This window comes from Grus americana, chromosome 8 (assembly GCF_028858705.1).
Source record: "Grus americana isolate bGruAme1 chromosome 8, bGruAme1.mat, whole genome shotgun sequence".
NCBI lineage: Eukaryota > Metazoa > Chordata > Aves > Gruiformes > Gruidae > Grus > Grus americana.
Genome location: NC_072859.1, coordinates 5,455,565 through 5,679,240, shown reverse-complemented (window position 1 = coordinate 5,679,240; position 223,676 = coordinate 5,455,565). Strand labels below are relative to the sequence as shown.

At 53.8% G+C, this 223,676-nt stretch overlaps 3 protein-coding genes and 3 long non-coding RNA genes across 21 annotated transcripts; 5 read left to right on the top strand and 1 right to left on the bottom strand.

Annotated features, from left to right (window-relative positions):
* Window positions 1–232: 232 nt before the first annotated feature.
* SEC16B (SEC16 homolog B, endoplasmic reticulum export factor) lies at window positions 233–20,410 on the top strand. Of its 4 annotated transcripts, none has more exons than XM_054834421.1 (27): window positions 233–261; window positions 1,239–1,581; window positions 2,642–2,748; window positions 3,273–3,378; window positions 3,498–3,612; window positions 4,337–4,478; window positions 4,845–4,996; window positions 5,609–5,670; window positions 6,926–7,061; window positions 7,643–7,870; window positions 8,460–8,557; window positions 9,231–9,312; window positions 9,415–9,532; window positions 10,079–10,190; window positions 10,433–10,534; window positions 10,745–10,796; window positions 11,104–11,244; window positions 14,223–14,336; window positions 15,013–15,085; window positions 17,110–17,361; window positions 17,864–17,934; window positions 18,266–18,412; window positions 18,600–18,707; window positions 19,581–19,662; window positions 19,759–19,838; window positions 19,918–19,986; window positions 20,277–20,410. In XM_054834421.1, the coding sequence occupies exons 2-27, from the start codon at window positions 1,313–1,315 to the stop codon at window positions 20,343–20,345; spliced, it is 3,087 nt and encodes a 1,028-aa protein (XP_054690396.1). In that variant the 5' UTR covers window positions 233–261; window positions 1,239–1,312; the 3' UTR covers window positions 20,346–20,410. The 4 variants fall into 4 exon arrangements, with proteins under 4 accessions (XP_054690396.1, XP_054690397.1, XP_054690398.1 ...); XM_054834422.1 differs by having other exon boundaries at window positions 18,269–18,412; window positions 20,277–20,404; XM_054834423.1 differs by lacking the exon at window positions 10,745–10,796 and having other exon boundaries at window positions 10,429–10,534; window positions 20,277–20,404.
* A 663-nt stretch (window positions 20,411–21,073) lies between these two features.
* Window positions 21,074–112,310, top strand: LOC129209276 (uncharacterized). 7 transcript variants are annotated; one of them, XR_008578026.1, is made up of 17 exons: window positions 21,075–21,191; window positions 21,853–21,932; window positions 27,154–27,254; window positions 28,707–28,825; window positions 67,821–69,957; window positions 70,643–70,822; window positions 74,129–74,333; window positions 76,017–76,192; window positions 84,257–84,341; window positions 97,182–97,283; window positions 100,263–100,353; window positions 100,780–100,941; window positions 102,678–102,830; window positions 106,687–106,779; window positions 110,108–110,151; window positions 111,876–111,912; window positions 112,295–112,310. It is a non-coding gene; the product is annotated as an uncharacterized LOC129209276 (long non-coding RNA). The 7 variants fall into 7 exon arrangements; XR_008578025.1 differs by lacking the exons at window positions 27,154–27,254; window positions 28,707–28,825 and having other exon boundaries at window positions 21,074–21,191; window positions 67,821–69,760; window positions 69,859–69,957; XR_008578028.1 differs by lacking the exons at window positions 27,154–27,254; window positions 28,707–28,825 and adding an exon at window positions 58,492–58,573.
* On the top strand, window positions 112,307–144,516 carry LOC129209277 (uncharacterized). Of its 5 annotated transcripts, none has more exons than XR_008578036.1 (7): window positions 112,307–112,386; window positions 112,740–113,034; window positions 113,828–113,887; window positions 114,758–114,888; window positions 115,503–115,711; window positions 116,067–127,925; window positions 143,057–144,516. It is a non-coding gene; the product is annotated as an uncharacterized LOC129209277 (long non-coding RNA). The 5 variants fall into 5 exon arrangements; XR_008578033.1 differs by having other exon boundaries at window positions 116,064–127,925; XR_008578034.1 differs by having other exon boundaries at window positions 115,503–127,925; window positions 143,057–143,120; window positions 143,988–144,516.
* On the top strand, window positions 133,839–139,922 carry LOC129209279 (uncharacterized). The gene is made up of 4 exons (XR_008578037.1): window positions 133,839–134,220; window positions 135,333–135,401; window positions 135,545–135,702; window positions 138,852–139,922. It is a non-coding gene; the product is annotated as an uncharacterized LOC129209279 (long non-coding RNA).
* Window positions 144,517–145,437: 921 nt separating the features above from the next.
* On the bottom strand, window positions 145,438–158,374 carry BRINP2 (BMP/retinoic acid inducible neural specific 2). Its single transcript, XM_054833456.1, has 8 exons — window positions 158,180–158,374; window positions 150,865–151,235; window positions 148,947–149,137; window positions 148,590–148,780; window positions 148,086–148,191; window positions 147,482–147,718; window positions 147,040–147,262; window positions 145,438–146,687 (listed from the first exon to the last, which is right to left on the bottom strand). The coding sequence occupies exons 2-8, from the start codon at window positions 151,167–151,169 to the stop codon at window positions 145,571–145,573; spliced, it is 2,370 nt and encodes a 789-aa protein (XP_054689431.1). The 5' UTR covers window positions 151,170–151,235; window positions 158,180–158,374; the 3' UTR covers window positions 145,438–145,570.
* Window positions 158,375–160,614: 2,240 nt separating this feature from the next.
* On the top strand, window positions 160,615–217,427 carry ASTN1 (astrotactin 1). 3 transcript variants are annotated; one of them, XM_054834189.1, is made up of 24 exons: window positions 160,615–160,980; window positions 181,724–181,911; window positions 185,095–185,488; window positions 186,317–186,463; window positions 186,917–187,024; window positions 188,121–188,270; window positions 188,783–188,950; window positions 189,155–189,239; window positions 196,893–196,967; window positions 197,472–197,609; window positions 197,990–198,140; window positions 198,573–198,739; window positions 198,937–199,131; window positions 199,443–199,570; window positions 201,855–201,959; window positions 202,137–202,325; window positions 205,425–205,693; window positions 205,946–206,079; window positions 206,746–206,897; window positions 207,245–207,380; window positions 207,511–207,611; window positions 208,231–208,414; window positions 213,599–213,816; window positions 216,022–217,427. In XM_054834189.1, the coding sequence occupies exons 1-24, from the start codon at window positions 160,698–160,700 to the stop codon at window positions 216,069–216,071; spliced, it is 3,915 nt and encodes a 1,304-aa protein (XP_054690164.1). In that variant the 5' UTR covers window positions 160,615–160,697; the 3' UTR covers window positions 216,072–217,427. The 3 variants fall into 3 exon arrangements, with proteins under 3 accessions (XP_054690164.1, XP_054690166.1, XP_054690165.1); XM_054834191.1 differs by lacking the exon at window positions 213,599–213,816; XM_054834190.1 differs by lacking the exon at window positions 216,022–217,427 and having other exon boundaries at window positions 160,616–160,980; window positions 213,599–215,616.
* The last annotated feature ends 6,249 nt before the right edge of the window (window positions 217,428–223,676 follow it).

The window sequence follows — 223,676 nt, the reverse complement described above, 5'->3', positions numbered from 1 at the left end:
AACCCACAGGTGAAATATCTGGCTTTTTTTGAGCTTGGAGGGCTGCGTGCTCCATCTCTTGGAGGAGAGGAGACCCAAGTGATGGGGAAGGTGACCCTCGGGGATGCAAACAGCAGCGCAAATCCCCCCGGGGGCCGAGGGGGTCGGTCTGGGGCGGAGGAGCGGAGGCTGCCCTTTGCCCCCCCCGGCAGCCCATGTGGCAGTGGACTTTGGCAGCGGCGCCCGGGGAGCGGAAGAAGGGCCCCGGCAGGCTCCGAGCAGGTGTGTGCGGCTGCTGCGGGGGGCGGACGGCGGTGGGAACCCCCGGCTGAAAATTAGGGGGGGGGTCCTCGGTGGGACCAAAATTGTGGGTGTCTGGATGCTCATGCCTGGGGGCTGTTCAGGGCAAGGATTTCACTTGGAAGGGGTGTAAACTGAGCTGCCTCTGTTCAGACCCAAGTGTCTTTCCCCAGCCCTGAAATTACCCCAAAGAGCCTTAAATTTTGAGCGTGAGGGGGGTGACAAGCGGTTCAGACACCATCTGGCCATCCGCCCGTATCGGGCAGGTTCCCGAGCCGTTGCGAGGGCAATTTGGGTACCGATGCTGCAAGAGGAGACGTGGGGGGCTCGAGGGTGGTGTCCCCCCGGCAGCTGGGGCTTCACCCCTGTGTTGCCCTGGGCTCTCCTTAGGGTTTTCTCTTCTGTGTGGGACCATTATAATTAAATCTGGTGTCCGCTTGAACCGCTGTGTTCTCGCTGGAGCTGAAAGGCAGGAGGAAATCCCTGTTTCCACCCCATCTCATAGCTCCCACGAGCAAATCTCCATTTCTCCCTGCCTCTGTCCCTACTAATGCCTTTGAGAATAACTCTCCTCATGCTGCCCGTAGCTTTGCCAACATCCCTTCCCCTACCATGTCTAAAACGGGGTTTCATCGCCTAGTCGCAGAGGTAAAGCTGATTTCTCACCTGCTCAGGGAGGCTGTGAGCTGTGGTGCTTTGCCGGGGTGTAGGAGGATGCAGAGCTGGATGCCTGTTGTGTTAAAAAATGGACCGTTTCATCCTGGTGTTTTAAGGGGAGTTTCAAGTTTAGGCAGATGTGGAGATGGCTTTTCCTTGCCTCTGGGCGTTGTGGAAAGGATGCTGAGTTTCCAGCAGGCTCCCAAAAGCAGAGAGTAGATGGCAACAGGCTTCACGGGGGGCTTTGAGGGGGGTGAAAAGCTGCTGATCAAACGCGCTGTGATTTCTGTCATTGCCTGCAGGCCACTAAAGCCATTTGGGACTTAACCTCCCCTCCCACCCCAAAACCAGAGAGGATCTTGCTGGTGAGCTTGCAATGGACCCCCGGGTCCCTGCCCAGCCACCCCAGCCCTGGGAGAGGCAGGCAGCCCGGGGGGCGTGGGGAGAGGCGCATCGTGGCCCCCCAGCACAGCCCAGGCGGCAGCTACTCCGCGCGGGACCCCCACCTCGGCCCGGCTCCTGGGATGGGGGTCACCTTCCCGGCCGTCCCTGGGATGAGGGCCACCACCCCCGGAGGGATGCCCACCGACCGGTTTCCGGGGCCGAGTACTTTGAGAGCAGCTACCCCAACAGGCCGTATTCCAGGTGAGAGCTGCCCAACCTTGTGACGCTCGGGCTGAGCCCCCTCCTTGTAAACCTTCTTAAAATAAAATTTGACCATTTGACCGCTCTTATAGGCTTGGACTTGGGTCCTGCCCTTGTAACCGTGTAGAGGAAGCAGCGAGCAGGCTCGAGGCAGTATGCAATTAGGTGATGTCCAGCTATTAAAACAGCTGGTGACTTTAATATTTAAGGCTGCGTAGCAGTTGCAGCTCCAGTTTCTTCTTACAGCCGTGACTTCTGCGGTTGCCATTTTACAGGCTTTATCTCGGTCCTGAGGTGCGTTTTTCTTGAAGGTTTGATTAAATGTGGTTCTTCTTTACTAAGTGCAAGGTGAACAATAAAAATATAAATGGTAATATAGGAGCAAAAGCGAGCTTGCAAGCTCAGCTGCTGAAACAGCAGAGGGTGGAGGGATAAAATGTGGACTAGAGGATGTGCGGAGAAAGAGCGTCGAGTGCTCCAGCAAATTTGGGTTGATTTGCCTGAGTTATTGCCCTCGGTGAGTTATGGCACGGATACGCACGCAGGGTTTTGTGCTGAGGTGGTACGATGATGCTCTGGGAAGGGGGAGTGTGGCACAGGGGTGACCAAACCGCTGCACAAATGGTGAAGGGTTGAGGTGCATGAGTGCTGGGTGGGCAGCTGGGGGCAGGGGGAGACCCGCACTGAGCTGTGCGGGGGACACAGCAGCTCCAGAGCTTGGCAGAGAAGGTGCCCTTGGGGGACCTCTCCTAAAATGTGGGTGAAAGTTGATCCCCATGATAAGTCCACCTCATCGAGCTGAAATTGGGCATCTCTTGAAACTGCAGAGCACAGCTTTCCCGCAGATGAGGATGGGAAAGGGTCCAAACCTCCTGCTGTTCCTTCCAGGTGTGATGCTGGACCAGTTCCTGGCCCTGCTGTTGAGCAGGGGACCTGGCTTTATTTCCATCACCCTTTCTGCCTCCAAAGATACTGTCCAGGGCATGAGTCTAACCCTAGATGTGGTCCAGAATCTGCAGCGGTACCCTTTCTCTCTCAGATTAAGTATGTTGTGTTTCAGGCAAGGATATGAAGACCCCCACTGGCAGTATCCAGCAGCCAGCTATGGGGATGACTACGCCTACCAAAGCCACCAGTGGCAGCCGGTGCGCTGGCAGGATGACAGAGGTATGGGCTTCTCCTTTGGGTCTGGGAATAGAGGCAACTTGCTGCTTGCAGAAGAAGCAATACTTTCCCTAGGACGGGTTGTTCTCCCAGGGCTTGCACATCTCCGGGGCTTGCTCCTGGGCCGTTAGTGCTGTTCTCATGGAGCACGGCCCCGAGTTTGCATTTGGAAGATGTGAGCAGGAACTAGGTGTACCCCAGGGAACATTTGATCTGCATGGCTAACAACTTGTCATTCCTGGTTCCAGGCTGAACTCGATGATGCTGGTGGTGATCAGGGTGGCTGGGGCCTTGTTTTTGGTGTTTCTGGAGTTCCTGGCCTGAAGGAAAAAGGGGAGGGAGGAAAGGACATCAGTGCTATGTTGGCAAACACGTACAAGGCTTTATCATACCTCCAACTTGCCAGGTTAATTTGGAAGCAAATGGGGTGTGCATGGCAAATTGTCTGACTTATTGCTTTTCTTTCGCAACTTCATTATGGCTTGTTGCTCTGGAAGGGCAATGCTAAATCTCGATTGTCCCTCTAGACTCGAGACAGGGAGAGCCTTACGGCAAGAGTATCAATTACCAGGACCAGCACTACTACAGGGGTTACCACCCCAACCTGGTTGCAACCCCCCCAGGGCAGGACAGGTAAGGATCAGGGGTCTGGGCATCACCTGGTACAACCATTTACTGCAAAATTAGCAGGTTTCTGGCTGGTCCCAAAAATCTCTGACCTTCAGGGCATCTCCTTTTGCTCCCTTCTGCAGGACGCAGACCTACGACTCCTATGAGGAGAGATACGCCTCGGCTGCCCGGCCTGAGTGGGCAGGGGGAGAAATGCTCGGCAGTGATTCAGGGGAGGTCGGTGGCCAGCCCCAAGAGGTAACCTCGAGATGGGCAGGGATGGGACAAAATTCTTAGGGATATCCCAGAGATTTTGGGAGCATTCCATGCGTCTCCTCCAGCTGAGGCAGTGGCTGAGGAGAAAAGGGCTGCTTGGCTATGTTGCACTCAGTGCTTAGCGGTCTCTGGGGATTGTTATAGTGGGTTATTGGTATTTATGAACTCTCCTTCTGCTGGGTTGTTCTTCCCCAAGCATGGGGCTGTACACTGCTTCCACATGGGGCCAAGAGCAGGACAGAAGTCCGGGCTTGGTGGGATGCTCTCCTGCATCCTCCCTAGCCAGCCAAAAGCTGTGTCTTACTTTCAGCTCTATCCACCAAGGTCTGCTCCATCACACTTGGTCCCAATCACTGTGTTTTGTCAAAGAACAAATTAAAAGATCAAGTCAAAGCTGCTCTGGCAGTTTTGCTCCTGGGCACATCTTTTTTTTTTTTGGATTCCCAAGCACTGTCGTCTGACTGCAGGGCTAGGAAAGCTGTTGGGCTAGGACAGTGGCTCATGTAAATCATTTTAAAAGCCATTGGATATGACTAGGGTATGTGCCATGATGAACTTAAGATGCTCAAGAGTGAGGTGCTTAGATGGGAATCCACTGTGCTGTTCTTGCTGGGTGCTTTATGGTGCATCAGAGCTGGTGCTGGGAGCAAAAAAGCATCGCTGTGCTGTTTCTCAGCAAGGTTTGTGTTTTCTCCCTTCCTCGCAGCCCTCGGGCCAGCCCAGCCTGCTCCTGCAGTACCGGGAGTCGGGGCTCAGCTCCAGCAGCTACGAGCTCAGCCAGTACATCCACGATGGTGCCGACCACTATGACCCCACGCTTTCGGGGAGCTGGAGCCCAGCACAAGCAGGTGAGGTGTGATGGGGTCCTGGCACCTTCTGACGAGGGGAGAGCAAGGAAATAAATAGCTGGTGTTAGGAGATTTGCTGTCTCGCAGCTTGGTCCTTTCCTGGAGGAGGTTGTGCAGGAGCAAGGTGTGACCAGGGGGCTGCAGTGTGGGTGCACAGTCTGGTGGCTCTGTCCTGGTGGGTGCAGGAGCTGTCATGTATTTGTCTTCTGCTTTAGGGGATGGTTCTTGCATGGTGGGGGGGTGGTGGTGTCAGTGGAGGGCTACTTAATTTGGGGGGTCAGGTTTGGGACCTGGTCATGTCCTCCGTAGTGGAGGTGGTGTGGGGTCTGGGTGAGGGGACTCACAGTGGCCTGTGTGTTGTTGCAGGGGGGCCTTTGGTGTCCACCCCAGCAGTACCCCACAAGTTCCCGCTGCCACACGTGGTGGTGTGCTTTGGAGCTGGAGGCCAGCTGGTGTTGGTGTGTCCCCACCACCCTGCCGAGGGGCAACTAGCCCATGTCGAGATACACAGCCTGGAGGTACCCCAGACCACCCTTGGTTCCCTCCCTGGAGCAGCCCCTTCTGCCCCAAGTGATGCTAACACTGTTTGTCACCAAAACAGCCTCCTTAGCTGCCTTCCTGTCCCCTGCTGCCATCTCTTCTCAAGCCCACATGGCCTGTTGAGTCTGTGTTGTATTAGCCCCTCCCTGGGTATTGCTTTCAGCCTTTGGGCCCTGTGTCCCGCTCCTTCAGCTCCATAACCCTTGTGTTGTCCATAACCTGTTCACAGAGAACCCCTCTGATGGGGACAGATGCGGTCCATGCCTCTCTGAAGGACAGATCTGCTCACCATCCTCAGGTCCTCTGATATGGAGCCCATACCCATCCCCTGAGCCTACCATAGCATTTTCCCCTCCTATTTTGCCTCCTGAAGGAGGCAGATGCCATCTCAACAGGCATTTCTTTCCTGGACCTTAGCATTGAGGTCCTTGTTGATCATTTAGGTGTAACCCCCATGTGCTCTGGGGTTGCCTTAAGATGGCACAGCATCACTAGCACCATTGGACCCTCTGCCAAGGCACTGACTTTCAGCTAGCCCAGCTGGGGCTGGCCTGATTGCTGGAGTCTGGCTGCTATTCTTTTTTTTTTAGGTAATCCTTCATGACACAAAAGAGCTGGAGGAGCTAAAAGCCTTCCCGGGGCCCCTGGCCAGGTATGCCACATGGGCAGGTCCAGGAGCTGCATCCTCCTGGCTGTGCTGGCACGGCTGGCCTGGGAGCACCTCTCCTTTGGAGGAGACATGAGCTCAAGGCAGACTTTGGGGTCCCCATGGTTTTGGGAGATGATATCTGCAAAGGCCAAGTCTGGGTTCAGATTAGGAGCCCATCCTTTTTGCCGTAGTATAAGTTGGCTTGGAATGTGGGAGATTTGGGATTTTTTGAATATTCATAGGGTGTGGGTTTAGTGTGGTTTGTATGTCTGACCTTATTTTGTATTCATGCCCCAGAAAACTGATTTTTTGGGAGATCTCTTTGGATGTCTAAAGCCCTGAGGCCACCTGTGGTTTAGCTTTTCCTAAGGTTTTTGTCCCCTGGGGCTGTTGAGCACGGCAGGGTCAGGCCCTTTATGCATCTTCATCCGGTGTGAACCTGGGGATGAATCATGGCATATTACATCAGGTTGGCTCTGTATCGTACTGGCTGCACCAGCGTGTCTTCTGGTCGCTTGTAACCAAAGTGGGGAGAGAAAAGGAGTGTGCAAGAGGAAAAAAAAAAAAAAACCAAAAACAAACCACTGAGCAAAAGTTGTGTATGCCCAGAAGCTGGGTAGAAGACTTGGAGGTTACTTGTGCTGAAGGGGATGTTGGTAATATCCATATATATGTTGGTGTGATTGAGCCAGGATAGTGTCCCTGTCCCCTGGCTGATCTTGTCTCTCAGCCGCCTTTTCTTTCCAAATGTCTGATTTTTCTACTGTAAGACAGCAGTTCTGCCTGGTTTGCATGTAGCTTAAAGGTTTCTGCTTCTGTTTCGGACCCGAAGGGTTTATGTGGTCACAAGCATGTCTTTCTCCCTGCACTGTGCCAGTTAGTCAAAGATACTGCCCGTACGTGTGCCTGCTCCCACAGCCTCGGATATCTGCATCTGTAACAGCAGCGCAGCTGAGCAAAACTGAGGCCTTTGCAGGTGGATGGATGAAAATATTATCAGGAGGACAGAGAGAGGGTTTGAGATGCCCTCTGCAGCCTGAAACACAGGAATCTGCAGAGAGTCATAATAAGGATCAAATTTAAGCATTTTTGAGCTTGGCATGGCCAAGATGATGTGTGGTTGTTGATGCTGGGGAACTTCTGCCTCTCACCTTGAATCTTTGGCATCCCCATCAGCAAACCTGGGGACGCTCTGAGTCTGAATGATGTCCTAGATTGCTTTGCCTTGGGTTTCTTTTGATGCCTTTCTTTGCTGTAGGGAAGATCTGCACAAGGTGGATGTGATGACGTTTTGCCAGCAGAAGATAGCCACGAGCTGTGATCTCTCAACACAGAGAGGCAGAGATTCAGCTCTTCTCTGGAAACTCCTGGTCCTCCTCTGCCGGCAGAATGGGGTAGGTGTCCCATGGGAAGGGGATGACCCTTTTGATCTTAAAGTGAGACAACTTATATGTCCTTTATTGTCCCTCTTGATCCAGTTGCTCTTTTCAGGGGAGTGCACCTCAAAAGCATCCCATTCCCACAGTACCATCAATCAGTTTGGTTCTGCCTGGATATCTGGAGCAAACCCTTCTCCTGGATTGCTTTTCATCCTTGTGAACTACCAACAACCCAATGCTATGGCAGCTCTGAAAGGGACTGTTGCCACTTTCATGAGGAGCCAGCATTTACGCTTAGAAGGGGATTATTCCCTTAACCCAATGAAATCCACCCAATCTAATCTGTGGCTGCTTGCTGGAAGCAGATGAATAACATCTTCAGAGCGAGTGCTGTGAAGGTCTTGCTAGTTGTGCTGAATCCTTTGCCCTCCAAAGGGCGGCTGGCCCTCTAGTTGTGCTGGTGGCCAAGGCTGGTCTTGCTGGGGAGATGTGCTAGGGTGAGGGTAGGAGTGTAAGGGTGTTGGACTAGAAGTGCTGCCAGCCTTTGCCCATGGGTCAGTCTCCATGGGCCTTGCTCTTTGCTTTCTCTTTCACAGTCCATGGTGGGCTCGGACGCGTCTGAGCTGCTGATGCAAGACTGCAGGCGCCAGAAGTACAAGAGGCAAAACCCCGCGGCAAACCTGATCGGCCTGACGGATGACGAGTGGGTGTCGCGTCAGCCAGGGACACTAGACCTCATCACAGGGGAGGTCCCTCCTGTTGTGGAGACGCAGGCACAGATAGTGGAGAAGTTCACCAAACTCCTCTACTATGGCAGGAAGAAAGTAAGTGGTGAGTGGGATCCAGGACACAGGGCTGACACTTGTTCTTGGCCCCTTTGGCCTCTTCAGGTTTTAAAAGGAAGGGTGGTTAAGAGATGCCTTGTGGTCACGGTATCAACCCTTCAAGCTGTTTGTCCAACAGGGCTTATGGCTGTGATTTCCCACCGTTGGGAACTGGGATGGGGCCCTGAGTGAAGACAAGATGCAGAGGCTTTTACCAGCACCGTGGGTTTAGTTGCAGCTGTGTGATCTCAGGGGATGCCAGAGGCACAGGGAGAGAGAGGAGGGTTGGATGCAGAGAAGCTTGGGTGCCCAGGCTGGTGGGCACAGTGGTGGATTGTGAGCTAACAAGCAGCACAGACCTGGAAATCCAGGAAAGACAATATTGCTACGAAGGTCCCGGTTCTTGTCATTGTGCAAGGTAGAAAGACAAAGGGGTCTTTGTGAATGTGGAAGAGGTTTTTTTGAGGGTATTGGTTAAAGCCAGAGCAGTCATCAGAGCTCGTCGGTGAGCAGAGGGTCCCCTGGCAGAAGAAGAGGGCAGGGAAGTGGAGTTAGTGCACACCCTTTTTCTTCTTCACCTTGGCTGCAGGATGCTCTGGTCTGGGCCATGAGAAACCAGCTGTGGGGCCATGCCCTCTTCCTCTCCAGCAAGATGGACCCTCGGACCTACAGCTGGGTGCTCACCGGGTAAGTTGGGGAAGCTAAAGCAAGGGATGATGCTCTGGGAATGGCTTTGCCAAGCCTGTTATCCCTTCAGGTGCCCTCAGCCCCAGTGCACTGAAAAAAGAGCATTGATTTCAGCTGGACTCTTTCAGAAAGTGTGAACAGGAGAGAGGACATCCATCCAGATGGGCCTGAGTCCTTCTGACTTCCTGAGGGGCAGGAGAAACCAAACGGGCTGGAAAGCAGAAGGAAAGCCATTCCCTGGAGATGTGGGGTGGATTTATTCTGAGTCCTTGGCTTTGCCCTTGCTGCCCTAGCAAAGGCAGCTGTTGGGGTAGGGGGAGCTGAGCTATCTTCATTGTGATCCAGCCTGGTCTGACCTGTTCATCCCACTTGTATGAATGTTTTCTGGTGGAATTAATGTACTCAGTCGGGATTGGGTTGATCCCTTCAGGGAGAGTTAAGCAGAAATTTTCTGCTTGTGCAACCCAAATCCTTTTAAGAAGGTTTTATCTGGCGTTGTCCTGGAGACTTGCCTGCTCTGGAGGTAATGCAGATGATCATCAGATGATCATCTGACTTCTCTGGGAAGCTCCCCAGGACACTGCTTTCCTGGCGTGTCTGGGATTTGCCCTTGGAGGTAAATGAGGGTTTGGGGTCTCGGCACAGCAGCCTTATCTCTGCTGTCTCCTTGCAGGTTCACCAGCACGCTGGCCACCAACGACCCCCTGCAGACTCTCTTCCAGCTCATGTCGGGAAGGATCCCCCAGGCAGCACTGGTCCGTGAGCGAGAGGCTGACCCAGCGTGCACACCCCCATGCTGTCACCCACCTCATAGTGACCATCTCTGCTCACCTTCTCTTTCTCTTGTCTCCCTCCAGTGCTGTGGGGATGCCACGTGGGGAGACTGGAGGCCCCACCTGGCCGTGATGTTGTCCAACAAGGTTGGAGACATGGAGCTGAACCACCGAGCCATTGTCACCATGGGAGACACTTTGGGTGAGCTGAGGCCATTGTGAGCAGTGAGGTTCCTGTTGTCTTGCTGGGTGGACACTTGCAATGCCTCTCCCTCCAGAGTTGCAGCACCTGTGTGGTGGCAGGGATGAAGTGTGGGTGGATCCTGCTGCTCTTCGTGTTGGCAGACGAGTCTGGCTCAGACACATCCATTAGCTGCTCTTTTGGAGACACGTGGAGTGCCTGGACCCAGGGAGGGCATATGAAGCTGCAGGGACTGAGACTTGGTCCTGGTGGTGGGGACCCTTGGGGATTTTTCATGCCAATAATGGCACCCTGCAGACCTGGAGCTGGAGCCTGCTCAGGCTCCCCTGGTCCTACCACTGAACTGAAACCCCCTCCTAGGTACAGAAAGCAGCAATTGAGGGAAAACAGACAAAAAACAGGGAGAAGGGAGGGTGCGGGGTCTGAATGGGCAGGGAAGAAAAGGAAGCACTTGGGTTTTCATCTGAGCTTAGAGGCCTCCAAAACGATGCTGACTATGCAATGACCTCTCTTTCAGGACTGTTTGTCTTTTTTCCTCCCTTCCAGCTGGCAGGGGAGCAGTTGAAGCAGCTCATTTCTGCTACCTGATGGTCGATACTCCTTTCAGTTACTTTGGGGCGAAAGCAGACCGCATGGCTCTTCTGGGCAGCAGCCACCGGTGAGTGAGCCCAGGCAGGTGATGCCCTTGCCAGGGTGACGTGTCCAACCTTCTCCCTATCCCCGGGATCTCACTTTTATGCAAAAGCAATCTCTGTGGGGTTTTACTGCTCTTCATGTGAGCTTTGCCCTGGACCTCTCCAGCTGCGGGCTGGCACAGTGGTGGAGCTGTGAATCTGTGGGGCTGTCTGGGTGGGGGGAGCTCTGCTGCTTGCCGAACCAAGCCCTCTCCTCTGCAGGCAGGTGTTCACCCAGTTTGCCAGGACAGAGGCCATCCAGCGGATGGAAATCTTTGAGTACTGCCAGCAGCTACGACAGCCCAAATCCTTCCTGCTCCCCTTCCAGGTAGCGGAGATGCACAAGCACATCTGGTGCAGGAGCTCAGACCTGCCCCAAAATGTGCATCCATCCCCCTGAAGCCAGGGGTTCAGGCTGTTCTACAAGGCTCGTCCCCTCACTGGGACGATGGGGAGGCTGTCCTGGCTGAGGGGCTCCTCCAGGGCAGGGCTTTGGGCAGGTTTTGGGGCACGGTGTGTTTGATCGGTACATTCTCAGGCCTGGCTCCCCTCCTGCTCCCTGGGCAATGGATGGGCCGTTCACGTTGCCGGTAAGTACGTGGCTGCTGCCGCCTCGGGCGCCGCGCAGATCAGGTGGATAAGTGAAGATGGTGGGCTGGTGTGCTCCATGCTCGTCTGCTGGTCTGGCCTTGCGACAGCACCGTGGTTCGTGGAGCATGGCTGGACTGCCCATGGGGATGAGTGGGGTGCCCCCAAGTTGCAGGAGACCCCTGGGTAGTGAGACCCATGACCCAGGGTGCTCTGAGTCACGTTGAGATGATGTGCCAGGGCAGAGGGCACCTGTGGGCATCGGCATCTCCTCGCTCTCTTACTTCTGCTCTGCTTCCCTCTCCCGAGGTGTACAAGCTCCTCTACGCCTCTCGCCTGGCTGACTACGGGCTCCCAGCCCAGGCCCTGCAATACTGCGAGCAGATCGCTGCTGCGCTCCTGGGCCAGGATCCGGCCAGCCACCCTGTCCTGGCCCAGCAAGTGATGAAGGTGAGTCTCGGAACGCCCGGGCATCCTTGGCAGGGTGGTACCCATTCAGCACTCGGTGTGTTGGGAAGCATCCTCGGGCTTTCCCCGTGGCTGGGGGTGCTTGGCAGCTCTGAGCAGCCCCCCCCAGGGTTTGCTGCATGGCATGTGCTGAGCGCAGCAAAGCCAACACCTCCGCGGGGTCTCTAATACCCACGGATTTAGGGTAGAAAACAAAGGAATTGTGTTGACTGCCAATTAGGAGCAGAGTTATTTGGAAGCAAAGAATGTTTTCTACGCTGGAGGGGCTTTTTGAACTTCTAAATGGAACAAACTTAAGCTGAAGTGTGAGTGCTTGACGCTTCCCCCCTCAGCACATCATCCCACAGTTGCATTTACCTGCCGGGGGCTTTTTTTTGGGGGTGATAGTGAACAGGAGCATGTCCCAGCTTGTATCCCTAAGCCCAGCTCCTCTGCTTCACAAGTGGGGTGCCGGGGCAGGGAGGGGAGAAGCAAAGTGCCCCAGGTCCCCCAAACAGGTTGGGGGCTCAGACGAGCGGGTCTGACCACTCCGCACGCATCACTGGGGCAGTGCTGGGGCTGCTCGAAGCCTTCCTCCATCGGGAAGGGGGCGAAAGCCATGGCGCTGTGAGATGAGGGGCAGCAGGGATGCCTGCCTGAAGCAGGTGCTGTAGAAATTGCCCAAAACTCAGCTGGCGCAGCCCCCCACCCCGTCGTCAAAACCTATTTACTGTCTAACAGCCTCTCAGATCTACCGTTCTGCTGGGGATAATGCTTCTCCTGGGAGAAAACACTTTCATCTGAAAAACTAGTGCATTCGTAGACACTCTTGTCTTTGATGTTTTAGACTGTGTTACAAATTATGATACACATTAGTGTTTGATTAAGACTTCCCCTCTTTTGAAGCTGGGGACGATATACAACCAGGTGCTGGTTCATTAATATTGGATCAAAGTGCACATTAGCTTTTGGATTAAACATTCCCCCCGTTTAGGAGTAATCATGCTTATAATTTCCTCTTTCCTGCAATTGATTTAGGATGAACACATGTGTGTTTGCAAAGAGATGGGACGGTGGGTCTGGAGGTAGTGCAAGCTCCTGGCTGGGTGCTGGGTTACTCCGCTCTCCAGGACCAGTCCCTGTCCCAAGCTGGGCTCCGGCTGTGCGGGGCGTGTCTTGCTCTAACATCCCGGATCTGGGAAGTGTGTTTTGTGCTGGTTTGGACTTTGTTTTTAAAAACTTTGGGAGTAGGAAGAAATGGGTGATGGGGATAGCTGAGACCTGTGTGGCTGCGGAGGGTGGCTCAGCTGCAAAGTCACCTCTGGATGGCTTTTGGTGGCCCTTGATGCGGCAGCGTCGTAACGAAGCGCAGAAGATAAATGAGCACGAAGGAGCAGGGAGGGAGCTTGATAAATCCCCAAGAAGTGGGTCGATACCAGTAAGAGAAAATTCAGTAAATACTCGGACAGAGTGCGGTGCTTTGAGTGTCAGCTCCCCTCATCCAGCTGTCTTAAAACTGGACCCTTGCCTAAGCAATTTCTCCAGACTGGGGTTTAGCTCCGCAGGGAGCCCTCCATCTCCGCTGGGCTGGTGGGATGGGTGGCCCCAGAAGACCCTCTTGCTCCGATGGTAGCTGGAGCCCCATGTTGTTGAGATGCTTGCAGCCAGGGCGGCACGGACCCCGCTCTTGCCGGAGAAATTAAATACACAGCAGCAATACTGCAGAGAGGGACCTGGGGGAGATAGTGGAGCATGGAAAAAATACCGAGCAGCAACATAACAGGATGCTCTTGCAAAAAAAAAAAAAAAGGAAAAAAAAAGCCAATTTTATAATGTTATTCTGGGTAGTGAGAGCAAGAACGGCATGTGTGAGACAAGGAGGTGATAATCCCCCCCGTGCTCAGGTCTCGGGGGTCTTGGCTGGGGCACTGTGCCCTGTTAGGGATGCTGCACCCGGAGACAGGGCCAAATTGGAGCAAGTGCAGAAGAGAAGAGCAGGGGTGATAAGAGATTGAGGGGAAAATGACCTCTGCAGAAGGCCTAAGGGTTATTTTTCCCAGGCAAGATATGCTGGGGGAGGAAGGGGAATGGGGGATGTGATAACAGCGCTCTGGCATGCAGGAGGCTGCTTTCCAGGGCATGCTGCCTGATTGTCCCTGCAGCTTCTGGGGGAGCAGGAATCGAGAGGCTTAATTTGCAGCAGGGAAGATTTCACTTAGATATTAAGAAAAAACTCTTTAGCTCAAAGGACACTAAGGACCAGGCCTGGGAGGCTGTGAAATCTTCTCCTTGGAGATTTGTAAGTGCAAATCAGACAAACACGGGCTGGTGTGAGCACGCAGGACTCTTCAGCGTTGGCAGATGGATCGGGTAACCTCAGAGGGTCCCTCCCAGCCCTGTCTGTTTTCTGTGTGGTTATTAGCGATGGTAATGCTTGTTGCAAAGCCAGGTGAGGAAATGGCCGGGTGAGCCCTTAGCTCAAACCCTACCGGCTCCCATCCGTCCTTGTGGGGCAGGTATGGGGCTGGCGCACAGCCCCGGGAGCTGGGCTGATCCTGGAGTTCCTGCTGGGGTATCCTGCAAACCCACCGCTGCCCTGGGCTGGCTGTCAAGTGGGATTAAAGGTGCTCCTTTACCTCCGGGGAGAAAAGGATAGTAACAGTTACCTGCCTCTCTGATGCGAGGAGCATCTTTGATGTGAATATTTCGACATCTCTGCGGAGATGGCTGATACAGCCCTGCTGGGAGGCTCTCTGCGGGGCACGGGACAGCCCAGCGCCTCTCCACAGCAATGCAGGAGAGGGAATAAATCTTGCACAAGAGACTGGTGTTGCTTTAAGCCCCACATTGTAAAAAAGTGCAGCTCTGGTGCTATTTTTCCCCGGGCCTGTGCCCGGCCATGTGAAATTGCTGCGAGCGTCGTTCTCTCCCCCGTGGAGCTGAGATGTGTGACGAGCCCGGTTGCCCTCCTGGCTCTGCAGCTAGCCGAGCGGCTGAAGCTCTCCGACCCGCTGCTCATGGAGATGCCGGAACAGGACGAGACGCTGGAGCCCGACTGGCTGGAGCAGCTCCGAGCCTGCTGCCGGGAGTGGGAGGTAAGGAGGAGCCGGGATGCTGGGGGGCAGCCGGTCTGCGTTGTAATTTGTCTGCAGAAGCATCTTCCCCCTCTGCCCTCAATCCAAGGGGACAGGTACGGAGGTGCCAAGGTTGTTGTTACCTGGGCGCCTTTCCCCTTGGCTTGTGAGCTTGGAGATGTGGTCTCTGCTGTTGGACCTGCAGCTTCAGTAGGAGCAGGGGGGTTGCAACACTCGAGGGTGTGAGCAGCACGGGGCGAGGTGCTCCTTGTCTTAGCTGAAGGAGGGCGGTCAGGGGCTGCTGGGTGAATGATCATCTCTGGTGATCTCTCCTTGCAGAGGACACTGGCAGGGCACCACCTTGCAGACATGTGCTCTTGGGTCCTTTAACTGTGGTCCGATCCTTGGAGTAACGCTATTTGTTCAGGTTTCAAGTCTGCTTTTGTGCCCTTTTCTGTCTCCAGTTTCCCCTCCTGCCTGCTCCGGCAGGGCGGCAGTGCTGCAGCCCCCTTCCCTCGCTGGGAGAGCTGCGATGGTGCTGGTACGGGTCTCACCTGTAACCTGGGCTCCCGCAACCCACGGTGGGGTGTGAGCACCACGCTCTCCTCTACATTGGCTTCATGGTTTCCTTAGTCTTTGCCCTATGCCAGCCTTTCTCCATCTGTTTTATCACATTTTCCCCTCTGACTCCCTGCAGGTGGAAGACAACCTCCCTCCAGAGGTGGTACCCGCTCAGCCAGGGCTTTCCTGGACTGCCGCATCGATGGCAGGTAAAGAAAACACAGCAGCAGGTTGCAATCACCCTGACAGGCTTCTCCGCATGCGGAGTCGTGTTGCCTCGGGCTGGGATGCAGCTCCCTGCTCCCTGGAGCATTTCTCAGCAGCTGCTCCTTGCTCCTTACCTACCCCTAGAGCTTCAAAATATTGCTCCTGCCCGGATGCACCCCTCCGGCGTGGGGGCTGCTGGGGATGGGCTGCAAACAGAGGGGCTGATGCTCATGGCCTTCATATGAAGTCTGAGTAATTGAGCCTAATTACTGCAGCTTCAGGAGTCCCCTGTGGGTGCTGTGGGAGGAGGAGGGGGAGCGGGTGGTAGGATGAAGCATGTGCCTCCTGGCCGAGCCTCGAGGGAGACGGCCCCGTTCCCAGGCAGACCTCTGAGGATGCAAACTGAAGCTGAACTAAGGGGATTTCACACTCGCAGAGTGAAAGATTTGGGAAGGAGCTCGTCCCTCTGCATGCCAGGCTGCAGCGTGCCTGTTGGCAGCGTGTCCATTGGGATGTCCCATCGAGGAGAAGACAGTGGCTGGTGACTCACTGGTGTCGCTTCACAGCCACCTCGGTCAGCAGGACACCCCGGCACAGCCTGCTGCTCCTCACGGCTGCTCGGATCTAGCGTTCTGCTGAGAACGCCGGCACCGATGGGTGGACAATAAAGGCTGGTGCAGACAGGATAAACCACAAAGTCCTCCAAGCCGTTTCTTCCTACCAGCTTTCCCCGCTGCTGCCAAATTCCTCTTCAAAGAGCTCTCCCAGGCAGTAAAAAGGATCATCAATCCTGATTGCCTTCTGCTGCTATGATGGCTGAGGCTATGATCATCCTTTCCTGGAAAAAAGTCGTGGGTATGATGGGATGGCTTCTCCGAGTGGCCAGGTCTGCTCCATGTGGTCTCCACAGCTCACTTTGCTGATGCTTGGCCCTTTTGTTCCTTGAGAAGGCCATCCAGAGCCACCATCTGAGGGACCTGAATGCAGAGAAAGCTGGCTTGGTGCCAAATCCATCCATCCTGGAAAGGCAGAGCCCAAACAGAGGTGCTAAGCTAGGATCCACGTGGTCACGGTGACCTCCCTCTCTGTCCTCACAGCCTGGGCTGTCCTCCCAGACTTTTTCCGGCTGAGCTTGCTGGGCAGCATGGAGTCGAGCATCCATCCTCCTCCCCGTGGATCTTGAGCATCTCCAGGCTATGTGGGAGCAGCTCGCGGGAGCAAAGCCAACCTTGACCGGGCTGGAGGTGATGCCAGCAGGCAAAGCAAAGCGTTGTGTAGCACCGCATCCAAGAGGTGCCATAGTCTGTCCCCGGGCTCAGACTCACGGGGTCCAGGTCCTGCCTGGTCGTGTCTCACGGTGATGGGAGAGAAACTTCCCAGCACCCAGCGTGTTTCTGGCCGGAGGCTGCGGAGCTGGAACAGGCAGGGCACGCACCTGGGACAAACAGCAGCATGCTGCCTGCACCGTGTCTAACACCAGACAGAGCATCGTGTGTGTGTTAAAGAAAACAAACCCCACTTGCTCAACCTGCCTTTCAAACAAAAAAAACCCAACACCCCAACCCTGAATAAATCTGCCTAAAGCAAGAAACTCATCTGTGGGTGCTCCTGTGGAGCAGGAATGAAGGCTGCGGCTTCCCGGTGAATTTTCTTTCCTGCTCAGGGTGTGCAGCCGGAGTGGAAGAAAAGGCTGGAGGCTCCCGGGCTCCTTTGAGCTGCTGGGTGCGTGCCGTTCGTGCTCCGTCTCTTTGCTTCCACAGCGTTCCCCTTCCGAGTTCATTTGCAACCTCAGGCACGTTCCTGGGAGGTTCCCCCCATCTTTCACAGCCCACCTTCCTGGAAGCCCCTGAAAAGTCCCTGCTGTCATGCCATGCCCTACCTCCTCCCTTGTCTGCATGTGGTCCCCAGGGTCCCTCCACCCCCCTGGCTCCTGCTCATGTATTAAGGAAAAAGGGAGAATTGTGTGCAGCAGCTGGACAAAATTATAAATACCAGGGTAGACTCCTGAGGTGTGTTATTTTTGCAGATAGAGAGCCCGGCCACGAGCTTCCCCAGAGTGAAGGCTACCAGTATGACCAGTGGTACCAGCCCATGCCACCCCAGGGACCCAGCTCCCACGAGGACGCATCTCTCCGGCCCCCAGCACCCGCTCAGGTCGCAGCATCGCCGCTGCTCGGCGTTGGGCAAGAGCTGCAGCTCCCCACGCTCGGCCCAGGGACGGCCGCCCCTCCGGGAGGGGTTTTTGCTGAGCCCCTTCCGCAGGTGGTGCCACCGGCAGGTAAGCGCTCCAGCCTTGTTTCTCCACAAAAATGCCTGTCCCCAGCTAGTAGCAGTGGGATGGGGTGTCCCTCCAACCTTGCCCAGATGTGGAGCCACGCTTGCCCCGGTGCCGTGCGTGCAAACTGCGTCCACCAGCGCTGACTGCCCTGGGCAGGTGGGTCTTCATTTTTTGGAAGACCTTGACCAAAGGAGCAAGGGAAGGCTTTGGGGGTTGGTGGCAGTGCTGCTGCTTCCCTGCCGGATGGGAAAACCGGCTTCCCGTCCTGCAGCGCAAGGCAGGCTTATGAGATGCACGGGAGCAGCCGTGTGGCTTACTCCCTGGTGCTGGCATGGGCAGGGCTGGGGGCCGGGATGGCCTCTTGCATCTCCTGGTGGGGGTCATCTTGGCCACGCAGCCTTGCTCTGGGGTGGGATGATAGGAGCACTGAAAATCCCTCTGATAGACGCGGCAGGAGATTCTCGGGCTGAACCCTGACTGTGTCCTTCCCTCTGCCCCACAGGAGAAGCTGGGGAGCCCTGGGGTGCCCCGCTGTCCCCCGGGGGGGTGCAGCCATCCCTCCCAGCAGAGCAGGTGAGTCAGGGTGACCATCCCACTGGGGGCCGTGGGCGGATTTGGGACTCGCTGGCTCATCCTTCCACGCACTTAACTCACATGGAAACCACCTTCATGGTACCAGCCAACCCCTCGGGGACCTGGCAGGTTAGGGTAGTCCTCTCCAGCTTCCTACCTCTGGGATCATGGGCACCCCGCTGTGGGCACCCCACCTGCTGTGTAAGGGACACGGGGGTCCCTGGGGACCCTATCTGTTCCACCTGGCATGGAGGAGTCCCAGGCACATTCTGGTCATGCTTGGGTGGCTCCTCTGGGAACACCAAGCGTCAGGTCTGATCTCTAATGCCAGGAGGAGTTAAAGGCAAGGGCTCGGACCATCTCGGAGAGCTCCACCGTCTCCTTGGAAGATGACAGCCGGCCCTCCTTGGAGAGCGCAGCCGAAGATGCCGCCGAAGAGCCGGCGCCAGCAGAGGCGGTGAAGCCGAGTGAGGATAAGGTGAGTGTGCCAGAGCCGATGTGAAGCCTCGTGCTCCAAGCTTGTCTGTCCTCAATGCCTGCCGTGCCTGCCCTGACCTGGGCAAAACTGTGCCTGCTCTGGGCTGGCGTGGGGGACATCTTGGGTGGCTGTGACATCCTCCCCTTCCATGCCATTTTTGTTGACTGTGACTATCTCCATTTCCCAGAGCTCCGGATTCAGGTGGTTTGGCTGGTTTCGGTCGAAGCCCACCAAGGAAACTTCTCCCAAAGCTGCGTCCGAGACGGCCTCGGACTCCCCCTCGCCAGGACCCCAGGTAGGGGATGAAAGTCTGTCCTGTCCCCAGGTGACACCCAGGGTTACATCCATGGGGGGACAGGTGACACGTCTCCCCCTTCACCCACTATTTCTTCCTCCGTCCTTGTGCAGGTGGCTGGTCCGTGCTGTTGCACAGCTGCTTCATGGCCATAGCTGCTCTGTGTGGGGACAGAGCGGGACCGGGTGCCCTTTTAGCCTTGAAGTGAACCCTTGATTAATAATAATTGTAAATTTATAAAGCCTCTTTGATCCGGGAGGCCCTCTGAGCGCTTGGCAAACTCTGCAGGGATCGCTTGCCCTCCGCCGGAGCGGAAAGCAGCAGCTGCGAGCGGCACCGCTCGGCCAGGTTTTAGGAGCTGAAGGGAAGGAAAAACCTCTTTAATTGGAAGAGCAGCAGGGAGGGAAGCAGCCATGCGTGGTTACCCCAGCCCTGGCTGAGTCCTTGGGGTGTCACATCCCCAACTGCAGGCCGATGGTGGGCTTGGAGGTAGATGTTGGAGTGAGATCCTCCCCTGGAAGCTTTCTCCTGGTTGAGAATGACCTATGGTCCCAGAGCAGGAAATTTTGGGATATTCTTCCAAAACTAGCAGAAGATGAGGAGCAGAGGGCCCTGGTGGCCCCTTACACTGTACGCAGGCTTGGTGTCCAGCCTCCTGCCTAATTTTAAGCTCTCCAGGTAGTTTAGCTTTGTGACGAGTTGCTTGCCCTGACCCTGTAGCCCCTCCTTAGCTCGTTTGCCAGCAGCTCTTGGGGTACCCCTCCAGCAGGATGGGCGCGGAGCGGTTCCCCGAAGGCGTGGTGTGGTATCTGGTGCAGAGGTCTTCTCACCACGCAAGGAGCTTCTGCTCTAAACGTGTGGATGTGGTTTCAGGAACGGGTGTCGCCATCCCCACCCGACACTCCTCTCGAGGCTGGGACAAGCCCTTTGGCTCGGTCGCCATCCATAAATCCCGGTAAAAGCCGCGGGGTCCCCTCTCCCTGTCAGCCTTTTAGAAGCTGCTCCTCTTAATTTTAAGGTTTTTATGGGTTTTTTTGGTTGCACGCTCCAGGAGGAATGCAAGGTGAAAATACTTTTCCTGTTACTCCACTGTCCATTGAGATGAAAGGCTCGTGGGAGTCAGGAGAGCAGGTGAGGTGTATTTGTGATGGGGGGGGGTGTCTGAAATTGGGGGGTGGCTGTTAAGTGTGTCTCCTTTCACCCCTTCCAGACCGGGTCCCACGAATCTCCCCCACCGGTGGGGACAGTCCCCCTCTTCAACCCTGTGCAGGTGTCTCAGGTGAGAGCACCCTCCTGGGGTGTTACTGGATGTAGGGCTGGGGGTGGCTTCTGGTTTTTGGGGTGATGCCAGATTGCGTGCAATCTGCTGTATGGGCGGGGGATACAGGGGATACCAGCCCCTGGGTACGAGAGCTTGGCGTTTGTTAGAGAATAAATTGTGAGGATAGTGACAGAGCGGGAGGGAATGCTTGTGACCACATCCTGATGACAAACAGATCCCACATTTTTTTTTTTGGGGGGGGGGGGTACATCTCTCTGTCCTTACGCTGTCACCTCTCTGCTCCCCAGCTCGCCGCTCCAGCTCGACCCAACCAACCCAGGCTGCTTTCCCAGCGCCGCTACCCCAACCCTCTGTGAGCGGAGAACCGGAGGATTTGGGGGGTGGGCAGCAGAAATCAATAGCAGTGACTGTTTGTGGAAAGTATTTTTTTTAAGTGAAATGGTGTTTTGTGATTATTTTGAAGAGGGGGGGCAGAGGTTGGGCCCGCGGCCCCGAATGACGCGTTGCGTCGTTCGGGGCCGCGGGCCCAACCTCTGCCCCCGGTTTTGTGGGTGTTGGGGTGGATTTATGTCATTTATGTCATAAAAGTGAGAGAGAAAAAGGGTGTCCGGGGGAGAGTAGTCTGAATTGGGTTGTAGGGCACTGCCCCACCTCACCCATTGGACTCAACGATCGCCGGCCGTGAGTCTGTCTCAAAGCACCGCGGGGGCCACGGGCATCCACCGGGGTTCACGTCATTAGACAGAACCTGCTTCGGTTTCTCCTGCCCACGTTTGAGCCACCGTAAATGACGCGGCGCCCCCCCTTGCTGGTGGCTCACTCGCCCGATCGTGGGCGGGGCTCTGCTAGAGCCGTTAAGCGGCCCTTCCCTCAGACCTTCCCCGAGGCGGGGCCGGGGTGACAGCGCACCCAGTGGGTGGCCTCGGCGGTGAGCTTCCCCCGGACGCACTAAATACCGCCTTCTCTTCTATATATATACTCACTTCTCTCTTGGCTTTCAAGTCAGGGTGAGCCATCGTGGCACCCAGCGTGCACTGCGCCGCATGCTAATTTAGAACAGCCCATTGGTCAGGGGAGGAGCTGGGGGGGGTGTTCCTTCGCGGCCGCTGAGGTGCGGGGCCTGAGCCCACCCGTGACGGGCTACGCGGCCAAGACTTGTTTGTGACAGGCTGTGGGGCGCCCCCTTGTCCCTTGTGATACAGGTGGGGCTAAGAATTGCTTGTAGCTGTTGGGTCGGGGCCCACTCGTGATGGACTGTGGGGCTGAAGCCTGCTTGTGATAGGGTGTGGGGCTGGGGTCCACTCGTGACAGGCTGGGAGGCCAGAACCTGCAGGCTGTAGGGTTGGAGTCCACTTGTGAAGGGCTGTGGGGCTGTGGCCTGCCTGTGACGGGGTGGGGGTGGGGGCAAGACCTGTTTGCACCCAGCTGTGGGGTTGGGGCCCACTCATGGCAGGCTGTAACCCACTCGTGACAGGCCGTGGGGGGTAGGCCCCACTCATGGCAGGCTGTAACCCACTCGTGACAGGCCGTGGGGGGTAGTGACCACTCACAATGGAACGCTCTGGGGAGGTGCAGCAGGGGCTGAGGCGGTGGGTGAGCCTGTGTGGTGAGGGCTCCCTGGGCCGGGCTCAGGGCTGCTGGGGCAGCCTGGGGCCTGTCCACCCGGCTGAGTGGGGTGCCCAGGCCGTGCAGCCCTGCAGAGGAGTTCCTGGGGAGCCCTTATCCCTTGCCACCCCTGTCCCATAAGGAACACAGGTAGATTACTTTAAAACACTCCCAGAAACACCGAGCCTCCTTAGCTTTGTTTTACTGGCTGTAAAGAAGAGCCCTGAGTGCTGCTTACTGGCCTCTATCTCCTCCCAGGGCCGGGTGCCCCCATGTTTGGCTCACAGGGCTGCACAGGTGGAAGCAACTGGCTGAGATCCCCGGGATGCTGCGCTGGGGTGAGTCTGGCTAATTGCAACACACAATTCCAGTGGGTTTCCTGGGATGGGGCTCTTAATCCTGGGATACTTCAGCCTCTCTGGGAGTGGGGAGAGGGACCCCTGGGCTGCACTGGGGCTGCACCCCTCCTGGGTGTCTGAGCTTTGGGCTGTAGCCCTGTGTCTTTCTGTCCCAGCTGCAGGACGCTGTGGGCAGCGGTGCTCATGGGGCAACCCTTTGTGGGGTCAGTAAGTTGCTTCCTTGGCTTTGTAAGGGCTATTTGCTGTTGTTCAGTCTTCTGAGTTGATTTACATGGTCTGAGCAGCATGTAAATCTCTTACCTTGGGCCTTAAACATCCCGCTTTTCTGGGATCAAACGTGGTCTGTGCTGGTCCTTGGGCAATCTCTTTTTTATAGAGGAAAATGATAAACACAGGGGACTTCTTGTAAAAGCTTGCAGATCCGGCAAATTTTAGAAATAAATCTTTTGGTTTGGGGGTGACTCTTCAGACCTTCAGTTTCTGACTCTGCTCTTGATGTCCCTGAGTTTGTAAGGAGTCAGGTAGCAAAGTTTTTTCTGAAGTAGAGCGTGCTGCAAATCCCCTAGGAGAGGCAGCTCGGTGTGCAGCTGTGCGTTTTGGGGCTACAGGAGTTTCCTTGCATGTGGACTGTTGCACAGGTCTCTGTACCACGTGGGTATGGAGATGAAGAGCCATTAAAGAGTTAAGAGGCTGAATCTGCCTTGTCTGGTGCACACCCGATGTGCTTGAGTTGGGTGTCAGGCTTCAATGGAGGAGCTAAAAAACAGAGAGAGGCTGTGGGCGATGTTGGTTGCTTCTTGCAGCAGGGAGGGTGGCTTGGTTTGGGTGAGATGTGATCTTCCATTAGCTCCTTTCTGTGGAAATGTAGAGGTAGGGCAGCTGTCTGCTTGGACTAGGAGAGCTAGAGGGAGCTTATTTTTTTTCTGTGAGGCTTTGAGTGTTTCAGAGGTGGTGAATATCCTGGGGAAAATGAGTGCTGGGGAAGTTTGCCTGTGAGTTGCTTTCTTGTGGCCTCCCAGTAAAGTTGATGTAAACTGGGGCTAAGGTTCCCTTTTCCTTCCCCATCCTCTCCTGAGACCACTGGAAATGCATTAACCTGATGCTAATTGTTACTCTGATAGCAGCAATTAGGGTCTGTAATCTGAGATCAAGTCTCTGCTCTGTGGAGTGTTGTAACTGCTGCCTGGGGGAGCTCTCTGCTAAATACCCCTGAGCTGGGATGCTTCAAGGAAGCCCTGGGGTGCTCCTAAATGCTACCAGCTTGTAGAGGGAGGTATGTTCCCACTGAGCTTGGCTAACTGTGCCCAAAACACCATGATTTATTTCAGAATTACACACCTGATCTGCTGGTGAAGGTGTTGCTTCCTTGCTTCCCTGCCCCACGGCAGCATCCCGCTGCCCATCCTCTCCCGGGCAAGGTTGCCAAGAGGGGACTACTGTCCTGCCCAGCTTTTAGTTGGGGCACCTGCTTCCCAGATGCTTTCTCATGTGAGCCCTGCTGGGTACGGCAAGGCCATGCTCATTTAGAACTGCTATTTATTAAAAGTGTTGGGTGATGACCCTGTCTCTGTCCCTTCAGCTCCTGGTGGCATCTGTGACGCAGCTGGTATTAAGAGGTCACTCGTTTCCCCCTGCTTAATGATCTGCTGCAGAAAGCAAGCTTTCACTGCTTGCTCCAGTGTCAATGGGACATGAATATTAATGAAACCTCGGTGGTCCTGTGGCGCTGTCACGGCTGTGGAGGGCTCATTTGGAGCTGCCGGGCAGTGCGGGGAACTCCGTTATGGAGCGATAATAAAGTGTTCATGAACTTTGCTCCGAGGTGCTGCTCAGCACTTTGAACTTGCAGGCTCCTGGCACAGCGCTGTGAGACTGGCTTGGCGTTTTCTAAAGCAGACTCTTGAACAGCAGCGCAAGCACTAGCAGGGGAGGGACTCACGGGGACATTTTGTGCGCCACAAGTATGGGAGACTTTGGTTACAACTTTGGGTGGCAAATGATCTGATTAATGGAACCTAACGTTTTCTAAGGCCCTGAGCTGGGGTGGGGTAAGGGCAGGTGCAATGCAACATCTGTTAAAATGGCCTTTTTGGGCTGCTGGTGCCAGGTGGGAATCACCGTAAGGAATGGGATGGTGCCTGCTATATATGTGCAAGGGAAAAGCATGATTTTGACTCTGTGGGAAGCAGGCTTTTGCTGCATTAATCCAGGCAAGTTGCTTCCAGCTTCCGCTACCCTGTGTGGAAAAGTTAGGGTAGCAACTGAGGTCTTGTAAATAAAGCGATTATCTTTGGAAAAATGAGGCTTTTTACATACTAAGCTGGAATATATTACGCAGGTGCTGTGCCTTTTAACAGGGCGCGTTTAGTATCTGTACTTGAATGGCAGCAAAATTGCTCCTCAAAAGATGAGCTTGGAGAGAGAACCCCAGGCTTAGGTCTGTTGCTCTGAATGCTTATGGGTCTCCTGAAACGTAAACCCAGGGTCAAGCTGCGTGGGGCAGATGGTTGGCGTCTCCTATTTTTGTATCTATGGAGGAGAATCTGCGTCCCTCATGGAGTAAAGCAGAGGCGACTCACCCTGCTTTTGCTTAGAGCAGTATCTTCTTCCCCTCCCACCTGGGGTGTTTCCTGGCTATAGGGATTCCAGGGGAGCCTTTCTGCTGGATCAGGGCCTTAGGATCTTGCCAGTGTCTGGTTGCAGTAATGGACATCCTCCCTCAAAACCTTCATGTACTGGTGCCTGTAGGAATTGCCCTTGCTGACCAGGTTTTCGCACCATGCTGTATTGCTGTGCAGCCTCTTGCTGCACAAAAGGACTGTTCCATACTCCACCGATCAAAAGGAGCATTGCCTTTCCTGCACATCCTGCCAGATGTGGCACAGCTGAGCTCATTCTGGCTTAAAAAAAACGTGGATGTCATCTCCAAGCTTATGGCCATTGTAGGCTGTTGTGTCTTAGCAGTGTAGAAAGCCTTCAGGGCCCAAAGTCTGCCTGCATTCTGCAGAGTTGCTCACCTCCTTCATTTAACACCCAAAGATGAAATGTAAAGGTGGGAGCTGATGACTATATGTTGTTATCACAGTGTCTGACAACCCTTGTGAAACTGGCTTCCTTTTACAGTAAGCGAGGTATGGACAGATCAGGAAGCTGATCCTTCCCTGCTGCTCCCCAAAAAGTCACAGAAGAGCTTGGCTGGTGCAGGAGCATTATGTTCCTGGGGGGATGGCAATCGGTTCTGTGACCTGGTTAGCGTGACCTGGGAGGGTTGTGGCAGAAGTAAGAGGAAAAGGGACACTTGCCGTGGTACGAAGACTAACGGGCTGCCATTAGGAAGGATGCAGGATGGTTTCATACCTCCTCATCTTTGCTCAGAAACACTGGAGATCCTCAGCCCCCTAATGATGGCAGGAAAGACTGACCTACAAAATCCTCTCTGAGCCTGTGTCCGTGCACCAGTGTTTCTAGAGTATAATCCATGTGAGTTAGAAGCAGGAGGGGCTGCTGTACCTGTGAGCCCTGAGGGACCTATGCAACTGCTCTTGGAGATTTAAAGTTCTGAATATTATCTTGAGGATGTGGATTATATTCATGGAAGGGGGAAAAAAAGTGAAAAAAAATGTTAGAAACCGTTGGTAGTGTACGGTAAAAGCATCACCTTTCTTGACATGTTTGTCTTGAGCAGAGATTGTATCTAGTGGTGGGATGAAGAGAAGTTGCATACTGTCTGGTGTTAATTACAAAGGGAAAACAACATGAAAATCAAGTGAAATTGAATCCCACTGCATTTGATATTCCCGGAGTTGAAGGTCTTGGTGCATCTCATTAGTTTAAAAACCCTGATGGAGAGAGCTCAGCTTCGAACAGGAAATTGATATGACATTGAGACCTGGGAGAGGATTAGCTGCCTGCCTGTGAACTTGTCCAAAGGAGTTGAACATGTAAATGTTCCATAGAGCAGCTCCCTGTGAGAAGGCATGCCCGTTAATTAAGGCCCCCGGGACCGCACAGTTGCAGTGAGGGAAGGATAAGGTCTGCCTGTGTGGAAAGTCCTGCTGCTATTTTCTCTCCATGGTGGAAATACTGCATGGGCTGTATATACAGGCCCAAAGCTTTGGGTGCGTGGGCTCTGCTTGGATGCTGGTAAGAGATGCTTTGATGTACTTCTCATGGGCTTTGCAGGTGCTGGGTTAGGGCTGAACTAAATGGGGTAAGGCGTTCTGAGATTAATGTGTTGGCCCATCTGGTGGAGGTGTCTATGGAGGGTATGTGGCTGGGAGGCAAATTTAGGTTTTGCCCATTGGTGACTCGGGGACTGGCTTTTGTGGCAAAGAGGTTTGGTTTTGGTTTGGGACTCTGCAGAGGTGCTGAGGGCCTGGAGCTCTGTGGATCTCGCGTTTGGATGCCAAAACACATCAGGTTGCTGTGACCTGGTGTCTTTGCTCTAACGGTGTGAAAATTGCAACACCAAGGCTATGTCCTCACTGTATACAGAAAGCTGCAACTGCTTTTTTTTTCTTTTCAGTGCTGTAGCTGATAGGCGATATTTGCCAGGGAATGAAGGCCATCAGATACGCTGTGCCTGTCAATTTGTACCTGTGAGCCTATCTGCTTTGGGCCCTGCTGGGTTTACCCTTCTGATGAAGTGTTTTGTAACAGCTGTACATGGAGAAAGGATATTTCCCATTTTCTCTTGCAAACACCGGCCGTGCTGCGTGCGGTCTTAAGGCGAGGTGCTAATGATGAAGAATCCACAACTCAGTGACATGCTGGGGTTTTCGGCAGTACTTTGCTCCTTTTGAAAACAAAACATGTTTGTGGGCCGACTGTGATCTCTGTGGCAGGTGGAGTTTGCAGACCATACCAACATTGTTGTGCTTCCCGTGTATCCAGAGGGCAGTTTCTAGCTGGAACGTTGCAGTCCCCGGGTAGGATTGCTGGAAGGAGGGCTGGCATGGCCCTTTGCTTCCAGCGGGGTGATGGAGGCTGTGAAAGCCTGCAGGGATCTGGCCATCAGTGTGATGCCTCTGCTTTGGACAGAAACCCCTGCCCAAGTAGCCAGGAGGCGACAATCTGGGCGTCCCTCCAGCATGGGTCTGCTCAGGGGAAAATCTTGTTTCTTGTTGAAGCAGTAGCCTGTGGCAGGCTGTGCGGTTGTGTAGGGGCTGGGATCCTCCTCACCCATCTTCTGCCTCTGCAGCACTCGTGCCTGCCCTGCTTGAACTAAACAGACCTTCGGGTTCTCCATCGGAAGAACAGCTCTAGCGAGGAGCCCCAGAGGAGAACCCTCGTCCCAGCACGGTGCGTTGCTCACACTGATGTCGCTGCTGGAGAAGATGCTGGCCGGAGCAGGGAGCTGTGCTTTATGTAACTTGATGGTGTTGCGGCTTCCATCTGAGGATAGCCTAGATTGGGATTCACCAGCTTGGCAAAGATGGGAGCGAGGAGGACTTGAGAGAGACCTAGAAAATCACCCGAGGAGGTGATGAGGAGGGAATTGTTTGTTGTTTCCTGCAGGGCAAGAAGCCAAGGCTCTTAACTAAAAATAGCAGGCTGCAGGTTTAAACCGAACAGCATTACATTACATGCTACGTGTGTTTGTGTGGGGAACTAAATCAACCCTGGAAACTTGTTGTCCTGGGATGTTGTGGAGGCTGAAAAGTATCATGAACCTTTAAAAAGGAATTTGGCAATTTCATGGCAGATAGCTCTTGATGATGGGCCTAAACACAGCCCTGGAGCAATTTACAGCTTGGGAGTTTGTGAGTACTGGGCTGCTAGGAGCCAGAGAAATGTCCTGGGAAACATGGCACCTCCATGTTCCACCTTCTGCTCAGCTCTTTCCCTTAGCATCAAGCTTGGCTTGCGTTGGAGACAGGAGGCTGGATTAGAAGGACCTATGGTCTCTTGGCTGACGGCTGTCATCCTTGGACAGAGGTGGGTAAATGACCCTACCACCCACCTCCTTTTTGGGAGGCTGTGACCAAAAGAGCTGTTTCACCCCTAACGCTGGCGACGCATGTTTCCCCATACAGGCAGATGCTTGAGTGACGACTCCAATGCGCATGCCTGCCTGTGCAGAAGTTGAGGCTGTGTTTAGGGGGTTGCTCGGTGACAGTTCTGTGCAGGTTTAGGGAATTAAATATTAAGTAGAATTAATAAAAATGTATCAAAATATATAAACATATGTATCATATCTCTTTGATAATGAAAGAGCAGTTAATAAGTATTTGCAATCAACGTTCCTACCTGGAAGCTTTCTCTGAAAGCATTTCTGAGCCTGCTCATTTATTTCCATCATTTTAAGAACCTGTTTTCTCAAGGCAATTGAAATGAATTGCTTAGAGCTGTCTCCCCTCCTCCCCACCTACAACACGCTCCATTTTACTGAGCCTTTGTTCAGTCTCTGGCTCCTGGCTGAGCTGCTGGGCCAGATCCTGGACCTAGAGCTGGCTGGGTTCCTGCTTTGCTGGAGGTGTCGGCAGGGCACATGGGCAGCCTTGGGTGATGGTAACTGGCTCATAATCACTCACGAGGAGATCCCTACCCAAAAGCCAGCACAGATGGGGAGCCAGGAGCTGCCTGGGTGTATGTGTGTCACTTGGAAGCACTTGTACCGGAGCTTTCGGTTTGGCAGCTTTGGGAGCAGAGTGCTTTTGCTATCTTGCAGAAGCAACACTTCCCACTGGGTCCTGAGGACTTGTAGGACACTGTTTTTCTTAGTCACCCAACTGCTGTGCCTGGTTTTTTCAGTGCCTTGATGAGCTGTTGTATACATCCTGGTTCTTCTCTGTATACATCCTGGTTCTTCTCTGGGGCAGAGAGATGCAAGTCCCAAACTGCTGCTTCCAGAACATGTGGGCATCATGTAGGTATGGATGATTTCCTTCTTTGGACTGTTGGAGCAATATTTCTTCCTCTTCATAGCAGCATGTGTGTGGGTGGCTGGTTCCCAGAGCAATGATGTACCTTCTTGAAGACTGTATGATTAGTTGGGGGTGGTGCAGGAATAGGCTAGATCTCCCTGATAGCAGTCCAGCGAAGGCACAGTGTTGTCTTGGTCCTAGCACAAGTGAGTGTTGGGCCTGTGCCTCTTCCTGGAAGAGCTCTGGGGCTGCATTGTGTAGCTTTGTTTAAAATGTTGCTGTCTCACCCTCCAGCCTGGGGATATCCCAGGACAGGGCTTGAAAGGTTGTCCCAAAAGTGGGGGTGATGCCCACCTGTTAACAGCAGTTGCTTACTCTTGGCTAAGGAAAGATGGCAGATGATGAGCAAAAGCTTCAGCTTCCAGGGCTCTTCCCCACGTACTTTTTGCAAGGATTTCGGTGCTCAGACTGTGCTGGCTGCTTTGCCTTTCCCCGAGGCCTGGGGAGCTGGGAGCCACATGGCTTGTGGTGTTCCCCTGTTCCCTGGGGTTATTCCCTGTTTCCCTCTCTCAGGATGTGCTTGGGCTCTGCTTTGTGGGATAACTAATAGGGCTGTCAGTCCCCTTGTCCCAACAACCTGAGAAGATAAATGTTCCAACATGTGCAGCCACCTTCGCAGGTCCTGAGGCCCCAGCAGGAACCAGCATGGTGACAGATGGGCTGACAAGCAGGGCTGACACAACTGGGTCGGTGCAAATGTCAAGGGGGTGGAAGCCGTGTCTCTATCTCCCCTCTGCTTGGCACCCCAGTGCCTCTGGGCCAGACCGTGGCCACTTATCACCACCTCCTCCTGTAGCTGCTGTAAGCTGACAGCACGAGAGCCTCATCTAGAAAGACTAGTCATGGTCCTAACGCTGCTCAGTGGAGCTGCCATCTGTCCTCTCCTCGGGCGCCGCTGCCAGGGCAGCCTGGGAACATAACCCAGCATTGATGCTCTGTCAGATAAGCATCTGGTTAGACTGTGCTCTATGCCTCTGCCTTCCCAGCACACCAGCCTTCCCTCCAAAAAGGTGAGCTTCATGTACCTGCACATATAGATGTGTGTACATATATATTTTTAAAGAGCTCTAAGCCTGTGCTTTGCGGCTTGACACATCTTCCCTTGCCCTCCTGCAGCCTCAGCACTGTGTGCCTCTCCTGTCTCGCCTGGAGCCAGCTCGTGTGCTGTGGGAAGGATTAGCTGTTTGGGCAGGGCTGCGCAAATAATTGCATGAGTTTCTCCTTTTGTGGATGGGTGAGGAAAATCTGGCAAGGCGGCTGCAAATGAGTCTTGTGAGCATCCTGGAGCGGTGAGCTGAGAGCCCTGAGCCAGTCTCACTGTGCAAAATCCATTAGCCACGAGCAGAGCTGCTTCTGGGTGCAGCATTCGGTACCTGTTATGTGCTGAATTAGTCCCTAATTTCTGTCCCTTACAGTTAAAATGACTCAGACGTTTCTTTTTGAGATGGGGTATTGCTTCTAAGTGCCCTACAGCCATAGCTCTACTGACTATTAAACCGTTCTCAGAAATGCAGCGATCCTCTTGTCTCTCCGGGTCAGCGTAGGCTGGTGCTGTCACCTGCACGTTGCTGTGAGGCTAGAAGTAGTGCTTTGCTTTGCTGCAGGAAAGCAAATGCTGAGACACGTCTGAGGACTCAATGGCTGCAGGTTTAATAAGATCAATACCACCTCTGCAAAAGATTACATGGTATACTAGGCAGCAAATAGACCACTTCTGCTGGATTTGGAAACCGTTTATAGAGTCTATTAGGGATGGTGAGGTAAAAGGGACGTATCCGGAGTGAATTGCACAGACACAATAGTCGAGACTCCCACATTAAGGGTTTTGCAGTCTATTAAATAATGGAATTAAAAGCAAAATAAATGAGAAGGTTTTGTCCAAGAAGCTTTACCTGCAGCCATATCAGCAGACAAGGCAGGGCTGGGCTCTGGCACCCTTCTGGCTTCTCTTGCTGCCTGTAGAAGGGCTGAACCTCCTAAAGCCAACACGGTGGCTTGACTCTGCCTGAAAGCTGAAGCTTTACCCTTGCAGAACAACAGAGGAGAAAAGAGCTGCCCAGAAAAGTGTTTAAGTGTTTGCTGCCATATCCCTTGGCCAGTGCTGCTTCGCTGAAGCCTTGAAAGGTGTTGGGAGAAGGTGTGTACCAGTTGCTTGTCATGGCAGAGAAAAAACAGTCAAGGGATGAGTCCTGGGGAAGCTTGGAGATCCTCGTTGCTCCCACCCAGTGGGTTTTGGGTCTTTCACCCCATGGTTGGGAGGTCAAAGGTTGTCTGGTGCTGTTGAGCATCTCCTTTCCCCCTGCTCCATCCCTTGTGCTATGCCGTGAGCTCTGCAGCCAGCGTTAATGCTGCTGCCATGTGTGGTCCGTGGTGGGCAGGCTTGAGCTGGGGAACAGCCTCTCTGGGCCCAGGCTGCTCTGTTGGCCTTATTTGAGCTGCCCTTGTGCTGCCATCACCTCATGCAATGTGCCCTCGGAATAATTAACTCTAATAACACATGAGCAATAGCCTGCCTGGTCACCCTGCCCACTCCCGGGGAGTCAGGCAGGGCACTCAGCTCCTATCATTTCTCCGGTGCTCTGTCCGGTCTCATTTGAAATGCTTTGCAGGATGAATTACGGTGCTCTAAGGGAATCTGCAAAATAGGATCACAGGCCAATTGAATCCATCTGCAAAGTACGGGAGGATGATATATCACCCTACAGATGGATTCCACCCCCCCGCCCCACTTTTTTTATTTTAAAAGTCTCTTGGACCTAGTACGAACAACAGATACTTAGGGAACAAGCTCTGTGGTGTAACGAGGAGCTGGGGCAGGCCCTGCTGACTAAGGCAGGGGATGCAGAAGGGAAGTCAATGCTGAGGACATTCATGGGAGGAACTGGGCAGCAATGGGTAGGGAAGCAAGACTGGGATTTATAACATAGTGCTGCTCAGCCTGGTCCCTCCGAAAGCAGAGTAATGTTATGTGAGTCTCTGGGAATGTTCTACTAGCATAAAAGTGTGCTGGGAGAAGCAGGAGCTGAAAACGTTTGCCAACTGTAAGAGGCCTTAGGGACAAATGACAACCAACCTGCCCAAGTTGGTGGAAGCAGCCTCAGGTGGAGCCATACAGATGCGGAGGTCTGGCGTACCCCAGTCCATCCCAAACAGCTCTGTGTGCTGACCTGGAGCTGGCTCAGTGCAGCTCTCTGGGTCCAAATTAGCAATTCCTGGCTGGCTGGCCTGGCTGTGCTCCCCGGGGAGCGCGGCTGAGGTCACTTATCTCAGCTCCTGGCCCTGGTGTGGTTGGACTGCTGAGGAAGGAGTTTAACCCCCTTGCACTTTGGGTGGAGTGGGGTTGCCCTGGTGTTAGCTACCCAGTCTCCCTTCTCCTCCAGCCGGGATGCTCCAGCCGTTGCCCGAGGGGGAAGGGAAATGAGTTAAACCCATCTTCAGACACGTTTGTATTGATTCTGTCACTTTCTTGCTGCTTGCTGACAGGTGATGGATGGCTCATAATGCGACCGGCACAGTACATTACGTTTCCCATCCAGGGACTCCTAAATCATTTCAAATTTTCAAATTCCCTAATCAATATTTTATCAGTAGCAGAAGAAAGCGGAACGGACCCATTTCTCAAGAGGTAGAAAAGCGAGCGTTTGCGGATGTGTGCTTACACATATATAGGCATGTGAATTTGTACATTTATAATTGCAACTAAAACACTGTTAGTACAACAGTTATAATGCCTGCAACCATAAAAATAAATACAGAATGAGGACCAGGAGTGTTGCTTACATTTAAGTGACTTGAGGATGAAGCACCTTAGAGATTTGTGTTTCTGATTTGAACATGGATTACTCCTTAGCAGGGTTTGAACTGCCAGTTGTTCCGTCCTTAGGCAGGGTGCAAGGGGGTCAAGGCAGATGGAAACATGCCTAGTTTTTTGGGGAGGAAATTGGATTTGCAGCCTCCTATAATGCAGCAAGGCTCACTTGCTGCTGAAGCAGTAATGGGGAAACATCTCTAGCGAGCCTGTCTGGAGTAGGGTTACGTGGCCCAGGTGGTTCTTTGCGTGAAGTTGTAACTGGTCAGAGCATGGTGCTGCTTTCTTGGGACTGGAGTGCTGTGGGCAGTGAGGGAACCTGTTGCTGCCATGGTGTGCTGGCTCCTGGCAGATGCTGGGACACTGGGAAGATTCGGTGGGAATGTGCGTGCTCAAGCTGGTCCTGAGCAAACAGCATTTGCCTTTCTACTCCTCTGTTGGCACTTCCTGTTGCAGTAGGATGTGGTCCAGGACCTGGTGTGGTCGGGCTGGATGAGGCTAGAGAAAGAAGTAGCGGTGCTTTTCGGAGGCGGTGCAGGAGGGCTCTGTGTTGTATGAAGCAGCTAGTTCCAGACTGAGACCCAGATTCAGTGACTTTGCATGTCCTCCGCACTGGGCTACCTTCACCAGCAGTTCCCAGTTCCTGCCTGACATCCGGCTTTCTGCCAGGCTATGGGAGGGAAGAGCTCAGGGGAGAAAGGGGCTAGTTCCCCCGACGTAGGAGGGGAGGCTGTGAGAAGTGGAGGTGACACGGGCCTTCATTCCTTCCCCTGAAGATGATCCCGGTGAGACAGCCAGGCAAGGGGAGCAGGAGCATGGCTGCTTTCCCCAAATCCTCCCCATGCCGGTGACTTAAGATATTTTTTTTCCCCTGCCCTGAAGCATAACCCTTCTCGTTGCTGTCCCTTCTCCTCAGTGTTTGTCCTGGTGATCTGGTACTGTCTTCGCTTCCGAGTGTTGTTTCACAGCTCGGTTGTAGCTTGCTGCTGGAGTGTGCAACACGGTGTAGCTTGCAAGAGAGAGCAGGGTTGTTGGTCTTGGGAGCGTGCAGCCGGAGGTCAAAGGTGACATTTGCAAAATCCATGCTGACTTTCTGGCCCCATCCCAGGCTGCATGGGGACCCTTACCCCTTTCGGCTAGCATGGTGGTGTAGGCTGCATAATAGGAGAGTCAGACTTTGGTAGAGGTAATTCTAGCGAAAACCTGTTGTTTATAGAAGAAACTTCTGTCCCAACCTCTGCACAGCTTCTCTTAGGGGGAAGAGCAATAGCTGCCTTGCCATCATTGGCGAGGTATTATGCTACTACATTTCTGTATCAATATTCTTCTGTATAGTCCAAGTTTCTACGTGCTTGGTCTCAGACTGGATCCCAGCTGTGTGCTGCTGGGTGCCCATACGTAGGTGAGGTACGCCACTATACCCTTTTCTCTCCCTGCCGTTGCATGCTCTGGTTTGGCAGGGATGGGGAAGGCCCTTGAGTTGTGCTGCCCAGACTGCTCCCTTCCTCAGAGGCACTATGCGTAGCGGGAACCTGCCCTTGGGTCCCTGGTAGGTCATTGCAAAGGGATGCATGGAAATAACTGATTTCCCTCTTCTGATAGCCTGATCTGCTAGAGCAGGAATCCTTTTGAAGGGCTCCTGCCTACCTCATGCTCATCTGTATACCGGAGACAGGTTGTAAAAGACTGCTTTTCCTTTTTCCTTGGATAAAGAAGACAGACTTAACTGAACCAGGGATCAGTTACTGTTTGCTGCATCATTTAATGGAATTGTGGCCATTTGGAGTTGGGTCTGAAAGGCCTGTGGTGAAGTGGAGCTACTTCAGCCACCCTGTGCTACACAGTGTGTCTCTGCAATTCCTGGAGCAGAGCAGGAGAAAGGAAAGAAGCTACTGAGATGCTTCCTAAGGAGACAAGGTATTTGTCACGTAGCTGTCACCAACTGCAAACTTGGTCACCTAGCCTACCTGCTGCCTTCTCTTTTTAATGTGCAATAGCATGAATTGCCTTTCCCTGCTTTGGTGTTAACCTCCGCTTATTCTCATGCTTTTTGAGGATACGTCATGTGTTTCACAGTGAGGAGGACAAGAGTCAGACCCAGACCTTGGTGCTTCACAGTTGCCACCTTTGCCACACACGTACGAGTCCCTGTCAATAGCCGATCTAGACAACTGCTGCACTCAGCTGATAACTCAGTCCTTCAGAAGAAGAGGTGAAGCCCATTGTTTGGGCACAGATGACTTAAATACTGTCTCCCCAGATGAGAGATGTTCTGAAAAACTGTGTACCTGAGAGAAAAAATGGGCCCACAGCATCTGAAAAAGTTTGCTATGGAATTTTGTGTTGCAGTTCTCATCTTTATGGTTGCTGTGCCCAGGGAAGCTGGGAAACTCTCTGCAAGCAGTACTGTGAGGTATAGCTCAAACAGGAGGCGATGGGATGAACTGGCTCCCCAAAGAGCAGTGCTTAACCCCCATTTGTCCTTAGGATAAGGAACATGTTCAACCCTGAAGCTCCAGGATGCAGCTCCACCCTATATCTCGCATGCTTTAAAACATACTTGAGGGTCCTACAGGGATCTTGGGTTAGGAGGTGGGATTTACATCCCTTGGGATAAAACCCTGTGGCAAATAAGAGATCTCAGCTTGGCTCACCATCTCCCTCGGCTGGCAGGGCCAGGGTGTCTTGCCCCTTGTGCAGTGGGACAGAGCTGCTTGTGGTGGTACAGCTGCTGTAAGGTTTTTTTCTGAATTAGCCCTGTTCTTTGAGCTTGAGCAAGGAGGACATGGGCTGAAGATACCTAGATAGTTCACGACAGCTAGCAGTTGCCAGCCTGACCAGAATATCTTGCAAGGAAGTGAATGTTGGGTAGCTTAGAAAGGCAACACAGTGGCTCTGCATGGCTTTCAAATGAGCTGTAGGGGCATGAAGGGGAAATGCCCAGCTGTTTTTAATAGCTGCCTTAAGGGAAGTCCCTTTGTTCATTTAGTCTTTGTTTAAAGTGGTCTGGGGAGGTGAAAATCTCCTGCCTCATCTGGGTCTAAGCTGGGTGCTGATAAGCAAAGAGCTGTTTTTCCCTGCCAGGCACTTCTGCCAAGCCAGAAATAGCCTGTCGGAGTAAGCTCACCATAGCGGCATTTCTCATTCAAAAGTTAATAAGCTTTGAAATTGGATTTTAATCAACTAATCTTTGATCCTAGGCACTAGAGCTCAATTAGGAGGGTCCAGTAAACCAAATTTCATCTTTCTTCCATGCTGTCTTTTTTTGCCCCCATCTAGCAAAGAAAGGGCTGGGAAATGTTTTAGCATTTGAGGACCTGCATGTTTTAGGATTTGTGTTGCCCCTGCTCTTTTGATCTGGTAAATCCCATGGATGAATGGCAAAACTGATCTCTGGTGGACATCTGCTCTTCCAAGGCTGAAGCCTGTAAATGTTTTTTTAGCAGCTCCTTTTGGGGAAAGTGCTAGAGTTCTTTGTTAAAAATCAGACAATGGTAGGGCAAGGGATAGAAGATCCGCTGTGGCCCTAACCACATTTCTCCTATTGCTAGCATCAGAATAGGGTACCCTGAATCCTTCATCCCACAGAATCACAAAATAGCGGAGGTTGGAGGGACCTCTGGAGATTTAGTCCAACCTGGCTGCTCAAAGCAGACTGCCCAGGACCACATCCAGTCAGCATTTGAGTATCTCCAAGGATGGATGCCTCTCTGGGCAACTCACTAAGGTGTTAGATTGCCCTTGCAGTAAAAAAAGGTCTTGTGTTTAAAATGGAATTTCCTGCATTTCAATTTATGCCTGTTACCACTGAGAAGAGCCTGGCTCTGTTTCCTTTACTCCCTCCTATGAGATATTTATGCACATGGGTAAGATCCCCCTGAGCCTTGTCTGCTCTGGACTAAGCATTCCCAGCTCTCTCAGCCTCTCCAGGTATGTTGGATGCTCCAAGCCCTTAATCATCTTCGTGGCAACCATCTGGTCTGTCACCCCTTCCTCCCTGTTTGGTATCATCTGCAAACTTGCTGAGAGTGCATCAAGTCACTGATGAAGGTCATTAAGGGCCCTTTTCTCCTCTTTTCCTTTGGGGATTTTGCTAGGCAGCAAAGGAAACTATAGCTGGACTTCAGGGTTATGTAGTTACGCTTCTACTCAACGGATGGATTCAGTTCGGACCTCTCCACGTTGTTATTCAGCCTCCCCATAAATCTGAGCAAATGCTCCTGTCTTGGTTTACCCTCTTGATCAGATGGAGTAGAGGCTGATTTTACTTTTTAAAGCTACATTTAGATTCTGGCGCACAGGCACCCGTTTCCTACAGAAATACTGGCTTAGCAAACTCTCCGGGGACCAAACACAGTTCCTGCCTGTGCTTGTGTAACGGTCAAATCAAATGGGAGAGGTTTCTTTCGGCAGCGGAGTAACCACACAGAGGCACTGCGCTGCTTGTGTGCCATAGTCTTGTTATCTTGAGAGCAGTCCTGGGCACTGCTGTTTTGTTCAGGGTCAGGGCTAGACTCTCTAACAAGCACCTCTTTCCCTAACATCTCGGCCCCCAGGCTGCTGGGAGAGAGGTACAATGGCTCTGGAGTGGGCTTGCCAGAGGTGGTTTGGGTTTGATATGTGCTGGTGTGAGCCAGTCGTGCCGTCTCTGAGCAGAGAGTCTGCGTGTCTGTGCTCTCCAGTACTTCTGCTAGCTGTTACGGAGGATGTTGTATTTCCCTTGCCCTGGGCTAGGAACAATCTGCTAGACATTTATCATCTTTCCTCTGAGGAAGGACAAGGGAGGGAGCGTAATGGTCCTTCCAAACACGCTTTACAACGTAGAATATCTCTATCCAATATAAAACTGACCTAATGGCCAGCTTTTACTATTTCCAATACTTTTCAGGGGAGTTAAGCCCTGTGATAGTACTTGCCAGGAATATGAACTGTGGTATGTTAGCTTTAGGGGGCTGTCCAGCCTGCGCTAGGTTGACAGGTAGCTTGAAGGGAAGCTGGTCTACTGGACAGGACTTAACTGGCCCTATGGAACAGACCGTGCTTAGGGTGAGTCAGCTTCCCCTGGAGGTGATGCTTACAGCCAGCCACAGCCACATGATAAATTAAAAGTGACATTAATCTAGTAAACCCCAGGCCAACACAGTTAGCACAGTTGATTGTACTGAGTTATGAAGAGGAATGAAGTTAGCCTGGTTAGCATCCTCTAAGGGCTCTGGATTTTACAGATCTGGGGGGTACCAATTCCCAAACCTCCCCGAGCTGCAAGTGGATTTTAGAGGCCCTCAGCTGGGCTGATCCTCAGAGAGGGTCCAGAGTAGGTTTTGATGTCCTGCAGAGTGGCAGAGTCCCAGAAGCCTTTCCCAGGGCACGCTCAAAATAGAGAGGTCTTGCCTTGCGCAGCCCCAGCAGTGAAGAGAGGATGCCCTTGCACAAGGCAATCTGCAGAGCCTTTCTCAGGTTTCCTCCTCAGGTTTTTTTTCCCTTCTTACTTGCTGTTTCTTGATAGGACTCGTTTTCTGCTGCTTAAGTTAAAGAGCCCTCCGACAAACCTCAGTCGTTTCTTGTGTTACCAAAGCGGTCTCCCTCTGGTGGCATTTGGTGGTCAATTATTTTGCAAAGCTTTTTGCAGTGAAGTTGCCCAATCCCGTAACAGAGCAGCAAGAAGTGTAGTGTGACTAAACAGCATCGCACCACTCAACTTGTCCTCCAGGCTCTGTGAAATGTGTGAAGGAGCTGCCAACAGGTGTGGTGGTGGGTGCGAAGGCCAGATCCTGCTGCCCACTTTGGGGCATGTGAATGTTGCTTTAACCTCCCTAGGGCTTCCCATCACGATGCTTTAGGGCCTGGTTTCTGACAGGGCTCTGCATCTTCCAGCTTGTGTCCAGCTCTCTTGCTCACTTGACCCCATCAGTGATGGCTGAGCATGGAGTCAGGTTTGGACACTTCTCCATGTACTGTGGCAATCGTCTGCTTGGGTGAAAAGAATGGGCATAGCTCAAAATAATGAGGAGGGAGTACTTCTCCCTATCCCCTCCTCCCGATGATCTTCTCCAGATGCCCAAGTTCTTTCCCCCTTGTTACTGCCAGCCACTGGAAAGACTAAAATCACTGGAGATGCCCCTCGCTGGATATGCGTGCAGAGAAGAGGTGTTGGCTTTAGGAAAAGCTGTGGAGTTTACCGGCCCTAGCTGGCTAAACTGCCCGCTATTTATAATCCGTGTACAGCCATGACATAAACCAGAGGTGGTACATCATGTCTGATGTTAGGACAAGCTGGGTGATACAGGAGCAGGAGGTTGCAGACACAAGCAGCTGTTCTTGTCTTCTGAAGAGCAACTCAAATTAGAGCCGGCTGGTGAGCACAGCCCCATTTTGCTATAGCTTTCAAGGGTTTGAAATTTTTCAGATGACATTTGGATGGAAAGGCTTCATATCCAGTGAGTTGTTTTCTTTGGGCGGGGGGGAGGCTAAAGGAATTGTGTTGTGCAGGTAGAGGCAAGCAGCTGAGGGTTGTAGAAGTCAGAGGTCACCAGGGTCTGAGACATGAGTTCAGAATACAGGAGACCCAATTTTGAGTCCTTGTTCTGCTTGATTTGGAGCACACTTTAGTTTTTTCTTTCCGGCTGCTCACAGCTTAGGCAACCTCTGATTTGATTTGTGCTGTCGGTCCCCTAAGCTTTCTCACCTCACTTTATGGATATATCTCCCTGAAAAAGGTTGGCAGCATTGAAATAGCGCTTGTTAACTGTCTTTTTCATGGTTATGTTGTATTGTGACAGGTTTGAATATGATTATGGGAACCAGTAGGAGGATTCTGTAGAAATGCTATGTGCTGTGATTGCAAGGCTGGGCAGGGGAAGGAAGCAGGATGGATTATGCTTAGAAGTTTATAGACTGGGGACCCAGAGACAGGTGTTGTCCTCTTTTTTTTTTTTTTCCTTACTCTTTATATTTCCTTTTCATGAGGGCAGAATTTGTTGTCTCTGTCATTAAGGAGAAGGACCAAACCCTAGACATACTTGTGTAGGGATGGTAGTCCCCAACTCTTCCATGGGCATGAAGCTACGTTGATGGGATGATGTGGTGCAGCCAGGGAGTTGCCTTGTGTTAGCACAGTCCTGCTCTTGCTGATGCAAATCCTGCAGGGCATTATATATCTGTATTGGTCAGGAAGTAAATGAGCTATGGAATTGACTTATCTGCCCTTCTCCCTGTCCCACCACGGAGTGTCACCACCAGCCCAGGGCACGTGGCTCATCCCTAGTGAAGGACACAGTCTCATCAGAAGGAAATCCTGCCCAGGTGACAATCCCCAGGGACTGCTTTGCAAAGCCATGCCAGAGCTGTGAGGGCCACAGACTCACTTAAATTCCAACAGCGAGCTCATTGGTGCCAAATCCCATTTGCATCACTGTGAAAAATGGTAAAATCATCGTTAGGTGTTCACTAAAATACTCTAAATTTTGCAGAACATGAGGCATGAGTCAGGCATTGAAACCAGCATCCAAAGGAGGGAGGGAGTGGAGAGAGGCAGCAGGAGTGCTTATGAAATATTTTGTTTCACTGGCAAGAGGACAAGAAATAATTGGGCCCTAAATCAAGGAAATGGGAGAAAAGGAACAGCAAATCAAGGGAAATGGTGGAAAATTAGGTCTTAGAGTAGAGAAATGTGTACACATGATCACCTGGTGGTTCTGGCAGAGATATATGCCCATAAATCTTCTTTTAACCTTTTCCCTGCTGCTTTAAGGGGAATAATGTCAGATTTGCTTTCTCTGTCCATCTTTTTTACAGACAACTGGGTTCACAGTGGGTGAGGGAGCTCCCAGGGTGCCTGGGACTCCTTGGGCAGCCTGGAGACTCTTACCCCGAAGAGAGGGTCCATCAGGCAGACCCATCCTGTGTCTGGGATGGGGTTGTGTGGACAGGGTGAGCTGCAGAAGACACTCCTCTATAGGGCTGTAGTGTGCGTATGTGGATGCCTTGGGGTTCACGTCGGCAGGAATGGTTGGTGTGGTCTGCTCCTCGTACCCTGCAAATTGGTGCACGTCTTGATTTCTAGAAGGTGAGGTGGACCTTAAGCAGCTGGGGAGAACATGTCTGACCCTTACTGCAGATGGTCAAAGCTTTCCCTGTCTGACCATGACTGCAGCTGCATCCCTAACAGGACCCCCTAGTAAAGTCTGAGGGACGTCTCCCTTCCAAACTTTCCTGAGACCTAGAAGAGCAAGGTGACCTGCAAGGAGGTCCAGGCACCTCCCTGCTATTCACCTCTGGGCACAGGACATCCCAGCGGGCTCTTCCAGCTGCAAACCTGTAATTCAGCTATTTAAAAAAAAAAAAAAAATCTCCTTTATGCCCCTCTTAAGGTCCCTGGCTTATTTTTCTCATAAAAATAATGAAATATAAAAATGAAGCTTTCCCTGTTTGCTTTCTCCCAGCCCTCCCTCCCACTGCACAGTGCTCATTAACTCCCCTAACGCTCGAGTCAGACGTGGCCTCTGGTTAAAAACAGCAACCGCCCTCGTGCCTCGCCTGTTTCCCGGGAGCTGGCAGCCAGACAATAACACCGATGGGATCATCTTTGTCAGAAGATGTCAGCCCCTCTGCGAAATTTAAATAACTTGAATTTGGAGTTGGAGGGGGGGGGGGAGATTAATTAAAAAAAAAAAAAAGCTGGAAAAAGGAAGCAGAAAGAGGGAAAACTGCTGTTTGGAAGAGGCTGCTGGAGAAACTGCCTCTTTGCTTATCGCTGCTGGGGGCAGTTTTGGGCAGGTAGGAGTTTCGGCTCCTGGGATCGCAGGTCATGTCAGTTATGTTGCTGCATTTTTCCCCTCCCTGGTTTGTGAAATGGGCATAGCCTTTCTGAACTGCTCTGATATCTGGGGGTGAAAGTACTCTGCGAGAGCGGGGTGTTAAATTATTCTGTTGGAAACAAAAGTCTCAGCTGAACGTTGTTTTAAAATAGCCAGCCTAGGCCACGTGGTTGCGTGCGATTTGAAGAGCTCTATTAAGTAGATAAAAACATTGTCTCCTTGCTTGATATTTAAGCATAATGAGGGTTTCCAGAAATGTCTAACACAAACACTGCTCCCACAAAGCCTTTAATCTGATTTTGTTTGGCTGTTGGTCCATCCTGGTGGGAATCTGGCATCAGCCCACCTCCAGCTGCCCTAGGAAGGCAAGCCCAAGCCCCGCGCGTAAGGACTGAGGGATTGCTGTGAGCTTGAGTTAGGGTAACACTGCAGATCCCCTATTTGAGGACTCGCATCTTCTTTGGGCACCTGGAATGAGGGTCCTGAGCTGCCTGGAGGAACTCCCTCACCTCCAGCTGTCAGGGGAGCTCAGTCTGGTGGTGTTGTGGGGCTCAGAGTGCTTAATGCTATCATGGATTCCCCTTTCAAGGTCTGTACGTTGGTCTTTTTTGTTTTTAGTTATCATAGCTCCTGTGGCTGGAATGGAGCTAACGTTTGTGCCGGCAGCACCCGAGGTATCAGTAGCTGTCTGGAGCCATTATGCAGAAGTTCAAGTCCTGGCCAGCGTGCTGCATCGCAACGATGCTTGGCTGAAGGCATGTCCAGGAGATGTCAGGCAAAACTTAGTCTTTATTGTTTTCTGCCTTTTTAAATGCGGAAGATGCTGTTGTGTGGGATGTGTGTCCAGGCATAACAGCGTAGATTTTTCTGCCTGCTTTTCCATTGCCTCAGTCTCTGCTTGTTTGTTTGCTGCTGTTGTGTCTGTATGTTTTTTGTTCCTCCCCTCCCTACTTCATTTCCAGCATAAAAAAGTTATTTAGCCCGTGAGTGCGCGGGAGCTTATTGTGCACAGAGAGCTGCAGCACAAAGGATTCCAGAGACAATCTTGTTTCCTCTCGCCAGCGCAAGCCACCCGGCCAGATGATTCAGAAACACAACATCTGCGAGTCTTAAAAGGAGTTATGCTCTGTTTGACTGCAGCTTAGAGCACGGAGAATGGGGGGAGGGAGAAGCCATTCTGGAGCCTGGTGGGTTTTGTCAGACCACTTATGGTCCTGTGTCACAGCTGCAGCCCAGCCTGTACAGATATGTTAGTGGATGCCTGTGTTTGAGCTGGGGCTTCGATTTGCAGCTGATCTGTAGATTAGCGACGGGCAGACTCTCCCTGTGGGAAGCCCTGGTTTGCAGGGTATGGAGATGCCTCCCCAGGCAGGCTGCAGCTTTAGCACTGGAACGGCTGCCCTGGTGTTGTGTCGGCACTCGTTAGCCTTGATGTTCAGCAGGGCTCAAATCTGGTTGCAAACCTCCTTAACGAAGCGGTTCTGCTTTCCCACGGTGGCAGCTCTGAATGGCACCGTGCCGTAGGGACCAACCTGCTTTCTTGGCAGTAGCTTCAAGTTTTCCAGTGCTCCTGTTGCCTGGAGAAGTGTGTGTGGGTCCTCTTGAGATTGCCTCTGCAGGCACCCCGGGAGGTGTGTTGCCAGCACAGGCACACAGTGGCTGTCAGGGGGCTGAGGCACATGAGGTGAGCTCAGGAGAGCCTGTTGGGTCCCTACATCTGCCAGCGCTGTTCCAGGTAAGCCTGCTTGAATGCAGTCTTGACGCTTGATGTTCTCCAGCCTCCAGAGCAGGGACTGGAGAAGCTCAGAGCTTGGGTTCAGCAGAGCACTTCAGTCATTGGTGCATCTGAGTTTTGTTCTCCAGTTCAGCACAGCTCTGGTCCAACTGGGACATAACAGGGTGTTTCTGACCCCTTTTCCCTCTCACGTGGTTACAGCGCACTCTTGTCTCTGGATCTGCACAGATGGGAGGGTTGGTTAAGCCCACCCTGCAAGCCATTCCCTCCAGTCTTGCAAGAGAAAGCATTTCCAAGCCCACGGATCAATGTCCCAGCTTGAGACGTGCTCCATGATACGTCAGGATTTGGGTGATCTCTTCCATTTCTCCTTGGGTGCTCTTGGAGTTCAGCACTGTACCAAATGGGAGAAGAGGCGGCATTAAAGCAAATGGCAGGGACAAGCAGCTTTAAAAAAAAAAAACCAAAACCAACCCTTTTTTCGCAGAGTGCTGTTTCTTTTAACCTTTAAAGTCTCTGCTTTGCTTCCTTTCAAAGCCTCCTGCTTTGATTTCCCGTTCGCAGTTGTCACTCTAGAAGAAAGGAGACATGCGCTAGGGTTAAAGAACAGCTGCGGAAGCATAATTAATGCTTTGCAGCATTTCTGAAGGCCTTTAGCACCTTGCCGTGACCCAGCCTGTAACATCTGTGCACTGGCAGCAGCCAAACCGTAAAACTTCCCTCCTCCAAGTCCTGCACAAAGCAACTGTTGCCTGCCAGAGGCATGCAATCAGGGCAAAAAGTTAACAAATCACTACAAAAGGCAGGCTGCAACGCAGATGGCAGGTCCTTGGGTGCTGGGCTTGGCAGTGGTCAGGGGCTTCCAGCTGCTGATCCTTGTAGATGCTCGAGGAGGGAGGTGGAAAACCGCTGCTTTTGCAGAGATTTCATAGGAGAAATAGGACATATCCAAATCAGAGTGTAACACCAGTCCCTTTGCTTGCTCGTGTTTTTACTCACTGAATGGATCTGGGCAGAAGCCAGTGCCCAAACCCTGCCCAGAGCTGTCAGGATGACTGTCTGCACAGCTGTCACGTACCCCAAGGGATGCTGAATGCATCCCCATTTGGATCATGTTTTATCAAGGTCTGTCTTTTGCAGCACTTTTCCCTTTATGTGGCTAAAGGGCACCTTCAGGGCTTGCCACCCTCATTTTTATGTGAGCTGTAATTCAGTACAAAGAAGATGTAAGTGACTCCAATTCCCGAGAGCTCCGGCTAGCGTTTTCTTTTCAGTCCCAGAACACAAGTCACAGCTGGAGCTATCTTGGTGACCAAATGATGAAGGAAAACACTCTGTTTTTGAAGATTAACTTTTTTTCTTCTTCCATATCTCCATTTTCCTCCCTGTTTCACTGCAGCCAACCCTGCTGAGTTTCCAACCTTCAAAGCCCATCGTATCCAGCTGGATGGTGGCGAGCTTGCCAAGGGGAAGTGTTTGTCCTTTGCTCTTTTTGGTTTTCTGAGAGGCCCATGACTGTAACGGATGCCAAGCCGCCGTAACCTTCACCTGACTGAGTTCCCAGCTGCTGCTGTGTTGTTACAGCATCTCTGTCTGATACAAATTCAGCTTGGTTCCTCGTACCTGGAAATTTTATATGACAAATGAGTCTCATTTCTGATTCTAGTCTCCCTTTGATGGACCAGACTGTCTGCTACCTGGGAGAGTTTCGTTGATCTGAAAGGCCGGAAGGAAACATTACATTTCTCTGCTTTGCCTCCCATTAACAGTGTGCCAGAGACACTAATCCAGCATTTGAATTTCAGCCAGGTAGCTGGAAGGGACTGTATCTCGGCACCCTCCTCTGATGGACTATCCAGCATCGCTTCTCGTCACGCCTTCCTGTACTTCTCTTGCCTTTGGGCAGGAGGGAGGTGTGGCTGGAGAGAGGAACTTTCTTTAAAGAAGTCTCTTGCTTCACAAGTCAGATGAGGATGTTTTGCTGCCTCTCTGATGAAATTTCTTCCCTTCAGAAGGAAATGTGGTTGGGTTTGCAATTGGTTCCCTCCTGGTAATAAAAAGGATGGGGTTACTTCAGGGACAGCAGCTGGGGAATTAGGGCTGAGTAACAGTATAGTATAGCATCTCAGGTGTCTATCTTTATGCAGCTTAATGTATAAGCCATGATGTCGCTGTAGGCTTGGTGAGCCCCACAAGCTGTATGGCCATCTAGGGCACCTCTGAGACCTATCTCCGGTTTTGCAGAGCGTGTTTGACGCCGTGTTTACGTGCTTATATACTGTTTTCCTCAGTGAAGAGGAATACGGATTACTGCCTTGCTGAGGTGCAGCTTGGCTATGCTTAGATTTCAGGTGCTGAATTATTTTTTCCTTTGGCTGGCATTTGCAAGGAGGCATCGTGGGGTTTTTTTCTGGTGATAGTGCGTTAGGCTCCTAATTCATGACCAGCTCCTCTTGCTGGATGCTATGCAGTCACTTCTTCCTCACCCTACAATCAGTTTTAAGGGGACTGGAGGAAACAACAGAGTATTATTTTAGTTTGGGAATTGCAGCTGAAATAAAGTGCCTTGCTCTGATAGTCCAGTATCAGGTGTATACAAGCTATGCTGGTTGGAAAATAGTAAGTGGGTTGCTACTGACTGCGTGAAGGTGAAAAGTAGAGAGCATAATCACAGGGGAGCGAAAGCTGAGCTGACTCTGAAGATCTGGTATCAACAGCCAGGAACATGGGGGCAGCCTTTGGGCCCTGCAGCCATGCCAGAACTGAAGTGGGTGAGAACAGGACCAGGTGCATCACCACCGCTTGCGCTGTCACCAGGGATTCCCATAGCAGTTTATCTAGAAGCAATCTCTTTGTGCGCAGAGAAAGAAGCTGGTCACCCCACTGGCATCCCCCGAGTGGGCGGAAGCTAGTGGAGAGCAAGTTTGCTGTGGCAGCAGGCCGAGGACCAAAGCAGCCCCATTTGCCAGCTCTCGGCAAGTGTCTGTGCCTGGTGACTGCAAATGCAATGAGAGGCTGGGGATACGTGCCTGCAGTTGGCTGTGCCGCCTGGGCTGGCAGCCGACTGTGCCACGGGGCTGCCGCACCATTTAATTCTCCCTGCAGGTCTTGCTGGACGCAGAAAGCCTTTGGATCGCAGTCGAGGGCCCACTCTCCAAACCACTGGAGCAGCCAGTGAAGCGTGAGCACAGAAGAGACTGGGTACCCTGCTGAGGAGCCTGTGCAAGGAATGGCCACGCCTGCAGCAGCTCTTTTCCAGGCATGTGTTTTGTTTGGGACAGGGATTGTGGAGGGCCACTTTCTTTGTGTGTGGGCAAAGCTCTTCTCTCAGCTGCGTGGCTCTTTCTACATGAGCTGTTCTCCATGACAAGCAAGAACAAGGCATGGTGAACAGAAAAGGCAGCTCTGAAGGGAGGATGCTAGTCTGGGAGATATGGCACGTGATACACCTGGGGCTCCCCGCTCCTGCCTGCACAGCCTGCTGCCTCCTTTGGCTGCCTGGGACAGGGGGGAGCAGCGCCCAGTGAAAGCAACTTGCAGTACGTATACCATTGCGGTGGGAGACAGCATATGGCCTGGGAGTGCGAGAGCTCCCCAACCAGCCAGGCTGGGCATCTGCAGAACCTGAGCAAGGAAGGGTCTGGAATAAGGAAAGAAACGGGATGCAGGAGGAAAAAAAAAAGGGCTGTGGATTACTGAATTATACAAATCGGATTGCCATGGCTCCTGTTCTTGGTCTTATCCTCCTCAACTCCAAGACAGTGATTTTTTTTAAAAAAGAAAATGAATGCCAAGATTGTATGTGGAACATACACAAAATCCCAAGTGTTTTGTTAGGAAGCTGCTCTCTTCTCCTAAGAATATTCTTTCTCTGTGCAAATGCATATGCTCTGGGCAAATCCCCTTAAAGTTATTTCGTGGTGAAGGTCCTTGAATACTGGTGTTTGAAGGAGAACATATTTCATGTTTGCACTGGAATTTTTGATTGTATGAGGAAAAAACCCCATGTTTCCAGCCAATTCTCCTGAAGCGAGGAAGCATTACATTCCCTTCCTTTGCCTCCTATTAAGAGGGTTTCTAGAGGCACTGAGCTCCTGCAGTTCCCACTGACGTGAGCAGGGCAAAGCAACTCTGAAAATTAGATGCGAGAGCTCTCCAAAGAGCCCAGCCCTCTGATTGCTTCCTTGCTATTCCAGTGCATCCTGCAAGACCTCAGATGTGAGGCTTGGTGTTTGCTATGTACCGGCTTGCCTTAGATCCTCCCATCTGCTTTATAGCCCTGTGTGGTGAGATACTCAAACCAGCGAGTGGCTGAAGAAGCCAGATGATGGAGACCTGATCTGAGCACTGTTGCTTTTGGGTGTGCTGGTCATCTCCCTTGGATTACTGGGCATAAATCTCCCAGGGGGTTATAGGCGGAGATAAATACATCAGCGAGACCCTGGCTGTGGAGTCAGAGTGAGCGTCTGAGACATTGCTCGTGTGTGTGTTCACAGTCCCGTTGATGTGGCAGGGTGCAAAGGACTAGTTCATCAAACTGGAGAAATTAGGTGCCACCCGGCCGTTTTTCAGTTGTCACCTGGCGATCAGACGGAGCCGCTGCTCTGGCAGCTCCAACCACTCAGACGATGGTGTTTGACAGTGAATTAAGCAGCAGCACCATGTTCTCAGCTCCTTTGCTCTTACAAATTGGGAATGAGTCCTCAAAACCACCGTTTACCTGTGTGTAGGAGGGGAAAAAAACAGGGTTGTAAAATAAAATGAAACAGACCAGTCAAGTAATTTAATTCTTAAATCTTGTCTCCCTTGGACTAATCTCCTCCAAGCCATTCTTCGCTCAGGTCAACTGCTTTTAATTAGCAAGCTTCATTGATCAGGGCAGGAGTGGGAGCTGGTGGGTTGCTGTCCAGGTCTTTTTAATTTAGAGGCTTTTCTTTCTTGCTGGAGGGATGGTATTACCCAGAGAGGAACCTGGCAAGAAGACCCTGGAATTGTTTGAAGGAGGCTGACCTGCGATCGCCTTTACTGCATCTCTTCTGGCAGTGTCAGGGATTGGATAATTTTCAAGTGGAAAAAGAGGGAAGGAGAAAAAAGAGAATTAGCCTAGAAGCAGGTTGTGGTAATGCTGGGAATTACTGTATGGCTGTAGTTGCAGGCAGGGGTTTGTGTGTGTTTTTTGTCCTTCCTGGGGAAAAGCAAAAACCCCAGGGATCATTGCAAACAGCACCAGAGTCTCCCCAGCTCAGGAGGATGCTCTTCTCCAGTCTGCTTTCTCAAACGTGGCTGCTCAGCAGCATGAGGAGTACCTCTGTGAGAAGGAGAGCGACCGATACCTGCTCCCTGCCTTGGGGAGGGATTCCCTGCAGTCCGACAAGGTAGAGGTTCCTACCACGGCTTTTCAGCCTCTTACAGTGCTTCTCTGAGGCATTAATGCTGGGGATGAGCTCACCATGTAGCTGTGCCTTTGGGCAGGGGAGGTGGTGGTGCTGACTGGCTTCTCTAGCTCGTGTTTCCTTAGGGTACAAGGCTAAAAAATGTACCCCTAGACTCTTGCACCCTCCTGAAGGAAGCTGCTTTACTCTTTCCTGTAAATGAAAACTGTATACCTGATACCAGTCCTTTACTCCATTACCAGAATCGGTTGAACCCCGTCTGTATTAAGTGTGGAGGCACACACTTAAAGGATGCGGATGTACCGGCATCTCTGTTCGCTGCCAGGTTCCCTCGTGGTACACTTGTCCTGCCTTTCAGATGAATTCTGGTCCCATTAGTGGGTTGCATGATGACTGTAAATGCAAATCTATGGGCAGTCGTTACATGGCCACTGGATGATTGCTCTCTCTGCCTCTGGGCCTCTTGCAATTCATAGTTAAGGAAAATACATCTGATTAATTAGCAGAAATTTGCTATTTTATGTATTTGATCAACTAAGTCATGAAAATTCTGAAGTGCAGTTAAATCAAACAGAAAGGAAGTGGCTTTGTATCAAACTATTGAATTAATATAATTATCTTATTGATTAAATCATCAAATAAACCTATAGCTCCTTTATCTGCTCTACTTGGCCATCTGGGAAGGCAACTGCCCTGTTCAGCTCTCAATCCCTGAAGCACCAGTCTCAATGCTGACGGCTGCCTTTATATTCCGGTCAGATAGCTGATCCTGCTGTGGTGATCTCTGGCTGAATCTCCCACGGAGAGCAAGGCTCTGATGTCCATTATAGCTGTCAGCCAAAATTATATATATTTGAGTAAGAGGTGATCTCTCGCATATCCACTCCATCATGAATCACTGAGCCTGAGCTGGCATTACACAGCTTGTTACGTTTCAAATTACGGGAGGAGAATGCTGGTGGGTCATGACTTTTCAGGGTTAAACATGCCGCAGGAGTGTGGGCACCTGTCTTGGAGGCCAAGGGCTACATCAAGGGCTGCATTTGGAGCTGGGGAGGTGCTCTTGAAATGTCTTTCCAACGTGTTGGGTGGCTCTTTCTCTGCAAGGGGCTTCCCATTCTTGCATCTTGAGGGCGAAGTGTGTGAGTGGAAAGGTAATACCAGTATTAGTAGGTATTAGTATTAATAAATCCTAATGTGGGCTGATCTAGGGGAACCTCCCCAAGGACTGATGTTCTGCTGGAAGTGATTTTAACCAGTGGTTTTAGTGGCTCAGCTGTTTAATGTATCCGACTGGTTTGCTGGCTGGAAGTTGCTTTCTCAGACCTGTCAATTATGACACCCTGCCAATGTTCCTGCTTCTTTGTCGCCGGCCAAAAGATGGAGAGGAAACAGCCATGTCAAAAAGAAGGTATGTAAGGTAAAGCCTAGCAGCTGCAGTGTGAAGCTGTAAAATGCAGGCTTGACTTTAAATCAGGGTCTGCTTCCCATTGGAGTAATCCAGATCTGTAACCAGGCAGCCAGCCAAGAGCTGGGTGTGATTAGTCAGAGCCATTATGATCTGTGAGTCCACCTCCGTTGACCCTGTAGGACTCCCAGCTTGAAAACATTAAGAACTTGCTACAATTTGGTGCCAAAATTGTCATCGACTCCCCCCCACAAAAAAGTTTTCTCCTCCATAGGCAGGTGCCAGAGGCAGTTGCTGTCTCTGCTAGCAGATGCTTAACTTGGTTTTAGGCTTTGAAGCAATGCTGAGCTCGTGTAGGAATTGAGCAAAAGTTTGGGGCTTTTGCGAACGTCCCTATTTTGGGCTCAATCTCCTAAAGCAAACCTCAGCCCCTCTTGTGGGTCCTGCAGCCACCTCCCTGCTGGCTCATTGCTGATAAGGGATGCAATTTCATCCTTATCATTCCAGCTGACAGCAGCAAAGATGACTCATCCACAGCACTGTTATTGGAGTGTGAGTTTAGCCTCCAATTGTGCCGTGAAAGGAGAATAAGCAGGACGGGTTCGTGAAGAGGGCTGTATTGTTCCTTCCAGCTTAGGGTTGGTGTCTTGTGGCTCAGACACTAACGATATTGCCGGTCTCTCTGAAATCTCACTCCTAACGTGTCTCAGTGAGGGGAGAAATGGTAAAAACCGAGAGGCACCATCCAGGTTTGGCTTTCTGCCGTGCTCAAAATTCTCCATGGTTCCTCCTTCTTCAGGAAACAGTCACTCTGCAGGTGAGGCACGAAATGCGTCCACTGAACAAATTGAAAGAGACTGTCTCAGCAGGGGAGGGATTCAAATACCCTTGTGCTTCTGTCAGGTTTTTTTGGGGGGGAGGTTTCCAGCCTTCCTTGGATGCAGATTTCCCAGGGGTGATGCTTTTTGTCCTGCATGTGATTTTTTTGATTTTGGCAAGCTGCCCATGGCACTGCATGTTGCTTGAGATGAAAAGCTGGAGTGAAGCAAGCATGTTCTTAACACTTAGGAAAGCAGCTGCGTCATCAGATTCACCTTGAAATGCTGGTGAACAGCTTTGCTGGGGCCAGCACCCATGTTACCCTGCAACGTCAGGGCTGCTGTGTTGGCTGCAGTCCGCAGAGGTGAGGAAGACCACGTCTTCCATTCCTGGTGGAGATAGCAGCAGGAGATAGAAGTTGACTGAGGATACAAAGGAGGAAAAATCTGGTTCCAGACTCAATTTCTGGAAGTCTGGTTCAGCATTTGAGATTGCACCCTGTGCTGATGTGCCAGTCATACCTGGGCTGTCCCTGAGCAGCACCATTTCTCCTGGTTCTCTCCTGTTGGTGTCAGCTGGTGGGACCTTCCTGTTGTCTGTCAGGATTTATCTTCCTCTGATGTTGTGACATGCTGGACACCTCCCTGGGCCCTTCACTGTGGGGAGATACTCTCAGGCGGATTGCCTCATTTCTAGGTACAGATGGATGGGAACGGCTGAAGAAACATCTTTTGAAAATGTGTGCAGGTCAGGCACTGTCAGAGCATGCTTGGCCTGCGTAATTGGCATTAAGGTCAAAATTTCTGGCTCTGTACCAGCAAAGTGATGATGGGTTGTTTATTGCAAGCATCTGCAGGGTGCGGGAGGTCTTTCTGCTGGAGAAGGTCTCTCTGTAGTGGGTGTATGTCACTCTGCTGGTGCGGTCCATATGGTCTCTGATTTATAATCCTGTTGGTGCGATGTTGCCCATGTTGCAGTGTCATGGGACTCCATCCCCTTCTCTGATGCCTCACTTGCTTTGCACTGACAAATTTTAGGGGCCACTCCTGTAGATTGACGTAAGGTCAAATGCCTCCTCATTGTCCTCCTCTTCCCTGCTTGCAGCATGCATGAACAGCGTGCATCTGACAGTTTGATCTGCCCCAGGAAGACCTCCCGTCTGTTCCTTATCGGACATCAAAATCCTTCCCTCTTTGCTCGTATCAACGAGTCAAGGTACGTGACAGGGGAGCACTCTGACTGCTGGACCATTGTTGGTGCTCGAGCGTTGCTGGGCTATGCATGAGTTGCAGGCAGGAGGGTGCCCCAGGGTGCTCGATGCTTTGACTTTCCCTGCACGTCCACATGTGGCATCTCAGAGGGATGCAGCAGGGCTTTGCTCCCTTTCCTTGTCTGTATTCTCCCACCCGAAAGCAGACGCTTCAGCCTGGCATTCGGTGTCGGTGCTGGCACTGCTTGTGATACCGCACGTGGTAGCGGCTCCGAACTACTTCAGCCCCGCAGCATCTCCCTCCTCCTACGGGGCTGTGGCCATTTGCCCTGCAGAGGATGCTGAGGCTGGACTGCTCTTTTTTTGGCAGAACAACAACCTGTGCTTAGGTCAGCTGTAATTTAATCGAGTGGTACAAAGGATTTAGTGCACCTTGCAGATAGAAATTGCCTTGGGCCGGACAAAAGAAATACGCGTGCTGTTCCCTTTCTCTCCTCCTGCGACGGCTTAGTCTGTGGTTGGGTGTTTTTTTTTTCCCATCCTCACTCCATGACATACAACTCAGGGGTAGTTTGCATCTCAGCGTGTCTCAAAACGTTACGAGGCTTCTTCCCTAGCAATGATGAATTCAGTGTATAAAGCCCAGAACCATGATTTCCCTCAGGGTCTCTTGTAATAATAATTTCTGTAAATAAAGGCTGGAATCAGGATCTCCGTTGTAATAGGATTTTGTTTGTGCAAGGGCTGGTAGCTGCGTCCCCCTGACACTGCCCTGTAATAGGATTGTGGGCTGTATCACAGCATTGCAAGCGGGCTGGGGGGGCCGGGCCAGCGCAGGGCACCCTTGCAGGGAGGGAGAGGGGTAGGACTTGCATTTAGGATGTGTCAGGGAGTTTGCAGGCCGTGAACACAGAGCTGACGCGCACCTCTGATGTCTCTCGAATTGCTGGATCTTGCCAGGCTGGCGAAATGCCTGGTTTGTATTTCTGACGGGGTGCAGCGCTCTGTGCAAAGACCCTGTGGCCGAGGTAAAGCCCCCGTTCCCTGTGAGGTGCCAAAGCCTGCGAGCCTTGGAGGAGAGGGAAGAGCCTGGGAGTGCGAGGTCTGAACCGGCTACAGCGAGTACTTGCTGCTGCTGTAACCGCATTGATCCGTGCGGAGAAATGCTGCAACCTCTTCATTCATCTCTGGACCCACAGAACTTCGATTCCGTGTGCCGGCAACCGCAATGACCCGCACCCCGCACCAGCTGCGTTCCTGTGAAGCTCACATCTATAAAATACGTACCGTTGCTGAGAGAGCAATTTGGCAGTCTCCTGAATGAAGGGTGCAAGAAAACGATGTGCTTAATTATGCCTGCTTGGGAGAGAAGTGGGTGAGGAGGCATGTGCGATCACAAGCCTTTGGGGCTGTTACATTTTTTTCTCACCTGTTCTAGCAGTAAGAAGTGCATGGGGGAAGCATGCGCGTGTTCGCACGTTCACACTGCTACCCCTGCCGGGTGCAATAATTCTTCCTCTGCTGGTGAACGGATGCTGACGGAAACTTTTCTTCAGCAGGATGGGACCGGTAGTTGTGCTGGAAGTGATGGAGATCTTTGATTCCGGGCTGCTGCAGCACTGCAGAGTATCATCGCTGCAGGATCCTGAGCTGCTGTGGGTGAAGGCAGTGTGTTTTGAACATACACACCTCAGGCGCATTGGTAAATTAAGATTTCTGACCTTACACTGGCTGTGTTTTGTCCCAAAAGCCTCGTAGCCTGAACTGGTCCTGTACCCAGATGAGGCGGGCTCAGTACTACCTGGTGATGTAAAGACAAGCCCAACCATTTCTACGCTGTGGAGGCAAGAGGCTTTTCCCCCGGTAATCATGATGGCAAAGGGCTGGTGCTGGGTTCGGTGTCGGCAGCAGTGAGTTGTGTTGTTCTCAAAAATAACCAGGTGCCAAAACCGTTTGTCGCCGCCGCTTTGTGAAAGGTGTGCTGGCACTTTACATCCTTCCCTGGCATCAGGGGGAAGGCTCAAGTTAGCTCTGACAAAGCCTGCACACTATTCGCAGTGTAATTAGCACCACAAGTCTTGCTAATTGTTGAGGGTTTTTTCTCTCTCCCCCCCCCCCCCCCCCCCCCCCCGCCCTTTCTCCAGCACAAAATTTCTCTAGTTATCTTGGGTTATCATCATGGTAGACAGCATGCTAAGCCTGGATGCTCCTTCCGAGGGCTGATGTCAGGAATAATTACTGCTGTAGTAAGCTGATCAGCCCTTCGTTATTAGCTGCTGTTGTTGTTACCCGACATTGATTAGTAATTTGTAGCTGCCAGTGCTTTCCTCTGCCCTCAAAGCCGAGCGTTTGCTGGTGCCACGGTGCTGTTCTGCCAAGGACAAATGAACATTTCCCCCCTTGCCACCACCCCCGCAGCGTTTCCCTATCTGTGCTTTTGTTTTTTAAATACGTGGGTTGTGGCTGGGAGAGCAGCACCAGCCCTGCCTAAATGCTGACTTTGCAGCTGAAAATTACTGAGGGTCCCAGCTGGCCGCGGTGATGGAAGATCCTGTGGTGAGTGACCCAGCGGTGGGACGATGTTTGTAATTTCGGGCCGAGTGCCTCGCAGCGATGTCCTCAACCTCCCCGTCATCCCTGGGTCCTGCCAGCTAGAGAAGGCAGCAGAGATGCCACCTTAAACGTTAACTCGCTCTAGAGCCATCGGTAATGTTTGTAGGTGGCTGCTCATGTGTGTTCATGTCTGGGCTGGTGAGCAGCGGCGAAGGTGGGGTTTGGAGGAGGAGGAGAAAACACAGCTGTAGACCCTGTCCTGTTATGAGATGTTCAGAGGTGTTTTAAAGTAAGGCCATTTAGTAACTTGAAACTGCAAATGCTGGGAGAAGGGGGGCTTCCTAGCCAGGACCTGGGATGGTCAGGGGTCCTTGCCCTGTGGAGCCACCCTGTTTCATGACGCTGACTCCCTCTGTGCTCTCCCTGTGGCTGGCTCTCTTACATGTTCTGGCTGCTCCTCCCTGGCTCCGTGAGCCACGTGTCATGGCTTGTTTGTCTGATCTACTAGCTCTGTGGACCAGCTGTGCCTGTCAAAGTGGGGTCAGAGTGCAGAAGGCAGGCTTGCAAGCCTGCGCTGGGGTGGGGAGGGAAGTTTGGGAAAGCGATGTAGGGAGGCAAGTGCCTTCCATGCGATCCGCATCCTGTCTCTGCCTCTTCTGCCGGTGTGTTGCTGGCTCTCGCGTCGTCTCTGGATCTCAGCAGCAAATCTTTTGAGCGATTTGGGTTGTCCAACATGGTCCATTGCGGAGCAGCATCCCAGGAGATGGTTAATCTATCCCATGCAAGCCTAGCGTGGCTGACAGGGTAAGGGGGATTAGCTCTCCTCTGAGGGGGGATGGAGGAGGGCTCGGGCTGGCACAGCACAGACCAGTCTCCACACCCATCTCTAAGCCGTGCCGCCGCTGCTGGGAGGCAGCATGTGCAATCACGCCAATGTATGTAAATGTCCGTCTGACACAGCAGGTATAAATCATGCATGGGCAGCCAGAGACGGCAGGGAAAGCACCTCCTGTAACCCCTACTCTGACTAGCGTCCTTGTGATGCCAAGGGGGTGGCAAGGGGCAAAGCTTGATGTCACTTCTTGGCACTCCAAGAGGATGTTATTCAAAGAGACGGTGACCTCTCCTGGCGTGCAGAGCGCTGCTGGGGACCTCCAGCCCCGCGTCTGCGGCAAATCAAATGATGTGCTGCGGGAGAGGAGGGTTGGGACTCGGGCATCCATCATCAACCCGCTGACCACGGAGGAAAGGAAGAAAAAGCTGCCAGGAAGCTGCTTCTCCGTTGGTCCTCGGAGGCGCCGGTGGCTTTAATCCTGGGGTGTCTTCTTACTCATCCATTAGTGGGTACTAACCGCGGCTCCCTGCACAAGCACCTTAATGGCTGCCTGGCCTGGACCAGCCCTAATTAAGACTGAAGAGCGGTTCATATTCAAAACCCCTGCTCAAATGTGTTTTTCTAGTCTCTCGCCTTCCCAGATGAGATTTCCGGGGCTCAGAGTGGGCGTCTTTTTCTTTCGTAGTTCCAGTGATTCACCAGTTAAAAAATGAGAGGACTGCAGGATACCCGACCAGACTTTCTTTCTGATCAACACATTCAGGGGATTTTATTATCTTTTCTCTTCCTCCCCAGACAGCTCAAGCTCCAAGGTAGCTCAGGTAGAAAGCTGCAAACCACAGAAATTAATCTTTCCTGACAAAAGCTTCCCAACTAAGCGCTGGTCTGGATTTGAGGACGTGCTTGAAGTTGCAGATGGTGTGTGAGAAGGGCATTCCCAGGTGAGCTTGAAAAGGTGGAGGTAGCAGCAGGATGTGTCCCTTCACTGTGGTGTGCTTGCCATGGGGCAGAGCTAGGGGTGTCTAGGCCACTTTCTGGGCACAACAATGACAGCGTAGTGGCACAGGCCTTGCTATTACTGGGGACTTTGGAGGGTGAGACCAGAAGCTAAAACACCAGCCTGCAGACTGCTCTGTAGGCCTGAGAGGTTTCTTCAGCTTGGAGGCTACGACCTCCAGCCCCTGTCCTTTGCTGGTGCAAGCTGATTTCAATGGGCCAGCCTCAGTTTACCCCAAATGAGAAGGTTGCCTTTGACATTGACTGAATTCCCTGACACATCTTCTCCCCTGCAGTCTACCCAGGCCCCCACTTTCCTTGCCTTGCTGGCCCCTAGTTTCATCTCCAGCTTGCCCCTGCTGTTAGGGCCACTGTTTCAGCCAGCCTTGCCTGCTGGCTAACGTGTCATTGGAAAGGAGAGAGGCTGTCATGCTCTCTTGCTTCCTCATGCTTGTTTCAGCTCCCTTCAGGTCTCGAGGGAGTGTTTTCTCTGTACTTGCATGGTCTTTGCTCTCACAGCCTCCATGAGCACCATGGACCCTGGTCAGCCCCCTCCAGCCTCCCCTGCTGTCCTTTAGGTTTCCTGGGGCTGGGATTCCCAGGGCCTTTGGTGTAGGTGTGATCTCTGCAGCGTGTAATGTGCCAGAGGAGGACACTGCGGGCAGCTCTGCAGGGGACACTTGTTTGCTGCCTGAACCATACCCCTCTCTGGAGGACCTGCCTCTCTCTGTTGACCAGAAGGTGCTGGTTGATGTGCCGCTGCATGGCCTGATGTGTCTCTGGTCTTGTGTGATGGAGACAAAGCATCGTGTGAGGGGCTGTTAAATTAGAGAGCAGTCTGGGACAAAAATCTGATGGAGAATGTCTCTGCAGTGGAGCAAGGACCTGGTCCAAAGTGAGGTCTGCTGGGATCTGAGCCCATCTTTACAGAGGACTTTGCTGGGTCGTTGGCACTTCTTATGCGCAGAAAAGGCTTGAGATCCGTGGCTTTCACACCTGTCTCCATTTCACAGACTCCCCAGTAAGGCTCCACTGGTGTCTCCCCACAGGACAGCCCAGTCACCTCAGGATGGTCTTCCCATGGGCACAGGGAAGATTCCCCAGGGTTGCCGAGGGCAAGGCAAGCCTTCAAACACTCCAAACCAGGAGAGAGAGGTGCCTACACTCTGGCCAAGTTCTCCCAAGGAGAAAAGGAGGACCCGAGTGTCACAACACCCCCTAGGCTCCATATCCAACATTGATTGAAATCTCTTGGAGGCTGGCCCATGCTGCATGCCTAAACCTCAGGTTCTCTGTCCCCTGCTAACAGCTCTCTCCTTCTGCACAGATGCCTGGGGAGGGTGGAAATTCCTCTCTAGTTTTCCCAAGCCTGTCCACAAACAAGGCAAGGGGCCTCTAGATGGCAATGTTTCTGTTCAGGAGGCCAGCGGCTGCTTTTCAGGCAAGCTGTATCCTTCCCTATCATGTGGAGCTTTGGAGAAGCTCTGAGATTTACGCTGGGCTGAAGTGGACAGCTTAGCACCCCGCTGCCTCTTATCGCTTCCTCAGTGAAGTGACTTGGATTTTGTGACCTCAGGGGACCAGTGGTTTTAGCAGGCTGGACAACAGTCTTCTGGCTGTCCTTCCCTCCATGTGATGAAATTGGCTCAGGCTTGATCGCTCTGACAACCAGCCGTCGGTCGGGGAGGTACTGGGGTTTTTGGAGGTGATGGGAGTCCGTTGCTGTGACTGGGAGCTGCTGGTAAAGGGCTCGGCGGTATCGATGCTCAACTTGTTTCCTGCACGTGCTTGAGGATGCGGAGGAGTCTGCTCCCTCCGATGCAGTCGGTGTGCGTGGAGGGGCACGTGCGTGGAAATAAGGCCTTGCTGTTGGGCTGGAGAAGAGCTGGGAGGCTAGGGGAGGAAAATGTTGCTGGAGAGAGGATTGTAATTGCACCTGCACACTTAGAGCCGTCACTTGCTACCTCCTGTCTGCACCGAGCTCTGCTCGGGGCCTGAGTGATGGGGATGCTGAGCTAAATACCCTCTGCCTTTCCCAGGCCCCCTGATGTGACTGGATGGAGACCACATCTCAGAGGCTGTGCTTGTGTTTACTGTCCCTCCTGGATGCCGGTGCGACAGGTACTTTTTGTCCATCACTATGAAGCAAGAGAGGGTGGAGGGAGGTTGGGAGTCCTACCAAGAAGGCTCCTGTCCCTCATAGCATTTGTTTAAGCAAAATCTTTCTTGCTCACACTGCACAGCCCTCCAAAAGCAGTCTGGGTGATGGGCTGCCCAAGGAGCCTGCTGCTGCCTGCCTGTGGCCTCTCCCTGAAGTCCTTGCAGCTCCCAGAGGGGGGACCAATCTCGTTGGCTTCTGACCATGTTTCATCTCAGGCTAAACTCACTTGTGGTCAAAAGGAGGAAAGGAAGATTCGGAGAGCTGGGGATGTCTTCCTGCTCCTGTGCGCTGTGAAATGCAGCACGTGTAGACTGGGGTCCTGTAACTCTTCCATCTTACTGTCTTCCTGGGAGCTGGCAAGAAAATACAGCCCCTTGCCGAGGTCCCCAGAAAAGCTGAGCAGAGTGGAAGAGAAGTACCATGTTCAGTAAAGGTCTGAGCAGGAGATCAGGCAACCAGTTCATACATGTTTTGGCTCCTCAGAGTTTTATGAATCCAAGTTACCTGCATCTTGGGAGGACTAGATCTGTTTTGCAGGCCAGAAATAGAGGCTGGACTCAGATCTTGCATGAACTTGTCTGGCGTAGTGCTAACAGCTGACCTGTGATCTGGGGCTGCCTCCTCTTCAGTTTTTGGTGGTGGTTTGAGCTAATTCCTGCTGCTTCAGCTGAGGAAAGCATTGAGGTATGTGCCGTAGTGTTTCCTACCCGCGTGGCAAGGGTGAGAGTAGCAAGACCCGCTCCTGAAGCTCTCCCCTTGCTCTCCCTCTCCCCTCTGCCTGCCTTGGCCTGGCTCTCCCAGCCCTGGTCCCTCACCCGGGGCCGCTCATGCTCCTCTTTGCCAGCGCTGCGGAGGAGCCTGGAGCCAGGCGATGGAACAACACTGATGCTACAGACTGTGGAGAGGGACACGAGGTGTCGGGCTGCAGGAGATGCCGATTGATTCCCAGCTCTGCCACAGCAGAGGAGAAATCCTTCCCGTCTCCCTGCACATCGTTTTCCTCTGCATAAAACAGAGACAGTGGTCCTTTTCTTGCCTTGTTGAATTGATGCCAAAGGGGAGAGACCGGCTCCTCCTTGCTGTTTTTCCCCCAGCACGGTTAATAGTCTCTTTGGAGCTGGCGTGCTCGTACCAGGGCTCTCCACTCCACCAAGAGACCTTGAACCCTGGCTTAACAGGAGCGTGGCAGCAGGGGTGGGCTGGCTGCCTCCCAGCCTCTCCATGCGCTCAAGGCCATGCGAGAGCTCGCTCTCGTCTCCAGCCTACGCAGACGCTTTCTCTGCCAGTCCTGCACCTGCAGCCCTGGGAAGACGGCTGTAGTCATGCTGCAGCGGGCATGGACAATTGATTATAAGCGGTCGTAGATTACCTGGAGCAATGCTATTAAATTTAATACAGTTCTCCACTGGCTCTTGGGGCGCCAGCCTTGGGTTGTGTAACTGATATCTTGTTGCAAAGTATTTTGGGGACATTGCTAGGGGCGTGAGGCAAAGAGATTCGGCTGCAAAGCGAGGAGAAGAAGATGAGTTTCTGTTGAGATTTATTTCCTGCCCATTAATTGCCCAGAAAAGCTGTGTAAACCTTCTCTGTTTGTGGAACAAATACTGGAAGAGTTACTGCTCTGACCTTTTTTTTCCTTTTCCACCGGACAATTGTCTGTGCCCTTGCTATTCAGAAGCTTTGATATGCCACTGGCAGATTTATGCCGTGTTGAAACCCACCTCTTATTGCTTCTGAGTTGATTGCAAGAAAGGAAACTTGTTCGCTGAAAAATAAACCCACTGCCACACGCCCTGCATGCCAAGCCAGGGTTGAAGTTTAAAAGAACAATTTGGAGTGCTGACCTCTTTTCCTTCTCAGTTCCTTGTCTTCTGTCACTGTGTCATCTGTTGAAAGGTGGGTGACCAGCTCTGAGCAGGATCACCACTAGATTTAGGCAGGAGTGAGATACCTTATGAGCAGCCCATGCTGTGATGGAGCGAGGCCTCTGCTCGCTGTGGGCTCGATGCTTCCCGAGGGAAGGGCTGTTCAGTGTGCAAGTCCTGCTCTGGCTTAACAAAAGCTTGTGGCAAATCCCCATGTGAACACTCACATTGATTTGGTGGCTGCAAAATTTGGGAATAGATCCACCTTCCTTGGCAGCTATAGTAAATCAGATGAGGCATGTCCAGCAAGGGTTTGGAGTTCATTGCAAAATGCACTTAGTTTGCGTGTGGTTCAGGGCTTGCCCATGTTGAAGAGGAACTGGCGCTAAATCTCTCTGGAACAAACCTCCGAGTTGGAATCCTGTCCTGGGTGAGATCCCAGCTGTTTGTTAGAGGTTTTTGGGGTCTTCATCACTCTGCGAGCCTCTGATAGTGGTGCTAAGTGGCTCTCTTCCCTCTGTATCCAGACAGAGCTGATAAGCCAACAGGGTTTTATAGTAGCCAGACGGTCTGGAGAGGCTGTACAAGGAAGGCCACTTAGAGTCATTGATCCTCCCCTTGGATGCTGCAGAAGAGCAGATGCCACTTGCAAACGCAGCCTCAGGTCCTCGTATGTGCTGCACGGCTGTGCAGTCCCTATGTTTTCTGCATGCCATCGCTACTGGGACTGTTTGGAGCTTGCACCCACCTCCGCCCTGCCGGCTCGCTGCCAGAAAACAGCCCTGTCCGAGCAGAGACAGTTCTGCCTGTAAGTTTTATTCTTGGTAACGTAGAATCTGTGGTAGCTGGTAAATGTCAGCCCTCATTAGGAAATATATCTCGTGGGTGTGTTTCTCCTCGCGTACAAACCTGTTGGAGGCTGCTGGTATTTCACCAAGTGTCTGAGTGGAGAATCAGGCCCATATGTATGTGTGTATGTATGTATGTGTGCGCTTCCTCCTGCAGGTGACAGGAGAGCGGAGGGTGTGGGTTTTAATCCGTGTATGTGTGGGCAGCTCTGCTGATGCTGTTTGTCAGCTGGAATCCCAGCACAGGGCTCTGCGGCATCAGCCGCGGCTTCCTTTTTGCCTTCTGTCACATTTGGAGGGAGGGAAGATGTAGCTGAGTCTTGCAATAGTAGGTCAAAACATACTGCAGCACTAAAGATCAGAGCAAAAGCTTTCTTGTACAAACACATGGTTTTATTCATCCTGTTATTTTCTTTATCGAATGCTTACTCGCCTTTACAGAGCAGCTTTTGGCCCCAGGAAAAGCAAGCGTTTCGTTGGGAGGGAAGCTGGGCTAGTGACTGGAGTGGGTCACAGTTGTGGAAGATGGGCGATCTAGATTTTTCTTCCTGGCTCTGCTCTGGCCCCTTGTCCTCCAGATCTCTGTGAAGACCTTAAGAAACAAAGAGCTGGGACTGTCGCTGTGTGTGTATGCAGCACATAGCGAAGTGGCACACCCAGAGCATCCCTGGCACAGCAAGAAATGCTAGTCATGACAATTGCACTACGAACAAGGACTGTTGTGCTGTTGACGTGCAGCTGTTTCTGGGTGGGTAGCAGTTTGGTTAGGGTACAACCTGGTTAGGGTGCTGGAGCAAGCTCTCTACTCCAGACAGAGCTCTGCCTGGAATTCTTCAATGTCCAGACATGCAGACAGCTTATTTTTAAGGTCTCATTTGAAAGATGTCAGCTCCCCCTCCCTACTCTTCCCCAGGCAGCGAGAGCAGAAAACTAAATTTATCTGCATTGGGAAAGAGAGAGCTGGAGTAAACCAGCCAGGCGCCGCTCCAGATCTGCTGGGTAGAACAACTGGCACAGAGCTGTCTGTCTGTCCATGTCTGAGATGCTCGGGTGCTGCTGATGCTGGGGCGGCAGTGACAACTGCACAGCATTTTCCATTCCAGCCCCTGGGTTTCAGAATTTGCTGGAAAGTTTGCCTTGTTAGGGTGATGATTTATCTGATTTGGTCCCTGGATTGATTTATTTTTTTTTATATGTGAAGCATAGCGGTCCCTCTGCTTTCTGTGAGAAAGATGAGGAGCTACACTCCTTGTCTTCCTTCCCAAGACCTTGTGGGACCCTGGTGTAGAAACTGTGCTGGAGAAGAGGTTGAAGCACAACCTGCGAAGAGCCCTTGTTGCTCAGGGACTTTTAAATATCCTGTACGTAGCGCATAGAAATGGGGATTGCAAAGGACTCCAATATTTTCAGTTTGAGCATAGCTGCCCACAGTTCCCTTTTTGGGGTTGTTATTGACTGACACAGATTGATGGAAGGGAACACAGGGCAGAAGTTTGAATAGCTGTGTGCTACGCTGGCTGCTGTGTGCCTGAATTAAAGAAGAGACTATTCAGTGTGAGTCCCTTCCTGGGGCTATCTGGGGGATGTGCTGTGCCTGGGGCACGGGCAGGTGGAGATGGGGTCGGATCTGGTTATACTTTTCGCCTTCTTCTAAAACTGGAGCATCCGTCTCTGTCAGGCTGCTGCTAATGAGTTAGTTAAACAGCATCTCCTTACTGGAAACTCTTTTCAGTCCAATTAAGATCTTGCAACATGTCAGTTGTGACAATAAAAGTGAATTAAATCTCATTTCTCCTTTTTTACGATGTTTATTAGAAGATGGGAATGCTCATTTAGAGGAGCTAATCATGGTTATTTATTTGTCAGTGGTACCAAGAAGCCCCTGCTCAGGCTAGGGACCTGTTGTGCCAGATGCTGTGCGTGTGCTCATGGAAGGAATGGGAGTCAGCCCTGGAGAACAGATTGACCGTGCGGGAAGAGCCCAGGCGAGGTAGGCAGACTCCCATGGCCATTCAGCCCCAGCTGCAGGACTTGCTGCTGCGTGGAGACACTGTGAGAGCCGCTGAAGCTAGTGGAGATCTCTCCACCGTGCTGCTCAGCAGAGATCGTGCTCTCCTCTGAATGCTTGTCCTCCTTGTTGCAATACTTCTGTCTTCATCACCCGGTCCCAGAATTGCTGGCACATTGCACGGCTGTATAGACCTCTTTTCCCGAGGGAGCCAGGGTATAAGTGAAAACTGAAAGCTTTAACTCTGGAGTACGGCTTGACGGGAAGGGTAAATTGTGGCAAGAGGTGTATCTGACAGTCCTGTGGGTCCTTTCTGTTTCAGATGGCCTCTATCCCTCACCCCAAGGCCTTTGCAGGCAAAGAGGAGAATGCTTAATTCATCTCCCCTCTCAAGCTGTTATGATTCAGTGGCTTGGCCAAGACTTAAAGCAAGCTCTTCCAAGGGCCTGGGCTGCTAGTCAAGATGCTTTCCAGCACATCTAACAGGGCAAAAGAGTTATTATTTTATTGCCGTGAGCAACCCAGGCAGGAGGATGCAATAGAAAAGGCCTGTGGGATGGTTCAGTGCACCAGCTTGTTTTCAGGGGGAGTTTGGTTTGTGCTTCTCAAAACCAGTTAACTCCATCCTTAACTGATAAGCTTAAAGGACCCAGCAACCAGGAGCAGAAATCCAAGGGCACGGAGATGCAGGGACTGAGAAGCAGGCCAGGAGGGAGAAAGCCATGTGCCAAATTGCTGATCTTCCCCTCCGGTTTGTCCTGCCAAGACCACAGCCAGCCCTCAATGCCTCTCCCAGCGAGGGAAACCCCATGCCATTGCTGGAGGAAGGGGTAAGGGTCTGGTCCCCCTTGCCCTGAGGTTTGGCAGGGTCACATGGGGTGGAATGTGCCACAAGCAGATTCTACTGAAGGTAAAGGAGAAGCATCGAGGACAGCGAGACAAGTTTGTCCTGAAGGTCACTGCAGTCCTGTGCTGGGATCAGTCATGACTGAGCTGTTGGCTGCTGTGTTTTGGACTTCCAGATGTCTGACTTTCAGCCTGTGCTCCTGCCTGGCTCCTGGGTTCCTCTGTCAGGACCTTTTGCTTTGTGTTGTTGATGCTCGTGAGTGTTGTCCAGACTCCGGATCCATCCTTGGCTCCAGCCTTGTGTAGACAGAGGTTTGGGTTGCCTGTGAAGGTTATGATGTGGAGGACAGAAGCAGAGGGCTTTGAAGAGTGTGCTGGAGGAGAGAATGGAGAAAGCTGGGGTAGGCGAGATGGCAGCAGGACATGCTGACTGGCTCCCCAACACCCTCAGCAGCATCGCTAGGCTGGGGTGAGCCGGCAGCAGCCAGTCGGGATGGGGGACCGAGAGCTCCAGGCTGGGCTCCTGCATACCAACACACATTTACAACACACCGAGGCTCTTCTCTGTCCACCAGCCCACCATGCTGCGTTGCAGAGGGCTGAATCTCTGTCTGTATTGGAGGGAAAGCATCATTCTCCTTCTTTCAATCCTGTAACTGTTGATGTTTTGAAGTTAAGAAAACATTTAAATGATTAAAAAAAAATAATCCAGCCTTGGTTTATCAAGGGAGCTTCTAATGAGCAGAAGGGGAGGGGGAACAGACACAGGAAGGGCAGCAGAGACTAACAGCCTGGCAGAGCACTTGTCATCTTGACAACACAATAAGTTTCAAACTGGGCTCCCTCTTGACGTTTGCCTGAAGGTATATTTAACTAGTGCGGGAGATGCTGGAGCAGAAGTGTGCACCTTTGAGCCCAGGGAAGCCTCAGTGGGGGTTAGCTGGCTTTTTGGAAGGGGGGAGATGGGCTCCAAATGGAAAACGTGCCTCCTTCCCTTGCTCTCTGTCTGTGTGTAGCCAGACTGAAAGGCTGTGCTCGCAGCTTGGTGAGAGAGGATGCTAATGAAGCGTGAACTGGCTGCGCTCAGTGGCGGCTCCAGTGCTATCTGCCACCAGCCTGCCTGCCCGCTTCTTCCTTTCTTTCTGTATTTGCATGTTGTGTTTGACGAATGGAAACGTGGGCTTCTCTTTGAAGCAGGAGGGATAGCAAACAAGCAGATAGGATGGGAGCTCAAATTCTCCTTTCCTGGGGCGATGCTAAATTGTCAGAGGATGCATAGGGCATCTGGAGGGGATTGGGGCTGATTGGAGACTCTGGGTTTTGCAGGTTCAGCAGGTTGCAAAGAAGGGGGCTTTGAGTGGCTCCTAATTCTGCTTAGAAATCCTTACTGGTTTGTTTGGGGTTTTTTTTTTTTTTTTTTCAGTCCTTGACTTGAGGTGCTCTGTGCTGCAGGGCTGCTGCTGCTCTGTACGGGGTCCCAAGCCCCCAACCCATTCTCACCTTCCAAAACCCACCTCCCTCAAACCCCCTCCAGCTCTCCCTGCTGGAGCAAGACCTGCTCCATCTCTCCTTGTCCAGGTACCCCTGCGCTTCTCCCGCACAACCCCTGGCACTTACCTCCCTTTCTTCTCCCAACTTCCAGTGCTTCAGCCATGCCCTTGCCCAGTTTCTGTCCCCATGCCCTGTGGGATTTCAGAAACCGAGATACGAACTGTGTTTCCAGAAATCCTAAGATGGTGCCTACAGGCCACAGGCTTGTGTTGCATCTGCACAACATCCATCTGGGAGTGGAAGGCATCATCTCCCCAAGCTCACCTGCTACCAAAATAGGCCAGGCAGTCACGGATGAGTAGGGCTCTTTATGGCTGGTCCTGTGTTGCGAGAAGTTTCTGTGGCAAAGCTTAAGGCTGATGCATTGACAGTGGATGCTGCTGAAAACAAATGTGTTTGGGGTTTTTTTATGGTGAGTGACTTTTTTGGCATTTCTGAGAAGCAAGCTCTCAGCTAGGAGGCAGAACAAGCTGGGCACATGAGATGGAGGTCGTGCGATGAGCCAGGGCATCTGCTGCCTTGGAGGGCTCTGAATTGTCCTCCTGTTGCTTTCATTGCATCCCCAGGCATCTCATGGCATATCACCTGTGTGCAAAGAAACATCTGGAAGGGTGCAAGTGCAAATCTGCATTTGTATTGGCCCGGCAGAACAAAGGCAGCCACCTTCCAACATTGTAGCAGGAGGAGATTGAAATACGGCGTTAGAAACTGGAGGGGGGCTGGCCAGGAGTCTTGCCTGGAAATGGGTGTCTGCAGCAGTATGGGGAGGAATGGGCTGAAATCAGGGATGTTAGTCCACGCTCATCTCTTGCGGCAGTATGGTTTTATCTTCCTTTCCAGATTGGCTTTAAGATATGGGAAAGCGTTGACATCCTTCCCACGGGAGAGATTTGCTGAGGTCCTTAGCTGGTACAAATCAATCAAGCTCTAACTCACAAAGCACCCTATGGGGACGCACTTCGATAGGAACCTTACCTCTGAAGTTTGATGTGATTTCCTTTTCTTCCAGCCACATATTTGCCTCTTTTCATCATGAAAATAAAAGCTGTGACAAACCCTGGCATAGCCCGGGAGCTGGTCCCCACCTCCCTTGTCCCAGCCTTTGTGTCCTCCATCAGAAAACCATGAGTCATCACCTCTTGGCTCTACCAGCCCTGTAATTTTTTTTTTTCTCCTCCTCATCCCCCCCACCCCAGCTGGGGTGAAGAAGCGAGAAAGCAAATAGGAATAAATACCTCCAGCCATAAAAGTGAAATAAATCAATACCTCTTCTCTGAAGCCAGAGATGCTTAATAGGCAAGGATCACTGCCAGATTGTAAAAAATGTGTTTAGTGTGCGGCTGGGGCAAGTTTAACCCTTGGACATAAACAGCTGAGCAGCTTCTCTCACCTCTGAATTAAATAACTTTAACTGCAGAGGGCTGTGATTAATAGAGGTGCCTCTGGTTGGGATGCACCAGGTATTTTGTGCCTGTGGATCATCTGTGCAATTGCTTGAGAGGGAGAAGTTGTTGCCAGGTCCCTTCTGCAGGCGCAGCGATGCTTTTTTTTCATGAAGGGACAGCTCTATTTGTGGTAAGGTAGCTCCTGGGTGCTGGGCTGAGCTGGTGGGACTTCGGCTGCCCTTCCCAGGAATTAAGGACCTTTTCAGCTCTCCACCCTGCCTTTCTGTGGTGGGAACGCAGAGGAGCAAAGCTAGGGTGAGGCAACTCTGTCTGAACAAAGTCAATACCACCCATGCCTGGGAAGAGCTGAGGGAAATTCATGCCCCAGGTGCCTGGGGCTTTCTCAGCATGCAGGTGAGGGTGCCTGGGCATCACCACGCTCAGGGAATGAGAAGAACTGCCCTGGAGGGATAATCTCTTTCAGGGGGGGATATGGGAAGTTTAGTCTGTTTTCTTTGCAGGGCCACTCCAAGGTCCTGCTCTGGAGAGGGTTTGTTTGTCCTACCAGCTCTTCAGCATGCATTTCCTCTCTTCACCTGGCTACTGAAGCTGGAGGATGGAGTAAATCATCTGTGGTGAGGGAGGGCTGGGACTCCAGTCTCAGTCTCTAGGATTTTTTAATTATTTTTTTGTTTTCCTTCTAGGAGAGCCTATCCTGAGATCTTCATAAATTTCTGGTCAGTGTTTTCTCCAAAGAGTACAAGACACCAGGATGATGGGATGCAGCCAAGGTCGGAGTAACAGGGATTGATTGTAGGAAGCCCCAGTGGGATGCTCCTGGTGGGCTGGGGGAAGTGTTAGCACTGCTGTCAGCTAGTTTGGTGGGACCACATCAGGAATAATGGGGATGCTCTGGCCGTTCTTTCTGAAGACCGGCGAAGTCAAGCAGGAGCAGGTATAAAGGAGCACACAGAGGATTCAGAGGTGCAAAGATTCCATCACAGTGAGTTTGGCTTCGCAAAATCAAGGCCGAGAAATGATGTGCTGCATGTATATTGGAGCGGAAATGGTAGGGAGAAGGACCATTTAAAGTAAGCAGATGTTGGTACAAGGACAGCTAATTATGGGCTGGCCATGAACTTGGGAGGCTGGTGACAAGCAGAAGGCTCCTGCATGTTAGAGCAGAAAGGTGCTGGTCCCTTCCAGTGGTTATGGAGCAGGGAAGCGCCAGGGCTGCTTTCAAGCAAAGCTGAGCAGTAGTGATTATTTGATGCTCAGAGGCTGGATGCAGGAGCGTGGGATTTCTTGCTAGTCTTATTTATGATGGTCTGTCTACCTTTTGTTGGGGCTAGGAGCTCAAAGATAGCCAAGATATTTCAGAAGAGGATTAGGGTCTGTTTCCCGCAAAGCCTTCCTCCACCTCTATAAGCTATTTGTTCTCCTGGTACACAGACTCGTGCTCGTTTAAGTGCTGCCTGGCACGCAAATGTTTTTCTGAACTGCGGCAGAAGCCTTTTGCTGAGAAGAGCCACGTGGTGGAAGTTAACTTTGTATTTAGGAGCTGGTGGCATCTGACACAGCTCTTACAAAGCTGGCTGGTTTCCGTGCAAAACGAAGGCAGGCTGTACTGGGAAAGGTGATCCTGGAAACACTTGTATTTGTTTTCATTTTTCCTCATGCTTAGAGCATATTACTTCTCTTGCTGACATACCTGTGGCAAGCAGAGGTTACGGGAGTTATTAAAGTAGCAATGGAAAAGGATATTCGAAACGGGCACGATTTTGCTCTCCTCCCATGAAGAGTATTGTCCTTGGCTGAGACAGGATGAACAGATTGAGGTCATGGTTGGCATAAAATGAGCAGGATCTGTCCCATCACTTGCACAAGGCATTCTTTATGGGCAGGAGGGGAGACAGCCAAAAATAAAGGGCTTTTACTGACTCTTGACACCTTGCCTCTACCTCGCTCTGCTGCCTGTCAGGCAGCTCCTGCTCCTCTCCGCCAGACTCTAAGCTTTCTGGTTTGGACCTGAAAGTCCTTGTAGTTAGAGCACGCACCGTCCCTGGGTAGTTCTCTCTCCACCTCTTGTTCTCAGCCCCTCGACCCCCTCAAACAGGTACAAAGGATGGACATCATTGCCTGACCGAGGTCCGTAAGAGCCTACTGCCTCCAAGATTCCAGTTTTTTGGGGTGAGGTGCTGTCCCCTGGACAACAAACATCATCTGTGTGGCTTGGCATGTGTCATTCCTTCCTTGCGCCCTCCTCCACCTCCAGACTTGGGAGAAAATACTCTTGGTGGTGCCTAGAGAGCTGTCTTTGAAAGTCAGGCCACGAAAGAGCTGGTGAATTGCTTTTCTGCCCAAGGCAAGTGAAGTGTTCCCGGCAGGGTAATCAATCTCCCTGAGAGCTCCCCCAGCAGAAGGTGATCGCCCTGACTTTACGGAGTGTGTGGTGTCTCCCCTCTAATGGCCACAAGTCCCCCCTCCCAGCCAGCAGCACGCAGCAGCTCACCCCTGGGATGGCGTATGTAGGTGTGTTTTTAAGGTGGTAAAATGCTTTGTGAAGGAAAGCGCTGGTCATTACGTGTGCCAACAGGAGAGCTCCCAGCTGTTCAGCTTCCTTGGCATAAAATCACAGCAGCAGGTAAATCCTGGAGAAATAAAACGAACCCAATCAAATTAGCCCAGGACCATGTACAGGAGGTGGGCAATGTTTTCGCGGTGTTTCTTCCTCTCTTGCAGGTGCCAAATCATTGCGGGTCATTTCAGCTTGCCGCGGTTCAAACCAGCAGCTCTTTGATGGTCTCGCAGTACCATGTTACTCTTGTGTTTCCTGAAATGGTAAGAAAAGGCACTGTCTGGGTTTGGGGTTGGTTTTTTTTTTTTTTTTTTTTGGGTGCCCTTTTGCTTCTTCATCAGACTTTCTGATGCTGTGTCTGAAGGCGCATAGGGTTTGGGGGAAGGATGCTCCCTGATGTCAGCCGGCACTGGGCTGGGTAGGCTCTGGCTTGACGGCTCCCCCAGGGCAGGAGCCATCACCCGGACTGGGATTTCTCCGGAGACTGGGAAGTAGCTGCCAGGCGGGATCTGGGATGGGGGAAGGGAAAGACTTAGTTTCTTTCAGCATCTGAGGGTGGATTAAGTGGAGCGTTCCTTGTTAGCTAATTGAAACAGTCAAAATGTCAAATGAGGCATTTCAATAATAGTGATGTTAGGAGCTTTACGTTTTTATTTCTTTCCCTCTCTCTTTTGTATTGCGCCTTCAAGACACAGGGACCTAAGTCCCTGCCTCTACAGAAACCCTTTTAAAGAGGGGCTTCAGGGGGGATGGGGCAAGGACAGAAGCCGTTTTAATCCCCTCCAATTCCGACATTATTGTGTTTCAGCAAATATTTTGCAAAAGGATTTTCAGGCTGAACTTCAAACAGGCAAATGCCTCACTCCAGTGACTCGGGGAGCTTTGCAAATTTAGAAAAGAAAATGAAGATTGTTTTAGCTGACATTTAAACCTCTTCTCTCTTCCCAGCCTGTCAGGAAGCTTCATACACTTCAGGTCAGACGCTCTTTCCCTGAAGAAGAAAAGGATATTTATAGCCGGGTAGGACCATAACGGGGAAATCTCCAGGCTGCAGTACCTGTCAGATGAGGTTACTTATGGCCCCAATAGTAACAGCCAACCTGGAACCCACTCCAGGGAAGCAAAAAGGTGAGGGTCCCACCCTGGGCCACACAGAGCGGGGGTCTACCACAGGTAATTTGGCCTAATTCCTTGAAGGTAAAGGTAATCTTGGCTGGAGCATGGTATTTTATGGGCAAATGATGGCTCGCTGTGCTGCTTTGCCCTTCTGAATCTTGGGGATTGCTGATACAGAGAGATCTTGAAGTGTGATCTGGATCATTCCTGTCCCTTGGGGAGGTGGGGAAGGGGTTAACTAGAGATGCCAGAACCAAAGAAAAATAGCTTATCACACAGAGAGTCTGTGACTGGCTTGCCCTGGGTGGTTAGGAGCTCCTGAGGGGCTGATGGAGCATCTGGCTGCAAGTCTTGGTTCCTCCTTGCTCCCTCTCAGCCAGGGCTGAAGCTAGGCCAGCGATGCTGAGCAGTGAGCAGCTGTCTGGGCTGCGGTTGGAGCAGTTTACTCCCAGGGATTAGAGTGATTGGGGTTTCTTAAGGTAAAGACAGCTTGCAAAGAAAAAGCAGCGTGCCTGGGGACAGCAGTGCTCCGCCGCAACCTGCTCTTACCCACGGCTTGTTCTACACAGAGTTTTTGTTTGCGCATTGCCTCTGATCCACCACCGGTCTGGATGGAGGGGAAGGGGCTGGGCAGCTCACTGTGTGGGCGGGGGAGTGGGGTTGCGGTTGGTGGGGCTGCACAGGAGGTTTTGGCACAAGCATTTCCGCAACCCGAGCCCTGGGGCTTGCCCTGAGGCCCCAGATATGACAATGGGGATGTTGTGATGTAGCACAAGGTATCTAGAAGCTGGATGAAGGTTGACGTCAGACTAATGTAGTCCTGGGGCTGTTATTTCCGTGTGGTATTGGCTCATTGGACTATAGTGTGGAAATCTCTGAGCTTAAACTAGACCTGGGAGCATCTCAGACTGTGGTGTAGGTCCATGCCTTCTCCTTTTGGCTGGCATGGGCTGATCTCTTTCTGTGTTTTCCCATGTGTCCCTAGATTTTTAAGGGAAAGAAATCCAAGTGCAGTACCTGGAGGGAGAGAGCCATGATGTGGTCTGGCCAAGAGTCCTGGTTTAACCGTAAGGGTGTGGGGACCTGTCCTCCATGGAATGGGGCTGTAGGTACCACACAGAGCTGTGTGGGGTGCTGCAGACACAGTTGTCTTCTAGGAAAACCTCTTGGGGTGAAGGAATAACAAAAACTCTTTTACAGACCATGTCTCATAGAGGCGAGACCCACAGAGATCTTCCCTGGAGATTGTGGGCAACTCTCGGCTGGTGTTGCTCCTCTGGGCTGTGTAGAAGTGGAAGAGCCCAGGGCAGGATGATGTTCCTGGGGGACATCAAGCTTGCTCTGGCTGTGCTGCTGGCTCTGTTCCTGTGTCCCTTTCAAAACCAGCCCTAGCAATGCAGTCCTGGAGCTGAGCTGCCCAAGTTTTTGTGATCCCCAGAAAGGAAAGCAACAAATCTTGTACGTGGCGAGCTCTCCACCATGGTTTTCCTGCCATCTGCCCATCCCGGTGGATGTTAACAAGCTAGTAGATCTAGACCTGCTGTGCCTTGATAGAAAGATTTATTTTTAGGACCTTGATATTTAAAATGATCTGTTATAATTTCATGCTTAAATAACACTAAATAATGTTCCCTGTTTGCACAGTGTAATTGGAAGAGGCGAATAAACCAAACAAACCAGCTATGACTGAGCTTCCTTAGTATTTTCAAACTGAAACAAACAGTAAAAAACAAGGGCTTGGCCAATTTAACACTTTGGGGGTATTTTCTAGTTGGCATTCCAGTTTTTCATTTTCACCGGCCAAGAAACACAAGAGCTTTAAGGAGCCAGTGGCTTCTTGCCAAAGAAAACTCAGTTGGTCTTAGATTGGAGGGGGGAAAAAAAAAAAGAAGAAAAAATTAAAAGTGAACTTATTTGTTTTTTAGGAACTGGCAGGGCTAATGACTCTGGAAGTGCCGTGGGATTTTATGCGAGTGCAGAAAAGACTTAGAAAATATTCAGCAAGTTCATTTAGGCTGCTTTCATGCTTCTCAAATCCTGAGGCTTCTTTATTGCTGCTTTATGTCAATTTGACACTGCTTGATTTCACTGTTGCTCTCGATTTTACTGTGATGGCATTGCCGTGCTCGATGCGGAGCGGGTCCTGCACTGATCACATCTGTAACATCCCATGTAATCTGCGTGGGCTGTTAGGTGATTGAATTAAAGCTTCTGGATTCAGATGACCCTATCCTTGGATAGGAAGTTCAGGCCAAGCTGATGTTACCTATGTGCAAAGCCACAGGTGTATCATTTAAGTGAAGAGATTTTGTGATTAGTCATGAACGTGTTGTGTTCCCTCCTGGAAAACTGCCATCGGAGAGGGAATATAGCCCGGGCTTTTGAAGCTGCTGCGTGTCAGCTCATCAGTGTGTCTTTAGCTGGAAGGATCCGTCCTGTTAGGAGGGTGAGAGTAACTTTTCCCTCTATGTCCCTATGCTCAGATGTCCTGTGGAGCAATGTTCCTGCAGGTTCAAGCTGTGACAGTGACGGTGCTGAGACCCCGTAGCAGCCCCGCATCCTGTTCTCGGTTCTTCCCTTTCCCTCCAGTGCTCTGTCCTCCTTCTGTCCTGCCTGTCCTGCGGGGAGCTGGCTTTCCCCCAGTGCCTCCCCTCCTTCCACGCTGGCAAAGTCCTTCTCCATCTTCCCCTCCCTCCACTCCCCCCACCCTTCCGCTCCGCACAAGCCTCGGCTCTGTTTGTGCCCACATTAGCATTTCTGCTGACTGCAAGGATTGGTTTAATTTCATGGGTGTCATTTCCTTCAAGAAATCTCTCTCTGAGCAGCAGCCCGACGAATGCCTGATAAAACATATTTTCCTACGGTAATGATTTTATGGACCCATAAGTCATGAATTTATTATGATCTCAGCCCCTGCTGCTGATTGCTGTAAAATGCAAAGTAATTAACAGCAAGCGGTAGCAGCTATTCCCACCTGGTAGCGTGTTCTTGGGTACGCTGATGGGTTTGATTAAAGTAATGGCTAAAGTGTACAGCCCGGCTGTAAAATATTAGCATGATTAATGCAGTATCCTAAATAAGAAACAAAACTAATGGGCATGGTTTAAGGAATTAAAAATATATATATATTCCTCTTCCTCCCTCTAGCTATTGTTCTGGCTCATTTATGCTTTCTTTTCTGTTAAATAATGTATGGGCTTGAGGACCAGGGGGCAGGCTAGAGATGCATATTGCAGTTTCATAACATCTTAAGTGCTTGTGTTAATTTTTCACTCCTCCCTTCTCTTTCCCCTCAACCTGCCATCTCCCATCGGATAGGGGGAGAAAGATAATCAAGTTTCCTGAACTTGGCCCGAAGTCAGATGTGATTTGATTTGGATTGCAGACAGCCCGGGGAAGTGACTCGGAGGCAACTCGGAGAGTTGGACTTGGTTTCTTGCCTCGCAGAGGAGAAACCCTGACGCTGTGTTCGCGTTCCCATGGCTGGGGGTGATCTCCGGTCTGTCTCAGCAGCCTGGAGCCTGTAAGTTTTTTTTGCACATGAAGAATAACTACGTCTGTCCAGAAGCTGCAGTGCTTCCGCTGAGAAAAGGATGCTTTTTCTTTTTCTGAACAGCTTAAAGAAGCAGTGATTGGAGCTGAGTGAAAAATTAGCAAATATAAGGCTCAAGATACAATAACTTGTGTCAGATTTCTCTTCCCCCCCAAAAAAAAGCTTGATACGTTGGATATCTGGCATTTTTCAACGGGAAAGATCAGAAATTACTTGATTTGGGGGATAAAAATAAAATATGAAATAGGCATTTTTTTCATGTTAAACACCTAGAAAAAAATTATTTGGAAATGAAGAAAATACCTGATTTGGGGCGGGGGGGGCAGGGGAAGAAAGGCTTTTTTGACCTACATGTTTTGATCATGCTCGTCTCTTCCAATTTCTAAACATGCATACACCAATGTCATCTAATTCCCTCTGATCTGCCTCTAACTTTTCAGGTGTATTGATCTGCTCTAGTTTATGAAGCTACCAACTATTGGAAAGAAAGAGTTTATAAATAACTACAGAGAAACGGACTTCCATATCACAGGAGCTCCAGCCGTGCTGCTTTTGTTTATCTCACAACACACATTTTTTCTTTTTTGGAACTTTTCTTAACCAGGAGATTGCAAAAGGGAGCTCAGCGTGCCAATGTCACTGAGAATTGTTGTGTTGTATTGTACTGTGCAAATGGTGTTTTCTCCCTCTTGGGATGGAGAGGTTTCTGGGTTTGTTTTTGTAGATAAGATATAAACTTGGTAGTGGTTGTGCTAGTAAATACAAGTAGCCCCAAGCTCCAGAATATGTCTTGTTGGTCCCTCCAGTAATTTGACAAAGTATCCTTCCAGCAGCCTTCTGAAAGTACAACATGAGCAATTTTGTTGATCCTTCAGTATCTGGAATAATCGTGGCAAGGGATTGCTGGGCTCCGTCAATAACTCTGCATGGCAGCCAGCTCTCTGCCAACGTTGGCGTGGGTTTTAGGTGTCTCACCTGTGTTCAGTGGTGGTCAAAATAGGAATAGATGTGTTACCAGGAGGGTAAGAATTAAATTCTCTCTCTAAAATTGCCACCACTGGAGTAGTGACCATCTTCTGTTGGGAAGGTTATAGGAAACCTCAGAAAGATGCAGGTACAGGGGAGGTGCCACATGGCGAGAGATTAAGCAGATTGAGATGTGTGGGTTGAGTGAGGCGGCAGCTGGGAGGGGGGTATGATCAAGCCACGTACAGTCCAGAGGGGAGTAGAAGAGGTGGCACAGGTGATTGCAGTGTCTTGTGATTCGAGTTCTGAGGGTTACCCAGTGAACTCAGTAAGCAGAAGCTTTAAAGAAAATGAAGGGAAGTCCGTTTTTCTGAAGAGCATTATTACGTATGTATTTCATCACTACGTGCTGCTGTGGAGTCCAAAAGAGGAGAAGAGATGTGAAGTGGGACTAGATCATCATGGATGACAGATCCCTGGGGGTGTCAAACGTAGCTGAAGGGTTTGCAACAAGAAGAGGGCCAAAGATAGCCCATCAGTGATTTGTTTCCTCCCTCCTTCCCTCGGCAAGACTGTGGCCATGTTCTTATCCCCACTATGTCCTCTTGTCTTGAAACAGGGGCTCAGGGGCTGAGCGCTGGAGGATGTCGCTGCTGTGGTTCCACTGACAGTGCTTTCTTTCTTCAGGCGTGGATCCTCCCAGAGTCTTCTCCAACCACTTGAGACCTTGGGTGCTGGATGAGGAAGCACAGGTGATGACAGAAGAGCGATGATGCTGGGCTACACCATGGTTCTACACCAGAAACATCTGTGCTCGGAGAGGTGGAGGACACCACAAACCCATGAGGCAGTGGCCTCAAGAGGTAAGAGCCAAACGTGTGAATCTCATCCCAGCTATGAGACGTGACGCTGCTGCAGCAAACGCTGGTGCGTGAGGGTGGTACGTGATGGCTGGACGAGGGAAGGCAGGTCCTTTTCATCTCTTGTTTAGCTACTGTTTGAGTTGGCTGCCGCAGTTGGGCAGCGTGGCTGTGGGGTCATGTTTGGAAGGCTTTCTCAGCAGTGCACGCATGTTAATGATGTTTGAGGAGTAGTTTCTGTTTGAGGGAGACCTGGGAGCCAGGCAGCTCTGCAAATCAGCCCATTAGTATTTTTAGAAGAAAACCTCCATCCTGTAGGAACTGTTTCGGCCTCTGGAGACGTGCCAGAACTGTATCCCAGACTGCACCACATCCGCTTCTCCTATTAGATCTTTCCCTCTCTCCTTTTATCCTTTCCCTATCTCCTTTTTTCCTTCCCTCCTGGCTAGCGCTTTCTATTGCTATTCTATCCAAAACAGACTTCAGCTATTGCCTTCTGTGCTTCTCTTGCCTGGAAGTTTGCACAAGGGTAGGTTGGCACTTTTTTTTTTTTTCTCCTTTCTCCTTTTGGAGCTAATCACCCTGGTGAAATTGAGCTGTAACACAGTTGGCAGTGGTCAGATTGAGCTGAACGTGCGTGCTCCAGCACATACCCAGATTCTTGCATCAATAAAAATGAACACAGACAGCCGCAAAGCGAAAGAGATATTGCATGGCCTTGTTTAAAACACACTCGCCCAAAAGCGTGAGCAACCTGAACAAAAGCTGCCTGTCTCCTCTTTTGGGGTGGGTGAAAGAAGCAGTTATTGGGCTTGATGTGCGGAGTGAGAGGGGGAGACTGCGTTTCCCCACCTCCTCCCCCTGCGATCCACAGCCGTGCAGCAGGTAAAGAGGAGCTTGCGTTCGGTGGGGAGGATTTATAGCTGTCGTGAGTCAGTCAGAGTGTCAGGGTAAATCAAGCCTGACATTTTTAACATCTTCCCCACACAAAAGGGGGGGCAAGGGCGAACAGAGGAAGCAATTGTAATTTTATGTCTATATCCTGCTCGGCTAATCAAGGTGAGCAAGACACATGCCAGCCAGAGGAGATTTTCCTCTTGTTAACTTGATTGTTTCTTTGCTTTGGCTTTTCCCTTCCTTTCCTGGACCACTATAGCAGTCTCCTCTGTGGGGGAAGAAAGATCCAGTTGATCAGTGCTGGAGGCTGTAGACTTACGGTTCTTTCTCCTCCAGACTGTCTCTTGTACTATGTCCCTAATCAGATAAGTGAAAACTCATGGAAAAAATGCATTTTGGCAGAGGTTTGACTGTCTTTGGCCCTGTCTCCTTATCCTATTCAGACCCCAAACCTCCTGCTAGCCCTGAGGTGGCAGTGCTGTGGTGTACCACATCCTCTCCTGGTCCTCTCCTACCCCTCTCAGGAGCACCTTGCTCAGGTTGGACAGACCTACAGGTGAGCTGTGGAGAGAAGGAATATCTGCATCATAAGGAAGCTAATTCCAGGGGATTTCCAGCAGCAACATGGCTTAGGAGTTGTGCTTGGCACGCCTCTTGTCTTGCCTCAGGCACGTGCTGCTGCAAAGCCTCCCCGTGCCTTTTACCTTGCTGCCAGGTAGGCTAATTCCCTCGGGTGAGTAAGGAGAGGCAGGGAGGCAAAATAAATACGTAAATAGGTACCTGTTCCTCACACTTCCTGTGCCGCATTCCAGAGAATTAGTGTAACATATCGAGAGCAGCCTGGTTTTGAGTGCTGGGAGTAGCAGGGTGCTCTACCTGTTGCTAGAAGTGAAGACCCAGTAGACTGGGATACCTCGTGGCAGCGGAAAGCTTTCTACCCCAGGGAAGAGCACTGGCAGTTTCCATGCTGTCTTCTAGCCCATGGCGTGGGGTGTCCCGAAGGTGAACGAGGCAGAGCATGCAAAGTCCCGCGCTGGAGCTGTTGAGCAGCATTAAAAGCTGCGTGCTGGGTCGATCTGTCAACGCAGGGCAGCATCATTGAAATTCCTTGCGTGCACGGAAGTGGGCTTAAGTCATCAGCAGAGGGCAGGGAGGCTCTGAGCTCTGTGGGCTCGTGCTGATTTACACCAGCTGGGGAACTGGGCCAAATCTGTCTCATTCAATGAATGATCATTCAATTTTTCTCTCTGCTATCAAGCCCTTAAACAAAAGCCAATTGAAATCAATGGGAGACTTTCATCATTTTCAGGGTTATAGGCCTAAAAAATTGGATGCTTGAGGGGGGGAAAAGCAGGCAGGGGAAGAGAAAGGGAAGAAGGAATAAATGCTGCTGTAACATTATGGCTTACAATGTAAACAGACATGAGTGAGAAATGCTTTAGTTACGATTCTCCAGCAGCCACAATTCAGTAAAGCTGTACATGGAAATGTATACATTGAAGAGCATCCTTCGTTATGTAAACTGCTCTACAGGCGCAAAGGGAGCCCGTCCCTCTGTGAATCCTTTCTCTGCATGTCCTATTTTTATATGTGATTAAGTTTTCTGCTTTTCCATTGCAGTTAGGGTTCTTATTAGTGGTAAGCACATGCTCCGCAGGATGGCTGTTATGCACAGAAGAGTAGGAAGAAGCGCTGCCTTCTGCTCCCAGAAACGAGCAGGATTTTTTTTGCAGTAGCTGGAAGAGGGGGAGGTTAATATCTCATCCAGCCTCTGGCTGTATTTTGATAAAATCGTTTGTCCAATGACTGCAAAGTATTTTGCAAGTACGGCAGGGTAAAGCCCCTTCAGACAGGTATTATCTGGCCTATTTTTACAGCTGAGAATTTGTAGCCTTCAGAGCCATCTAGGCGATGGCGCTGTCTTCACCTTGTGATCTCCTCGGCTGAATGACTATGTCAGGATCGGTCCTTTCAAATCCGGCCCCAGTTCGAACGCAGCCCTCCACTACGTCTGGGTACAGTTAGATCCTTCCTACCTCAGCCTCCCCATCCGTATAACAGGTATGACAATCATCCTTTCCCCCGGGTAAACATTTCATTATGCGATGCTGCTGAAGTACCTCGGAGGGGAGAAGACCTACAGATAAGTCTGCGTTCTCATTTTGGCTATATTTGTGTGCGTGTTTTCTGCTTTAACTGCCTTTCTCTTGCTTTGCCTGCTCATTAGTTCTGCCTGAGTGCAGGACCTCTCCAAAAAATGCAGCGTTGGCAGTGGGCATGAATTCTTAACGACTCCTGTCTCTAATGACAGAAACCGGGGCCAGGCAGTCGGTTCGCTTGCTGAGAGAAGGAGAGGCAGACTAGACCGCAGCTCTGTGCCGCTTTCTCTTGTCATGGGGGTGAGTCTGCAAAATCACAGGAGGATCTGCAAAAATATGCTCAGGTGTTGGCCTGCTTCTCATGCTGCAAGGAGAATTGCTTGGGATGACAGACGGAAAGAGATGCCTCTCAGTCTGTGGAAGGTGTTGAATTCCTTTTTAAAGCTCACTCTGGCCTCTTTCTGCTGTTCTACCCAAGAGATCAACAACAGTTTTTGGCTTTTGAGCCAGAGCTGGAAATCCTGAGCCTGACCTGCCCAGTGCCCTGTTGTGCTCTCCAACTTCATGCAGAGGGAAAATAGCAAACTGGTAAAAAAACCCCCAAACAAAACAACACAGCAATCAATTTAAAAAAAAAAAAAACCAAACCAAAAGCCAAGGGTTCCATTGTACCAAACAGGACAAGGACTTCTCTTAATGGGAAGCTTAAAACTTATTTTTCAGTAATGTTTTTGTTGTCTTTCATTTCTATTCTGTACTTGTATTCAAAGATTCCTTGACTTCTGGCAAATGCAGTTTTTAACATATGCTAGCTTTTCCTTTCACAGACTCTGTGTATTTTGTTTAAAAAAGAAGGAAGTCTTGGAAAGTTAGAATAGGTGGGAAAGGCAAGGCAGGTGAATCCTGCCTGGGTGCCATTCATTCCGTTTCATTTAATGGCAGGTAAGAAGAAAAAAGCATCAAAAATCAAGCATTCAGAATCTTGACAGTTTTTTGATTTTTTTGACTCTTAAAAGCCAAACCAGAGAAAAATTACAATTTGTGGTGGTGAAATCCTGAATTTTCATTTTGCTGGATTCCTGCTGAAATGTCATTTGGTGGAATTGTTTTGTTTCTGATGAAATCTCAGTATGTGCTTAGAAAATTCCAAGTTGATTCTGGGCTGACCGCTCCCTCTTAGAGCTCTGGTTATTTCTTTCGATTTGTCCTTGTTTCTCCTTTCCACCTCCATCCTCGCTGATGCCTCTCTTCTCCTGTTCCACTAAAATTGCCACCACCAAGACAGTTAAAATGGTCATGAGGTGTTTCTTCCCCTAGTTGGGGTTGAGATCTTTATGATTCCCAGAGCTATTGTCTTGGGCTGACCGAGTTGCCTCCATTTCACACATTCTTGCTGGAAGGTTTTCTTTCTTCAGCTCGGGATACCTCCCTCTACTACTTCTATATGGAAAGGCAGATTCTGGCACTGGGATATTCCATGTTGCCCGTGGAGGGCAGTCAGGTAGGCTGGATCCTTACCTTTGTTGAGTGGAGAGTCATTCTGGCTTTGCAGAACTGAAGTTCAGCCTCCTTGCTAGCTTTCTGTTCCTCTGTAGCTCAGATCAGTTAAATAAATAAAAATGGTGGAAGGTATTTGGGGAATCTTCGGGACCACAGGTTGATCTTTGATTTGGAGGAAAGGAAAGAAAAAGCTGGGATGTGTCCTGGCCATGGGTGTATGCTTTGGGCTTTGCTTTCTATCTCAGTCCCTTCTGTGTCCATGGCCCCAGGGAAATGAACTGGTGTTCAGCCTAGTTCTGACAGACAAGCGCATGCTGAAACACCAGAATTTTGCACCTCTGTGAGTAGTCTTGGCAGAGTAGGCTGAAAATCAAATGGTCTCTGAAGTCTGGTGCTCTCTTCAGAGCTCTGGGGGAGCTGCTTCTATGTGAAGCCTGTGACATGACCTTGGAGACATGGCCTGCCCATCCCTGGACCAGAACGGTCTGCAGAAGGGTGAAATCACCGCCTTTGGTGGCACCCTGATGCTCTGGACCATGGCTGAGCAATGTGATGCTTGGCGGTGCTCTTTTGCTGTGTTTGACCATGACCTTCCTTTTGCTCGGTGGTGCTGAGCCACAGAGGAAGAGTACCTGACGGTGTCTGTTCCAGGCTTTGGCAGGTGCCACCTGAACGCATGCGGTTACGGCTACAGCTCCCAGTGGGGCTTCCAGAGCTACTTCAGCCCATAAAACCTAATGGCTCCTTTAGGCACAGGCTGAAGTTCACTTAGACCATCTCCAGTCTGTGTCTAATAAGTGCCAGGCTGCCCTGTCCCTTGAGAAGCCAAAAGGACACCTGTGGGAAAAGAACAAGAGGGAAGGCTTAGACGAGACGCTCAGCTCTCCCTGGCCGAAATGTTCGAGATTGTACTGGAAGTGGCTGGGGTCTGGTGAAGGTGCAGTGCATCCCTTACACGAGCCACAGGTTCGACTCTGGGATGAAATACCCAGTATCCGTTCATAACAAGGTCTTTGGGGCTCTCTGCTCCACGTCTCGCTGGCAGGCAGTTCCCTTCTTTGTCTGTGTACTCCCAGCCCTGCGAGAAGGCATGTTGATTCCACATTCCACTTGTTATTGAGGGTGGCTTTTGAAATCCTGTCGTAATTATTCACGAGCCATGATTGGAGCCCACGCTCGGAAACACTATTTGCATCCAGGGAGGATCTGATTATAATTGTCGCGGGGAAGTTTGTTTGAGACGGATTCTGTGTCAGCTTGAAATTTCTTGATGATGCTCCTTGGGCAGGATCACTGTGCAGGAACAAGGTCCAGAGAAGGGTAATGAGAGGGACCGGGGGTGTCAGGCTTGGGTATGGAAATTGCTTTTTCTTCAGAGAAGATGAATGCGGTAGGACTGCTTAGCTGGAGAAAGAGCAGAGCTGTAGAAACTAGAATTACCTGACAGATCTTCAGGGTACCACTGTCTTCTCCACCCTAAAGACTTGAGAAAGATGCATGTTTTGTTCAGGATGGTTGATTTAAATCACCCATTTTAATCATGATTTAAATCAACAAGCAGGAAATCTTGATTTTAAAACCACGTTTTAATCTTGTATTTTAAAGTTCATTTCCTAATGAAACATAGTTTCTCATTGGTTGGCATAATTTGGTACTATTTTTGGCAAAGCAGAAGGGGATGCGACACCCATACATATTTATTGGTGCGACTGTGTAGTTTAACATATATCTATTCTGATTTGGAACTTTTACATCTTTTTATTACATTAGAGAAATGGAAAACCTGTGATTTCTGATTTATTAGACATGGCTTTTTTTTTTTTCACACTTGTCTCAAGCTATATGAGGACAAAAATTAAAATGCAATTAAAAATGCATGAAGAAAGCATTTTGAAAGTTTGTTGTTAGTATCACAAAGCAGAGGATTGGAGTGAGTCTCTGCAGATAATCTACTCTGTATGCTGGCATTGAGGCAAGATCAATTACACCTTTCCCCTCCGCACAGGTGTTTGTTTAACCTTTCTGTAGATGTCTCCAGTGAAAAATTCTGCAACTTCCCTGGTATCTGTTCTAGTGAGAAAGTTTTTTTGGGTTTTTTTTTTTTAATGTCTAAACTTAAGCTTTCATTGCTCCAAGTTAAATTATTTCTTCTTCTCCTGCCACTGTGAACACAGAGAACAATCGACTGCTGTCTTAATAACCTGCTAGCTACTAGAAGATTGTTATGCCTCTGTGCCTTAGTCTTCTCTTTTTTTTTTTTTTCCTAGGCTGAATGAACCTAGTTCATTTAACCTTTCCTTGCCAGTTCTTCTTCCTAAAGCTGTGACTGTTTTATTTCTTTTCCTCCGGACTGCCTCCTCTTTTTTCATCTCATTCTGCATCTGCAGTGAAATGACTTTGTGGACGCCTCAAAAGGAGAAATTGCTTGCCGCGGCGCGTAGGCAAACTGCGGAACTCATTGCTACGGGATATTGTGGATGCTAAAGATTAAATGGGTTTGGAAAGTGTTTAAACAAAGTAATGAAAGATATTCCTGAGCTGTGCATTGCTGGAAGGCCTTGCGAGATTGGGATAAGCAAGACGCAGAGGGAGGAGGGGTAAAATGCTACTGCTCAGTCCCGTGGTTTCATTGCTGGTTTTGGGGTCACACTGCCACCCGTGCACTGCTCCGTGTCCCTGCTGTGCTGTCGTGATGTACTGGGAGCCCGTCCTACTGCTCTGCTTCAGAGAAGTGCTGGGACATGCCGGTGTCTTCCCCCCGGAGCTGCTCTTTACAGCCTTTCCAGCTTCTGCCCTCCAACTACCTGTGAAAACAGGGGCTGGCTCTGACTGGAGCACATTGGGAGTCAGAGCCCCAGAAAACCTGGATGGAAGCAGGGGGTGTATGAGTTTGGGATTTGCACGTTAACCAGAGGCTGTTGGAGTAACGTTCTGCTCTTTCCTATGGCAAATACGAGTGTGGGGTGGTGGTGGTAACTTTGCCGGAGCACGATGGTGGTTAATGCTGTCCCAGCCAGGCTGTGCTAGCGCTGTAAACAGCCGTTGGGAAGTAAAAATCTCTCTCTTCCCCCGAATGTACTGGATTCGACAGCTCTCCTTTTATCTCTTCGGAAAGTGCTGAAGTGTTTCTAGCTGCTCTTCAAAAGCAATTCTGCACTGCCCAGAGGGGGCTGTAATTCACGTGGGGAGCCAGGAGAAAATGATGCTACTCATCTCAGCAGAAGTGTGTAAACCACTTAACTCCTGGCTTCAGCTCCTGAGTGAGATTTAAACGTAAGGATGGGAATGTGGTTACAAGGACTCTGGGTCACCAGCAGGGTAAAGGTACACTGGGAAGCCATCATTTTTGGAAAGGAAAGGTTTGAGGACAGCACTGCTTAGTCCTGTAGCATCTTCAAGGGTGTTCAAAAAGGTAATTGTAGTCTTTGGCTTTCCCGTTGGCTGAGATCTCACAAAGCTCTGTGGTTTTCATGAGAATGCCCTGATACTGAAAGTCTTTAGAGAACAGTCCCTCTTTGCTCCCATCTGTTCTTGGGCTTTCAAATCGCTTTTTTTTTCTTTCCTTTTTCAGTTCACCGTATGGAGGGGAGCACTCTCTAGAAAGACCCTGCCTGGGTTTAACTCAGCTGAGGCCACTGGAGCACAGCACAGATGGGGTAAGTCCACTGCTTCTTGGATGAGAAGGAGGCCACTTCAACATCTTAAGCTGAAGGAGGGGAGATTTAGATTAGATATTAGGAAGAAATTCTTTACTGTGAGGGTGCTGAGGCCCTGGCACAGGTTGCCCAGAGAAGCCGTGGCTGCCCCTGGCTCCCTGGCAGTGTTCAAGGCCAGGCTGGATGGGGCTTTGGGCAACCTGGGCTAGTGGAGGGTGTCCCTGCCCATGGCAGGGGGTGGAACTAGATGGGCTTTGAGGTCCTTTCCAACCCAAACCAGTCTGTGATTCTATGGGGAAAGCTGGGATGTGGCTGCTGGTGGGCTGAGGATGGACAAAGCAAAGAGTTGCTTGTCATCTCCCAAAGGGTGTTCCAAAGAGGAGGCTGTGTCCGGAAGGGGCTCATTGCAGGTATTACATCCCTTACACCTCTTGAAAAAATCTTTGCGCTACATGATCTTTGTTTCAAGAAATAATAAAGCTGGGCAGCATGCAAGCTGCGGGCTTGTGTTTGCCTTCTCCCTGGTGTTGGTGTACTTGGCAGCGTCTTTGCTTTTGCTGAAGGAGCATGGATTTGTTTTTAACTCTTACTGCTCTGTGAAAGCAGAGAGCCTGCAGAGAAAGAATAGATTTCATTTTGCAGGTGGGCAGGGGGTAGGCACCAAAACCAGCTCCTTTTCTTTAATCTAGGGTGCTGAAGGTGATCAGAGCTTTTTATATAGACTTTTGTCTGTTGGCAGCTTAATTAACTAATGGTCCCAGAAAGCTCTTACAGAACAATTGATTTTATCCACTTCAGTATCGTTATCTGTCTCCTATTGGCACCCAGGCAGTTGCGCAGCCAGTTCTTGGGTGGTGAAAGCTGGACATGGCTTCCTTTCCCAACCTTGGGTTTTTAGCCATAGGTTTTTGAATTAGAGATTTAGCTGTAGAGAAAATAAAATCCTCTCTGTCTGTAGCTGTGTGGGGAACACGTGGCTGCAGCTGTAATAGCCTTAGAGTATGAATGGCACAGGGCAAGGAAAACATGATCAGCATTGTTTCATTGCTGCCTTGCCTCACTGTCTCTGCTCCACACCTGACCTGAGGACACACGTGAGAGCAATACAAGATGTTCAGCCCCTTGTCACGTTGTGTCTTTTCTTCGCCTCTGGCCTGAACCTAGGTCTTTTAGTTGCTAGTTCTTGCAATTTTACTGGTAGCCCTCCTGGTGATACATGTCATGTTGAACTCCTGTGTCGTGGGAGCATGTGACAGAGAGAATCACAGCCCTTATTTTAATAAAACTTAATTTCCCTGCCTCCATAAAAATATCTGTGTAAGACGACACAGCTGAGCCCTCAGATCTAGATATGAGAAGGTAGAGGGAAGATCTTCCCCCGGGGGGTGGGTGTGTGTGTATTTAAGTGCTTTCCTGGTGCGGGGATGTGGATTCCTGGGGTCGTTGGATTCACTGAGCCCCCTGCAATGGGGATTGCTGGGGTGAGCTGGGCTTTGAAGAGAATTGAAACTGGCTGTGTAAAAAAAAAAAAAAAAAAAAAAATTACCTGAGTTCTCCTCCAACTGGATATTAGGTTGGGTTTTGCATCATCTTTGCCAAGGGTAGAAGAAATTCATAAAGGCAACTAGGGCCAGAGCAAACAGCTTTAAAACTTGATGCAGGTCCTCCCCCTCTCCATCCCTCCGGCTTTCCCAGACGCTTGCTCCCCTTCTACCCACCCAGCACAGAGCCCACCATTAACCCAGGGGCTCATCACCTGGCCAGCGAAGCACATCCACCTCTGGTGCCTCTGTCTGTCCTCACACCCTTCCTACAGCATCCGTGACCCTACAGGCATCGTGGCCAACTCCTTTCTGGAGCTAAGGGCAGTTGGTCAGCCCCTCCTGCATATGGTGCTCTGTAGCAGAGGGAACTACTTCTCTTTTTATTACGGACTGATAACATACACCTGCACACATGGTGGCATCTCCATACAGATGAGCTGATGGTCACTCAGGCCTGGAAGTGAGCTGAACCCTCCCTTCTGCCCCCACAGACCCTGGGACAATCAAAGTTGACTTTGTCCCATGTTTTACACTGGCCTAGTTACCTTAGTGGGTCCTTCTGAGCTGCTGGTTCTTAGTGGGGGTGATGTTGCTTTCTTTGAAACCCAGAAAGGGTCATTAAGTCAACCAGTTTGGCTTCTTGCATGGTGAAGTGAGAGAGCCCCAGAAATGTAATGGGCTGCTCTTGTGTGCGACAGCTCGTGCTTGATAGTTATAAAGAACTGGTGCTTTGAAAAGACCCCATTTTTTTTAGCTTCTCCTGCTGTTCTCTTGTTAGGGCTGAGCCTTACTGTTAATAAGGGAAATGCAGACATCTCGTCACAGTAAAGACAAAAAATAAAACCCCTTTGCTTTCCTTCCCATCTTGTCAAGGAGCACCCTGCTGTTCCCCTCCGCTATCTCCCGTCTCACAGAGGGAGTGGAGTCTCTGTCACTGGCCTGATTGCTGAGCAGGTCCACGCAGCCACACTGTATCCTTTCAGCTGGCTTTTAATAGGAAACAGAAAGAAAAGTGCGATGGTTTGGGAGAGAAGGGGAAGTTTGGAAGACCTGGGGTTAAGTCTCTGTTGTGCTTTGGATTTACTGTCTGGCCTCGGAAAAGTCCCTTCTGTGCATCTGTGCTCTACCTGCAAGCGTAGCCGCTGTCTGTATCAATGTGGTCTGGTCGACTTCTTTAGTATTAAACGGTAGTCGTGTCACTTTTAACCATATTCCATCCACGGAGGAAAATACGCGGGTGTTGAAACAAGGGTCACTTTGAAGCTGAGCTTCAGATGTTTGTGTTTCTCAGGTGCTTTCAGTAATATGACCCATGCTTTATGTCACAGGCTGGGAATACTGCAAAAGGCTATTTTGAGCCCTGCTAGCTTTAATTGAGATCCAGGCTCCTACTAGTCCTGGCAAAATGAGCCTGACACCCTGCACTGTGGTGTTCGAGTGAAAATGCATTTCTTAAGCTTTTTGGCTGTGCTTTGGATAGACATTTGTGTTCCAAGCTGCACGTAATCTCTGTCACCAAAAGAACGGGGGCTCTGGCTCTGCAGGACTTGTTGGATGTGTGTCAGAATTCTGCTTTCATTTTCTGCTCTGGAAAATCACTGGCCGTGCGAGGCGCTCTCGAGGAGAAAATGCTTGGTTAAAAACTCGGAGGGACACTCTATGGTGAACCCATGGGAGAATCCATTTCCCAAGTCTCCTCCTGTCTGCAGGGGCTATTAGGAGATTCATTTATTCTGCCCGAAGCCTGCAGGTTTATAAACATAGGCTCTTTTCTTCAGCTGAGTTGAAAGGAACAACTTCCATTTGATTTCCTTTGGGACTGGAGCTGGCTGTCTCTATTCCTCAGTTCAGGACTGTAGCAGTGGGGAGAAGAGGGGAGAGGGCGAAGCCAGGAGAGCACAGAGAGGGTCTTGGTTTGTGCTGGATTAGGAAAACCTGCATCATAGTGAGGATTGCTAGCAAATCTTGTGATTACACACCCAGTAAAACTTGTGCCGCTGCAGCGGCCGTTTCCTGCTGGAAGGATTAGCCCCGTTAGAGCTCTTGCTGCAGCATCCCTGGTGTAGGTGGGTGGATGGGGAGGGGGCTGCGGACATGATTTGGCTCTTAGGCTTAGGCTAAACTACTTGGTTTTGGAAGGCGGGGGCAAGACGCAGCTTTCCCTGGGCTGGTGCAACACTCAGAAGAACACGCTGGCATTTCGGGACCTCTGCATGTCACCAGCATGTTGTAGATGGCTTTGGGCTCATGACGAGAGGTGCTATCACAAGGAAACCCACAGTGTCTGAGAGTTTGCAGAGCTTGTTGCACGACTGAGGCTGGAGAAAACAGGTGGGCTGGCTTCTCTTTCTAGTTTGGTGGATTTTTTTTTTTTCCTATGCCATATTCGGGAAGATGCAAATACTCCTGGAACCTGTTCAGGTCTGAGGCTTCTCGGTCACTCTGTAGCTGGTGAGGTCACTTTTACCTTGCAGAATGGATTGAAAGGCTTTTCACTGGAGCTCCTCACCCTCCTGCCCAGGGATCGAAGGGTTGTGCTCCTTGGCTTGTGAGACAGAATGACCACAGTTGCTGAGAGAGAGAGCAGGAAATCATCTCTGTAAAGCTGTCCAGAAAGCCTTGAATTCAGGTACAAGCCTCATGTTTATAGGAACATAAAAGGAACCATGGAAACTAAATATGGGTCAGAGCACCCGCAAATGGAAAAATCAGAGGGATTGCAGAGTTACCCTAATTTCTCTGCCTTTGGGTCTGCTGGGTTCAAACCTGCCTGGGATCCTAGGCTCTGAAGGAGTCTTTGGGATCCCTATGAGGAAGGAATTTTCTAGGCAAGGCAGCAGGCAAAAGACCTCATCTAAATGCCTGTTCCACGAGGGTCACATGCTGCTCAGTCGTATATGAGATGCTGCTGGCTGTGGTGTTTCTGTTGAGCCCCACGGGAGGTCAGGTACCTGGAGAGGAATGAAGAGCTTTACATGCATTGTTGACACAAAACTTAAACTTTGCTTCCCTCTGCTCCCTTATCCAGAGGATTACCCTGTGCGGCTCTGCATGCCCTCCTGGGCCCTTAGCAAGGATTCAGCTGCTCTGCAGTCCTCAGCTTCATCATAGGGAAACTTCCTCACCTAGCTGCTGCCAGCATGCTTTTGGCGACCCTGGGTGTCCCGTCAGCTGTTACAGGCCATTAAAGGATTTGTTTCTCAGTGTATGAAAAGGCTTAATTCAATTCTCATTCTCTTCTGGCATTCCTCGGAGGTGAGTGCGTCCCCTCAGCATGAATCCTCCGATGCCGCTAATTGACTTGAAAGTAGCTCGTGTCTCCTTGGAAATGTCACCCAGCCCTTTTCAAGTGCAATTCCAGGCAATCGGGATCAATATGTTTCTTTAGCTAAGGGTATTAGCACATGACTGACAGCCCTGCGGCATTAGCTTATTCATATGGACTTCCAGATGCTCATTTTTCTTCCCTGTCTCAGCTCCGTTCCTAGTAAGGGGGGACAGAGCTTGGAGTGGAGCCATCCCCTGAGCTGCAGTCATTCACAGAGCGCTGGTGGGCACGGTGCTGGCTCTCCCATACCTGTCCCAAATCTACGAGATGCTGTCGTCCTCCGTCTCCCAGGCGAAATCAAACTGCATCGCCCCATCCGCTTGTTCATTGCATCATGGCCTCAAGATGCTTCAGAAGATTTTTCTGCCCGTGTTAATCAGTGTGGCGCTTCGTTTGATATAAGAAAAGGTGTCAGCATATTTTTGTAGTACCTTTGCACGGAGAATACTGTCAGTGTAATTACCTCTCCTCAGATCCCTACCCTCTCGTGCTCCTGGGGAGGCTGCGGTCTGCAGCAGAGGACTTTCCTTGCCTTCCTCGTCATGTGGTGATACTGGGGTGGTCTTGGTGCCCAAAATTGGGTTTTTCATTACATCTTTCAGCAAGCATACATTCTCCTGCTTTCTTGCCTCAAATGTTTTGAATTTGTCTTCCTAGCAGCCCTGTGAGGAAGGGGAGTGCTGCTCCCTCTGCTTAGAAGTAGGGGGTGAAAGCGCTGGGAAATGAATTTAGAGGAGCTTACAAAAGCACTTGAGGCAGTGCTTCTGTGAGTGAATTCGATCCGGGCGCTGGTGCCCTCTGCTTTTCTTGCTTCCCTCTCTAATAAGTCTGCCACGGCTGATGCACCTGCACTGCTCCTCTGGAGAGGTCTTGCATCCCTTCTACACCCCAAGTGTGCCTCTTTCCTTGGGAAGCAGAGGGGACCTTGCCCCCCCAAGTTTGGGAAACGCTGACTCAGGGGACTTAGGAGTAACAATTCAGAAGCAGATCAAAGAATATTTCAGCTTTTCAAAGGAAGAAACTGAGATGCTGAGAGACCAAAAGCCGTGTCCTAAGTGAGACGATGTCTCTCAGACACAATTTTTCTGGGTGCCTGCCACCCTGCCCTGCAGCTAGCAGTGCTCCCAGCTCTCGAGAAAAGCTGCTCCCTGGCATCGGTACATGTTAGAGCCTCAAGGAAAAAACCTGAAGTTAGCTCCCAAGCGACAAACATTAACATACAGAGGAACGAGGTGTGCTGCACTGTGGTACTGGGAAAACTTTGAGGGTTTCTCTGCCACGCTGTGAATTTGAGTGTCTCCCTTGCAGGGCTGGTGGAGGCACGTCATCTGCCACCGTCTGGGATTTGTAACTGCTACGGAGGCAGAGGTGGGGAGTCTGTGTCAGGGAGGTGCTGACAGCATGTTCCCGAAAGGCACGTCAAGAGATAAACAAGAAAGCCTGGAAGTTTTAATCTGTGAGGCTGCCTGGATACCTGCAGGTGCCTCTGACTGAATTTTGTGTCCTCTGAAATTTAGTCAGGAAGGAGTTAACGTGCGTGCCCTATGAGACAGACAGAACAAGTGCATCTGAAACTCTGGCAATCAGAGGCAAGCAACAATTATTAACGCCTCGGCATTTAATGTGGCAGATCGCTTACGCCCCCAGTTATATTGTGTGTTCAATTCCAGAACACTCGGAGTTGTCAGTCAGCAGGTCCATAGATCATGGCGACCTTAGCATCATGTCAAGGGGCTTCACTCCATCAGGGATAATGAACATCTCCCACCGGTTTCTTCCCATCATTCATTTGAGATCCAGAAGTTTATCATGCAAATGACAAACAATGTTAATTTTCTGCAAATAATTCCTCCAGATGTCCATGGGATTCCAGCACTCCTTGCCCAGAACAGTAAAATATGCTTGTCTTCCTCCCTATAATTCATCACCAGGCCCACAAATCTCCCCAAACTCTCTATAAACAAAGCAGGAGGCAGAGCGCAGAGGATAATAGTTCACCGCAGACGTGTCTTGCGGTCTCTGTGATGCACGCCGGGAAAGGAGTGGTGGAAGAGGTCAAGAAGTTTCTTCTCAGGTGAGCTGACTTTGACCGCACTTAGTCTTGCAAATCCAGTGAGTGCGATGGTTTGAGCCAAGCCTCGCAAACACAAGTCAACGTGGGAGGAGAAGCTCAGGAGGAATATTTCTGGGCTTAAAATGTGGGTCTGGTGTGCAGGAATGGCTAGATCTGGAGTGAAAGCTGCTGCAAACCTTCTCTGCATTGCTAGGGAACTCTCCATCGGATGGTTGGGCTTTAGCATGGATCTGTATCAAGCTGTGTTTTCCAATGAGTACCAAGGCAAATAGGCAGAGTTTGGTTTCTCCAACCATCTTTCAGCTCCCTGAACTCCAGATCCAGCCCAAAATGTATGAAGAGCACAAATCCAGGGAGGTTTGGGCCACGGAGCACAAGAAGTTCTGGCTTGGACAAATTTGAAGACATGATGCAGGAATTAGCTCCAGCCAGTGTACCTGGAGTAGGGCAGGCCCGTGATGAGGCAGCCAACAGAATGGCTGTATTTTTGACTTGCACAAGAGGTCAGCAGGCAGCCAGGACAAAAATCTGAGGAGGATAGTGCGAATCCTGGGCTCCTGCCCATGTTCCAAGGAAAGTAAAGTTCAGGAGAGTTTGGAGGCACCCAGGTTTGCCTCAGGCTTGAAGAGCTTCTGTACTTGTGATTTATTTGGTTGGATATATAAAAATATATATTTTAATTTGGTTGGCTATGTATAAATACGTGCATTGTTTTATTTGGTTGAACATGGACATCCCAAAAGTCTTTCTCCTCTGGCTGCTGAGAGCTCCTGCCTTGCATTGGCACCTGTGAAGTGCTAGAGTCAGTTTGGGGGCTCGGTCTGGAGTTACAGCATGGAAGTGGCCTGACCTAGAGATGGGACTGTCTCAGCACAGGTGAATGATGGAGCCACCAGCTAAGAGCAAGACTTGCATGTGCCGGAGCACCCGAGACTCCATGGGAGGTATTGCGACGGCACGAGGCCCCTCTTGCTGACGGCACAGCTGAGCAGTGTGTGGTGGGTCAGTCACTCAACAGAGTACAGCTTTCAACACTCCTGGAGCATCCTCTTGACTTCAGCAGGGCTTTGCTTTCATGGGTGGGTATTGCTGCTCTGTTCTTCTTGATCTGTTTGCCACAACCCTAGCAGGCCCAGCTTTGCGGTGGCTTTTTCTTCTCCGTTTCCCCAACTCCTGCCAGCCCTCAAAGCATGCACCCGCTCCCTCCCCTGCTGGCCTTTTCACACTGGAAAGGTTTTTAAAAGTCCCTCTAAGCAGCAGCTGCTGTGTGGCTTTTTGTTTTTTTGGTGGTTTTTTATGATGAGTTGGAAATTAATTTCTTTTTCAGTGGTGGTGGACTATCTGTTCCCCATGTCATGGTGCAGAATGAGCTCGTAACTCTCTTGACTGCCTCGTGGCTGAGTTATGGGGTCTTCTGTAGCGTAGCCCAAAGGGTTTAATTTAACGGTGTATGTTTTGAAGAAAGCAGTGAAGATCTGACAACTGCCTAGTGCTTTTGCTGTCCATACGCTTGGAAAGTTTTTCCTAACGTTTGACTGAAAAGTCCCTTGTTTTAAATTAAGCCTAGGATTTCTTGTCCTTTACACAACAGAGCTAGGAGCAGGGTTGTATTTTTTCACCCCTTCCATTTTACTTTTCCTTTTTGCTTGTCTGAAGACTGTAACTGTCTCCATCCTCTCTAGACTGAGCACCACAAATGCTTTCCATCTCTTCTTGCCAACCATCTCCTATAGATTTCCAGTCACTGTTGTCTGTCTCCTTTGGACTGTCTCCAATTGTTCATACCGTCTCGGAGATCAGCATCCCAAACTGGACGACATGTTCCAGCTGAGATCCTTAACAGTGCAGAAGGCGTGCGAGGATAATTTGGACAGCTTATGCATGACATCTTTTTCTGCTTTGATCCTGGTTGTCCTTGGCATGATCTTGAACCTGTTTTGGGGCAAGTGGGGTGAAGTGTTGCAGGTTCTGTCTAGGCCACCTGTTGTTGTCTCCTTGTCACTACACACAGACACTAATAAGACCATCTGTTGTAGGAACCTGTGTCTCGGATTGGGGATGCTTGGGTGAGCTAATATGAAAGGACAAAAGATGTGGTCTGCTTGCAGGAATTGAAGCTCGTTAACCCCCCTGCAGATGATCTCCATATAGGCTCCTTCATGAGACTATTTACAGGGTGGTTTAATATGCGTGTGGTGCCTATTAATATGCAACCTGTGTTGAGTCCCACCTTAGCTGATTTGCCGTAGCTTTCCCAAGTGTCTGCTTGCAGCCAGATAGATGCCATGTGGGTCGCTTGTCTGGCAAGTCTAGAGCCTGGAAGAGCCACCAGTGGCTTGAATTTAACCCTTGCTTGAACGAGTTGGTGTGTCTCCCCTCCCTATTGCTAGGACTAGGAGAACTGGCAAGCGCTCCCTTATCCTTGTTTCCCTCCTGCTTTCGTCACTCCTGCAGGCTCCATGCTGTCAGCTCTGTGCTTACCGATGGCCTTTGACTCCTCCCAAGCAACAGAGGCTAACTGCGTATCCGTACTTCCCCAAAAATCAATTCTGGGGTGGCAGTGAGTGGGAAGAGTCATTTGCAAGCTCTGCTTGCCCTCAGACCTGCAAGATTTGGGGTCAGTCCCTGGGCGTGACACCAGGGCTTTGCTGCCTATTTAGTGTTCCTTACGTATGGCACGAAATTGGTGGGGTTGTGTCCACTGGAGCGCTCTTCTACTCACAGGGCTGTGAAGGAGCCATGGGAAAGAGAAAAGTCCGTGCTCTTTCCCTTTTTGTCACTTCTCCTTAGAACCATCGGCTGACTCATGGGGGGGGTTTATGCCCAGCCCTGCTTTGGTCCCCTGAATGAGTAATAACACCTTAATGACACTCCCAGGGCTTTGTCCCTGTAGTATTATATCTAATGTCTAATCCTGTATTATATCTATGTCTACTCCTGTAGTATTTGCTCAGTTGAATGGGATGCTGGTTTTACTGGACTCGTATGAAGGACAATATATAGATCCAGGTGCAGTTCAGGTGCTGGGCTGTGTCCCGGGCTCTTGCAAGAGGGTGATTATATTTCCTCCAGCTTGACTTTGGGGTGTGGAGAGCAAAACCAAGACATCTAGTTGTGGAGCAGGATTGCAATAAGTCATGAGCAAGAGATTTTATCCCAGCCTGCCTGCTTGTTGGCTTGTTAGTTAACTCAGCTGGAGGTAGAAGGGATGGCAAGTCCAGCCAGCAGCTGGAAAATGTAAGTAGGAAACCTCAACCTCCTGAGAGAAGGAGGGACTAAGGTCCTGAGCTTGTTCTCCTGCTTTTCAGGGCTGGGCCTAAACTAGAGCGTGGTTCTGACAAACCCTGCAGACCTTACAACCTCTTAGTAGTAAGGATGGAAATGCAGATTTATGGCGATGTGCTGGTGCAACTCCTCAGGTGATGCTGGTGTAGGTACAGGGTGTGCTGCCTTTGATTTAACCTCTATCTCGGTGGCATTGACCAAAGAGAACCTGCAAAATCCCTGGTGTTTCTCCAGAGTTTACCCCCAAATGTGGATGTAAATCAGCGTAACTGGCTTGTCTTGCCTTTACCAGAGTGTTGTAGGCAATCATCTATTTTTGTCTTCACTTGGACAGTGTTTGCAGTCCAAATACTGCCAAGTTCTGTGGGACAGCCCCCACCTCCACCTCAAACTTGTCTCCTGGAGTCAGGCGATTAGATGAGACTCCTTTTCATCTAAGTGCTTTTTTTATCTTTCTGATCTGCGGAGGGAAGTTGGCAGATATCACCTTTAAAGGTAAGGAAAATGGAACCAACATTTTGTATTCCAGAAATCTCATTATTTTCCAACTAATACGCTGATTTTGGATGCTGGGGTTTGGCAGTGACACAAGGGTCATTGCTGAACAAAGCAGAAGCAGGTCCCTCCTGGAGGAGCCTGCGTGGGTAAAATATGCATTTTTCTATACATGCGTTCTCTGGGTCACGTCAAAGAGTGAGGCATTGTGGGTAATTTCCCTTCGACTCCGACCTGATGGTAGATTTCACAAGAGGAAGAAGTGTGTTTTAAGAAAGTTACTTGACACTGATCTGTCCGGAGTGCTTTTCCCAGGCTGGATTTGGGGAGGGATTATCTCAGATTTTCATTTAGTTCTGAAATCCTGGGTATTGGTTTTATAAACTAAACCCCCTTCGCAGCAGGTTGCTTGTTCTGTCTTGTTGTTTTAGCTTGATGCAGAGGAAGGAATTTAAATTTTCTGAACGGATGGGGCCAGCGCCTCGCCGGGGTAAATCGGCATCGTTCAAATATTTAAAGGCAGATGCATCAATACTGGCAGCTGAGGATCTGGCTTACTTTGATTAAAATCTGATCAAGATTACTCAGCCTTACCAAGGGACTTGGATTACTAGTCTATAAAAAGAAGAGTAGGAGAGGAGAGAACATTAAATATAAAAATAATCCAATGAAGGACGTGAAGCTAAAATCATTGCAAATTGAACAATAATGAAAACATCCTACTTAAACAGGTGGAGGGCAGCAGGGCTTGTCGGCGAACACTGGGCTTGGAGCTAGGTTTGAGGTAGAAATATTGCTCTAGGGTTTCTCATGGCCATGGCCTCATCTTTTAAAGGCAGATTTTTTTAAAGGAGGGCCTTGCTCATTAGAAAATCCCCAAGGGAGTGTTGCAGGAGGAGATGTGGGTGACAAATCCTATGGAAAATCCTTGCCTCTGCTTCCTCAGGAGACCTGGGCTAGCGCTAAATCTCGCTAGCAAAGAGGTGATTGAAGCCGAGGAACAGAAAATCAACTCTTACAGATTGCAAAATGTGAAATGTGCGTTTGTCTTCAGGGTTTCTTACAGTGGTTGAACTTCAACTCTCCCCTTCCACCGCAGCATTTTTTTCCCCTGTTTCTTCATTCTTTTTTAAATGTCAAACACATTTAAGGAATATTATTATGCCATGTGATTGGCTTGATGGCCAGTGACTGATAGGGATGCTGCACCAAGCCCTTTGCTTGCTGGGTGGTCAGCAGAGGTGGCCTCTTTCATGAGTCTGTCAAACCACTCAGCACGTGTCTAGCTTTCCCAAGATTTCTTATGCGTGTGGTCCCTAACCTCAATAAAATCTGGTCTTCCATGTGTTCCTGTGAAATAGTGGAGTAGCTACTGGTAGGGCAGGCTTACTTGGGTCCTAAGCTAGATGGCTTTTGGAAGCCCCCGAACCCTATTTATGGAGCACACCAACTTGCTCAGTGGGCTTGCTTGGATTGGAAGAACATCCCTTGGTGATCGTGTGGAAGGAGATCTTCTACGGGGGTTGTAGGACTTGTGACTGGAGTGTCCTTTTGTATCCAAGACAGGCAACGGTGAACAAGATGCACGGTGAGCTAGCTGGTCTGGGAGTCCATCTGGGGTGACTGGAAGATGCTTTGACTACGTCAGAGGACTCTGGGAGCCTGGAGAGTAGGGCTGAGTGGCCTTAAAAATACTGGTGACTTAGAGTGACGCATCTAAGATTGCTGGAGGAAAGGTGAGGGGGTTGTTGTGGGTCCTCCTGGGCAATTATATACATGGATGGTCAGCGATACCGCCTGAATGCCCCAGCAGCAATGCCAGTCGGTCCAGTTTCCTTTAATCGGAATTAGGGTCAGATGAGGATAAGATTATGTTTTAATAAGTATTTGTTAGCAAGTGCTTTCCCTTCCCCCTCCCCCCTAATATTGTTAATTTTCCTTGCAGTAACACGTGCATCGTTCAGCTTCTGTTGCTCCATGTGTCGTGCTCTGTTTGTTACTCCGTCTCGCTCGGAGCTGCAGAGCGGAGGGAATGCTGCCAAGGCTTTTTCTGGGAATTTGCTCTGGTCCTGCTACTTCCCTGGGAGTGCTCAACTGATGTGTTTTGTTTGCAGGGGGAATAAAATGTCAGCTTGCGAATGGACTATCAGAGACCAAGGCAAGGACCAACCGCTGCTTCGTCTTTGCGAGCAGATACCCACATACAAATAGCCACCGTAAGTTTTGGGCAATGACTTTGAGAGAGCAAAGTTGCTAAGCAGTAAATGTGACCTTCTCGCCCTATTTTAAAAGATGTGAGATGTTGCTTAAGGCAGCTTTAGGATAAAGGTGCTTTTTCCCCTGCCAGTCCTTTCCCAGGTGCAGAAACGGGGACTCCAAGTGGCCGTGATACCCTGCGGAAGGGCACTCCTCTCTGTCTGAGATGCAATTGTATTTTCACATGGGCTGGGTGTGAAACGGTGTTAAATATTGTTAATCGAAATGTATTGGTGAGCGTTTTTAAAACACCTGCTTCCTTGTTGGAGACACAATTTTACTTATCCAGACTAAACCGCTGCAGGGAAGGTAAAGACGTGGTGCTCTCTGCGGCTGGCTGGGGCTGTTCGTTCGTTAGCACGGGGTTGGATTTCTGATGATTCAGAAGGGAGTTCGGCTGCCCCTCAGCTATTTGCAGATCTGAAGATCAGTGCTATTGTGGTTATGAACCAAGACTCAGAGTATTGCGTTGAGCAGAGCTGGGACCAAAAGCCACCTCGGTCTCAAAGTGCCTATAAAAACAAGCAGCTGAGGGTTCCCAAGTGCCAGGTTTGCACAGGGCAATCGCAGGCAAGTCCCAGAAAAATAATAAGGTGGATGATAGGTGTGGGATTCTTGCTGCTTGCCTCAGTTTCTTTCAGGTCATGGGAGGGAGAAGGGGGAATTAAAAATTTCAAGCCTCTGTTTGAACCATCTGAGGTAGATTAGGAATGAAATTAATGTTGTGCAAAAACAGGGGCTTTACTGCTGCAGGAGCTGGCAATGCTGACTGTCTTACACTTTCTGATTTATAATTCCTTCCTGATCTGGAGCCTTCTATCAAATATCTTCATTCGCAAAGCCTGAAGAATATTTGGTGGGAAAGTCCCTTTTCTTGTGGGACATGCCTGCGAGCCTTCTCTACCAGGTAACAGCAACTACTGTCCTCCCTGGGTTTCCTCCTTCTGAGGTCTCTAAGAGTTGCACAGGTCAGCTGCCCACTCCCAGTTGTAACACCCTTCCTTCTTGCCTTTCATTTGCTTCCCTGAGAAAACAGGGTTAATGTGGTTTTTGGCTCCTTTTTGCCCACCCCTAATAACTTTCCAGCCTGATGGCTGATTGCAGCTGTGCATGCCAGAGATCTTAAAGATAACGAGTTCTTACCAGCTTGATATAAATAGAAGGCCAGGGAGAAGACTTTATCTTTGCCCCTCTCTGCCAAGGGAGTTCAATCCTTATCAGTCCGAGAGCATCTGTGTGTGAGAGGGAGGAAGAAAGAGATGTTATGAATGCCTATGGGGAAAACTGCGCTTGGAGCCAGTATCCTACTGCATCCTGGAGAATCCCCCCCGTGATGTGTAACTCCGTGGAAAATGGAAGTATTGCTGGCTCTGCTACTGGATGAGCACTGCGTGAGGCTTTCTGTGGCTTTCTTTCACCACAGCCTTTCATCAGAGGCTGGAAGCAGCGATGTGTGTGGTGTTGCTGGCCTGAGTCAGAGCAGTGAGCTCAGGGATGGGAGCCTGGCACTGGAGCAGAGCATTGCCGTCCTGCTTCCCAGGGGGACGAGGCTGTTTTAGCCTCTGGCTGGTTGATGGGGCAGCTTTCCCCCACAGCAGCACTTGCTTTCCCTGGGCAATAGCCACTGTCTCTACGATGGTCCTCTGGCTCATCACCCAGCTCCTTTTCTGCTCTCTTTGTCTTCTGCAGAAAGCTATTTAATCAAGGGTGTATCAAAATCCATCTGTCTACACTGGTGTCAACAACCCAGCTTCAGGGACATTTTAAACAATTTTCTTTCCACATCCTGTAATGGATTTCATTGCCGAGGGGATGGAGAGCAGGGCAGCAAAGGTATTTTAATTACATCTGATTGTGGCATCTTGCAGGCTTCCCGTGTCAGTTGTTCTGGCACAGCACCATTTAGAGCCCCCTTTTGCCAGCACGAGCATGTTAGCTGGAAGTTTACTGGTCACAGAGGAAAACATTATTTCACTCATCTTGGGGCCGTGTCTTCTCTCTCTACCCTGCTTTTGTGGTATCAGCTTCTTCCATATTAGAGGATTTAAATCCTTCCATATCATGTCGCTTAGGAGCGGTAAAAAAGTCACCTGCCCTATTGCGTGGGCATCATATCTGGGCAGAGCAGAGGTACTTTGCTTGCTCTTAAGAAAACCTGCCTTACTGCAAGGGAGATGTTCGTCTGAACCCTTTCACCAGCTCACGTTTTGCTTTCACAGCCTGTCAACATAAAAAGGGCTTCCCTTTTTCTCAGCCAAGCAGGGGAAGGTTGAAAGGCTGTCTCCAACAAGGCTATTTGGGGGAAGAAGGAAGGAATGGGACAGGGAAAGCCGCTAGTCTCGCTGTGCTGAAACACCCCGATCAGACCCGTGGGGCTGGATCAGCGAGTGGAGTAAGTCCTGGGACAGGCAGGAGTGCAGCAGGTGCGATAAACCACATTTTTGGAAGCGCCTGCTCACCAAACGAGAGGAACTCCAGCTGGATGCGTGTTGAAATGTCAATAACTATTGTATCTTTACGTGGCTGTGGGTGTATTTTCAGTAGCACTCGGGGCTAGTGGTATCTGCAGCATTTTCTGGAGCGTTCAGCAGGCAGCAGGTCCCAGTGCCCGTACTTTGACCTGCCTTTTCAAAGTGTTTAGCACGCAAAAGGCAAAAACTGTTTGAATCTAACCTGGGGCTTGGGGGAAGGAGAGCCCAAGGAGGAGGCGGCCAGAGTTAAGGTAATTTTTTTTTTTTGGTATGACTACTAGTATGCATTTCCATTCTTGCCAAAGCTTTTGGTTCTGATTTAATAGAAAACTTAATCCTCAATATCCACAGTTTTTCAATGTTGGAATGTGTTTGTGTTCCTAACAACACTCATCTGTGTCATTTTCTCATCTTAATAGATATAACCTCAGCTGCAGATTAGAGAAGTGTTTTATTTGTGATTCCTAGGTGCTCTACGCTTGATGCATTGTCTTCCTACAGACACAGGGTAAACTCTGCTCCTCCCTTCTGGCCTGGGTTGCAATGATGGATTAAGTAGGTAAGTAATAGAGTGGTAATGAGATAACCACTGACATCGAGCATTAACGTGGGAATAAATGAAGTTACCATCCAGAACTAATGGTCTGAACTATCACTGGGTTGTAATTAATGAATGTGGTGGCTGAGATTTACAAGGATATTTTAGGATGCTGCTTGCATGCAGCTTTGGGTTTTATGGCTTGGTTGGAGAGAAATCAATTAATGCCAAGAACTTAATGAATGGGCAGGAGCTGTTCTTTGTCAGTTTGCAGTGCCCCTTTTGTGGAAGAGGCTAGAACTGGCACATGTGGAGTGTCTGCCTTTGCTTCAGGGGGGTGCGAGAAGGTAGAATGCTGTGGCCTCTGACTCTGGGTCGGTCACTCTTTAGTGCCTAGTAGAGATGTTGCAAGGTATCTTGGAGGTCTTGTTTCTTCTCTTTTCTCAGGGCACAGTAGCAGGAGTCTTTGTGGGAACAGTACATTCGAAGTGAACCCACGCACCGGGCTGGCGGGTTTGCTTGTTGAAGGGATTGCTGGTGATGGGGGATTTCTCCAGCCAGGGCGTCTGAACTGAGCAATGACAAGCTGCCCTGTTTAGCCCCATGAAGGTAGGAGGAGGAAGAGAGAAGGAGAAAATGGCAGAGAGGGGTGGGGTGGCTGGAGAGGGACAGGAGACAGAGAGATGGGAGCAGGACAGAGGGACGGCAGGAATAAGAGGGGAGCTGGGCAGGGAGTGGAGGAAGGAAAAGGAGTGGGCACAGGGACAGAGCAGGAAAGAGATGGAGGGAAAGGGGACAGCAGGGTGCAGGAAGAAGAAATAAGCATCAGGACAGAGGGACAGAAAGAGAAGAAGGTCAGGAAGGAGGACAAAGGGATGGACTGACACAGGCGGGGTGAGGGAGAGAGACAAGACACCAGGAGAGTGGAGTGACAGCGAAATGGGATAGGGAGCAGGTCAGAGGGGAAAGGGTGAGAGGGGAAAGAAAGGGAGAGGCAGGGTCAGAGAGCAGGACACAGAGCAAGGGAAGGACGGGAAACGCTCCAGAGAGACTGAGAAACAGAGGGATGCAGATCAGGACAAGGAGGCGGAGAAGGACAGAACAGCAATGGCCTCTGGGATGCAGACAGAGGAAGAGCAAAAGGGGATGGGGAGCAGGACAGAGGCCCAGACAGAAGCACAGCCAGCTGAGCAGGGGATAGAGGCAGGAAAGAGGGGACAGGCTGCATGACAGAGAGGAACAATAAGACCAGGAAATGGGACATGGCAATAGGAAAAAGAGAAGGACAAGGAGTGGGAGATGGGGGAGAAGGGGGAGAAAAAAATAGCAACAAGCTATAGGACAAACAGGGAGTAATTAGAAAATACAGACAGGGAGTCAGACAGACAAAGACAAAAATAGAGACAGTCTATAGGGCAGAGAGGGAGGCCAGGTTGGATGGGGCTTTGGGCAACCTGGGCTAGTGGAGGGTGTCCCTGCGCATGGCAGGGGGTTGGAAATAGATGGGCTTTGAGGTCCCTTCCACCCCCAACCATTCTATGGTTCTTCTCCTCCCCTCAGCTGTGGCTCTGCCTCCTGCGAGTCACCCGTCCCCTCGCTCTGCAGTCCTGCTGTGGTGTCCCGTGTGATTGTGTGACTGCCTGCACCTACTGCGTGAGCCTCCTGCTAGCAGGCGTTGGGGTGTCCGAGCTGCGTACGTGCAGTGAGCCCATACTCACGGGGCCTTGTCTGGAGAGCTATCCCTCCCTGCTCCCATCGCTTACTAGGCATGTGACCCTGCTAAACACTTCTGAGATGTGTGAATAACACTTTGGAGATGGTTGCTAGGCTCTTGCAGAAAACACAGCAGAGCAGTCAAAATTCTTCATGTTAATTGGTAGGAATACTCCAGCCATCTAACTGCTGCCTCCCTCATCTTTCCATGGCAACACTCTCTCTACAGCAGCCCAGGTGCTTGTGGTTGGATATAGAGGGATTTTTTGAGCCCTCTGTCTTCCAAATCACCCCTTGGAGCATGGAGGGAACATCTGTACTTTTAAAATATGGGCATCATGTGATACATCAAAGAGCTTCCCTTGGTGTAACCATATTCCTTTTCTATGATGTCAGAGATGGAAAACTTTGGAAACGTGCCTGAATTGAATCCTTGCATTTCTTTGGTGGAAAGAGCTGTTGCCTTGTTTTTTTCTAACGGGGAAAAAAAGGCGCTGAAAGAATCCTGAGTGTTTCTGTTCCTTCCCGTGGCCTGAGCTGTCACGCCTTTCTGTGAGCTGGAGAAAGAAGAGGGACCACAGCTCACAGCATCAGGTGTGCAAAGGGGAGAACAATCTCTTTCTCTCCTGCAGAGCCCAGCCTGGATGGAGCTGCGATGTCTCCTTCAGGAAGCCAGGATGGTGGCCGGAAAGAGCTGGAGATGGCAAGAGGGAGAGTGGACAGGAGAAAGAAGAGTGACTCAGGCATTGCATCAGCCTCACCTTTGCTCCCTGCTGCGAATAAAGGTGTGTGGGACACGTGAGGCAGCAGAAATAGGGGTGCTGCCTGTTGGACATGGACAGAGCAGAGGTCTGGTGCAGAGGACAAGGCGTCCTCTCTTCCTGCTCCCCACCTGTTCGAAACATTCTCTGTGCATATTCGAGCACGGCTATCTCTTTCAGGACCTGTTTTACAGGCATTTTTAGTGATTCCAGGGGAAAATGAGACTTGGATGGCCGGTGACGAACCCAGCCCAAAGCTGCCCTGGCTTGGGGAGGTTGCCACTTTGCCTGGAAGAATTACATTTCCTTGGTGCAGGCTCAGTAGTTCCCTTCCATGTTGAAGAGGAGGAAGAAATTTCCACCCTCTGGACCAGTGCAAGCCAAGACCCAAAATGAACAAAGAACGGATAGTATATTTGGGGATATGTAAATCCTCCTCCCCCAGCTTTGGGAAGTTTATTGCTCTCGATAAAGTACACAGTGTGGCTGTCATTCCTGAGGAGCCCAGGCGGGCCGTTATGTGACAAGGGAAAATTACCCAGGCTGTTCTCCAGAAGGCGAGTGAGCAGGAATTTTCCTCTGACCGGTTCAGGACAAAGTTAATGTAGGAAAAGCCATTAAAATTAATGCTGGTAAACAAGGATAAAAACCAGCAGGGTTGTTACAAAATTTGGACCAGATTGGGTTTCCCAGCTGTCGTGCTGCACACTATCTTAAAGGCAGCAGGCGGAGGGAGGGGGGTAAGCTGTGCTCAGAAAGCTCTTGCTGGAGTGGGCTGTGAGGTTGGGATTGGGAGTGTCTGGGCTCCTGTGGCACCGGCTTCATGGTCCAGCACTTTAATCCGCTCGGGCCCACTGTCTTTTTCTGGGAAGCAGTGATGCTGTATTGTCTAATGGTCCTTACATCTCGTATTTATTCGTGTAATGGTTGTCTGCTGTCCTCCAGAGGCTGCCCTCAAAATTCAGGCCCTGTTCTAGAGTTCTGGTAGCACTCTAGAAGCACCTGGTGCTTGGGAGCAGATCTCAGGCTGTTGGGGCAGTGACTTGCTCCAAGAAGCTGATCCTGAATCAGCTAGGAAAGGTGCAAAGGGGCATGGTGATTACCCTCTCCTTTTTGTCTGCTCCAATTTGCATGCTCAGACTGGGCAGAGTGAGGATAACTGGGGACGTGGGTCCACTGTACTGGGAGGAAGTCTCAGGTTTGATGCCTTGTCTCGTGGTGGTGGTGGGTAAGGCTAAACAGGGCCCAGAACATCCCAGGGAAAACACCCTGGCACAGCCGCTGTGTGTTACTGTGCTCTTCTAGGTAACCGGCTTTTTCCAACCCCACGGCATACTAATATAAGCCAGCAACTTCTCCAAAATTCCTGGCACCAGATACTCAGCTGACTTGATGCTTTGGAATAGGTTGAATCTAGTATAACCGAGCCAAAATGTCTAGCCCCAGAACTGAAGTAATGGCCCATGTTTTCAAGTGGCCACTGATTTGATGGTAGCGGTGAGAAGGGAGAGGTACCAAAGCAGTTAGTCGTTTTCTTGCACTGCCTGAGAGACTTGGATGCTATGTTTGAAAATAAAGAAGGCAACAGTCCCATCTCCGAGCACAGCAATCTACAGCAACATATATGTAAACAGCTGTAGAAAACTCCCCAGCCTGCCAGTCAGTGCAAATAGCAGCAGAAAGACCCTTTGGTTCCTCAAAGAGGCATCGTATACCTTGTATCTCCCTAGTGAGGCTGCGTGTGCCCAGATTTCAATGATTTGGATGACCCTGTCCTGGATGGCCAGGTTTTGAAGACAGGTTGGGTTCTGGTGGAGTTTCCATGCAGCAACTCACAGAGTGAAGTGAAGGTGCTGAGATAAAGTGCTGTGCTAGATGTCTCCAGCTGAGCACGGGGAACTAGAGCTGGATGTCTACAGTCATCATGATTGTCAAAGAGACGAGGGAAAGTCTGGGCAGGTCAAGACTGATGTTGGAATGGAATGCAGCGTAGAGGGAGGTCAAGGGCACAAGTCTTCCTTTGGAGCCCTCATCCCAAGGGGAATCCACAGGCTGCCTGGGTGGGGAGATGTCAGCCCCTTTTCTCCAGTCAAACTGCCAGAAGGTTGCTGTCTCGGAGGCACTCTAGGTGAGGTGGGCAGAGGTGAAGAGCTTGCTTTTGTTTTTCATGAGACATCACCAAAGAATCAGAGTGACAGAATTATTTTTGTGGAAATGACTATGTGAAATATTTTTTCATTTTGATTATTTGGAAACCAAAACTGTTCATGGGTTTTAAAATTCATGTCCCCTCTGGGTTGCTTTGCTTTGTTTTGTTTCTTATTCCCTCTCCCTTATTCCTCTGAGGGAACCATCCAAACCTACACAGTGTGTTATTTCTTGAGGAAATGCAATCGTTTTCCAGTCAAACCTAGGCTGGAAATGCTTCTGGTGATTCATTTGTCTGAGAAATTTAAAAAAGCTTGGATTGAAGAGAAACCAGGCTGGTTCAGGGGAAGCTTTCTTTGTGTTTGAAGACCCACTTGAGCGGGGGAGTTGTTTCAAAAGCTTTTACTGGAAAAAGAACATTTTTATAGACTTTGTTTGGGAGACTTGGGCTCCAGCCATTCTTCTGTTGCAGCTTCTTGTATGGTACCAAGATCTGGAGCCTGGCCATCCCAGTCCCAGCGTCCCATGCCTGCTGCACTGCAGAGCTGTGCCACCTCTCACCAAGTCCTGTGTCTTGAGCCCTTTGCTCTCCAGGGTCACCACTTCTGCAGGGTGGGATGGAGGTGATGCTATCTTTGATTCAACTATGCTTTGTACCAAAAGTCTTCCCCAAGAACAAGGATCATATGAGTACCGATCTGTGTCCTGAGTGCAGCAGGGACCTCCTGCTATCGCACAGTGAGGGGTCCAGGTCCGACATTCACCGTTATAGTCTGCTCAAGCTCCTCACCACCAAGAACATCTCCCTGAGATTTCCCAACATCCAGCGACGTTCAGAGCCAGGCACCAGAAAGGCAGATCCAGTGGTAGTAACCACCACCAAGTCCCCTGCAAAATATCTCTTTGGCCTTCAGTTTTCCCACCTATAAACCAAGGATGTTTCAGTGGCGTGCTTTTCGAGGCACGGCTTGCTGTTCCCTCGTACAACAAGGAGCTGTGGAAAACCACCGGACAATGGCTGAAATCAGATGACCTGATCTGTCACATCCCGAGAATAATCCTGGGGTTCAGGGGCTGTTCTTATTATCTTCATGGGATGTCCCAGAGCTAGCTTGATTGGAGGCAAGGCGCTTCATGGAAACAGGACGCTGCTGGAGAGGGCAATGGGAATGCTTCATGTGGGACAAGAGCAGTGGCAAGTGCCTGTGTATCTGGAAATACAGCAAGAAGTGGGCTGGATAGAGGAGACCACCTACTCCTGTTGCTGCCAGCTCTGGCCAGATCCACGGCGTAACTGCTCATTTCCAGTCCCTGCCTTCTCTGTACCCCACACGCTGCTTCTCCTATAAATAGCCTGGCGGGAAGCAGAGCACAAAGCCGCCGCGGATGGCCCCCAGTTCCACGTGCAGTCGTGTGTGAGATCCCAGATAGGGGCTGTCAATTCCTTGCCTCGAGCCACCCGTGAAACCTCATTAAAAATGGTGTCCTCTTCCTTAACCCCCATCACCCCCTCCCTTCCCACTTCAACTTGCCTGCATTCAAGCACCCTTATTAAACATGCACTTCTAAGCAAGGAGCACTGACTTCCCCTTAATTGAGGCATAATAATTAGAGCATTAACACATTAGGAGGGTGAGACAGCATGTTTAGCTTTTGTGATTAATTATCTGAGGATTGTAATAAGTTGTTAAGACATTAATTACTCTGGCATGTTTATTGCTCTTTATTGCAGAACAGACACTTGATAGCAGCAAGTGCCGGTGCATCTGGAAGTACAGCGAGAAGTGGGATGCAGGGAGGAGACCACCTACTCGTTCTCAAAACAGTGAGCTGCTGCTGGTGGGGATGGGGTGGGGACATCCTCTTGGATGGGTCTTGGCGACCAGATAGGTTTCTTTTCCATCTTCAGGAGGCCACAGATTGATAGAAATGGTATCTGAGTCCCTTAGGACAATCTAGGACCTGGAAGGCCCTTTCTGACCTTTTAATCTGGGTTTTTCTCCTCTTTCAAGTGATGTCTTTCCTTCCTGATCATTTGAGCTCCCTCTCATTTGGATCTTTGTGTTTCCAAGTCTGGTCAGTGTGGCTCAGTCTCTGTCTGGATCTTACCAGGAAGGTTGTCTGTAGTAAAGGCAGGCTAAAGTTCAGAGTGTCCGCAGTGGTCAGGGAATGGACCAGGACTCCAGTGCCCTCCCTCACCCCTCCATTGGATGAATTTTCTTCTGGAGAATTGGGAGGTAGGTTAGGGAAGGGTGTTGCTGCAGCAGCAGAGGAGGTTGGGACTGCCACAGCCTGCTCTTTAGACAGCACACTGCTCTGGCCCCTAGACAACTCCACACTGGTTGATCAGATTGGATCTAATGGCAAAGTTCAGAATGGGTAGGTCTTGTGTGCTCCTGGAACTCTGACAGAGACAAAAGGCAGCCAAATCAGCAGAAAGACACGGCGGGCCTGTTCCCAGCCTTCCGCTCTTCCCATGAAACATGCATAGTGCCAGACCCTCTCTGCCCCAACCTCCTTCTGCAGTTATCTGGGCTGAGGAGAACACGGGAGACCTGGTGGCAGCCCCAGCCGTTGTCACGCATGAAGAAATTTGGGAGGAGGATGAAAGACAAGAATGTGGGGAAGCTATGGGTGTGGTGTGTTTGGTAGAGATTTCCTTGGGGACCCCTGGACCTGATGTTTCTGGTTTCTAGGCTGTTGCTGTGTTCTCATCACAACACACACTTGTGTCTTGGGGCAGCAGCTGAGGGACGCAAGGTGCAGGAAGGGGATCTGCCTCTGTTGCCTCTTGTTAGAGTTAACACACGTGACGATCCTGACCAGTTTTTGTCCCCCCCAGGACTGACCCAGGGGTCTCTTTCCTCGTGGTTTCCACCAGCTCAAGCTGGTGTCACCATGTCTCAGTTGTCTCAGTGGCTGGGGAGGCCGAATCCCTTCCCTGTGCGCAAGCTGGGATCCGTCTTGTGTCGGCTGAATGCGATCTGCTGCCTCCAGCCCCTCGGAGCCCCTGCCTGCCTCTCGCTAGCCCAGCCTGGATTTGGCATTCACCGTCACGTGCCTCCTTTCTGCATTCATGGAAAGTGTCAGCCTGGCATTTCCCGCTCAGCTCCTAGGGACAAAGCAGGTCATGACTTATGCGTTTTATCATTAAAAAGATAATTTCCTCTAGATGTGTGCAATAAGACAATGGCACTGACCTGTGATCCTGGCATTGCGCAGCGTTAATGATTTCCCTTTGCAGGTAATAAGCAGCAAATGTACACATTTTGGGGAGATCTGAATTATTTTTTTTCCTTTTAAGACTGCTGTCTTCCTAGGCCAGACTTAATTAGCAGACCTCATTATTTCCTCAAATGTAACTTGACTTCCATTGAATGAGAATTGTTCAGTGGATGGGGAGCAGCAGAGCGGTGCTGCAATATTCATATTGTTTTAATTGCAACATTAACATTTCATGCTGCTCTTGGCATACTTTCAGGTGCGGCCCTTTAGCTCAATGCAATGCTGTGAAAGGTTGGATCAGAACAATTAGGACAGAGTGACTGGATTTCTGGATTATTTTTTTTTTTTTCTTTTAAATGAATGCAAGCCTGGATTCAATCCCCATCAGTCCTTTTGCTGGGCAGAACAGGGAGTCAAGCACCCCTGAAGTGTAAATCCTGTTTTTGGAATAAAGGATGTGCTGTAGTGCATGTTTAAATTCTCTTTTTGTGAAGCTGAAGCCCCGCAGGTACAAGTGATACGTGATCCACCAGGCTGATGGCACCTCCTGGGACTTGACCTTTACCGGGTGAATCGGAGAAGTCCCAAAATGCGTCTGGCCACCTGGGCAAGCGTCACGTACGAGCTGGAGGGAGACAGGCAATTTCCCACTTCTCAGTTACTTCCAGGGCTCTGGAATACCTGAGGCTGGAAATTACACTGTGAACAGATGATGACTGGGTGTCAGATCCTAGATGAGCACAGGGATTACCCTGCTCTGTCCCCAAATTGCATATAGCGTTTCGCTTTCTTGCAGCGGGGTCAGACAACACTGAAATGCTGGGCTCAGCCTTAGCAAGCTCCGGTCCACCTTCGCTGCTTTGCCGTGTACCGTACGCTTGCCGCTAATCGTTCCTGTATCGGAGATTGGTGATGAGTGATGGGAGTTCCCAGCAAGAGTGACTCCAGGTTCCACCCTGGAACAGCCTAATGAGGGTCTCCTAATTGGGTCACTGAAAGGAGGTGAGCAAGGAAGGTCAGCCAGCAGCTCTAGTAAACGGCTGCTTGGTGTTGCTCTCCGAAGGCCGTATCGCACTGCACGACGTGCAAACCATTTAATTGACTTCAAAGGAGAGCCAAGAGGCTGTTGTGTCCCCTTCAGCCTGAAGAGGAAGAGTCATTGGGGCTCCCTCTGTCCTGCCGGGTGAAGGCTGAGCTTTACACCCACACTGCTCCCTGCCAGCTCCGTGCTGGCACCAGTTTGCAGATCTGTACTGAGGCTGGTCAGTGGGTCTGGTCTGCAGCAAGGATCTGTGTGCAGAGGGACAGGCTCCCTCTTGCTTACAATAACAAGTGCTGCTAATTAGTCAACCTGCTAATGGGTAGCTTGATGTGTAAGTGATACTGCTGTGAGCTTCCCGGGGCGGCTGCTCGGACTCTGGGCTGGCTTTCTGGCATTTGTCGGTGGCAGCCTGTGGATAAAACATCTTTCTGGAAGGTGAAATCTCTGTCTGTAGGGCGGAGAGGCGATGGGAGGGTTGCAGGGGCGAGGGAGCAGCTCTGCCCATCCATGCTCCCCCTTGGAGCTGGGCATGTCTCAGGGAGCATCTGAACTCGTTCATACGGCTGGGATGGCGATTCAGGCTGGAAAAGTGGTGGGACCTCGGCTTGGTCACTGGAAGAACAGCAAGGGAAGAGCACACAGCCCGTTTCCAGAGGCTTTCCAAAGGCTAAAGTGCCATCTTAGCTGGCTGGCTCTCCATTCAGCCAAGCGTGCTTCTCAAAACCTTCTCCCATTAGTACTGCATGCAGTGGGATCCATGAAGCCTCATCTCCTGCGAATATATAGCTTGGGTTTGGATTCTCTGGTGTCTAATAAGCTGCTTGTGCTGAATGGAGTGTCTTCCGCTTACTGGGATATTTATACTATCTCTCTCTCTCCCACGCAGATTGTCTGATGTCTAATACGGGATGATACACTACAGTTTTGAAGGTGCTAATAATGTCTCTCCTCTGTTTGACAGTCTGTTTCCATGAAATTTATAGACTCTGACTGTCTCTGAGACCTCTGTGTCTCTGTCAGATCAGGTTGAAATCTGTTTGCAGTGTCAGAAGTTGCTGGGGAGTGGGCAGAGGACAGACTGATGCAGCAGGATTGCATATGCTTTGCACTACTTAGGAAATTAGGCTGAAAATGTGCCCGGCTCGGTTTCCTGCAGATCTGGGGGGGCAGCTGTGGCTCAGATCACCAAACTGCGAGTTTGGGAAAGCAAGCTGGTTGTGTGGGAGGAAGGCGATGAGCTCAGAGACTAGCCAGGAGAAGAACCGCTCTGCCCCCAGCCGTATTGCGCAGGCTGCCGGCTCTTCAGGCACGTTCAGTGTGCCTGGGGCGATGAGCACAAGTGCAGAGTGTGGCCTCTCGTGGAAAACAGCCCCTGAGGACGATAAACGAGCAAGCCCAGAGTTCCTGGCTGGTGTGAAGAATTGCTGGGCTAAAGGATAATGAATGCCACAGCAGGAGACGGAGCATTTCTCTGAGGCCATTCATCCCCTTTATCACCCTGCTAACAAGCCCCAGAGCGACTTCAGAGAGACTTCTCTGGAGCAGCACCATCCCTCAGCCATGCTGATGGCTGGGTGCTGGGGGTCAGGAATACATCGTGTGGCAGGAGCGCTCAGCGGGAAACCACAGACCACCCCTCCAAATAACAGCCCCGAGTTCGGGTGTCAGCAGTAGGGACTGTGCAGTGGCTCAGACTTTGCTGGTGTGGACACCGTGCCCTCCTTCAGGCCATGCTTGGTGCCACCTGAGCGATCTGGACGTAAAAGCCAAGTATCTGTCTTTTTTAAAGTACTTTTGGGCAGCGAGTCCCCTGCAGCACCCTTAGGAGGACTGCTCCATCCTAACTCCCAGCTTGTCTAAGATTTAAGATTTATAAGATTTATACAAAACCCAACAGGAGTTTGGGGCCGCTGGCACGGAGGTGAGTTGGTTCTGCTTCGCTTGCAGCACAGCTGAGGCCGTGCGTGAGCCTTGTGCGAGGAGGAGAGGGCAGGAGTGATGTGCTCTTTGTAAGAGCTAATAAAAGCTAATTCATCCCTTTGCTCCAAGACAGTGGGAAGCATTAGCGGCTGGCTGAGTGCCTCCTCCACTGCGGCAACGTGCTGGGTGCCTCCGCCTTCCCTCTGGCTGGGAGCAAAGCATGTCCTCCCGCGGAGGGGAAGGTATTTCTGTCAGCAAGAGCTGCGCTGTCTGCGACTGCGTCAACAGGCAGCCTGTGGTGCTGTCTGTAGCTGGCATCCCTCCTGGGAAGAAAAAACAGCTAGATAACCCGGGCAGGTGGGTCTGGGAATGAGGAGGGATAACCCTCAGGCAATTTCTCGTGCTGGGCTTCAGGTCTGAGCAAGCGCCTCTGCCTCTGTGCAGGGCTTGGACCACAGCTTGTGGGAGCAGAGAAAAGCACCCAGGGCTGCATCCATTTGTGCCCAAATAGGTGACCAAATAGGTTGGAATACCTTCAGCAAGGACCTTGTGTGCTCACCTGTGCCCTGTGTGTGCAGGTATGTGGTGTGCCACCCTGCGTGCTCACCTACCAGGGTGATTGTGTGGGGCACAGTGCACAGCGGGTGAGCATTAAGTAGAGCTAATTGCCAGTAATTGGAAGCGTTTTGGTTTTCCTTCTGTTTTCTTAATTTCTCCTTTTTCTTTTCCTGCAGGTTTAGCTGTTGGAGGATGCGTTTTGTGTCGTTCATGGTAAGCACCGCACACCCAGTGGCAGGCAGAGCTGGGAGAAGATGGGGGCGGGAAGGAGAAGGAAAAGCAAACAGGAGCTGTTATGTTGTGTCTGGGTGCCCTCAGCAAATGCCAGTGGTTTTGCAGGGGCAGAAAAGGAGGAGGAAAGCCTTGGAGTGTGCAGAGGGCACAGTGATGGATAATTGGGTTGTTCTAGCGAGGGTAGACACAGCAGGAGAGCAACAGTTGGTGTGGGGATGGTCTGAAGTGTGGTTGCAGAGCTGGGCTCTGGAGTAGAGGAGAAGGATTGGTGTGTTAGGGAGCCAGGTGTCTCCTTGAGTGTGAGCAGCATGCCGGCAAGAGGATTGTAATCCTGATTTTTTTTCTCTCCATTCTTTATCAGTAGGTCTCCAAGCATTGCAGATTGCAAAACTTCACATCTTGAGGCTTCAGAGACTAGTCCAAAGCCAGCCAGCGGAGCCAAGGCCGCTGCCTGTGAGTGCCGAGCCCCCATTACACGCTGTCCTCCCTGGCCCCAAATAGTCTGCGCTCCAGACCTTGGCCTTTCTCCCAGGCCCCTGCACTGACCAGTTGGGTGGTGGGGAGCTCGTTGGAGGCCAGTCATGTCCCACAGTGTGGCTGTAGGACACATTGCCTCCTGTGGCCACGTCTGATCAGCTGGACTGCCTCTGGCATGTGAAATGCCCTTTGAAGCGGGGTTGAATTTATAGGGGTGCACTCTGGTCCCACTCCCTGAGGCCCCTGTTCCTCCCCTGACCTCTCTCTGCGTTACGGGAGGATTTCACTTACAATCTGGAAACATCTGGCGCTTTTTCTTCTTTCGCCAGCACCATTAAATGTCGAGTTGAAGGGAAACAATACATCACCTTCCTCGTGGGCTGCCATTCAGCCAAGAGTAACAGAGATTAGCCTTCAATCACACGGGGGCTGGAGCTGAAGGAAGCCTTCCCGAGGACACGCTGGAGAAACATTTTCATTAGCGGAGGAGAACCTGACAGAGATGAAGTGCCCCTTCACCTCGACTGCTGGACCTCTCCCCTGCCTGGTGTTAACAGGATGAGGAGATGCTAACTGAGGAGCTGGTGCCAGCTGCAACACTTTCAGTGCTGTCTGCATCCAGATGTGAGAGACAGCTGTGACATAGCGAAGCAGCACTTTTATAGCCTGGTGGGGGTGGCTTTGGTTTTTCTCCCGCCTATCGGCGAGCACTCACTGCTGGAAGCAAACTGGCATTCTCCACGCCGTCAGTTGAATGGAGGAAATGGGTGCTAGGTTGTGAGCCATGTACCTGAATGGGTTACCCTAACGTGGGCTAGAAAAAGATGTCCTTGGGTGATAAGGTCCATAGGTCCAGGAGGTACCATGGGCTCAGCCTCCTACCACGTGTTTTGCAAATGTAACAGGACTGCCTTTGGGGTAGCAGAGGCTTTCTCTGCTCCATGGAAAGCTGTTCCACGACCCACAGCCCGCTGTCGCAGGCATCTGCTCTTAGTCTGCTTCCCCCCAGGGCACCAGAGATGCTCAGGGCTCAATTTTGCTATTGATGTCTCCGTTGTGTTGGAGAAACAGACCCTGCGCCTCAGCACAGACCTGTCTGTCTCAGTTACTGGGAATTAGCCGGCAGGATCCCTGCAGTCGGCATCTGCTGTCCCCCACCTCGCCTCCCTGGAGCTAGCGTGCTCCTGACACGGCAGGCTCCGTCTCTTTCACTCACAGCTGAAGGATGCCTTGCCTGGTCCTGTCTTGCAGGTTGGAGGGAAATCATTTTAATTTGCATGGCACATTCCTTTGTGAGGGGGGGGAAGAAAAACCCAACAAACTCTGGCCATTCTGGGTATTTTTAGCTCTTTGCAAAGGACCATTAACATCTCTCTGTCTCTCTTTTTTTTTTAATTTTTTTTTTAACTCCCTGAAGACCGTCCTCTCTTTGGCACTGCCTGCGATATTGCATTAACAGCACGTCTCTGCGGTGAAGGTAAGCCGGTGCTCAGCACTCCCCAAGGCTCTGACTCGCAGGGAGCCTCATCTCCTCTCCTTGCTCTCCAGGTGCCCACCATGTGCACAGCTCCCTGAGAAAAGGGGGCCCCTCCCTGGCCAGGAGGGTGACAGGCTCAGAGACGTTCTTGTCTTCTGGGATGGGTTTTATAGGAATCTGATCTGAGCTTCCTGAGAGGGAGGCGACACAGCCAGGCAGCTAGGGCATTGCTTGGGGACACGCAACCAGGTGGCTTCTGGTTTTGGAGCATTCTCACGTTAAGCTATGTCTCGCTACTTCCCTCTCCTCCCTTTTGAAACTGAGAACAACCAAAATTAGAGGAAAACCTGGCTCCTGAGCTGTTCTCTCCTGAACTCTTCACCTGCCTTGTTTTCCTTTCTCCTGCAATCTCCGCTGGCTGAGTTTCAGTGCCAGCCTGTTGAAAGGAAAGGCACGTGCTGGCTTATGTTGGGAGAGAGACCTGAGACAGGATAAATCTGGAGGCAATGAGATTGGGGAGAGGCAAGTCAGCTGCTCTGACACTTTTATTATGGAGCTAGGCTGCTTGGGAATGAATCTTTCTTGAAGCATATGTTGCCGGATGACATTTCTACCAGGTCCCGGCAGTAACCTTTGCCAAGCCTCGCTGCCCAGCCCTGCGCTCGCCTGTTTCCGAGGCAAGGGAAGCGAATGTCAGCTGGAAATGCCACAGGCAGCAGGGCTTGATGGTGCTCAATGCACCTCTGATAAGCCTGAAAGCACCTGGACTTTGGCACCAGAAGCTCTTCAGGCTTTGGTGATTTCAGCTTATGGATGTGTGTGTTGTTTTGCAAGGGAGGTGTTGGCTTCTGTGTGTGTCTCTCATTTCAGAAATGAAGAGGGTGCAACAGAGATCAAAATGAAATCCTCAGAGTTGCCCAGAAGGATGGATAACTGCAAGGAAAAATTACCCCATGGCTCTGGAAAAGGAAGATGTACTTGCTCAGTAACCTGGTGATGAGGTACTGGCTCTGTTTCCTGCAGAGGCTGGAAGCCAGGGGAGATTTTGGGTGGCAAAGAGGGCTGGGCACGGTCTGCTACCCTCTCCATTCCTTTCCTGTATCACTGTCAACTTAGATTTCACATCAGGAGGGTGATGTTATGGCTGGCGGTGACAATAACGGAATGTCACTGGCAGAGGTGAAATCTTTCCCTCCGTGAGGGTACTTCTTCCTTTCCCTTCCCCTTGGCTTACACCGAGAACCGCTGGCTCCCAGTGCCAAGCGGGGCATGCATACATGCTGCCCAAGGGATGATGTACACTGTGCTGAGCATCGCTTTTCTTGCTGTGTGGGTGAGCAGCTCTGTGTCACTGATACCTCTTTGCTGCATGGTGACTTGGGGCAGAGGGCGAACCCTTGTCACAGTCTGAGACAGATCGGGGCCGTTGGGAGCTGCCGTGTTTGCCATCACGGGGAGCGTTGCACGGAGTGGTCCTTTGGCACCAGCAAGAGGTCTGCCAGGGATGTCCCTTCAGAGCCCAGGAGGCCATCCCTGCTCTTCAGGGGCCAGGCCTGAACTCAGTCAGGGTCTGAGGGGCAGACAAACACGTGCTAATGGTTAATGTTCTCCGCAGGCTGTGTCTCGCCTCCTCTGAACGGGAGCTAATCTCATGGAAGAGTGCCTGTGCCCACACCGCTCCAGCAGCCCCTCTGCCAGCCTTCTGTCCTCGAGGGCCAGCTCAGCAAAGCCTTAGTGCTGTTCTGGGCCCAGCTTTCATTTTCCAGCTGGTTACGGAGGAGAGAGTGAAGGTAGCTGCTGCTGCCGGGCCACGCTAGGTAACAGGTGGGGGACAGGCCTCCTTGTGCACTTAAAGATCCAAGAGTTTAATCTGATTCTGGCTCTCTGTTAGCCCTGATCCTGTCTTGCATCTTTTCCAGCTGATGCCTGAGCCTGTCTTTGTTTTGTTTATTTTTTTCTTTTTCCCTTTTTCCCTCACCTTATGAAAAATGGCTTTGCCATCTGCATCTGTCAGGAGTCTGCCGAGCCGGGTATCCAGCTCAGTGAATATACAAATGGGTGGTTGGATTGTGGCCCCCTCTGACAGGCCGGAGATGAATACCAAACGTGCAGGGAGAAGAGTGTGTTCCCTTCCTCCGCTGCTGCTGCCTCTGATGGTTGTTTTTCTTATCCCAAGGAGGTGTGAGAATCGCCTTTGGGAGCAGTGCTTCCTTCTGCTCCAGTTCTGCCTTGCCAAGGTTCAGTTCTCTGCCATCCATCATCAGACGAGTCCGTTCCTCGCTCCCACATCTCAGCTGCTGATGGGAATGCTGGGGAAGGGGTAACTGTTTTACCCTGCTTTTTTCTACTATCCTTTTCCTTCTCCCTTTTGTATCTCACCTCCCAGGCCCAATTACCAGGCTGGGGCTTGAGGACACTTGCCTTCACTTGCTGGTCCAGGTACTTTTTGAGAGAGGTAAGGGTGAGGTAGAGGAAAGGGGAATGTCTGACCTTACCCAAGTGGCTTAAAATGTAATTTTGAATGGAAGTTTTCAGCAGTGCTGTGTGTGACTCCACATAAGAAAGCACCCAAGCACTCCTGCACGTCTTGGCCTCGCTGCGTCCCCTTTCCCTGCTGTGGGTGACCTATGGGGTCTGCAAGGAGGAATGCACCAGCCAGGAGATGCTCAGATGCCATAACTCCGCAGGGTCACTCAGGTACCCGAAGGGAGATGACAGCCTCCCCTTGACACCCTTGGATTTGCTCACCTCCTCCTGCCTCTTGGTTTTCTGCAGTCTGGTACGTGAGCTGCTTCCCTGGCCTCGATGCACTAAGAAGCTTTCAGCCAGGTGGGCTCAGAGGAGCAGGCAGGCAGAAAATGAGATGAGTCTCTGCGTGCTTTTGCCACAGCTATCTGGTCAAGGAGGGGAAGTTTCTGGGAGGGCAGACCCCCGCTTTGGCAGGAGGAGCGAGGAGGCAGCCTGAGCTGAGCTAGTTTTTTGACAAGCAGATGGATGTTCAGCAGGGGCCCAAGAAAACCCTTTTGCTTCAGGCTAGCTGCAAGCCCTCCAAACCAAAGTGTTGTGCTGATGCGAAAAAAAACATCACTCCGTAGCTGCTCGGCCCGAATTACCTCTTCCAGGCGCCTGATTCAGGATGCGGTGATCATCCCCTCCTGCCACCGGCTCCAGGGAGGAGCCCGCTGCGTTCTTGCGACCGGGCAAGGATGCAGCAGGAGCCGTTGAGCAGCGAAGAGGGAGGAAGGCGAGCGATGGCAGATTCCTCTGGCGTCTCCACACCACAGGGCTCTTGGCGAGCGAGCGCTCGTCTGCTTTGAAAGCTCTTATTGTTCCTGCAGGTGGGAGCCAATTTGTCTGCTTTCCTGCCCAGGTGCCATCTGTTTGTAGGATTGCCTGTACGGTGGTTGAGCGCGACGGGGATGGCGAAGGGAAGGGGCTGCCGGGGTGGGAGAGATGAGCCTAAAACTTTCCTTGAGTAACTTCAGCGCTTCTGGCTGCCGTTGCTCCCTCTCCCCTGCATCGCGGCAGGGAAATCACAGCCTGTCATTTGCTGTTCCTGGAGCGTGATAGGGAGCCGAGGCACCGCTAATAGCGAGCTATCATTTTAATGCTAATTTCCTACCGTTAGCTCAGGCTGGGGGAGGCTCAGCCTGGGTGGAGGGAAGCCATTAGCAGATGGAGAAGAGGGGAGGGATGTGTGGGGATTGTTCTGCACCCCGAGAAGGGACTTCCAGAGGGCAGATGATTAACCACCACTGGGAAAACTGGTAGCAGGCGCTGGGGTCAGTCTCTGGTGGATGTGGGAGGGAGAGGGACATTTTGTTTTAACTCGTGTTCCCGTAGGGATTTCTCAAGTGCTTCAGGCTTTGGATCGAATTCGGTGTTTGCTGCTTATTGCCAGCACTCAGTACGTGGTGACCCAGGGGATGCTCAGAGCACTGGCAGGGCCGTGGCTGGTGGTGTGGTTGTCCTTTTAACAAAGGAGCCAAGCAAGGTTGGGTTTTTAGCTACTGTCTTTTTGTGAGGAGCTCCCCAATTCAGGAGCCTGGACATCCGCACTGGGTGATGGGCTTCAAAGCGGGGAAATTTTGAAGCCATTCTTGAGATACTCAAGAGCGAAAAAAAAAATAAAAATTTGCCCTATTGCCATGGGAACAAGCTCAGCTGCCCCAAGCTGGAGAGCTGGCAGGAGAAACCCGTGGCTGGAACCATTTCCCTGCCCTTTCCAGAGGTGGGAGTTCCCACATCCAACCTCTTGGTCAGTCTCCTCCAGCCATGCTTTCCGAGTGGAAGAGCCTGTGCTGCTCCCCAGGCTGGTGCAGTTGCCTGGGAGCTCCTGGGGAGTTTGAATGGAGATGACTGGTTGTGCTGGGAGTGTAGGGCCTGTTTGGGGTTGTGTTGGCAGCAGTCAGAGAGGTTCCTCTACCATTTCTAGACCTGCTTGGAAACCTTGAGACTAAAGGAGCATGAGCTGGGATGCTGTGCTCATGGGAAGAAACTGGTTGCCTGCTACTGAGGGACAGCATTGTTTTAAAGGAGGGGCCCAGTAGTGTCCTGGTCTTTGGTACGACACATATTTTGAAGACCTGCCAGCCTGTGCTGATCTAGACCATTGGCTTCATCATTTCATATGGAAGCATATATGGATTTTTTTTTAAAACCATTTAAAGACCATTTTAAAACTCTTCTGTTATCTAGCAGAGAGGCCGTGGAGGGGCAAAAGCAGCTGTGATAAAGGGAAGGAAAACCAGCGACTGGTTAAACGGCAAAGGGATGGGAAGCCAGGAGGGGACCATCCTGCCAGGAGGACATTAGTACAAGGCTACGTTAGCAGAGCAGCATTGCTTGCTGTGGTTACCAGCTATCAGATCTGCCCCAGGGTGGAGCATGACTCACTGTTTTTTAGGGAGCTATTTCCATCTAAAAAAATGGTTTCGATCTTTTCTAGAGCCTCTTATCCACCTTTGGCCAGGAGAGAAAGAAAAAAAAGTGAAGGGCTACTTTTTCCTAGCTGAGGAGAATCAAACAAACTTTCCCTCGAGTAGCTGAGTGAGGAAATCAGCGCATTACTTATTCCCAAGAATAACACAATCAAGTAGATAGGGGAAAATAAAATAAAATAGCGTTGCTTTTCCCAGTTCAGCACTCTGAATAATGAGCCTACAAGCCGGAGGGAGAGCTCCCAGGAGAGGTGCCTGTGTGCAGGAGATGGACACAACAAGTGTCTCGGATGGGCCGATATCTGAAGCGATCTCTCTCTAATTTTCTACATCAGTGAGAACACAGCGCGGCGCCATCAATCATAGTCAACCCCCCCCCCGCCTTGGAAAGCCACCTCCTGCCTCTCCGTACTGCGACGTCCCCCTTCCGCTTCTGCCCCCGGCTGGGGACCACAGCTGTCCTGGCCAGCAGCGCCTGCAGGCATGTTCTCTCCCGGGGGGGGGGGGTTTCTTCTTTGTCACGTTTAGAGCCTGCTTGTGTTTCTGCCTTTCTCCTTCCTCCATCCCCGGCACCTGTTCCTCACCGGTGCTTTATTTCCAGACTGCCTCTCCCCTTGCTGGAGTCAGAAAAGGCCAAATTACTCCTTTTATCCCCAGGGAGGAGAAGGTGTGGAGCCACTTCTGGCATAACAGCCCTTGCTGCTGCCTGGAGGAGGGTTGGGGGTGAATTTGGTGCCTGTAGTGCTCATCTGTGGATGGGGAGGTTGGACTTTTTACAGGTCCCTTGGGGCTGCTTCTGCAGTAATGGCTATCAGGGCACGTTCTGTGGCTTGCTGGTTCCCCAGCTCTGGGTGTGGAGCAGCTAAGGGAGCCATCTTTCATGCCGGGCTGGTGGTACGATGCAGCAGCTATTAGTCCCTTGGTTTCTCCTTTTGTGAAGTCCTTTGCTCCTTCCAGGCCTGGCTGTGCTTCCATCAGACCCTGGGGCACCTCTTTGGCATGAGTACTGGTGGTGGGTGTCCTCCTGGGCAGGCCTGGGCCAGATGCACTGCTAAGCTGGCCAGAAGGCTGGTGGGACACAGAGCTATACTCATGACCGTTCCTTCTACTGCAGCATGGACACAGCTGGTGGGTTTGATGGCTGTTGCTTCTCCATCTTGCTCATGCTAGATTGGGTGCTCTTGCTCAAGTGTGATGGCTCTTGGACCTACCAAAGCCTGGCTAACTGATGGCAGCTATCATGAAACAAAAGTGATTTGCAGTCCCATTTCTGGCTCCACGAGCTCAAGCACCAGTTAGAACCAAGGACTGTGCTTCTTGCTTCAGCCCAGCTCTAGGCAGAAGCACCTTCTGAATAAATCCGTGCAATTGCCACCTGCCTCTCAGCCTCTTATACTGGCTTCTGAGAGCTGCCAAGGATCCTTGACCTCTCTTTCAGGCATGGTTTCCTGCACGTATCAACCCTGCTCCGGTGTTGTGGAGCTATTGCTGGCTTCCGTAATAGCTGCTTTGTTTACTTCCCAAATGTGCCTGCCCTTTCTGTAATGAGCTATAATTCATCCTGGTTTATACAGTGCTCAGAGATACCTGGAGCAAGGAAGGTGTGCCATTAAACCACCTCCTAGGCTGCTCTCTGCACCGGGGTTGCTGATCTCCTGCAGATGTAAACCAGGGAGGACAAGGGGGACGAGATCGAAATGGGGAATAATTACCTAGCAGGGTAAAAGGGACTGACTGGGTTGGAAACTGCTGGGAGCTGACATGCAGGTGCAGATGAACGGCTACGACAGGCAGGCAGGGTGGAGGGATGAAAGATGGGGTTTTTTTAAAGCATCTGCTTTCCTCTCTTCCTCTGCTTTATAACCTGTTTTTATAGAGACTGCATGAGGAACACATTTTTTTATTAGCAGCTTGGGAGTGGAGAGTAATAAAGATTAATTTTTTAAATAATTCCTTGCATTATCTTTTAATTTCCTGTGGCAGGGTTTGACTTTTAAATCTGCAAATGGAGTTAACAGCTAATGTGCTCATCAGTTTGGGAGCGGCGGCTGAAGGAGCTGTGGGACTTGGTGAAGGTAGGAGAGACTCCAAAGTTGAGCCTGGAGTCTCAGCCTCTCCTGGGCTGGCCACAGCCTGTTCCCTGGCCGTAAGGATCTGTTCAGGTCTGTAGCACCGTCCCAGGAAAACGCGGAGAGATCTAATCCATACTGCAGCTCATGGTGTCCATTCGGCTTCCTTCCTTTGATAGTAATGATGAAGCTCCCCTGAGGAGGAAGGAGGGAAACCTGATGACCCTGCTCTGCTGCTGTGGGTGACGCATCCTTGCAGATCTCCATCCAGGACAGCATGTGCTGCTGGGACCTGGGCTGAGATGTGTGCGGTGGTGGGCACATGGGTTGTCCAGACCAGCTGGGTTCCTCAGTGGTCTTGCTGCTGCTAGTGGGAGGTGATCACAGGATGGGGTGAGATACTAGGAAGAAATAACAAGGGAGCAGTTGAAGGAGAAGGGGATGAGGTGAGAGAGAGAAGTGACAACATGGGGGATGTGATAGAGAAAGGCTCTCCCTGCCCCCTGCATCCGCACTCTCCATCCCAGCCTCCGTGATGCTCTGTTGGGCTTTAACCTGCTGGGAGACTGGCTTACAACGCAGCTGGTCTACCTTTGCTGGCCTGGGTGAGCTCATGTGGCCTGAAGGGTACCCACAGCACGGGGGGCACTGAAGCTGGGCAGAAGTGATGCCCAGCACGCAGACACCCCAGCCCCAGCTTCCTTTGACCACCGACTTTCTTTTTGTAGCTTATTCTTCATCGTATGGCCATGCTGGCCGCTCAAGTTTGCTCTGAACTTCTGAGCTGTCTGTAGAGCAAGTGGTGGAGGCAGAGAGCAACCGTTGTGGAGAACCAGCCAGTGCGGACAGGAGCGTTTTGGCTCACGTTGGTTTGAAAGCAGCCGTAGCTCAAGTGCCTGGTGTGGGATTTGGGAAGGCAGAGGGGAAGCTGAGTGAAGGGTGGAGCACAGTGGAAGCGTTGACCATGTCCTGAAGAGGCATTTTAATGGATTACATCACTCCTGTGCTGGAACCAGCACTGGGATGAAGGTTTTTGGAGATGTCTGGGCATGGGGGAGAGCCAAATCGTGCATGGGGGAGTGCTCTGACCCAGACAGCTCCTGGCTCCCTCTGACAGATGCCATCTGGAGCAGGCTTTGTGCACGCCTGGGTGTCTGTCTGCTTTGGCAGCCTTCTGATGGCCAGCTGCGTTGACCCAGACATGGGAGGACTGTGCTCTCCCTCAGAGTCCTCCGCCTGGCTGGAAGATCTGCCCCGCATCGCGACAGGGGAGCTCCAGGCTGGATCCAGCCTCACAGCTGCTCCCCCATCTCCCCTTGCTCCTGGGAAGAGGAGAAGCATGCCCCAGCCCATCCCCTGGTGTGAGGGTCGGTTGCCCCATGCCAAGTCATCTGCGTTTGTTGGCGTTTTGCTGGACAAAGCCGTCCCTGATGAGGTCCAGGTTTGTGGGCACGGTGCAGAGGGATGTGGGTGAGTTTGCTTTTGGAGGCTGCGCGACTGCCTGGCACCAGACAGACCGCTCGCAGCAATCGATGTGGTTTGGGTTCTGGTTTTGTACTTTGGCAGCGGGCTGAGGTCTCGTCCTGCTGGCCACGCTTCATCCGACCTCGTCCTCTGGTGTCCAAGGGAGCGACAAAAAGCTTCGGTGCATGTGGCTCGTGCATGTTTTGGGTGGGAAAACACATTTCTCAGCCCTCTTTAGATTCTCCGTGTATTCAAACTGGAACAGAGGACCCTGCCCTCTGCCAGCAGATGACAGAAATGCTTTATGGATGCTCCTCATCTCAGGGGGGAAACTGAGGCACAAAGAGGTGCCTTGATGCCCATACCACGAGCACCTTGCTCACACACGCATCCGCCCCTCTGTGTACGGCTGCCAACTCCGGTGTCCCGATGTGCTACAAATAACCGCAGCTTTCAGTTGTGCTTTTCAGCCAAAAGCAACATCATTTGCAAAAGTTACCGGGTGTCAGGAACACCGGGGGGCAGTTCCCGATTGTCCATATCTGTCCAAAAGCAGAAACCTCTCCTGTTATGGTGAGTTCTTTTATTTTATTTTTTTCCTTCTGAAGTCACATAGAGAAAAATGGAAATAAAGAGCAGCAGGGAGAGAGCTGTTAAAAAGCTTAAAGCTGTCACAAGGCATTGGTTAGTTTATGTGCGGTGAAGTATACAAACAAGTTTTCAGCTTGTTGGTTGGAGCCAAGGAACGGGGGGTTTTTTTGTGTGATAAATATGTTTTACGGGTCTTTTATGGGATTTTTTTAAAATGCCTGTCCCAATAAATTATTTACCAGGGTAATAAAAGATCGAGGAAATTGGTCCAACCATATCGCTGAGCATCTAAATCCTGAACTTTTACTGGGGTGGAAGGACCCTCTGAATTCCCGTGGCCTTATAAAAGATGGTCTGGGCGTGCTGTTTGTCTACGGCATTGTTCTGGAGGCCAGGTGCCCAGCCAGCCCCAGCACTCGGCGTATCTCCAGGAGGTCCTGGAGGCCTGACACCAGTTTTCAGCCCCTCACCATTTACTCCTGGAGATGGATAGCATTTTCCTCCACCGCCGGCTCTCACAGCTGCAAATCTCTCGATAGTCTCTGACTCTTTTAGGTTTCCAAAAGGTCTCGGAAGCATAATGGTTCTTCCTGGTGTGAAGTGGGAGGTAGAAATCGCTTAGGAAGCAGCAAGGGGTTTGAAGAACAGCCTTAGCCCCCTCCAGTACAGGCTGGAAGGGCTGACACATAGTCCTGCAGATAACGGGGACCTCCTCGCACCCCAGATGTCTTGATGGGTACGCTTCTCCTTGCTTGGTATCGACTCCTGCGCAAGGGGAGGGCCAAGTTCTGCTCGCTGCTGGCCAGGTCTCCATGGCAAACAAACCCAAAATAGCCTTTGCAGAGGGGAAATAAAAATATATGGCGTTCCAGCCACACGGTCTATAAATACATCTTTTGGGGTATTAGACCAGGCTTTAAGAAGTTCTGTCGCTCTCCCTGCTCCTCCCAAGGGGATGGAGGAAGGAGAGGGCTGGGGGGTTGTACCAAGGGTCCTTGCCTCAAGACAGGGCAGATACTTTGGCTGCATCCCAGACTTTCTGCAGTAAGTGGGATTAGATTTAACCCCCAGTACAGTTTAAAAGACATCCAGTTGTTCCTGTGGTGCCTTCTGTAAGGACTCTGGTTGAGCAAGATGCATCCCTGTGCAGTAAGCTGCTCATAAATAAATTTAGATGGGATTTTAGAAGCAATTTCTGAAGCTTGAAAGAGATAAGTCTGGAGTGGCCTTCAAAAGGGATGGTGGGTGGGAAGGGACAGCCACTGTTTCAAGATAGCTCTCAATATTCATGGGAAGGATTATTTATTCAGAGCCTTTCCAGAGGGGAGAGTCCTTGGGTATCTGATGTGTTGAAGTGAGACTGGATTGATCTTTGTTCATGTTGTCTGTAGCTTATATTAATCCTATGCCTCAGGGCATCTGCTGGCCTCCACAGAGTCCAGGGAGGGATCCTCGTCTCCATTGATGCCTAATTTGGCTCCTGGGTTTGGTCGTGGCCCTGTCTGTCTCTGAGGTGGTGGAGAGTGGCCACAGCTGGAAGCACATCTGGGGACAGGGAGAAATTTCCCTGATCAGCCAACAGGGAGCACAAGGCTTTATTTGGCTTCCTTCTGGTGGCTTCCTCAGATCTTACCATTTTCTGAAATATTTCCTCTGCTGTTACGAGGCCCTGGGAAATTCACGGAGCTGCTAGTCTTCCTCGTTTGCTTCCTGTGCCATGTTATACTGGTGCCTTTTGGGCTTTCCTTGGGCTGGTCCTGCAGCCTGGGACATGGCCGTGTCTCCAGACCCTTTGGTCTAACAGAACCATTGAAATGGAGATCCTGGGCAGCTCCTGGCTGTCCTGAGCCACCCTTCTGGGCTGCCCTAAGCCTGGGGAGAGTGCAGGCAGTAAAAAGGGGGCTTGCTCCCCTAATCTGGCCCAGCAGGAACATCCCCTTCGAGTCCGTTCCCTTGGCTGGTGGCTGCCAAAGTTTGGGGGTATGTTCGTTGCACCCCAGAGGATATCGGTGCTGGTGCCCACTTGTGCGGTGCATCCCCGGTGGGCGGGCTTAAGCCGGGCTGAGCGCTCAAAGCTCACAAATCATTAAGGCTGTAGCCTGGGAAACGTTGAAACCGGAGCTGCGTGTCTGAATGGGTGATGTTTGCTGGGGTCAAGGCTGGGTGGTTTGGCTTTTGGACTGGCAGCTGGGGATTTCAGAGCAGGCTTTTCATTGGGAGGAGCGAGACTGGTACAGTGTCTGATGTTTGGCTTTAAAGAAAAAACGACACCTCTCCCCACGTCCTTCTTATTAATTGTCAACACGTCCTGCCAGTTTGGCAATGGATGTCATAAATTAAAACGAAAATTTCAGCCAGCACGAGACAGGCATAAGAAGCCCAGATGATGTGTGTAGGCCAGGCTTAGCATCTCCTCCTGCTCGCTCCAGACTATGCAGCACGACTCCGCTGACTTTGGTGGCATTTCCTCCTGGCTCGCCTCCTTGTGATGGGAATTAGACTGCACGTAATTGAAAAGGATGGGGCGTCTGCCAGCACACTGCGAGCCACGTTCCCCTTGGCAGCTTGAGCTTGCTGGTGGAGGACAGGGGAGACGGGCTGGGGCAGATGCCTGTGTCAGGGGGAGGTGAGCAGCCCTAGCATCGTGGGGATCCCAAATCCTTCTCCATCTGAAGCGCTCTGCATGTGGCTCCCTGTTGTGCAGGGTTTGCCTGTGCCCGGAGGGGGACTGATGTCTCCAGCTGCTGTTGCATGAGCACTAATTTGTTCTCATTCGTGATCTCCCCCTTGCTGGCACCAGGACAGGCATGTGAATAACTGCTTCTCCGAGCAGCTTTCTGAACCAAGGACTTGATCTTGAAAAGCATCCTGTGATCTGGCCGGCTGTTGCTGACCCTGGGCTTTGCACTGCCATGTCTCCCTGTCCGAGCGTCAGTCAAGAGAAGCAGAGGGAGGTGAAAGGTTCCTGGGGTTCACGTGGTCCCGAATGCTAACGAGAGCTCGACGCACACGGACGGTACGGCGGCCTTGGTGTAAGGCCAGTGATCAAGACGCGAGGGCAAGGCGTTGTAAATCTGGCACCTACAAAGATGCAGGGAATAAAGCGGGGCAAGATCTGCATTTCAAAGAGCGTTGGTTCTGTAACCGCACAGGGAGCGGACGTGCATGCCTGCTTGCCGCCAAGGCAGAGAGACGAAGCTGTTTGAACTACGGTCTCTAGGAGCTCGTAACCATCAGCTCTGCGTTCGGGGCACGGTTGAAGGAAAGCTTTATAACCCTGCACTAATTGCATGGTGCTGAGCCTAGGAGGTGATGCCTGCTGGGCACGGCTCTGCCTAACACAGGCTGCATCAGATGAAGACGTCTTGAAACCAGGCTTTGCTTTCAAGTGCACGAGGTCCTTCGCCTGGCTACTAATGACAGAAACGTCCCTGCCACTGAAGTAGCCCTGCCAGCACTAGGAGATCATAGAATCATAGAATGGTTTGGGTTGGAAGGGACCTCAAAGATCATCTAGTTCCACCCCCCTGCCATGGGCAGGGACACCCTCCACTAGACCACGTTGCCCAAAGCCCCATCCAACCTGGCCTTGAACACTGCCAGGGATGGGGCATCCACAATCTCTTTCCTCTTGGGGGGGCCAGGTCCTACCTCAAAAGCCTGCGGTCCAGGCAGGAGAGGCAGCCACGGGAGCAGGAGGTGAAAGAAAATCCAGTGGTGATGAAATGATTTGGGTTTGTCTTCCAGTTATATCAGGGATTGAGTCGGGAACGACTGGACACGGCCAGAGCTCCAGCCTGGCCACAGTCGCTGGTCAAGGTGGCTTCCTTCACTGTGTATGGCTTCTTTAAAAACAAAAAATGGGGTGGTTTTTGGCTGTGAATTGTTTTTTTTGGTTGGTGTTTTCTGGAAGGAGAAATTCTAGAGGGTGGGTGGTTTCAGGCAGCACGGCGCAATTTTCATTTCTCTGTCTCGGCCAGCTTGGTGGGAGATGGAGCATCTCTCCCCAGCACCCCGGCTGTCACGCTCCTGGGGCATCTGTTTCACTGGGTGAAGAGGGAGCATCGGCAAATCCCAATTTCTGAGTGACTCCAGCCTGGCCTGCCCAGCACGGGGTCGTGATGGGCTCGGTTTGGAGACGTCCCCGGGTGATGGACGAGCAGACCTCTGCATTCCTTGGCCCTGCTGACATCCAGACCCTCAGAGCCAAGACCGGGAGCAGGATCCTGATGCCTGGCTTGTGTTAAACCTTGCGTGCCTCAAAGGGGCTGGAAGGAGGGGCAGTTGTAGGGGGAGATGCTTCCTCTAGGAGGCAAAATAAAATAGAGCGAGGCAGTGGCTGGGTATAGCAAATAAGGCAGCTTAAAGCCATCCCTTCCCATCACCAAACTGAGTGTGGAGCAAGGATGGTTTTTATGAAGAAAACTCTTCTGTGTTTGTGCAGGTCAGTCACCTGTCCGGGTCACCGGTGTGCAGTTATTTACATCTCAGAGGGCACCGTCAGGGCAAAAAAAAAAAAAAGAAGAAAGAAGAAAAATCCCATCCATGCCACTCAAAACACCTCGGTTCACTTGGGCTGTGGTCCAGAAAAGCACTTAAGTGTGTGCAGACGCCTCCCCGGGCAGCAGCATGTGGCATCCTCGCCCCGGGCAGGTCAGCAGGGGCTTTGCTGTCAACCTGGGGAGCCAGGCGCCACAGCAAGGACCAGGGAGGACCTTGCTCTTGACGCCTGCCTTTGCAGCATCCTCATGAGATCCTCTGCGAGGTCGTCCCTCTGGGCGATTCCTGATTTGATCGTGGCTGAGCCTGGGCTGGGAAGTTACTATATTTTTATTTTTGTTCCTTAACTAAGTGACCCTGCCTGTGAGAAACTGAAACCTTCCTGGAAATGAGGACTTGCTCCTTCCCTACTGGGATGACTGGAGGCCTGCAGGATGTCACCCTGAGGCAGGACATCTTTTCTCAGAAAAACAGGTACCGTCGGGGTTGCTGGGATGTAAAAGCAAAGTCCTTTGGTCACAGCACTGGCCTTTCAAGGCTGTATCTACACAGTCTTGCTCCTGGAGCCATGGAGACCTCAAGCCCAGTTGGCAGCACTGGTGTGGCCGTGGGACCCGTGTGAGGGAGCGGCAGAGCCCTCTCTTGAGGTGCCGCTCCAAAACACCCACGTCAGCAGGAGGGTGGGGGTTGGATGGGCTTCTCCTTTGGCTCAGAAGACCCCTACAGGTGGCAGAAGGATGGTGAGCAGCCCCACAGCTGAGACCAGAGTGGGACCCAACGTGGTCACCACCATTGCCAGGTTGTCCCGGTCCGCTGCGACAGGGCACGTGGCTGAGGACTGCTCCAGCCACCGTACCATGGAGACATTAGAGATCCCACCTCACGCTGGCTGCCGGCGTGCAGGGTGTCGCATCACCAGCACGCAGTTGTGCATTTGCTGTTTTACAAACCTTGGCTGGGTCATTAACAGAGGAAGGAAATAAAAAAGCAAGGGCTCCAAATGGATCCCAAAGGGATTCCCTGTAGCAATTAACTTTATACTTGAAAACATATTTCCAATCTTTACTGCCTGCTCTCTGTATTTGAAATAATTTTCTACCCAATAAACCTTAGTAGCCCCCAAACATAATTTTAGTGATGCATTAATTAACAACAAGGCGACCCGACGGTTCAAAAGCTGAGCAAAACCCAATGCATATATTAGGCAGCGAGGCAGTATTTCTGAGACGCTCGCCGGGGCAGCGCGTGGATGCGAGTGCTTTATATAGGACATTACCTAAGGTGCGGTGGGCTGGCTGGAGCAAAGGGCAGTCTGGCTTCTCAGTCGCTGACGGGCACCTTCTGCGTTGGATAACCCCGCTGGAATTTGAGAGGAGACGTACCGCTTTCTCTTGCAGAGTTCTTGTCTGGTTTTTAGTCCTTCATAAAGAATAATTTTGGATACCTGTTAAGCTTAGGAAGGTCTCCAAACCTGAAAGAAACCACTTAACATTCCCGGTGCCTCGTGGCAGGGAGTTTCAGAGGTCAGACACGTGCAATATATCCCTTGAGCCGTTGTGCAATCGCCCGCCTCCCCTTTGCTTTGATTTACGTCCCCGTGGGTGCGTTAACCAGCAGGGCTGGCTGAAAATCCCCGGTGACTCCTTACCCGCAGCTCCCTTGGCAGTAATTCACGCTGGAGGGAAGCACGAGCCCTGAGGAGCTTCTGGGGGTGCAAGCCCTTCGGTCAGAGCCTGTGAGGGCATCACAGGCATCAGGCAGAGAGGTCATACGGACTCGCCGCACCATGCAGAGATGGTGCACGTACAGCTGGGCTCCCCCGAGCCCAGTTAACCCAGTTCCAGGTCCCTCTGGGACCTCCTGTCCAGCTTCTGCAAAGCATGGGCAAGCATGGGGGCGAACGTTGCCAAGGAGGCTGGATCTGCTCCCCGTGGAGCTTTTACTCAGGCAGGTCTGGAGCCCGCTGCGGACTGGTGGAGATTGATGCGCTGGTGTGACGCCTTCATCGGGTCTCAGCTGGCCACTTGGGAAATGGCCAGCTAGTAGCTGGCGGTGGCTGTGAGGGTGGGGAGCCTCCTGGTTGCCACCATCGTAGGGGCCACGGTGGAGGCAACCAGAGCACTGATGCAGTGCTGCCCGGTCTCTGTGTGCGAGGTAAGCTTGTAATCTCCTACTTAACAAAGGATGGGCGGTAGCATTACAGGCTGCTGCTCTCTGGGCTTTCAGCTATCGCGGGCTCATCCTGCTTTAGCTGTTGCATGTGAAATATCCCGTGTAAAGCTACGCAAAGCTACCGTAATCCTTCCTAAAGCCACCCTGCCCCTCCGTGCGAATATTGTATTAGATGATACGCTTATTAAACTCGCTCAGCAGAAGTTTTACCTCCAGCTGGTGGTGATGGTCTTGAAATGCCATTAAGGTAATAATTACATCACGTTGTTCTTGATCCAGATTTTGGGTGGTAATTGTTCGCACCTGCTGCCAGCCATTTAAGCAATAGTAGATGCAAGGGAAGGGTTGTGATCCCAGCTGGGTGATGTGTTGGGTGTGGGAGACTTGTGCTGGCTCCTTGGGGAGGTTTTGTCACCGCTCTTGCCCTTGTGCTAGTCCCGGTCAGAGCACTGTTCCCAGGCCACCCCAGAGCTGCTCCGGCTTCTCCACTAGGATGGTCTGAAAAAAGGGGAGAAGGCATATGGCTGTGTGGAGGTGGGACCTGGGACATGTCTCTGGCACTTCTCTGGTGGAGGACCCTCCTGGCCACATGTGAATCAGTGCCTCTGTCAGGGGTTGGATGATGGGTGGGAGGTTCCCTGTCCTGCCCTTGCACATCTGGGTTGTCCCCATGTCTTGGAGGTTGAGATTGAGATGGTGCCATTTAACACCTTCATAAAGTGCGTTGAGCTCTGCTGACAAACTGAGTGATGAACTTCATGAAACTTCATGCGCAGCAGAGGAGAAAGGAAAGGGAAGTCTTTGAAACTGCTGTGGCTCGTTCTTCATACCCACAGTATTGGGGGATCCGGGTGCCTCTGGTTTGCCCGGTCTATGAAAAGCAGCCAATGGTTGGCGAGACCCCTCTGCTGGAGGTAAGGGACGGAGCCATGGATGTCACTTCGCTCCTGTCTGCTCCGCTCAAACGTGAGGCTGAATTAACTTCAGTTATTTCTACGAAGCTTATATGTTATATGGAACTCACTCCTATCAATTCCACTTAAATCTTTGGAGGGGAAATGTTGCAATTTTAAATTTAGCAAAATTGCAATAGGTGGTTATTTTATGAGTCAAGTGAACTCTATTTATCCTCCAGTCAGATGTAAACCCACTGCCTATCACTCATCCCACCCCACTCTGCCGCAGCCCTACTGAGATGATCTGTTTATCGGCAAGTCCCGTGAGCCCAGAACGTATTGCTTCCTGAGTTATAATTGGATTTAGCAGAGATGAAAGCTTCCACTCGCTTAGGTGGTATTGAGTAAGAGCAGGGCACAACCTGACATCCTGGTCCAACAGGATTTATAAGGCTAAAGACTCTGAAGACTTGTTAAGTGTCTCCCTGGACTGCAGTGGCCCTTTACTTCTAGTGAAGGAATCAGTTCAGATTTCGCATGAAATGGGATTGCTCTGAGTGACTTCGGTTGACCAGCCCCAGCTGGAGCAGGAGGCATCCTCCTTGTGAGATACCAGTGAGTCTGCTAGGCTGCTGGGTAGCTTGGAGAGGGGTCCCACCTCTCCTGAACGCATGTGGAGGGGAGGAAGCTGTGTGGTAGCACCTGGTGCCACGCAGAGGAGGTTGGGACTCTTGGATGCGAAGAGGGAACCCCAGGAGGACATGGCAACCCAACCTGGCTGTACCCCTCCTTTCAAAGACAGGATTGTAGGCTTCTCCTAGAAGCCATGATGAGCTTGTTCAGAGCAGCACTCTACCAAGGCTGGGTCTTGCTCTTGTGCTGTCTTGGAGCTGATGTCAGTGTGTGGACATGATCCCAACCACCATGAAGCCAATAAGGATCGTTGCGTCATCGCTGGGAACTGGATCAGGAAATGACATACTGCCTGGGGCGGGTTATTGCCTTCCTGGAGAGGGTAAACCAAGAGTGACAACAAGCCAGGGGAGTTCCTTATGGCTGTAGGATGAGGTAGCACTTCACCCCAGAGTGAAATGCTGCATGCCCATTAGCTGGTATGAGTCTTGAGTCTGGCAGAAGAAAATGAGCTAGTAATTGATTCCTGGATGCAGCCGGCTTGGACGGCCACTGAGATCATTTAGAGGGCAATCAGACCACCTTCCAGGTCCTCAAACCTCTCTAGCGCGGGTGGCTGTGCAGCAGGTAAGGATCTCTGAGCCCATTGTCAAGGCCAGGTGGAAATGGTGGCATGTGTCTCTAGGAACCTCCAGGTGGGTCCCAGCTCAGCTGAAAGAATTAGGTTTTTGGGCTTTGTGCCTTTGCTAATGGGTCCTTCTGCCTCCAGGGCTGAACCGCCGGCTGAAGGTGATTATATACGCTGGCACAGAGGTAAACAGATGGACATGCCATGGCCTCGGGCTCTGGTGTTTGGCATCCCGTCCTCTGCCCTCAGCTTCCCACCTCTCTGAACCTCTGGAGAGCAAGCTGCTGGCAGATGCCTACCATCAGTCATGGGTGGGGAGTGCTCAGCTGGGTTAGCATGACACTGATGTAAATTTAAATCCTTCTTTTGCTCTCTCCGCTAGCAGCCCTGCATTTTCAGGAAAAAAGAGAATGGGAAACGAACTTTTTTAATGAAGTAGAGCATTTAAATTCTCTTTATATTTAGTCCTATCTGGAGCTCTTTACCCAAATGAAGCAGAAAGCATTTACAGCTGTATTTTCCATCACACCAACCAAGGAATATATTCATTTGCAGTAACATGGCACTCAATGAAGTGGAAAATAAGCTCCCAAAATTGCTCTCACTCTGAAACGCTCTCAGTGACTAGGAAAAGCCCGTTTGGATTCCACTGACCAGTCACTTTGGTTATGATAAAAATTAATTTGGTCGAACGCCTGGGCCGTGGCGGAGGAGACGCTTGGCCCCGAGGTAGCTCTGCTGGGGACCGGGCTTGGGGCTGCCTCCTCTGCCGCAGCTCCCACCGCTCCTGCTCTTGGCTTTGCCTGCCCTGTAGACCTGGCCGAGACCCCCGTGCCTCCAGGGGTTGGCCATCGATGGCACGTGGGCGCACGTGACGTCCCGTGTGTCCTGCTCCGCATCCGCCACACAGCCGCAGGAGGGGACAACGGCAGCGCCGCGGCACTGGCCAGGCGTGCGGGAGTCCCCGCGAGCAGAGGAGATGTAAATGGGTTCCTCCTTCCCTCTGCAGCGACCCGCGGAGGACGTGAGCGGGGTGTTAAGCAGGTACCGACCGAACACCGGCGCAGGGTTCCGCTAATTGCTTGTGATGTCTAGTCCAACTCCATCGGCACAAGCAACAATTGCTACTGGAAATGCAATTAATAATTAAGCACTCGACGCTGGCAGGTGTCAGCAGGAATCCGCGGGGCTTGGCATCCCCCGCGTCAACACCTCCCTTTGCCTGCGCGGGAGCACAGCGCCAGGCAGGATGCAGCCCTTTGCTGCCTGCGTCGATACTGGGTGGGATGCAGATTCACGCCTTGGAGAAATAACTTGCTGGGGGTATTTCCGCAGCGGGGGTGACGGCTGCCCGCTGTTGGGGCTGCGGGATGGGGGCTGAACGCTGCCTGCCCGGCCGTCGGGACCTGTGCGCGGTCCCCATTTATCATTGCAGCGGCGCTTCCCGGCTCGATTAGTTCTCTGTTCGAGGATGCTGTACAGACAGAGTGACTTTGGGTGGAAACCACTCGGCAACGCTTCTCCGCAGCGTCAAATGCCGGGAGCGTTTCCCCGGGGCTGGCACGGCCGCGGCAGGGGTGACTGTGCTGGCTGGGCTGCAGGCGGCGGAGCCGTGCCCCGTCCCAGCAAAGGAGGGGGCTGCTCTGTCCCCGGGTGGGGGTGATGGCACGCAGCAGCCGTCCCAGTCCTGGCTGGCAGAAAGCAGCACCTTGATGCACTGAGATGTCTCGCTGAGATGTCCTCCTGGCTCACTGCAGTCTCGGTACTCCCCTGCGTTCCCACTCGCAGGCTCAGACAGCATCGCTTTCTCTTGCAGCTTTGGCTGCGGCTCGTGATGACTTACAGCCTTCTTCAAGCTGGCTTTTATTTTTAATTACATTTTGCCTCTGAAGACGGGCTGCTTTGCTGGTTGCTTCCTCCCCCCCTGCCCCATTCTTTTTTTTTTTTTTTTTTTTTTACTTTCCCTTTTAAAGGCCAAAAGAGTTTAGGCTTCTTGAGAAATTGCTTCAGCTTTTAGGAAGGCGCAGAGCCTTTTCCCTGGGTAGCAAAGTGTTGATTTCCTACCACAGGGCTGAGTGATGGTGATTCCCTTATTAAACTGCACTTAGAGGCAGCGACTGTCAGGCAGGGATGGAGAGCTTCTCCGATAAGTTGGAGCTATTCATTATTAAATTATCTTCATTCACTTGAACATCTCATTTTCATTGAATTAGATGAAAAGTGCTCAAAGGCAGCTGCTGCGGCTGCTCGGAGGCTGCCAGGAGCGGCGTGCAAATGTCGCTGCCGGCCTTTCCTCCCGCACCGGCTGCGCCTCACCCTTTCCACGGGACGGCTGGACCTCGCGGACGGTGTGAATCTCCTGGAGGTAGCTGAGGGGGTCGCACCAGCTGATGGTCCCACCTTGGAGATCTGGATTCACCAGCTCTGGGAGCTGGAGCGGGTGAGGATTGTCTCCGCCAGGGAAGGAGGTAGCACGGCCCCAGGGCTGATCTCTGCCAGCTGGGCAGGGGTGACAAAGGTGGGTGTCCCCGGGAAGGGGGGGCTGATGTGACCTGCCCCAGGATTGCGAAGGCCGAATGTCCTGCTGAGGGGCTGCAGCCGGGCTTGGCTGAGTTAGGCTTTAAGCTTGGCTTAAAGGACCCTGCAGGGCACGTGAGCTGGTGCAGGCAAGAAGCAGGCAGGTAGCAGGGGCGGGCAGCAGGGACTGGGGCGGGCAGCACGACACGGCGCAGGCAGCGGTGAGCGGCTGTGCCTGTGCCCATGTGAGGGCAGAGGCGGTGCGTGGCACGGGGACGGTTTTGGCACCTCCGTCACAGCAAAATGGATGCGGGAGCTGCCTGGGGCTGAGCCAGTCTCAGCCTAACTGGAGGGACTGGCTCTTGGTGTGGGGTGGTCTCATCATCTCGCCATCGGCGACAAGCCTGACTGTCGTCCATCGCCCAAGAAACAGTTTTCTCCTCCTGCCACCGCCACTTCCCTGCCCTTGCCCCTTTTTATTGCTCCCTTTCTCAGGCCGCGTGTGCTGGGCAATCCCAAGCCAGGCGTAAGGGCATGGCTCGCGCTTAACCGTGAAGCCAGCCGGACTCTGGGTGCTCCGGAGAATCACCAGCGATGGCACCAGCGCCCTGGCTGCGTCTCCCGACTCCTGCTGCCGCCTCCCCGCCTGGGCAGTGGCGGGTCCCCCCTCGGGGCAGCCACTGGGTGCATCGGGCCCAGCTTTAGCTTTGGTCCTCAATTGCAGACGAGCTGGTTTAAGTCCTGGTGGTTATTTTTGGGGGAGGATGCCATCTGGCTGCCTGATCTCTCCGCTTTCACCTTGGCACGAGTAGCTGGCACCCAGCCCCGTCGGGCAGCACCGAGCCAGGGGGCTGCTGCCTGGGCTTGCCAGCCCGCAGCTCCTCGAGGGGTTTTGTGGAGCCTGGGCTGGTTTAAAGCTGCCCTCTAGGAACAGGAGGCTTTTGTCTGGAGGCAAAAGACCTCGGCCACACCACGCTGTGCCCAGGCATCGCTGATCTCCGTCCCGGTTGTACGTGAAGCTGCATCTTTCCCTAGGAGAGCTCAGAAGAACACCTGGCTGCTACTCAATCCCGAATGTTTCCGGAGCAGCCTACAACCTCACCGGTCAGTGAAAATCCCTTTTCTTTGCTGCCCTGGGCTCCGTGAAGTCCTTCGCACCTCCTACCCGCAGCTACCATCTTGTTCCCGGCGAGGAACGGCCGGCCCCTTGGACCGGCTCCCCAACAACTGTTGCTTTTCTTCACCAGTAAATCTCACCCGCAGAAACCGCTTTGATCAACGCGCTTGGATTTCAGCCTTCAGCCGTGATCAAGGCAGGGGGAGAGACGAGAGCAAGTACTCGCAGGCTCTTTGGGGACGGTCTAGAAAACGAAGCTGGTTCTCCAAGAAAAAAGCCCGCTTCAAAGTAAGAGGCGGTTCTGTCAGAATAAGAGTGAACTAGGCGGGAGGAGGAGGAGGAGGAGGAGGAGGAGGAGGAGAAGGAGGAGGAGGAGGAAGGCTGCCTGGTTTCCAGGGTGCCAGCTGGGCTGGGGCAGGTGTGGGTCCAGCAGGGACGGTGACGGTGGCATCGCCGTGGGGCTGGAGCTGCTGCTGGGTGAGGGCAGAAAGCCACAGGTTGGGAGGTACGGTGGGGAGGGGGAACCTACGCCTCTCCCTGCGCTTAATTCTGCTGCAAACCTGATTTTCTCTGCGTGTTATATTCTTGGCTCTCCCTCCTTCCCCAGCCCTGGGGTTGGGAAAGTTTTCGGAGCTGAAAAGGTGCCGGATTTCCTTCCTTGGGTCAGTGGTTTTCTCCGAGTCTTTGGCTGGTGGGGCTGGTGCTGAGGACCTGAGGGTGGTGCTGGGGCAGGAGCAGAGGGGGGAAGAGCATCCCCTCCTCGCCAGCTGGGGTCTGACCGTTCCAGCCATAGGCTCTTTGTGCTGGCCGAAGGGACGCACAGGCGCCGCTCTGGGTTGGATAAGGTCAGAGCTTCTGCGCAATGGTGGTTAATGGCCAGGAGGAGACCTCCAGGGGCTCGCCAGCTTTGTGTCCCCCCCATGCCTGCACGCAGGAATACTGCGTCGGCAGCTCTGGCGGGCACGGGCCCTTCCTCTGCGGGCTGCGTTACCCCGGAGGGGAGCAGAGGGCCGAGCAGAGATGCAGAACCTGGAGGTCCCCGCGAGCGGGGGAAAGCTCTGGCCAGAAATTGCCCTCCAGCACCGACCTTCCCCTCTCCGGCAATCCTCCTCCTCTTCCTCCTCCGTTCCTGCTCCCACTCCCTCTTCTCCGCCGTCGCCTTCCTCAGGTGCGCGCACACGCACGCACTCTCGCCTTTCCTTTCGGCTACAGATGGTAGGCAGAAAAACCAGCCAGCCAGCTGTGGCTTTCACGGCTCCCAAGCCAGGCATAACTAAACATTTACATTTATTACCAATTAGAGGGGAAACAGACTGTAGTTTTATGTACTGTATGTGTCTGGGTATATTTTGGTTTGTGACCGACCTTACACCCCTCCCGGCAACTAAATGTCTCTTGGCTGGGGACAAACCCCTGGAAAGCATCTGCAGCAGCGGATCCCGTCCCAGTGTCCCCTCTCCCTTCGATGAGGAGCTGACGCGGATGCTGCAGCAGCCCCTCGGTGGGCACCGGCCGCAGAGACCCTGCGCTGGGGGTCTGCTCCGGGAGGATGCTGAGCATCCCTAGGGACACCCGCCTGTCGCATCCCTGGGGCAGGGATTGCCACGGTTTGTTAACCCCGCGTATGGATTTGCACACAACGCGCCTGTCGATTTATGGCTTGCGAGCGCCCGAAGCCCGCGGCTCCCGAGCCAACGTCACAGCGGCTTTTTAGCGATGCTTGAGCCAACAGCAAAACGCAAACGAATCCACAAGCGGACTTAGGGCCTCGCTGAGGGTGGGAGAAGAGGTGGAATAAAAAGAGTGTGGTGGCGGTGGTGATGCCCCACGCGTGGTCATTTAGGGACCGATGTCCCACTGAAGAGCGGCTCCTGCCCAGCAGCCCACGGTGGTCACCGCGGTACCGTGCCGTCGCGCTGCTGCGTGCTCGTCTCTGCGAGGCCAGCACCTCAACCGGAGCTGGTTCGAGCCGCAGGAGCTCAGGATGGGGTTTGCATGTGACCAGCTAGCTTTGGACAGACCGACGGACTCCCAGTCACGTGGGGATGAGGACTTACTGGTTCTATGGGGGATACTGGGTTTGCTATACTGGGTCATTAGCGCTCCATCCTGCCTCTGGGCAATGGCTAAACTGCAAAGCAAAAACTCTCAGCCCCCTTCTTCGGGCCACCGTTCCCTCGGCAAGAGAGGACGGGAGAAAGGTGGGGTGAGGCCAGGGCGCGCTGGACAAGAGCGTTCTTTAAAGGAGGTTGTCCCACATCCACCCCGATACTGGGGCCGTGCCCGCCCGCCGCCACCCCCGCAGCAGCCCGGCTGGGATGCAGGATGCCGCAGCCGCTGACCCCCGCTCTGCCTGCCCGCGCCTCCCCCGTCCTCCCCCCAGCTCCCGGCAGGTACCGCAGCCATCGATTCCAGCTGCGGCATTCCTATTCCTTCCTCGCTCCCGCTTTTTTTTTCCCCAGAGGGTGCCCTGAACCCTCCGGCAATCGTAGCCGAAGCTCACCTCTGGCTGCGTCGCGTGGATCCCTGCGCCCACCTCCGCCGTTGCTCGGGCAACAGCCTCTGGGTTGGATGCAGGGTTTTATTTCCCTCTTCTCTCCAGGATGCTGCTCCCAGGGAAGCAGCCCGGACACGGAGGGAAAGCCCCGGGTGATGCCGTGCAGCGGTTGCGTGCGTCCCTCTGGTTGCTGCCCGGGGGAAGCCGGAGGGATTTATTCCATCAATGGGGAGGGGGAGGCTTTAGAAATGCAATATTTTATTATAATATTTTATTATAATAATTTAAATTATGGCCTGGCATGGCCGGAGGGCCAAGGTTGGCTCCACAAGGTGAAGATAAGGAATAAAAAAAGCTGAGAGGCTGAAGTGGGGGGGGTAGGAGGGGCCGCAGTATTTTGGCAGAGCTATTGGAGAGCGGAAGGGACCAGCCCTGGGGTGGCAATGACCCAACCCCACCTCAGCCCGTGGAGGACCTGTTGCCTCGTGGGGGGGCAGCATCCTGCCTTCGTTAACCGGGAGCCCCCGGGTAGAGGCTGGGTGCCACAAGCCTTGGCCACCAGCCTCTGGGTCCTGCTGGAAAGGAGCCGACGTGGGGCCGGACCTTTAGCTGGCAGGGGCTGGAGAGGAGCAAGGTGGGAGGTGCAGCGTCCACGGCTTCATGCGCGGCTTTGTGCCATCGTCCTGCTAATCAGCAAATGCAGGTGATGGTTCAGCTGAGAGCTGGGTTTAAGATTAAAAAAAAAAAATAATTCTTCCCCCCTACCACCCTTAACTTTGTTGGAGTGTGACAGGGTGGGAGCTCTTGGCAGCTGGGATGTTAAATGTTTTTCCACATGGTCTCTTGATTATTAATGGATTTTAGCACTTGACAAAGTAGAAATTAGGAGATAAAAGCTATTAGAAACTAATTTGGGTAATCACTGATTCTGTTCCCCCAGGAGCCTTTCTGAGAGCGCTGCTCCCAACACCACTGCCGAGCCTCGGGAGAGAAGGAAATCGCTTTTTAACGGAGTTTCATGGGCTTCGGGGGAGCCCCCTGATTTACGGCCGATGAGGAGAAGGCTTGGATGGAGCAGGCATGATCCCAGCAGCCTCCTGGGATTTATTTTTTTCACAGCCCTGGACACTATTTGGGGTGGTTTATATGCCGTAATATTTTTTTATTTTCTTTTTTTTTTTTTTTTTTTGCCGTTATGTCGGTGAACCAACCGTAGAAACTAGTTTGGGAAAACAACGTGGGAGATGATAGATACGTCCTCGGTGGCATGGGCTCCCCCAGCGATGAAATGGGCTACAGGTGGAGAAAAAGGTCCCTGAGACCCTTTTCTCCTTCAATTCCCATCTCCCTGCACGGATCGATAATGCCGGGGGCAAGGAAAGGGCGAGGAGCCGTGGCGGGGGGAATCGTGTTAAAGGAAAAGCTGGAAGGTGGTGCCCAGCGTGGTAACTGCCGCTGGTTTTGAGGCGGATCGGCTGGGGGGGTTTGTGCGGCCTCGTAGGGAGCAGAGGCTGCTGTGGGCTGGGGGAGCGCTTTTAAAAATCATTTGAGTGATTTCTCTCCTCCTTTCTTTCCATCCGGTCGGGCTCCGCTCCCGCTATGCGTGTCGGGAGCGAAAGGTCCGGCTTGCAGCTCTGTCTGTCTGTTTTTTCACAGAGCTTTGCCCTCCGGGGGACATCCCTCCAAAATTCACCGACCATCTCAGGAGCAGAGCCAGGAGGTCCCCGGGGAGCACCGTCCCGGGGCGGGGGGGGGTCAGGCTCTGGCCCGATGAGGTAATTCCTCCAGCCGGGCTCCTGGCCGTGAATCAGCAATGCCCCTGGCCCCGGCGCTGCTGATTTACACCGTCTGCAGTGGCACCCCGGGGCAGGACACCCGTATTTAATGGACGGGGGTACCGCTGCCGGCAGCGGCGGTTCCCAGCGCTGAGCTCGGGGAGGTGAAAGCAATTTGCCGTCGGCGTCCCCTGGTTCCCTACGAGTTTCTCTCTGCTTGCAGAACGGGATGCTGTGAAGATGATAGGTTATTTGGTGGTGGCCAAAGAGGTCTTGAGGTTCTCCTTGAGAGCTGGGAGCAGCTGGGGGGCACTCGGGGAGGCTGGGTGAGGTTACGATTCTCCATCTTTGCTTATGGAGGAGTCGGGGAGGGAAGGCAGCAGCCAAGGAACTGGGGCTGGAGCCTCCCGCGGTCCCCACCAGCTTGAGTCATCCCAGCTCCTCACTAAGCTCCTGCGGGGGGGGGGACACAGGAGGGCGGCTGGGACCCCTCCCGCACACCTGGGCTGGCAGCAACCCCCCCGCCTCCTCCCTGCCTCCTCCCTGCCTGCCCTTTGCAGCCTCTCCTGCCTTCTCCAGGGGCCGCAGCAGCAGCAGCAGGAGGAGGAGGAGGAGGAGGAGGAGGGAGGAAGAAGCCGAGGTCGTCATCATTTCAAGAGCCCGTTAATCGTCCCCCCATGCTCCCTAAGAAGTGGCCATTTACCGCAGGCCCTGCAAATCCTCTCCGGGAGAGGGAACCCCAGGGAGCGCGGCGTGGGAGGATGAGAGCCCTCGATGGCTTTGAAAGAGGCGGCAGAGAGATGGAGCAGGGAGGGAAGAACCCAGCCCACCGTCGGGGAAGGGAGAAAATAGACCGAAACAGAGAGAAACTGAAAATGTGCTGAAGCAGCTGATGACAACCCAAACAGCAGGAGAAGGCGCCTGCCTGCCAATTAACGAGGCTCTGGCGCTAATTTGCCACCTTGACTGTACTACTGAGCTTGTCAGGAGAAAGGGGGAAAAAAGAAAAAAAAAAAAAAGAAAAAGATGAGGCTAAAAAAGAGACGGCGAGGTTTCGGCTTGCCTCGTGGCTACGCAGATGTCGCTGGGCTTCGGAGAGGTGGGGGGGAAGAAAAAGGGGGGGGTCCCACGAGTGGGAAGGGGACAATGACAAGTCCCCGTGGGCTTGTGTGGGCAGAGCAGCTCCAGCCCATGGCACGACCTGACCCAGGGATCCTGCTTTCCCAGGGATGGCGTCCCACGGTCGGCTTGGTTAGCCGGGAGAGGAAACGGCGATGCCGTGTGTACCCGGGAGCGTCTCTGGTTCCTGCAGCGAAACCGTGGTTAAGGAAGAAGCCAGAGCAGCCTGTGCCGGGGTGGAGAGGTCCACAGGCAGCTTGCCACGTCGCCTGCCTCCCCCAGAAACGCCGTCAAACAGCAAAACAGCTCTGGCGGGCAGCTGCCCGGTGGTTGTGTGCAGCTAATGAAGCCGGAGGAGCCCTGAGCAAAATGCTCAGCGTGAAGCCTCCCGCCAAGCGAAACATCTGATTTCCATTTCTCGCCCGTCCTGCAGCCCGAACCAGGAGGGCAGAGATCACGGGGTGAATTTCAAGTGAAATCTGCACCAGCGTGCTCTTTGCACGCAAAGGAAAAAGAGTATCTGCCAGCAAAGCGTGTTACCTGGAGCCTCTCTCCGCGGGGATGTTTTACCTCCCGTGCATCCCGTGCTGTTCTGCTGGGCTGACGCAGCATCAGCTGGGAGCTAGGAGTGGGGAAACTGAGGCAGGCTGGAGCAGGGATGCCGATGTAGCCTTACCGCCTCTCTCTGTCCTGGCTCTCGGCAGCAAAACTGTCTTTGCAGGAAGGGGGGGGGGGGAAAGCGTAGGTTGGGTAACTGGAGCTGCGAGCTGTTTGGTTCTGGGGTGGCTGATCACCACCCAGCACCGGCTGTCCGGGGGCCAGGAGATGGAGGTGGGAACAACCCGCACCCGGGAGCCGTGAGCAGGGATGCTGGGCGAGAGCGTTGCGGATAATCCCATCCTGCTGCCGGAGCTGGGGACAAAACAGCCCGGCCTTTCCCCGGCCTCCTTTTCCCTGGCAGAGCTGCTAAATAAACGTGTCTGGAGGGAACCGGAGCGGCTGCAGGCAAGCGAGCGAGGAGCTCAGCTCGTTATTTAAGAGGCAGCTTTCTGGCTGCAGAGAGGAGCCGCGTAAGGTGTAGGAATGCAGGGGCTTGCAAACCAGGGCACAGCCGAGGAGGGCCCCAAACATACCGGCTTTTTAAAAACCTAATGAGTTTGATGCTTAATTCCTGGTTTGGGGACACCTGGCAGGGTGCCACCCTGGGTTTTTGCATCCCGAGGCCGGATCCTGCCAGCACGGTGCGGCAGCGGCTCTCCAGCCGGCCCCGCTGGTGTCGGCGTTGTTCTTTGCTGGGGAAAGCGTTGCAAGGTAATCAAACGCTGACCTCCGGTTATTAACCTTGTCTTCTTAATCACCTCCAGCGAGCGCTTTAATTGCTGAACGGGGATGGGAGGACCTGGCTGCTTCCACCCGACATTAACGTGCAGCCTGGCAGTCCCCTCCCGGGGGCACGCGCCGCTGCTGCTCCTTAACTCACCCACTTACCGCCCCCCCCGGCCCCAAAAAAGGTGGAAGGGGTTCTCTTCCAAAATGCAGTGATTTATCAGCAAAATTTAGGGAACCGCTTGATCAAAGAGGTGGCGGAGCCCCACGTGGTGGGGGGGGTGTCAGCGGCCAGGGATGTGTTCAGCAGCCCTGCCTGCTGCCCCCCACGTTGCCCGATGGGGTGCTTTGCCGAGAAGGCGCCGTGCCGGGCTGGGAAAGCTGCGCGTGACCCCGTTCCTGCCGGGAATCAGCGATTTGGGCCAAACTCTGCGTTTCTGAGCGATACAGGATGAAATCTTGCTGTGGGGAGGGGGGAGGCTGCGGCACCGCTCCACCTTGGAGGTGCTGCCAGATGTCCTGATGGCTCTCGGCTTCACGTCCGGGTGGCTTTAGGATGTGTGAGTGGTTCAGGGCGCCCGAAAGCGTGGTGGGAAACGCTCCGTCTGGGGGAGGAAGAGGATGGAGCTGAGGAATGTTAGCCCAACGCGTGACGACGGGGAGAAGCAGCGATGCGATGGCCCAGAAAGATGTGTAGCAGAAGCAGAAATGGGTCTTTCTGGCTGGGAAGCCTCCCCGCAGCTCTGCCTACTCAGGAGCAGGCAGCACTGCCCGCCCTCCTGCCTATCCCCTCCTCATCCCCGGGCAGATGTCTGACGGCTTCCCCTGGGGAGCCGAGATGATGGCTTTGACTTCTCGTTTCCTCCTGGTGTGTTTAATTGCCTGATTTTATTATTTTTTTTTAATTTTTTTTTTTTCCCTTTAGGACTGGGAGACAAGGCGGGAGACGTGGGCAAAGGAAGACAGATGTATGGAGAAGAGAAGTCCAGGTGACAGATTGAGGGATGCTGTAACCACAATAGCCGGCCTGATGGATTGATAGATTAGACAGGGAATATAAATAGCAAACATGGTTTATCTACCCTCCCCGTTTTATTTTCCTCTCGCTTATCTCTTTATCTCTCCTGGTGTTATTTTCCTCCCGCTTATCTCTTTATCTGTCCAGCCGGAGGATGGAGGAGGGGGGGGGGGGGGACAAGCGGGTGACAGGAGCAGGATGGATGAGGTCAGGTTACCACCGCTTTTGCAGCATCCAAGCAGGCAAGTTTTGCCAGGCAGGGAGGATTAGGAAGCGGACTCAGATCTGCACACCGATACACTTTTTGGGGTTGTTTTTTTTCTTTTTTCTCCCTCCTGTCGCCTTCTCCCCGCACCCTGCCCATCCCTTCTGCCCGCGCTCCCTGTTTCAGGGACGCTGTGGGTTGGAGGGTCGGCTCCTTCCTCCTTTCCTTGGTCCCCGGCCAAGAAATGAGGGCAACTGCCGAGGCGGTGAGCTCCGCTCGTCTGGATGCCCAGCGCTTCCATCCGACAGCCGGGCAGCACCGCTGCTTGATATTCCGGTCAGGCGCCGAGCGCGGCGGCAGCAGCAGGAGCGGGGAAGGAGGGAGGGGAGCCCAGCTCCGCTGAGCCCTCAGCTGCCAGCTCGCCTGCCCCCGCTGCCCGGCTCTTCGCCCCGGCTCGCTGGGCTGAGCTGAGCGGGTGCCGGAGATGCCGCCGGGTCCCCGGCGGTGGGGCTGCTGGAGACCCAACCTTGGTGGGGGGAACCCACTGCCCCTTGATGCCTGCGCTGGGTGGAGGGGGCCAGGATGGGTTGCACCTGGTTTGGGGCCCTCTCTAAGGGGATGATGGATGAACAGGTCTTGAGGAGGTCAACGAGGATACCAGAAGTATGGAGCAACCTACAGATATGGACCAAGCAATGGAGCTAGGGCACAGAGATGACCGTCGTACCTGTCTGTGCAATGGTAACTGGCCGGAGAGGGTGGCTGGGGGTCAGGTATCCCCTGGCTCTCCCTGGACCAGAGCTAAGGGTCATCAAGAGAACCTCCAAGGGCCAAGCTTGACATGCCCAAAGAGGTGGTTTGTGCCCCAACAGGTGACCAAGCCACGGCACTGCTCGCCTCAGAGCACGGTGGACGTTTGTGTGGGACCAGGAGGAGGTTGGACATGAGATGCGGCTGGTGCCACATGGAGCAAAGGCGAGAGCTGGGGGGAACGGGCAGGAGCTGCCGGCTCCAGGTGCGGGCAGGATCCCTCCAGGCACGGCTGATGGTCTTAATGGGCCACCTCGGAGCCCTGTCCTTTCGAGTTAATGAAGACGTGGACAGGAGACAGATGGCCAGCCCGTGTGGTGGCATCTCCCCTCCTCGGGAGGCTCGGCTAAAATCCAGAGAGCAAGACGGTGTGGAGACACGAGGAGGGACACGGCAGCCGGGCACGCACGGGAGCCTCCTCGTCATCCCCTCCTGCCGCACAGCAAGGGAAAAGCCAGGGCCAGAGATGACAGTAACTGTTCTTTTTTTTTTTTTTTTTTTCTCTCGGTTGGTTTTGGTTGCTCTTTTGCTCAAAAAAGGCATTTTTTTAAAAAATATATTAAACAGATACATTTTACTAAGATGTCTCTTGGCTGGAGCCACCAACAAAAAAATGACCCTCCCCAAATAATTAGCCTTAAAAAAACCCCTCCCAAACAAAACAAATAAATAAATACATAAATAAAACATTTTTTTCTTATCCTTTCTTTTTTTTGTTTTAGTTTTGTTTTGTTTTGTTTTTTTGTAAGGAATTGTGGCTCAGAGGTCTCCGCCGGTGTCCGCGATGGCAGCATCCACGGGGCAGGTACCAGGTTCTTGCCCACGCAGGGGATGACGATGCCTCGGTACCACAGCGGGCACGAGATGCTCGCGGAGAGGCCCCAGGGGAGATCTGCTGCATCTCGGAGGCCTGCGGTGTGGTCCGCAGGAAGAGTCGTGGGGGATGCGATAGCAAAGGTGCCGGTAGAAACCTCTCTTAAAAAGACTACAAAAGTTGGGGCGCCGAGGAGACCTCGTGGCGGGTTGAGCGTCTCCTCCAGCGGGGCCAGCAGCTGCCTCTGGCCGAGCCGCATCCCTCCCCGGCCATCGGCACGTCCCCCCAGCCACTGGTGCTCGAGCAAAAGCAGCGCCGTGGGGCGGCCGTGCTGCCATCGTCCCCATGCTCGGAGCCAGCTGCGCCGCGTGAGCCGTCCTTCCTCCATAGTCCCACTGGTGTCCTCCATCCGCTCGAGCCCTGCGTCTCTTTGGCCGGTCGCTGGATGTACCATGGAAGCACACAGTTGGCACTAAGGTAAGGCCTTGATTTAATTTTTTAGGGTGGTTATTTTTTCTTCCCCCCCCCGCCCCCGCTCTGGGGAGTTCTTTCTCCTGGCCCCCTCGCTCCAAGATCTGAGCAGCCCCGGCCGTTAGCTGCAGAGCTTGCCCGTCTCCTGCTCTATCGCGTTGGGCAGCTTGGCGTTGAAGGCCCTCAAGGAGGACTGGATCCTTGCCACCTCGTTGTTGGCCAACTTGAGTCTGTGGCGGAGCAAGCAAGTGAAGAGGTCGAGGCGAGTTTTGCCGGGGGGTGACAACCTGTTCACTCGGTCCCTGATCTCCAACAGCTGGAGCATGGCCGAGTCCTGGGAGCCCTGGGTATAGGGGTAGTCCAGCTGAAGGATCAGGTCACGAATAGCGTCTGCTTCAAAGGGGAGGCTGTAGCCAAAGACTTGAAGGCTGTTGATTTTCATGTATCCCAGGTTCTTGGAGGGATCTGCCATCTCCAATGGTTCGTAGTAGATCGTCTCGTTGGAGCTGTCATCCAGAGACTTGATGCGGCTCCGCAAGTAGACGTGGACGGTTTCAAAAAAAGTCTTCCACTTGTTGCCCAAGGTGAGCGTCCAGTTTTGGCACTGGGCAGAGGCATCTACATTAGTCCTTTCCCAGTCTGGGAAGCTGCCCTCATTGACAGGCATGAACCAGCTCTCCGAGTGGCTTCCCCCAAAGGGGTTGACGTAGATGGCCATGACGGGCTCCAGCGTGCTGTTCTTGGTGAGGCAGATCTGCAGGGAGAGGGCCAACATCACGTGAACCAGCCCAGGCTTGTACTTGTTGCTCTTCAGGGTCAAGAGCATGCGCTTCCTCCAGGAGGGGTCAAACCAGCTCCCCAGGCGCATGTCGTTGCTGATGAAGATGGAGTGCACCTCAATGCGGCTGTCCCGTTTCTGCAGGAGGTACTTGAGCTCCAAGTCCTGCAGATCCGTCTCCAAACCCAGGTAATGCTCCAGCGAGTCGGCCACCTCGGGGCGGCAGAAGCCCTGGGTGAGCACGTAGCCGTGGTTGCAGGTCCCGCAGCGGGTGCTGTTGTCCTCGGCACAGCTGGCGCAGGCTGGTCCCTCGCCCAAGGCACACGGTATGGACCCCTGGCAGGAGGGCTGGTCTGAGGGACACGTGCAGCTGTGGCTTTCTTCCAGGAAGGTCCCAGGCACAGTGGTCTCGCTGCAGTACAGGAGCGACTGCGCACGGCTCCACCAGTAAGGGAGGGACCTGGCGGAGAAGAGACGTGGGAGGAGAGATGCTTAGGTGGCATCTTTGGGGGTGCGACCAACTCTCCCTAGGTTGTGGAAGAGCCGCCCACGTTGCATTCATTTTTCTGCAACGCTGGTGGCCTCCCATGAACCGAGCCCCATTTTCCACCTCCAGGCTGGAACCCAGCCTCTCAGAGCCACATCCCAGGGCGGCACGGCTGCCCCCCTGCCCGCTCTGCCCCCAGGCGTCCCTCTGGCAAGGCAGGAGCTCCTCCGGTCGCAGCCACAGGGAGTTGGGCCGTGGGTCTGAGCCCCCCTCGGGGCTCTGAGCAGTGTCCCCGGCGTGGGACGGGGACGCCGTGGCACCCTACCTCTCCTTCGGCAGTTTGAAGCGAGGTTGCCGGTGGCAGCGTTTGCTGAGGTTGAAGAGCCGCCGGATGAGTCGGTGGGTTTTCCTGGAGAGCAGCTTCAGGCTGGTGCCCAGCAGCTGGTAGCGATGCTGGATGTCCAGGTCCATGGCCCAGAAGTGGGAGATGGCTGTCCTGTTCAGGAAATGGTCCCCGGGGAGCCTCTTCACCAGGGCCTGAAACTCTTCTGCAGGGGGAGAGAGAGAGAGAGACGGCATCAGCAGACCCAGGAGGGCGAGCGGCGAAGGTAGGGCTGGAGCCAACTTCCCTCCAAGCTTGCTCTTGGGTCTTCACAGGGACACGACCACCCCGGATCCTGTCCTGGAGCCCCACCACCCAGCCCAGGCTGCTCCCAAAGGAGGGGTTACAGGAAGGGGGATGCTTGGTGGGGTCTCCCCAGCTTCACCTGACTCCTCGAACTGGCTGTGGTGGTTCTCCCAGGCACGCTGGAGCTGGGCCAGGCTGCTCTCCAGCGCCTGGACATCGGCCTCGGGGCAGTTGCAGCGGGGGAATGCGGGCTGGCACTGGCAGCGGCAGTCGCTCCGGCGGCACACCAGCTCCCCGGATGAGCTGCAGGCGATGTAGCTGAGGGCGGCCGCCACAAATCGCTCCCGCAGGTAGGAGGGCAGCACCGTCTGCAGGCCTGCGAGCCAGAGGCAGCCCCAAGAGCGTCAGGGCGCACGCGGAGCCCCTCGAAAACATCACCCGGGCGAGGAGGGAGCAAGCCTTCACCCTCCCCGCGCTCCCACCCCTGCGTGGTTTTCATACCAATTTGCTGCGGAGCCGCTTGTCTGGGCTCTGCATCGATCTCGGCTCCTCTTGGCAGACGAGCAACGACCTCATCCTGCCCAGCTTTGATTATTTTCATCCCTCCTCCTCCTCCTCCCCAGCCCTTAAATTAAAAGCAGCATCTCAAGCCAGCATCCTCCCCTGCAGCCCCCTGCGTGCCCCCGAGCATCCCACGGTGGCAACTTATCCGTCACCGCGTCCCCCCCCCAGCCCGGCCCTACCTTGGAGCTGCACTTTGTTCTCGGGGCTCTGCACCAGGACTGAGCTCACCGAGTCCAAGTTGTCGTAGTTGCTGCAGCCGAGCGGCCCCGTCCGTGTTTCGGTCACCTGAGCGGGGGGACGGGACCCACAGGCAGTCACGGATGCGGGAGGGGACCCGGGGCACGTGCCACCCCGCCAAAAATGCTGCAAATAACCCCTGGCCAGGCTTGCTGTGTGCCGCCTCCCCATCGCAAGGTGATGCTTGGAGAGGAGAACTAATTGCCTGCTAATTGGCTTGCTGACAGGCGGCAGCCCTGCCTGCAGCCCGCTGAAAAATGTGCCTTCATTAGCGTGCCCAATTTCCCATAAATAATGCGGATGTGCTAACTGTGTCTGCTCTCCCCCTCCGCCTCCCCTCCCCCGGGGTGTGATGCTGCTTTAGGGTCTCGGCCAGCTTTGGGCGGGGGGGGGGGGGGGGGGGCCCTCTCTCCCCGCACTGCCCTCTCCCTCGCACCCTCGCCTACCTTGATGGCGGCCGTGGCGATCTGGATGTGGTGGAGCCGGCGCAGCGTGCTCTCCCGGTCGATGAAGTAGGAGGCTGCCAGCTGGTGCAGGGTCTCCAGTGAGACCCCCGAGCTGTTCCCAGCCCCCCCGGCAGGCTCTGCCCTCCGGCTCAGCTTGCGCTTGTCCACAAAAATGGTCAGGGACTCCTCTCCTGGGGGGGGGGACACGGACATGCAACGCTTTCGGGGGGGCTGCTGGGCTCCCCCCGTTCTTCTTCTCGGCCGTATTTCTCCCGCGGTGTTTCTTCTCCCGCCCTCCCTCCCTTGCGCGCCGCCTTGCGCGAGGGAAGCAAGCAGGGAGCACCCACCGGCACTCACCTCCCAGCGTGGCAGCGAGCAAGAAGTGGGTCCCATATTTTTTGATGAGGCTGTCGGTGATCTGCTGGGGGCTGGGCCGGCGTCCCAGCAGACGGATGTTGCGGATGAATTCAGGGGCCAGGGGAAGCGGCAGGCTGAAGAAATCTTTCCTCTCCAAGGCCAAATTATTCACCTTCCAGCGAGCAAACTCTCTGCGGGAGGACAGCAGGGGTGGGGAGAGGGTTCGAAGCCAGTCTGGCTGTGCCGCGTCCGCGCTGTCCCTTCCGCTGTCCCCAGCGCCCACCTTGGGGCAGGGGATCAGCAGGTGGATGTTGGGACCGTCCCCACCTCCCCATCGCCGCACAGAGGTGAAGGACCGCTGCGCGCGTTTGCCAGCTATAGATCCAGCCGGGACGAAAGCATCGTCCCTCCCTAAGTCATCAATGGCGATAACGAGCTACAAGCAGCGGAGACGCCTGACATTGATTAATCAGGCACCTCCGTCGGGCATTAATCACAGCCCAGGGCAGGGCCGGAGCCTCTTCCAGCCCGTTGGGCATCATCCATCCTCCATCCCCATCCCTGACGCCACGTTCCTACGGATCCAGGTGAAAAATCCGGTATCTGGGGGTTTCATGGTTTTTCAGTATCGTCGGTGTTGCGTAGGAAGCTGGAGGTGTTGGGATGCGGTGGGGTTGGTGGTGGGGGCCCCTTGTAGCCCCGGAGGCTGTGAAAGCGTCCCACCAGCCCCCGGGCATCGCCTGGCCCTGGGGGAGAGCCGCCAGCCTGCCTGCCGCTGCCGCCAACCACCAACCGCCCCGCAACAACCAGCGCCCGATTGCAGCCTAATCTTTGGCGTTTTGCTGTAATTAAAACCAGGCGGTGGTTTTCAGGCAGTTTAACTAGGGCTGGTTGGGAAAGGAGGAAGAGGAGGATGAGCGCAAAGTAGCTGAGGAGCTTGGTGGGTGTTGAGTTCCTCCCATCTCGATTTTTGGGCCCAGAAATTGGGATGTCGGGGTCAGGAGTGGAGCCGGGGGTGAGGGAGGGGGAGATGCTGCCTCTCCCCTTGCACGCACGCTCCCTGGGCGCTGGGGGGCCAGGAGCCCTGCACCAGTTCCCCCCCCACCCCATCCCACCCCACCCCACCAGCAAAGCAAGCCCCGAAGGCCGCTGGCGGGTTCTCCACCTCTCCGAGGAGGTGTGAGCCAGCTGCTGTCCCTCCGGCTCCTCCTTCCCGTCCCACCACCGTCACCGGCAGCATCCCCGGAGGACGAGGGTCCCTTGGCACGGCAGCGTCAGCGTGTAGGAAAGCGGCGAGGGGGAAGAGGAGCTCTCTGGGGTGCAGGGCTGCATAACAAGGCTGCCGTCCCGGCACCCGCGTCAGCTCCCCCGGGCAGGCAGCAGCCCGGCTTTGCTCCGCTGCCGGAAACCCCAGAGGCTTGGTGCCAGCGAGGAGAGGAAGGGAAAAAGGGCTCGTTAGCTGGAGGTGACAGCCCCAATTAGCACTGGGTGGAGGTGGAGGGGGTTTCCCATGCTCGCTGTCGTGGGGTGGCCCTTTGCTGGGGTCAGGGGAGCCCACTGCTGCCGAACCTGGTTCTCCGCTGGCAAGAAACCCCCTCCAGCACTGGCCCCCACGCACGTAGCATCCCACCGCTGCCGGCCGTGGGGTGGCAGCACGGGGGATGTGCTGAGGGGTTGCTCTGAGCTCGGGACGAATCCTGCCCGAGCAAATCCATGCTGTGAGCGCGCTGGGGGCTGCTGTTGCGTTCCCTGGGAAAGCAGCATCTCGCGTACGCCCACCCACCGCCTCTCCCGACGGGCAGCCTCCTCCCACACGCGGGGGTCCGTTCACGCAGATTAAAGCGGGTCCGTCTCCACCCTGCCGTGCCCCCTGCAGCCCCCCCACACCGAAGGGCTAGCCCCCGGCGCTGCCTCTCACCTGTAGATCCTGTACCTGGTGGTGAAACCCTGCCGGTAGCGCTCCATGAAGTCCACGTACTCCTGGGCTCGGTAGAAGGGTCCCCGGTCGGTGAGGAGCCAGTCGAGGGGTGCCCGGCCGGAGGAAGAGGAGGATGAGGATGAAGATGAGGGGGTCGCGGCAGCGGCATGCTGCTGGGGCACTGTGCCGCCCGCCCCGCCGGCCAGCCCGCAGCGGCAGCACGCGCTCAGGGCCAGGAGGGCCAGCGGCCACGGGAGCATCGGATGCAGGGGCCCGTCAGCACGCGGGAGGTCCTGCCGCCCCATCCTGCTGCCACCCGGCCGGCTTCTTCATTCTCTCACCCCGCGGCAATCCTCCGGGACGGCCCTGCCCTGTAACGGCACCGCGCGGAGCGGGGAACCAGTGAGGCCGGGACGCGGGGCTGATTCGGGATGGATATAAACCAGGTGCGACCGCAAGGCAAGGGGAAACGGGGTTTGCTTCGGAGAGGCTGCTGGGACGCTGATGAAGGGAAAGTTGGGCTCCGGGGAGAGCCACGCGTCGGGCATGGAGCGGTCGTGCCGCGGGAGGTAAGAGTTTATGGGGTTACGCTTGCTGGCTGTTGATGGAGATAAATGAAATCGTGGCTAGTGCCTGTCTGAGAAACTTTTAGCTTTTTCTTTATGTTTTTCTCCGCTGTGCATCAGCCCGGCAAGCCAGGCTTGCTGCTACGGTGTGCCCGTGTGCTGGAGACGGTGGGGTGCCTCCGTGCCCCACACTTTGAGGATGCCCATCACGAGTACGTGCAGTTCATTTCAGAGGGGGGCTAAAAAATAATAAGCACAGGGAACTGGAAAAAAAATTAACTTCTCCAAGTATGGGTTGAGCTGCATGCAGTTCATGTTGGACTTTCCTTTGTGTCCTGCTGGTGGTTGAGATGATGGATGGAGGGAGGGAGGGATGGATGGATGGATGGATGGAGGTCCACCCCAGCTTGGATGCATTTATCAGCATTTATCTCAAGCCAGGACCCTTCTGGTCTCAGCCCAGTGCGGCACTGGCGGTGGGAGAACAGGGGGAGCTTTGCGGGGAGCAGCGGCCCCCCGGGGCCAGAGCCTGAATTTGCAAGTGAAGGTGGGAGACGGGACCTGCAAGGTCCAGCAGAGCTGGGGAGAGCTGAGGTGTCCTCCCGGATAGCAAGAGCTGTTTGCCTAAAAACGGGGACCCCATCGCCCCAGGGATGGTGATTCTATTCCCCCGGGCTGCAGAGAAGGGGGTCAGCCAGAGCGCGACCGCCCGCCCCTGCCGAGCACGCACCGGCCCCGCGTTCTCTCAAACGGGGCTTTGCCAGCTGAATCAGCGCGCTTTAACATGTATTATTATTTTTTAAAAAATTTTTTCTTTTCTCCCTCTCTTCTATTTTTAAACCCTTAAGGGTGCGCTTTGATTACACTTTCTCAGCTTCTCACTCAGCCCTCGAGGCCAGGGCCCTGTTAATTTTAAACAAAAGCTGAGATTTTTCGCATCACCAGATTGGGGGTGCCGGGGCAGCGGGGCAGGCAGGGGCGGGCAGGAGCAGCAGGCAGGTTTTTTTTCTGTCATCCCCCCCCCCAGCACTATCTTTTCATGTGTCACCCCGGTTTCTCCCAGCCTCGCAGGCAGCTGCGTAACGCCCTGGTCGTTGCCTCCCGTTCCTGGAGTCCCCCACGGCCAGGACGTGGCCAAATCCTGGCAGCAATGAAGGGGCCCCCGTGCTGAGGTGGGCTGGGGTTTTGGGACCAGCAGTGTCAGACTGCTTTCCTCCCTCCACACCTGGAGGGGGCTTCCCCCCCCCCCCCCCCCCGAAACGTGGCAGGACCCGACACCAGCTGCCCATGGAGCCGCTCGTGCGCTGCCACGTGTGGGTGACGGCTGAGCAGCTGAGGCACTTCGGCTGCTCTGAAATCCTCCCTGCCTGCTTCCCTGCCTGCTTCCCTGCCTGCAACCAAAGCTGGGCCAGGGGGAAGCAGGCAGCCGGGATGCTGTGGCTGTCCGGAGCAGACAAGCGCCTTGCTCTCCTGCCCGGCGATATCCGCAGGTGCCATGAACACTGAGGTGGCCTGGGGACCGAAGGAGCGCTCGAGGCTCAGGATTAAACCCTCCTGTCGGTGCTGCTGCCGCTGCACTGCGCGGGGTGACGTGGGGAGCCGGGACAAGCTGCCGTGTCCGGGAGGTCACGGCGGGAGCCGGGGCCTGGCAGCAAATCCTATGGAGGGTTCAGATGCTGACGGCGGGCGAAGCCCTCCGCGACGGGGAGGAAAGCAGCGCTCCCGAGGTGAGAGCACCCCTTTAAGCAGCGTCTTTCTAAAACCTGCTCATGGAAACGCTCTGCTTGTAGCATTAAATACGGCTGTGCCAGCAAAACACCTTGCTTAAACAGCTGGCGTGCCGGGTAGCCTGCCGGTTGTGCCACGAGCGGGCTCGGCACTGCCAGTCTCCTTGGCCTCCGTCACCACCTGTGGCTTTTAGGCGGCCCCTGAGCGCCCAGCTACCCCCTGGCCGGTCCCCTCTCCCCCTGGCCAGGTCTATACAGCCGAGGGGATGCTTCTCCCCAAGCACCGTAGGGGACTGGCCTCATCCAGCACCACGTCACACCACCACAGGTCACCCCGCTGCCCTCCCCGAGGCTTTCTTGGGATCAGTCAGGAGGACGTGGAAGCATCCTTCCTTTGATCTGAGAGCACAGAGCGGATTTTTTTTTTTTTTTGGAGGGGGAGACCAGGCAGAGCACTGTCTCTTCCAGCAAACCATCCTGGGTGCTAACAGCTTCCCACCCCCACGCGGGGCACCCCCACGTGCCATCCCCGAGAGGGGCTCCCCGTGCTGCTCTTCCCCTCCAAGCCCCCTCTTCCTCCTCCTCCTCCTCCTCCTCCTCAGCACCGCAGCTCAAGGCAGCAAACCACTTCTGGGTGACCGCCGTGGGGACAGCTCTTAGGGCTGGAGCTACCTTGGGCCTCCTCCTCCCTCGGGCTGCAGTCCCCAGACCAGCTAGAAACGATTTCAGCCTGCTCTGCCGCCTTCCCTGGGGAGCTCATGCTGAGATTCACGGCTGAACACAAGACACTTCCCTGTGGCCACCTCATGTTTTATAAAAATAGTCGGAATTGGGTATTTCCAGCGCTTGGCTGGGGCAAATCCAGCAAAGGTCCCTTCTTGGTGTGCGGAGTCCCTTAAAGGAGCAAAAAGTTTCCAGCCTTGCTCAAGGAGCTTTTATTTACAGCTGCCTCTTATTTACACGGCGAGCGCTGGCACCTCTGAGCCGGGCTCTTGCTTGGGGACGGGCGCTGACGCACGCCAAGCACCCTTGCCAACAGAAACTTGAAGCCCCAAGTCGGGCAGGAACGGGCAAACCACGGCGGGCAGGAGAGGCTGCGCGGGGACTGCGCCGAGTTACGCAGCGAGCTCGTCCCCGAGCACCATCGGGAGCTGGGCTAATTTCTTTGCTCGTATCAATCAGGGGTTATATACGCACGTGCAGAAATTGCTACAGCTCCATATAGTCCTTAGCCCGCACAGCTGGGGGAGGGGGGGGGGGGCTCTGGTTTTGCTGGGGGGGGCTGCTGCCGCTGCTCTGCAGGGTTGGGGGGGGCAGTGCATATCGGGGCGCACCTCCGCCTGCTCAGAGCAGCAGCGTCCTCCTGGGATGCTGGGGAGAGCAAAGCTCTCTGGAAATGAGTAACCCCCTTGACCTCACTACTAGAGCTGGAAATAACTTTCTAATCACTTTTCCTTGATCCAAAAGAATGAAGATTTGATGAGAAGCATCTGACTACTCTCTTTTTTTTTTTTTTTTTGATTTAGGGTTTTGCATCACAAAAGTTGGAAAACTTCCAGCTTGTGATTTTTTTTTTTTTCCCCCCCCTCCTTCTATCAAAACCTTAAAGTGAAGGAAGAAGAGTGCCAATGCAAATATTCTTGGCAAACTTTCTCAGGACCAGAACCTCCTTTCTGGCCAAGACCTCCCGATCTTGTTGCAGCCCTCCATGTCCCTGGTGCCTGTAGCTCGTTGCAATTTCTAGAGGCGCCTTCCCACCCTTAGGCTTGAGATGGCAACGGGATTGCTTCTGCGGTGGGTGTCTTCATCCAAAACGGCTCGAGAGACTGAGGCAGGATTGGTGCAAGGTGTGGACGGGGACGCTCGAGCGCCCGGTGAGCTGCACAAGCCTCTCTCTACTGCCCTTTGGAGCTGACGGCGACAGCAGCAACATCCTGCAGAGTTATGCTGAGGTCCTGCTTGCTTCCATGCCAGAGGCAAAGCATCTCCGGAGCCACGCACTCCACCACTAATCAGGCAGAGTTCGATAATTAAGACGTTAGCTAATTGTCAGGGACATTAACATTGATTTCTGCCCTTTCGTGCTGCAGGAGCAGATTTAGCGATACATAAACTGGGAAGCGTGTGCTGGGGAGAGGCTGCGGCGGTATTTGGTGGGTGCTGTGGGGGAAGCACGGGACTCTGGCCCTCTCTCCCATAAATGCTGAGCTGAAGCCCAGAACAAAAGCAGGACCCGACGTGTGCCCGGGCAGAGCGATACCCGTTGGTGGCAGAGCTGTGGGACGTGCTCAGCCATGGGGGCTGGTCCCTGGGGCACGGCGGGAGCAAAGGCGCATCCGGGTAGGAGCGGGGAGCGATGGGGATGGGTCTCGAGCTCCCTGCCGATGCCCTTTAGTGGGAATGAACATCAAACTTAGCGACTGAGTCACCTTCTCATTAAACATGGGAAAGCTTTATCAAATTAAGGCCACTTAAAAGAGTCTGGGCAGAGGCTAAGTGCAGTTTAGTTTCTGAAGTGGATTGCCTCAGCTGAGCTGTGCCTTTGTGAATTCACACAGGTTTTCAAGGTATCTCTTGCTCTGCCCCTTGTACCCCCCTCCCCAGGACAGACAATCCCAAAGGGCTCAATCCTGCTGGATGCTCAGCCCCTTGCTCCGGAGCCACCAACCTTACTTGGGGCTTTGTGGGACCCAGCTCCCTCGTACCCAGCCCTGCCTCCCCCTGCCTGCACTGCTGCCTCCTCTGCTCCCCACCGGCTCCGTCGTGGTTTGCAACGAGCTGCAGCCGCCGCGCTCGCATCCGCGCGCTCCCGAGGAAGCGCCAGGGCCTCATTGATCTGCTGGGGTAATTAAGAGAGCGAGCCAAGCACTGCCGGAGTGACAGCGGCACAGTAATCGCTGGCAAAGCGGGCACGGTGGGGTGCTGTCAGCCGCCTGGCACCCGGCCTGCGGAGACACAGCTCCGGGCAGCAAGCACGGGGACAGCCACCCCGGAGCCTGTCATCCCTCCCGAGCAGCGATGTTAGAGATCAGTGACGGTGGCTGTGAACAGATTCTCAGTAGGCTCCTGCAAACCACCCTCCACAGCCCGTTCAGTTGCTATTGCTAAGTGATTTTAAGTCACTGACTTCCCCCCCCCCCCCCGGCTCATGAGACTGGTTTAAAAACCTGCAAGACTTGATGATTTGGGTTCCTTTTATTAGCTTTTCTTCACATCCTTAAGAGCAAGGCACTTGAAGATGAGAGCAAAGGAAAATAGCAGAAAATCCCAGGACTCGGGGAGCTAAGGATTTGCATAAGACATCAAATCAGATGAAGCCTGGGCTGCCATCAGGGGACACGGCAGCTGCGTGCAGCGTGTCACACCAGTGCCATGTGTTCTGCCCTCTGGCTTTGCTCACCCGAGACTTTCACACCCACAGGCAGAAAGCCTCTTAAAAGAGCAATGTGCAAACATACAACTCCCCCCAGCGCGGCGATGGCGGCGGCGGTGCTGGCTTCCCCTGCCTTGTGCTGAGCTCTCAGCCCGAAGCGTCCCTGCAGACGGGTCTCTGGGGCCGGGGAGAGCATCCCTGGCCATGAAAGCTGGGGGAAGAGCATCCTGCAGCCCCCTCCCAGAGAGGACGGCTCCTTTTCCCCCCCGATGGACCCTGCTGTCAAAGCAAGTGGAGTACCAGCCTCATGCAGGAGCCGGAGGCAGCGCAAGGTGAGGACTGCTCGCTCCCCTGCCTTCACACGGGTGACACGTGTCACGGGTGGGCAGCGATGCACGGCAGTAGCTCAGCTTTAGTGGCACAGGGTAAATAAGGCGGTGGGTGGCTGGTGCTGAGCAGAGAACCAGGAGAAGATCTGGGGTGCCGGAGTAGGGCCACCCCCCTTCCCAGCACCCCGCTGCTCCCCAGGTCCCAGAGCTGTCACTAAAGCCCCACCAAAGCCAGCTCCGCTTGGCAAAAAGTGCAGGGGGCTCCTGGCAACATCTCCGGGGCTGGTACGGACCCTCCCGGCTGCCGACGGAGGGGGGACACTGACATCTGCCGGCAGGTCCCGCCCGGCCCCGCAGCACCCGGGCTCACCCTGCCCGGCCCCGGGACCACAGCGGGGGGGGAGGACGGGAGAACCCCGGGACCCGCCAGCCCCGCTCCAGGGCGGCCTGGGGGGGGGGGGGGGGCGACATGCGGGTCCCCCTGAGAAGGGGCGGGACGGGGGGGCATCACTGACAGCTGATGCTCTCCAGCCCGGTGCTTTAAAACCCCAGAGTTTTGTTGCCTGCTGAAGAAAATGCGTGTTTAGGGAAGGGAATGGAGCCTCGCAGCCGGGGACACCCCCCCCCCCCCAATGTCCTGGAGGCTGCTGTCACCGGCACGGCGCTGGGAACCCCACGCAGCGTTCGAGGGGAGCACACATCGTCCCACGGGCCACCCGCTCCTCGCCTCGGCCCGGTGCTCCGGCGGCAGAGCCGGTGGCAGCGGGGCCCTGCGTGGCAGCAGGGGGAGAGGAGCTCTCTCCTGTGGATTTATAACGAGCCCCACAGTGAAGCAGTCGTGTCTGAGCATCTCGGGGGGGGGGCATCCCCCCCCCGTCCCTGCGGTCCCGGGGCACCTCACACCGGTGACACCGGTCACCCTGCACAAGCAGCAGCGGGTTTCCTGCCTCCCGGGCATCTTGTTTCCTACAGCAGCCTGCCAGTACCCGGTTCCACCGGGCCGGTCGCAGCGTCCCGGACCCCGGGGTGGCTCCCGCCCGGGAAGGGCTCGTTGCCTTCCTCTACCCCTCGCTCACCGGGGCGGCTGCGAAGGCAGCCCGGAACAGGGGAGCAACTTGGCCAAGGTCACCGAGCGAGCCGGCAGGGGCCGAGCCGCGTCTCCGCCGCCGCCGCCGCGCACGGCGGTACCCGGGATCTCCGCCGTGCGGGGCCGCGGCTCCCCCGGCACCGCTCCTTCCCCCTCCCGCCCGCCATCCCACCCACCGGCGGGGTCCCCGCGCCGGCTCACCCACCCCCCTACCCCCGACCGCACGAACTTACCCCAGGCTCCAGCTCAGCGCCGGCGGGGCACCGGCCGCCTCTCCGTTCCGTTCCGTCCCGCTCCGCTTCAGCGGCCCCAGCCCGGCCCTACCCCGCCGTCGCCTCCCGGCCGCTCCGCACCGCCCCATCGCCGGGCGGGCAGGCGGCCCCCGGCAGCGCCGCCGCCACCATCCCGCGCCCGGTGCCGCTCCCGGGTCCCGCCGCGCTCCGCGGGCGCCGCCGCCGCCGCCGCCCGATAATATATGCAGGGGCGGCAGCCAATAAAAGGCGCCGCCGGCCTCCCCGCGCCTTCCCATTGGTGATGCCGCGTTCGGTGCGGCGCGGGGCGGGGCGGCGGGGGACACGCGTGGGTCAGTGCGGGGGTCGCGGCCCGTGGGCGCTCAGCCCGGTCAGCGGCCCGCACAGCCGGGGGGGGGGGGGGGTCCGAGCCCCGCCGGCTCTTCCCCGCCCTCCTTCCCGGCCCCTAAAGCTGCGTGTCCCCGCGGAAGGGCTGCGTGGGTGTCCCCACGGTGCCAGGGAGGGTTCGCCGCCTCGAGACCCCGGTGGCACGTTGGCACCGGCTTCATCCGGACTTTAAAGGAATCCCGGTTGTGCCAAATTACACCGTCAATACCCATAAATGATTAACAAGGTTCAGGATGTCAAGCGCGGAGCGTTACCGGCGATCGGCAGGAGGACGCCGTTGCGGGTGCAGATTTACCGTTCTCGGCTGTTTTCGTTCTGAATATTTTATTTCTCTGTGTGTATTATTCACATCTCCTGCCGAGCCCTGTGTTCGCTCCTCTTCGTGCGGTGTTAGCCATTAGCGGGGTATCGCTCTCAGGGATGCACCCCACTCCCAAACGGGCTGAAAGAACCTTCTTGGTGACCCCTTCTGAATAATGCAATTTTTTTCAGCAAAACTCCTCTTTTTAATGAGTTTGTGTCCTCTGGTGAAAAAGCAGCACGAAGGTCTGGGGGAGGCCCTCCAAAGGGATTTCCCTGTGCCCCCCAAAGGGAGGGCCGTGTCCCATCCTGCAAAACACTACAGCTCATTTTTCATGATTTTTCCTGATTTTTAAATTTTTTTTTCTGTTGGCAGCTGCAGCCAGCCAGCGCTGAAGCCCCTTCCTGACTAGCTGGCTTCTGAAAACACCCGCGCCGTCAGATGTTTAGTGCTCAGCTCTGACTGTTAACCAGGCTGGTGTTTGAAATGGGTAATTTCTGGCGAGCGTGGCTTTTCTTCCCCAAAATGTAGTGGGTGACTGGGAGGGTTATTCTACATCAGAAACAGGTCTGGGGAAAGGGACCCGCTGCGGCTGCTCTGCTCAGTGCGTTTGGGGTGCAGGGGTGTCCCCTCGCAGTGCCCACACTGGGGCATGTTGAGCTTCACGGCTGGCACCAGCAGAGGAGAAATTTGGGGAAATCCCTGCAGCTGCTGCAAGGTGGGGGGAAAGCCCTGAAGAAAAAACAAAACCACAAAAAGTTGCAGGATTTTTGTAAAGGAAGGTATATCTATCTGCTGTGTGGGGCTTGCTTTGGAGGGGCCAGACGGGATGGAGCCGTGCCCCGCTCAAGGAGCCAGTGTGGAGCTGGTGGGGTGGGAGCTCCGCTTCCAGGGCAGCGATGGCTCTGCACCCCTCTGCTCCACAGGTGTGAGCGGGCAGGAGCTCCTCAAGGGTGGAAACCAAAGCGGCATGGCCGCGGCCGTGTGTTCCTGCTGCCGTCCGGTACTGGGGTGGTGCCCGGGGCCCTTCATCCCGCACTGGGACAGGAGAACATTTACCATCAGGATGTTTTGGCTGCAGAGCCACGGGTGTCTGCAAGAAGATTTGGCGGCTGGGCAAGCCGTCAGTGCTGCATTGAGCTCGCTTAGAGCAACAATAAAAAGCATGCAGTGCAAAAAGAACCAGCAGGTTTGGGGTTGGCCCTTATGCTCCAAATATATATATATATATTTTTTTTTTTTTTTTTTTTTAAACACACAGGCTTGCAGGCTTTGGAGCTCTGTGACTTCTCCTGGGGCTTTGGAGGTCTGGGACTCTGGAGGTCCATGGCTTCTCCGGAGATTTTTGAGGTCTGGGATTTTTGGACATCTGTGACTTCTCCTGGGGCTTTGGAGGTCCATGACCTCTGCTGGGATTTTTGAGGTCTGGGATTTTGAGGGCCTGTGACTTCTGCTGGGCTTTCGGAGGGCTGGGATTTTGAGGGGAGGTCCGTGATTTCTCCTGGGGAGGGCCGGGGGTATCTGTCAGTTACTCTCAGTGCAGAAGGGGGCAAAGGCACCCAGCACCGCACCCCTCCCGCTTTGCCAGGGATGCGGGAAAACACGGGGGAAGCGGAGGAGGCGGGGAGGCGCAGGACCGGGGAAACCGTGCCGAGCCCAGCCGAGCGGTGCCGAGCCGAGCCGAGCCGAGCCGAGCCGAGCCAAGCCGCACGGGGAGGCGCCGGGCCCCGCGTCCCCGCCCCTCGCCGCCGCCGCCGCCGCCGCCCGCCCGCCCGCCCGGCCGGCGCTGGGAGCGCGGCGCGGGGCTCCAAGATGGCTTTGGCCGGGCTGTGCGCCCTGCTCGCCGGTTGCTGCCTGGCGACGGGCAGCGGCCCCGCGGAGGCGGCGGCGGAGGCGGCGGCCAAGGAGCTGGAGTGTAAGCTGAAGAGCATCACGGTGTCGGCGCTGCCGTTCCTGCGGGAGAACGACCTGAGCATCATGCACGGCCCCTCGGCCGCCGAGCCCAAGCTGCTCTTCTCCGTACGCAACGATTTTCCCGGCGAGATGGTGGTGGTGGATGACCTGGAGAATACGGAGCTGCCTTACTTCGTGCTGGGTGAGTCTCCGGGCCGGGCCTGCGGGCGGTGCCCGGTACGCGGTGGGTCCGGTCCGGTCCGGTCCTGTCCTGTCCGGTCCCCTCCCCTCCCGGCAGCCGGGCCCCGAGCACCCCCGGCTGCGGGGCTCCTCCCTGCGGCACCGGCGTGCGGGTAACCCTGCGGCAGCATCTCGGCCCCCGGGGCCGGTTCACCCCGCTGCAGCATCTCGGCACCGGCTGCGGCACCGGGCGGGATGCGGTGGAGATGCTGCAGGCCTGGGATGCTCCGTGAATCCCCCCCCCCCCAGGGCTGTCATCCGCGGGGCTCGTCCCCAGCTCCGTGCGCAGCCGCCGGCGGGTCGTGCTGGCAGGAGGGCCCGCAGTTTGCTTCCAGGGTGGCTGGCTGGAGGTAAAGGCTTTCTGCTTTGTGTGCCCCCGAGCAGAGTCCCCTTTCCTGCAGCCTGGTGGAAAAATACGCCGGTGCCCGCCGTTTCCCATCCCGCCCGTGCGTGCCGTCGCCAGTACTCCTGCCCCCAGGTTTTAGGCTTTGGCCTGCTCGCATGGTCCAGGTGGTTCCCGCCCGCTCTAGCCGGGCCCTCGCGCCTCATCCGCTTCTGAGGCTCATCTGCCCAAATCCGATGGGCCTCCTCAGTTTTCTTCCACCAAAAAAAGCCAACAATTCGCTCCGTCGTTTACGCTGGGATCAGAGCAAGGCCTCTGCCACTCGTGCGCGGGGACCCGCTTCCCTCCGCGCCACCTGGAACAAGTCACTGAAAATTTTAATTTGCAGAGAAAATTTTAATTTTCAGTGGCATTGCTGCAGCATACCAGTTTCCTACCGCCGCCCGCACGTAATCCCCCGTCCTGGGCAAACGCCGCCGTCGCTTTCCTAGCAGCCCCGCGGTGGCTGCGCGCACCTCCTGCAAGCCTTGCCCGTCCGTCGCTGCTCCGGCAGCACCTTGGGTGCCCTGTGAAGCTTTGAAATGCCACCCTTGCCTGGATGTTGGCCCGAAAATGAGGCACCGGCGCGTTGCTTTGCGTGGCATCGCCCCTCTGTGCCACCCTTGTGTGCGGGCAGAGCGTAACGGTGGCTCCAACCTGGTTTTTCTCCCCAGCGCTTCATCACCTCCCCGGCCCCCAGACCCTTCTGTGTGCAAAAAAAAACCCCCGGTCCTGGGTGCTGCGTGGGCACCCCCTTCTCCCGTGAGAAAGGCAGAGGCAGGCGGGGGGCTGTTGACGCCGTGGGGGGCAGAGGGTGGATGATTTGCTGGAGGCCAGAGGCCACGCGGGGTCCCCCGGTCCAAGCCCTGTGCTGCAGGATGCTGCGGCCGGAGGCCGGAGAGTGTTGCTGTGGCAACGGGGCGGCAGCGCGGCGGATGCAGGGGATGCGCAGGCATGGCCGCCAGCCCCACACTGCCTTGACGCCCCGAAGGCGATACGGGTGCTTGTCCCTTGCCCCTTTTGGACCCGGTCCCAGGGAGCTGGCCCCCGATGGGCCCCGGGGTGCTGCCAGCGGGGAGTGCCTGGGTGGGGATGCGTGGCTTGGCTCAGGCGGGGGTCCCGGGGTACGGCCCCTGGCTGGTCCTGCGGGGATTTCCCCCGGAGTTTTTCCAATCCACGAGGGATGCCATACGGTGGGAAGGACACACCCACCCTGACAGCCCCCGCTGCACCCAGGGCTTGCGCTGATGATGCCGGGCAGGGGTTTGCTTTCACCTCCTCCTGCTTGTGGCCACGGAACAAATACGAGGATGGCTGGCCGCGTGCCAGCGCACCCTGACGTCCCGGTGGCGGCCGGTCTCTCCTGGGCGTTGCTGCCTGGAACATCGGGCCCCTGAGAGCGTGCGGGTGCACAGGGCTGTGCCGGCCCCAGGCACGCGGGGGTTTGGGCTGTGGGGACGCAGAGGTGGTCCCAGGACAAGTCTCCCCCGGCTGGGATGCTGGGGCTGGGCTGGCAGGAGGGGGCACCTCGTGGGGCCCCTGTTTGCCAAGGTTTTGGCTTGGTGATTCCTGGGAAATGCTGTGTTACGTCTGTCTCCTTCCCACGAGAGAAGGGCTTGCTTTGAAGCTGGTGTGGCCACTTTGCCATGTGTGGGTATTATTATAGTTGTTATCATTGTGGTGCTTTGCCATGTGTGGGTGTTGCTTTTACATTATTATTATTATTATTATTGCTATTATTATTATTATTAGCCTGGGCGCTGCTTTTGCATGGCAGAAGCCCTGAGGTGCATAGAAGATTTACAAGACCCAGACTTAGTACCGCAGAGGCTGCATCCTCCGGAGCCAGAGACCCCCCAGCCCAAGAAACCCGTGGGGCAGAGAGCGTCACTGCTGGCGCTGCGCGCTCCGTGGGGATGCGGCCGTGTCGGGTCGACGCGTGGAACCGATGCCGGTGGCTGTTTGTGTTTCCGCAAGGCCTGTGCGTGGCTGGAGGGTGTGTTTGAGCATCCTTCCAGGAACCGGGCTTCACGCGGTGCTGATTGCACCGTCCCCGACAAAGCCCAGGCCCACTAATTGTGCCCCCCTTGTTGCGTTCGAACGTGCAATAATGTGTCGGAGCGGGGGATAATCTCCGTATCCACCTCCGTGCCTCTGAGCCCGGGCTGGTTTGGGGTTTCTCTGCTGGGGAGGGAGCTGGGCGACTGTTCCTTCGCCTCTTGGTGGTTTTTGGATCCAGGGCCCGTGCACAGGGATGGGGTTCCCGAGGGGAGGGGAGCTGCCCTGAGGGCTGGCGGGGGCTCGGACCGGACCCCAGGGTGCTGTCCCTGGGCTGGGGAGGGCCTGGGCGTGGGCTTCGAGCGCTGCGAAGGGCACGTGATGCTCCGCGGCTGCTCCTGGCAGTGGCACCACGGCTCTGCCACGTGGGCTCTCGAGCAGCTCGCTCGCAGTCGCTCCGTGCCTCAGTTTCCCTGCAAAGATGGTGGGAACGTGCAGGGAGGTGGCAGTGGCAGGGTGGGACCGTGTAGGGGGAGCAGCCAGGAAAGGGTTTGGGATTGGGGCACCCAAGGGTGGCTGGGTGTCATCCACCTCCAGCCCTGGCTGTACCCCTCAAACCCCCCCCTAAATAATTTAAGTGCTTTTGAGCTTGGCCGGCGTTCTGGAGACCGGCGTGCGTGGTTTCTCCTCCCTTGGTGGCATCTCCCTGCCGTGGTGGCCAAGCCAGGCATCCCGTTGATGGGCGCGTGGGGCAAGGTTTCTCCCCCAGCTGGAGATGCGCTGGGATCTTTCAGAGCCACGTACGGTGCTTGCTAAAAATAAAGTGCCGGCGGGGGGGTGTGTGTGTGTGCTGAACTGGGCACCCCAAAAACGCCTGTCACTCCTGACCCCTGATGATGCTCCGGTAACATAATCAACTGAACGATGAGTGCGGAGGTTGCGGGCATCCCCTCACCACTGGCGACTTTGATGGACCCCCTTGAGCCAAGCTCTGCTGGGGCTCACCCGTGCCGGCGGGGACGATGGGGACCCGGGGGCTGTCTGCCCGGCCACGGGGCTGGTAGGAAAGTGGTGCGTGGGGACTGGCGTCCGTCCCCTCCATGCGTTTGCTTCTCCCCGCTGCGGGGAGTGGGGAGCTGCGGCTCAGCCCGGGGCCGGGGGGGATGCGCTGGCTTCGCCGTGCCCTGATCTGCTGCCTGGTGGCTTTAGCTTTATCTTTACCCAAAAGGGTGAGGCATTGCTTGCTGCCTGCTCTCCCTGCAACATTTTGGGGTGTCACCCCCCCCCAATCCCGGCTGTCCAGGTCCCAGAGGCAGGTGTGTCGAGTGCGTTGGTGCTCAGCCCTCCCGAACGTGGGGACCCCGTGGCCGCTCCCACGTTGCTCCGAAAGCAGAGGGATGGTTTGTGGGCTCGTTACCCCTGGTTTACGGTGAGGGGAGGCGCTTTCGTAGGGCTTCCAGCTGCTTCGTAGCTCCCTTTGCTAACGAACAGAGCGCGTTTTAATTGCGCTGGCCGCCTCCTTGTGCACGTGCCGCCTCGCTGCCCGCGTTTGCCCAGGAGCAGCTCGGCGCACGTGTTCCCCACGTGCATCGCCTTTCGTGCTCGTACCCATAAAAACCCCGCATGGTTTTAGATGCACGTCCTCAGAAGGGACTCGGACGCCGTCCCCCTGTTTTGCTGTGGGGTTTTTTCCCACCTCCTGAATTCTTGGGAAGCAGCGAGGGCGTGGGAGCAGGGACGGGGTGCACGCCGGGCTGCCCGCTTTTAAAATCACCCCATTTCATCCTGCCGTAAATCAAGCAAAGCTCCATTTGAAACGGTCGCCTTTCATCTCAGGGTTGGTTTTTTTTTTTTTCTGTTGTTTGTTGCATTGGTTGTATTTTGTTTTTCCTGATGGAGGCTGAGTCTCGCCGGTCGGTGGTCATTAAGAAATGCTAATTTGCAGCTCAATATTCCCTTTCCGCTAACCTTCACACCCCCTTCTTCCTCGCTGCTCGGCTCGGCAGCATCCAACCTCGTTTGATATGTCGTTAACTGGATTCACACTCCTGCGGGCTGCTAATTTTTTTGGGGCCCCATCCTTCGCAGGTTATAAACCGGCGAGCGGGGTATTTATTAGCATCCCAGCTTCCCGCGGCCCCTTGGGCTCAGCGGAGATTTGCGACGTAATTAAAAAATGCGCGAAAGGCGCTGCCTTTGACTCCTTCGCCCCAGTAATGCGCTAGGTGTTTGAAAAGCGAGGTCTCGAAATGCGGGTTTGTGCATAAAACACGCTTGAGGAATGAGAAAGCAGAGCCCACAGGTCGAACCCGCGCTTACTGGGCGCCGGATAATTCAAGATCTTGAAATACTGGATGGTTTCTTGTGGCCTGGTTTTGGTTTTTGGGTTTTTTTGGTTTTTTTTTTCCCCTGAGTGTGGAGGAGCTGAAGGAGCTTTTTCTGCCTCCCCAGTTTCCAGCCCGGCTGCTGTGCCCTGAACCGGGGGCAGCACAGCCCCTCGCCCCCCCCGACTTCCCCTGCTCCCCATCGCTCTCACGGGAGCCTTGGCAGAGAGGATGGGAGCAGGTTCTTAACTTCAATGACTTTAATAGATTATCATAAACTCGAGCCTTAATACAAGCTGTCATGATTTCAAATTATCTTACTTTTAAATTAAATAGATTCCTTTTTAAATACAAAATCAATTCTAATTTTTTAGAGGGGTGAGATTTTTCAAAGGCACCGATGAGTTGGGCATATTTAACTGCTCTTGAATATCTCCCCGAAATATCTAATCAATTTTTTTTGTTAAATCTCAGCTAAGCTCTTGCCTGTGCCGGTGGATGCTCTGGCCATGACTTCCCTGGGTTAATAACGGGATAGCGGGGTGGGGGGGTGCGAGATGGACCGCCACGGGGACGCGGGATGCTGCTAATTGGGGTGACGGACCACCGGCGCGCCTGCCCGCCCCGGCTTTCCTTCCAGGCTGCACGGGGAGGTGGCGAGATGTGACACCCATCGGCTCTCGTCCTCACCTCGCACGTCTCCCCACCGACTGCGGGAGGTGGCGTGTGCATCCCCCCACCCCGTCTGCCCTTGCTCCCCGGCTCCTAAATGGCGCCGGAGGAGGGAAGCAGGAGGCTGCAGGATTGCATTGTCCTCCCCCGCTTTTTTTTTTTCTTTTTCACTTCCACGTCAAGTGAGAGGAGCATCCCGTTGGGTTTTGGTTGGGGGTTGCTTGGTCCCTCTCACCTGGATCTGGGTGCTGGTTGTGGGTCCCAAAACTGGTGGCACGCAGGGCAAGCTCTTTGGTCCCGGCTCTCCGTGGTGGGAAAGCGGGTCTCGGGGTGTTGCGGTGCCGGTCCCCGGATTGACTTTAATTTCCAGAGGAGGCGATGGCATCCCGTCATCGCCGCTGGAGCTGCCCTTCCTCGTCACACGTCCCCATCCCGCAAGGCCGGGGCACGGCAGAGGGCTGCAGCGGGGCTGGGCCCACCGCCGGACCCACAGCATCGCTCCGGTGCGAACCTTGCACCTGGAAATAGGTGTAATGGCGAAATAATGGAGCAAATATTAAGGAATTCTTAAGTACCTAGAGAATAACCGAGTTAAATTATACCAGAGGAGCTCAATTGCCTTGCTTAGATTGATTGAATTACTAAATGAGCCTGACTAATGGAATGGAGTGGATATATCGGACTTTTACTCAAGATCCTGAAATAATTTCTCTAATAAGATTGTGAGCCATTAATTGAACTTGGCTTTGATCCTGGACACTGTCACATGCACTGAAACCCAGCGGTGTGATCTATGCTCTCGCGTGCCCGGCCGAGGGGGCGGACGCTGGCACCTCCCTGCCGGGCGGCTTGGAGAACGGCCAGGGTGTTCACTGGGGGGGGGGGTCGTAACCCACCCCTGCCAGGATCCGCGGTGGGGAGGGGACCCCGAAATGCCCCGTCTCGGCAGCCCTGTGCCCCTTGGCCAAACCTGCCCTGGCGGTGGGATGCGCTTCATTCCCTTCTGTTGCCAGACCGGGGTCCTAACCCCAGTTCCCAGCGCCGTGGGGTGAATTTGAGATGGATGCTTTGGTGTTTACACCTCCTGCAAATTCAGGGGTGCCACCTTCTTCCTGCGCCCTCCTGGAGTGGTTGGTGCTGGCGGTGGGACGCTGTCCGTAGCATCCAGAGCGCTGCCGGCTGCCTGGTCTGCCATGTGAGATGGTTGCCACCACGGCTTGGGGGCCTCAGAGCTTCCAGCAAAGCAGAGAGGGGTCTGCTGGGGGGATGCATCCTGCCCTGGAGCACCTGGTGGGACAGGACAGGCTCTTCTAATAGGGTTTGGGTGCAAACTGCAGGTGAGACCCCCGTTCCCGCCCTTGCTCTTGGCCATGCAATGTAAATCTGACCTCTCCATATCCCTTTTCCAGCGGACGGATGGGGCTGAGTGGGCGAGGTGACCTGCTCAGAGCCGCTGAAGCACCCAGCGCACCCCCATGCCTGGTCACATACCTCCTCCACGCGATGGAACCCGCCACCAGCCTCAGCTACGAGCGGGGGCAGCCCTTAAAACCCAGCAGCCGGGGTGGAAAATGCTGCAGGAAAGTGGGCGGCATCCCTGGGAGGAGCACGGGGTCCCCCATGGCCAAACCGGGGGTGCCCGAGGCTCAGGAGGGAGGCGCAGGGTGCGCGTCCCCGTCATTATGGGCACCTTGCCCCAGGGCCGTGCCCATCGCCCACCCGCTCTCTTACTGGGAGCGGAGGTTGTGGTGGCACGGCGGATGTAGAGGGCCTCTTGTATATATATATATATATATATTTTTTTTTTTAACCAAGGGAAAAAAAAAAAAAAGAAATAGGGATTTCATCTCTGGGAACCCGTTGCCACAGCAACCGTGCATCCAGCCGGCTCCAGCGGCAGCAGGGCTGGGAGGGAATCTCACTGACCCAGAAAGCAGGGGGGGAGCGGGCCGCGGGGCTGCGCCGCGTTTTGCCCGTGGGGATCGGGGTCTGGCAGCGGTGGGCAGGGGACCGGCGCTCAGCCGAGGTGGCTGCGGGGGGCCTGACCCCCCTGTTTTGGCTGGACGTGCAGAGCGATGCCCCTGGCTCCTTTTAATCGCTCACAGCCGTAATTTCTCAGACCACATCCAGGCAGGGATGCTCGGGCTCGCTCCTGATCCCACCATGAGACCGCTCCCAGTTTTGGGGGGCCGGACTGCCCGCATGGGTCCTCCTCAAGGACCCCCAGAGCTTTGCAGCATGTTTCACCACCCTGGAACTGGCTGTGGTCCCAGTGGTGGAGGGGACCCTCGGGCAGCCACGTGTCTCCCTGACGCCGCTGTCTCGCCTCTGCACTTCTTTCCCCACGCAGGCAGCATTTGCTCCTGGGCTGCATCCCATTTCCTACCTATTTTATGTTATGTTATGTTATGTTATGTTATGTTATGTTATGTTATGTTATGTTATATTTTGTATTTTATATTTTGTATTTTATTTTGTATTTTGTATTTTGTATTCTATTTTGTATTCTATTTTGTATTCTACTTTATTTTTTAATGGTTGCTTAGCCAGCTAAATGGAGGCTCTGAAATCATCTCCCTTGGAGTCTTGCTGCAGAGCAGTCCTTCAAATGAAGGAATTTTTGCCTGGCGGGATTAAGGCAGCGTCTGGATGGTGATGGCCCTGTCATTTAAGACTGGTTGGCTTTTCACTTGCAAATTGCCGGGCTCTGGCTTCTCTGCACCAGCCTGGCCGTGGCCAGTGGCTCACCCCCAGCAGCACACTCTGAAGGCTGGGGGATTTGTCTTGATAAGGGAAGATTTTTGATTGCCACGTTCTGGCCGCCCCGCTACGGCTTAGCGCCGGGGAAGCGCCCGGAGGAGAGCATCCTCCGCTCCCGCACGCCACGTCCGTGTTTTCCGATCCCGATTTGCCGCCCCGCAGCCGGGAGATGCTCGGGATGGATGCTCACCCCGCGGCGCCGGGCTCTGTGGGGTCTGGTTTGGGATGTGCTTTGTTTTGCTGTGGGGGCTCGTTTGCTGGCGACGGGCTCGGGCAAGGGGTCTGAGCCCGTCCCCTGCGCCGTGTCCCGTCTGCAGAGCCCGAGATCTGCCGGGGAACGGGCAGGGGCTTTCGTCACCATTTCTAACGGAAGGGGGAGGGCAAAGGATCCCTGAGGGATCCTCTAGCACATCGGTGACAGAAGTTTGGGGTCTGCGGTCCCGTTCCTGGCCAGCCGTGAGGCATATCAGTAATTAGGATGACTAACGAGCGTAGCAGAGCAAGCAGCTATGGGCGATGCAGAGAGCTGGCTTTGCTCCCGCGGGGAGCTGATCCGGCTGAAAACTAACCTGGTGGAGGAAGGAGATTGGAGAAAGGTTGGAGAATGTGGCGGGAGATGGTAAGGGGACCCTGTCCGTGCCCTCGCGTGGACACATTGCTTCTGCTTGGCCCGGCCAGGGCTGCGTTGCCTTGGGAGCGCTCCCCGAATCGGGGCCGCGGTCCAAGCAAAACCATCGCCTGGCTGCCAGAGCCCTTTGGGATGGAGTTCTGCCTGGCGGGCAGGGGAAGCTGGGTACAGGCAGGACCTTCACCTGGGTTTTTGGGAGCGGCACCTCCTGTTCCTCTCTCCTGCGCCTCTGCTCTTCTCCCCTGCCAAAAAAACCCGGTTGCGATGTCACCGCCACAACACCGTGGCTGCCTGGGAAAGCAGATATTAGCAACCCCGAAATATCCTGGGGACAGGCTCTTGTGTGATGGGAGAGTTACCATGGAAACCTCCTTCAAATAAAAAAAAAAAAAAGAAAAAGGAAAAAAACCCCGAAATTTAAAGCAGCCCTTGTAGCTCAGAAGAACTGTAGACCTTATTATGGGTTTTGGCAACCCCCCCCCCCCCCCCATTTTTCTTTTATTTGTTCCAGCGAAAAGCTCCAGGAGACAAGGCAATTAATTCGAGCATCCCAAGGGGAGCGAGAGCGGGAGGGCACGGTGCTGGGAACCCGCTGCCCGGGACGCTGGGCTCCTGGCACTTCCCGCTGCTGCTGCCCTCCACCACGCAGGATGAAGCAGGGTGGTTTTTTTTTTTTTTGAAAAGAGATGGCTTAAGGCTTAAAAAAAAAAAAACAAAACCCCTAGCTCCGTAGGTGGAGGGTTTGGTGGGGGGGGGGTTGGTGCGAGCGAAGGGTTTGGGGTGCTGGAGGAGGAGTGAGGGTATGGGAAACGACGCCAGGGCACGGCTCCAGCGTGGGGGCAGGCAGCTGGGTGCGGGTCGGGGCGATTTCTCTTTCCGTGTGCGGCGTCGGGAGGTAGCGCCCTTTCGCCTGCCGAGAAGGGCAGCGTCGTGGTGGGGAGGGGGGGGCTCCTGCGGGGATCGGGCGAGCTGGTCAGCTTCGGTGGGCAAGGGGAGATGCCTGGGAGAGGAGACATTGCGCTCCCAAATTTTCTCGCCAGGGTCTACTTTGCAGCCGTGGCCACAGGGTCCCGGGGCGGGGGGTGTCTAAGCCCAGCTCAGCACAGACTTTAGGTTGCTGCGGTGCTCTCAGCCCGTCTGCTCCCCTAACGATGGCCCCTGTGTCCGCAGCCGCTTGGAAATCTCCTGGAAACGTCAGGTTTGGACCGGAGAGCCCGCCGTGCCTCCCGCCGCCCTGGGCTGGCCCCGAGCTCCTCTGGGCGCTGCTTTCCCAGGGGCCGTCGTGCCGGTGCGGAGCTGTGTTCCCATCGCAGAGCCGCATCTCTCCACCCTTTCCTCTACTGCTCAGCCAGACACAGCCGGGGTCTGGCGTTCAGGAGAGCTCTGGAGAGCAGCAGCGGTGAGACTCGAGGGCTGCTGCTTGCCGTGTCCTTGCTGACAAAAGGGACGAGCCAGGGAGTTTGGCTTTGCAGACGTGATGCACGTGGGCCGGGAATTTGGGGCAGGGTGGGGGGGGTGGATTTGGCCGGTCCGTGAGCGGGGAGCTGCAGGGGTCTCATCCCAGCTCACGCCAAGGCGCAGCTTTAACCGGGCTGGGATGCGTGTCCGAGCATCCGCACGCAAGGCGGTGCCTGAAACATCCTTCCAGAGGAAAAAAATCAAGCCGGTTTTATTAGCCTTGCAGCAGGAGCTGCTCTCTTCCCAGACGGGCCGCGCTCCTGGCACGCTCAGACCTGGTGGGCAGGAGAAATAGCGCAGCCCCCTCGGTGCGTGGTGGAAACGCCAGGGAGGGGAGCGCATCGCATGCATCGAGCGCGCTTACTCAACCTTGGACCTGGGCTGGCTTCCGCAGCTTTTTATTGCCACGTTTTGCCCTTCGCCGTTGAGTACGGCACGCTGTTGGTTCACAGCCAGAGGACTCAGCCTCAAGCCGCCGGCCCTGAGCATCCTGCCGCAGTCCCCCCCACGGCAGCCGGCACAAATTGGGGCGAAGGGGTGTCCTGCGGGCACTGGGGCTCGATGAGAGATGCGGAGGTTCCCGGGATGGACGTGGTGCGCATCTACTCACGGGATGGTGGTGGGATGGTCAGCCCGGGCTGGATCCAGCCGCCTCCTTGTAACGAAAGCTCAGCGCCGCGGAAGAAGGGCTTTTCACGTGCCGCGGGATGAAAGGCGGCGGGCGTGTGAAACGAAGCCGTGCCGGCAGCGGGAGAGCGTCGGGATGATGGAGGGAGGGCAGGAAAGGAAGGACCACGAGGCGGGAGGAGAGGTGCGATGGCAGGAGGTAGTACGTGACTGGAGGGACCACGCCAAAGCCGAGAGGCGTTGGGGGCGGTGATGGAGGGTACTGGCAGAGCCGCTCGCTCCGGGTGTGAGCCGTGGCATCTCCGGTGGCTTCTTGAAGCCACGGTGCAGAGAGCCCGGCAGAGCGTCCTGTGGAGCTAATCGCCGCGGGGACGAATGGCTGGTTTCACACCGGGTGGCAGCGTCCGTGTCCCGGGAAGAGCGCTGCAGGGGCCGCGGCTGTGTATTCGGTGGGTTTCTGGCCGAGGAAGGGGGAGGTGGCAGGCGAGCTCGCCGAGCCCTGCTCTCAGCAACAGCCAGAGCCCGTGGGGCTAAAGCAAAGATGTGGCCGTAAACGCAGGAGTTTGAAGTTACTCGGTGCTCAGGGTCTGGCAGGGCTCCTTGCTCTCGAGATACCCAAAATGCAGCTCACTCCTTGCCTTGATTTAATTCTGTTTGCTTACCGAAATGCTGCTTATGTGCTACAATGGGATGCCGCTTCGGTGCGGGAGGAGCAAGTGGCAGCAGCCCCTTGCTCAGAAACCCCCCAGTCACGGGGGTGCTGCCCTGGCCGGGGCGACCCTTGGCACTTTGCCGGGCTGGAGCATCCCTGCTCCATCCCTTTTGCTTTGGCAATCCCAGATTTCATCACTGGGCTAAGAAAATAAGTAGATTTTCCCCTGCCCCGTTGTTTTTCCACACGAACACGAGGGAACTTTCTGCCTGTGATTATGACACCGGAGTTTCCTTTTCCCTGCTGACGGCACGAGCCCTGCCCGAAAAGACAGGCAGGTAAATACAGGCAGGGCCGTACCGACGTGCGGCAGCGTTAGAGCCGATGGGTGCTGAAACTGAAGAGCGGCGTTACATAATTTGGACTGCAATGCAGAAGTGCTCGCTTAATTTTTCATTATCCAATTGCTGCACGTACGCGTCGCTCGACCCGGGAAAGCGCCGTCGGCCCGCGGGCACGTGCGAGGCGACCTGGCTGGCAAAGGTGATGGGAAAGCCTTCCCTTCGTGTTCCCGTCCCTCCCAGCGCGGCGGGAAGAAACGTGTCCCCGTGGTGCCGGCACGCACGGCAGGAGTGGGGCTGAGCCGCGGCGGCTGGGAAGGATGCTCTGCACCTGCGTCGGGGACCGAGGGGTGTCCCGTTGAGCAGCGGGAGAAGGGATGCCGGTCTGCAAAGGTCTCGGAGGTTTCTCTGGGTCACGGCGTTAGATAAATGGGAGACGCCGTGGTTGCTTTGCATCCAAATTTACTGTAGCTGCTGGTAAAAGAGCCCCGCGCGCCTCCCGGGGTGGGTTTGTTGGGATGTGGGAGAAACGGCGAAGGAGCCGTCGTAGACCTCAGCCGTGAAGCGCTGTTTCTCCCCCTCCCTATTTCTCACCCTATTTCTCCCCCTCTTTCAAATCCCCACTCTGCACTTTCTGTCCTTCCTACAAAGGCAGCCGCCTCGGAGCAGCTTAGGCTTCAAAGCTCCCAAAATAACAAAGGTTAAAATAAATTGGGAAAAAAAAAAAAATAAAAGGGTTGCTACGAGATCAAGTCAGTGCCCCACTTGCGCCCGGGCTCAGCGCTTCGAAGCGGCTGCAAAGAGCCCCCCGCGGCATCCATGGTCGGGCATCTCAACGCTCGGGGTCCCATCTTCATCCTCCTGAAGTCAGGGGAGATTTCGCAGTAGCCAGGACGAGGCCGCGGGTAATCGCACCCATTGACAGCGGCGGGAGGGGTCCTGCTGCTTTTGCTGCCCGCGGGGGCAATCGGGAGATGGTCTCTCGCGGAGGAGAGGGTCGTGGTGGCTGTGGTGATGGGCAGGTCCGTGCGGGTGAGATGGGTGTCCCCAGGGCTGTGACCTGCGCCCACCAGACCTGTCCCCTGGCCGGGTGGGTGGGCAAACAGCTCCTGGTGGGGAGGCTCCGTGCTCGACGCAGCGCTTTGTGCCTCTGCTGGCTCCGCTGATTTATATAGATCATCAATATGACAATTATATACACCTGCAGATTTAATTACCTCCATTTTCGTCAGGCGGCGACAGATTTATGCCTCTGTTCAGTTCCTGTAAATCTGAAACAAGCTTGACTAGACCCAAAAGTCCTCCCATTGATCACCACGCACTGGCTGGTCTCTGGCCCTCTTGACAAGCTCTTCTTTCAAGAGTGATAAATTCAAGATGCACAGTTAACTTTTTCCCCTTCTACATCTTTCTTCCTTCTTTTTTTTTTTTTTTTTAACCTTCTCCCTGTTATTTTTCAAAGCCTCTCAACAAACTTGAAAATGGAGCTTGAAATCAGGTAGGAGCTCCTAAGCACCGAAGAGTTGATGACATTAGGCCGCGGTTGGCGGTAGTCCATCCATTCCTGCCTTCTCCATCCCCGTATGGGGCCACTGGTGAGCGTTTGTCCTGCCCCAAGACCAGCATCGGTCCCTCCACGGGAGGTGGGAGGAAGAGGAGGACCACCTCTTGGAAAAACTCTTGGTCCCGCTGTCGGCAGGAGAGTGGACAGGGTTATTTCGGTCCTGTTTCACCCCCTGGGAGGGTCACCTTGTCTCTCCCATGCCCAAAAGACAGGCAGGTCCTGGCTTTTCCCCCAGGAGATGAGGAACAAGCGGCTGCGCTTGTTTCCCAAGGACACCAAAGTAACGTCTAATTTGCCCGACCTCTTGGCCTCGGCGCAACGAGCACTTAAACAAATGAGTCTGCAGGAGCGGGCTGAAGTTTACCCTTGAAGTGAAGTCCATGTCATCGCTGTAATGCATCCCCCCACCTCCCCCCGCCCGTCCCACCGCCGCCGCTGCCTGACCTCGCCCGTACGACATGCTCCGATGTCTTGCTAAGTGCCTGGCAGATGGGCTGGAGTGGCCGGCCATTACCTTCCCTGCCAGCCCGCGATGGATATAAATAGCCCTTTGCCTCCCCGTGAAAATCGCTTGCTGGCTCGGAAAGCTGGAGGTAATCTTGGCGAGGGTCTTTGTTCAGTAGGGTCTGACGGCACGGAGGGCTGGGGTTTGGGGGGGGCGGGCGAGAGGGAGCTGCCTTGGGGTCTCCTTGCCCCGGCGAGGCGGTGCCTGGAGGAGCAGAGGGTCTCAGCCGCTCCTGAAGGGACGCGTTGGGATGGGATGCATCCTGGAAGGGTGGCCTGGGTAGCACCTAGCTGGCTTTGCAGCCACCCTTCATCCCCAAGACGTTGGGCAGGGTGGGGGACAGCGGGTTTTGTGGTCCCTCAGCATGTGGCAAGTAGCTGGTACGTGGAGGGGGAAAAAAGTTCAAAACGCATGATATATAGCGTGGTCCTTTCCCTGCTGCCGAGGTCTGTGCTGCAGGGATTTCATGGGCTGGGATTTGCCTCTGGGCTCGCTGGCTCGATAGTCGCTGGTGGCTCCGTCTTCCCTGAATTCGATTCCTTTCTCAGTGCTTTCCTACTTTACGGTGGGTGAAACAGAGCCTTGTGTTAGTTTTTACACTCCTAATTCTTGTAAAGTGAGAACTAGTGAATAAACATTGCCTTTCCCACTGCTCCACCAGCTTCATGACTCTACAGGCTTTTACCGTGTCCCTGCTCAGTTGTTTGTTTTCCTTGCTGAGGGGTCCTAACACACTTGGTTTCTCCTCTCCATAAAGCCATTTGCAACATCTCATCTTCCTTGTTCTCCTCCTCTTCACCTTCCTAGCTCTGCCTCCTCTGTTACGAGATCAGCTTGCTTTCACCAAAGTTCAATTTCACCTGCCCACTTCCTTACCCACTTTCCTCCAGCACTTCACAGCTTTAGCTTTGTGGAGACTAAATTTAGCATTGGTGACCAACTTTGTCATTCGCCTCCTCTTCCAGAGCGTTTCTGAGCAGCTGAGGTCCTGACGAAGATCTCCGTGGGGCTTCTTGGTAACCTCCTTTCATTGTGAAAACTAACCTCTTACTCCTCCCCCGCGTGGTGGGCTTCAAGAGGACTTTTCCTCTTATCCCAACCCTGCTTCGGTGCTTTGGGAAGCTTTGAGGGTGGATTTTGATAAGGACTCTTTGAAACGAGTCCATCAAACTGGATCACCTTTATCTACTGGCTTATGGTGTTGAGCGACCCATATTTACCCACGCACCTACCAGTTCCTCTAACAAACTGTCCAGGGCAGAAGTAGGATTTACTGGTCTGTCATCTCCATGATGCACAAGAGCTTTTTTTGAGAGATTGGGGTCTCCTCTGCCAAGTTTCGCTCCTCCGGTTGCTCACCCCTTGTGAGCAATAGATAGCTGGTGTGTTGGTGGAGTTCAGCAGCTGTCCTCTTCTGCTGCTCGTAGGTGAGCAACATCTGGGCTGAGGGGTTCGTGCTCTCCATCTCACCAATTTGCTGGAGAGGTGATTTAGCCAGGGCAGTAGTTCTCCATGGCTGATTAGGAGCTTCTCCATCGCTTGGGCTCTTGCCATGGAGACCCAGGCTTCTCTCTGGAAGAGGTGATGTGATGGCATCGCAGGGTGGGATATCAACTACAAATGTGGTCCTTTCTGGGGTTTAAATATCAATCTTGCATCTCGTAAGTTGTCACACATCCTCTTTGTTTTGCTTTTGCTCACTGTTGTGGTGTGGGGCTTTTTTTTTTTTTTTAATATATCATCATGTCTCCGGAGTGTTGGTCCACGAGGTAGATTTGTCTTTCTTCCCACACCTCCTCTGTAGTTCACAGTTACGGCAGACGGGACCAAACTAACAAAACAGGAGTGAAAATCAAACACCAGCCAATGTCCCAGCCTGCTCGTTGTTTTTTCCCAGCTTTTGGTCAAAATTGACGAACGCGGTGGAAAAATAACCTCAGAGGGGATGTTGCACAGGTGCGGTTGGGCACGTCCTTGGGTCTGCAGGGAAGAGCGGGGCAATGGGGCACGTCGCGTTGTAAGGTCAGCAGCTGCAGAGGAAACCCGGTCGACTCAGAGCCATTAGTGATGAATCAGTGTCCTTCGCTCTGCAAACGGTCGCGCGGCACAATGTCACTCCCAGAGTGATGGAGGGTTTGTTGTCAAAGAAAGGGACGAATTATGGCCGTGGCATATTCAGGACAAAAATCCCAGTTCAAGGCTAAAATGTGGCTACGGCTTTGAAACGAACTCCTCGATGACCTTCCCAAAAGCAAAGGCACCCTACGTTTCAAGGAGAAACCTGGTTAGCTGTCAGCCTTGCTATGACAGCTATGACTTCACGTGTACCAGCCCCACGTGCGGATGTCGTGATGGGGTGATCTCTCTGACCGAGCCAGAGAGTGGCTCCAGATACAGCCGGTGCTTTTTCCTTGAGCCTTTAGCTTCTCCCATGTCTATGAGGCTTTTGGAAATTTTATCCAAGGTGCCCTCTCCCATGAAGCATGTTCCTAAGAGATAAAGTGAGGTTTGTGTTTGCTGTTACGGAAAAGCTGGATTGTGTTGAAAAGGTAGAATGACCTACAGAATGAGCTTGTTTTCCTACCTGAGATTTGAGACAGGGGGGAGAGAAAAAAAAAAGCAAATAAAATATAGTCAGTGATGAATGTGATTTTTTTTTTTTAAATGGGCCCATAAAAACATGAATATTATCCCGTGAAAGATGTGTCACTAAAATCTCAGAACTGAAACCATCTTAAATATCAGGATATGCGTTTTGACATCTGAATGGCTAGGGATCAAGTGCTGAGGTCCCAACGCAGAGTGCGAGTAGCTCCTGGTGGGAAGGTCTCCTGAGTTACTTCAGACGTCGGAGACCCTTGGAGGAGTGCAAGGCCAGGGCTTGCTTTTGCTGGGTGAGAGCCCTTTAAAGGACGCGCAAGGTCTAGAGGTGGAGCAAAAGCCTTAGCTAATGGGGAACTTAATAAAAACACAGTCAGGTTCCGGATGGAAAATAAGCCAGGTTTAAATGTTAACAAGGAAATATAAGTCCAAGTCAAAATCTGCGCTCTGCTGTATGAAATGAGTCTGCAGAGACTGGCGTTATGGCAGAGTTCATTTGACTAATCGGAGGCGTCTATTAGTGCAAAACGCTTCCAAATGGAAAGGAAAATTGTTTTGCCGGGGTGTTTTTTCCATCAAAACGCTGGCACGCGTTTGTAAGGAGAGTTGCTCTCTTTGTGTTGCTTTCCCTCCTGCCACGATGCCGGGTCTCGGCGGGGGGATGAGGGCGCGGGAATGGGTCCACGTCGGCGTCAGGCTCAGGGGCCGCGGGTTTGACGTTGCGTCAGCTCGCGTGCAAAATTGGGCTGTGATGGAGGCGTCGCCTCCCAAAATTGGGAGATGCAGAGGTGTTGCCTCCAGAAGGACTGGGTTTGCTTTGGGTTGGACAGCTGTTCCCAGGGAAATGGAGTTATTCGAGATGATCGATAATGAAGCAGGTATAAACCCACCCACCTCCAGCACCTTCGTTTGGACTTTCCTCTTCTCCTCTCCTCGGTTTGCTCCTCTCCAACCTTTCCCTTCCCCCTCCTTCCCCTCGCAGATGGTCTGGGAAGGGAGCAGCCGCGGCCGTTATGTTGAAAGCATCAGCCAAGGTCTTTGGAGGCTGCTGCTCCTGTAGATATGAAGGACCTGGGCCACGTTTGATACCAGGCGAACGCGGCACAGCCTAATTAGTGGTCTCCTACTGTTATTAACCCCTGACTCAGGCAGGCTATTTTTTAACAGAGGTGCAAGAAGTTAATACTAGTGCTAATGGCTTCATATCCAAGGCCTTAATGAAAGCTATGCAGGGACCAGGCCTATCATCAATATTTTTCAAACTTTGAACTTGAAATTATCCTCTCCCCCTGCCTTTTTTTTTTAATTATTATTTATTTTTTGGCTTTCTGCCCACTTTCCCACCTCCTCTGGGATCTACCGACCCCCGCAGTATGAGCTGGCTGGCAGGGTTGGTGCCCACCAGCCCCGTGGCAGAGCTGGGCCCCTGTGGCACCCAGATAAATGTCCCCCAGTTGGCTCCATGGGTCGTTGTAGCATCTCCCACCAGGTGCTGAGATGTCTGCTTGGAGAGCGAGACAAAGATAAAAGTGGAACACGTTGGACTGGGAGATGAGAGAGCAAAGAGATGCTGTGTTAGGAAGGAAGCTTGGGCTTGGGCTTGGTCTTGGTCTTGGTCTTACTTGAACCAAACTCGAGGAGAACTTCATGGGCATAGGAAAGTATTTATATATATAATTTTTTCAAGTAGAAATGGAGTGGGATAGGGGCAGCTGGAGTGTTGCTAAGACCCTCGAGGAGAGGAGGAGGAGGACGTCCAAGGATGAAGCTCTCTCCTCTGGGCACTCCCTCAAGAGATTTTGCCCAGAGCAGGAGCAGAGGCCGCAGAGCAGCTTTGTCCTGCGGTGTGATGGAGGGGTCATAGCCTGCTCTTTTGGGGTGATGCGGGTTGATTTCTGGGGTGTTTTCCTCTGGTTTTAGCACTTAGGATTTGCGTGCGATGCAGCAGCAGGGTTGCGTCGTGATGTCTGGTGGGAGAGGGTAAACGCGCTCGGGCTCTGTGGCCGGATTGTGCTCTTTTAAAACAAGAATCCATTTTTTATTGAAATATATTTTTCATTTTAAAAATAAGCCCGTTTAAATAAATTTGAAATTATGACAACCTATTTTAAGGCTTAAATTTACTATAATCTATTAATCATTTAAATAACTTCCATCAAGGAGTCCTCCTCAAATATTAATGAGCCGAAGGGTGCTGCTTTTTCGATGATATGTCAGATCAGGGGGAAAACATCTTTAACTCTAGCTTTCTAAATGTCACAATGTCACATACTCAGTATCTGTTATTTCCACTCTTTACAATGGAGCAAATGCTGGTATTTACATTTTTCCAAATGTCAGTCCGTTGAGTTCCTGTTGTGCATAAAAAGCTCTTGCCTTAATTACTCCTAATTTCACGTTAGCGGGCAGGTGCAGGGAGGATCTTTTCTTCCGTTTGAGCTGGTTCATTTGAAGTTGAGAAGCCGTGGGGAAACGGGGAAGCGGGAAAGCTCGTTTTCCTTTTTCAGCCCATGAATAAAGACCAGGTGGGAGAGGAGGAGATCTGCGTTTTTCCAACCTTCCCGGCTCCCGGGACCGGCTTTTCAAAGGGGATCTGTGTGCCTCAACACGCAGCTCAGCGGTTAGAGGGAATTTCAAAATCGCTTCTGGCTTCCTAGATGCTTTAACTCCTCTCGGTTTTGCATCCCAGGGGGCATCGAGGAGAGCTCAGCATCTCTCCGCTCGGGACGCTCGAAGCGCGCTGATTGCCACCAGAAATATGGCCTGTGCGGAGCAGAAAGGATCTGCCAATTCACTCGCTGCGGCTAATGTTTCTTTTGATTAATCAAATCAGTTGGGGAGGATGAACCTGGTTCCTGATGCAGTTCCACCTCCCCCCCCCCCCCATCCCCGGTAGCTAGCCCACTTAAGGCAGCCTAATGAAATTAATTAACAGTAAATTTAAAATGTTGTTTTTTCAGCACTGTAATCGAATTCCAGTTTTCATTTGAAGGCAGCACGAAACAAGCAAAATAAAGATGACAATTTGCAAAGCAAGCCGGGCTCTTTCCCACCGCCATCCAAACGCACGGCTGTAAACGGGGTGGAGCGGCCGGGTCTGGCTGGGCCGTTCCCACGGGGCAGAGACGGGAGGAAAAGCTGCGTCTCGCTGGGAATCTCATCACGCTTTTAGCGGTCATCCCAACAAAGGCAATCGAAGCTTCTGTTTTCAGGAAAAATAACTACTGGGCCAACGGCAGGCTCGAGCTGATGGCTGAGATCAAGGTGATCTGAGCTGGTGGTCGAGGTGATGTGGTCTGAGAGGGAGGTGGTGGTTAAACAGTGCCCATCCCTCCTGGGGATGTGCTGGTGTCACCCCCTCTTTTGCTAAGCTGTGGGATGTCCCTGAAATTTTGGAGTCAGGCAGGTGAATTTGGTTTGATTCAGCGTTTAGCATCCCGCGGCACGCATCGTGTCCCCGTCCTCGGCTGCTCCTCCTGCTTGGGTGTCCTCCGCTGCTGTCGCTCCTCAGCCCGGCTCTGTCCGTCTGTCCCTGTGCCCCCAAACCCTAAAGGTAGTTGAGGAAAGTCGAGGCGTTTGGGCAGAAGGTGCGGGTACGTCTGCAGATCTCAAGGCTGTGTCCTGTGCGGGAAGCCGCAAAAAAGCGGTCGAAGACTGGAAACCTCCGAATGCGCCTCAGTCAGAGCCAGAACTGCGGGTGCGATCGCAGCCGCGTGCACGTTTCTCCGTTCACGAGGGACGGGGAAATATTTTCTGTTTGCGATCATTTAGCGCCGTGATCCCAATGATCCCATGAGTGCCGCTGGGAAGAGGTCCTGTATCCTCCGCTCCCCGCGGCTGGAGCCGGGGGTTACATGAAGCACATGGGTGAAACCTGGCTGAGCGGGGGCTGGAAGGATGCGCTGGCCTCGAGGCGCTGTCGGTAAGTGCTCTGTCCCTGCACCACATCTGGATTTCTGGAGGGGCCCACATCTGGATTTTACCCAGAAATACGATTTTACTCCGCTTTAACCCTTCAGGCTGTGGGTCACGTAGGGGCAGCCGTGGTGCTGGCAGGAGGTGACCAGAGGGAGCTGGCTCTGTGTGCGTGTGTGTCCCTTGGTCCCTCCACCCGTTTTTTGGGAAGAGGTGAATGTCCTCCACCACCCTTCTCCTCCGCCGCGTTTCCCACGTGAACGGCTTTGCTTTTGCAGAGATCTCGGGCAACACGGACGACATCCCGCTGGTGCGCTGGCGGCAGCAGTGGCTGGAGAACGGCACGTTGCTCTTCCACATCCACCACCAAGACGGGGCCCCCAACCTGCCCGGCTTCGAGCCCACGGATGAGCCCCAGACCGAGTCGGCGGAGGAAGAGCTGAGGATCCTCCACATCTCCGTCATGGTACGTGATGGGGAGGCAGCGCCCGTTTAGGTGTTCAGGAACCTGTAGAAAATCTAGGGGCGTTTGAGCAGCCATGTATTCCCACATCGGGTTCCAGCTGTCCCAGGATGGGGAGCTGAGCCCACCTTCGGGGGCTGGTTAAGATGCCCTGGGCACCTCTCCGGATGATGCTGAGTGCAGGGTACTTTAACATCAGGCTGCTTTAAACCTCTCCCTCAGTACGCATCGCTTTGCAAATATGTTTGCAGGGGTGCCTTTATTCCTGGGCTTCGAAGGTCTCAACCACCTTAACCCGGGGTTAATTCACCTTGACTTTGGCAGGAGCTCTTTGCCCGGTGGACGGTGCCCGGCACGGGTGTCACGGTGCCACGGGGCACTGTCACCGCCGCTTTTATCAGCGCAGCGGCCCTGTGGCCGCGGTTTTGCAGCGTGCAGTAAGCGAGAGCATCCCGTGCCGCGCGGCTCTCGTCCTCCCTCCAGAAACACGGGGACAAGGTTTCGATGGCAGAGAAAGGAGGGCGAGACAGAGGTCTGTGTGTTGGAGGTGGGTCTGGGGTTTGTTGGGGTTTTGTTTTCTTATGTTGGTAAAAAAGCTGAACAATCTGACAATTTTTGTGCCACTGGAAGATAATTAGCCGGAGACAATGTGTTGCCGAGGCTGCAGACAGGCTGTTTAATGGTGCCTGCCCTAATGAGAGCCTCAATGGTTCTTCCAGATTGCAGCCCCAGGCCAGGCTTCTCCTCCATCATTTGTGCTTGATTAGTCTCAAGGAAAAAAAAAAAAATAATCACTGGCAAAGCCACCCCCAAAAAAACCCCATTTGGGACCATTTCCTTTTTTTTTTTATTGCCAGTTCCCAGCTGCTCCCGAGAGGTGCATCACCTGGGGAGAGGCTGGCCCTGCTCCGCTGCCGTGGTCTCGGTTGCCAGGATGGACATGGGAGTTCCTGAAGCAAGGCTTATTATCGAGCCGATGAAAACGCTATCGGCAACTCATCGCTCTCGTACCAAAGCGTGTGAATGCGGATTGAATCCTCCCTCGCCCCCTTTTTCCCTTTTTCCCCGTCACTCTCACGCCCTGACAAATAGGGGTTGGCTTTCGTGCCAGGAGTCAGGATCACGTGGAGTTTTCAAGGCCGATTTTTCTTTCTTCCCTGCGCGGTTGCCAAGAGAAGCGTGAGCGAGGGGCTGTATCCATCGTGACAGCGGTCTGCACGTGGACCGTGCGAGCAGCGCTTCCGTGCCTGCCCAGCTCGGGGCTCCTCTCACAGCCGTCGTACGAGTGCTTGAGGGGGAGAATGAAGGAAAAATGGGATGGCCGTGTTCCCGTGCAGAGGAACTAGGGGTCTGAGGTGATGCCCTCACCCCCTCCGGCTAGCACGGGGTGGAGGAGACTTCGTGCTGGTTTTCTTCCTCCCTTGGGAGCCTCTTGAAATCTCAAGTGGCCACAGGCTGCTTGTCCTCAGGGACAGTTTGAGCTCTCAGACCATCAGGGCAGCAGACGTTCCGTCTCAATTAACTAACAGGTCTTTTTGGAGAACCCACAGCCCCAGTCCTAAACAAATGGGCGTCCACCTGACTCGAGCTCCGGCTTGGTCTCCCTTGTTCACCAGCACGGGGGCATGGCAGAGCTCGCTGGTGTTTAGAGTCATGGAATCATAGGCTCTTTAAGGTTGGATGAGACCTCTGAGATCATCAAGTCCAACCGTCGACCCAACACCGCCATGTCTACCGAGGGACGTAATGTGCGTACGGAGGGCAGCAAAGGAAAGCCGGGAGTGCCCTGGTATTACTCCCGTCTGCTTGTCACCCCATCCGCAGGTGCACCCTTCCCTGGAGAGCTGTGACGTGGGGGGCCATCTCCGGTGGGGATGGGGATAGCCCCCGCTTATTTATGGCTCAGAGGAGCTCAAAGGGATTTGAACGTGATAGAGAATTGGGGCCTGACTTTACTGCTAAAAAGCTGGGGATGAGCACGGCTGGGCAGGAATCCAGTCCCAGTTTTCAGCCCCGACAAGAGATTTCCCATCCTCCTCGCTGCAGGCTCCTGGCCGGAGAGATGCCGCGTGCCAGCCAGCCCCGCTCCTCCCGGGACTGCTTGTCTCCTTAGTCACTGGAGTTTCTTTGGGTTTTCTTCCTCTTTGGGTTTTTTTTTTTTGGTTTTTTTTTTTTTTTTCAAAGAAAGTTTGGAAGAAAGGCTGGGAAGGTGCATCGCAGCTCCATTATCCTGGGAACGAAAGAGGGTTAAACCGTAATGGCCATTAGAGCTCCTTTTCCAGCTGCCTCTCCTGCTTCTCGTTCAGTAATTCCCCTAATGTTTTGTCCTAATGGAGCAGATTGTTACTATTATTTTATTTTATCAAGATCACCTATTGCATAGAAAAGAGGAGGGGGACCAGAGCCGTGGCTGGACATGGAGCTCTTAGCTGGCTCCGCATGCTCTTTTTTATTATTATTATTATTATTATTATTATTATTATTATTATTATTATCATCATCATCATCATCATCATCATCATCATCATCATGCTGGGCTTAAAGGGCCAGCTTGGGCTTTCATCTCGCTGCCTCTGTCTGTGTGCAGTGACGATGTCTCCGCAGGAGGGTGACCGTGGGGACGGTGGCGAGGCGGCAGGGCTGGGTGCAGTTTCGGGGTCCGTCCCCGTGGGACAGGAGCTTTTTCAGTGTCTTTGCCCAGGCATTCCCCAAACAGCGCCTCAGTCATCTGGCTGTCTCGAGCCTCGATCTCCTTTAATCTGTGCTGCAATTTCTGCAGGATGCCCTGGGAAAATCTCCCAAGATTGAGAGTGACAGCACTGAAACCGGTTGGAAATGGGTCAGAAAAAGTTGCCCGTAGGAGGGTTTGCCTGGAATAAATCTGATCTGTGCTTTCAAAGATGTGTTGCGGGAGAGCGAAACAAAAACACGCTCGGCTCTAAATGCTGCTTTTTCATGCCTCGCTGGTGACTTCAAAGCCAGTCCAGCTCGAGGCAGGCTTCAGCCGGGAGCACGTGGCCAGCGCCGGGCGCTCGCGGTGCCGGCACTGCGTTATCGGTGCGACCGGGCTCCTCTCGCCGTTGCCTTTGCTTTGGCCGCCCCGGAGCGTCCCTGGTGCGTTTGCATCCCCGGGGGGGCGGCTGGCGCTGGTCCCCGTCTGAGTCCCGCTCACGTTTGTGCCCACAGGGAGGGATGATCGCCCTGCTGCTCTCCATCCTCTGCCTGGTGATGATCCTCTACACCCGCCGGCGGTGGTGCAAGCGGCGCCGGGTGCCGCAGCCCCAGAAGAGTGCCAGCGCCGAGGCGGCCAACGAGATCCACTACATCCCCTCGGTGCTGATCGGGGGCCACGGGCGGGAGAGCCTGCGCAACGCCCGCGTGCAGGGCCACAACTCCAGCGGGACGCTCAGCATCCGCGAGACCCCCATCCTGGATGGCTACGAGTACGACATCACCGACCTGCGGCACCATCTCCAGCGCGAGTGCATGAACGGCGGGGAGGACTTTGCCAGCCAGGTCACCCGCACCCTGGACTCGCTGCAGGGCTGCAATGAGAAGTCCAGCATGGACCTCACTCCAGGTGGGGATGGGACAGGGGAGCGTGGGCTGAGCTGGGTCCTTTCCGACTTGTCTTCCCTCCATCGTTCCATACACATGTTTTCCCTTGAGCATTTTCCTTATTTCTCTGGGTTTTCGTTGCATGTGAGATGTTGGTGGCGCTCTGAAGGCGCTTCCGTTGCTGGGAGGCCTTGCAGCCAGTTGAGAGCAGTCCCTGCTGAGTGGGATGTGGCTGGGCCAAGGCTAAGTGGAGCTTTGAGGGGAAGGGCTGTGGTTCCCGTGGCCTGATGGAGAACCAGAATGGTGTCCCCTCCGAGCTATGCCATGGTGACTCCTAAACTTCCCTTCTGTGTCTCAGGATTTCCAGTGTTGTCTTCAGCTGAGGTTTTTAGTAGCAAAATTATACTTGCCATCAGTATGATTCAGAGTTAACGCCATCTTCTGATCACCAGCAGGGATGCTTTGAGGCTTGTAACACACTTGCTTGTTGGCCATGTTATTGACTGAGCCACCCAGCTGGAGCCTTCTCAACTGAGACATGGTTTGGGAAGACCATGGTGTAGTTCCTAAAGCTCTCCAAGGGTTTTCTTTACAGACCTGGGTATGCGGAAGTGCCCTGAGCGGCTGAATGTTAAATCTCAGCTTTTGGTTGTCTTGGTGGAGGTGCCGCTTCCCTTCAGGCTTTGAGGAGCTCATGAGGGTACACTGGGGGCATCTTGACCCATTGGCCACGGCACCCTGGTTGCCTCATGCAGATGCTGGAGATGGATCCAAGGAAAAGTCTCTCACCTCCCTCCTTTTTTCAAATCTTTATCCCTGAAAGATTTTGCCTTCAATTCTTCCTGCTCAGGGAGCGATAACGCCAAGCTGTCCCTGATGAACAAGTACAAGGACAATATCATCGCCACCAGCCCCGTGGACTCCAACCACCAGCAGGCCACGCTGCTGTCCCACACCTCCAGCAGCCAACGCAAGCGCATCAACAACAAGGCGCGAGGTAGGGGGGTCCCCGGGGTGGATGGGGTGTGCTGGGCTTCCACCCGTCCATGGCTCCAGCCACGCACCCTCTCCTGGGGTGGAGAAATAGGGCCAGCTTTCGGCAAGAGCGTGGAAAGGAGGGTTTGGGTGGGGGGAAGCAGAAAAAGCGGTGTCTACGAGGATGTAACCGGTGTTGGGTTGGTTGGTTGCACGGATGCAGAGAGTGTTGGCCACGGTAAATATTTTATAATACCGGCACGGCCGTGGGGAACAGCTGGAAGGTAACGGGAGCCGTGGCAGGGGGCATGGCTGTGCGTGGTGGGAAGGGGGAAGGTGTTGTCCTCACCGCACCTGGCAGGCAGGGCTCCGGGAATTCCAGGCAAGGCTTGCCCTGAAGGGGCAGCGTAGGATGCGGCTGCTTGGGGCGGCGCGGTGCTGGCCCCACCGTGACCACACGCGGTGTCCCCTGCAGCTGGCTCAGCGTTTCTCAACCCCGAGGGGGACTCGGGGACGGAGGTGGACACCGATCCCCAGCTGACCTTCTACACGGACCCCTCGCGGAGCCGGAGGCGCAGCCGAGGTAGGCGTGGGGACCTACCACGGAGGCGGGGGGCGAGCCGTGGACCCTCTTGCCTTGTTTGCCATCGCCTCGCTGGGTTCGGAGACTTTCCGTCGGCAAAAGAAGGAAACCCAGGCACGATCCGGGCTGCTGCGGGCAGGCGCCGGTCCCTGCTTCTGCAGCGGGCTGCCGCTGCTCTCCGGTGGAGTTTCTCAGCAGAGGATGAAATATATTCTGATTTTTGCTGGAGGCTTCTGCTGGGCTTTGGTGTGTATTAATGAGTAACACGCTTCAAAGGCTGGCCCACGAGCTCCCATGGCGCTGCTCGGCACGGCGCTGCCGTGGGTTCGCTCTGGCACCGTGCGTGCACGAGCTGCGTGTGCCATGTGGGATGGAGACAGGCTTGCTCCCTGGGCAGGGCGCTCTCCCCACCGCCCTGCACCATCCCTTTCGGAGGTTTCCTCCCCCAGGGAGGAGAGTTTCTGTCCATTTTCCCTCCTTCTCTGGACGGTGCCTTGTTTATCTGGGAGTGGGGGGCCTGGGAGCGATGTCCTTTGCTCCCAGCGCCGGTGCTGAGTGCTGGGAGCCTGGTTCAGGCTTTGTCTCCTGGGGATAGCTCAGTGCCCAGCCAGCTTTTTTCCTCTCAGCTTCTTCAGCTGAGAGATGAAAAGCCAAAGACCTGTGTGCCCTGAGCAGTTAGGGCTCTCCGGTGCTTTTTCAAAGGCATCCAGGAGGTTGTTGTCATGGCAAAAGTAACCCAAGAGAAGTGCTGAGAAGAAGGAAGGGGGAGGAAAAAAAAAAAAAAAGATATTACATTTACCTTTCTTCTCCTCAATATCTCTACTCTGCTTTAAAGTCCTGCTGCTGCCAAGGTCTCGGTGTGTGGCGGTGCGGGGGCGCGGGGACGCCCCAGCCGCAGCAGGCAGGACAGAGAGGCTGCCGCGGCAAAGGCTGCTTCCTGCTGTTGGCAATCCAAAGTGACTCCGCTTGATTGGATTGACGCCGGATTTCCAGGGTGCTGGGCAGGGTCTCTGCACCCTGAGATCCTCTGGCTGTACCCCAAGATCTTCCTGGGTCCCTTGGGTCTCAGGTTTGACTGTGCTTTTGTGTTTTGCAGTGGGCTCCCCTCGGAGCCCCGTGAACAAGACCACGCTGACCCTCATCAGCGTGACGAGCTGTGTCATCAGCCTGGTGTGCTCCTCCCACATGAGCTGTCCCCTTGTTGTCAAGATTACCCTCCACGTCCCCGAGCACCTCATCGCTGATGGTGAGTGCCCCATGGTCCTACCCACCTCCTCCTGCCCCACTCTGCGAGCTGTAATGGAGGGGAGGAGGGAATGGTGGGGGACAGACACAGGATGGGTGCAGGACAGAGGGGACAGGCACGGGATGGAGGGAACAGCGCAGGACAGAGAGGGTGGGTGCAGGGTGGAGGGGATGGGCACAGGACAGAGGGGACGGACACAGGACGGAGATGGCTGTTGTGGGATGGAGGTGATGGATGCGGGATGGAGGGGAGAGGTGTGGGATGGAGGGTACCAGTGTGGGACACAGGGGATGGGTGCAGGATGGAGGCGATCCATCACGGGATGGAGGGGTCCATCACGGGATGGAGGGGTCCATCACGGGATGGAGGGGTCCATCACGGGATGGAGGGATCATCACGGGATGGAGGGGTCCATTACAGGATGGAGGGGTCCATTACAGGATGGAGGGGGTCATGATGGGATGGAGGGCACAGCAGTGGGTCGCTGCTGCTGACTCCCGTCTCGGCGGCAGGGAGCCGGTTCATCCTGCTGGAGGGGAGCCAGCTGGATGCCAGCGACTGGCTGAACCCGGCGCAGGTCGTCCTCTTCTCCCAGCAAAACTCCAGCGGGCCCTGGGCCCTCGACCTCTGCGCCCGGCGCCTCCTTGACCCTTGTGAACACCAGTGTGACCCCGAGACTGGTAGGTAGTCAGGCGGTTGGGGTGGATTTGGGAGCTCACCTCTGCCTGCTCAACCCGGCTTTGGTGGGAAGATGCTTTCTCGCCTTGCGCCACGTGCGAGAGCGGAGCTGCGGGTGCCCCAGGTGGTTGCAGCTGGGGTCAGCAGGGGTGCACGTGGAAAGCTTTGTCCTCCCGTGTCCCTCCTGTCCCCCCCTCTCTCCGCAGGTGAGTGTCTCTGCTACGAAGGTTACATGAAGGACCCCGTGCATAAGCACCTCTGCATCCGGAACGAGTGGGGGACAAACCAGGGGTGAGTGCGCCTGCCGCGGCGTACCCAGGCTTGGACCGTCCTCGCATGAGCTGCTGGGCTTCAACAGCAGTGTGGTGGGGCTGTGGTAGATCCTCCTGGGTGAAAGAGTTAAAGGCATCTCAGTAAGGTCAGCGCACGGCTGGGCTCTGCGGCGGGCGAGGATGTCTATTCTTTGAACTACTCAGAGGTGATGTAGAAGAGGCCATTGTTAGGTTTCAGAGTAAACAACCCCTGGAGAAGATCGAAGCTGCTCCTCTCCCCCTTGTGGGCACTCTCCTTGGCATCCTGCGCTTTGTGGGGCTTTTGGTTTGGGGGTGCAAGGTGTTGGAGGAGAGCTGAGGGTGGGCTGCGGTTCCTGGTGGAGGAGGGCGGCTGTGGGATAGGGATGCACCGTTGAAAACTGGGCAAATTAGACACTTTGACACCATGGCCCGAGGGAACAGAACAGTCGCCTTCTGCTCCACAGCTTTACACCCGTGGAAGTGCAAAGGGAAATTTTCCTGGTGTTTTGGCAGCAATTTGGTGGGGGATCCCAAACTCTCTGTGACCCTCGGGGGATGCTCCATCTGGTCCTTAACACTCCTGGGTCTCTGACGTGCAGATGGGGACTTCCAGGGCTGCCTGGAGGTAGTGTGCAAAAAGCCAAGATCACCCCCAAAACCAGAGGCTCCTCCAACCTCTATTTTTCTCCCCTTTGTGTCATGCTGCAGCTGGATCTGCGGTGGCCCTGCGTGTGGCAGGATGCCCGCTCTGAAGTCATTAGTCTTCGCAGCAGGAAGAAAAAAATCATCAGAGGCTGGGCTTGGCGGCACCCCCGCCGTGCCACTGCGCCGGAGGATGGCAGCCATGGGGGGCTGCCCGTGCCGGCCGGCCCGGCTGTGTCCCTTTGAACTGGGACCTGGGGAGAGCACTGCTGCTCTGCCTCCGACCCCCTCTCTGGTTGGGTTTGTTTTTTTTTTTTAAATTTTAAAAGCAATTTAGCAATTAAAACCAGTGTGGAGCACTCACTGTGGGAAACAAAGGTGGCCGTCCTTGTGGGTGCCCTGAGCCAGGCTGGGGACAGGGCGATGCTCATGAGGAAGGTGACCCCATGCTGGGGATGTGCGGAGTGTTGTGGTCGGGGTCCCCAAACCACCGCGAGGTACCGCTGCTGGGGTGGGAAAATGCAGGCAGAAATACGGCTGCCTGCCCTGTTTGTCCCCGGGGGACGAGTGTCCGACGGGGATGTCCCCAGCTCCTCCGTGCCTGTCTAACAAGAGGCACTGAGCGACGGGTCCGGGACGTGGGAGGGTTATTCCCCCTGCCAGGGACGTGCTTGTTTTGGGATGCGTTGGATTTTGGAATGTCTCACAGCGGGTTGGAAAAAGCCCACGGCCGCCCACGACCACCCACGGCTTTGGTGCCAGCCTGGGCCTCGGTCAGAGCTACCAGCAGCGTGCTGGACCCACCACCTTGCAAAAAGCAAGAGGGCAAATGACTTTTTGTCCATTGAGGCAGGTAGTAAAAATGGATAAGCACAGGTGGAGAAGCGTTTGCTTCCTTCCCGTCTGCTTTTCTGTTCCTCCTGGGCATGGGACTGCAGCTGCACGCTTTTCCTCCCATGCACATTGCTCTTCTCTTGCTCTTCCCAATCTAGCTGCTCCGTCGTCTAAAGGGAGAGGGGAGAAGCAGCTGCTTACGGGTGAATTGGGAAAAAATGTGGATGGTAACAAGCAGGAGAGAAGCCATAGGCAGGAAGGACAAATCCATTCCTGCAGCCCTCTGGACCTGTTCGCAGCTCCAGACCCAGCTTTAGTCTCAGCAACGCCAACCGCATGGACCCGCTCCATTCTTCCGGGGGATTTGGGGCCCCTTTTCAGACCCAGGTCCATCCCGATGTCCCTGTGGGAGCCTTCTCCATGCTCACCCGTGGAATTCTGCCTCTCCTCCTGCAGCAGTGTTCATACCTGGCCGGGATTACACGTTGTCTTGGGTCTCTCCTTGTATACCAAAGTCGGTGATGATAAATCACACGCGGCGTTTCCAGCATACTCTTCAGTTTGGGGCCAAGGAACCTAGCAGATCTCTTTTTCCCCGAGGTGCAACACAGCCCTAGACCGTGGTGGGGCCATCGAAGTCCTCCTGCCCTTCTCTGGACTCTCGAGAGGGCTCTCTTGCTGCAGTGTCGGGGCTTTTTCAGCACCGTCCTTTGCGAGATCCTCTCTCGAGCTGTTTGAAACCGGGGTCATTTTGTGTTTCTTCCTCAAACTTGTCAGATGTTCATTTCAGAAAATGGTAGCAGCCGAAACCACACTGAACCGTCCCTGCCTGCAGCTTCCGCTGTTTATAGTGGCTCTTGAAAGCGTGTCCACGCTAAGCATCGTGATGCCGAGGCCGGCTTGATGTTTAATGAGGGGTTTTTTTTTTCTTCTGTGCTGCAATCTGTTCCTGATGTCCTCTACCTGCAAGGGCTTGGGATGGTGGAGGTCTCTCTGTCCAAGGTATCCCCTGGTGAACCCTTGGTCTCCACAGGGTCACGTCTGTGAGGAGCTCTCTTTGGTCCAGCAGAACCATCTAGTCACAGCTTGTTTAAGTGAGCAACTTGTAACTTTACCCTGGTGTTTATGGTTTTTAGGGTTGAGGTAGAGCTGCCAGGCCATGCTGTCTGCTGTCACGCTCATCATCCCACTCCCAGCTCTAGCCTAACAAGGTTCAGGCTCACCTGCAAGAGATGCCTGCAAATCCTCTACTCTCTCCTCCCATCCCTGAATCGTTTCTGACCGTTGTTTGTCTAATATGCCCCTAACTCCTCCGATATTGGAGCGACGTGCTGCAGCCGTGGGTAGCACAAGCGAGGCAGGAATTCAATCCCCGGAGAAGCCACGTCGGCTCTTAGCCAAGGGGAGGTCAGCAAAGCAGGACCTGTGGGCTCTGCCAAATCCCTCGGCGTGCTTGGGAGTGACACGGTCTGGCTGTCACCTCTTTTTGTTTTCCTAGGGTGGCGTTTTTATCTGAAAACTCATTTCAGCCCTTTGGTTTAGGTCGGTCTGCCATTGGTTTGTTTTTATTTCCAGGGATTGTGGGTTGACTCGGTGTCTGTTCACGCAGCAGCATCTAATTTTGTTCACGAAGGCGAGCTCATCTTTGAACTTTATTGGCGATGGCAGCGAAGCTTTGCGCGTTGTGTGTATTTTGGGTACCACGCTGAGATCCGCGCCGCTGCGGTACATCTTTTACCCGGCACATCCAGTCTCTAAATCTTCATCGGCTTGTAAAAACATACGATCTTTTTTGATCACGGGTAGCAGATACATTTGATCAGCTGCTTTTTTTTTTTTTTTTTTTGGGCTGCTCTTCAGCTGTTTTAACCAAATCTGGCTGGTGCTGTTTGTGTGTTCACAGTCTGTCTTCCTGCTTTGATATGCATTGTTAATTAGCTGCTTTTCGGCTCTTACTCCAACGTTTCCTGGCTAGGATGCATTTTCCAGCAATCCAACCAACCCTGCCTCATCTTTGCTCATCAAACCGAATTCCTGCAGTTACTTCGTGATACGACTCGACCGAAAGCCGGATCAGTTCACCTGCCTGTAGTTAATAAACCGTCACCTGCCCGCGTTTGCGCTTCTTCATCTCAGCCCTTAGATCCGTCACGCAATGGCCCACAGTTTCCCATCCCCACGTGCTCTTCTTCCCTGGGTGCCCTTTTCGGACACCCCGATGAGATTTAAGACGCTCTGCGTTTAAGGGGTCTTTGTTAACGTGCTCTTTCAATTTGTAATGGGCTTCACCCCAGCACGGGGAGGTTTTAGGTTAGTTTAAGGCAGTTTGGCGAAGGCTTTCATCCTCTCCTAGCAGGTGGCAGGTTACCCCTTTCTCCACCCCGCAACCTCACAGCCGGTTTTTCCAGCACAGGACCCAAATTAGTGCAACAGCCCGTGCCCCGCTCACCCCCCTCCCCTCCCCACGGTGCCTCTTCTCTTCTGCACGCGGTTGTCCCCCTCCCCGGCCAGGCACCTGCTCCTCCTGCCCCGTCCCCACGCACCATGCCCTCCCCACCCCGCAGAGGAGCCAGGCACACGCTGAAGTGCCAAGGGCAGCACTTCTCCTGCTTAAAGTCTTTTTTTTTTTCCTTATTCTCTTTTTTCCCCACTCCTTTTTCTATCTTTTTTCTTTTTTTCCCCCTCTCTCCATCCCCTGCTGCGTGCCTCGGCTTTGCGAGCTTGAAGGACGGCCAGATAAAAAGCTCCTCTTTCTTTCAGATCCTTTCACCAAACCACCCATCCGCCTCCTCCTCCCGCCCCATTCTCCTCGCAGATTTACGGGCAGCCCGGGGAGAAAGTGCCGGCATTAGCATTTTTAATAAAGAGCTGCTTGGAAGGGATGGCAGGGGGTGGGGAGGGGAGAGGCATCGGCAGCTGAAGCCCGAGCAAAGCCGTTGCAGAGCAAAGCGAAGTCGGGGAGGAGCCGGGACGGGCATCGCCGGTGGGAGAATTGGGCAGCTGGGTGCTCGTGTCACATCTGCTCTCTGCTCGTCACCCATCAGGATAGTGTTGGGTCTTGATGGGTCCCCACTTTGGTCATCGTGGGGAGCGGGTCCTGGGGCTGCAGGAGGGATGCTTCTGGTCTGGTCACCCTGGGCTTGAACTCCTGAGGCGCCGGCGGAGGGATGCAGTGAGCACCTTTGTCCGCGTTGCTCGCTCCCAGCACGTAACGGAGTTCGGCACGGCTGTCCTCGTGCCGCTCGCTGGGTGGAAACCCCCAGGAGCACAGCGGGTCAGGGAACCAGACGTCACCTATTTCAGTACGTAACAGCTGACCACCTTCTCCTGCCGCGGCATTTCAGCCACCCTCATGTGCGGTGACTTCAGTGCCTTCTGCAAAGCCCCTCTCCCGCAGCCCCCCGACCTCCCTGCCAGCTCCCCTCGAGCCAGCTGCTCCGGGTTAGCTCATCGCGGTCCCATCCTGCAGGCACCAGGCTTTGAGTCCTCATCCCACCCGTCTTGTCTAGAAGAGCTTTGCAGGGAGCGGGGACCGGCAGGAGCAAAGTTCTCGACGCTGGAAGCCAGTCTGGCCTCGTCCCCTTGGGGCTGCAGTTGGAGGGTGGCCAGGGTCCTGTTGAGGTGGGTCAGAGCATCACCAGCAGCACCAGGTCTGGAAAGCTTAGCAGGTATTTCGGGAGCTTCCACGCAAGCCCAGATCTGGAACGAAGCATAGCTGATGGTCCAGCTGGAAAAAGCAAAGAGGCTTGAAGATAGTCCTGGGGATGCACTGGCAGCGCTTTGGCTGTGAGAACTTTGCTGAGCGTGGGGATTTTCCTGGATCCGAGCTGCCCTGGTGATCCCCCATTTTGTTGTTTCAGATGCCTACCTGAGCGCCAAGGCTCGCGGAGAGCCGAGAGCTGTCACTTCTGGCCCGTTTAATCCAACCTGATCAGGCGCAGAGCTGCTTCTGATCAGTCCTGCTTGCCTTTGTGAGCTCTGAAGACCATGCAATCAAAATACCTGCCAAGAGCAACAAAAACCAGAGCAGTGAGGTGCCTCCAGTGATCACAGAAAGTGGGAGGGAGACAGTGATGTAGGCACACGCCTGCGTGCACGGGAGAGGAAGGGGGGATGTGTGTGTGAGAAACAGCAGCAGAGGCACAGGGGGCAAAGGCAGCGATGGAGGAGGTGAGGTGTGCCTGGGGGAGGACATCTCGCCCCGTCCTCTGCAGCAGAAGGCACAAGTCAGCAAGAGTACGTGGGTGGACATCTCGGCACTGAGCTCCTGGAGAGCTTCCTCGGAGATGAGGCTGGAGAAGTGCTTCTCGTTGAGCTGGAGGTCTTTGTACAGAGACTGTCCCCGGACTTCCCTCCAGAAGGCATGTGTCCTCACAGACGTGGTCGTGGTGCCCAGCAGCTGCCCATTGGTTGTCCCTTGCCACGTAGGCACGTAGCTAAAAGCTGAACCTTCCTTTTGATGGGCCTTTTTTGACCCCCAGTAGAGGCAAAGTGGGGCAGGCTGGGGAGGTGCCACACGGTCCTTTCCTGGAGCTTCCGTCTTCCGCAGCTCAAAGCCATCGGCACACGAATTTTAGCCACAGTTGGAAAGCGCACCCTGGGTGGACACAACATGGCCTGGGTGCTGATTTCCATCTCACAGGCAGGTCCAAGCTCACCCACTGCGTGTCCCGGACGTGTCGGCATCCATGGAATGCCAGATGTGCCGTCTGGCAGAGGTCTGGCAGCCACCGTGCCTCCGCGGCGCCTGCCCCGGGGCTGAGCTCCGCCGCAAGCCGAGAGCGGCTCTTCACAACCGCTTTTCCACCCGAGTCGATGGGGAACAATACCTTGCCTCTGCTTTTGTTCCCTGCCCGGCGTGCTCTTGAGAAGCAAGAATAAAACCCATCTGCGGGAGCGCTGGAAGGCGGAGGCGCGAGGCGTTCAAGGTGTCGGCGAGATGCAAGGAGCACGTCGCTTTCCGGCCGGAGCTGACCTCGTTCAGGGCAATCCGATCTGCGGGCTGAATGTAATCCCCTGCTCCCAGCCGACCGGACGGGAAAGCGGCATTGTATCCCAGCGAGGAAATGAGACGGTGTGCTGTAATCCTACAATCAGGACTCTTTTTTCTTCTTCTTCTTCTTCATCTTTTTTTTTTTTTTTTTTTTGTCCTTGCTGAAATAACTTCAGATTAGAAATTAAAGTGCTTGTGCAGGAGAGCTGTAATTGTCTCTGGAGAAAATCCCTGGGCTTATAGGTGGCACCCGATGCTCTCACCCTGAATTTTAACAGCAGCGATGCGACAGGATCGGAAAAAAATCTTTCTTTCTTTCTTTCTTTCTCCAGCTCTGAGCTCTTGCAAAGGGGATTCGGAGCTTTGGGGGTTGGGAGTGGGGTTCGCGTTGCCTGATTGAAAGCTCTGCTTTGTCAGCCTCGCTCCGCAAACGATGCTCCGCCAGCGGGGCCGTGCTGCGACGGGTGCGCGTCCCGAGGCGCGTTGTGACCACGGGTGTCCCATCGAAGGGCACTGGCCACCGAGTCGCGGTTTCGTGTCACCTTGTGCTATCCAGGGCAGCAGGGATGGAGGAGATGGAGCCATCAGCTCTCCAGCCTCCTGCATGTCTCCAGTCTTCCAGCTTGTCCTCCAGACCGCTCTGCAAAGTCCAGCGGGGGCCGAGGCTTCCTCCCCTCCCCTCCTGAAACAACGACGGCCAAGGGGAATAAGGCGGGTGGTGAAGCTGCGGCCCCAGACCTGACACGCTCTCTTACAAAAGCCTAACAGAGAGAGAGTTCAGCTGCTTTGTTGAGTTGGGTTTTTTTTGTTTTTTGGGGGTTTTTTTTGCAGTTCAATGGCTGTGACTCAAATCCCTAAAATGGGAGGCAGGTGGTACCTGAGTGTGTGGAAGCGTGAGGCTCACGGATGCCGGGTGGGCGAGGGGGACGGGTGCGTGCTGTACCCCAAAATGAAGGATGTGATACGCCACCGACCCGTTGGTGGGTGGGTGAGGATCTGATGTTGTAGGAAGTCCAAAATTAAGATCTCAGATGTGGAGCTATTTTATCACCTTGGCCTGGCTTGGTGTGAGCTCACTCATCCCATGCACATGAGTTGGGGGCTCAGTGGGCAAAGCATTTTGGGCTGTGAGGGGTGGTGGGGGTGTGATGTTGGCATGATGCTCCTGGGTTTCTCTTCCAGGCCTTGGCCGTACACCATCTTCCAGCGCGGCTTCGACTTGGTGCTGGGTGAGCAGCCATCCGACAAGATTTTTCGGTAAGCAGCAAAGGCAACCTGGTCAGCAGAGTTTGGGGCTCAGAAATATGACTCAGGGCATACGGGCTGGCAGGGCTGAGCACGGCGGTCCTGCGGCTGAGCACGGCGGTCCTGTGCCACCTCCTGGGGACATGTGAGCATGGCTGGGAAGGTGCTACTACAGCTACCGTGTGGGATGCTGGATGCCCAGCAACCAGCTCCTCCTCTCCATCCGTGATGAGAGCAGGGTTTAGGCTCTAAAGGAGGATTTCTACTGATAAGAGAAGTGCCTTTCTTTTTTTTCTTTTTTTTTTTTTTTTAAATTACCTAAATTATGTGTGCCTTTGGGGGATTATTTGGGTGCATTCAGAGAAGCCACCCCACTTTACCCTGCCCGTCTGCCTTTGCTTGGGCTGGTATCCCTGCAGGGCAGGGGCAGAAGTTCAAGCACTTGATTTTGGGTAGAGGCATCCCTCCGGGCTCGGCGTTTCCCTCCATGCCAGTCTTTGCTGCTCTCCCTGGCAGGTTCACCTACACACTGGGGGAAGGCATGTGGCTGCCGCTGAGCAAGAGCTTCGTCATCCCGCCGGCCGAGCTGGCCATCAACCCCTCGGCCAAGTGCAAGACTGACATGACGGTGATGGAGGATGCGGTGGAGGTCAGGTAGGTGCAATGGCAGGGTGATGGCGTTTAGGAGGCGTTTCAGCAAATATACTGGTGGTGCATCCCTGGAGCGAGAGGACCAACCCAAAGCACGTGGGGGTCGAAGATAGCTGGGACCCCCCGCCCCATATTTTGCAGGTGGAGATTTGTATGTCCATTAACCTGCCCCTCTTTAGTGCCTGCTAAGCTGTGCCTTCAGAAGCAGCTCTCATCATCTCAGTAGCTCCTGCGTCCCTCTAAAAGCTTGGCTGCTGTTCAGTTTGCTGTCAACCCGAGGGAGACCCGAGCTCCGGAAAAACCCACGCAGCAGCCGCGGTCGTGCACGCGTTCGCGCCGTCTCATCAGAGCGGTGACACACCTCCTCCTCCTCCTCCTCGCAGGGAAGAGCTGATGACCTCCTCCTCCTTCGACAGCCTGGAGGTCCTCCTCGACTCCTTCGGCCCCGTCCGTGACTGCTCCCGGGACAACGGGGGCTGCAGCAAGAATTTCCGCTGCATCTCGGATCGCAAGCTGGACTCGACGGGCTGCGTGGTGGGTGGCCCCCCCCCGGGACCTGCAAATCTCCTACGGTGTGAGCAAGGAGGGGGAGAGCGGAAGGGGAAGGGCTGCATCCTTCCTCCCTTCCCGTCACCTCAGGATGGATGTTTTGGGGTTGGTTTTGCAGTGGGAGGAGATACTTTCGGGTTGGCATCTCCTCCATCCCTGCCCTTGCTGCACGCACGCACAAGGGAGTGAGAGCCCCTCTCTTGCTGGCTCTCTGGGAGGTCCCACGTCACTCACGCGTGTTCCCTGTCACCACCACAGCTGCTTTGCTGGGGGGGGTGGGTGGGAAGGGTGTGCCCCCAGGCATTGCTCAGGCTGCGATTTCCAACAGAGAGCAGTGCCGGAGCCCTCCCCTCCATCTCACCCCCGGGGCCGGATTTCTTCCTCGGGGGCTTCACCTCTTGCTTCTCCTCCCACCAGTGCCCAACGGGGCTGAGCCCCATGAAGGATGGCACGGGCTGCTATGACCGTCATGTCGGCGTGGACTGCTCGGATGGCTTCAACGGGGGCTGTGAGCAGCTGTGCCTGCAGCAGATGGTCCCCCTGCCTGAGGAGCCCCTGCTCTACAACATCCTCATGTTCTGCGGGTGAGCGCCCCATCACCGGCCCGGCCACGGGGACACCCCTGAGGTGCTGCTGTGCCTTTGCCGCTGCCACCCTGAGCTCGTAGGGTTGGGAGGGAGGGTCTTCTCTGTTCCCAGTGTCCCTGCTGGGCTGGCCTGGTGGTCCCAGTCCCCGGCCACGGGGCCTGCAGCTGATGGTGGACCCCGTGCTGGCTTCCCAGGTGCATCGAGGACTACAAGCTGGGCACGGACGGGCGGTCGTGCCAGCTCATCTCAGAGTCATGCCCCGAGGCAGGGGACTGCGGCGAGCCCCGTGAGCTGCCCATGAACCAGACGCTCTTTGGGGAGATCTTCTATGGCTACAACAACCACTCCAAGGAGGTGGCCACGGGGCAGGTGCTCAAAGGGACGTTCAGGTGAGTTGGGGATGTGGAGACCTGACCCCAGCAGGGTCAGACCTTGCTGTCCTCTCCAAGAAGAAGACATGGGAAGAAGCCTGGGGCTGGACCTTAGCAGACTGCCTAGTCCATCCACATCTGACCAAGCTTTGCAGGAGATGGAGTGTCTGGTGGGGAGAGCATGTCTGAAGCTTTCCATCGAGAGCAGACGTCTTTGTAACCTTGGCCCAAAGGAAGAGCTTGGTGCGATAGGTCACCGGCTGGTGGGGGTGATCCCAGGCAGTTCCTTGTCTTCCATCCCTGCCCTCCTCTCTGCAATTAACTTCCAGGCAGAACAACTTTGCCCGGGGCCTGGAGCAGCAGCTGCCGGATGGGCTGGTGGTGGCCACGGTGCCCCTGGAGAACCAGTGCCAAGAGGAGCTCTCCGACCCCACACCCGACCCCGAGTTCCTCACCGGTGAGTGACCCCGGCCGGACCCACGCCTGTCCCAACGGGGCAGCCGCCGGTGTACCCGGCTTCGGTGTCCAGCCCTCCCAGGGGAGGTAGGTGCTGTGGGATATATCTACTCTGGCTTTAGCATCCCACGCTCACCTGCAGCAGCAGGAGCAGTAAGAGGAAGGCATTAAAAATAAAGGAGAGGGAGAGGCTGTAAATTAATTGTGTGGCGTAAAAGTTCATTTGGGGTATTTGCAAAAAGGATTTTTTTTTCTTTTTTTATTCAAGGCAAAAAAGTTTTCTGAATACTTTTCATTTGATTTCCAAATCAGAAAGCCTTTGCCAGTGTAATGAAGTGTTCAAAACCTGCCGCGACCAAACCAAAATGTTTCAGTTTGTCCTGCCAGAGCATCGTGGGCCATGAGCAACAGAGTTACCGTGGATTCCTAGACAACCTTCAAGGATTTACCTTTCTTCCACCAAGTTGCCAGCACCCCTAAATAGCCTTTGTTTCCTTGGTGCTTGTTGCTGTTGGCTGAAACGGCCAAGGACACGGGGCAGCTACTGAATGAGGGATGTGGATAGTAATGTGTTTTGGAAAGCGTCTGCAGGGTGGTCTCCTACGAGACCTTGTGCGTTCGCTTTGTTTGGCAGAGCTCCCAGGAGGGTTTTGGGGAGCACCCGTGGGCTGCACCCAGGGTCCGACGGGTGCTGGTTGCCCCGACAGGGTGCACGGCAGTAGGTGTGTGTGCAGGCAGATGCAGGCAGGGAGGAGGGTGCCGGCAGGTCCCGGCAGGGCTGAGCCATCCCAGGAGAGCTGTGTCGGCGGGTCACCCCCGCAGCCGTGGGGGTGCTCAGCCCTGCCGGGAGGTGCTGGAGGACACCGGCCTCCCGATGGGGCTCTGCTGCCCTCAACGGGGTTACAGGCTGTAAGGAGAAGGCACTGCCACCGTGGCCTCAGCATCACGGCAGGGCCGGTGGGACTGGGATTCCGCTGGTAATTATGCCGGAGAGGCAGAAGCCAGTAAATTATCCTATTCATTTCCCACTGCTCTGCTGGCTCGTTGTGGCTGATTAAGGAAATAAAAAAAAAAAAAAAATTAAAAAAAAAAAAAGGAAAAGAAGTAAAATCGTCTCTCCTTGTCAGTAAGCAGATCTGGATATTGCTGTGAATACACGAGAGGCAGAGCTGCTGAGTCAGGTGTTACTGCATAAACACTTTGCAGGGCAGAGCGAGGCTTTGAAGCCGTTGGTAGCAGCCAGCACCGGAGGGAGAGGCACTGGAAGGCAAAGGATCTTGTCCGCCTTATCCTCTGCCTTCAGTTCTTGTTACAGAGCAGGGGATGCCCGTTGTCGTCCTCCTGACCTCCTGCTGCGTGACTGTTTAGCAGCAGAGTTTGCTGCTTCGCTGCTGAGCAGAGTTGCGCCGTGTTGGCTGTGCGGCAGTGGAGCTGCAAGGGAGGAGGCGGCCGTGCCCCGGCATCCAGCTGCAGCACACCACGGGACGCTCTGCTCGCCAAAATCTGAGCCGTGAGCACCCTTCAGTTGACTTTCTGGGGCTTTGTCCAGGCTCGGTGGCCTCTCTGTCCCTCTGCATATGGAAGCTGAGCTCCTTGGCTCGTGCTTTGGCTCATGCCTTGGCCACGCAGCCCCGCTCTCCGTGAATTTCTGGCTCCCATAACACACAGTTAAATGGCTGGAGAATGGGATGTCTTTGCCTGAAGAAGGAGAAACCCCAGGTCCTGCTCAACTAAAGCGTTGCCATAATGTCCCGAGGGAGCGGGAGCATCAGCACGCATCTGGTTTCCTCCGTGCGCGTGTGTCCCGCTCGCTGAAGGGGACCCCAGGGCCTCTCAGTTGGCTGCACCTGGGCACATGTGGCGTGACGGTGACCGTTCCCAGGCCTGCAAACAGCTCATTAAAAAGCGCAGCTCTCATTAGTGAAATAATTAGCACACCTGGGCATATCTTGGGAGCAAGCGCTGGGAAGGAAGCAGGAGGAGATGCAGGAGGAGACTCGTTATCTTCCGACGCAGAGCCCCGGACGGCGGGATGAAATGAACCCGCGTGTTTTCCTTCAAAGCCACGATTTTAATTGCCAGGGAGCAGCTGACCCTCGGCTCCAAACGCCTCACCGCCTCCCTGGGGGGACATCGTGTGTGCACAGTCCTCCCTCCGGCCCCTTCCCACCCCGCTGGCTGCGTTGCCCCAGGCACCGCACGAAGGGCTGTGGCCACCCCGGTGTCCCCAAGGCAAAGTGTCCCTGGGCAGCGGCGCTGACCCCCCCGTGTCCTCTCTCCAACAGGGATGGTGAACTTCAGCGAGGTGTCCGGGTACCCCCTCTTGCAGCACTGGAAGGTGCAGTCCGTCATGTACCATGTCCGGCTCAACCAGCTGACCATCTCCCAGTGTAAGCCTGGGGGGCTGGGGGGGCAGAAGGGAAAAAGGGGGGGGCGAGAGGACATGCAGCCTTCTTCTGGCAGGTGATGGGCTCAGAGGTCGGTTGCCCATCGCAAGTGCGTAGGGAGGTGGCGAGGGCTTGGGGGGTCCTCTGGGATCTGAGCATCTCCTTCCATCTCCTCCCCAGCCTTCAGCAACGCGCTCCACTCTCTAGATGGGGCCACCTCCCGCGGAGATTTCGTGGCACTGCTGGACCAGTTTGGCAACCACTATATCCAGGAGGCAGTGTACGGCTTCGAGGAGTCCTGCTCCATCTGGTATCCCAACAGACAGGTCCAGCGGCAGCTCTGGCTGGAGTATGAGGACATCAGCAAAGGTAGGAACCCCGCTCGTGCTCAGGAAGGGTCCCCACAGCCACCCCACAGGAGCGGGAAGCTGGGTTTGCTTTCGGCATAGCAGGGAAAATGCCCAGCCTGCGTCAGGGCTGCGTCCCATCTCATCCTCTTATTCACGCCCCGCTCCCGCACCCTTTGAAGCCGGCCGAAGGACTCCCGAGGACTGCAGCAGGCGTTGGTCTGGGCCAGAAAGGGAGATGAATACCCACATCCCCAGGGAGATGAAAGATGAATGCAGTAATCCCACCAAGCCCTCCCGCCTGATTCTGGACTTAACTGTTATTTGTCTTTAATCCCGCTCCTTCCTTCCTTTTGTCTCCGCCATATCTGCTCTCTTCCACTTGCATCCCGCGGCCAGACTTTTCTCCCTCTAATGCGTTTTCTTCTCCCGGGCTGTCAGCGCTGTGCTTTTAACGTCTGGAAACCAGTTACGAACTGGGAGGTTCACCACGGTGCGGAGGGCATCCGGCACTGCTGCATCCCCTGCGGTGCCCTCGCTGCGGCGAGGCATGACGGATCCCTGGTGGAAGGGGTTTTGCAGGGAGGCGATGGCTGGTTTGGATGCGAGCTTTCCAAAAGCGGAGGCAGCCCAACGGCCGTCACCAGGATCACCCGCGTCTCTCATGGTGGCCTTTGCAAAGCTGCCTGCAGGCGTTCTCCTGCCCGTGCTGGGGACGTTGGGTTGCACCACCCAGGCTTGGGCAGCAAGCGAGAGCCACCTCGCAAGCCCAGATGCAGGAGATGCCGAGCAGAGCTGTTGCTTTTTAGGTGACCTTGCTTTGCTGTCGGCTGCCTGGGAGCTCCGGGGCGAAGGCAGCGTGAACTTGGAGCTCACGGGCGCCGTGGCCACCGCGTAATTGCCATCGTGAAGCTTCGTGATTCTCAGCATTGGCACCAATCTACTGTGCTGCTCTTGCTGTGCCCCGGCTGCGGAGACATTTGTTTTCTCTCCAGGGCTCTTGTGTGGGTAACGCTTCTTTCTAAGCCTGAGTCTGGATCCTGCGGGCTCAGACCTCCTGGAGCCTGGACTTCTTCCCAAGCCCACCTGCGAGAGTACAGACCCGTTGCTGGTTTTGCTGTGGGCTGTCTCCAGATGTAGCATCTTTTGATTGCAAGTACTTTTTTCTCTCCTGCAATTTCCTCCTCTTTGATTTTCCTGCTTGGAGGCTTTTCAGGTCTGGCAGTCTTTTTCCACCCACAATATCACATTTTGGTTTCACTCTGGCACCTGCCACTTTCCCTCCTTTGCTTTTTGTTTGCAAACGTCAGGAGCTGGATATCGATTGAGAAATTGCGAGAGACAAATAATTCTCCGGCTCCTCTGCTTTCCCTCAGCTCCTGCTAAGCTGCAATTCACAGCCAGCCCAAAGCGATCCATTTCCAGCGTGCTGGGGGAGCGGAGCAATGCTCTTGTATCCCGGGTTTTGTTTAAAACAGCCTTGTTTTCTTTGCAGGAGGCTCGGGGATGTAAGCTGACGCTGGCCCGTTTCTCAGCAAACCCTTGCAGTAGGAAGATCTTCCCCTTGAGCCGTGGACGTGCTCTCCGGCGGCTCCCTGCAGCCCCCAGCCCGTACTAAGCCGCTACTGGCAATGCCCTGAGCCCGCCCCAGGGGCGAGGCTTTGCCTGGGCATCCTTCGGCTCCCTCCAACCCCACCGGTCCACCTTGACCATCATCAGTGGTCCCTCTGGGCCTCTCTTTCTTTGGTGCAGAGCCAGGGACATCCTTTGGTAGGGCTTTTGGCTGAGCAGCACCGTTCCCCTGCGCGGCGAGGCTCGTAGCAGCGGGGCGATGCTAGCCAGAGCGCAGCAGTAACGGGCAGATCCTGCCTTTTGCCGGGGCTTTTGCTCTCGCGTCGAAATATTTCCTGCTGCGGGAGCACTGGAGAAAAGGCCGCCAAGCATGGCGTCTGGCTCGCTGCCCCGTGTGACGGGGACGCGGTGGCACTCCGCATCAGGCACCTTTGCATGGAGCTGGGAAAAGCGTAGCCCGTGGCCGTGCTTTCCTGCTGCAAATCTTTTCTCCCAGCCTGTTGGGTTGCAGCGTTGCCTGAGGGTTGGCTGGGTAGGACCTGCAGATATTCCCCCGTGTGCACGGGGCAGAGGGTAAATGAACCTTCAGCCTCGTCACAGCCTGGTTGGGAGGGGCACTGCGGTCCCAACGAACGTATCTGACTGCCTCCACCTCACCGTTTTCTTTTGCTTCGTGACGGTGCTTTGTAAGCTAAGCTCTTGGGGAAAGGACTTACTGCCTTACCTGGCTGCAACTCTGTCCACCTCCACCATGGCCCATGACAGCGTGAAGAGACAGGAGGAGGTGGGCTTGAGCCAGCTCCTGAAAGGGAACTGCTCCCCATCATCCTTGCCCTCCATGGGCACCGAGCACAGGTGGGGTGGAGGGGCTGCAGAGGGGCTCGGTAGCTTGATAGCCATCTCGGGAGCTTTCTGGGCATCACGAGGCACTGGCGAGTCTTCCCTGCTCATTCTGAGCTCTTCGGTGCTGCTGGCTGCAGACCTTTGGCAGCAGGGGGGGCACCGAGTCGGCATCGTTCCTGTGCACCCTGGTCTGACGCTCAGCCTCTCTGATCTCCAACGCGCTCTGTCACATCAGCTTTGGTGGGGGCCCTAGGGAACTGAGGGAGTCGAGCAAAGAAGTCAAGTGCTGGGCCAGGGGGGGCTTTTGCAGCGGAGTGGTTTGGCAGGGGGCTTTGGAGGGAGCATCAGCAGCGGGTGGAGATGCCCAAGTGGGTCCTCCATGAGCTTTCAGCCGCGAGAAGGAGGCTCCATCTCGTGGGGACCTGCTGCAAGGGTGGCCCGTCCCAGTGCCAGGCGCAGGGCTGGGGTTGGGGAAACTGAGGCATGGGAGACAAAAGGAGCTGCAATGGCAGAGGCCAGGGTGGAATTCCCAGTTCTGATTCCTGCTCTCAAGACCGGTGAGCGTTTCATCCCTACAGAGCAAGGAGGGAGCCCCTAAGGATATAGGGAGGCTCTCCTGGGTGCAAGATGGGGCTCCAGCCCCCTTGCATCTCCTTATCGATGGCTCGGAGCCCACCCTGGTGCCCCTCTTTTCCCCCTTCCCCAGGCAACTCCCCCTCGGACGAGTCGGAGGAGCGTGAGCGGGACCCCAAGGTGCTCACCTTCCCCGAGTACATCGCCAGCCTCTCCGAGTCAGGCACCAAGCGCATGGCGGCCGGCGTGCGGATGGAGTGCCAGAGCCGCGGGCGCTGCCCCTCCTCCTGCCCTCTCTGCCACGTCGCCTCCGGTCCCGACGCGCCGGCCGAGCCCATCCTGCTGGAGGTCACCAAAGCAGCCCCCATCTACGAGCTGGTCACCAACAACCAGACCCAGCGGGTGAGGAGCCACTGGCTGGGGGTGGTGGGGTGGGCATGGGGGGGTGGCAGGACAGCATTGGGGTGGTCTTTGCCCTCCATCACGTCAAGCCATGGCAGCCTTTGCCTATTGGCCAGCCCTGCTCCCCAGGGTGGATGGACTGCACTGAACTGTTTTGGCTGCACCCACCGAGGAATAGATGAGCACTGACTGAAGCGGTGGTGGGATGGGAGCTCACCTGCCTGGTGCTCACACCCTTCTCCTTTCTCCCAGCTCTTGCAGGAGGCCACCATGAGCTCGCTGTGGTGCTCGGGCAGCGGGGACGTCATCGAGGACTGGTGCCGCTGCGACTCGAGTGCCTTCGGGGCTGACGGGCTGCCCACCTGCGCACCCCTCCCGCACCCCATGTAGGTCTCCACGCGTGCCCAGCCTAGGAGGAGGCGGCAATGGCCAACAGCGCGGTGGCACGAGGTGGTGGGGCTGGGGTGGCTTTATGGGTCAGGTTTGGAAACGGATGGGGGACCTGGAAATCAGGCAGAGGGTGCAGAGATCCAATGTCTATTCAAAATTTATCTGAGGACTGAGGACCGTTTTTCGGATCCATCCTGGTAGAGCAACTCCAGGGAAGGAGCCCTTTGGACCAGCATGCCCAGAGCCAGGAGAGGCAGGAAAGGGAGGGATGCTTCTGTCCTCAGATTGCTCTCTCCCGTGGGTTAATGGCTTTCAAGCCCTTTTGCTGCGAGAGAGTAACGCAGGCCCAGTCCCTACACACCACCTTACAGAAACCAACTCATTTCTGGTGCATTTGCATGTGATCTGCACAGCAGAGCGAGTGGCACTAACGAACACACTTGTGCTGCCTTTTGCACCAGCCATGGGGACTGGCTGGAGAGGTTGCCCTCAGCACCTCTCACACACTGTGTGCCTCAGCCTGGCGGTTTTGCTGCCTTGTTGTGGCACGGAGGAGCAGCAAGGTGGTGATAGACATGGTGAGGATGAATGCGGGCAGGCAGTGGGGGTGGCCAGTGGACCTTGCCCTCTGGAGATGCTGACCGGCTGGCATTGCCCCCCAGCCTGCGGCTGTCCACCGTTCACGAGCCCAGCAGCACGCTGGTGGTGCTGGAGTGGGGGCACTCGGAGCCCCCCATCGGGGTGCAGATCGTCGACTACCTCCTCCGTCAAGAGAAAGTCACTGACAGGATGGACCACTCCAAGGTGGAAACTGGTGAGTGGGGACTCCACTGGTTCTCTCTGGGGAGGGTGGGATGGAGATGTTAGAGGAAAGCCTCTGTCTCCCCTTTTGCAAGGGGATGCTGCAATATATCCCTCGTCCTGTGGAAGAGGAAGCAGCCCCTCCCCTGCCCGCCATGATGCGGAAGTGGTGGCTCCATGCCATGGTGATGAGCCTTGATGGAAAAATCAATGGGTTCATTTCTGTATCAACCTCATGCATGAGCCTTGGTCCCACTTGGCCCCAGGCAGCGTGGTGGCAGGCACAGCCCTCAGTGGCTCTCTGCAGCCCCGGCCGCACCTGTGTCATCACCCACGGTGCGTCCTCCCCTCTATCCCTAGAGACGGTGCTGAGCTTCGTGGATGACATCATCTCTGGCGCCAAGTCACCCTGCGCCATGCCAGCCCAAGTGCCTGACAGGCTTTCCTCCACCATCGCCCTCATCATTCGCTGCCTGGAGCCCGACACCACCTACATGTGAGTCGCTTCCCTTGTGCCGTGCCCATGGCAGTGCTGTTGCCCTGAGCATGGTGCTCCTGCCTGATGCTGCCTGTCTTTGCATGGGGGCTTGGGAGTCCAGAGCTTCACCTTTTTCCTTCTCGGCCAGGTTCACGCTCTGGGGAGTCGATAACACAGGAAGACGCTCCAGGTCCAGTGATGTGACGGTCAAGACCCCATGCCCTGTGGTAGACGATGTGAAAGCTCAAGGTGAGATGGAGGGAGCTGCTGGACTATGATGCTTGGGACCAGCAACAGGGAGCTCCCCCTTCCAGCATGTCCCCGCACACGTCTCATGTCCTGGCTGCAGCGTTTCCTTCACCCTTGGTGGCCCAAATGCTGCCACGTAGTGTTGAGGATTGGTGTGGAGGGCGGCGAGAGGCACACATCCTCTCCACAAACAAATGCAGAGGCACTCTGTGCTGGTGGGAGGATGAGTGGAGGGGCAAGCACTCGGGACATACCAAAATAGCCACAAGACCTGCCTGTCCTGCCCGGAAGGCAACTGATAGCATAGGTGGTGTCTGTGCTCAAGAGACCCGAATTGTGTGCCTTCTCATAAATAAATGGTATTTCATTAACAGTACCTGATGACACCACTATTTCTTTTCCTAATTGGACCAAACTATGTGAACCTAACCTGGACTGAGCCTGGGGAATGCCATCTACTCTGTTGCTCCTCCATTGGGATCTTGTATGCTCTAAATCATGACTCAGGGGACAAATCTTGGTTCTGGTCTTGGTTTCCCTAGAGCTGAACTTTAGCCTGGTGGGCTTTGTTCATGCTTTTCCTTGCACCCCACTGAATACCCACTGTCCTTCTGCCCAGAAATAGCGGACAAGATCTACAACCTCTTCAACGGCTACACCAGCGGTAAGGAGCAGCAAACAGCTTACAACACTCTGCTGGACCTGGGTTCCCCCAGCCTGCACCGAGTCCTTTACCACTACAACCAGCACTACGAGAGCTTTGGGGAGTTCACTTGGCGCTGTGAAGATGAGCTGGGGCCCAGGTAGGCTTGGGAGCTGGGTTGGGTAAGCAGACAGGTCCATCCACCGACATGCTTATCCCTCATAGATGTTGGTCACCAGGAAGGTAGTTTTCTGGCAAATCTCATGAATTTGTTTGATGATAGAGCTTAGAGTCTCACAGTGGGGTGCCTGTTTTGCTGGATGCTGTGCATATGTTTGAGGTCCAGCCGTTGTCCCCTGAAGGACCATAAACATAGGACAAGGTGGAAGGTGGTAGACCATTGTCAACCCATCGTCCTTGTCCATTCCACCAGCCCTGTACTGTCTCTGGAGTTTTGCCTAGTCCGTTCATGCCATGCAGGGTGGGAAGGGGAAGGGATTCTCTTTTTCCCTCAGTAGCTGCTGCCACAGGAAAAAAGGCAGAAGGTCTTGGAAAAATAGTGCACCTTTGAGGAATAGAGGTTGTTGTGGGTGAGAATGGAAGGGAGCGTGGTCGGAGTGCATTGCCTGGCCCCGGGCATTGATGGAGGGAAGATGGTGCAAGGAGGTGGTTGTAGCTTCAAGCCTGCTAGAGAAGGTGACACAGAAGAGCTCGGTTGTGGAAGCTGCTGGATGAAGTCCGTGCAAACACGTAGACATGTGCTGAGCCATGCCAAGGTCAGACTTGGGTTTCCTCCTTTTCATGGGCTTTGGCTTCAGTTAAATGCATCTCTTTGTGTTGAACTCACTGTCACTTGTGGGCCGAAGCAGGCAGGGGATTGACCTTGGGCCTGAATTGCACGTGTCCCCTCCCTTTTGACCTATGCCTGCGGTTGTGTGGGGTGATCTCAGGGACACAAGTGGTTTTGGTGCCCCGGCAGTGCTGAGCTACCATGGCACATGTTGGAGGAGGTTGTGCTGAGCCCTTCCTACCTGAAACAGTCCCTTCATGCCTCTGTGAGCACCATGTCCTCTCCCTGGGCTCCTCCAGCTCGCTGCAGCCCCTCCAGCTGCCTAGGGATGGGGTGCCTCGTGCCCCAGGCTTGCAGAGGCATCCAGATGTTCCCTTCTCCCCATGTCCTTTGACATCTGCTTTTGTCTGCATGGTTTCCCAGTAACGTGGATGTTTGCAGTCAGTTTAGCAAGCTGGGCTGGGAGATTGTGTGGGCTGCAGTGGTGTTTCATGGCATCTGGCCTCCAAAGAGCCAGAGCCTTCAGCCTATCTGAAAATCAGGATTATTTCAAACATATGTCAGCAGCAGCTCCTATCTATGAAATTTATGGCCTCCACCTTACCCCCTGCCCCACACCTCCTCTTGCTGGTCTCACCACTGTCTGTCTTCCAGCCCTGCTTTTCCAGGTGATCACTTGTGGATTTCTAGCAGAGGACTGGAGATCCCACATACCTTCTCTGTCCTCCACACTTCTGCTAGGGGGTCAGAAAGACTCAGCAAATAGCTGGTGGCTGTCTTGCACTTAGTGTCTTAGGCATGTCTCCTAGTTCAGCTTTGGTGGGAAACTCCCAAGAGATCCTCCACCCCTGGGGCAGAGCTGGGCTCTCTCCGCTTTCCCCTTTTCTCATTTATGTTCCAAGAAATTTGAACTCTTTGAGGCAGAGCCTCAAAGCTCAGTAGCGACATCCCAGCGCATGGAGGCTTCTTGTTAGGACCGAGGCTCCCACCAGCTCCTCTGCCCAGGGTTGCTTCATTCCCACGACACCGAGTGGGATCAGCAGGCTTGGGCTTACGTCTCACCTTTGTCTTGAGCCCAGCTGCGGTGATGCTGCTCTGTCTCCATTTCCAGATGTGAAATCCAGCCCCGGTTTGCACAGACCATCTGACATCTGTTGTGATGGTTTGCGTGAGGACTACATAAAATTCCCTACGTGACAGACTGGAGTCATCACACAGCCACTGCCCTTGCTGAGGCTGAGCATTGCTCACTGCCCCAGTGAGGAGACCAAGGACCAGCCAGAACATGGGGTGGAAACTGCCTCCTTGAGCCCCACGAGGCAGAGGTGCATTGGCATGGAGCAGCCAGAAATGCCACTGAATTGCCCAAATGTTACCGTTGGCTGCGTGAAATCTACGATCCAGAGGGTTAATTCCACCCTCTGGAAATTCTGGAGCGCTTAGGATGGGATGACGCAAGCTGCTGATGAAGTGTTTGCAGCTCGCACTCCTTGGAAAGAGACATTTAGGCAGCTGCAGTGGGTTCTGGTGATGACAAATCTTGGAAAGCAGACCTCCTGTTTGATCGTCTGCGAGGGCGAAGCATCCAGACTGGTGGTGACAGGACAAATCACTTGCAGATGACATTATTTAGCCAGCAGACAGCGTGTTTGTTTGACTGTTGCTGATGCTCCTTTGAAGTCCTGGATGTGGACCCACATGACTGACTCTACCATGTCCCTCCTCCTCCACACGGCCATGCCGCCTTCTGGCTCTGCTCGCTTGGGGCGCGCTCGCCTCTCTTCTCGGCCACGCTGGCTGCTGGACCAAAGGAAGCGAGGGTGCGTGCAGATAAACTTGTCTGGGGTTATGAAAGTGAGTGGCTCCCTCCCAGCCCGAGAAAGGCTGCGGAGAGCCCCCGACTTTGCAAAAGGACAAGAAATGGAGGGAAAGGTAGGGCATTTTCTACAAAGTAATAAGTGAAAGTAGGATTCGAGGCAAAGCCTGGTGAAATCTGGGCTTTGGGCCAAAATTTATGGGATCATATTCAACGTTCCTGTTAGGGTACCTGTGACGCTGGAGGAAAAGAAGCAATCTCGGCATCTCACCTAGATGTCTAGGTGTGGGGACCAAGACGAGCGAGAGGTTAGCTACCTTGCCACGGCTGGAAGATCTGGCCAGCTTGCATGGGTATCTCCAGCATCAGCACTGTGCTAAGAACCTGCACATCTCCACTGTGGTCTGGATGTGAGCTCTGGGGCTGCAGGTGTCATGTGGCTGCAGAGCTACCCAACCTCTTGGTGGCTCCAGACTGGCCCCTCCAAGCTGTAGCCACCTGAAGCTGGCTGGCAAGGGGTGACCTGTGCATGACCATCTGCACTGTGATGGACCTCTTGAGGGTTTCCTTTCCAAGAAAGCCAAAGCTGGCTCTGGCTGGACCTGGGGTAAATTCATTCCTCTCCAAGGAGCTCTCTCATGGTGGACCTGGCCTGGAGGATGGTATGGAGGGACTGTGGATGTTACTTTATGGTCGGTATACATACCCAGACACAACACAACCCCTGCTTATCCAAGCAAGAATGTGACAAAGAGGGTTTTTTTTGCCTCAGCATCATGATTTGTGCCTCTGCTGCCTGCTCCTGTGCTGAACAGATGCTGAGTTACAGCTACCAAGGGGATGTATCTTCTCGTCCCTGTCTATACCAACCCACAAACTGACCTTGAAACTGGCTAGGAAACTTATCCAGCTCCTGAGACACTTAAACTTTTGTCTGGGTTTCCAGGCACACACGATGCTCACCTGCAAGACATGTCATTTGAATCCATTACCTCCACATTCGCCAGATTCCCTGCAGATCACCCAAAGTGCTAGACAAGTTTAAAATGAACATAATGTGTTTTATCTGAACAAACTGTTTGCCTTGATAAAAGCATTAGCAACACAATTTTAAGAGGAAAAACGTGAAAAGAAGAGAACACACTTGAGGTCATATTTGGCCGGGATCCTCTGCACTCTTCCAATATATCATCCAACACCAGGGGGTGATAATTTAGCACTTTCTCACTACCAGAACAAGCCCACACCGAGGCTGTGTTGCCCTGCGGGTGCTGCGTGTCTGTCTTCTGCTGAAGATGAATTCCTCCTGGACCACTTCTCCCTCTGACACCCGACCTTCTCTCCTGGCTACCATGACTTGCCTTTCCTCATTTTGCTCTCTGGAATTGGAAGATGCAAAATGCACGTGCAAAGAACTGGGGAGCTCCACCACATCCCCTGCTCTCTCAGGGCTTTTTTGGATCCAACCTATGCTCTGTGTCTCAGTATGTTCCTCCTAGTTTGCACGCTGTCCTTTGAGACACTTTTCCTAAACTGTGACCAAACATTACAAGTCACGTATCAGGAGAGTCATTCGTGGTACTTATATCTTAGGAGGATCGTAATGTTTATCTCACCGGCAGCCTTCCGTGCAGACCCCCACAAGCCAGACTAATACAGATGACAGGCATGGTATTTTTAGTGGGGTTTTTTTGTTATTTTTTTGTAATTTCCTAAATCTCCTTCTTCTTCCTTCCCTTTTTTTGGGCAGTCCTGCTGCCATGCTGGTTTGGGCAGTCGCTGCCTACCTCGTCTTGTGCTCCCTTCTGCATTCTACGTGCATTTTGGAGCGCAGCTTTGAGCTAGTCTGTACATACTTGGGTTCAGCGACATCTCCATGTGCTGGTCCCCAAAACCACACCTTTCATCTCTATCACATCCCGCTCAGCCATGTGACAGCAAGGGAGTGGTGCTCCCGGCATGCCCACCTTTTCCCTGCCACGTCAATGGAGGTGTCCTACACCAAGCCGTGCATGACCAGCACAGTTCCCAGACACGCAACACATGCACTTCTTGGAGAGGACACACATGGTGACACTGCCCTGGACTGGCCACACATGTCATGCCTGATACCTTCTAGCATTTCTCCCCACTGTCTGCAGTGCTATTGGCTCCCACTTTCCCGTACTGTTATATTTGGGGTCCAGTAGCTGCAGCTATGACTGGTGATGCCATTTGAGTCATTGATGATGTCCATCCCAAAGGGTTTGGGTGTTTCACAGCTACACCTGTGACTGTCCCCTCACTAAGCCCTCAGCAAACCTGGCCTTGTTGTGGGCATGATACCAGGTGGAAGAAGAAGCTGGGCCAGGGCAGGAAAGCATAAGACGAGTCCTAAGACCAGTGTAGCATGTCCACCACCGCCATGGTGGTGCGGGCACCTTGGCCCAGGTAGGGGCTGCTCCTGCATGCATTTGGACTTGCAGTGCTGCCATGGGGCTGGTGTGTCCCCCAGCCCCGCCATCCCTCCTCATCCTGGTGGGGTCGGGCTCTGCTCATCCGCTGTCCTCACTGGCAGCTCTTGCATTGTCTTTTCTCCACCCAGGAGCTCTTGCGGCATCCTTAACCATCTTTGCTTTTCTCTCCTCATACGCTCCTCCTGCCCTTCCCACCATTCCCCCGTGGTGTCTCCATCACCTCTGCCGTCCCCTTGCTGTCCGTCCTCCCCCGGCATTTCCCCCTGCCCACCCTTGCTGCAGGAAAGCCGGCCTCATCCTCTCGCAGCTGGGGGACCTCAGCAGCTGGTGCAATGGCCTCCTGCAAGAGCCCAAGATCAGCCTCCAGCGCTCATCCCTCAAGTACCTTGCCTGCCGCTACAGCGAGATCAAGCCCTACGGGCTCGACTGGTCGGAGCTCAGCCGGGACCTCAAGAAGACGTGCGAGGAGCAGACACTGAGCGTCCTTTACAATGACTATGGTGACAAGGACTACTGAGGGTTGTGGATGCCCACTCTCACGCTGGCCTTCCCATGGGCATTTGTGAGGGTTTTATACATGGACCCACGGAGGGGGGAGGGGGAGGGTGTTGCTGATGTTTCTGGAGACAAAAATTTGGACCGGGGAGTGAAACTAGCTGCTCTGTGCAGGACTGACTCAGTATTAGTTTCTTCTTCGACTTGGCCAAAAGCCTTTCTAGTTAGAAGTCTTGTGGGACCTAGTTTTCTTGGTTTTGTTTTATTCATTTTTGCCAAGAGGTTCCTCAGCATCACTGGAGAAGGAGGTTGGGAGGGCACAGCCCTCTCCTCCTACCCCATCCCTGCCCTGGCTGCGGGGACGGTCCCCGAGCATAGGGGACTCCAGTCATGGGAGAAACATGATGACCCAGCCAGGAAGGGAGAGCTGGTGATGCAGAGTTGGGAAAAATGGAGGTAGGGCATGCAGGTCAGGTTGAGATGCTGATGATTATGGCTGAGCAAAATAGCCACCGGGCAGCCAAGAGGGTTGGGGTGGGGTGGGTTTTTTTTGTAATTGTAAAGCATGAGGTCGGGATGAGACCTGGCCAAGCCGTGGTGCCATTGCAGGGCAGGGCTGGCGTGGTGTCACCAGCTGCGGTGAGCAGAGAGGGGCGTTCGTGAGCCCATCTCCTCCGGTTGTTCTGTCATGGCCAAAGCCCTTGTCTGCTCCAAGATGCAGAGTCCTCCAGAGCAAACGCAGCTTGCCCTCAGGGCCAGTGGTCAGCTGGACGTCACGAGATTTCTTGTGGGACCAAACTCCTAGGAAGTTGACTTAAAAATCCCTTTTATTTTTTTCTTCATCCACCGTAATAAAGACTTCGAAGCAATATCAGACTACTGCTCAGGAGAGCCCCAGCCAAGACAGCAGCACCCAGACGGCACAGCCGAGGCTGTCTTCTGCACCAGCCATGCCGTAGCTGTGGTGTAGCCCAGGCTCTGCATGGCGAGGGGAGCGGGGCATAGCGTACCCCAACGTGGCAGTGCAGGATGGTCCTGAAGGTCCTGGTCCCAGAGAGGGCTCGGTGACACAGCATGGCGGGCGTGCTTCTCGGAGTGTTGCTTTCCCATGGTCAGGTTCACATCTGCAGCTCTCACCAGTGACTGTTTTTTTTTTTTTTTTTTAAACCAGAGAACTGGGGCTGTCCTGGGACACTGGGCTCAGTTCAGAGCAAACTGTTGTCCAAAACCCTGTTACCACTGATGGTGTTGGAGGCAGCAAACGGCTTCCTTTTAGCTTCATCTTCCAGCCTTGTTTGCAGAGGAGGCATCTCTGGATTTGCCAGCTGTGCACCTTTGAGCTGGACAAGCCAGGAGCCCTACAGTGGGATTTTTATGATGGCTCTTCAGAGAGAAATTTCCTTTTCATTTTTTTCAGCCTTGGCAGGAGCAATCTTCAGCCTGTCTCTTATAATTTTCTGCCTCATTCCTCCCGCTACCTGCCAAGGACACGGCTCGAATATTTGCGTGGTGCTGAGAGGGAGGTGGCTGTGGTCTGCAGCCGGTCACAGCCGACAGTGCTGCATCACAGTATGTGCTCAACAGCAGTTCAGCATCTTCCTGCAGGACCACACAGTGCTTTGCTCTTCCCGTCTCGTGGGCAGACCTCTCCTCCTGGACCGGGGAGCTGCTGGGAGCAGCCACCAGCAGTCAGTGTTACCTGGGCATCCCAGGGTCGTTTCTGTAATGAAAGGGTCCATCAGGCGTCTTTGGGCAAACACCTGCTCTGTGCGAGAAGGAAGTCTACTGGATCCTTTTGGCTTTTTCTCACGTGTTTCTCCTTACATTTTGATGTGCCTGATGCTGCCAAGGGCTTGGGGCTCCAAGACCAGCGCTGTGTCCGTGCGCAGGTATACGTGAGCAGGTGATCCGTACTGAGCCGTTGCTCCTTTCCCTTTCAGCCGCCGGCAGTCTCGGCCAAGGCGCGTTGGTTTATCCCCTCGCTTCTCCCAGCGGACGCTGAGACAGCTTTTAACTTCCAGCCGGGCAGCCATCCAGGGATGGGCAAAGGGCACCTCCGCTCCACGCCTCGGAGGGATGCTAGAACGAAGGCTGCTCTGGCCCAGACGCAACTTGGTTGCTCGCCAAGTAATACCGCTTACGTGGCCTTTATATGAAACGCAGACTGTTTTCCTTCGGGTAGCAGACTCCTCTCTTTTATTGCTTACTAGGTGCAGCAGCGGCGACAGGAGCGGTGCGGTCTGCCAGCCACTTGCCGTGACGCTGCCAGGAAAACCCCGGACGCCCCACGCGTTCACACCTGCCTAAGTTACTTTTTCGTCTGGCCCCAAGATTTGCACTGGAGGTCTGCAGATATTTTTGTTCTGCTTCTGCGCTCGCGTTTCAAAGCCCTTGTGTGGTCAACCAAGACCCTGCAGCAGCATCAGCCAGCTGGGCCAGACTCTGCTCCCTTGGCCCCAGCTTCCCCGTGGTTTGGGAGATGGACCACCCCAGAGGGTGAGGGGAAAGCCACCCATCCAAAGTCCTTTGGCAGCACCCTTGCACGGTTGGACGGGACTTGGCATCCCCAAGCCGTGATGGGCCATTTCAGCCCGAGACCGCGCAGTCTGCTGGTGGGGCTGTGCTCCGCTTGGTTGACTCCCGTGGTGTTGCTGCACCCGCTGTGCCGGCAGGTCCTGCCGGTGTGGCACGTCTGCGGGGCCATTTTCACGATGGCTCTGGCTTTGTGAAGGTCTCCTTCCTGGTTTCCTCGCTCTGGCTTTGCAGCTCAGAATTTTGCCCAAACTTGGATTTTCTCGCCACAGTCCCTCGATTAACACGTGAGCCCATCTCAGACAAACTCCAGCAGCCTTCCATGGGGGCTCACACCAGAGCCGGGGGCGGGGGGGGGGGGGAATTGCACCATGGCTGCAGACCCAGCCTTGGCGAGATGCGTTGTGTGGGGCTTGATCACCCAAAACAGCCATGGGTGAGCCCTGAGGGCGTGCCCTTCCCTGCAGAGCCAACACCATCCACATCTGCCACGGGGTCCTACTGTTGGGTCTGCACGGTATCTTCTCTCTTGGGCTCCTGGTTCTTCCCATGCTGCCAGCCGCACGAAAGCTGGAGAAGACACTGTTTTCCATCCATTTCTGCAACCTCCCTTGCCTGCCCCCCCCCGCCCTCTCTTCTTGTTTTATTTCTGAATTAATGAGCGACTATTCACCTGAGATGAACCTCTGGGTCGTTATCTTTTCTTTGCTGCACCCGTACCCCTGTAATAGCATTACTACCTTTTACTTGTCGTGGAGTTATTTAACATATAAAGATGGTTTGGTCCTTTTCTTTACAAAGATGGCTACAATTCATGTTCCTTGATGTCCTATTAAAACTCTAATGTGACGTTTTACTACTGTAGATTGAAAGTAGGGTGCTTTAGGGTGAGATAGCCACGCGGCAAGAAATGCGAAACCCTTCCGGATTACTTAAAAAAAAAAAATTTAAAAAAAAAAAAAGTTTTAAACAACAGCAACAAAAAAAAAAAGTCATTGTAACACTATGTAAAACTCCAGATGATAATTTAACCGACTATTAAACGGAGCTGTTAGTAATCCGTGGCTCTGGCAAACTGGAATGTTTGTTTATAGTTTTGGTCCAGTTGATGTCATCTTTTGGTAGCGGATGAAACACTCCCAGCCTTTGAACTCGGGTACGTCTTCACACAAGTTTAGCATTAGCCTGTCTGCCCACTGGGTTAGCCAAGTCCCGAACCACTCAATAGACACAGCCGGAGCCGCGTCCGGCACTTCGCCTCGCCTACCTGCTCTGCCGGGCACGGGAAGGTGCGGATGGCTGCAGGCACCTTCGGGGTTTGGGGGGGGTGGGGGGGAAGACTGCATTTAAATACTCTTTGCGACGGGCTCTCAGTCCTTGCTTTGCAAACCTCCGCGGAGGCTTGGAATTTGGAAGCAGAGTCCAAAAAAACTCCTTTTAGCCTGTTTTGTTTTGGTTTTTTAGTATATAAGGTGGATGAGATGGTGCTGTCTGGTGGTCAGCCACCCCCTGAGAACGTCCTGGTCCATCTGGCAGACTTTTGACAGAGGACTAGCTGCATCAAGAATATTAAACGACGTGAAAAACCGGTGCCTGAGCAGAGAAGAGGGCTGCAAAGGATACCTTTAAAGTCACTTACAGTGCAGCGTGGTGTCTAGTGCTCAGGCCATCGGCACTTGTAGCGGCTGGCCCCTTGGCCAAGCCCAGAGCGTATTGCTACCTGCCCTGCCAGATGGGCGGGAGACCTGGGGATTACTGCGGGCGGGCAGACAGGATGCCTGGGAGGACACAGGAGAGGGGGAATTTAGGGGCTATAGCGCATGAATCCATAGGAAACCAGACTTCATTAAGTCTCATGGAACAACTTGATTTTTATTTTTTTTCTCTTCCCACTGCTAAATTGCAGGAAAATAAGCTAAAAATACACCCGATACTTTCCTTCTGCTATTTTCCATGCAGTTAAGTGCTGTGGCTGCCATCGGCTCATTGCACAATAATCCGTGGCTGTGGAACGAGACGCAAAGAGGAGGAAGAGAAGGAGGAGAAGGAGGAGAAGGGCCGTGTGGCAGCGAGGCACGCAGTCGCAAGCCTGAGCTGCTGTGTCAGAAGGTCTCGGCACGGCTGGCTCATCACACCTTTGCCAGAGCAAGATCTCCTCAGGGGTCACCTGGCTTGCAAGCGATGGGGGTTTGGAGAAAGCCACCCCAAAAAAGATTGTAAAGGATGCGTCACCAGCTGATGCAAAAATGGCAGCGGTTTAGGAAGGGTTTGGTAACGTGTGCATATGTGGAAGGGTTGCTGTCGGCCAGCGGTCCCTGCTAATCTTCAGAAAGGAGGAATGAGCAGGGATTTCTGCATTTCAGCACATGCGTGAACGACGTGGCACCACTGGAGCCCTCACTGTGTCCCCACGGTCCCCGTTTCTTAACAACAGACTGCGTGGCCTCCTTGAGCATCGTAGCTGCTGACAAAGCTTTTCAGATCCAGTTTGTGTGGCTGAAGGAGCCACCACCCTGCTCAAACACGCCACCCTCGTCTTGGGGACGCAGGGGTTGGCGTCTCTTGCCTTGGGGCTGGGTATTTGGCAGAAAGGAGGGGACAGGATGGGAGAACAGCTCGTCACTCGACTACTGCCATAGACAGCTGCCCCTTTTGATTTAAATGCAAGACCTGCAACTGGGGTCCTGGTTGCTCGGGGCTGTGGAGCCCCTTAATGTGCTGTCCTTCACGGGAGCAAACCTAGCCCCAGTGGAGCTTTGCCCCGGAGAGGACGTCTGATGTCACCAGGAGATGCTGTTCCTCCTCCGGGGAGCGATGGGAGAGTCTGTGCAAAGACCAGAGGTGAGGGAGAGGCCGGTGTGGAGCAAAGGGAGGCACGTGGCCATCAGAGATGGCTGGAAGAACGGGGAGTGGGGTTTAAAGACACGACAGGGGAAAGCAAAGATAAGGAGGAGGGAGACTCAGGACGAGTTGACGGTCCCTAGCAGGAATACACACCCTTTTGGCTTTGGGCATCTCCATCCAGCCCCAACACCCTGCGCACGGTGCAAGGGCCAGCCCTGCCTGCAGCCCTGCCTGCAGCCCTGCCTGCGTGCCCCTGCGCCTGGCATTCCCGGCCGCCCCGGCGCAGGCAGTCAGACGGATTGAGGGCTTGCCGGGGCCTCGCTCGCTTCCAGCAGCAGCAACGCAAACCCAGAGCACCTCAGCTTGTTTCAATCAGGGCTGAGTCCATATGGCTCCGATTGCCGGTGACGGGAAGGGCACCCCGGCCGCGGTGGGGGCGGGGGGGGCTGTGCAATGCGCCCAGCTGCCCCGGGGCTGGCAGCGGCGGCTCCTTGTCCCCAGGTGCTCCCCGCTCGCCCAGCTGCCGGGGCAGCACCGGGCACCCTGTGGTAGGGGCTTTTCCTTCCATTTCCTCAGCCCACCGCTCCTCTCCGGGGCCCTCGATATGCTCGTGTGAGCCCCGCAGGAGGAAATTCGGGATTTCATTGCTTTCTGTAGCCTTGGAATTGCCCCCCGGGGTCCAGCATCCCCCCAGCCCTCAACCCACTGCAAGCACTTGGGTTTTTCAGTCCTTTCCAATCTTTCCGCTTGCTCAGCCGTGACTCACCTTCTCCACCACTTTGCAAGCGAGGCGCGTGGCGAAGGAAAGAGGAATAGCTCCTAGCACGGCTTTGGCCTTTTCAAACCCTGTGCTGAGCTGCGAAACAGCAAAGGGGCTCCTCGAGGGACCGGCTTGCCCCTCACTGATGGGGAGAGAGGCTCGAAATGTACCCAGAACTGGTCCGTTGGAAATGCAGCCTGGATTTTGTTAGCTGCCATTTGTGCTCGCTTGTTCTGCTCTTGGAAACCAACCTGACTTTTCTCAGGGCCATTTTATTTGCTCAGTTGAAACTGTCCTAAAAAGGCGGGGAAGGGGAAGTACCCCAAAGTCTATAAAAAGCAGTATTTCCTCCCAGTAAACCACCCTGCAGGTCATGAGAAAGCGACCCCAGGGCAGGCTGTTCCTGTTGCAGATGTGGCCACCAGCTGCGGCCACTGCGGACCGTCGTGGCTCAGTGACTCTGTACCCGGCACCGTGGGAGACCTGGCTGGCTGGGAGCCACTGGGAATTGGGAATTGCAACAGCGAAAGACTCCTAGGGGGGGAAGCCTCACGCTATCCCTCCTCGTGCCTTCCAGCATGGGGGGTGGTGGGACTTGCAAACCTGGCCCAGATGCTCCAGGTGCCCCTGGTCCAGAGGGGATGCCCAGGTATGGCCGGGGACACAGAGGGCTGTGGCTGCAGCAGGCTGCACGGGACCGGCCACGTCATCAAACGCGGCAAATCCCGTTTTCCAGAGCACCAGAAATACTCATTTGGCCAACAGGGCTGAGCAGAGCAGCTATGGGCATCTTGGAAGTGAAGTCCTAACCCATGAGGGCCGCGTGGATGTCCCCTGCCTTGGTGACATGTGGGATTTGGGGCTGTCCACGGGAGGGGATTCAGCTGGTACCATGGCATCGGCTTGCCCTGGTCCCTGCCATGCTTCGTGCCGGTGGTGCAGTGAAGCAGAGCTGGATGCCTTGGGCTCACCACCATGTGATGGGGAGGCTGGAGCTGGCTGCCCGGGCACCATGGGCTGCCACCCACCTTGTGCAGGGCTTTTTGGTGTTTCCCAGTCCATATGTACAAAGCTGATCTGGTTGCTTAAAAAAAAAAAAAAAATTCCAAAAATCTTTAAGCAAATTATTTGATTGTCTTTGGTTTTAACTCTCTTGCCAGGAGGCCACTTGGCATGTCTCTCTGGCTCTAGTGTGAGCCACCTTCTGCTCCCCATCCCTGGGGAGGTGGTGTGTGAACACACGCACATTCATTTTCCATACCTTTAAGGTGACTTAATTCCAAAAAGTGACAGGCAATGGACCGGTTAGTGGCGTAACCAGCAGAGGACCATCTGCAAAAGTGTCCTCGCAGCTGGTGGCACAGCAAAAGCTGCCTGGGTGGCAGCTGTGAACAGGGAGAGCATTGGAGGTATGTGTGTCCCCAGCCCAAAACCCCAAGGGGGTCTCCCACTGGGCTGGGACAACGCTGGGAAGGGGCTGGGGCAACCCATAGTTTGGGGCAGAGGAGGGCATGTGGGACCAAGGGTGCTGGGAGCAGTCGAACCCCCTCCCTCCCCCAGCCTGCCCCCCCCCCCCCCTCCCCCAGCCTTTGGGTGAAGCGAGGAGGCGAAAGAGGTGGAGGATGAGAAGATTATTTATTTTTCATAGATTTTTATAAAAAATAATTATCAAATACAAAAAAATAAAAATAGCAGCAGCCTCCGTTGTGAATAAAACCCTAAAGGGGACAAAAACCGCTCAGTGTCGCTATAGAAGAACAATATTTTGGTACGTAGAAGCTATCCGATCGTGAGAAGCACAAAACTCTACCAGCCAAGCCAGCGCCTCCGGCCCTCCCCGGTTCCCCTACCCACGGGGCACGGCCCCTTCCCTGCACCCCGTGGTGAGCCAAAACCAGGATTTTCCTGCCAAAAGGGTAAAAATTTGGCATCTAAACACATAGGCGTGCAGGTACCGCTGACACCAGGTAGGGAAGGGTTTGGCATTGCGAGATGCCAGGACTTGAAATTCTCCTGTCTCCTTCTGCATGTCACCCCCTCACCCCATTCCCCCACCGTCCCCTCCGGCTGGGGGCTGCTGTGCCCCCCACTCCTGCTGTGCCGGGACCCCTGGATCTCCCCTTCCCTGCGCTGGTGGAGCAGGACGGGCTGCCCGAGCTGCACCTTTTTGGGGGGCATCGGGGCTTAAATAGTCTCAAAGGGTTTGGTTTTTTTATTTAAAATTTCCTTGTGTCGTTTTGATTGAAAAGTGGATTTTTGTCAAAAAATTGCAGCTCTCTGCCAAACTGACAGTGTATTTGGGTGAAATTGTCACCTGTGCATGACGGGAACAGAAATGTCAGTGCGTCCCTGCTGCAAGAGGAGATGGGGCCCATCGTGTCCCCCGCTCCCGCATCCCTGCCTAGACCAAGGCAGGCAGGAGGTGACATGCCACAGGGTGATGGGAATGCTTGGGATGGGGAAAGGGCTTGGAAAAGGACAAGGCATCTCCTGCCTGGATGCTGGTGGGATGTCCAGGCACCTCTGCCCCTACTCCTGTCCTCCAGCCAAACATAACTTTAGGAGATGCCTGTCAAAAAAAGATTGGGGGGGGGAGCTAGTGAAAGCCAAAGGATGCCTTGGAAATCCCCAGTCTCTCCACACTGTGTCACCCTCTCTCCATCACTCCTGCGCCGGACAAACCCTGGCTTGGAGCCCGGCTCCACCGGCACAGGCCATGCCGGGAGGACGCGGCCAGGCAGCCTTGGGTCTCTTGGTCCCAACCTGGGGCTGCACCCGGGCACACTGGGGTGTCCGTGCTCCTACTCTGTGGTTCCTGTCTGCTCTCCTCTTTCCAGCCCTTTTCCCTGCCTCTTTGTAGCACGAAACTATGAGCAACAACTCCAGCTGGAGCCCTACCCGCTGCCTCTGTGAGGCTGGGTCCAGGCTGCCAAGCTGAGCTTCTGGGAATCAGCTACAGGGGGGGGCAAAGTTTCTAACTGGGCTTCTCCGGGGCTAGAAGTGAATCTGAAGATTTTTACTTAGCACCTACAGGAGCAAGAGACTCGTGAAAGTCAGCGACTGTATGTTCACCATGATGGGCTCCGCCACGGAGACAGTAATAAAGAAAATCTCAGTGGGAAAAGACGATGCTCAAAGTCTCCTGGTAAGTTGTTCAGGTCCTGCCTCTCCCTGAGTTTCAGGGTCTGATCTCCTCTGAGAAGTGGTGACAACGCTGTTGAAGCTCATATTTGCAAAGGAGACGCGGGGAAAGAAAAGAAGGACCACTCCAGCTTCCTTCACCCAGAGCATCACGCAGTTACTCCGTCCCTTGTCTAGCTGGGTGCGCAGCAGCCAGGGGGAGCGAGGCAGAGAGGGACTGTTGCGTGTCTTTGCTCCTGCCGACCACGCAGCGATCCCCATGGACACCTAACCTTTCCTAGAGGGCTCTGAAATAGCGGGTGAGAGGTGGCTGCAGTGCCCTTGCTCACCGGGGTGATGCCACGGCACAGCAGCGTTTCTTCTCGACCTCAAAATCCTCACCCAGGACCCGAGCAAGGCAAAGCACTGGCAAATCCCAAGGGTGAAACTCGGTGCCTGCAAGATGCTGAGAGCACCTTGAGGTCGCAGCCTCCACGCTGCCTGCCCGGGGAGCTCTCTCCTGGCACGGCCTGGCTGTTTGGCTTCTCTCGCTGTCCTCCTTCCAGCTCCTTCTCAGCAAGGGAAGGGAAATTCCCTGCTCCTCTCGCC

What these genes read in the sequence shown, in the direction of transcription:
- ASTN1 (XM_054834189.1), top strand. Translation starts at nt 160,698, where the DNA reads ATGGCTTTGGCCGGGCTGTGCGCCCTGCTCGCCGGTTGCTGCCTGGCG. An exon ending in GCTGCCTTACTTCGTGCTGG is followed by an intron (nt 160,981 to 181,723) that starts GTGAGTCTCCGG and finishes TTGCTTTTGCAG; the next exon opens with AGATCTCGGGCAACACGGAC. An exon ending in GAGGATGCGGTGGAGGTCAG is followed by an intron (nt 197,610 to 197,989) that starts GTAGGTGCAATG and finishes TCCTCCTCGCAG; the next exon opens with GGAAGAGCTGATGACCTCCT.
- SEC16B (XM_054834421.1), top strand. Translation starts at nt 1,313, where the DNA reads ATGGACCCCCGGGTCCCTGCCCAGCCACCCCAGCCCTGGGAGAGGCAG. An exon ending in TCTACTATGGCAGGAAGAAA is followed by an intron (nt 7,871 to 8,459) that starts GTAAGTGGTGAG and finishes CCTTGGCTGCAG; the next exon opens with GATGCTCTGGTCTGGGCCAT. An exon ending in ATGGGCCGTTCACGTTGCCG is followed by an intron (nt 10,797 to 11,103) that starts GTAAGTACGTGG and finishes CCCTCTCCCGAG; the next exon opens with GTGTACAAGCTCCTCTACGC.
- BRINP2 (XM_054833456.1), bottom strand. Translation starts at nt 151,169, where the DNA reads ATGGGGCGGCAGGACCTCCCGCGTGCTGACGGGCCCCTGCATCCGATG. An exon ending in TCGCCACGGCCGCCATCAAG is followed by an intron (nt 148,192 to 148,589) that starts GTAGGCGAGGGT and finishes CCCCCCGCTCAG; the next exon opens with GTGACCGAAACACGGACGGG. An exon ending in CAGCCAGTTCGAGGAGTCAG is followed by an intron (nt 147,263 to 147,481) that starts GTGAAGCTGGGG and finishes CTCCCCCTGCAG; the next exon opens with AAGAGTTTCAGGCCCTGGTG.